This window comes from Gobius niger, assembly GCF_951799975.1.
Source record: "Gobius niger genome assembly, chromosome: 20".
NCBI lineage: Eukaryota > Metazoa > Chordata > Actinopteri > Gobiiformes > Gobiidae > Gobius > Gobius niger.
The window spans coordinates 1,730,978-1,957,244 of NC_136871.1; the positions used below are offsets into that span (position 1 = coordinate 1,730,978).

General features: G+C 41.0%; 6 protein-coding genes across 6 annotated transcripts; 5 read left to right on the top strand and 1 right to left on the bottom strand.

Moving 5' to 3' along the window:
* The first annotated feature begins 40,640 nt into the window (after positions 1 to 40,640).
* tmem74b (transmembrane protein 74B) lies at positions 40,641 to 47,143 on the top strand. Its single transcript, XM_079579450.1, has 3 exons — positions 40,641 to 40,876; positions 43,056 to 43,263; positions 46,582 to 47,143. Exons 1-3 carry the CDS (start codon positions 40,719 to 40,721, stop codon positions 47,140 to 47,142), a joined length of 927 nt encoding a protein of 308 aa, XP_079435576.1. The 5' UTR covers positions 40,641 to 40,718; the 3' UTR covers position 47,143.
* A 16,603-nt stretch (positions 47,144 to 63,746) lies between these two features.
* psmf1 (proteasome inhibitor subunit 1) lies at positions 63,747 to 81,356 on the bottom strand. Its single transcript, XM_079579340.1, has 7 exons — positions 81,164 to 81,356; positions 76,093 to 76,245; positions 73,972 to 74,054; positions 72,523 to 72,705; positions 69,634 to 69,690; positions 66,856 to 67,017; positions 63,747 to 63,989 (listed from the first exon to the last, which is right to left on the bottom strand). Exons 1-7 carry the CDS (start codon positions 81,290 to 81,292, stop codon positions 63,938 to 63,940), a joined length of 819 nt encoding a protein of 272 aa, XP_079435466.1. The 5' UTR covers positions 81,293 to 81,356; the 3' UTR covers positions 63,747 to 63,937.
* Positions 81,357 to 82,447: 1,091 nt separating this feature from the next.
* pigu (phosphatidylinositol glycan anchor biosynthesis, class U) lies at positions 82,448 to 99,878 on the top strand. Its single transcript, XM_079579315.1, has 12 exons — positions 82,448 to 82,592; positions 85,305 to 85,369; positions 85,471 to 85,530; positions 86,610 to 86,672; positions 88,294 to 88,403; positions 88,480 to 88,580; positions 90,128 to 90,225; positions 91,785 to 91,939; positions 94,663 to 94,806; positions 94,907 to 95,031; positions 97,065 to 97,207; positions 99,530 to 99,878. The coding sequence occupies exons 1-12, from the start codon at positions 82,463 to 82,465 to the stop codon at positions 99,641 to 99,643; spliced, it is 1,308 nt and encodes a 435-aa protein (XP_079435441.1). The 5' UTR covers positions 82,448 to 82,462; the 3' UTR covers positions 99,644 to 99,878.
* Positions 99,879 to 101,817: 1,939 nt separating this feature from the next.
* mcm2 (minichromosome maintenance complex component 2) lies at positions 101,818 to 138,794 on the top strand. Its single transcript, XM_079579245.1, has 19 exons — positions 101,818 to 101,885; positions 112,505 to 112,698; positions 113,538 to 113,710; positions 116,110 to 116,240; positions 117,922 to 118,060; positions 118,127 to 118,224; positions 118,300 to 118,421; positions 120,297 to 120,504; positions 122,722 to 122,856; positions 124,167 to 124,358; positions 127,112 to 127,284; positions 127,363 to 127,534; positions 129,674 to 129,800; positions 131,659 to 131,771; positions 132,855 to 133,019; positions 133,108 to 133,182; positions 134,845 to 135,027; positions 136,542 to 136,697; positions 138,647 to 138,794. Exons 1-19 carry the CDS (start codon positions 101,880 to 101,882, stop codon positions 138,755 to 138,757), a joined length of 2,673 nt encoding a protein of 890 aa, XP_079435371.1. The 5' UTR covers positions 101,818 to 101,879; the 3' UTR covers positions 138,758 to 138,794.
* Positions 138,795 to 146,628: 7,834 nt separating this feature from the next.
* Positions 146,629 to 194,491, top strand: podxl2 (podocalyxin-like 2). Its single transcript, XM_079578391.1, has 14 exons — positions 146,629 to 146,669; positions 167,456 to 167,784; positions 172,963 to 173,281; positions 177,975 to 178,093; positions 180,693 to 180,891; positions 183,817 to 183,995; positions 185,123 to 185,186; positions 185,663 to 185,862; positions 187,447 to 187,521; positions 189,366 to 189,522; positions 189,600 to 189,661; positions 190,580 to 190,756; positions 191,016 to 191,213; positions 194,333 to 194,491. Exons 1-14 carry the CDS (start codon positions 146,639 to 146,641, stop codon positions 194,390 to 194,392), a joined length of 2,169 nt encoding a protein of 722 aa, XP_079434517.1. The 5' UTR covers positions 146,629 to 146,638; the 3' UTR covers positions 194,393 to 194,491.
* Positions 194,492 to 204,157: 9,666 nt separating this feature from the next.
* blcap (bladder cancer associated protein) lies at positions 204,158 to 213,323 on the top strand. Its single transcript, XM_079579367.1, has 2 exons — positions 204,158 to 204,247; positions 212,868 to 213,323. Exon 2 carries the CDS (start codon positions 212,993 to 212,995, stop codon positions 213,254 to 213,256), a length of 264 nt encoding a protein of 87 aa, XP_079435493.1. The 5' UTR covers positions 204,158 to 204,247; positions 212,868 to 212,992; the 3' UTR covers positions 213,257 to 213,323.
* Positions 213,324 to 226,267: the final 12,944 nt, after the last annotated feature.

Genomic DNA, 226,267 nt, shown 5'->3' on the forward strand with positions numbered 1-226,267 from the left:
TTCCCTCACTGTCTCCAGGAGAAACAATGAACAGTCATCAGTAGCAGAGAACATGGATGAACCAAGTCTCCACCTTCTTCATGTTCAGGAAGGAGTGTCACCAACTCTTCATCGTTGGCAGCGAGACCACACACTTTAGAAACACATTTCTCAAGTCTCAAACTATAGAAATGATCCCTGAAAGTATAGTCTTAACTCTATAGTGTCTCTTCAGTGGCTCTAGTGTGACAGGGCTGTGTCTCTGTGTTCTGGTCCAGGCTCAAATGCAAAACCAGGAGATAATATGTAATTAGGGAAAGTGCCCTCATAGAAAACAAGTTTACGAAGTTGTGGTGGTGAAGAGAAAGTTGGCTTTGAATAGATGAAGAAGATGTTGCATGAGCTGAATTGCTTTCTGCTGCGAGATCTGCGAGAAGTTTTTGTATGTCCAGCTTTCATATTGTCTAATGACCAGAGTACAGCATCTTTGTGTTTGTGACGTACTTGGTTTGCGCTCGTCATCGACTACTTTCTTGTCAATGTTGCGCCTTGCCTGGATTTTTCACCTTTTTTCACACGAGCAGTTACAAATGTGCCGCTTTTGCGGCACACGCCTATTTCACCGGACAGGGCGTGGTGCCGGGATTCCCACCATTACTGTCTAATGCATGGGGAGCGCTCTGCGCTCTGTTTCTTGAGCGCTGCGCGCTTTTCGGGACGTGCGCTATGCGCACGTCTTTCTTCAGTGCGCTCTGCGCACTGCCGTACAATTACAATAGGCCCGAGCCCTGCCAGGCCGCTCGGGCCTAAATAGAAAACCGTTTATTGTCTACCATACACAAGGACGGCAGAAATTTGCCTTTGGTGCAAATTAAGCTTGTTTGACCATATGGCATTAAATGTAGACAAAACGAAAAAACTTACAGTATGTTTTTTTGTTAGTTTGTTGAGTTTTACCTTAGGCTCTCATGTCTTGTCTTGTTGTTTGTTTGTGTGGCTATAACTGACTATGTAAATCACTCAATGGATGGCAGGCAGAACATCTCCTGAGGCCCAACTCCAGACTTTGTTCTTCTAGTTGTGATTGAAATGATTTTGTTCCAGTGAAGGTCTAATGACAGAGGCTTATTATTGATCATGAACAGGTGTTGTTGCTGTTTACGTTACTGTGACAGTCCTGAAATGTGCAAACTCGACTGGGACGTAAAGACCCTGGGACGTTTTGTCAATAAGGTTTCATGCACTTTCTCTCTTTACTTGTTGGTAACCTGAACAGTCAAGAACAGAAGCTTAACGTATTATTTTCTTGCACAATCAAAGATGGAATCCTTTTATAGGATTCCTGCTGGAAAATTTTAAAAGAGCAAAACTTCAAAATCAAACCAGGATCGAATGCAGACCTGAGTAGAAATCACACGTCTTTCGGTCACGGTTTGGGGACTTAGAGACTCGGGGAAAATGTAAATAGCTGGAGAAATCCCTCCCTCTCTGCCACTGCAGCTGACAAACATCCAGAGCATTTCTTTAATTGCTTTGTTGGAATTAGTTGGAATAAACCCTGACGAGCTATGATTACTCAAATAAAGTGGGGGAACCTGCTGCACCAGATGGTTGTGGTACATAAACCTAAACCAGTTGAGTTCACTTGGACTCAAATCATTTACTCAACGGTTTACAAATGAAGACTAACCTGTGCCTCTTCTCAGATCACACCTCTCCACTCGTCCTCAGCTTCTCTGCAACAGTGAGCAACTCAGTTCATACAATTTCTTCTTCATTTTCTCATCAGAACTTCCTCCTGACCAGCCTCTGAACATATGTTGTCTAAACTAAAGTTTTTTTTTTATGAGGCCACTTTTCCTTTACCTTCTACATATCTTTCTCTGAGCCTGGACCAGAACACAGAGACACAGCCCTGTCACACTAGAGCAGACCTGGGCAAAGTACGGCCCGCGGGCCACATCCGGCCCGCGAGATGATTCAGTCCGGCCCATAACTTGTAGGGCATAAATTCATAAGCATGTCAAAAAAAAAAGTAAGTCTCTAGCTCATTCCTGTGCGGAGTTATGATTTTTTATTTTTTATTACCAGAATGCTCACTCCAGCCACTAGGGGGCAGATTAAATAAGAATAAAAGTAAAGAATTCCACAGGTGTCCAGCAAAAGGCACTGGCATAATAAGATATAAGGATATAAACAACACATTGTAGACAAGTGGGAAATGGACAGTCTGCCCCTGGGCAGCTGTGGCTACAATCCACGGAGTGCGGAGTGAATGAATATTGACTACAATGTAGGAGAGACTTGTGACACAGGCTTGTCAAGTGCAATAAGTGTGAGCCGTTTCTATGAGGCTGCAGTCCTGTCAGGCTCATCATTATAGATTTATTGAAAAAAAGTCCTCAATGTATTTTCCCAATCAAAACATTTTTATTTTTTTTGTAGCTTTTGTTTATGGACCCCGGCGATACACTCCCAATATATTTATATCCCGATATAAGTTTGAGTTATTGTTGGTGCGGCCCTCCGACTCAATTCAGGCTCCTCATGTGGCCCCTTATGAAAATGAATTGCCCACCCCTGCACTAGAGCCACTGCAGAGACACTATAGAGTTAAGACTATACTTTCAGGGATCATTTCTATAGTTTGAGACTTGAGAAATGTGTTTCTAAAGTGTGTGGTCTCGCTGCCCACGATGAAGAGTTGGTGATACTCCTTCCTGAACATGAAGAAGGTGGAGACTTGGTTCATCCATGTTCTCTGCTACTGATGACTGTTCACTGTTTCTTTATGAGACAGTGAGGGAAGGAGTATGATCTGAGTGGTCATTTAGAGCTGTGAAACGAAGTATGTTAGAAAGACAAAGATGCTGTATGATGGTCACTATACTGTCAGAAGGGTAGAGAGACTAAGACATTGCTACTAATGAACCTCTCATTGGTCAATCAGCCTAATCTAGCAGCAGAAAGCAATTCAGCTCATGCAACATCTTCATCTCTTCAAAGCCAACTTTATCTTCACCACAACTGCATAAACTTGTCTTCTTTGAGGGCACTTTCCCTAATTACATATTATCTCCTGGTTTTGCATCTGAGCCTGGACCAGAACACAGAGACACAGCCCTGTCACACTAGAGCCACTGCAGAGACACTATAGAGTTAAGACTATACTTTCAGGCATTATAATGCCCAGAGTTCTGTCTTCCTGTCAGGAAGAGGAAAAGTTAATGGAGGAGTTGGGTCGGTTCTGTTGGTCCGACTGGCAAGACTGGGCAGCTGTGACGCGAAGCGTTGCTGGGCTGTGGTGTGTCGGACCTTTGGCTTGGACCCACTGCTCCTACAAGAGCCAGAGTTAAAAGGAGTATGATCTGAGTGGTCACTCGAAAATTGTGAAGGAATTAACATTTGATCAACACCACAGGTAGCTTGATTCATTTTGCTGAATATCAAAGGATAAAGTGATTGTAGATGCGAATCAAGACTTGCATGATGAGATCACACCTCACTCCTCCTCAGCCTTCTCTCAATGGTCATTTTCTCAGAACTTCATAGTCATCATAGTTCTATTTTATGAGGCCACGTTTCCATTACCTTTGACATATGTTCTTGTTTCTTTGAGCCTGGACCAGAACACAGAGACACAGCCCTGTCACACTAGAGCCACTGCAGAGACACTATAGAGTTAAGACTATACTTTCAGGGATCATTTCTATAGTTTGAGACTTGAGAAATGTGTTTCTAAAGTGTGTGGTCTCGCTGCCCACGATGAAGAGTTGGTGATACTCCTTCCTGAACATGAAGAAGGTGGAGACTTGGTTCATCCATGTTCTCTGCTACTGATGACTGTTCACTGTTTCTTCTAGAGACAGTGAGGGAAGGAGTATGATCTGAGTGGTCACTCTGGAATTGTCAAGAAATAATCATTTGAACAACAAAACAACTCGTCCCAACAATTTCCTTGTGTCATTTCGCTGTGCAGCAAAGGATAAAATCATTGCAGATACGAATCAAGACTTGTGTCATCAGATCACACCTCTCCACTCCTCCTCAGCCTAAATGGGCTTCTTCTCTGCAGCAGTGAGCAACTCAGTTCATACAACATCATCTTCATTTTCTCATCAAAAATTCCTCTTTACCAGTGTCTACATTTGTATGGTCTAAACTTAAGTTTTTTTTTCATGAGGCCACTTTTCCTTTACCTTCTACATACTTTCTTGTGTCTCTGAGCCTGGACCAGAACACAGAGACACAGCCCTGTCACACTAGAGCCACTGCAGAGACACTATAGAGTTAAGACTATACTTTCAGGGATCATTTCTATAGTTTGAGACTTGAGAAATGTGTTTCTAAAGTGTGTGGTCTCGCTGCCCACGATGAAGAGTTGGTGATACTCCTTCCTGAACATGAAAAAGGTGGAGACTTGGTTCATCCATGTTCTCTGCTACTGATGACTGTTCACTGTTTCTACAAGAGCCAGTGAGGGAAGGAGTTTGATCTGAGTGGTCTCACATACTGTACATGACAACACTTTACTGATTTGGTTTCATTTAGTGTCTTATGATGAAGGCGTCGTAGATACAAATCAAGCCTAACCTGCTGCATCTACACCTCTTATCAGATCACACCTCTCCACTCCTCCTCAGACTAACTGGGCTTCTTCTCTGCAGCAGTGAGCAACTCAGGTCATACAATATCTTCTTCATTTTCTCATCAGAGCTTCCTCTTCACCAGTGTCTAAACTTGTATTGTCTAAACCAGGTATCTCCAACCAGTAGCTCGCCAAAGACTTTCTACATCTCTACATGCTTGATAACTCAAATTTTAGATGCGTTTTCTGTTTGTTTTGAACATGCTGAAAACAATCTGTGAACAGTTGGTTCAATATAGTAAAGTAAAAGGACTAAACTCAAGTCACTTTCTTTGAAATACCATCTTGGCAGTAATTCTTCTGAGTGAACTCCACCTGAGCTGCATTTTTCCCAGTTGTGTTTTGAACATAAGTAGCTCCGATGTTCATATTGTGTAAAACTAGCTCATCGTGTATAAAAGGTTGGAGACCCCTGGTCTAAACTATAGTTTTATTTTATGAGGACACTTTTCCTTTACCTTCTACATACTTTCTTGTTTCTCTGAGCCTGGACCAGAACACAGAGACACAGCCCTGTCACACTAGAGCCACTGCAGAGACACTATAGAGTTAAGACTATACTTTCAGGGATCATTTCTATAGTTTGAGACTTGAGAAATGTGTTTCTAAAGTGTGTGGTCTTGCTGCCCACGATGAAGAGTTGGTGATACTCCTTCCTGAACATGAAGAAGGTGGAGACTTGGTTCATCCATGTTCTCTGCTACTGATGACTGTTCACTGTTTCTACAAGAGACAGTGAGGGAAGGAGTTTGATCTGAGTGGTCATTTAGAATTGTGAAAAGAAGTAAAGAAGTACCGAGAGTGTAATACAGGATTACACATTTCAAAGAGCTACAGAATGATCTGAGTCTCAGAAGACTCAGATATTGTGAAAGAAAATAAACATCACAACACTTTCCTGGTTTTATATCGCTGAGTTATACAGGATAAAACATTGTTGATGCAAATCAAGATTAACAACAAGAGGTGTCCAGTGTGTCATGGCGGGAGTTACCCCGGTAACCAAGCCAGATTAGATTACGGCATGTGAGACGACTGTCGTAAAGTATCTCTTATATGACACTCACTGCTGCAGAGAAGAAGCCCATTTAGGCTGATGAGAGATGATGGACTGAGGACGAGTGGAGAGGATCAAATGGAGTCAGTCTTGATTTGTATCAACAATGTTTTATCCTGTATAACTCAGCGATATAAAACCAGGAAAGTGTTGAGATGCCCATCCCACAGCTTCTTTATATCTATGACATACTTCCTTTCACAATTCTTAACGACCACTCAGATCAAACTCCTTCCCTCACTGTCTCTTGTAGAAACAGTGAACAGTCATCAGTAGCAGAGAACATGGATGAACCAAGTCTCCACCTTCTTCATGTTCAGGAAGGAGTATCACCAACTCTTCATCGTGGGCAGCGAGACCACACACTTTAGAAACACATTTCTCAAGTCTCAAACTATAGAAATGATCCCTGAAAGTATAGTCTTAACTCTATAGTGTCTCTGCAGTGGCTCTAGTGTGACAGGGCTGTGTCTCTGTGTTCTGGTCCAGGCTCAAAGAAACAAGAACATATGTAGAAGGTAAAGGAAAAGTGGCCTCATAAAATAAAACTGTAGTTTAGACCAGGGGTCTCCAACCTTTTATACACGATGAGCTAGTTTTACACAATATGAACATCGGAGCTACTTATGTTCAAAACACAACAGGGAAAAATGCAGCTCAGGTGGAGTTCACTCAGAAGAATTACTGCCAAGATGGTATTTCAAAGAAAGTGACTTGAGTTTAGTCCTTTTACTTTACTATATTGAACCAACTGTTCACAGATTGTTTTCAGCATGTTCAAAACAAACAGAAAACGCATCTAAAATTTGAGTTATCAAGTATGTAGAGATGTAGAAAGTCTTTGGCGAGCTACTGGTTGGAGATACTTGGTTTAGACAATACAAGTTTAGACACTGGTGAAGAGGAATCTCTGATGAGAAAATGAAGAAGATATTGTATGACCTGAGTTGCTCACTGCTGCAGAGAAGAAGCCCATTTCGGCTGAGGAGGAGTGGAGAGGTGTGATCTGATAAGAGGTGTAGATGCAGCAGGTTAGGCTTGATTTGTATTCATGACAATGTGTTATATATACAAATCACGCCTAACTTGCTGCTTCCTTTGAAAGCTAAATAAAAACACTGAATTGTTGGGACAATTCAGTGTTTTTATTGATTAGTGTTGATCCAATGTTTGTTCCTTCACAAATTGAAAGCGACCACTCAGATCAAACTCCTTCCCTCACTGTCTCATGAAGAAACAATGAACAGTCATCAGTAGCAGAGAACATGGATGAACCAAGTCTCCACCTTTTTCATGTTCAGGAAGGAGTATCACCAACTCTTCATCGTGGGCAGCGAGACCACACACTTTAGAAACACATTTCTCAAGTCTCAAACTATAGAAATGATCCCTGAAAGTATAGTCTTAACTCTATAGTGTCTCTGCAGTGGCTCTAGTGTGACAGGGCTGTGTCTCTGTGTTCTGGTCCAGGCTCAGAGAAACAAGAAAGTATGTAGAAGGTAAAGGAAAAGTGGCCTCATAAAATAGATCTATGATTTTGACAATGGTGGTGATGAAGAGGAAGTTCTGAGAAAATGACCATTGAGAGAAGGCTGAGGAGGAGTGAGGTGTGATCTTATCATGCAAGTTGTTAGGATCTGGTTCTTTTGTATCACGCGAGAACAGTTATTTGGAAATAGCCAAAGCAGACACTGGAGATAGAAGTCGTCTCAAAGATAAGGCTTTTATTGCCATTGTTCCCAGTTACAAAGTTGTATAACCAGCTGGTGACTTCAGAGAAAGAGAAGAAGTGAAGTCCAGACCTCCGTTGACAGTCCCCTTTTATCCTAGTCTTGCACTTCTCTGCACAGAGAGGGTGACGGCCTATCTGTGAGTGTGTTGTTTGCGTCTATGTGTTTGTATATTATCTGTACTTCTCGTTATGTTCAGAATGATTATGGTGTGGACCATTGTCTATGAGCTCATCTCACTGACATGGTTTTCTTGTTCTGTAGCGTGTGAGCAAAGCATGAGTCAGAGGCCTGTTCAGATTTCGTTATAATCCTTACAAAGTCTTGATTCACATCTACAATTACTTTATCCTTTGATATTCAGCAAAATGAAACAAGCTAACTGTGGTGCTGATCAAATGCTTAGTCCTTCACAATTTCAGAGTGACCACTCAGATCAAACTCCTCCCTCACTGTCTCCAGGAGAAACAGTGAACAGTCATCAGTAGCAGAGAACATGGATGAACCAAGTCTCCACCTTCTTCATGTTCAGGAAGGAGTATCACCAACTCTTCATCGTGGGCAGCGAGACCACACACTTTAGAAACACATTTCTCAAGTCTCAAAATATAGAAATGATCCCTGAAAGTATAGTCTTAACTCTATAGTGTCTCTGCAGTGGCTCTAGTGTGACAGGGCTGTGTCTCTGTGTTCTGGTCCAGGCTCAGAGACACAAGAACATATGTAGAAGGTAATGGAAAAATGTCCTCATAAAATAAAACTGTAGTTTAGACCAGGGGTCTCCAACCTTTTATACACGATGAGCTAGTTTTACACAATATGAACATCGGAGCTACTTATGTTCAAAACACAACTGGGAAAATGCAGCTCAGGTGGAGTTCACTCAGAAGAATTACTGCCAAGATGGTATTTCTAAGAAAGTGACTTGAGTTTAGTCCTTTTACTTTACTATATTGAACCAACTGTTCACAGATTGTTTTCAGCATGTTCAAAACAAACAGAAAACACATCTAAAATTTGAGTTATCAAGCATGTAGAGATGTAGAAAGTCTTTGGCGAGCTACTGGTTGGAGATACTTGGTTTAGACAATACAAGTTTAGACACTGGTGAAGAGGAAGCTCTGATGAGAAAATGAAGAAGATATTGTATGACCTGAGTCACTTTCTTTGAAATACCATCTTGGCAGTAATTCTTCTGAGTGAACTCCACCTGAGCTAGATTTTTCCCAGTTGTATTTTGAACATAAGTAGCTCCGATGTTCATATTGTGTAAAACTAGCTCATCGTGTATAAAAGGTTGGAGACCCCTGGTCTAAACTACAGTTTTATTTTATGAGGCCACTTTTCCTTTACCTTCCACATACTTTCTTGTTTCTCTGAGCCTGGACCAGAACACAGAGACACAGCCCTGTCACACTAGAGCCACTGCAGAGACACTATAGAGTTAAGACTATACTTTCAGGGATCATTTCTATAGTTTGAGACTTGAGAAATGTGTTTCTAAAGTGTGTGGTCTCGCTGCCCACGATGAAGAGTTGGTGATACTCCTTCCTGAACATGAAGAAGGTGGAGACTTGGTTCATCCATGTTCTCTGCTACTGATGACTGTTCACTGTTTCTTCTAGAGACAGTGAAGGAGGAGTATGATCTGAGTGGTCTCTCTGAAATTGTTAAGAAATAATCATTTGAACATCGCCACAACTCGTCCCCACAATTTCCTTGTTTCATTTCGCTGTTAATCAAAGGATAAAATCATTGCAGATACGAATCAAGACTTGTGTCATCAGATCACACCTCTCCACTCCACATCAGACTAAAGGGGCTTCTTCTCTACAGCAGTGAGCAACTCAGGTCATACAATATTAGGTTTGTTTGAGATGCCGTTGTGTCTCGCCTGGATGATCGGCGAGAGTAGCCGACGCAACGGGGGCGGAGAAAAAAGTCTGAAGCCCATGTGACCGCTCCACATGCAGAACAACGAGAGCCTCAGATCATGCAGCGTCTCGTTCAGATATCGCGTTCATTTAAAGTTTATCCTAAATAAAAGTCATTCACCTCCTGCTCTGTTTCCTTTACTCCAGAGACGTCATTCTTCATCAGAGGAAACTTTCTCACTTGTTTGTTTAAGTTTATGATATAAAAGACATCCTTTTAAATCATGAGTTTGTTCTGAAAAGCATCAAACATGAGCTCTATGTTAGGGGCGATGCAGAACTTTAATGATTGCTTATTCCTTTGATCCTCAACCAAATCAGAAAATTAATGTGTTTTTTTTTGTCTTACACAATATCTGAGAGACCACTCAGATCAGACACCTCCCCTCACTGTCTCCAGGAGAAACAGTGAACAGTCATCAGTAGCAGAGAACATGGATGAACCAAGTCTCCACCTTCTTCATGTTCAGGAAGGAGTATCACCAACTCTTCATCGTGGGCAGCGAGACCACACACTTTAGAAACACATTTCTCAAGTCTCAAACTATAGAAATGATCCCTGAAAGTATAGTCTTAACTCTATAGTGTCTCTGCAGTGGCTCTAGTGTGACAGGGCTGTGTCTCTGTGTTCTGGTCCAGGCTTTATGTTTAGCAGCCCCACAGCATGATGCTTCCCCCCGTATATCTGACACTGGGGATGGTGCACTCAGGACGATGAGCAGTGTCAGGTTTGCTCCATACATAGCGTTTTGCATCTGGGCCAAAAAGTAAATTTTTGTCTCATCTGACCAAAGCTCCTTCTTCCACATGGAGCTGTGTCCTCCATTTGACTTCTAGCAAACTTCAAACGGGATTTCTTATGGCCTCCTTTCAATAATGGCTTTCTTCTTCCACTCGGACATGAAGGCCAGATTTGTGTAGATATGACTTATAATTGTCCCATGTCCAGATTCCCCCAGCTCAGCGGCAGGACTTCACAGCTCCTCCAGAGTTATCATGGGGCACTTGGTTGTATTTCTCACCAGTGTCTCCTTGTTCAGTTTGTTAGTTTAGGTGAACAGCCGTGTCTTGGTAAGTCTGCAGTGGTGCTTTACTCTTTCCATTTCTGAATGATGGATTGAACAGTTGCTCCGGGAGATGTTTAAATCTTGGGAAATCTTTGTATAACTTAATGCTGCTTTAAACTTCTCCACAGCTTTATCCCTGACCTCTCTGGTGCTCCTTGGCCTTCATGATGTTGTTTAGTGACCAACACACTCTGACCACAGCTCTGAGGGCCTAAAAGAACAGCTGTAATTAAACTGAGAGTAGATTACACACAGGTGCCTCTATTTAAAGACTCATCTTTTCAAACTTGCTTTTAATAGTTAGAGACACTGAATTGTGTCCAGGTTGAAAACATTTGGTGTGTTTTTTTTAAATTGTTTTTATCTTTGTGTGAAGCACTTTGGTCGTCCTGGTGTTGTTGTAAAGTACTACATAAATAAACTTTTACTGATTGATTGATACATTTCTTGTCCACATGATGGCGTAGTGGAGCAAATAAAGCACCTTGATGCTTCGAACCATGTGTGATGCAATTGGCTGTGAGGCTTCAATGCTTTATCCTAAATAAAAGTCATTCACCTCCTGCTCTGTTTCCTTTACTCCAGAGACATCATTCTTCATCAGAGGAAACTTTCCCACTTGTTTGTTTAAGTTTGTGAGATAAAATACGTCCTTTTAAATCATGAGTTTGTTCTGAAAAGCATCAAACATGAGCTCTATTTTGGGGGCAATGGAGAACTTTAATGATTGCTTATTCCTTTGATCCTCAACCAAATCAGAAAATTAATGTGGTCTTTCTTGTCTTACAAGAATTTCAGAGAGACCACTCAAATCAAACTCCTCCCTCACTGTCTCCAGGAGAAACAGTGAACAGTCATCAGTAGCAGAGAACAAGGATGAACCAAGTCTCCACCTTCTTCATGTTCAGGAAGGAGTATCACCAACTCTTCATCGTGGGCAGCGAGACCACACACTTTAGAAACACATTTCTCAAGTCTCAAACTATAGAAATGATCCCTGAAAGTATAGTCTTAACTCTATAGTGTCTCTGCAGTGGCTCTAGTGTGACAGGGCTGTGTCTCTGTGTTCTGGTAAAACTCGCTCAGTAAAGCTCGGCTTAGGCTCCAAATCTGATCTACGTTTGGCACAACAATTTTAACTGCGATTACTGGGTTTCACCAAAGGGACACCGAGCTTGGCTAATCTCACTAATTCAAGACAGGTTCAACTAATTAGCACTTGCCTCTGTGTTCTGGTCCAGGCTCAAGAAACAAGTTGACTTTCTTCAGAGTGAGACTTTAGGTCAGACACCATGAGTGACAGTAACATGAGGCTAAATACAGTGAGCTCTTTGTTTGCAGTAAAAAGGCTGAGGCCTCATTGCTCTTCAGTCACAGACTGAGAAGTGAAGAAGGAAGTCATGGAGCTTCTGCTTTAGACAGAACTTCAGACTTCTGCTTCATGTAGGGGTCATATTATATCATATCAAATGTTGTAATCTGTAAAGCACTTTGTGATACCTTTTGGTATGAAAAGAGCTTTATAAATAATGATTGATTGATCATATTCTGAAACTAAAATCTGTAGTAGAAACATAATATATGGAACATTATTAAAACAATTACTAAAAGAAAAATATTAGAATATCATGTAACTAATAAAAAAATGTTTTATTTAGTCTCATTCTAAAAAAATAAACCCAAACAACCCCTAACCATTTGTATCTGCTGTAAAGTCATGTTTGTCCCAGTTCCTCTGAGTCGTGGTGCAGCAGGACTGATGTGGACAGATGTTACAGGAGAAGCTCATGAGGTTCATTTCTTCAACAGTTACTATAGTAACTATTTTCTCCAAAGTAAAAGTAGATCCACCACAGTCCTGTCCACATCTGTCACGGTCCACCAGGACCCACCACGACTCAGAGGAACTGGGACACACATGACTTTACAGCAGATACAAATGGTTAGGGGTTGTTTGGGTTTATTTTTTTAGAATGAGACTAAATAAAACATTTTTTTATTAGTTACATGATATTCTAATATTTTTCTTTTAGTAATTGTTTTAATAATGTTCCATATATTATGTTTCTACTACAGATTTTAGTTTCAGAATATGATATATCAATCTTTATTTATAAAGTCACCTTGCATCCAAATGCCCGGAACACGACAGTGGGTCAAAATGACTTGCGAAGGCAACACGAGGGCTAAAGAGACAGAGGCCTATTTCAAGACATTCACTACAGCCATTTTGAGAGAGACATTTTATACAAGGCAGTTATTCTAATTTACTGCATTTACAGACCAACAAAAGGTTTGTCATCATTGTAGTGAGATATAGACTGGTGCTATGGGACTGAAAAAACAATAATACCCCTTCTTTAACTTCCAAGTTTTTGTAATGTATTATTTTCTTGCACAATCAAAGATTGAATCCTTTTATAGGATTCCTGCTGGAAAATTTTAAAAGAGCAAAACTTCTAACTCTCATGAGGATCAAATGCAGACCTGAGTAGAAATCACGCCTCTTTCGGTCACGGTTTGGGGACTTAGAGACTCGAGGAAAATGTAAATAGCTGGAGAAATCCCTCCCTCTCTGCCACTGCAGCTGACAAACATCCAGAGCATTTCTTTAATCGCTTTGTTGGAATTAGTTGGAATAAACCCTGACGAGCTATGATTACTCAAATAAACCTGCTGCACCAGATGGTTGTGGTACATAAACCTAAACCAGTTGAGTTCACTTGGACTCAAATCATTTAGTCAACTGTGAAGGAGGTGTCGGGAAGGAGACCCAAACTTGTGACCTCAGATAGGGACTGTTTTTAGAACTGGTTCCAAATCTTCAATCTCCCCAGGTTGTCCGGTTAGAACAATAAGAAACAATGGATTCACTCATTTGCCACTCTTTATTGACTGAAATGGTGATTCAAGTGATTCATGGATCATGGTTGATGTTCATGTTCATGGTCATGTTCATGGTTTCTATAAACACAAATAAATGAATAATGAGTGATGATATTTGAGATTAAGTGATAACAATAAAAGAAATGCAATACTAGGAAATATGAATAGTTACTTTCAGTCTAAATAATAAATTATCTAAAGTATAAATGACATAAATAAGAGATGGCTGAACTACATTCAAAGAAGCATTAAACAAACAGTGATAACTAATCCAAACTACAAAACCGGAATATAATTAGAGAAACAGAGACAGTTAACTTTGGCTGGATGCTGGCGCATGGCTGGGATGCATGCGCATAACACGTGCATCACGTGAGTAGAGAGAGTGGTGCGCGTAACACGTGCATCACGTGAGTAGAGAGAGTGGTGCGCGTAACACGTGCATCACGTGAGTAGAGAGAGTGGTGCGCGTAACACGTGCATCACGTGAGTAGAGAGAGTGGTGCGCGTAACACGTGCATCACGTGAGTAGAGAGAGTGGTGCGCGTAACACGTGCATCACGTGAGTAGAGAGAGTGGTGCGCGTAACACGTGCATCACGTGAGTAGAGAGAGTGGTGCGCGTAACACGTGCATCACGTGAGTAGAGAGAGTGGTGCGCGTAACACGTGCATCACGTGATTAGAGCAAGGCCTGCGCGTAACGCGCGCTCATAAGAAAACACCATGAAACTATAAAACACAACTAGATTACGGACTATGATGAATACTATTACTATAAAACAATACACAGGCAATATAGGACATGACTTACTTTCTAATGGACGCATGAACACATAATTGAAGAATAGATGAGGTTTTCACGGAATTGCGGGAGGGAGGATGGAGCGTGTGTTCCCAAGGAATGATACCTGCGCACTGACTTGACTGAAAGTTGGGATGGGGGATACCAACTCCTGATTGGTGGAGAGACAAGGGGGAGGTGAATGGTGATTGGTTGCTAGGCCGTTGCTGGGGCTCTTAATATAGATATGGGAATGGAAAGTGAAACTAGTAATAATACGAAATAGTACTTTTGATACATTAATGACACAGAAAATTCAACATAAATCAGAACCTTGTTAACATCAACGGTTTACAAATGAAGACTAACCTGTGCCTCTTCTCAGATCACACCTCTCCACTTCTCCTCAGCTAATCATCTCTCATCAGCCTAAATGTGCTTCTTCTCTGCAGCAGTTCATACAATTTCTTCTTCATTTTCTCATCAGAATTTCCACTTCACCAACATCAGTGACTAAACTTGTATCGTCTAAAGTTTTATTTTATGAGGCCACTTTTCCTTTACCTTCTACATACTTTCTTGTTTCTCTGAGCCTGGACCAGAACACAGAGACACAGCCCTGTCACACTAGAGCCACTGCAGAGACACTATAGAGTTAAGACTATACTTTCAGGGATCATTTCTATAGTTTGAGACTTGAGAAATGTGTTTCTAAAGTGTGTGGTCTCGCTGCCCACGATGAAGAGTTGGTGATACTCCTTCCTGAACATGAAGAAGGTGGAGACTTGGTTCATCCATGTTCTCTGCTACTGATGACTGTTCACTGTTTCTCCTGGAGACAGTGAGGGAAGGAGTTTGATCTGAGTGGTCATTTAGAATTGTGAAAAGAAGTATGTCATAAATGTGAAGATGCTGTATGATGGGCATTATGCTGTATGAGAGCTTCCATCCACTGCAGATATAAAAGGACTAACATGTTGCTCCTCCCCCTCAGCCTCTCATCGCTCAATCATCAGTTTTGATCATGTTCCATCCCTCTCGTCTATTCAACGCTATAACTATATCATCACTACCGAGAGTGTAATACAGGATTACACATTTCAAAGAGCTACAGAATGATCTGAGTCTCAGAAGACTCAGATATTGTGAAAGAAAATAAACATCACAACACTTTCCTGGTTTGATATCGCTGAGTTATACAGGATAAAACATTGTTGATGCAAATCAAGATTAACAACAAGAGGTGTCCAGTGTGTCATGGCGGGAGTTACCCCGGTAACCAAGCCAGATTAGATTTACGGCGTGTGAGACGACTGTCGTAAAGTATCTCTTATATGACACTCACTGCTGCAGAGAAGAAGCCCATTTAGGCTGATGAGAGATGATGGGCTGAGGAGGAGTGGAGAGGATCAAATGGAGTCAGTCTGGATTTGTATCAACAATGTTTTATCCTGTATAACTCAGCGATATAAAACCAGGAAAGTGTTGAGATGCCCATCCTACAGCTTCTTTATATCTATGACACTTCCTTTCACAATTCTTAATGACCACTCAGATCAAACTCCTTCCCTCACTGTCTCCAGGAGAAACAGTGAACAGTCATCAGTAGCAGAGAACATGGATGAACCAAGGCTCCACCTTCTTCATGTTCAGGAAGGAGCATCACCAACTCTTCATCGTGGGCAGCGAGACCACACACTTTAGAAACACATTTCTCAAGTCTCAAACTATAGAAATGATCCCTGAAAGTATAGTCTTAACTCTATAGTGTCTCTGCAGTGGCTCTAGTGTGACAGGGCTGTGTCTCTGTGTTCTGGTCCAGGCTCAGAGAAACAAGAAAGTATGTAGAAGGTAAAGGAAAAGTGGCCTCATAAAATAAAACTGTAGTTTAGACCAGGGGTCTCCAACCTTTTATACACGATGAGCTAGTTTTACACAATATGAACATCGGAGCTACTTATGTTCAAAACACAACTGGGAAAAATGCAGCTCAGGTGGAGTTCACTCAGAAGAATTACTGCCAAGATGGTGTTTCAAAGAAAGTGACTTGAGTTTAGTCCTTTTACTTTACTATATTGAACCAACTGTTCACAGATTGTTTTCAGCATGTTCAAAACAAACAGAAAACACATCTAAAATTTGAGTTATCAAGTATGTAGAGATGTAGAAAGTCTTTGGCTGGTTGGAGATACTTGGTTTAGACAATACAAGTTTAGACACTGATGAAGAGGAATTTCTGATGAGAAAAATGATTTTGTATGACCTGAGTTGCTCTCTGTTGCAGAGAAGCTGAGAAGAAGTGGAGAGGTGTGATCTGAGAAGAGGCACAGGTTAGTCTTCATTTGTAAACCGTTGACTAAATGATTTGAGTCCAAGTGAACTCAACTGGTTTAGGTTTAAGTACCACAACCATCTGGTGCAGCGAGTTTATTTGAGTAATCATAGCTCGTCAGGGTTTATTCCAACTAATTCCAACAAAGCAATTAAAGAAATGCTCTGGATGTTTGTCAGCTGCAGTGGCAGAGAGGGAGGGATTTCTCCAGCTATTTACATTTTCCTCGAGTCTCTAAGTCCCCCAAAGGATTCCATCTTTGATTGTGCAAGAAAATAATACATTACACATACTTAGAACATAAAAAGGGGGTATTCTGCTTGTTTCAGTCCCACAGTACCAGTCTATATCACACTACAATGATGACAAACTTTCTGTTGGTCTGTAAATGCAGTAAATTAGAATAACTGCCTTGTATAAAATGTCTCTCTCAAAATGGCTGTAGTGAATGTCTTGAAATAGGCCTCTGTCTCTTTAAGAACCTCTTAGCCTTTCGGACACGCCCCCTCCACACGCTGTCTGTGGCATCAGTGGGGAGGGGGTTCTGCTGAGGAGCAGTGGTTGGTTACTCGGCTGGTGACGAAAGCTCGGCGGCGTCTCCAGGAGGTGGGGGCATTCCTAGGAGGACTCAGGCAAACCTATCCCTAAAATGGCCGCCATCAGGGATGGAACATGATCAAAACTGATGATTGAGCGATAAGAGGCTGAGGGGGAGGAGCAACATGTTAGTCCTTTTTTGTATCTGCAGTGGATGGAAGCTCTCATACAGCATAAAGCCCATCATACAGCATCTTCACATTTATGACATACTTCTTTTCACAATTTGAAAGCGACCACTCAGATCAAACTCCTTCCCTCACTGTCTCATGAAAAAACAGTGAACAGTCATCAGTATCAGAGAACATGGATGAACCAAGTCTCCACCTTCTTCATGTTCAGGAAGGAGTATCACCAACTCTTCATCGTGGGCAGCGAGACCACACACTTTAGAAACACATTTCTCAAGTCTCAAACTATAGAAATGATCCCTGAAAGTATAGTCTTAACTCTATAGTGTCTCTGCAGTGGCTCTAGTGTGACAGGGCTGTGTCTCTGTGTTCTGGTCCAGGGCTGTTTCATAAAACTCGCTCAGTAAAGCTCGGCTTAGGCTCCAAATCTGATCTACGTTTGGCACAACGATTTAAACTGCAATTACTGGGTTTCACCAAAGGGACACCGAGCTTGGCTAATCTCACTAATTCAAGACAGGTTCAACTAATTAGCACTTGCCTCTGTGTTCTGGTCCAGGCTCAAAGAAACAAGAAAGTATGTAGAAGGTAAAAGAACAGTGGACTGCTAAAATAAAACTGTAGTTTACACAATACAAGTTTAGACACTGGTGTTGGTGAAGTGGAGGTTCTGGGGAGAAGATGAAGAAGATATTGAACAACCTGAGTTGAAAACTTCTGCAGAGAAGAAGCCCATTTAGGCTGAGGAGGAGTGGAGAGGAATGATCTGATAAGAGGCCCTCTTGGTTACTCTGGATTTGTATCTACGATAACTAAGTCCATTGATACTGAGCAACATTAAACCAGGAAACTGTGGAGACAAGTTGTGATTTTTGATCAAATGCTTATTCCTTCACAATTTCAGAGTGACCACTCAGATCAAACTCCTTCCCTCACTGTCTCCAGGAGAAACAGTGAACAGTCATCAGTAGCAGAGAACATGGATGAACCAAGTCTCCACCTTCTTCATGTTCAGGAAGGAGTATCACCAACTCTTCATCGTGGGCAGCGAGACCACACACTTTAGAAACACATTTCTCAAGTCTCAAACTATAGAAACGATCCCTGAAAGTATAGTCTTAACTCTATAGTGTCTCTGCAGTGGCTCTAGTGTGACAGGGCTGTGTCTCTGTGTTCTGGTCCAGGCTCAAGGAAACAAGAAAGTATGTAGAAGGTAAAGGAAAAGTGTCCTCATAAAATAAAACTGTAGTTTAGACCAGGGGTCTCCAACCTTTTATACACGATGAGCTAGTTTTACACAATATGAACATCGGAGCTACTTATGTTCAAAACACAACTGGGAAAAATGCAGCTCAGGTGGAGTTCACTCAGAAGAATTACTGCCAAGATGGTGTTTCAAAGAAAGTGACTTGAGTTTAGTCCTTTTACTTTACTATATTGAACTAACTGTTCACAGATTGTTTTCAGCATGTTCAAAACAAACAGAAAACACATCTAAAATTTGAGTTATCAAGCATGTAGAGATGTAGAAAGTCTTTGGCTGGTTGGAGATACTTGGTTTAGACAATACAAGTTTAGACACTGGTGAAGAGGAAGCTCTGATGAGAAAATGAAGAAGATATTGTATGACCTGAGTTGCTCACTGCTGCAGAGAAGAAGCCCATTTAGTCTGAGGAGGAGTGGAGAGGTGTGATCTGATAAGAGGTGTAGATGCAGCAGGTTAGTCTTGATTTGTATCTACGACGCCTTCATCATAAGACACTAAATGAAACCAAATCAGTAAAGTGTTGTGATGTTTATTACAGCTTCACAGTATGTGAGAGACCACTCAGATCAAACTCCTTCCCTCACTGTCTCCAGGAGAAACAGTGAACAGTCATCAGTAGCAGAGAACATGGATGAACCAAGTCTCCACCTTCTTCATGTTCAGGAAGGAGTATCACCAACTCTTCATCGTGGGCAGCGAGACCACACACTTTAGAAACACATTTCTCAAGGAGTAGGGGAAGCTGCAGACCCGGAGCCGAGACAGAAATACCGTGAAGCGAATCCACCGTGATAGTGCGCCCTCTGCTGGTAAAGACGGATATTTAACGGTATCAGGTCTTGGGAAGATTGATTTGATCAACTCAACGAACCTGAGACTTTAACCGAGTTATTTCATTTTTTGATTTGTTATGAACCAATTTTGAAATCGTAGATGCTTCTGTTTGATAAAGATAACATGACACATTCATTTTCTGTATAAGATATAGCGTTTATGCTCGTTGTAAATGAGTAAAAACAATAAATAATCCCCATTACATGCTACCCAAAAAATGCAATTGCTGTAAAGTAAATATATAATTTATTCATAATGATGTGTTACGGGTACGTATTACTTTCTGCCGCAAATTATTGCATATTTTAGTTTGAAAGGATCTTGGCCTGGACACTCTGGAGATTTCTAAACTCAAGTCACTTTCTTTGAAATACCATCTTGGCAGTAATTCTTCTGAGTGAACTCCACCTGAGCTGCATTTTTCCCAGTTGTGTTTTGAACATAAGTAGCTCCGATGTTCATATTGTGTAAAACCAGCTCATCGTGTATAAAAGGTTGGAGACCCCTGGTCTAAACTAAAGTTTTATTTTATGAGGCCACTTTTCCTTTACCTTCTACATACTTTCTTGTTTCTTTGAGCCTGGACCAGAACACAGAGACACAGCCCTGTCACACTAGAGCCACTGCAGAGACACTATAGAGTTAAGACTATACTTTCAGGGATCATTTCTATAGTTTGAGACTTGAGAAATGTGTTTCTAAAGTGTGTGGTCTCGCTGCCCACGATGAAGAGTTGGTGATACTCCTTCCTGAACATGAAGAAGGTGGAGACTTGGTTCATCCATGTTCTCTGCTACTGATGACTGTTCACTGTTTCTACAAGAGCCAGTGAGGGAAGGAGTTTGATCTGAGTGGTCATTAAGAATTGTGAAGTATGTCATAAATGTGAAGATGTTGTATGATGGGCATTATGCTGTATGAGAGCTTCCATCCACTGCAGATATATAAAAGGACTAACATGTTGCTCCTCCCCCTCAGCCTCTCATCGCTCAATCATCAGTTTTGATCATGTTCCATCCCTCTCGTCTATTCAACGCTATAACTATATCATCACTACCGAGAGTGTAATACAGGATTACACATTTCAAAGAGCTAATGATCTGAGTCTCAGAAGACTCAGATATTGTGAAAGAAAATAAACATCACGACACTTTCCTGGTTTTATATCGCTGAGTTATACAGGATAAAACAACACCAGGAAAGTGTTGTGATGCCCATCCCACAGCTTCTTTATATCTATGACATACTTCTATTCAAAATTCTGAATGACCACTCAGATCAAACTCCTTCCCTCACTGGCTCTTGTAGAAACAGTGAACAGTCATCAGTAGCAGAAAGCATGGTGAAGTGGAAATTCTGTGTGACTGAAAAAAGCAGAATACCCCCTCTTTAACTTCTACGTATGTGCAATGTATTATTTTCTTGCACAATCAAAGATGGAATCCTTTTATAGGATTCCTGCTGGAAAATTTTAAAAGAGCAAAACTTCTAACTCTCATGAGGATCAAATGCAGACCTGAGTAGAAATCACACGTCTTTCGGTCACGGTTTGGGGACTTAGAGACTCGAGGAAAATGTAAATAGCTGGAGAAATCCCTCCCTCTCTGCCACTGCAGCTGACAAACATCCAGAGCGTTTCTTTAATTGCTTTGTTGGAATTAGTTGGAATAAACCCTGACGAGTTATGATTACTCAAATAAAGCCGCTGCACCAGATGGTTGTGGTACATAAACCTAAACCAGTTGAGTTCACTTGGACTCAAATCATTTAGTCAACGGTTTACAAATGAAGACTAACCTGTGCCTCTTCTCAGATCACACCTCTCCACTCCTCCACAGCTTCTCTGCAACAGTTCATACAATTTCTTCTTCATTTTCTCATCAGAATTTCCTAGACACCAGTGTCTATATTTGTATCGTCTAAACTTTTATTTTATTAGGCCACTTTTCCTTTACCTTCTACATATTTTCTTGTTTCCTTGAGCCTGGACCAGAACACAGAGACACAGCCCTGTCACACTAGAGCCACTGCAGAGACACTATAGAGTTAAGACTATACTTTCAGGGATCATTTCTATAGTTTGAGACTTGAGAAATGTGTTTCTAAAGTGTGTGGTCTCGCTGCCCACGATGAAGAGTTGGTGATACTCCTTCCTGAACATGAAGAAGGTGGAGACTTGGTTCATCCATGTTCTCTGCTACTGATGACTGTTCACTGTTTCTCCTGGAGACAGTGATGGAAGGAGTTTGATCTGAGTGGTCTCTCTGATATTGTGTGAGACAAAAAAGACCACATTAATTTTCTGATTTGGTTGAGGATCAAAGGAATAAGTAATCATTAAAGTTTTGTATCGCTCCTAAAATAGAACTCATGTTTGATGCTTTACAGAACAAACTCATGATTTAAAAGGACGTATTTTATCTCACAAACTTAACCCTCGTGTTGCCTTCGCGGGTCTTTTTGACCCGCTGTCATGTTCCGGGCATTTGGATGCAAGGTGACACAAGGGGGCGCCCTTCCAAACTTCTCAGTGTAAATGTGAGTTGACTTTCTTCAGAGTGAGACTTTAGGTCAGACACCATGAGTGACAGTAACATGAGGCTAAATACAGTGAGCTCTTTGTTTGCAGTAAAAAGGCTGAGGCCTCATTGCTCTTCAGTCACAGACAGAGAAGTGAAGAAGGAAGTCATGGATCTTCTGCTTTAGACAGAACTTCAGACTTCTGCTGCATGTAGCGGTCATATTACATCATATCAAATGTTGTAATCTGTAAAGCACTTTGTGATACCTTTTGGTATGAAAAGAGCTTTATAAATAAAGATTGATTGATCATATCCTGAAACTCAAATCTTTAGTAAAAACATAATATATGGAAATAATTATTACAAAAAGAAAAATATTGGAAAATCATGTATCTAATCAAAAAGTTTTATTTACTCTCATTCTAAAAAAAATAAAAAAAATAAAAGAAAAGAAAAAACCCAAACCATTTGTATCTGCTGTAAAGTCATGTTTGTCCCAGTTCCTCTGAGTCGTGGTGGGTCATGGTGGACCATGACAGATGTGGACAGGACTGTGGTGGATCTACTTTTACTTTGGAGAAAATAGTTACTATAGTAACTGTTGAAGAAATGAACCTCATGAGCTTCTTCTGTAACATCTGTCCACATCAGTCCTGCTGCACCACGACTCAGAGGAACTGGGACAAACATGACTTTACAGCAGATACAAATGGTTAGGGTTTGTTTGGATTTTCGTTTTTAGAATGAGAGTAAATAAAAAATAAAAAAAAAACTTTTTTTTTTTATTAGATACAGCATTTTTGTAATTATAATTATTTTCCATATATTATGTTTTTACTAAAGATTTGAGTTTCAGGATATGATCAATCAATCTTTATTTATAAAACACTTTGCATACCGAAAGGTATCACAAAGTGCTTTACAGATTACAACATTTGATATGATGTAATATGACCGGTACATGCAGCAGAAGTCTGAAGTTCTGTCTAAAGCAGAAGATCCATGACTTCCTTCTTCACTTCTCTGTCTGTGACTGAAGAGCAATGAGGCCTCAGCCTTTTTACTGCAAACAAAGAGCTCACTGTATTTAGCCTCATGTTACTGTCACTCATGGTGTCTGACCTAAAGTCTCACTCTGAAGAAAGTCAACTCACATTTACACTGAGAAGTTTGGAAGGGCGCCCCCTTGTGTCACCTTGCATCCAAATGCCCGGAACATGACAGCGGGTCAAAAAGACCCGCGAAGGCGACACGAGGGTTAAACAAGTGAGAAAGTTTCCTCTGATGAAGAATGATGTCTCTGGAGTAAAGGAAACAGAGCAGGAGGTGAAGGACTTTTATTTAGGATAAACTTTAAATGAACGCGATATCTGAACGAGACGCTGCTGATCTGAGGCTCTCGTTGTTCTGCATGTGGAGCGGTCACATGGGCTTCAGACTTTTTTCTCCGCCCCCGTTGCGTCGGCTACTCTCGCCGATCATCCAGGCGAGACACAACGGCATCTCAAACACACCTAATATTGTATGACCTGAGTTGCTCACTGCTGTCGAGAAGAAGCCCATTTAGTCTGATGTGGAGTGGAGAGGTGTGATCTGATGACACAAGTCTTGATTCGTATGTGCAATGATTTTATCCTTTGATTAACAGCGAAATGAAACAAGGAAATTGTGGGGACGAGTTGTGAAATGATTATTTCTTAACAATTTCAGAGTGACCACTCAGATCATACTCCTTCCCTCACTGTCTCCAGGAGAAACAGTGAACAGTCATCAGTAGCAGAGAACATGGATGAACCAAGTCTCCACCTTCTTCATGTTCAGGAAGGAGTATCACCAACTCTTCATCGTGGGCAGCGAGACCACACACTTTAGAAACACATTTCTCAAGTCTCAAACTATAGAAATGATCCCTGAAAGTATAGTCTTAACTCTATAGTGTCTCTGCAGTGGCTCTAGTGTGACAGGGCTGTGTCTCTGTGTTCTGGTCCAGGCTCAAAGAAACAAGAAAGTATGTAGAAGGTAAAGGAAAAGTGGCCTCATAAAATAAAACTTTAGACGATACAAGTTTAGTCATTGATGTTGGTGAAGTGGAAATTGTGATGAGAAAATGTAGAAGAAATTGTATGACCTGAGTTGCTCACTGTTGCAGAGAAGCTGAGGAGGAGTGGAGAGGTGTGATCTGAGAAGAGGCACAGGTTAGTCTTCATTTGTAAACCGTTGACTAAATGATTTGAGTCCAAGTGAACTCCACTGGTTTAGGTTTATGTACCGCAACCATCTGGTGCAGCAGGTTCCCCCACCTTATTTGAGTAATCATAGCTCGTCAGGGTTTATTCCAACTAATTCCAACAAAGCAATTAAAGAAACGCTCTGGATGTTTGTCAGCTGCAGTGGCAGAGAGGGAGGGATTTCTCCAGCTATTTACATTTTCCTCGAGTCTCTAAGTCCCCAAACCGTGACCGAAAGACGTGTGATTTCTACTCAGGTCTGCATTTGATCCTCATGAGAGTTAGAAGTTTTGCTCTTTTAAAATTTTCCAGCAGGAATCCTATAAAAGGATTCCATCTTTGATTGTGCAAGAAAATAATACATTACACATACTTAGAAGTTAAGCTTCTGTTCTTGTGACCAACAAGTAAAGAGAGAAAGTGCATAAAACCTTATTGTCAAAACTTCCCAGGGTCTTTACGTCCCAGTCGAGTTTGCACATTTCAGGACTGTCACAGTAACGTAAACAGCAACAACGCCTGTTCATGATCAATAATAAGCCTCTATCATTAGACCTTCACTGGAACAAAATCATTTCAATCACAACTAGAAGAACAAAGTCTGGAGTTGGGTGTTGATGTACAGTAATATCTGCAAAAGAAAAAGCCTTCATGAAAAACGGTGGTCCAGATTGATGGAGTGGATATCTAGGAGAGATAGGTGATCTTGTTATTTTTATTTTTTATTTGTATAAAATTCAAATCATTCCATTGCATCTGATGATTTTTCTGTTTTGTCTGTTTGTACCGTAACTACTACTTAGTCACTGGTAGTTATAATTTTCCCCCTTTCCCCGGTTTAATTGCTTTGTTGGAATTAGTTGGAATAAACCCTGACGAGCTATGATTACTCAAATAAACCTGCTGCACCAGATGGTTGTGGTACATAAACCTAAACCAGTTGAGTTCACTTGGACTCAAATCATTTAGTCAACGGTTTACAAATGAAGACTAACCTGTGCCTCTTCTCAGATCACACCTCTCTACTCCTCCTCAGCTTCTCTGCAACAGTTCATACAATTTCTTCTACATTTTCTCATCACAATTTCCACTTCACCAACATCAATGACTAAACTTGTATCGTCTAAACTTTTATTTTTTTGAGGCCACTTTTCCTTTACCTTCTACATACTTTCTTGTTTCTCTGAGCCTGGACCAGAACACAGAGACACAGCCCTGTCACACTAGAGCCACTGCAGAGACACTATAGAGTTAAGACTATACTTTCAGGGATCATTTCTATAGTTTGAGACTTGAGAAATGTGTTTCTAAAGTGTGTGGTCTCGCTGCCCACGATGAAGAGTTGGTGATACTCCTTCCTGAACATGAAGAAGGTGGAGACTTGGTTCATCCATGTTCTCTGCTACTGATGACTGTTCACTGTTTCTCCTGGAGGCAGTGAGGGAAGGAGTTTGATCTGAGTGGTCTCTCTGAAATTGTTAAGAAATAATCATTTGAACATCACCACAACTCGTCCCCACAATTTCCTTGTTTCATTTTGCTGTGTGTCAAAGTATCAAATCAATGCAGATACGAATCAAGACTCAGATCACACCTCTCCACTCCTCCTCAGACTAAATGGGCTTCTTCTCGACAGCAGTGAGCAACTCAGGTCATACAATATTAGGTGTGTTTGAGATGCCGTTGTGTCTCGCCTGGATGATCGGCGAGAGTAGCCGGCGCAACGGGGGCGGAGAAAAAAGTCTGAAGCCCATGTGACCGCTCCACATGCAGAACAACGAGAGCCTCAGATCAGCAGCGTCTCGTTCAGATATCGCGTTCATTTAAAGTTTATCCTAAATAAAAGTCATTCACCTCCTGCTCTGTTTCCTTTACTCCAGAGACATCATTCTTCATCAGAGAAAACTTTCCCATTTGTTTGTTTGTTTAAGTTTGTGAGATAAAATACGTCCTTTTAAATCATTAGTTTGTTCTGAAAAGCATCAAACATGAGCTCTATTTTAGGAGCGATACAAAACTTTAATGATTGATTATTCCTTTGATCCTCAACCAAATCAGAAAATTAATGTGGTCTTTCTTGTCTTACACAATATCTGAGAGACCACTCAGATCAAACCCCTCCCTCACTAGCTCTTTTAGAAACAGTGAACAGTCATCAGTAGCAGAGAACATGGATGAACCAAGTCTCCACCTTCTTCATGTTCAGGAAGGAGTATCACCAACTCTTCATCGTGGGCAGCGAGACCACACACTTTAGAAACACATTTCTCAAGTCTCAAACTATAGAAATGATCCCTGAAAGTATAGTCTTAACTCTATAGTGTCTCTGCAGTGGCTCTAGTGTGACAGGGCTGTGTCTCTGTGTTCTGGTCCAGGCTCAGAGAAACAAGAAAGTATGTGGAAGGTAAAGGAAAAGTGGCCTCATAAAAAAAAACTTAAGTTTAGGCCATACAAATATAGACACTGGTGTCTAGGAATTTCTGATGAGAAAATGAAGACAATATTGTATGACCTGAGTTGAAACTGCTGTAGAGAAGAAGCCCATTTAGGCTGAGGAGGAGTGGAGAGGTGTGATCTGAGAGGCACAGACTCAGCAGGTAAGTCTTTATGTATTAATGATTGCTTTTTCCTTTGAGTCTCAACCAAATCAGAAAATTAATATGGTCTTTATTGTCTTACACAATTTCAGAGTGACCACTCAGATCAAACTCCTCCCTCACAGTCTCTAGAAGAAACAGTGAACAGTCATCAGTAGCAGAAAGCATGGTGACGTGGTGAAGTGGAAATTCTGGTGAGAAAATGAAGAAGAAATTGCATGTACAGACCAACAGAAGGTTTTGTCATCTTGAAGTGTGATATAGACTGTTGCTGTGTGACTGAAAAAGGCAGAATACTCCTTCTTTAACTTCTAAGTATGTGTAATATATTATTTTCTTGAACAATCAAACAGGGAATCCTTTTATAGGATTCCTGCTGGAAAATTTTAAAAGAGCAAAACTTCTAACTCTCATGAGGATCGAATGCAGACCTGAGTAGAAATCACACGTCTTTCGGTCACGGTTTGGAGACTTAGAGACTCGAGGAAAATGTAAATAGCTGGAGAAATCCCTCCCTCTGCCACTGCAGCTGACAAACATCCAGAGCATTTCTTTAATTGCTTTGTTGGAATTAGTTGGAATAAACCCTGACGAGCTATGATTACTCAAATAAACCTGCTGCACCAGATGGTTGTGGTACATAAACCTAAACCAGTTGAGTTCACTTGGACTCAAATCATTTAACGGTTTACAAATGAAGACTAACCTGTGCCTCTTCTCAGATCACACCTCTCCACTCCTCCTCAGCTTCTCTGCAACAGTGAGCAACTCAGTTCATACAATTTCTTCTTCATTTTCTCATCAGAACTTCCTCTTGACCAGCCTCTGAACATATGTTGTCTCTAAAGTTTTTTTTTATGAGGCCACTTTTCCTTTACCTTCTACATACTTTCTTGTTCCTCTGAGCCTGGACCAGAACACAGAGACACAGCCCTGTCACACTAGAGCCACTGCAGAGACACTATAGAGTTAAGACTATACTTTCAGGGATCATTTCTATAGTTTGAGACTTGAGAAATGTGTTTCTAAAGTGTGTGGTCTCGCTGCCCACGATGAAGAGTTGGTGATACTCCTTCCTGAACATGAAGAAGGTGGAGACTTGGTTCATCCATGTTCTCTGCTACTGATGACTGTTCACTGTTTCTCCTGGAGACAGTGAGGGAAGGAGTTTGATCTGAGTTGTCTTTAAGAATTGTGAAAAGAAGTATGTCATAAATGTGAAGATGCTGTATGATGGGCATTATGCTGTATGAGAGCTTCCATCCACTGCAGATATATCAAAGGACTAACATGTTGCTCCTCCCCCTCAGCCTCTCATCGCTCAATCATCAGTTTTGATCATGTTCTATCCCTCTCGTCTATAACGCTATAACTATATCATCACTACCGAGAGTGTAATACAGGATTACACATTTCAAAGAGCTACAGAATGACCTGAGTCTCAGAAGACTCAGATATTGTGAAAGAAAATAAACATCACAACACTTTCCTGGTTTTATATCGCTGAGTTATACAGGATAAAACATTGTTGATGCAAATCAAGATTAACAACAAGAGGTGTCCAGTGTGTCATGGCGGGAGTTACCCCGGTAACCAAGCCAGATTAGATTTACGGCATGTGAGACGACTGTGGTAAAGTATCTCTTATATGACACTCACTGCTGCAGAGAAGAAGCCCATTTAGGCTGATGAGAGATGATGGGCTGAGGAGGAGTGGAGAGGATCAAATGGAGTCAGTCTTGATTTGTATCAACAATGTTTTATCCTGTATAACTCAGCGATATAAAACCAGGAAAGTGTTGAGATGCCCTTTCTACAGCTTCTTTATATCTATGACATACTTCCTTTCACAATTCTTAACGACCACTCAGATCAAACTCCTTCCCTCACTGCCTCCAGGAGAAACAGTGAACAGTCATCAGTAGCAGAGAACATGGATGAACCAAGGCTCCACCTTCTTCATGTTCAGGAAGGAGTATCACCAACTCTTCATCGTGGGCAGCGAGACCACACACTTTAGAAACACATTTCTCAAGTCTCAAACTATAGAAATGATCCCTGAAAGTATAGTCTTAACTCTATAGTGTCTCTGCAGTGGCTCTAGTGTGACAGGGCTGTGTCTCTGTGTTCTGGTCCAGGCTCAAAGAAACAAGAAAGTATGTGGAAGGTAAAGGAAAAGTGGCCTCATAAAATCAAACTGTAGTTTAGACCAGGGGTCTCCAACCTTTTATACACGATGAGCTGGTTTTACACAATATGAACATCGGAGCTACTTATGTTCAAAACACAACTGGGAAAAATGCAGCTCAGGTGGAGTTCACTCAGAAGAATTACTGCCAAGATGGTATTTCAAAGAAAGTGACTTGGGTTTAGTCCTTTTACTTTACTATATTGAACCAACTGTTCACAGATTGTTTTCAGCATGTTCAAAACAAACAGAAAACGCATCTAAAATTTGAGTTATCAAGCATGTACAGATGTAGAAAGTCTTTGGTTGGTTGGAGATACTTGGTTTAGACAATACAAGTTTAGACACTGGTGAAGAGGAAGCTCTGATGAGAAAATGAAGAAGATATTGTATGACCTGAGTCACTTTCTTTGAAATACCATCTTGGCAGTAATTCTTCTGAGTGAACTCCACCTGAGCTGCATTTTTCCCAGTTGTGTTTTGAACATAAGTAGCTCCGATGTTCATTTTGTGTAAAACTAGCTCATCGTGTATAAAAGGTTGGAGACCCCTGGTCTAAACTAAGGTTTTATTTTATGAGGACACTTTTCCTTTACCTTCTACATACTTTCTTGTTTCTCTGAGCCTGGACCAGAACACAGAGACAGAGCCCTGTCACACTAGAGCCACTGCAGAGACACTATAGAGTTAAGACTATACTTTCAGGGATCATTTCTATAGTTTGAGACTTGAGAAATGTGTTTCTGAAGTGTGTGGTCTCGCTGCCCACGATGAAGAGTTGGTGATACTCCTTCCTGAACATGAAGAAGGTGGAGACTTGGTTCATCCATGTTCTCTGCTACTGATGACTGTTCACTGTTTCTCCTGGAGGCAGTGAGAGAAGGAGTATGATCTGAGTGGTCTCTCTGAAATTGTTAAGAAATAATCATTTGAACATCGCCACAACTCGTCCCCACAATTTCCTTGTTTCATTTTGCTGTTAATCAAAGGATAAAATCATTGCAGATACGAATCAAGACTTGTGTCATCAGATCACACCTCTCCACTCCTCCTCAGACTAAATGGGCTTCTTCTCTACAGCAGTGAGCAACTCAGGTCATACAATATTAGGTGTGTTCGAGATGCGGTTGTGTCTCGTCTGGATGATCGGCGAGAGTAGCCGACGCAACGGGGGCGGAGAAAAAAGTCTGAAGCCCATCCGACCGCTCCACATGCAGAACAACGAGAGCCTCAGATCAGCAGCGTCTCGTTCAGATATCGCGTTCATTTAAAGTTTATCCTAAATAAAAGTCATTCACCTCCTGCTCTGTTTCCTTTACTCCAGAGACATCATTCTTCATCAGAGAAAACTTTCTCACTTGTTTGTTTGTTCATGTTTGTGAGATAAAACACGTCCTTTTAAATCATTAGTTTGTTCTGAAAAGCATCAAACATGAGCTCTATTTTAGGGGCAATGCAGAACTTTAATGATTGTTTATTCCTTTGATCCTCAACCAAATCAGAAAATTAATTAATGTGGTCTTTTTTGTCTTACACAATTTCAGAGAGACCACTCAGATCATGCTCCTTCCCTCACTGTCTCCAGGAGAAACAGTGAACAATCATCAGTAGCAGAGAACATGGATGAACCAAGTCTTCACCTTCTTCATGTTCAGGAAGGAGTATCACCAACTCTTCATCGTGGGCAGCGAGACCACACACTTTAGAAACACATTTCTCAAGTCTCAAACTATAGAAATGATCCCTGAAAGTATAGTCTTAACTCTATAGTGTCTCTGCAGTGGCTCTAGTGTGACAGGGCTGTGTCTCTGTGTTCTGGTCCAGGCTCAGAGAAACAAGAAAGTATGTAGAAGGTAAAGGAAAAGTGGCCTCATAAAAAAATAAAACTGTAGTTTAGACAACATATGTTCAGAGGCTGGTCAAGAGGAAGTTCTGATGAGAAAATGTAGAAGATATTGTATGACCTGAGTTTCTCACTGTTGCAGAGAAGCTGAGGAGGAGTGGAGAGGTGTGATCTGAGAAGAGGCACAGGTTAGTCTTCATTTATAAACCGTTGACTAAATGATTTGAGTCCAAGTGAACTCAACTGGTTTAGGTTTATGTACCACAACCATCTGGTGCAGCGGGTTTATTTGAGTAATCATAGCTCGTCAGGGTTTATTCCAACTAATTCCAACAAAGCAATTAAAGAAATGCTCTGGATGTTTGTCAGCTGCAGTGACAGAGGGAGGGATTTCTCCAGCTATTTACATTTTCCTCGAGTCTCTAAGTCCCCAAACCGTGACCGAAAGACGTGTGATTTCTACTCAGGTCTGCATTCGATCCTCAATAGGGTTAGAAGTTTTGCTCTTTTAAAATTTTCCAGCAGGAATCCTATAAAAGGATTCCATCTTTGATTGTGCAAGAAAATAATACATTAAGCTTCTGTTCTTGACTGTTCAGGTTACCAACAAGTAAAGAGAGAAAGTGCATAAAACCTTATTGTCAAAACTTCCCAGGGTCTTTACGTCCCAGTCGAGTTTGCACATTTCAGGACTGTCACAGTAACGTAAACAGCAACAGCACCTGTTCATGATCAGTAATAAGCCTCTATCATTAGACCTTCACTGGAACAAAATCATTTCAATCACAACTGGAAGAACAAAGTCTGGAGTTGGGTGTTGATGTACAGTAATATCTGCAAAAGAAAAAGCCTTCATGAAAAACGGTGGTCCAGATTGATGGAGTGGATATCTAGGAGAGATAGGTGATCTTGTTATTTTTATTTTTTATTTGTATAAAATTCAAATCATTCCATTGCATCTGATGATTTTTCTGTTTTGTCTGTTTGTACCGTAACTACTACTTAGTCACTGGTAGTTATAATTTTCCCCCTTTCCCCGGTTTAATTGCTTTGTTGGAATTAGTTGGAATAAACCCTGACGAGCTATGATTACTCAAATAAAGTGGGGGAACCCGCTGCACCAGATGGTTGTGGTACATAAACCTAAACCAGTTGAGTTCACTTGGACTCAAATCATTTAGTCAACGGTTTACAAATGAAGACTAACCTGTGCCTCTTCTCAGATCAAACCTCTCCATTCCTCCTCAGCTCCTCTGTAACAGTGAGCAACTCAGTTCATACATTATCATCTTCATTTTCTCATCAGATTTTCCACTTCACCAACATCAGTGACTAAACTTGTATTGTCTAAAGTTATAGTTCATGAGGACACTTTTCCTTTACCTTCTACATACTTTCTTGTTTCTCTGAGCCTGGACCAGAACACAGAGACACAGCCCTGTCACACTAGAGCCACTGCAGAGACACTATAGAGTTAAGACTATACTTTCAGGGATCATTTCTATAGTTTGAGACTTGAGAAATGTGTTTCTAAAGTGTGTGGTCTCGCTGCCCACGATGAAGAGTTGGTGATACTCCTTCCTGAACATGAAGAAGGTGGAGACTTGGTTCATCCATGTTCTCTGCTACTGATGACTGTTCACTGTTTCTCCTGGAGACAGTGAGGGAAGGAGTATGATCTGAGTGGTCGTTAAGAATTGTGAAAGGAAGTATGTCATAGATATAAAGAAGCTGTAGGATGGGCATCTCAACACTTTCCTGGTTTTATATCGCTGAGTTATACAGGATAAAACATTGTTGATACAAATCAAGACTGACTCCATTTGATCCTCTCCACTCGTCCTCAGCCCATCATCTCTCATCAGCCTAAATGGGCTTCTTCTCTGCAGCAGTGAGTGTCATATAAGAGATACTTTACCACAGTAGTCTCACATGCCGTAAATCTAATCTGGTTTGGTTACCGGGGTAACTCCCGCCATGACACACTGGACACCTCTTGTTGTTAATCTTGATTTGCATCAACAATGTTTTATCCTGTATAACTCAGTGATATAAAACCAGGAAAGTGTTGTGATGTTTATTTTCTTTCACAATATCTGCGTCTTCTGAGACTCAGATCATTCTGTAGCTCTTTGAAATGTGTAATCCTGTATTACACTCTCGGTAGTGATGATATAGTTATAGCGTTGAATAGACAAGAGGGATGGAACATGATCAAAACTGATGATTGAGCGATGAGAGGCTGAGGGGGAGGAGCAACACGTTAGTCCTTTTTTATATCTGCAGTGATGGTAGCTCTCATACAGCATAATGCCCATCATACAACATCTTCACATTTATGACATACTTCTTTTCAAAATTCTAATGGCTCGGTTCCACCTACCCTACTCTACTCTACCCTGCTCTACTTTGCCTGCATTTGAAATGTTTCCACCAGTCCACTTTACAGTTAACTGGTACTTTTTTTAGTACCTGCTTGGCCCTGGTACTAACCTGGCCAAGCAGGTACTGTTTCCAATGGACACAGTCAAAAGCCAAGCCATATCCATGGATACAGTATCAGATTCTACAGAATAGTGGAAATACAACCAGGCCAAGTAGAGTAGAGAAGGGTAGGGCTGGTGGAAACGAGCCATAAATGACCACTCAGATCATACTCCTTCCCTCACTGTCTCCAGGAGAAACAGTGAACAGTCATCAGTAGCAGAGAACATGGATGAACCAAGTCTCCACCTTCTTCATGTTCAGGAAGGAGTATCACCAACTCTTCATCGTGGGCAGCGAGACCACACACTTTAGAAACACATTTCTCAAGTCTCAAACTATAGAAATGATCCCTGAAAGTATAGTCTTAACTCTATAGTGTCTCTGCAGTGGCTCTAGTGTGACAGGGCTGTGTCTCTGTGTTCTGGTCCAGGCTCAGAGAAACAAGAAAGTATGTAGAAGGTAAAGGAAAAGTGGCCTCATAAAATAAAACTGTAGTTTAGACCAGGGGTCTCCAACCTTTTATAAACGATGAGCTAGTTTTACACAATATGAACATCGGAGCTACTTATGTTCAAAACACAACTGGGAAAAATGCAGCTCAGGTGGAGTTCACTCAGAAGAATTACTGCCAAGATGGTATTTCTAAGAAAGTGACTTGAGTTTAGAAATCTCCAGAGTTTCCAGGCCAAGATTCTTTCAAATTAAAATATGCAATAATTTGCGACAGAAAGTAAAAGACCCGTAATACATAATTATGAATAAATTATATATTTACTTTACAGCCTGCAATTGCACTTTTGGGTAGCATGTAATGGGGATTATTTATTGTTTTTACTCATTTACAACGAGCATAAACGCATAGGCAGAAAATGAATGTGTCATGTTATCTTTATCAAACAACAGAAGCATCTACAATTTCATAAATTGGTTCATAACAAATCAAAAAATGAAGTCTCACGTTCGTTGAGTTGATCAAATCAATCTTCCCAAGACCTGATACCGTTAAATATCCGTCTTTACCAGCAGAGGGCGCACTATCGCGGTGGATTCGCTTCGCGGTGTTTCTGTCTCGGCTCCGGGTCTGCAGCTTCCCCTACTCCTTGAGAAATGTGTTTCTAAAGTGTGTGGTCTCTGCCCACGATGAAGAGTTGGTGATACTCCTTCCTGAACATGAAGAAGGTGGAGACTTGGTTCATCCATGTTCTCTGCCACTGATGACTGTTCACTGTTTCTCCTGGAGACAGTGAGGGAAGGATTATGATCTGAGTGGTCTCTCACATACTGTGAAGCTGTAATAAACATCACAACACTTTACTGATTTGGTTTCATTTAGTGTCTTATGATGAAGGTGTCGTAGATACAAATCAAGACTAACCTGCTGCATCTACACCTCTTATCAGATCACACCTCTTCACTCCTCCTCAGACTAAATGGGCTTCTTCTCTGCAGCAGTGAGCAACTCAGGTCATACAATATCTTCTTCATTTTCTCATCAGAGCTTCCTCTTCACCAGTGTCTAAACTTGTATGGTCTAAACCAAGTATCTCCAACCAACCAAAGACTTTCTACATCTCTACATGCTTGATAACTCAAATTTTAGATGCGTTTTCTGTTTGTTTTGAACATGCTGAAAACAATCTGTGAACAGTTGGTTCAATATAGTAAAGTAAAAGGACTAAACTCAAGTCACTTTCTTTGAAATACCATCTTGGCAGTAATTCTTCTGAGTGAACTCCACCTGAGCTGCATTTTTCCCAGTTGTGTTTTGAACATAAGTAGCTCCGATGTTCATATTGTGTAAAACTAGCTCATCGTGTATAAAAGGTTGGAGACCCCTGGTCTAAACTACAGTTTTATTTTATGAGGCCACTTTTCCTTTACCTTCTACATATTTTCTTGTTTCTCTGAGCCTGGACCAGAACACAGAGACACAGCCCTGTCACACTAGAGCCACTGCAGAGACACTATAGAGTTAAGACTATACTTTCAGGGATCATTTCTATAGTTTGAGACTTGAGAAATGTGTTTCTAAAGTGTGTGGTCTCGCTGCCCACGATGAAGAGTTGGTGATACTCCTTCCTGAACATGAAGATGGTGGAGACTTGGTTCATCCATGTTCTCTGCTGCTGATGACTGTTCACTGTTTCTCCTGGAGACAGTGATGGAAGGAGTTTGATCTGAGTGGTCTCTCTGAAATTGTGAAGGAATCAACAATTGATCAGCACCACATTAAGCTTGTTTCATTTTGCTGAATATCAAAGGATAAAGTAATTGTAGATGTGAATCAAGACTTTGTAAGGATTATAACGACATCTGAACAGGCCTCTGACTCATGCTTTGCTCACACGCTACAGAACAAGAAAACCATGTGACTGAGATGAGCTGATAGACAATGGTCCACACCATAATCATTCTGAACATAACGAGATGTACAGATAATATACAAACACATAGACACAAACAGATGACTCACAGATAGGCCTCACCCTCTCTACGCAGAGAAGTGCAAGACTAGGATAAAAGGAGACTGTCAACGGAGTTCTGGACTTCACTTCTTCTCTTTCTCTGAAGTCACCAGCTGGTTATACGACTTTGTAACTGGGAACAATGGCAATAAAAGCCTTATCTTTGAGACGACTTCTATCTCCAGTGTCTGCTTTGGCTATATCCAAATAACTGTTCTCGCGTGATACAAAAGAACCAGGTCCTAACAACTTGCATGATAAGATCACACCTCACTCCTCCTCAGCCTTCTCTCAATGTTCATTTTCTCAGAACTTCCACCATTGTCAAAATCATAGATCTATTTTATGAGGCCAAGTTTACTTTACCTTCTACATACTTTCTTGTTTCGCTGAGCCTGGACCAGAACACAGAGACACAGCCCTGTCACACTAGAGCCACTGCAGAGACACTATAGAGTTAAGACTATACTTTCAGGGATCATTTCTATAGTTTGAGACTTGAGAAATGTGTTTCTAAAGTGTGTGGTCTCGCTGCCCACGATGAAGAGTTGGTGATACTCCTTCCTGAACATGAAGAAGGTGGAGACTTGGTTCATCCATGTTCTCTGCTGCTGATGACTGTTCACTGTTTCTCCTGGAGACAGTGAGGGAAGGAGTATGATCTGAGTGGTCGTTAAGAATTGTGAAAGGAAGTATGTCATAGATATAAAGAAGCTGTAGGATGGGCATCTCAACACTTTCCTGGTTTTATATCGCTGAGTTATACAGGATAAAACATTGTTGATACAAATCAAGACTGACTCCATTTGATCCTCTCCACTCGTCCTCAGCCCATCATCTCTCATCAGCCTAAATGGGCTTCTTCTCTGCAGCAGTGAGTGTCATATAAGAGATACTTTACGACAGTCGTCTCACATGCCGTAAATCTAATCTGGCTTGGTTACCGGGGTAACTCCCGCCATGACACACTGGACACCTCTTGTTGTTAATCTTGATTTGCATCAACAATGTTTTATCCTGTATAACTCAGCGATATAAAACCAGGAAAGTGTTGTGATGTTTATTTTCTTTCACAATATCTGAGTCTTCTGAGACTCAGGTCATTCTGTAGCTCTTTGAAATGTGTAATCCTGTATTACACTCTCGGTAGTGATGATATAGTTATAGCGTTGAATAGACGAGAGGGATGGAACATGTTTAAAACTGATGATTGAGCGATGAGAGGCTGAGGGGGAGGAGCAACATGTTAGTCCTTTTATATATCTGCAGTGGATGGAAGCTCTCATACAGCATAATGCCCATCATACAGCATCTTCACATTCATGACATACTTCTTTTCACAATTCTAAATGACCACTCAGATCAAACTCCTTCCCTCACTGTCTCCAGGAGAAACAGTGAACAGTCATCAGTAGCAGAGAACATGGATGAACCAAGTCTCCACCTTCTTCATGTTCAGGAAGGAGCATCACCAACTCTTCATCGTGGGCAGCGAGACCACACACTTTAGAAACACATTTCTCAAGTCTCAAACTATAGAAATGATCCCTGAAAGTATAGTCTTAACTCTATAGTGTCTCTGCAGTGGCTCTAGTGTGACAGGGCTGTGTCTCTGTGTTCTGGTCCAGGCTCAGAGAAACAAGAAAGTATGTAGAAGGTAAAGGAAAAGTGGCCTCATAAAATAAAACTTTCGACGATACAAGTTTAGTCACTGATGTTGGTGAAGTGGAAATTCTGATGAGAAAATGAAGAAGAAATTGTATGAACTGAGTTGCTCACTGTTGCAGAGAAGCTGAGGAGGAGTGGAGAGGTGTGATCTGAGAAGAGGCACAGGTTAGTCTTCATTTATAAACCGTTGACTAAATGATTTGAGTCCAAGTGAACTCAACTGGTTCAGGTTTATGTACCACAACCATCTGGTGCAGCAGGTTTATTTGAGTAATCATAGCTCGTCAGGGTTTATTCCAACTAATTCCAACAAAGTAATTAAAGAAACGCTCCGGATGTTTGTCAGCTGCAGTGACAGAGAGGGAGGGATTTCTCCAGCTATTTACATTTTCCTCGAGTCTCTAAGTCTCCAAACCGTGACCGAAAGACGTGTGATTTCTACTCAGGTCTGCATTTGATCCTCATGAGAGTTAGAAGTTTTGCTCTTTTAAAATTTTCCAGCAGGAATCCTATAAAAGGATTCCATCTTTGATTGTGCAAGAAAATAATACATTACACTTAGAAGTTAATGAGACAGTCATAGACTCAAGTCTATATCACACTACAATGATGACAAACCTTCTGTTGGTCTGTAAATGCAGTAAATTAGAATAACTGCCTTGTCTCTCTCAAAATGGCTGTAGTGAATGTCTTGAAATAGGCCTCTGTCTCTTTAGATAAGGACAACAGTGTGAAGTGTAAAGTGTGAAGTAACAAAAGGGGCAGATATTATAAGACTTGTTCTTCTCCTCTGCTCCGTTTCATTCATACTGTGTTGGCTTGGCGGTTTTATTGTGTTTGCATAAAATCCCTTTTGAAATAAATAAATGAAAAAAAATGAAAATGAGATGAGTTTTGTAGATCTTAGCTTTCAAATGAGGCGTTACACTGGTCATATCTAAATCTCCATTCATATATCTGTGTGTTTCAGCGTACGTGCACAAAGCTTTTCATAATTTTCTTGAGCCAAATAGTATTTTGTAGCTATATATTTTTGTATTGTATATTTTTTATCCAATCCTTTGGGACTTACTTTTATTTGGTTATATTCATTTTTTTCATTGCGATGTTGCACGGCTCCCGGAGGCTAGAGTCAAGGGCCCCGATGAACCAACCTATTTAGAAGCCTGCAATAAACGCTTCAATGGAATAAGTGTTTCCTTGAATAAAAGCAATAAAATTGAGTTAAGTGGTTGCATTTGCCTTTTTGCTTTCACACAACTTATTTTTCAACCTCTTCAGGGGCTGGTTTTGGTCCGGGCATTTGGACACAAGGTGACACAAGGGGGCGCCTTCCAACCTTCTCAGTGTAAATGCGAGTTGACTTTCTTCAGAGTGAGACTTTAGGTCAGACACCATGAGTGGCAGTAACATGAGGCTAAATACAGTGAGCTCTTTGTTTGCAGTAAAAAGGCTGAGGCCTCATTGCTCTTCAGTCACAGACTGAGAAGTGAAGAAGGAAGTCATGGAGCTTCTGCTTTAGACAGAACTTCAGACTTCTGCTGCAGGTAAGAGTCATATCATATTCTGAAACTCAAATATGTAGTAAAAACATAATATATGGAAAATTATTATTGCAATTACAAAAAGAAAAATATTTGAAAATCCTGTATCTAATAAAAAAAAAAAATCTTTTTAATTTACTCTCGTTCTAAAAAAAAAAAACTGGTCATTTGTATCTGCTGTAGGTCATTTTTACTGCAAACAAAGAGCTCACTGTATTTAGCCTCATGTTACTGTCACTCATGGTGTCTGACCTAAAGTCTAACTCTGAAGAAAGTCAACTCACATTTACACTGAGAAGGTTGGAAGGCGCCCCCTTGTGTCACCTTGCATCCAAATGCCCGGAACATAACAGCGGGTCAAAAAGACCCATGAAGGCGACACGAGGGTTAAATATATATATATATATTTACAGTATTAACAGATATTTTTGTATTTTATATTCAGTTTTCAATATATAAAATACAGAACCTTCTTCATCTAAATGGATCTTTTTCCTCATGTCATCAGATTTTTTTCCATTTTTTTGAGGGGGTATTCAACTAATTTTGGTAATTTTTTTGGTCATTTTTTGTCTTTTTTTGTCACATTTTCATCATTGTTTTCGTCTCAGTTCTGTCGCTATTTTCACACTTTTTTCCCAGAAGCTTTTGGATTGGGGTAAAGCCAATCTGGAGAAAATGTGCCCGGTTCAGGTGGGAGTTAAGGGGTTAAACAAATAGGAAATAAGCAAAGAAATAGCGTTTTGGGGGGCAATCTTGTCTCTCAGACAGGGGCGGGACTGGCCATGTGTCCGTTCTGGAAGAGCACAGAAGGGCCACCGGTCCCGCCTCAACCGAGCTTTACCCAAATCTAAAAGCTAAAAAGAAAAGCATCAAAATAGCGAGAAAAAGAGAAAAACACGGACAAAAAAACACAACAAAAAATGATAGAAAAAGTAATTAAAAATTCAACAAAAATGTGAAAAATACTCAACAAAAATGTGACAAAAAATCAACAAAAACTCAACAAAAATGTGACAAAAATGTGACAAAAATTCAACAAAAACTTAACAAAAATGTGACAAAAATGTGACAAAAATGTGACAAAAATGTGACAAAAATGTGACAAAAATTCAACAAAAATGTGACAAAAATGTGACAAAAATTCAACAAAAATGTGACAAAAATGTGACAAAAATGTGACAAAAATGTGACAAAAACTCAACAAAAATGTGACAAAAATGTGACAAAAACTCAACAAAAATGTGACAAAAATGTGACAAAAATGTGACAAAAATGTGACAAAAATGCAACAAAAATGTGACAAAAATGTGACAAAAATGTGACAAAAATGTGACAAAAATTCAACAAAAATGTGACAAAAATGTGACAAAAATTCAACAAAAATGTGACAAAAATGTGACAAAAATTCAACAAAAATGTGACAAAAATGTGACAAAAATGCAACAAAAATGCAACAAAAATGTGACAAAAATGTGACAAAAATGCAACAAAAATGCAACAAAAATGTGACAAAAATGTGACAATAATGCAACAAAAATGTGACAAAAATTCAACAAAAATGTGACAAAAATTCAACAAAAATTCAACAAAAATTCAACAAAAATGTGACAAAAAAGGTCAGTTTTGTGGGTCTTAGCTTTCAAAAGAGGACAGAATGCATTTGGTTTAGGCGGGGGGTAAGAGGTTAAAACATGTATTTGTGGAAGTGTCACATTTACGCTCATTTGGGCCAGACTGGTCAGAGTCCAGGGCTGTTTTTCAGTCCCAGTCCGGCCCTGACCTCAGCACCCCCCCGCCTCACCCCTCGCCAAAACATCTTCCCACGGCCCTGGTGGGGAGCGCTTATAGGGCCGGCCCTGGCCACCTTCAGTCCACTGGCACGTCCTCCGCGCTCCTCCACACCAGCGATGAAGCGCGCCGCCTCTGCGCATGCTCAGAGGTGCTCTCTCCTCTCATCAGCACCACCACAGCAGCGGCAGCGGCAGCAGCAGCAGCAGCGGCAGCCCTGCGCTCTGCTCTTCCCCGGATACACGGGTAGATGGACGGATACGTGCGTCTCCAAGGCCTGCTGTCGTTACGCGTTTCAGGTGAGAAAACAAACGCTTTGGCACCGCGTATCTTCCACCCCCCTCCCTCCCTACAGTCGGGACATGTCGCTTCCTGTCCTGTCCGCCTTGGTCTGTGTCAGAGCGGACGCGCAGCCGGTGTTTCCCGTCGGGAGAAGCCGGATCGTTGTGTCGCTAATGCGTAATTTCCACTTCAGCGTCACCGCGTCCTGCGTTTATCTGCCGTGGCGCGCGGTAATGAAAGCGTCGGGCTGGCTTATCAGTCCCGCTCAGGGCGATGCTATCTCGCGCGCGCGGAGACACGAGCACGCGCGCACACGAGCACGCGCGCGCACACGTAGGGATAGTGGACTGTGCGGGCTGCGGGCTGCTCCCAGTTTGGGGCTTTTTGGCGCATCACAAGGTCAAGGTGGACCACGTGAGGAGGGAGAGGCGAGGGGTCAGCGTGGACAGCGCGCGGGGGGGAAGTGTGTCAGTGGGTTTGTGACCGAGATAATACAGTGTCTCTATGGGGTTTATATCACACTTACAATAGTCTGTGGAGAGAACACTGTGCACCTGTTATTTTCACAAAGAACCCATGACACCAGGGGCGGACTGGCCATAAGTCCATTCTGGGAGAGCACAGAAGGGCCACCGGTCCCGCCTCAACCGAGCTTTACCCAAATCTAAAAGCTAAAAAGAAAAGCATCAAAATAGCGAGAAAAGGAGGAAAACACGGACAAAAAAACACAACAAAAAATTATAGAAAAAATTAAAAAATGTGACAAAAATGTGACAAAAATGTGACAAAAATTCAACAAAAATGTGACAAAAATGTGACAAAAATGTGACAAAAATGTGACAAAAATGTGACAAAAATTCAACAAAAATGTGACTAAAATGTGACAAAAATGTGACAAAAATTCAACAAAAATGTGACAAAAATTCAACAAAAATTCAACAAAAATGTGACAAAACTCAATAAAAATGTGACAAAAATGTAACAAAAATGTGACAAAAATGTGACAAAAATGTGACAAAAATTCAACAAAAATGTGACTAAAATGTGACAAAAATGTGACAAAAATGTGACAAAAATTCAACAAAAATGTGACTAAAATGTGACAAAAATGTGACAAAAATGTGACAAAAATTCAACAAAAATGTGACAAAACTCAATAAAAATGTGACAAAAATGTGACAAAAATGTGACAAAAATGTGACAAAAATGTGACAAAAATTCAACAAAAATGTGACAAAAATTCAACAAAAATTCAACAAAAATGTGACAAAACTCAATAAAAATGTGACAAAAATGTGACAAAAATGTGACAAAAATGTGACAAAAATTTAAAAAAAAAAGTTCAGCTTTACCCAAATCCTGTAGGCCAGTGTAACGCCTCATTTGAAAGACCTACAAAACTAAATGGATCTTTTTCCTCACGGCAGAGTTTTTTTTCATCACTTTTTTTGTCGGGCAGTCGACTCATTTTTGTCAAATTATTCGCTTTTTTTTTTGTCAAATTCTTATCACCTTTTTGTCCATTTTTTCTAAATTTTTTGTCAATTTTTTGTAAAATTTTAGTCACTTTTTCGTCAAATTATTTGCATTTTTTTGTCAAATTTTTCTCATTTTTTGGTCAAATTTTTGTCCATTTTTGTCATTTTTTTTTAATTTTTTGTCACTTCCTCGTCAATGTTTTCTCACTTTTTTCACATTTTCATCCTTGTTTTCGTCTCAGTTTTGTTGCTATTTTCTCACCTTTTTTCCAGAAGCTTTTAGATTGGGGTAAAGCTGGAGAAAATGTGCTCGGTTCAGGCGGGAGTTAAGGGGTTAATATTGCCTGCAGTTCACAAACTATCCACCAGGGGAGTGCTGCAGCGCCCTCAGCACCCTGGGTTCCCACGACCTTGGGCCTGAAGATGAATTGCACTGTTTTCACAGACCTGAGTCGACCCATGTGGACGCTCACATTTATTGAGCTGCTTCAGGCTTACAAGGAAAGTTTGTGAAAATATAAGCGTTTTGTCTTTGTGTGGATAGAGCCTAAAAGCTCTGTTGACTCTCTTCACTTCGGTCAATCATGGTTGTTCCTTGCTGTGACACATAGGGCTTGTAGAATGAAAAACATGGCTTTAGTAATGCGTTTAAGAGTTCTTCTGGTTTAGATCCAGTTTGTTGTTCCAAGATTAAAAAAATAATAATCTAACCTTGCAGTGATGCTGTGTCAGAGAGGAGCATGAACGGAGTGGAGCTGCAGGAGCTGGGCACTGTGGGCAGGGCAGCCGACAGAGGGGCCAGTCCGGGCCCCGTCCCACTGAGGAGCGGGGCCTCAGGCTTCGACAACGCCTCCTACCTGCAGGATGAAGAACCGCAGTCCAGCAGCAGCAGCGTGCCCTCAACATCTGCTGCCAGCAACGCAAAGGTAACTGTTCACTCTCAGAAGGGAATCTTATTTGTGCAGCACTTAACACATCACACAACTCCCTCCGAAGCACTTCACGCACGGAAATTGGTTTTTTCCACTCACGCTACGCTGGGCAGGAGAAAGCTGTACATGTGTTACCAAACCTGCAGTTGGAGAAGCCGTACAGAAACAGCTCTACACACGGAAACCCTCTACTGACTTCACCCACAGTGTCCTGTCCAGGTGCCCAGGCCTGTCCCTGAGTCTGACACCTCACCAGAGGCGGTGGTCGAAGCCTCTGGATGTGGTTCTGTCCTGGCTCCACACGGCCGGTCGAGGACATTATCTCTCGATGGGCAAACTGGGACGGTGTCTTTGAAATAATGTATTGTTTATTGTGGTCCGGACAGTGAATGTTGATGAAACACGGCAGATTTAGCCATTACACTCACAAACACAGAAAAGACAGTGGTTTTACTCAGCTGTTAAATATTATTATTATCTCAGTTCTTGGATCTTGGCGTTTGGTCACATTTGAGCCCCGCCCACTCTGAGTCTCTGTGATCTGATTGGCTGCAGAGTTACACTGTAGGTCAGACACTGTGAGTGACAGTAACAAGACGCTAAATACAGTGAGCTCTTTATTTTCTGTAAAAAGGCTGAGGCGTCATCGCTCTTCAATCTGTCACAAACCTGAGAAGTGAAGAAGGAAGTCATGGAGCTTCTGCTTCAGAACATTACATTTCTGCTGGTATTTGAGTAACTAATGCAAGTGTGAAAATCCATTATTTAAAATAAAAATGAAGATTTTTTTTTTTTGTCATTTGTATCTGCTGTAAAGTCATGTTTGTCCCAGTTCCTCTGAGTCGTGGTGCAGCAGGACTGATGTGGACAGATGAGGCTCATGAGGTTCATTTCTTTGACACAGTTTCTACAGTAACTATTTTCTCCAAAGTAAAAGTAGATCTACCACAGTCCTGTCCACATCTGTCATGTTCCACCAAGACCCACCACGACAGAGGAACTGGGACACACATGACTTTACATTAGATAATATTCATGGGTATTTTTTTAACCTTCATACGCATCAATCATGTTACATAAAACTGTGTCTTATTATAAATTTGATGCATTTTTCCTTTATTCACCACTCTAGCAGAGAATTTACACATGTATAAAGTTCTGTCTAAAGCAGAAGCTCCATGACTTCCTTCTTCACTTCTCAGTCTGTGACTGAAGAGCAATGAGGCCTCAGCCTTTTTACTGCAAACAAAGAGCTCACTGTATTTAGCCTCATGTTACTGTCACTCATGGTGTCTGACCTAAAGTCTCACTCTGAAGAAAGTCAACACACGTTTACACTGAGAAGGTTGGAAGGCGCCCCCTGGTGTCACCTTGCATCCAAATGCCCGGAACATGACAGCGGGTCCTATACGGGCTCAGGGATTCTAAGGAGCTACATTGAGATTTGACAGAGTGCACAAAGTGTCATTTGTAAAATAAATCTCTTCCATCTGGCATTTAAACACTGGGGATCGTGCAGTGAATGATCTGAAACCGAGCAGACCTGGCAGTGAAACCAGATTTATGAAACATTATCGCGCGCCATAAATCCATGCGAGTTTGTGTGTGGGCTTTGAAAACGTTCCACGGCCGATTCATCAACAGTGAAAAGACCAACGTACTGAACACTGGCTTCTTTTAGAGTGAATACGATGCTTTACAAAGACACAAGGACAGTGAGGTCTGACGGGTCCAAACCTGATCCATGTTTTCACTCAGATTGTGAAGTAAAAGTAAAGAGACGTGAAGGTTACGCTGTCGTCATCCTGCGGAAAGTGGAGCCGAGCGCTTTTTCAGAGGTCCCAACCCTTTCCCTCCCAAGATCTATTTCTACAATTTAATAACGGAACGACAGACAAGGCTTCTACTACTATGAGGAGAGAAAAACTACAAATTAAAGCTACCAATATATGTTAAATATGTGGAAAAAAGACACGTCAATCCCCCTCCCCAGTGGAATTAACTATCAGCATGTTTTTGGAGGTAGAGGAAACCAGAGCACTTCCTTCAGGGCTCCTCTGAAACGGTGCAGTGCCTCCTCTGTCCCCGTTTCAGAGCGTGGTGTCCCGCACTGGTCAGCTCATCCACCTCCTCCTTCCTCCTGCTCAGCTCCCTCCGCTCCACAACAGTCTTTCAACATCTTGTCCCTGTTTTGTTTCCTGTGGCGCCTCTTGTGCTGCAGGTCTCGGTGCCTCTTCAGCTCATAAGTCGGCTGTTTGTTTACTTTCAAAAACCTGGGTCCTTCATGGCTTGTACGGACTCTCTGATGTACAAAAGGATCTGGTGAAACAATAATATGAAGGTTCTGCGATGTCAAAGATGTTTTTCCATCCAGCATGTTTTCACCAAGATTGTGTATTGTTGATGGGAGAGTGTAACCACTGCACGAAACCTTCAGCATTTGTGAAAGTAGTTTTTTAATAATTAGAGAAAATTCGCATTTTTTCAAAATTGTTCAAAAATGACCATATATAGATACAGACGGCATCTCTGGAATCGCCCATATATGGTCATTTTTAAAAACAGTTAAGGGGAGACAATTTTGAAAAAATGTAAATATTCTCTACTACTTTAACAAATGCTGAATTATGAAAATAGTTTCTACTAAATAAAGATACAAAGACATAAAGAGGAGCAAAGTGGCTCAACAGCCCATAAATACATGAATAACGGAGAATGCTAACTTGATGCTACATGTTAGCATCGGGCTAATGCTAACGGTTAGCTCGCGCTAGCTTCAACTGCCGTTTTTTCACTTCTACTGAACAATCTGCTGTGAGAAAATATCCATATGGGCCTGATTTACACTTGACTTTATTTATGTGATAAATAAGTTCATATTCCACCAGAAAATGGCTAAAAAGAGGGAAAAACTGTGTTTCTCTAAAGATTCTATTTTCCCCCTCGGCGAAGCCACGCCCCCTTCTATGACGAGATGCCGTCTGTGTCTATCCTGTCAGACCTCGGAAGCTCAGCATCGAAGGGCCTGGCAGGACTTGGATGGGAGACCGTTTAGTAACACCAGGAAGCCTAGCAAATGTAGTGAGGGAGTGAGTGGGGGTCGGAGGGGCCGATGGCGCAGACTGGTTGACTCGCTTCCATCAGTCTACCACAGGGCAGCTGTGGCTACAATAGTAGCTTACCACCACCGAGTATGGAGTGAACGAATAGTGCAATGTAAAGCGTCGTTGAGTGTCCAGAAAAGCGCTGTATAAAACCAGATCATAGCAGCAAAGTTACAGTTCTCATAATACTTTCTGTATTCTCCTCCAGGCCGACCCGCAGCCCCCGGACCTGTGCTACGAGGACGACGACGGCGCCGACCCCGGCGAGTCGCACGACCTCCGCGAGTACCAGCAGCACCCGGGCGACGACCGCTCCGCCGACTACGGCTTCGTGTTCGCGCTGGTCTTCCTGGTCAGCGGCATCGTCCTGGTAGTCATCGCGTACACCATCCCGCGCGAGGCCAAGGTGGACCCGGACGCGGTGTCGGCGCGGCAGATGGAGAAGCTGGAGCTGTACTACGCCACGCTCGGCTCGCACCTGGACAAGTGCATCATCGCCGGCCTGGGCCTGCTGACGCTGGGCGGCATGTTCCTCTCCGTCCTCCTCATGGTGTCCATCTGCCGGGGCGAGATGTACCGGCGGAGGGCGGCGTTCGTGAGGCCCAAGAGGACTTACGGCTCCATAAACATGCGGATGAAACAGCTGGCCGCGGGGGAGGTCGTCGAAGGGGGGGACGGCGGGGAGCGCTTCCTGGTGGAGGCAAGGAATAACGGACAGTGCGGGACGAGCAGGGACGGCAAAACGGACGCGGGGCCGTCCACGGCTTGAGCTGAAGCGCTGGGTTTCGTCGCCGGGCGCGGGAGACAATGTTTCGGAGGAGATTCTGAAGCACATTTTTAGCGCAGTGGCCGGAGCGAGCGAGGACAATGTGGGATAGTTCCGGTGTTGTAACTAAAGACAGGTAAGCCAAGAGCCAAGAGCACACTGGAGAGATGTACAGGAAAGCAAAGAAATGATGTTGGAAGCAGTACTGTGCAAAGGTTTGGACATATATGGGCCACTCTCGAGGGTTATGCAGGGGCGGACTGGCTACATGTCCATTCTGAAAGAGCACAGAAGGGCCAATTTTCTCCTTAACCTCTCACCCCCCGCCTTAAAGTGATCGTCTGTAAGTTTGCAAAGTGAGGAGCGTGAAATTTGAAAGTAAACTCCTCCCTTCTTGGACCAGAAAGCCCTTCTCAGTTTGCAAAACGAGGAGAGCAGGAACAGAGTTTTCAAAAGTAAACCTTCAAGCCCCTCCCCCTCCCTCCTGATTGGCTGGTTCACAGGAAAAGCTCGTCTCATTGGTCGACGCGGGAGGATGCTTGACTCTGATCAGCTGCAGAGATCTGGGAAGTGTAGCCTGTGAGAACTTTAGAAAACCAGGCGGTCGATTTTGCACACAGACTATCACTTTGACTGAGCTTTACCCAAATCTAAAAGCTGAAAAGAAAAGAGTCAAAATAGCGACAAAAACTGTGATGAAAACGGAACAAAAATGTGCCGGAAGAGCAACAAAAAACACGACAAGAAAGTAACAAAAAAACATGACAAAAACGTGATGAAAACACGGCGAAAAGCCCGAAAAAAAGTAATGAAAAAGCCACAAAAAGAGTGACAAAAATGTGGCGACAACATGACAAAACGTGACAGTCACTTGCTCTCAGTCGCTCTCCAGTCGAGAAGCTTTTAGTTTTGGGTAAAGCCGAACTGGAGAGGTGGTTCGAGGTTAAAATATGTCTTTGGGAAAGTGTGCGTTTACTCTAATTTGTGCCAGAGACCAGGGCCGTTTTTCAGTTCCAGTCCGCCCCTGGGGTTATTGCATTTCATTCAGGCATGTTTGAGTAAAAGTGGAGCCGACCTCCTCTGAAAGTGCCACATGATGGTTTTAAAGTCCTCATATCAAGCCAGACTCAAATGATTTCAAAATGCAGCTTTCAACCAACTTCAAGACTCTCTTACACTGTAGCTTTCACCGCTTCCCTCCTCAGTGTGTTTAGTCGGTTCAGCTCTCGCTCCTTCTGCTGGCAGACATGGGTAGAAATAATTAAAGTGCACATGAACCCTTGCTAAAACATAGTCAACACAACGATATTTTAGACACACATATATCTAGCTTTCTCTTTTCTCTTCTTTCTCTTTCTTTTTTTTGACATTTTCCGTGAACTTTATAGTTTCACTTCCTTAGCGGACACTGACAGGAAGCGACATGGATACAGGCAAACGATTTTAAACGGTTGCCGACCATGTTATGTCAATGGGAAATGAGTCAAACTTCTATGGAACTTTACCTCTATCTAAGTCACTTTCGGTCAAATCTAAAAGCTAAAAAGAAAAGCGTCAAAATAGCGAGAAAAAGGGAAAAACACGGACAAAAAATGATGGGAAAAACGCTTAAAAAAACAACAAAAATGTGGCGACGTGACGAAAAGTTTCCGTCACTTTTGTAGCTTTCAAATGAGGCGTTGTATTGTTGATCTCCAGTCGAGAAGCTTTTAGATTTGGGTAAAGCCCAGTATAAAAAAACAACATGAATCTAAAAGGAATTCCGTGGAGTATGGGGCACCACAAGGTTCAATTTTGGGACCGTTATTATTTATTATTTATATTAACGATTTTGCTTCTGTTTCTACGACCGCCTTTCCCGCTCTTTTTGCTGATGATTACTTAGTGATGAATTACTTTTGGGATACTGAGACCTGTGTCGGGATCAGCCCCACACAACACAGGTGTGAGCACTATTTCTTCACCATATTATCAATGATCCGTAACACAAACAATTAGACCCTAGACACACAAGATGGCGCCGTATGGAACTGTGCGGGAGCGTGACGTCAATGGAAAACTATCCATATATTGTAAAATCCCCAAATATCGGGCCGATCTCTGTTGAGAACCACTGTTTTTAGGTCGTAAGGTGTGAAACGCCAATGCTACGGTGTCCAAAAGTAGAGTTTACAGAGCCACTTTTAACTTTTGCACAGTACTGTGTGTCGACGAGCACATTGTGTCTTCTATAAAGCTTTGCATTTCATCACGGGCCAAACAGCACCAGTGTAAACGTAATGTAGTGTAGTATATCAAAGCAAGTGTCAATAGAGATACAGGAGAGATTATAAAAGGGTGGTGCAAAGCCTTGGGGAATGTGATGCTTTAGCTTTTTTAGTCACCTCAACATGAGAAATCCACTTTGTTCGACTTGTCTACAGGCTTTGCTTCACCTTTGCGTGAGTTTGAAAACCAGACATTTTGTTTTTCCACTTTTGCGTTTGAAAATCCGCTCCCGGTTTGGTGGGTTTGTCTAACAGCAGCTACACTGCTCCACACCGTTGCCTTGCGTTTCTAACAGAAAACCGCTGGAGCTATAGCCTCACTTCCTCTAAATATAAAAGGTGTTTTTGTAATGTGCGAGAAAACATCAGCAGCTCCTTCTTCCAGAGGCGAAGCGCGGACCAAAATATCACGCGTTTTGGTGAGGGAAAAGTCTAAAACGGGGGTTGTACGAGAGACTGTGTGTAATTTCTTGGCGCTTTCAGGCTTTTTTTTTTTAGCGTTTAGCGAGAAAATGACATTAGCGTTTGAAACATGTAAGAAAAAACACTCAAGTAAAAGTTTTTCAGGTCTGATTTCTGTGCGACAAACCTCCATTCATCCTCTGAGGCTGTTCGAATAAAGTTAAAAACAAGTGTGTGCGCAGACTTTAAAAACACAGAGGAAGCCACATCATGACATCACAAGGAGGAACCATGTGTTTTTGAGCTCATGTGAAGGAAACAAAACACAGCGTCGTTTTATTCAGGAGTTTCATTTTCCCCCCACTAATCCAGAAATAGGCCATCAGCAATTTGAAACGACTGATTTGAACCAGAGACCTCTTAATGTTTGCTTACTTTATGCATTTCGGGATCATTTATTCATCTCTTCACCCCGACATAACCGAGCACATTTTCTCCAGTTCGGCATGAGCCAAATTGAAAATCTTCAAAACAGCGGCTAAAACGAGACACGGATGAAAACGCAACCACAAAAAAACAAAGAAAAAGCTTCAGAAAAGTTACAAAACACGACAAAAAAGGCGACAAAAAAAGAGATGAAAGTTATAAAACGCAACAAAATGTGACAACGAAAAAGCGTCAAAAACACGACAATGCAAGGAAAAAAATCTTGGTTTTGTGGGACTTCAAATGAGGCGTTGCACTCCAGTCCAGACACTTTTAGATTTGGGTATTGCCGAACTAGAGAAAATGTGCAGAGTTCAGGCAGGGGTTAGGAGGTTAAGTTCTCGTGCTGGTTCTGGGCCAGTTCCAGTTTCAGAACCGGTTCTTTCGTTTTCCACTGAAAAAACACTGGCTCTTGGTTCCAAAATCTGGTGCCGGTCGGGAACCAGTTAAAAGCTGGACCAAGAAACGAGCACCAGTGATGTCAGCGGCTGGGGGCGTGGCTCTCTCCTCCAACAAACAATCAATATTAGTTAGTTTGTGCTTAGAACTTCCTGGAGAAACCAGAACAGTCTGTGGAGGAAACTGTTGTTTTGCTTTATGCTCTTCAGCTAAAACAAGAGTTAGAAAGAAGAAATCACAATGTTACCGGCTGCTGTGACAGGAAAATTAACTTATTTTTCTGTATTTTATAACCAGAAGTGGCTGTAGTAAGATGTTACTCCATTTTTGATGTTGACTTCCCAAAGCGTTGCTATGACAATAGGCACAGCTCTCATTTTGGTGGAAAACCAAGTCAGTCTGGAACCAACCCGGCACCAGAACCAGCTCTGAACCAACACCTTGGTGGAAAAGCCCTAACATAGGAGTCGTCCACCCTAGATCGTCTGCACTCTGTAGTTGAAAATCCAAAAAGGCTTCGTCAGCAACACTAACATCCTGCACTTCGACTACAGAGTACAGACGATGATTCAAGAACCTTCAGCATGGTTTAGACGAGGTTCACAGTCAGTTTAGCCATAGCTCAGTCCAATCTTCTCACTTTTTTTGTCGCAGTTTGTCCTGATGCCTCCAGGCTTTGTGTTCCATGGAAGGGGAAACACTTTACAAAGTCGTACTTGATGTTTCCGTCCAAGGAGCTGCTTTTGTTCTCGCCGCCGCCGCCTGTAACTAACGCTCATGTGTGTTATATGTACCAGTGGAATCATCTCGACTATCTGCCTTAACGATACACACAGGCACTGTATAATCCCTCCTATGTATGTATGTAAAAGGTTTGTGTGTAAAAACAGCCACAGCTAACAGTATGTAGCCAAGATAATGCAACACAAGTCTGTGCCTCTCAATGGACAGGACGTTCTCAACACTTACAGAGTCGTTTGTGGAAATTTGTGCAACTTTTTCATTCCATTTCAGACGGTTTACTGTAAATGTAACGACCAGTGTGGAGTTCATGAGGACCAGCAAGCTCACAAACCAAAAATAGTGAAACTTACGGGACTTTCAGGTTCTTCGAAAGATATTCTATCAGTGGGTTTTCAGACTTCAGATTGGGTGGATGGTTGGACGATGTGAGTTCGCACACTTTAACTTCGCTCATGAAGCTGCTACACACTCACAAAGGAAATATACCGTATTCATTCGCTTTTTCACAAGCTTTCTTTTCCTGTCCATTTGTCCCCTGTGGAGTTTGAGTGGGGAGGAGTTATTGCTATTGACAGTGTTTTCAGTGCAGATCAATCCTTCAAGAGTTAAAGGGATATTTCAGGATGTTTGACATAGGGCCTCATTTCCTAGTTATCCAGAGTGTTGCTGATTTCTGGATTTTTTGTAATTCATGCAGTTCTGTTTGGAGAGTTTCGTGGCGCTAGGCTAGTGCATGGCTAGCGCATGTCTATGGTATCAGCTAGCCTGTATTAAAAACAGTGTGACCCACAGAGCACCTGAGGCAGATCACTGATAACACCAGACTAACCATATAAATGTCTGTGTCCATAGAATCATTTAAAAGACCTTGGGCCCGATCTTGTGCATCAAAACGGAGACGATAGCGTGACATTTTGCGCTAAAACGGAGACGATAGCGTGACATTTTGCGCTCAGTCGGAGCGCACTTTGTGATCTTGCCACTCCAGACTTAGCGCATTTACGTGGGTGGAGACGCACACATTTTCCTCCAACCAGATCGACTCGGCCTCCAGGAGAGTGGTTGTGGGCGAGAGGGGGGTGAACATGTGCTTTTGTTTTGCTTCGCGTTCACGCCGAGCGCGGCCGATCCGCGCCACAGCGGACGCTGTAGCTCTTTTTCTTTCGAGACGTGAACATGGTTTAGCTCACGATGGGGTAAATAAAGTTTTTAGTTTGACCTGTGAGAGCCTAAGGCTTAAGAAAGAACGCAAGACAGCGCAATGTAAACGAGGACGTGAATGTCAGCCGTGTTTCCATCAGTGCAGTCGCCTCCTCTTGGGACGCCCCCTCACAGGTGGAGGCGAATGGCACATATAGCGCCGCCACTCGGAAAATATTTCGCCAAGAGCCTGCGCCGCCCCGTGCGCCGCCACAAGATCTGGCCCCTTATATTTGAGCAACATCAGCTTCGTGGTTGTATAAGCTACGCGGCGGCGGAGTGATCTGCTGGAAAATAGTCCCTCAAAATGCGATCATTCATGTGATGCCAGGGGCGGACTGGCCATATGTCCATTCTGGAAGAGCACAGAAGGGCCACCGGCTCTAGGGCCACCGGTCCCGCCTCAACCGAGCTTTACCCAAATCTAAAAGCTAAAATAAAAGCATCAAAATAGCGAGAAAAAGGGGATGAAAAGTCGACAAAAACACGGACAAAAAAACAACAAAAATATGACAAAAATGTGGCGACGTGACAAACTTTCCGGCACTTTTGTAGGTCTTAGCTTTCAAATGAGGCGTCACATAGTTGATCTCCAGTCGAGAAGCTTTTAGATTTGGGTAAAGCCCAGTATAAAAAAACATGAATCTAAAAGTTATTCCGTGGAGTATGGTGCACCACAAGGTTCAATTTTGGGACCATTATTATTCATTATTTATATGAATGATTTTGCTTCTGTTTCTATGACCGCCTTTTCCGCTCTTTTTGCTGATGATGCCGATCAAAAAAATAATAATAAAAAGCCGAACTGGGGAAAATGCACTCGTTAGTGTTATGGCGGTTGGTAAAAGGTTAAAATATGTATTTGTTGGTTAGTCTGGTGTTATAAGTGAGTGTGTTAGACTGTTTTTAATGCAGGCTAGCTGATACCATAGAAATGCACTAGCCTTGTACTAGCCTAGCACCGCAAAGCTCTTCAAATATAAGAACTGCAAGAATTACAAAAAAAAATATCTCCAGAAATCAACAACACTCTGGATAACGAGGAAATGAGGCCCTGTGTCAAACATCCTGAAACATCCCTTTAAGTTGGCTCATCTTCTAGAAATGTCCTCCTGACCAGACAAGGCCACGACTGCAGCTCCTAAAACGGTTTCAAAACAAAAAGCAGACAATTCTCAATACCTTTAGCGTCGCTTTTGTTGATGGAACGTTTTCCTCTTTTTGCGGAGTCACTGTTTGTCCGGCCGATCCAAACCCTGCTCACGAACACCCTGGCTTTTCTCCGTGTCCTCTGTCAGACAGACGTTTTCAAAGTCTACAAGTGAGACAAAAGTGAGAGAATTTAAAGCTCCTACGATGAACGTTTACAAGTGAAAATGATCACAGTTTGAGCGTAAAAGTCTAATTTACGATTTACCGTCGAAAAAATGAGCAGAAAGAACGTAAAACAAAATAATGTGATGATGTTTCCAAAGAATATTCCACAAAAGGGACTTGAGTAAGTGTTATCGTGTCTCTGTTGTGTCCAAAGGCAAGGCACTTCATTCTATATATCTGCACAATCGAGTGTTACAGATACAAAAGTACAGTTTAGTCATTTTCTGGCAAAATATAAACTTATTTATCACAAACAAATAAGTCTAAATCGGGTCCATGTGGATGTTTATTCACAGCAGATCGTTCAGCAGAAGCGACAAAACGGCAGTCGTAGCTAACGCTAGCTAACATTAGCCTTAGCACCGTTATTGATGTCATTATGGGCTGTTGAACCACCTCTCCATGTCTTTGTATCTTTATTTAGTAGAAACTATATTCACAATTCAGCATTTGTAGTAGTTTCTGAATAGGGCTGTCACGATAATTACTTTATCGACTTATCGTTCAATAAATAACAGATAAACGATACATTTTTGGCCTCGATATTAATCGTCTTATCCCCCCTACTTTTTCTTTGTAAAGCTTTGATTTCTAACAGAAGCAAATTGAGGTACATCATGTTTCATGTTTATCGCAGCTTGTGTGGTATTTTAGAATATGATTATGCACTTTTAGAACAAAGCTTTATTGCCATTTTTATGCCAGAGAGTTGACAGTATCGAGTATCGTTAGAGTCAATAATGTCGTTTATCGCGATACTTTCCTGCCACTTTACATTACGGGCCGGTAAGTCTGTGGTACTAACAGTGGTAAATACAGTGGTACTTCTTGGTACTTATTGTGGTACTTACAGTGGTAAGTACTAGCATTTACAGTGATAATTCTAGGTTCTTATTGTGGTACTAAAACTGGTAGTTACTAGTAATTAGGATTAGGGTCAGGGAGACACAGAGTTACCACAGTATCTCTCGTTACTAGGAGATACAGTGGTAATGCTCTAAGTAATGAAGGTTGTACTTGTATTTACTTTGGTACTTTGAGTGATAGTTTCTAGTAGTTACAGTGATACATCTGTGGTACTTATTGGTGATTCAAGGATACTACAGCAGCAACTCATAGGTAGTAAATGTGGTACTTCTACAAACAGACGTAATTTCTTGGATTTTCTGACTATAAATCAACATAAAAGAGCATGAGAGAAAACAAGAAGCACAACCTTCATTACCAGAGCCGTGGGAAGATGTTTTAGTTTAGGGGGCGCTGAGGGACGAAATTTACCCAAATCCTGTAGGCCAGTGTAACGCCTCATTTGAAAGACCTACAAAACTAAATTGATCTTTTTCCTCACGTCAGATTTTTTTTCATCACTTTTTTGTCGGGCAGTCGACTCATTTTTGTCAAAGCTTCGTGACTTTTTTGTCACTTTTTTGTCAAATTCTTATCACTTTTTCATACTTTTTTTCTCCATTTTTCATCAAATTTTTGTCAATTTTTGTACATTTTTTTGTCACTTTTTCGTCAATGTTTTCTCACTTTTTTCACATTTTCATCCTTGTTTTCGTCTCAGTTTTGTCGCTATTTTCACACCTTTTTTCCAGAAGCTTTTGGATTGGGGTAAAGCTGGAGAAAATGTGCTCGGTTCAGGCGGGAGTTAAGGGGTTAATATGGCCCGCAAGTTCACAAACTCTCCACCAGGGGAGTGCTGCAGCGCCCTCAGCACCCTGGGTTCCCACGGCCTTGTTCATTACTAAGAGTTACCGCTGTATCTAGAAGTACATACCTTGTAATTCTCACTATAGTATCCTTTAAGTACTACAATAAGTACCTAGAAGTACTATTATTACTAGAATTTACCACTGTAAGCACCACCATAAGTACAATTGTAAGTACCACGATAAGTATCTAGAACTACCTCTGTAAGTACCAAGGACTTACCGGCCCGTAATGTAAAGTGTTTTTACTATCGTGACAGGCCTATTTCTGAATAATTAGAGAAAGCTTTGATTGTTTTCCCCCTCAACTGTTTTCAAACGTGACCATATATCCAGAGATGCGTCTGTATCTAGAAACGTATCACCTAAAGAAGAAAAAAATAAGACTTTTCTCAATGAAATGAAAAAATATGTATAAAATTGCTGGTTTGCTGTTGTAAAGATCTGATCAAATACATCAGCTCAAAGAACAAATGCAGAGTGACGGCGCCACCTTGGACAAAGACGTGGAGAGAGTCCTGGTCGTGTGGAGCAGAGACAGAGTCACCATAGAAATGTGCTATTTATATCTAAGACGGATGAGCTCTGGTGTCTCTGAACGTCCTTCTGAGGACGGAGGACGGGGCGCAGAGGGAAACGCTCTGCAGAGTCTCATAGATAATCATGTTTTCAGCAGCTCACAGCGGGTTAGTGCACAGCAAGAGGAGCTAAAAGTTAAAACTACTCGCGTTAAGAATGTTTTACCATAAGTTACTTTTGACCTTGGACCATGGAAAAAAGAACATTGCAACATTTCAAGTTCAATGGGATCTTTTTGTTAGATTTAGTGGATTCGGCAAGTTCAAATTACTCAAAGTAGGGTGAAATATTCTTAATTTGAGTAATCTTAACTTATCAAATGGGCTTTTAAGCAATGTGGTTAGTAAAGTAAATTCAGATACTTTTTTGGACAGGGCGATCTTTTATAGCCATGTAGTGGGAAAAATAGGGAAATAATGGGTCACATTTACCAGAGATTAAACACAAATGCTTATCTTGGCCAAATGCCTTGAAAAGTGCTTGAATTAAGACATTTCATAGTGATTTTGAGCAGGTTTGGGTTGTTTTAAAAAAAGTTCGCCAATAGATACAGACGGCATCGCGTCATAGGAGGGGGCGTGGCTTCGCTGATTGGGAAAATAGGATCTTCTGGGAAACAGTTTTTCACTCTTTTTAGCCATTTTCTGGTGAAATATTAACTTATTTTTCACATAAAACTAAAGTCAAGTGTAAATTGGGCCCATATGGATGTTTTCTCACAGCAGATTGTTCAGTAGAAGTGAAAAACGTCAGTCGCAGCAAGGCATTAGCATTAGCACGCGGCTAACATGTAGCATCATGTTAGCATTCTCCGTTATTTGCTCTCTCCATGTCTTTGTATCTTTATTTAGTAGAAACTATTTTCATAATTCAGCATTTGTTAAAGTAGTTTTTGAATAATTAGAGAAAGTTTAGATTGTTTTCCCCATCTCTGGAATCGCCCATATTTGGTCATTTTTGAAAACAGTTTAGGGGAAAAACTATTTTGAAAAAATGTATATTTTCTCTAATTATTCAAAAACTACTTTAACAAATGCTGAATTATGAATATAGTTTCTACTAAATAAAGATACAAAGACATGGGGAGGAGCAAAATGGTTCAACAGCCCATAAATACATGAATAACGGAGAATGCTAACATAATGCTACATGTTAGCATCGGGCTAATGCTATCGGTTAGCCAGCGCTAGCTACAACTGCCGTTTTTTCACTTCTACTGAACAATCTGCTGTGAGAAAATATCCATATGGACCCGATTTAGACCTGACTTTATTTGTATGTGAAATTGTTCCAGAAAATGGCTAAAAAGAGTGAAAAATTGTGTTTCTCTAAAGATTCTATTTTCCCCCTCGGCGAAGCCACGCCCCCTTCTATGACGAGATGCGTCTGTATCTATATAAGAAATGAACTTGAACACTTGAAACAGGACAGAAAAGGTCGAGTCGTTCGTGGGGGCACAGTTTGGTTCCAGGGCTTGAAACTCTTTTGGACAGCACTGTATTTATATCTAAGTAATAGTAACAAACGCTCCGTGGCTCCTAGTATCTACTTCCCTTTATTTAACCAGAATATGCACAGAACAATAGTAGCATTATATCCAAGACCCAGTGAATGTACAACGACTAACCGCTATGGCACAGCTCACAACTCACAACGGCAGTTTCACAATGTAAAAAGTCCAAACGGCGAATAAATGTTTTTATACTCAACGTTTGGGCCGTGCAGGCGACAGTAGAGGAACACAAAAGGTTCTTAAAAATCCTTCGAAGATCCCAAGCAAGAGATCACAACTTAGAAAAACAAAACAACACATGGCTATTGTTACATTTCCACCATCCGAATGACAAACGGGATAAGTGTCATGTGTTTATTATATTCTTTGATATCGCTTGAGCGATAAATTGTAAAAACTTCATCCAGATGTTTGGTTTGGATGAGATTTCATAGTGTTTCTTGTACCTAAATGCAGTTTTGTTGTATTTTGTGTCCTCATTGACGGCTGCAATTCAAATGTGTGCACACGTGTTTGTTTTGCGATTGCGTATAAGCTTTTGTTGTCGGAGTTCGATTGAATGTGACCAGATTTCCCAACTTAAAGAGGGGGTGTTCTGCTTTTTTCAGTCCCACAGCACCAGTCTATCACACTACAATGATGACAAACCTTCTGTTGGTCTGTAAATGCAGTAAATTAGAATAACTGCCTTGTATAAAATGTCTCTCTCAAAATGGCTGTAGTGAATGTCTTGAAATAGGCCTCTGTCTCTTTAAGAACCTCTGAGCCTTTCCGACACGCCCCCTCTACACGCTGTCTGTGGCATCAGTGGGGAGGGGGTTCTGCTGAGGAGCAGTGGTTGGTTACTCGGCTGGTGACGAAAGCTCGGAGGCGTCTCCAGGAGGTGGGGGCGTTCCTAGGAGGACTCAGGCAAACCTATCCCTAAAATGGCCGCCATCAGAGTTTTTACAGATTACTCAGAAATACGTGAATGTGCCAAGGCAACACTTCAGCCATGTTTTTAATGAGGGAGTGACAGAATAACATGATGGAAAGCTTGAAAAAGTCAATTTTGCAGAATACCCCCCCTTTAAAACCCGGGACAATTCGTGAATTTGTGAACAGGGAAGCCACATCGTTATGTCGTTTCTCATGCTGAATGATTAAACTTTTTGTTACATTTTCTTTGGTAATAATGTGCACTAATCCGCATTGAGATGATTTTTAATTGGTTTATACTCTGCCCAACCAAAACCAAAACAAAAACAAGTCACCGCCTGGATTTAACTGTTCTGATCTGCAGTGATAATTTCCTCGACTAAAATATTTAGTCTTAATTTTAGTCAAAGTGATATTTTTTCCGACTAAAATTGGACTAAAACTAAATTAAAAGTTTTCCATGAGACTAAAACTGTGACTAAAATGTCCAGATGTTTTAATCGACTAAAATCAGACTAAATAAGAATGAAAAGGAGAGACTAAAATCATCCAAACTTGTATTGAGCGTCTGAAAGAGCCTCAGATCATGTTTAAAGGATCAGCTCTGAGCTTTGTTCATGTGGAGCAGAAACATGAAGCAGAGGAACAACATTAAACATGATTATAATGAAGAATATCAATGCAAAGTCGACTCAATTAGTCTTACATTTAGTCGACTAAAACTAGACTCAAATTAAATTACATTTTCGTCAAAAGACTAAGACTAAAATAACATATGTTGTCAAAATTAACACTGGTCAGAACCGAGCGCATTTTCTGCAGTTTGGCTTTATCCAAATCGAAAAGTGTCTCGGAGAAAAAGCATCAAAAACAAGGACGGAAACACAACACAAATGTGACAAAAAGCGACATAAACGCTGCAAAAACGACTTGACAAAACTTTTGTAGGTCTTAGCTTTCAAATGAGGCATTACACTGTCGCTCTCCAGCAGTGTTCATTTCGTCGACTAAAATATTTAGTCTTCATTTTAGTCAAAGTGATATTTTTGTGACTAAAATTGGACTAAAACTAAATTAAAAGTTTCTCATGAGACTAAAACTATGACTAAAATGTCCAGATATTTTAATCGACTAAAATCAGACTAAATAAAAATGAAAGGGAGAGACTAAAATCATCCAAACTTCTATTGACCTTTTAATTGTTTGTAAACAATCGGGGCTTAGCTGGAGGCAGGAAGTTAGATTCCCATCTATTTCCATTGGAGCTGTTGTCATGGTAACGATAAGCATATGTTGAACTGTTTTTGTAAATATCAAATAACACAATAGCCACAACAGGACCACGTGTTTTAGTTGTAGTTTTCCACTTATAATCGCTAGTTTTAGTTTAATCTTATTTCTCTTGATCACTTCCTGCCTCCAGATGATGCCACTGGTGATGTCAGCAGTTAAAGGGTCTACTGTTAGCGTGTTAGCGTAGCCTAGCGAGTCCCTGTTTTCATGTCGGAAATTCTTCTGACGTCGAGACGAAAGACTCGAGCTTTAAGTCAGAAGAAATATGAACCGGTGTGATTGTATAATTATATTCTTAGTGTGAGATTAGAGAGTGGAGTTTGCTCATGGTTAGTGCTAGATCGTCTGCTCTGGAGGGACAGTCTGCTGTGAAAACGTGAGATATCATGACACAAATTAAGGTTGGGGCCAGGGAAATGGTTTAACCTCTGAACTCCCGCCTGAACCGAGAGGGTCTTTTTCCTCACGTCATCAGATTTTTTTTCCAACATTTTTTTGTTGGGTATTACACTCATTTTAGTAACTTTTTTGTAATTTTTTTTTATCACATTTTTGTCATTTTTTCGTCCATTTTTAATCATTTTTTTGTCACATTTTTGACATATTTTCTTTATCGATTTTTTGTAATTTTTTGTCACATTTTTGTCACTTTTTTGTCACATTTTTGTAATTTTTTTATCACTTTTTTGTCATTTTTTCGTCAATTTTTGATACATTTTTTGTCACATTTTTGTCAATTTTTCGTCAATTTTTAATCATTTTTTTGTCACATTTTTGACATTTTTTGGTCCATTTTTTATCCATTTTTTATCCATTTTTTGTGACATTTTTGCCACTTTTTCATACATTTTTCGTCACTTTTTTTGTCAATGTTTTCTCACTTTTTTTGTCACATTTCCATCATTGTTTTATTGCTATTTTCACAGCTTTTTTCCAGAAGCTTTTGGATTGGGGTAAAGCCAAACTGGAGAAAATGTGCTCGGTTCAGGTGGGAGTTAAGGGGTTAACTTTAAGGATTAGGATTATTTGTATTTTTAGACAAACCAACTCATAGATCTATACAAACTCACAGCAGACCGTCCCTCGGTAGCATACGATCTAGCACTAACCTTTGCTCATGGACGTTAGCATTAGCATCGTTAGCATTATTAGCGACGTTAGCATCACAGAGCAAACAGCATATTTTATTCATAGTATAGCCATAATGCCATCCGAGTTTGCAAATATATGGATTGTTCTACTTGAAATGTTTCTTTTCTCCACCAACTTATCAATGTTACTTTGAAATCATATCGAAATGTACTTTATCACTGCACTCAAGAGTCTGTATGAACATGTTGTAAAAAGCACACAAATCTGTAACATCATAGTTTATTATTTAACATAGGCATTTATCAAATCCGAGACGTAGATTGTATTTAATGGAAAGATACTAATTAAGATTACAGGGTTCAAATCGAAGTGTATTATTCGACTGTGTGGAGTTTTTTCTGTGGTTTCGTCGGCCGAGCTGATCCGGGGTCAGCGGAGAGATGCATGTCTGTAACGTGAAGGTCCAATGCCTTGTTCTTGTACAAATAAAGAGCTGTAAATGTACTCTGTGTATGCGGGATTTATAAGTCTGATTTGTGGAAAATAAACTTTGGTTGTTATTTGTAAACGTGGGTTGTAATTGTTCATTGGCTTCGCGTCTAATCAAAGTGGTAGAAGGAGGAGAGAGTTTGACAATCAAGGCAAAACAATCACTAACTTTTTCTTTTTCTTTCAGGGTTTATACATTTAACAAGTCAAATAGAATTCTTTTTAAAGGGGGGGTATTATGCAAAATGGACTTTTTCAAGCTTTCCATCATGTTATTCTGTCACTCCCTCATTAAAAACATGGCTGAAGTGTTGCCTTGGCACATTCACGTATTTCTGAGTCATCTGTAAAAACTCTGATGGCGGCCATTTTAGGGATAGGTTTGCCTGAGTCCTCCTAGGAACGCCCCCACCTCCTGGAGACGCCTCCGAGCTTTGGTCACCAGCCGAGTAACCGACCACTGCTCCTCAGCAGAACCCCCTCCCCACTGACGCCACAGTAGAGATTAGATCGGGCCCAAAAAATCAAGCCCGACCTGACCCGACCCGAGCAATTAACATGAATTGTCAGCCCGAACCCGAAACAAACCCGATGTAAATAATGATTTATTTAAGGCTCAGATAGGTGCATCTGCACAGCAGCACCATGTTTGCGAGGTACGCGGCTACGCGCACGGCATACGTGCACGCACATACCTGAGTGGGCAGAGACGTACGCGGTGCGGAGCAGCTCAATGTGTCTCGTCTCCTCTTTTCCGTATCTCTCTCTCCTCCTCCTTTATGTTTCATAAACATGGCGCTCTACAAAAGCTACTTTTTACGCAGTAACAGGAACCAAACTGCTTATTTATCCGCTGTTTATGAAACGCTGTCCTGAGAGAAAGACTGAAGAGTGATGTTCTCTGTGTGGCGCCGGTATCACAGTCTGACCTGCTGCTTAAACGTGACAACACAGCAGCACGTGCGCCCGCCCCCCGCACCTGCACCACCTCCCTCCCGGACTCATCTATTTTATATTGCCACATTTTGTATCCAATAGACTCCGCCTATTGCATAGATTTTTATTAGAGATTATAATACCATTAATTAAAAAAAAAAAAAAAAAAAAAACTTGAGCCCGACCCAACCCGAGCCCGACTCTCATGCGGGAAATCTCGGCCCGAGCCCGGCCCGAATGTCGGGTCGGGCTCGGGCCAAAAATCTAACCTCTATGCCACAGACAGCGTGTCTAAAGGCCCAGAGGTTCTTAAAGAGACAGAGGCCTATTTCAAGACATTCACTACAGCCATTTTGAGAGAGACATTTTATACAAGGCAGTTATTCTAATTAGTTTATTTTATTTATTTGACAGGGACATGTACAGGAGCATTAATCAGCAGATGAAAAGATGCTTTGTACCAGACTTTAGCTCCATCTGCAGTCCCCGAGACAGACAATTACAAAACACTACAAAAAGCATAAAAAAATACAAAATTTACTGCATTTACAGACCAACAGAAGGTTTGTCATCATTGTAGTGTGATATAGACTGGTGCTATGGGACTGACAAAAGCAGAACACGCCCTCTTTAAGGCCTTTGATTGCTCAAATACTAGATGTTTAACAAACAAAAAAACATGCATATTTTAATTTGATCTACAAATATACCATCAAACAGAGGAAAAATACAACTTTCAGCAAAGAATTTCAGACAAATCCTGCTGCTGTATTTGTCTCAGACTTTAATTTTTGTATCATCTACAAACTTATGCAGTAGAAACAGTCAAGCAATCTAATAATTTTCCAATAAATTCAGATGTAATGCCAGTTTGAATCTAATTAAATGTTTTTTAATGACTTTCGAGGCTGCACAATAGAATATTTATGGATGATTTTTATTCAAACCTCTCTGTCCACAAAATATCACACACAAACTGGCTCCAAGTGTTTATTTAATCTCAACAGAGGAAAAAAAGAGAGAGAGAGAGACACAAAGTTTTCATTATTTTTTTTATTAAATATTTCGACTTGGAAATTATTAATCAGGCTTATTCTGTAACAAAACTGAATTTGCGACAATAATAAATAATGGACTCTAAACGTTTCAATGCTGTTTGACCTTTTCTTCTCAAAACAACGAATGTCTGAAAAGGAACAAAATATCAACTTACAAAAATCTGAATTTGGCATCGGGTAGATTTGTCTTTGTGACGAACGACAGTTGATGATGTCGTTTTTATTTATTTACACGGATGCAAACTCGTACAAACGGCGCGCGTGCGTTTGCCGAGTCAAAATGTCCGCCGCGTTCCCGAACGGAGGCGGAAGGATGCGCCGAGGAGCCGACTTCTACATGAACATGTCGTCGTAGCCCGGGGGAGGCATGTGGTCCGGGTCGGGTCTGGAGAGAGACACGAAGAAGACGTTTTATTTTAAGGCGAGACGCTGCAGGTGAACAGGGAAAAAATGTATATTTACAGATATCAATTTGAAACTGTTGCTGTCGATCACTGGTGTAAATGTGAGGAAAAAATACATTGCAAGTTTTCTGTCATTTTATCTTTTCATATAAGAACAAGGTGTTTTATGCCTAAAATGCCCCAAATTTCCCATCTTTTCGGCGACGAAATCTGAATAATGGTTCGAGCTACATTCAAAGTTATGGTTTCATTTCATTGATGAATGATTTACCAAGACTTTCTCAGAGGGGATTTTGGATTTCTTGTTTAGTTTTAAAATAAGCTGTTTTTTAGTGGAAAATTTTGTAAAAATGTAATTTTCGCCTCATTTTTTTACATTCAAACTCAATAAATGGGGCTTAAGGGATTAAAGAATAAAAAATCCCTCTGAAAAAATCTTCCAAATATTGTTCAGTCCGAGGCTGGAAAATTTGAAGTCTTTAGGTCCGACTGACGTGGACATAGTGTCGCCACAATGACAGAAAAATGAGTTTTGAGAAAAAGGCCCTTGAAATTGTGTTCTCCCATATAAGTCTATGGGGGAACATTGAATCAGCGCAATATTTAAACATGTTATTGTGAAGATTAGGCATATTTTCTGTTTCCGGGTGAAAGCTTGTATGTTCAGAGACCAATATGGCCCAAAACCTGAAAACTGAAAAAATTGAGTTTTGCGGGTAGTGTCTCCCTTAAGGCGAGACGCTGCAGGTGAATAGGGAAAATAAATAAATGTAGAGACGTCAATTTGAAACTTTTGCTGAACATCACAGATATAAATATGAGGAAAAAATGTGTTGAATTTTTTCTGTTATTTTTAGGGCTGAAACAACTAATCGATTATTGAAATAGTTGTCAACTATTTTACTAATCGATTAATCGTTTTCTTGTAAACACAGACTTAAAAAGCGCATATTACGTGAACATTTTTTTTTTTTTTTGATGGAAACCTACTTTGTTTTTCTAGGTTAGGGTCTTTAGTGTTTTGTACATTGAGAATTTCATAAATATCTGTCTGTTTCTCATCCAATCATAAAGCAGAATCAGCAGAACGAGCCTCCAAAAACACTCACGTTAAGTTTACTCCATCGACACGTCCTCAAATGATGCCACTTTAGCTTTATGTGATTAAAAAAAAATGCAAAAATAAAATGTTCATATACCATTCACAGCCAAGCGATTAATCGATTAATCGTAAAAATAATCGGTAGAGTAATCGATTACCAAGATAATCGTTAGTTGCTGCCCTAGTTATTTTATGTTTTCACAAAAAAATAAGGCATTTTGAGCATTAAAATGGCCAACATTGCCTATATTTTGGGCAACGAAATCAAAATAATGAATTGAGCCAGATGAAATGTTATGGTTTTATTTTATTGACATATTAGTGACTAAGATTTTTTCAGAGGGGATTTTGGATATTTTGTTTAGTTTTTCAATAAACTAATCATCAGTGAAAAAATCTGTAAAAACTCAAATCCCGCCTGTTTTTTTGGTTTCAAAGCTGAATAAATCAGGCTAGGAATTAGATATTAAAAAATCCCTCTGAAAAAACCTTCAGAATGTTGTTGTGTCTCAGCCTGTAAAGTGTGGAGTCTGTGGGAGCTTCTATAAGGGCTCAGGCTCTGCCCGAGTGCGGCTTCTCTCATTCAGAGAAAACCAGCCCTGAAGTTTTGTAGCGAGTGCGCATGCTCGGCCCGTTCTTCCACTTTTCCGCTCCAGCGTCTCGTAGGAGGAAAAACACCATATTTGGGTGAAAGCGTCATCACGGGGCCCCTTAGCAGGACACGTGGATGTAACTCATTTTTGTGACTTTTCTGTCATTTTTTAATGTTATTTTTTGTCACATTTTTTTTCATTTTTTGTCAATTTTTTGTATTTTTTGTGTCAAATTTTTATCACATTTTTGTCATTTTTTTTGTCATTTTTTCGTCATTTTTTAAATCAAATTTTGACATTTTTTTTGGTCAAATTTTTATCTCATTTTTTGGGTCATTTTTTGTATTTTTTTCGTCAATTTTTTTTATCACATCTTTGTCACATTTTGTTAATTTTTTTGTCATTTTTTTGTCATTTTTTAATCAAATTTTGTCTGTTTTTTGTCAATTTTTTATCATTTTTTTTTTCATTTTTTTGCCAATTTTCTGTCTAATTTTTTGGTCATTTTTTGTATTTTTTTCTTCAATTTTTCATCACATTTTTGTCACATTTTGTCATTTTTTTGGTCATTTTTTGGGTCATTTTTTGTCATTTTTTCGTCGTTTTTTTAATCAATTTTTTGTCATTTTTTGTCCATTTTTTTTATTTTTTGTGTCAATTTTTTATCTTTTTTTTTTAATTTTTTTGCCAATTTTCTATCTCATTTTTTGGTCATTTTTTCTATTTTTTACGTCAATTTTTTTATCACATTTTTGTCACATTTTGTCTTTTTTTGTCAATATTTTGTAATTTTTTCGTCATTTTTTTAATCAATTTTTTGAGGAGGAAAAACACCATATTTGGGTGAAAGCGTCATCACGGGGCCCCTTAGCAGGACACGTGGATGTCAAATCTGTCAATATTTATGAATGAAAACCCGCGGGAAAGACGGCCTTTCTACGTCCGGGTCGCCCCCACCTCGCAGACAAAACATCATCAAATAAACATCATCATTTTTATATCTGACATGAAAACTAAGATGTAAAGGGAGGAAAACAGATACAAATCTCCACTTCCACCACTGCGGGAAACATCAATACTTTCACCTAAAGTGTCTCGCCTTAACAGCATCTGAGCGGTAAGTAGTGAATAAAAAAAGTGCTGCTGCCTCACCCCGGTCTGTGTCGCGGGATGGGTCCGAACGGGTCGAAGCGAGCGCCTGGGGGAACGGCGCCAGGAGGGAGGATGTCCGGGATCCCGCTGGAGGGGTCGAAGCCTGAGCGGGGATATCCCGACCGGAGAGGGTCCACTATCATACCCCCACCACCGCGGGACCTACACCCCACAGGAGAGAGAGGGAGAAGGTGAGGATTTACTGAACATACAGTCCATCGATTGGACAAATTAAGATAGACTTTAAAGGGACTATACAGAGTTTAAAAATGTCATGAAACAACTGGTTATGGAAATAAGTATGACGCTCTGTTAGCCCTTTTCCACCAGGCTGGTGCCGGTGCTGGTTCTGGGCCAGTTCCAGTTTCAGAACCGGTTCTTTCGTTTCCCACTGAAAAAACGCTGGCTCTTGGTTCCAAAATCTGGTGCCGGTCGGGAACCAATTAAAAGCTGGACCAAGAAAGGAGCCCCAGTGATGTCAGCGGCTGGGGGCGTGGCTCTCTCCTCCAACAAACAATCAATATTAGTTAGTTTGTGCTTAGAACTTCCTGGAGACGCCAAAACAGTCTCTGCGGAGGAAACTGTTGTTTTGCTTTATGCTCTTTAGCTGAAACAAGAGTTAGAAAGAAGAAATCACAATGTTAACGGCTGCTGTGACTGAAACATACACTTATTTTTCTGTATTTTATAACCAGAAGTGGCTGTAGTAAGATGTTACTTGTTATGACATTAGGCAAAGCTCTCATTTTGGTGGGAAACCAAGTCAGTCTGGAACCAACCCGGCACCAGAACCAGCTCTGAACCAGCTCAGAACCAGCACCTTGGTGGAAAAGCCCTATGAGAGGGTGTTTATCCCTCTTCTATGGAAGCATAGACTGACTTGAATGGAAGGACCAGCGCAATGTCTCGAGTTCATGTCTCTCAGGTCCTGCACTGATGGTAGATAAACTTCTCTTGTAGACATCCAGACTGCTGCCTGTTCCCCATCCATCCTCTCCAACACCATGGTTAATTCTCTAACAAAGCGGATATCACACTTATTTCTATCAATTATGATACATCATTATTCCAATCTATCTAGCTTTTAAAAGGTCTTAAGTTTACAAATCAAATTTAAGACTTGAGACCCTGCTGGAACCCTCAATGCAAAACCCAAAACATATCGAAAAATCAACTTGAACATCTCTTTGATAGGGCTACCCAATCTTTGTTAATAAGAAAATGTGTTCTTCTAAAATGCTCATCATCTCAAACACCTACAATGGACATGTGGTTGGCTCAGATATCCTCGATTATCCCTTTAGAAAAGTTAACTTTTGAGATGAATGAGAAACCAGATATGTTTTGGCAAATATGGACATTTACAAAGGTGATGTTTTGATATAATTATTTTTTTCTGTTTTTTTTATTATTACTTTTGTTTTATGTGTGTGTTTCTTTTTGTTTCTTTGTTTTTTTTGGTTTTGGTTTTGGTTAGGTTCGTTTTTTTTGTTTTCCTTGACCTCTTTTTTTTGGGACATTTTTTATTGTCCATCTTTTTATCTTCCTTAAAAATGTTTAATTCTTATTTCTTTTTTCTTTTTTTTCTTCTTTTTTTTTGCATTTTTGTCGCACATTTTTGACACCTCTGTTGTCGTTTTGTGAATGAATGAATGTTTATTCGGTTACAAAAACATAAAACAAAAAGTACAGTATGTTCTGCAAATTCATCACAGACGAGGCGGGAAACCGAAAAGGTGGAGCTGAAGCCGTGGCTTATTTATCCCTGTTTACAAAACAACAAAACAACATCTACCATCAAAGACGTTACAAAAAACAAATGTATACAATATATTATAAATATACTTATACATACACACATATACAGTACACATATTTTTTCTTCTTTACTAAAATAATAATATGGTAATTTGTAAATACAAATGCTTGTTTGTTTCTCTGTTCCAACAGTGATGCATGAGCTTAACTTAACCACATTTTCTAAAGCATTTCTTGTATATTTCTCAAAAATTAAGGTTTTAAACTGTTTTGAAATAATGAATGGAATTGCTTCTTTTAAGATCGTCGTTGAGATCGTTCCACAAGTCGAACCCTTTGACCGAGATGGTTCATTTTAAAGTTAGTTTGGACCATTTGTTTTTTAAACATGTTTTCTCTCAGGTTATATTTCTGGTCCCTGTTTGCAAACAGACAAAGTATATTTCCAGGCAGTATTTTCCTGTGGACTTCGTACATAAACACAGCGGTTCAGACTGACCAGATCACAGAATTTAATTGCTTTAAATTTGCAGAATATTGCGTTTGTTGGTTCATTATACGGAGAATGATTGACTTTCCTCATGGCTTTTTTTTGTAAACTAAAAATAGGTTTTGTGTGTTTTTTTGTGTTCTGCACTTCAATTGGTGACTTGTATGTGACGCCCTGATAAAGAAAATATCAATAAAAAAATAAATTATAAAAAAAAAAGAAAAATCAACTTGAAATTGGAACACAAGTGGTTTTGAGAAGAAAACAACATTACATACAAGTCATAAAAGTCCATTCAATATAATAAACAGGCTTTAAAGTGTGCGTGAAGCAGAGTTTTCAAATATATGAGAGGGAAATAAAACAAAACTATCATTTAAACAGACACGTTAATCTGGACCGAGGCCAATAATCCATTTGGGTCGATGGTCGTTTCTAAATCCCGGATTACGCAGACGGGCCAGATGTAGGAAACATGAACACAAAAGTGACGGATCTCAAACGGTTTGGAAAAAAAAAGAAAAACTCACCCGAACGGATTAAGATCGGCTCCACCGGCGGCGAACGGGGGGTCCAGGGGATCGCTCCTGCACGAGCACGAAACAAACACATGTGATGAAGAACAGAAAGCAGCTTCTCAACTGCAAACCACAAATTCATCCAACCAACTACAGTACAGGGCAAATGTAGTAGTAGTTTAGTAGTAGTAGTAGTTTATTCGGTCAGTTCATTCATTCCTTTAAACGTAAAAACATTTCCAATTCTTTGTGAACAACACGACCGAATAGGGTTTAGGCTGAAGTGAAAACTTATAACGCCCTAACCCAGTTTACAGACGTCCACCAGAGAAAAACAAAACACAAACATTAATAATGAACAATATCAAGTGTTAAACAGAAGAGAAATAATCCTGTATCTGAAGTTAGTAACATAAATTTCAATATTCCAACAAATATGTTACATACGTTTGTTTTAAGTTAAATTAGTTGAAACTAAATCATGTCATCATTATTATTATTTTTTTTCTTTTTTCTTTTTTTTTCTTACTTTATTCATCCTAAGCTTATATATTCTTGAATTTTAGAAGCTTTAAACAACTTTTTGAAAGTTTTGACTGTTTGGGACAGTTTTAACTGATCTTCCACAGATTAACTCCTCTTACAGAAATACACTCAAATACGACTCTTTTTATTCTTTTTCGCTTTTGCTTTTTTGAAAATAGCAGTTCCTCGGAGGTTATACTGACTTTTCCTGTGTTCAAAAAGCTCCTGGAGGAGGGAGAAGATTATTATATGCTTTGTACACAATTACTAATGTATTTAGATCAACAAGATCATGGATTTTCAGTCGGCTTAGCTCTACAAAGACGGGGTTCGTTGGTGCATAGAAATCTGCTTTAGTGATGATTCTTATTGCCTTTTTTTGTAGTAGGAAAATAGGACGAGTATTGGATTTATAATTGTTTCCCCATATTTCCAGGCCATAATTTAGGTAAGGAAGTATGAGGGAGTTATACAATAATAGAAGAGATTTTTTTATCGAGTACAGTTTTCAATTTGCCAATTACAGCAATGGTTTTTGCTAATTTTGTTTTTAATTTACTTATACGCGATTTCCATTCAAGTTTACCATCAATGGTCACTCCTAAAAATGTATTTGCATGAACTCGTTCAATTTCTGTATCATTTATTTTTAGAGTTGTATGATCACTCATTTTTCTACTCCCAAAGATAATATATTTTGTTTTGTATGTAAAACCCTTTTAAGTCGGGTTAATCATAAATAATGTAAATAGATTATGCTCTAAAATGGAAAGTAATGAAACTTCAGTGGACCTTTTAGTCTCATAACGCTCTCCTCTGCTTTAGCTACTGAGACATAAACCCAGCGCTAAAAGCCTTTGTCTTTGTGTATTTGCACTGTCTCACAGCGGCCCGGGGGGGTTATCTCTCGGGACACGGAGGCTGGCGACAGCAGCGGGTCGATAAACTGCTGACTTCACCTCCAGATCGGGTCACAGACTGAGACAGTGAGGGAGGATGACTGAGGCGATTCACCCGGGCTGTAAATATTGAATGGAGGAGACTGCGGCGCTAACAGTGCGAGCGGCAGGAAACTGGAAATAAAAAACAGCATCATGGAAGGTGTGTCTCAATGCACGTAGCACCACTTAAGGTCAGCTCACACTACACGACTGGATTTTGGAACGTCTGGGGGTTCACACGTAACGACTGAGAATCGTCAGAGCGACTCACGATTCTGACAAACAGCTGATGTTTTATAACACAGCGCGTCTGTCGTCTCTACGGCTTCAAAACTGAGCCCAAATCCACAAAGACAGGCCTGTGTTTGTGAGCGCGGGATAACGTGTGTGTCCCGATTGGTCAACGGTGTCAACAATGTCACAACACCGCAGCGCTAGCTTACTGCTACTACCAAGCTTCAACTGGGCTATAGTTCTGTCACATGGAGATAAAAGTCGGCGACAGGAAGAAGCGGGACGTGTTTCAGTGGATTTAATAAGAAAAGGAGACGGACGTTGACCTCAGGATGGAGACGGAGGAGAAAGCGGGGAGGCTAGCTGCCGATAGCGGGGAGGTGAAGCTAAACAGTTCGTCTCCAAACTCAGTAAGAGCCGCTAAACTCTGCTCGTGGTTGAAATGTCGCTGGAAAAGGTGGTTGTTGTGTCGTGTGGCCATGAAATGAGTTGTTTGTGCCGCTGGTTTAACAGAGAAGTGAAAAAAGGAGGCGCGGCGGTGTTTTTCTGTCTTTATATCACTCTGTCATTCACATTTGGGATGGTAAAATCACCCACGTTTCTCCAAAATCGGGCTTAAAAATCAAACATGTTTTTGCACAACCTGCACAAAGCAGTACAGCGTCTATCGTCCCATCAGGATGTTTTTTAAAACTAAACTGAGTCCCAAACAGGCCGAGTGAAGCGCCTCCGTCCATTGCTGTTGTGGGCAGATGTGCGTCAGATATACGGGGGTACCAGAAACAACGCAAATACAAAGGTTCCGGCTCAGGGGGGAAATCAGGGGAAATTGTGCATTAAAATCTTTGTAATTAATTAATCGACCCCTAATATTTGTATTTATTTGTTTTGTTTGGTAGGGTCAGTGCGTATGACTGAACACACATGGGACTCATGGATGTAAACACGCCACACCAGACTGTAATATTCTAGTCTGGTACGGTCTGTAGGAGGTAAGGCTTGGGGAGGGGCCACAGCTGCGTGACATCGCTATGGGAAGCTGCAGATTTCACAGAGCGCCCTCCGTCTGCACAGTCTACAGTCTGCGTTCAGAAACAGAAGCTCGGGCCCGTTGTGTCACTGGACATGAAGACACATCGGTGATAAATTGCGCCTCATTGGAGAGTCACTGTGAGCCCCTGTCTGCTCCTCTCATACCCACCAGTGTGGCCGAGTGCCTGGAGGATGCCTGTGGGGGGCGCGGAGGGGGTCGCTGTCCGGCGTCCTTCTGTCCCGCTGCGTCTCTGTGGGGCTCCTCCGCTGTGAGCCGCCCGGCGCTGCCTCCGGGGGGGGCAGCAGCTGGCTCCTCACCTTCTGCGAGAAACTGCTGACGTCTTTGTAGGCACTGGAGACAAACACAGGGGGTAAAAGCCGCGCCGTCGAACACTCCGGGCTACACTGTATGTGCAAATCCACTGTTGCAAACGTGAAAATAAAAACACACAGGTCAGCGATTCAACCAAGCCTCGCGATGGATTTTATTCCTGAGTTGATCAAAATAAAGCATTGCTCATCATTCTACCAGAACGACAGTAAAATGCTTTGTCACAATACACAAGTAAGGCATAATCACAGCACATGCATGAAAAAAAAAAATACAATGAGTCGGAGTGTAAGCACTTGCAGCCATAGATTCTGGGGCAGATTATTTCTAAAGCTCAGCACACACTACACGACTTTTCTAGTCGTAAACGATTTTATATAGAATGGGGGGTCCACACTACACGACTGGATTCAGTGCGATTATAGAACGTCTGGGGGTTCACACTTAACGACTGAGAATCGTCAGAGCGACTCACGATTCTGACAAACAGCTGATGTTTTATAACACAGCGCGTCTGTCGTCTCTACGGCTTCAAAACTGACCCCAGATCAGCAAAGACAGGCCTGTGTTTGTGAGCGCGGGATAACGTGTGTGTCCCGATTGGTCAACGGTGTCAACAATGTCACAACACCGCAGCGCTAGCTTACTGCTACTACCAAGCTTCAACTGGGCTATAGTTCTGTCACATGGAGATAAAAGTCGGCGACAGGAAGAAGCGGGACGTGTTTCAATGGATTTAATAAGAAAAGGAGACGGGCGTCGACCTCAGGATGGAGGAGACAGCGGGGAGGCTAGCCACCGTTAGCGGGGAGGCTAGCCGCCGTTAGCGGGGAGGCTAGCCGCCGTTAGCGGGGAGGCTAGCCGCCGTTAGCGGGGAGGCTAGCCGCCGTTAGCGGGGAGGCTAGCCGCCGCTAGCCGCCGTTAGCCATGAAATGAGTCGTTTGTGCCGCTGGTTTAACAGAAAAGTGAAAAAAGGAGGCGCGGCGGTGTTTTTCTGTCTTTATATCTCTCTGTCATTCACATTTGTGTCGGTAAAATCACCCACGTTTCCCCGGGGGGGCCAAAATCGGGCTTAAAAATCAAACATGTTTGATTTCCTACGACTGGAGTCTAGTCGCGTCTTTCTACCCCCCACACTACACGACCCGACTCTGTGTGACCGCCTTCGACGAGACACGACTCGATTAGACTCGGCACGACTGAGAATTAGAGCGAAATCGGGCATAAAAGTCGTGTAGTGTGAGCCGACCTTAAAGAGCGATTTGAAAATGAGAATGAAAAACCAACCTGTCAAACGTCCGCAGCTGTTCAGCCACTATGTAGTCACTTATGTTCACGACCAAGTCAAACACCTTCTGGTTACTCGTGTTCTGCAAAGACAAATACACAACGGGTATAAATGAGCCGAGGTGTCGACACACGGATCAACCACAGGAAGCAACACCTCGGCTGAGTTGTATGACGAGTGCAAAATGGACTTTTTCAAGCTTTCCATCATGTTATTCTGTCACTCCCTCATTAAAAACATGGCTGAAGTGTTGCCTTGGCACATTCACGTATTTCTGAGTAATCTGTAAAAAACTCTGATGGCGGCCATTTTAGGGATAGGTTTGCCTGAGTCCTCCTAGGAACGCCCCCACCTCCTGGAGACGCCTCCGAGCTTTGGTCACCAGCCGAGTAACCAACCACTGCTCCTCAGCAGAACCCCCTCCCCACTGATGCCACAGACAGCGTGTGGAGGGGGCGTGTCTAAAGGCTCAGAGGTTCTTAAAGAGACAGAGGCCTATTTCAAGACATTCACTACAGCCATTTTGAGAGAGACATTTTATACAAGGCAGTTATTCTAATTTACTGCATTTACAGACCAACAGAAGGTTTGTCATCATTGTAGTGTGATATAGACTGGTGACGAGCAGCAGCACCCACGAGAGCAACACCTGGCTCATGTTGTCATTTGGGATGGAAGCGCTCGACTCGGGCCGAACCTGCTCTGATAACAAAATGATAATGACGGGCGAGTGAAGCCGTGTAACACTTTGAGGCTTTTTTCAAGCAAAAAAGTGTGGGAGCTTCGAAGTCTCTGAGCTGTTTCATTCTGTTTGAACACTGACCTCTTGTGGACAAACCTTATTATTGTGACTTCTCATAAACACGCCTGAAGCACCGACACGATCATGTGGAAAAAAGAGTCATTGTGTGTCTGTGTAACGTGGGTCTGTGGGCGGGGCCTCAGTGGGCGGGGCCTCAGTCACCTGCGGCTCTGCTGCTAAAGGCAGGACATTAATGTGCGATCTTTTAAAAGGAACAGGCCAGCGTTTTTCCATACTGAGATATGTTCTTACCTGAGCTGTGACGAGTTCTTTAGGACCTGTCTGATCTTCAGTCACGTAAACACAGCGCAGACGGCGTTAGCATTTAGCCTCTCCCTCTCTCCTCTATAGCTCCAAAACAGGTCAAGATAGAAGCTACCAAGCTCTTCCACGTTTTCCCTATTTAAATATTGTAATGGACTTGATGATAATTTAATTATTTTGAAGTACTTCCTGTTTGATGATGCAATATCCTGTGTGCTGAATAAGGAAGTGTTTAAATTTGAGTGTCATTGCGGGAAGGGAACATGGCACCTGATGGTTATGGTTTTTAGCTCCCAGTTGGAATGGGGAAAAAAGGTAATATTTGGATTCATTTTATGGACTATTTCTACTATTTGTGTATGGATGTTTATGTTGTGAATTGTTTTGCTTTTAGTTCTCACGGTGGTCACTGTGTACTAAATGGAAATAAAGAAGGAAAAAGACACAAGATCCACTTGTACGCTTCATCATTACGACTGGGATGCTACAAATATGGTTACGTGAAGTGTTCCACTACAAAGTATAATTACACACAATTAAACAATGTGGATTTTCTAAGCGGATAAAAGGGGGAACTATATTGTAAGGCGTAATAATACCAGGACTAGTTCGAAATCAGTGCAGTAATCTTCACTTTACTGTGCGGATGGCAAACTCCTCCTCCCCCTACTCCATATTTAAATAGTGAAAACGTGGAAGAGCTTGGTAGCTTCTATCTTGACCTGTTTTGGAGCTATAGAGGAGAGAGGGAGAGGCTAAATGCTAACGCCGTCTGTGCTGTGTTTACGTGACTGAAGATCAGACAGGTCCTAAAGAACTCGTCACAGCTCAGGTAAGAACATATCTCAGTATGGAAGAACGGTGGCCTGTTCCTTTAAAGTTTACCAACACAGTGTGACACCATTTCATGAACCCATCACTAGTTGAAAGTGCAATGTTGTAGTTTGCACAGAACATTCTACATGATGTAAATAACTGCAGCGTTGGTTAATCACAATCGTTCGAGCTGCCGTATTGATGAGACTGCGATTGATCTGGTGGTCACAGCCCTCACCATGAAGTTGAACAGCAGCGCCGCGTCGATGGGGATGCCTTTGAGCATGAAGAGCGTGTCGCTGTCGGCCGGCTTGTACCTCAGAGTGTACAGCTCTTTGTTGCTGCTCCAGTCGGAAGGCAGCAGCTCCGACTTCTTATCACTGGTGCGCGCCTGGTGCCACAGAGAGAGAAAGAGAGTTAGGGCTGTGCAATTAATCGAAATTCGATTACGATTTCGATTACAACAATAAACGATTACAAAATTAGCATAATCGCAAAAAATCGATTATAATTTTTTTTTTCAATTTTTTATTTTTTTTTTTCAAATTTTTTTTTTTTCAATTTTTTTTTCCACATTTGTTTTTTCTAATTATTTATTTTTGGATTGTTGTCACTTTTTTGCTGGACTTTTGTCTTTTTTTGATGGATTTTTGTCATTTTGTTGATGTTTTTTTGTCATTTTTTTAGTCATTTTTTTGTCATTTTTTTGATGGATTTTCGTCACTTTTTTTGCTGGATTTTGTCTTTTTTTGCTGTATTTTTGTCCATTTTTTGCTGGACTTTTGTCTTTTGTTGATGTTTTTTTGTCATTTTTGTTGATGTTTTTTTGTCAATTTTTTTGCTGGATTTTCGTCTTTTTTTGCTGGATTTTGTCTTTTTTTGCTGGATTTTCGTCACTTTTTTGCTGGATTTTTGTCCATTTTTTGCTGGACTTTTGTCTTTTTTTGATGGATTTTTGTCACTTTGTTGATGTTTTTTTGTCATTTTTTTGTCATTTTTTTGCTGGATTTTTGTCACTTTGTTGATGTTTTTTTGTCATTTTTTGGTCATTTTTTTGATGGATTTTTGTCACTTTTTTGATGGATTTTTTTAAAGGCAACAAATAATCGTTTGAATAATCGTGATTTCAATTATGACAAAAATAATCGTGATTATTATTTTTTCAATAATCGAGCAGCCCTAGTTAACAGTGGATTCCGGGCAACATTTTCCAAAAGATTTAAGTTTAATAAAGCAGCACAACTTTGGATACATGTGTAATTGACATTTTTCTGTAAAGAATTGCAGTTAGATTTGTGATGTTTGATAAAATTCAAGCCATGTGTACGTCTTAAACATGTCCAGGAGGAAATACTATAAATTGCGAGACAAACACGACAAGAGTGACAAGAACTAAGCCAGTTGTTACACACAGGACGGTCACACAGTTTGTGTATTGCAACCGTTCCAATTTTTGGCTTTGATTTGATTGTGAATTTGCGATGAATTATGCAACACTACAGTTGATTAGGGATGCACGATAATATCGGCCGCCGATAATTATCAGCATTTATCGGCATTTTGGCGTCATCCCCGATAAAAAAAAATTCGGCCGATAATTCGGCCCGATAATTTTAAGCTCAAATTACATTGAATCTGCGGCTCCAGCTCGCTGCCTTTCTCTCGGCGGCGCCGCCCCGCACGTCCTGCAGCCCGGAGCTGCTGCAGACTCAGGACAGCACATTTACAGCAGCAGATATACGCTCTCCACGGCCGACTTTTGCACGGTTTTAGCAGAAAAACACGACGAGTATTCCAGGGAAACAGCTGTGCAGGCGCTCACGTGAAGGAAGAGTTTTTACACTTTTTACATCGAAGTCACTTCAACATTAGCACCGCAACAAAATGAGAAAAAGACGAGGAAATGTGAACCGCGGACCCGCTCACGTAAGTGAGCATTACTGGAACACAGCGGGGCCTGAACACCCATGTATTATCTTAGCATTTCTGATCAAATAAACACGACAGCCCCGCGATTAAAGCGCTATGAACGAGAGAAGTTTTACATTGATGAAATGAGCCACGCAGCTATGGGTTTTTTTTTGCCACACGAGGCACAAATGCATAAATGAGCCCAATGCAGGATTATATTCCAGCATTGTAAATAAGAATTCATTAGTATGTCAACAAAACAAAAAAAATACTAGGAATGAAGTAGTAGTAGTAATATTATTATTATTATTATTATTTTTTAAATAAGATGTGATACAGATGAACAGAGACAGACCTGCTCATGATGGAACTGTAAAAAAACAGAGCTTTAGAAAAAGGTGGAGACCCAAACCCAAAGTAAAACTCATTATTTGATTTATATTCATACACTTGTATATTGCTTGGTGGAGTTAATATATTTTGGGCAGAACTGTTACATTGAGTTCTTGTCACAAAATAAAGTGCAAATATATATACATAATTATCGGTGTCATTATCGGTTATCGGTATCGGGACATGCGGAATTATCGGTTATCGGTTATCGGTTCAAATTGGCATTATCGTGCATCACTACAGTTGATACATCTTTTTTTAAAGGCTGCCTTTCAAAGCTTTAATCAACGGACTCAGTGAAGTAATAGTGTGTTACAATAGCAGCGAGTTTAGTGACGTGACTGTTTTTATTTGGGTCACCGGCTCAAAACTTGCAAAGAAAAGGCCAGTCAGTCTTCAAGCTGCACAGGGTAAGAATCATTATTATGAAAATTTCAAATGAATTCATTTTCTTATCCCCTCCTGGAACCGCCACCTTAACGTGGTGGAGGGGTTTGAGCGTCCGAATGATCCTGGAGCTCTGTTGTCTGGGCTTCGTGCCCCTGGTAGGGTCTCCCAAGGCAAACAGGTCCTCGGTGACGGGTCAGACAAAGAGCGGTTCAGAAGCCCCTTATGAGAGACCAATAAGCCCAGTTAATCGTGAGGCCGTCCTTCTGTGGACCCACCACCTGCAGGAGGAGCCATAAGGGGCAGGTGCAATGTGATTTGGGCAACTCCAACAGCTGCCCCCACGACCCGGAAACGGAAAAGTGGAAGAAGATGGATGGATGGATGGATAATTTTCTTATTATGATTTCAAAAGACAGAGCAATACAGAAGTTACTAGTTAACATTTTTTAGATTCAAACTATTCTAAAAATGTAAGAAATACTGTACTCCAATATTTCCAAACAGAACAACTAACTAGGTCTTATATTATATTGACAACAGCCGTGTTTACCAACTAGGGCCGAGCACTTAGCAGGGAGGCATTTGGAACCATCTCTGATCCAAAAAATAGTCAAATCTGGCACTATTTCAATATTATTTTAAAAGGAAATGTCTTTTTAATGATCATTTGCAGTAAAAGGTTTGACTTTCAAAGAGTGAACTTCTGTTTTATTTTAACATCCATCCATTTTCTTCCGCTTTATCCGGGGCCGGGTCGCGGGGGCAGCGTCTCAGCAGAGATGCCCAAACTTCCCGATCCACACACACCTCCTCCAGCTGTTCTGACCCCGAGGCCACACCTCCTCCAGCTGTTCTGACCCCGAGGCGACCAGGAGGCATCCGGAACAGACGCCCGAGCCATCTCAGCTGCTCCTTTCGACGTGAAGGAGCAGCGACTCTACTCCGAGCTCCTCCCGGGTAACTGAGCTCCTCACCCGATCTCGAAGATTTTTCAATTTTCTAAATTATTGGCTGCACCTCCGCATTTCGGGTACTTTGAGCAAGGCCGTGGGAACCCAGGGTGCTGAGGGCGCTACAGCACCCCCTGGTGGATTGTCTATGCATTACAGACAATATTAAATAAATAGGAAGTAAGCAATGATGGATGGATGGATGGATGGGTCAATCTTGTCTCTCAGCACCCCCCAGCCAAAACATCTTCCCACGGCCCTGACTGTGAGTAGAAATGACGAACTCAAGGGGTTTGTGAGACAAAACAGCTTAGGAACCACTGAGGCACAGCACTGTCACTGTAGAAAGTGGTGCTTTACTCTGGGCTAAAACTGGAAGGTCTTGGTCTTTTTTACATTGAAGATATAATCGGCCCTGCACCAGGCAAACCTGCCTACCCCTGACATAGGGTATAGCATTAGATCACAAGGCCGTGGGAACCCAGGGTGCTGAGGGCGCTGCAGCAGCCCCTGGTGGATAGTTTGTGAACTGCGGGCAATATCAACCCCTTAACTCCCACCTGAACCGAGCACATTTTCTCCAGCTTTACCCCCAGTCCAAAAGCTTCTGGAAAAAAGGTGTGAAAATAGCAACAAAACTGAGACGAAAACAAGGATGAAAATGTGGAAAAAGTGAGAAAACACTGACGAAAAATTGAGAAAAAATGGACGAAAAAGTGACAAAAAAATGACAAAAATGGCCAAAAATTGGACAAAAAAATTCGATAATTTTGACGAAAAAGTGACAAAAAAATGACAAAAATGGCCAAAAATTGGACAAAAAAATTCGATAATTTTGACGAAAAAGTGACAAAAAAATGACAAAAATGGCCAAAAATTTGACGAAAAAAGTGAGAAAAATTTGACGAAAAATTGCGGAAAAAAAGGACAAAAAAGTGATTTGAATTTGACAAAAAAATGCGAATAATATGACAAAAAAGTCACAAAAATGGGACAAAAATGAGACGAAAAAAGTGATGAAAAAAAATCTGACGTGAGGAAAAAGATCCATTTAGTTTTGTAGGTCTTTCAAATGAGGCGTCACACTGGCCTACAGGATTTGGGTAAAGCTGAACTGGAGAAAATGCTCTCGGTTCAGGCGGGAGTTAAGAGGTTAATAAATAGGATTTATGCACAGAAAAAGTATTTTGGGGGTAAATTTTGTCCCTCAGCGCCCCCTAACTAAAACATCTCCCCACGGCTCTGTTAGATCATTTATTTTAAAAGAGCAAAGCAATAAAAGAATAATTATCATCATTATTAACAGTGCAAACATGCATGAACTGAGGGAGCAAATTACAGAAACACAAAACATAAGCTATAAATTGTGCATAGAATTAGTGTTAATAATGTCTTTTTCAAAAAATGCATTTAATCTTGCCAGTTTTCCTATTCAAATTGATTATTCATGGTGTTGCTATAAAAAAAGAAAGTGATACCTAAAGTTGCTATTATTTAACAAACCAGTTTCCTTTAGGATCAAAAACAGTAAATTTATGTTTTTCGCTACTTCATCAGTTATCTAGGACGTCATGGCGCCGACACCTTTGCATGACATTACTCGCTACGCATGATAATATTTGCCATCTCATAACATTAGCAGCTGTTAGCATTAGCATCCCTCACCTCATCTCCGGAGCCGATGCACCTGAATCCCCCTTTTATGAGCTCCCAGTGCACGAAGCAGACCACGGCGTCATGTCCACAGGAGATACTGTCCGCACAGTGGGTGTAGAGCACCTCGAGCCCCGCCATGTCGGCGTAAGATTATTGCAAATATCGTATTATTATTCGACCCTGTTTCACCGAAATGAAAATGAAAGTTCCTGGTTACGGTCCGCACTTCCGGTTACCTTCAAAATAAATGACGTGACAACAAATTTTGCTGAAAAAGCCGGATTTTTGCTTTCATTTTTTCACGCACGCAAACATGACTTATATTTAAGGATTGATGATGACCGTCTACGACAACCGTTGGCCGATATTTTTTTAGAATATTTTTTTATTATTTTATTTTTTTTATTTTTATTTTTATTTCTAACTTTACAAGGCTGTTCAAAGCTATTCTCTGTTGACATGTAATTGTATCCGGGGGAAAAAAATAAATAAATAGTATTTGTTAAATATTTATTGGTAGTTTTGCTTGTAAGTATTTTTGTCACATTTTTGTTGAATTTTTGTCACATTTTTGTTGAATTTTTGTCACATTTTTGTCACATTTTTGTTGAATTTTTGTCACATTTTTGTTGAGTTTTTGTTGAATTTTTGTCGCATTTTTGTCGCATTTTTGTCACATTTTTGTTGAATTTTTGTCGCATTTTTGTCACATTTTTGTCACATTTTTGTCACGTTTTTGTCACATTTTTGTCGCATTATTGTTGCATTTTGGTTGAATTATTATTATGTTTTTTCTAACTGTACAAGGCTGTTCAAAGCTATTCTCTGTTGACATGTAATTGTATCCGGGAAAGAAAAAAATATATTAATATTATTTGTTAAATATTTATCGGTCGTTTTGCTTGTAAGTTCCTCTCTAACGGCTCTCTAACGTTCCTCTCTAACGGCTATATTACCGTTGGCCGATTTTTTATAATATATTTTTTATTTTTTTTATTTTTATTTTTTTTTGTAACTGTACAAGGCTGTTCAAAGCTACTCTCCGTTGACATGTAATTGTATCCGGAAAAAAAATCATTAATATTATTTGTGAAATATTTATTGGTCGTTTTGCTTGTAAATTCCTCTCTAACGGCTATATTTTTTGATTGTTTTCAACATCCATTCGAAAGAAAGATTCTCTAAATTAATTAAAGTCAATCTAATCATAGAAAATGTAAATAAAAAAAATCTGATTCGTATGTTATTCAAAAAAAAGACTCAATTTCCCGTCGTGCTTCGGGGCAGGGCGAGCGCTTCCTTGTGAAGATGGCGGCTCCCTTGACTCTGCTGTTGATTGTAGCTGTTTCAATCCGCTTGTTTCTCTTCAGATCCAGCTTAGTGGGTTTAATCGCGGAGAGGGTGGAGGTCGTGTCTCCGCTGAACGCCTGGAAAAGAGGTAAGCGGCTGTCCGCGGTTCAACCCCCCCCATTTCGACCCCCAATCCCGGTGTGGTCCTCGCTTCACTCTTCCGCTCTTCATGCAACTGGATGGGAGCAAAACCGGTTTAGTGACAATGAAAGAGCAACGTGCGATTCACTTTGAGATCAGTGCAATGCTGACGAAAAATACAGTATTTTCCAATCATTTCTCATGTCAGTGCACGCATGTATTGTCTGTTCATTGAGATTTTTATATTGATTTGCCTCCAAACCACATTGCCCTGCCCAGCTAAGTGATAAAGTTCCAAAGGTGTTGGATTTTAAAGCTGTTATTTTAATGTGTGCGACGTTTTTTACATCTGTCAAACTGGGTTAATTCAGATCAGGGGCGGACTGGGACTGAAAAACAGCCCTGGACTCTGACCAGCCTGGCCCAAATTAGCTTAACTGTGACACTTCCACAAATACATGTTTTAACCTCTTACCCCCCGCCTAAACCAAATGCATTCTGTCCTCTTTTGGCTGTAACACCTCATTTGAAAGCTAAGACCCACAAAACTGACCTTTTTCCTTGCGCTGTTGCTGTGTTGTGTCACCTTTTGTATGTTTTTTTTTCTCATTTTTGTTGAATTTTTGTTGAATTTTTGTCACATTTTTGTCACATTTTTGTTGATTTTTTGTTGAATTTTTGTTGAATTTTTGTTGATTTTTTGTTGAATTTTTGTCACATTTTTGTCGCATTTTTGTCGCATTTTTGTCACATTTTTGTCACATTTTTTGTTGAATTTTTGTTGAATTTTTGTTGATTTTTTGTTGAATTTTTGTCACATTTTTGTCACATTTTTGTTGCATTTTTGTCACATTTTTATTGAATTTTTGTCACATTTTTGTTGAATTTTTGTCACATTTTTGTTGAATTTTTGTCACATTTTTGTTGAATTTTTGTCACATTTTTGTTGAATTTTTGTCACATTTTTGTCACATTTTTGTTGAATTTTTGTCACATTTTTGTCACATTTTTGTTGAATTTTTGTCACATTTTTGTTACATTTTTGTTGCATTTTTGTTGAATTTTTGTCACATTTTTGTCACATTTTTGTCACATTTTTGTCACATTTTTGTCACATTTTAAATTATTTTTTCTATCATTTTTGTTGTGTTTTTTTGTCCGTGTTTTTCCCTTTTTCTCGCTATTTTGATGCTTTTCTTTTTAGCTTTTAGATTTGGGTAAAGCTCGGTTGAGGCGGGACCGGTGGCCCTTCGGTGCTCTTCCAGAATGGACATATGGCCAGTCCGCCCCTGATTCAGATGCATTTTTTTTTAATGACAAAGATTCTTGAGTAGTCATCCGTACTCTGTAGTTTTCAGTTATTCTAATGAACTCCACTATCCAGGTTGGCAGAGAGAGGAGTAAATATCTTTGGCTTTTTCTTTGTAACACTTGAGAGCTTGTACTTAACAATCATAAATAATTGATAAGACCACTGTAACAGGAAGTCTATACACACTGTCTACTGTGAAGGGCTGTGCAATGAATCACAATCAAATGAAAAGTTTAATGTTTAAAGGAACAGGCCACCGTTTTTCCATACTGAGATATGTTCTTACCTGAACTGTGACGAGTTCTTTAGGACCTGTCTGATCTTCAGTCACGTAAACACAGCGCAGACGGCGTTAGCATTTAGCCTCTCCCTCTCTCCTCTATAGCTCCAAAACAGGTCAAGATAGAAGCTACCAAGCTCTTCCACGTTTTCCCTATTTAAATATGGTTACGTGAAGTGTTCCACTACAAAGTATAATTACACACAATTAAACAATGTGGATTTTCTAAGCGGATAAAAGGGGGAACTATATTGTAAGGCGTAATAATACCAGGAGTAATTTGGCATCCGCACAGTAAAGTGAAGATTACTGTGCGGATTTCGTAACCATATTTAAATAGGGAAAACGTGGAAGAGTGGTAGCTTCTAAATAATTCAAAAAAATTCACAGAAATTTAAGGAAAGTATTGCCGCGCCCGGAGACCCGCCTCCATGATGTGGAGCCAGGCTGATGGTCAGAATCACCTGCTGGAGGATTCACCTATTGTACATGTTTTTAGTGGCAGACACGGGGAGAACATGCTCCACACAGAAAGGCCCCGTCCTGGTGGGAATCAAACCCAGGACCTTGGAGCTGTGAAGCTGAGGCTCTAACCGCTGTGCCACCGAGCCCCCACTTTAAAGAATGGAATGTTTTATCTCTCTGTGAGAAGCAGGTCTTACATTAAGAGTTGTTGATCTTAGTTTTTCTTAAAATAAGAAAAAAAACTGTCTAAAACTGAAGAAGATTCAAAAAGTTTTTCTTTTTTGTTACAAGAAAAATGAGCATGTTTTTAGCAAATTTATCTGAACAAGAACTGGCCAGATTTTATTTCCTAAAATAATTTTCTCAAGAAAACTTTGCTCGGCAAAACATTATTACTTTTTAGGGAAAAAATAATAACTTATTTCTTAAAGTAAGACATTTTTTACTTGCTTATAATCCACTTTTGTCAGTGTTGTATTTGGGTTGGGGCTTGTCATCTGAGGTTAATGGTCCCGAAGCAACACCGCTTGAGAACCACTTAGGCATTTTCAGAAAAACAGTTCTTTACTTTAGGCTATGGGGTGTTTGGTGTTTTGGCGATGCTGAAACCTTCCCTCTGCTGTACCGTCTGTAACGCTCATGTTTGACGTCGCCTGTTGCAGTGATCGAAGGCCTGGCTTTGCTGGACCTCGGAGTCTCGCCGTACTCGGGAGATGTTTTCCATGAGGTGAGCCGGTCTCGTCGTAAAATTAACTTTGAATGAACTGCTGTCATTTTGTAACAATGAAGGAAAGATGGGAACTGTAAATGTTGTTTTTGTTTCTCCAGACGCCGCTCATCATATACCTGTTTCATTTTGTTGTGGACTATGCGGAGATAACATTTATGGTGAGTAAAATGATCTTGATAAAATAAAACTAGCGCAATATGGAAGGCCATTTATCCGCTTTGTAATGTACACTGCACAAAGTTATTTACTAGGTGGGTTTAGACTCAGTCTCAGCATAATAATCCAAATTTTAGTTGTTTTCACTAGGTAAGATTTAGTTGGGCTTTTGACCTCGATTATTTCACTTGTTCTGAGATGTTTCTCACTCGTTTCAATACATTTCGCCGTTATTTCAAGTAAGTTTCTCTGCCAATGAGGTAAGAAAATTGGTCTTGTCTCATTGGCGATTTTACTTTCTTATTGCAAGCGAGATTTGCCATAGAACCCGTCTGAAATGTCCTCAAACAAGCAAAATAATCTTGGTCAGATCAGGAAAAAGGTCACCTGGCTAACGCCGTGCTGCTGTGTGCGCTCGAATCATTTGAACTGCACAGCGGCCTGGGGACCAGGGTTGAAATTTTCGCATGGATTTGGGATCAATCACAGAGCGAGGAGGGACGGCGAGATGATGACGAGCTATTCGATATACGGAAGCTTGGAGTTTATTTACCATGGATCTTACGGACAAAAATGAAAAAGTTTATTTACGGATCCATCATGACAGCAGCAGACGCGATGGTATTTTTCGATCAAGCTTTAGACCTTGTTCTAAACAGTTTAGCTCAAAAGTTTACAGCGGGTTTGTCATACGTCATCTCACACGATGATACAATTGGCTGTGGCCTCGTGCAGACGCATCATAGACGTTCAGCCCAATAAATGACTATGGACGATCGTAAACCACACCTCTCCTACGAGAAAATGAATTGGTGTCCCCAGACTAAATATCACTTGTGATTTTAGTCTGGTGTTAGCCAGGCTAGGAAAAGTGTCTAAATGAGTGAAAACCGCTCAAAACAAGATGCATTTCCTCAATTCAAGTCATTTAAGCCAATGCTTGATATTTACTTTTTTTAGTGTAATATGAATGAATTGAAAAATGGTGCTTCAGTGTGTTTATTTCAAAATACTATGGAAACAAATGTGTTTTACTGCAGTTTTTTGCCCCGTGTAACATGAATGATATTTTCCTCCACAGTTGGCAGACGCCATCACTGCAGTGGCTCTGTATTTGGCGGTGAAGGATTATAACGCACAAGTGGTGAGGAACTATCGACACCCCATTGTTTGTTTACATATATTTATTATGATGAGGACTTTGTTGTATTAGTGCGGGCTTGGGGTCTTCAACATCTGTCCCTGAGCCTGTTTATCATTATTCTTTTCATTTTTATGAAACTGAAATACTGTCGCGCTGTAGCAAAAACACACATGGATGTATTGAAAGATCGAGGTTCACCTTTTATTTTCCTGTAATAATGTTTGATTCAAACTAGGGCTGAGATTGTAGCTTGAGTTTCTGCAATCAGCAAATTGCAAAAGGTGCAACTATTTCTATATTAATTTTTTTTAAATGTATTTGATTATGAACAGCTGCATAGAAACAACAAAAGCCGACGTGAACATGCCGGATTATACGAGGCTAATTTACAATTTTTAATTATTTTAAGGTACTAACGGAGTTTTAGAATGTTAAAATTAAGTATTTTCCTCCCCCTACATGTTCCTCCATGTCCTTATGTGTAGAATGAGCTCAGACCTGTTCACCACAACTGCCTCTAAAATCCTCACTCAGAAAGGTGATAATTCGGGTCCGAAGTGCAGAACTTCAGACTCTGCTGCAGGTAAGAGTCATATCATATTCTGAAACTCAAATCTGTAGTAAAAACATAATATATGGAAAATTATTATTACAATTACAGAAATAAAATTTGAAAATCCTGTATCTAATCAAAAATGTGTTTTTTTATTTACTAATTCCAAACAAACAAACCCTGGTCATTTGTATCTGCTGTAGGTCATGTTTGTCCCAGTTCCTCTGAGTCGTGGTGCAGCAGGACTGATGTGGACAGATGTTACAGAAGAAGCTCATGAGGTTCATTTCTTCAACAGTTTCTATAGTAACTATTTTCTCCAAAGTAAAAGTAGATCTACCACAGTCCTGTCCACATCTGTCATGGTCCACCAGGACCCACCACGACTCAGAGGAACTGGGACAAATATGACTTTACAGCAGATACACATGGTTAGTATTTGTTTGGGTTTTCTTCTTTAGAATGAGAGTAAAAAAAATATTTTTTGGATTAGATACAGGATTTTCAAGTATTTTTCTTTTGTAATTGTGATAATAATTTTCCATATATTATGTTTTTACTACAGATTTGAGTTTCAGAATATGACATGACTCTTACATGCAGCAGAAGTCTGAAGTTCTGTCTAAAGCAGAAGCTCCGTGACTTCCTTCTTCACTTCTCAGTCTGTGCCTGAAGAGCAATGAGGCCTCAGCCTTTTTACTGGAAACAAAGAGCTCACTGTGTTTAGCCTCATGTTCCTGTCACTCATGTCTGACCTAAAGTCTCACTCTGAAGAAAGTCAACTCACATTTACACTGAGAAGGTTGGAAGGCGCCCCCTTGTGTCACCTTGTGTCCAAATGCCCGGAACATGACAGCGGGTCAAAATGACCCACGAACCCCTCCTGAAGACGTTTAAACATGTACTTTGAACTGAAGCATTAAATAAAAAGAAAAGTCTAGTAGAAAGAAATCCTGCCTCCCTAAATCTCTCTGAGCGTGGAACAATATAGAGTCTATCTTAAGCAACCGTAGACGTGCTGTGCGTGAAAATGGCTTCATTATTAATATAAACCTTTATGTCGTTCAGCTGAAAAAGCAAAGACTGGAGTTGGAGGCCGACCGCTACCCCATGGACTGCCTGGAGCTGGTCCGGAGCCCCAAACAAATGTACTACGTCCCCCTCAAAGTCGCCATGTTGTAAGTAAAGTCCTACAATCACTACAATCGCCTTATTAAAGAAAAATGCATCTGAAAGTAACTGTCTCGTTTGCAGTTACCTGTTGAACCCCTTCACCATTCTGTCGTGTGTGGCAAAATCAACGTGTGGCCTCAACAATGCAGTCCTGGGCCTTTTCTTCCTCTTCACCATTAAAAGTACAGAATATAATCACAATATGCACAACATTAAAGGGATGTTTCAGGATTCTTAACATAGGGCCTCATTTCCTAGTTATCCAGAGTGTTGTTGATTTCTGGAGATTCACATATGTATTTCATTCATGCAGTCCTTATATTTGAAGAGTTAAGCGGTGCTAGGCTAGTGCATGTCTATGGTAACTAGTAGCCTGTATTAAAAACAGTCTAGCCCAGTGCACCTGAGGCAAATCACTCATAACACCAGACGACCCATATAAATGTCTGTGTTGACTGAATTTTGCATTTAAGTAAGGATTAAACAACTCGGAGCCGCATTAGACGGTTCTAACGCCCGACACAGTGTTGTTCCTCCTGCATTATAACGTCTAACGCGGCTCCTCGTTGTTTAATCCGCTTATTCCAGGGTCCCACAAACGTAACATTTATAATAAATGTGTTTTTCATTGACTAAACTCACTAAATCTGCCAGACTACGGGACTATTTTGTGTGGGTTATTAGCCGGTCACTGAAGGCTGGTCTCAGAGCGAGTCATTCTCCGCAGCTATTACGAGGATCTCAGTCAGGCTCAACGACACAACATCAGCACAGAATCACAACACAACAGGACTAACCCGGAAACACTTTTCCCTGGAAGGAAACACCGATATGCGGCACTCGTGGGCAGGAGTTATTTACCTTTTACAAGGTTTAACCTGAAGCTAAAGCTAGCTAGCTCAACCAGCTCAACTGTTTATGGAAACAGCTGCGGTGGAGTCGCTCACACCTGGGCCCCCCCAACTCAAACTTTTATGTTTGACTTTACTAATCCAGACAAAGATGCTTCAATGCAGGATCATTTTATGTACGCCTGAAAATGATGAAGAGCCTTAACCGTTTCCAATAGAAATGTAAAGCTCGTATGTTATTAACAGTAGCTAACCTAGCTGCTCACTCTCCTCTACAAACATTTAGCAAACACTAAATCCATCTCATACGTTCCTGTCAGTCACTAATTACGCCTTTATCTGATTCAGCTGTGTCAGGCGTTGCTATGGCGACGCCACAGCGGAGTGACATCCCAGTGATTTAACTACCGGACTACGTGTGCGGTTACACCAAAATAATGCACCAGCCAATCAGAGTCCAGTATTCACCCAGACCATGGGATAAAATAACTTATATTAGAGCAGCTTCCTGGTTGTAGCTACGCAGCGGCGGAGTGATCTGCCAGTTTACCGGATCTACAGTTGTTTGTTTACCTGCAGCCGCTTTACTACAATTCACAAAGGAGCTTCTACAAATCAGATATGGCAACGTTTGGAGGACGAGCCCATGATTTTGAAGAGGTTTTTAATGAAGGCTACTAGTTACCATAGACATGCACTAGCCTAGCACTAGCCTAGCACCACTAAACTCTTCAAACATAAGGACTGCATGCTTTAAAACATAGAAATCAACAACACTCTGGATAATTTGGAAATGAGGCCCCATGTCTAAAATCCTGAAATATCCCTTTACGCTGTAGTATGTTTGAATACAACACATGAATGTATTTATTTTACAGAGAACACCATGTTGAGTGCCATATTTCTAGCCCTGGCCACATACCAGTCCATCTACCCCATCACCCTCTGTGCCCCTGCCATGCTCTACATAATGCAGGTACGTCCTTATGGCAAATAAGAAGACAAATATCAATCCAGTTTGTCCACCACTGACCAGTTCACCTTTTGGTTTTAGATATGAGTATTTTAGATATGTGTGGTTAATCTGGTTATTTTTATACAATAGAAATCTTGGGGTGACTTTCTTTCTTTTAGGGCAAAACCTTTCAAGCCATGAGCCCCATTTTTTACAAATGCCCGTGTTGTACATAGGGCTGGGTGCCGTTAAACGAGGTTCTACCGGTATCGAACAAATAAAATAAATCAAAATCAAAAGCAGGAACCAAAAAGATAATCTTCTCTCATTGGATTCAAGTTTTGATGCTGTTGGTGCAGGAACAGGATTATAGGAAGTGACTTTTGTTTCAGCTCAAAAAGAACAAGGGGGAAAAGGTTTTCCCATTTTTCGAAACAGTGGAGATTTAAACATTTCTCTGAGCTTTTAAATAGTTAAATTGATCCAAGCACAGCCGAGAAACATCCGGTGTTAAGTCTTCAATCCGAGAACCAGGCTGTTTAAATGCACACGCGATAAAAGGCAATCGATCTGCAGCAACACGTGTTGTTGTGGAAAATTAGATATATTAGAGATATTTAGGCATTTGCCTCTTCCCATAACGTTAGTGTCTGTCCAGAGAGGAGAGAGGAGTTGATCAGAAAGGATAGTGTTGCATGAAACCCCCATTTAAAAAACAAACAAACTGATTTTGATCAAAACTAGCCTCTGTTGACTTAGGGTTTCTCAGGAAGCCACAGCATGTAGCACGTGTGTCCATCGCTGTAACATACGCTGTGGTGCTACAAATATTATGAAAAATGGTCGACCCAGATTAGAGGAACAAATCCACGATATGCTGAACCAGCTTCACAGTATAGCCTTCAGTAAAGTGGAGTTTACTTTGATTAAAGGGACAGAGGCCGTTTGAAATGCACGTTGAAAGGACATAAAGCCAAGTGACACTTAGGATAAGCCATGATAGATCAATACAGTACAGTGTTAATTTTTACAACATATTTTAGTTTTAGTCTTTTGACTAAAATGTAATTCAATTTTAGTCCAGTTTTAGTCGACAAAAATTGCGTGTCAATTTAGTCGACTAAATTTAAGACTAATTTAGTCGACTTATATTGATAATATTGATTATATTCATATTTAATGTTGTTCCTCTGCTTCATGGAGCTGCTCCACATGAACAAAGCTCAGAGCTGATCCTTTGGCAGAGAATTTACATGATCTGAGGCTCTTTCAGACGCTCAATACAAGTTTGGATGATTTTAGTCTCTCCTTTTCATTTTTATTTAGTCTGATTTTAGTTTAGACTAAAATATCTGGACATTTTAGTCACAGTTTTAGTCTCATGAGGAACGTTTAATTTAGTTTTAGTCCAATTTTACTCGCCAAAAATATCACTTTGCCTAAAATTAAGACTAAATATTTTAGTCGATGAAATTAACACTGATACAGTATATTCTTACTTACTTAAATATAAGGCAGTGATGTGTTGGATACCTCCACTCTTTCTTTTTGTTTTGACTGACTCGTGTGTTCCTCCACAGCGACAGTACATCCCGGTGAATTACCGCTGGGCCAGCTTCTGGTGGTTCGTAGTGCAGTACCTCTTCGTGTACCTGGGCAGTCTGTTAGTCGTCGTCTGCCTCTCATTCTTCCTGCTGGGCTCCTGGGACTACATCCCCTCCGTCTACGGATTCATGTAGGTCTTTTACATATTTGAAACCATCAAAGCAGACGTGCAAGATTCCTTTTTAAGCTTTTTGTTCCCTGGTCATAAACTCTGCAATGCTGTTTGAGAAATGTTACTTTAGTTGTTTCTTTTTCTACTGTCCAAAGTGTATTTATTAGATTTTTTGTCATAGATGATGTTCTGAGCAGTGAAGCACTTAAAGCTGGGGTCCAGGACTTCTTGTTCTTGTGGAGTAAATGTATTTTTGCTTCCTCAGAGTATGTTGTAAATACAGCAAAACAGACCTTGTTACATTTTCTACTAATGAATATTTATTGAGCGATGGAAGAGAGAAGGAGCAGCTAAATTGGTGTCATTTATTTAGGGCAGTGGTTCTCAACCATTTAGAGCCGCGACCCCCTTTATAACAGTTCATTAGGATCGTGACCCCCACCCGGGTCAGACCAGGGGAAACACAGGGACATTAACCCCTTAACTCCCACCTGAACCGAGCACATTTCCTCCAGTTGGGCTTTACCCCAATCCAAAAGCTTCGGGAAAAAGGTGTGAAAATAGAGACAGAACTGAGACGAAAACAATGATGGAAATGTGGCAAAAATGTGATAAAAAAAATGACAAAAAATGTGACAAAAATGTGATTAAAAAATTAAAAAATTTGACAAAAAGTGACAAAAATGTGACTAAAAAATTTTACAAAATGTGACAAAAATGTGATAAAAAATTGACAAATATGTGACGACAAAATGACAAAAAAACTACAAAAAATTGACAAAAAATTGACAAAAAATGACAAAAATATGACAAAAATGTGATAAAAAATTTACCAAAAATGACAAAAAAAATGATGAAAAAGTTACAAAAATGAGTTGAATACCCAACCAAAAAGTGATGGACAAAAAATCTGACGTGAGGAAAAAGATTCTCTCGGTTCAGGCGGGAGTTAAGAGGTTAACCTATATAACTCTTAAAAAACAATGGCTAAAACAAAGATGAATTAAATTTAGAACAAATAATGGCACCCTGGTAAAATAGCATGTTTGCTACCACACCATAATAATCATATTAAAATATATATTTTATCTAATATGCTCTGGCGACCCCCCAAATTTTTCTCGCTACCCCCTAGTGGGTCCTGACCCCCAGGTTGAGAAGCCCTGATTTAGGGGATGATCCCGCCTGCTTCACTTTGCCACCACTTAAAGCTGAACACACATATAATTACTGTACTTGAACAATTCTGATGTGCAGGAGGGATTGTGAGAGCTAGAAACGAGTTTGGGCCAAACAAAACATTTCACAGAATGAAGAGGAAAAATCAGGCACCTCAGCTTTAAAGTCAGTTCATGTTCATGTTATAGTGCAGTAACTGAAGGTGGTTTATATTCACAGTTTACGTCACAACATGTCATTCCCGATACTGTCTGCAGGGGGCACTGCAGGCCAGTCCGAAATCATGACCAGCCACTTACTGTCTTTTATTTAAAGTGTAAAATATCAATGATGAGTTATCCAAAAGTCTGTTTTAAGTCTTTGATTATGTATATGTCGGCTTAAAACTCCCACTATAGTTCTCAAGTTATTGGATTTGTTTCATGATGTAGGATGTTTAGGGATCAGTCACCTTTGAAAGACCGAGCCGCAAGATTTAGAATCACCAGCTCCCAAAAGTGAATCAAAAACAGAGCAGAATGACTTGCTGCACAGCAAGTCATTCTGCTCTGTTTTTGAGGAATTGCTCTGGCTTCATTCTTGATGAGCCCCCGGGGACAACAACCAAAGTCGACGAAAGCACTGCATACAATAAAAAATACAATTTTAAAATAATAACAGATCATTATCACATTCACAACAGTTGCCACAGAACTTTGTGTCAAATGCCTTTTTAAACAGGTGAGTCTTTAGTTTTGCTTTGAACAGGTCTAAAAGGGCACGTAACTCAAGCGGAGTTCCTGAGTTTTGGACCAGCCACAGCAAAAGCCCGGTCGCCCCACTGTTTGTATTGTGACCTGGGCAGCTCCAGCAGGTGGTGTTGGGCAGAGCGTAGCATTCTGCTGGGCTGGTGAGGGCTCAGAGTCTCACATAAATACGCAGGTTAGGCCGTGGATGGAACTGAAAACATCAAAAAACTGTCTGATGGGCTCACCTACGTCTATTCATTGTTCCAAAAATGAATCTTCTGAGACTCTCACTGATCCGTTAACCTCACTTCCACTGAAGTGCGAGTGGACGGGCTTTACATTTACCGAATGTTTTTAAAAACTACGTTGGTATAAAACTGTAATAACTGTTTACTGGCTTCACTGTGATTGGCTAAATCAAGGTACGCCTGGTCCAATCAGCAGCAAATATCCCAGTTAAAGTCTGTCCTCTGACTAATCCAGATTGATGTTTGTTATACAGATCCTCTCCAAAAAAATGTAATGTCATTGAAAAGATTATTTATTTCCGTAATTCCATTCAAAACGTTAAACTTCCATAGATTATAGATTCAGATTATAGATTATGCACAAATAAACAACGAAATGCTTGAAATTGTTTAAGTTTTGTTTCCTGAATCTATAATTAATGTAAGTTTAGTGTTTTGAATGAAATTATGGAAACAAATAAACTTCTCCATGATATTCACATTTTTTGGGAAAGGGTTTGTATTGTTGAATTGTGATTTTAATCTGGGTTTTGCCTGGTCAAGTCAACTGTCCTTAAACTGAAATGTACTTCCTTCTTCTCCACAGTTTGTCCGTTCCAGACCTGACTCCAAACATCGGGCTCTTCTGGTATTTTTTCGCTGAGATGTTCGAGCACTTCAGGCTGTTCTTCCTCTGCGTGTTTCAAATCAACGTCTTCTTCTACACCATTCCTCTCTCCATCAAACTCAAGTGAGTCCCTGCAAAGTATTCACTGTTTAACGTTCCCTTTGGTGTTAAAAGAAGAGCATTGTTGCGTTTTCTCATTGATATACGTCTGTGTTTTCTCCAGGGACCAGCCGGTGTTCCTGATGTTCATGCAGTTGGCTGTGATCTCCATCTTTAAGTCCTACCCCACAGTGGGAGACCTGGCTCTGTACTTGGCCTTCCTCCCCGTCTGGAGCCACCTGCACAGATGTGAGAGCTAAAAATAACACGCTACTGTTTATTTATGCCAAACTGGAGTTCACCTTTCCATCGAGACAGTGAGAGGAGAACTTTTCAAGCTTTCCATCATGTTATTCTGTCACTCCCTCATTAAAAACATGGCTGAAGTGTTGCCTTGGCACATTCACGTATTTCTGAGTAATCTGTAAAAACTCTGATGGCGGCCATTTTAGGGATAGGTTTGCCTGAGTCCTCCTAGGAACGCCCCCACCTCCTGGAGACGCCTCCGAGCTTTGGTCACCAGCCGAGTAACCAACCACTGCTCCTCAGCCAGAGCCGTGGGAAGATGTTTTAGTTAGGGGGCGCTGAGGGACAAAATTTACCCCCAAAATACTTTTTCTGTGCATAAATCCTATTTATTAACCTCTTAACTCCCGCCTGAACCGAGAGCATTTTCTCCAGTTCAGCTTTACCCAAATCCTGTAGGCCAGTGTAACGCCTCATTTGAAAGACCTACAAAACAATCAGATTTTTTTTCATCACTTTTTTTTGTTGGGCAGTCGTCTCATTTTTGTCACTTTTTTGTCCATTTTTTCTCAATTTTTCTTCTAATTTTTCTCACTTTTTTGGTCAATTTTTTGTCAATTTTTGTAATTTTTTGTGGTTTTTTTGTCACTTTTTCGTTAAATTATTCGCTTTTATTTTTGTCAAATTCATATCACTTTTTCGCCCTTTTTTCTCACTTTTTTGTACATTTTTTCTCCATTTTTGTCATTTTTTCGTCGCATTTTTTTGTCATTTTTTTCTCAATTTTTCGTCAAATTTTTCTCACTTTTTTGTCATTTTTTTGTAAATTTTTTGTCACTTTTTCGTCAATGTTTTCTCACTTTTTTTTCACATTTTCATCCTTGTTTTCGTCTCAGTTTTGTCGCTATTTTCAAACCTTTTTTCCAGAAGCTTTTGGATTGGGGTAAAGCTGGAGAAAATGTGCTTGGTTCAGGTGGGAGTTAATAATATCCAAGCTCCTGCTGCAAAAAATCAGTTTGAATCAAGGAACCCCAAACCACTCTGAGTCGACATCTCAGGCCGTGGGCCACTTGAACCGAATCCGAGTGCATTTCCTGGGAAGATTTGCGCCGTTTGTGCAGCTGATGAACGACGCACTTACTCTGGGGCACATCAGCATGATTTTAGTCTCTCCTTTTCATTTTCATTTAGTCTCATTTTAGTCGACTAAAATATCTGGACATTTTAGTCACAGTTTTAGTCTCATGAGAAACTTTTAATTTAGTTTTAGTCCAATTTTAGTCACAAAAATATCACTTTGACTAAAATTAAGACTAAATATTTTAGTCGACGAAATAAACACTGCCAGGAAGCGACTGGAGCATAAAAAACTAAACATTGTGTTTTTTTGAATGGTGTAGAACAGTGTTTCACAAGCATAGGTACGGGGATCCCAAGCACATTTTTCCCAGTTCAGCTTAAAGCAGGGGTAGGCAACGTCAGGCCCGGGGGCAAAATCCGGCCCTCCAGCATAGAAGCTCTGGCCCTCAAGATGATTTTGAGAAATAACTTTACATAAATCAGAGATCAGTATGTAAAAGCTTCTTGAAAAAAGTGTCAATACAGTATAGCTATGAGCGATCAGTTTTGTAGGTCTTAGCTTTCAAATGAGGCGTTACACTGTTGCTCTCCAGTCGAGAAGCTTTTAGATGAGAAGAAAACTGCGTCACTACAGCCACACAAGCCACACAGAATATCTTTCCTTGAAGCGGGGGAGCAAAAGGAGGTAGAGTGGGAGGGGCTTATGATGGCTCGCATGGAGGATCAGGAAGTGAAATTACTGGATATTTTGTTTTATATCATTATTGCATTTTTTTCAAAAGTTTAAAGGCCACCAATATAACGCAGACGTATAAATCTCTCGACCGATATCGCCTTGCTTTAAGCTGACAGCATCATGTGGCTGTAATATTAAGATCCACTTCTCTGTTTCTCTCCAGTTGCTGCTCTGCTTTTGACTATTTTTGTTGAGATAAAGTGTTTCTTTCCTTCCTCAGTCCTGAGAAACATCTTCCTGGTCACCTGTGTCCTGCTCGCCTGCTCAGCTCTGTTTCCCGTCCTGTGGCATCTGTGGATCTACGCCGGCAGCGCCAACTCCAACTTCTACTACGCCATCACGCTGCTGTTCAACGTGGCTCAGGTGCGACGTTAAAGCTGATGACGATGTTCGATGTTCTCACCTCAGAGCTTCAAGGTCTTCAGTTGTCAGACGACGGGCCTCTCTGTTTGGATTTTGCATGTTACTCCCCATTTCTGTCCAGTTATCCAACCCCCCAGTTGGGCCAGTTCACTGAGCGACAGGAAGCCAGTGCTGAGACCGAAGCACTGGACTAATATGGTTCAGTGTTTACTTACCTACTGCTTTTTTTTCAGGAATTCAAATATATGATAGAAAAAAAACTAAAACACTGTTGATGCAGGAGCAGGAGGGCGGGTCCTGTGGGCCAAGGTTCATTTTATAGGACAAACGTTTTGATGACACATTATGTCATTAAAGGGGCTAGACGCAAGTTTGTGGTTTTATACTCACTACTGCCACCTTAGGCCTTATTCGTAACTGCAGCTTCTATATTAAAGGAATAGGCCACTGTTTTTCCACACTGAGATATGTTCTTACCTGAGCTTTGACGAGTTCTTTAGGACCTGTCTGATCTTCAGTCACGTAAACACAGCGCAGACGGAGTTAGCATTTAGCCTCTCCCTCTCTCCTCTATAGCTCTCAGTCAACTTGGCCAGATGATGGCGCTAACGCTCTGCTTGTGCCGTTTACAATGCCCATCGGTGTTGGATTTCAAGAAGAAGAAACATCGCTTGTGCTCAGTCTGCTCTGAGCCAGACTCAGAGTGAGCCTGGTTTATGAAACAGCCCTGAGACACATATAAAAATATATGGGCTGCACCAGTGGCGTGCACAGACATTTTGAGGGGCAGGTGCTCAACCAAGACAAAAGGGCACGACCTGTTTTCTGTAATTAGTGACACTAACACACCATTGATTAACACAACAACATAAAATGTCCAATTATGTGACCCTAATAGTAAACTACAAAGACTTTAAAGGACAATGTAGGACTATCACAAGGCTCTGCACTTAAGGCACACTGCCTAACATTTCGGACTATATTGTTGTGGCAAAACAAAACATGCTCCTATGACCAGCTCGAACACAGAAAATGCTGTTGCTGCTGTGTGTAATAAAAGAATGGATTTGGATGTGAAACTAACCTGTTTAAATCTCAAATTCAACTGCCTTTAGTCACATCTTCATGGAGACGAGCTGGAGACGTACCCACTCCCAGTAAAGTTAGGCGGGGTGAGCCTCATAGATGTTTGTTTGTACAATTCTGAGGTATTTTTTAATGATGAAAATAATGGTCATAAAGTAAATGCTTGTATTTCAATTTTATTTATTGGGTAAAATTCTACACGGTGTGGCTTTAAGTCTAGCACAAATACAAATAAATGATGCAAAGGTACTGTAGCCTACACTTTAAACATCTGGTTTGTCAATATCATGATATGGATATTTTTGTCCATGTCAAAAATATGTTAAATAACAATAATCCACTGGGCTGTTGATGTTCCTGTGCTCCTCACACAGATGCAGTGTCCAGAACCCAGTCTCCTCCTCACCTTCTCTCTCCTCCTCTGCCCTATGTCTCCTCAGCTCAGCTCACTCTGCTCTGACCCTGGTCTACGCTCAGCCCTGACTTAGTCTGAGTAATACAGCTCATTTTTAGATAATTTTATAGTGCGACAAAACAGAACCGCTAAAGTGACTGACCTGTTCCCGCGGACTTTGTCCTGATCTCGACACGAGCGGCGGCGCTGACAGTCTCGCCCCGACGGCCCTTTCGTTTCCTTTCGTTTCCTTTCGTTTCCCCTTAATAATCCAGTCATGTCGCGCTGGCTCGTTCATAAAGTTCTCGAATTTACAGTTTACTTTACTCCCGCGTCTCCCTAAGCTGGGCTGTACCATCTTCTCAAACGGGGGAAACACGGGGACGGCACAGCTGCCCCTCACTGATCAGGAGCGTCAGCGCCGCCGCGGCTCGAGAGGCGGAGGAGGAAGCGCGATTTGAAGTTGTTGAACATTAAAACTGTATTTTCAGCACATGTTGGCTTAGCAGGGCAAATATCTAAGAACAATAAAAGAAACAATACTTCATATTGGGTAGGAAAAAAACTGGTCTTGAGGAGGGCACTTAAAGGGCAAAGGGGCAGGTGCTTAAGCACCACCTGGGCTCTATCTGTGCACGTCCCTGGGCTGCACGATATTGGAAATAATTGTATTGGAAAAAAAATTTTCCAGCAAAACTAAAAATACTAAATCAGGACCAACACGAGGCTACAATGGAAGATTAGGATTAGGAAGATTATGACTAAAACTGAACTTTTGCACGTTTCATGAGCTCCATACTGTTTGAGAACCCCTTTCCTCACGCTCTTCCCTCCGCCTTCAGATACTGCTGGTGTCGGACTATTTCTACGCCTTCCTGCGGAGGGAGCACCACCTCACCTACGGACTTTACCTGAAGAAGAAGGACGGGTCAGAAGCCACACTCGTATTGAAATAACAGCGGGTCCGACTGTGCAAACCGCTGACGGACTTCACAAAGGCGAGTATTGTCCTCCAGAGGGAACCGCGTCTCATCGCAGAGAAAAGAGTTCAGAGCGGTTTGAAACGTGCGGTACAGAGTCAACAGAAGACGCTCGGAGACTGAAGTATTACCTGAACACAATGAGGGATGTAGACAATGCCTTTTTAACTCCTTTTGTTTTGAAGCCTTTCTTCCATCCTGCAAGCCTTTCTTTAATTTGAGCCTTTCTTTAATTTGAGCCTTTTTTTTACTTGCCTTTACCAATTTAATTCATATCCCAATGTTTAGTGTTTTCTTTCCTGTTATTGACACTGATTCTGGGCATGGGATGTGGAAAGTATGTCCACTTTTTTAAATAAAAAAAAATATTTAAATCAAAACTGCAATGTAAATCATGTAGAAAGTATCGCAAGCTAAATTTCTAAACTCGTACTTGCTTTTCCAAATGTTTCCCTTGTTTGTTTAGAGGCCACTGAATGAATGATGATGTAATATTTATTTATTTTGCTGCACTGCACAGATTTTTCTTTTTTTTGTGTTATGAAGCTGTTTTGATACTTGCTTTCTTAAAGATGTATTAAAAATGTTGGGTTTAATTAAAACAAATGCTTTTTATTGCTTCGGATGATTATCTAGAGCTCTGGAGAGCAGGATCGTAGATGTCGAGTTGAGCTACTGCATGTACTTTAAAGCAGGGGTAGGCAACGTCAGGCCCAGGGGCCAAATCCGGCCCTCCAGCACAGAACCTCTGGCCCTCAAGAGAAACATGACACAAATCTGAAAGTACTTTAACATTTTTAGGGTTAAATGGGAGAAACACTGTTAATACACCCAATTAGGTCATATCATGCACAACTCTGGCTTTTGTAGAATGACTCGTACTACGAGTTTAAATCTCAGAATTTCGAGATTTAAACGAGATTTTTTCAAATCCGTGATCATAGACGGCGGGGACAGCGGAACCACTGGTGGAAATGTAAACAATCATGGAGGATTAGCTTCATCGTGTTGTGAACCGGAGCTACAGCATCTCTGGGACTTTTACAAAGACACACAGAAGTGTTTATTTTACCTCAACACCAGGATTAAAAGAAGTGACAAGAAAACGTATTAAAAATGACTGTATCCACGATAGGAATGTGTTTCGGCCTTGATGATGCAGGGCATTCCCAAAGCTAATGCTACGATCGTAGCATCATGAACTTCGATGAACTTCGGATGATCATGATCATGTGAAAATGGAAAATATGCCTGAATAAAGTCAATAAAACCACCGTCTACATAAAACATCCCTTTAACAACGATCACACACTGAGCCGGGCAGGTTGATTTTGCAGTTTATGGCCGTAGCCGATTGCTTAGCACCCGAAGCTAACTAGCTTCTTAGCAGCTCTAGCATCCAGCTCCAATAATGGATCTTGTGGAATTAAGTATTATACACTAAAAACGTCAATAAAGCCGTAACCACATAATGCAGCCTTGAAGATTATCACACACTGGGTCAGGATTGATGCATTGGTGGTTAATTACAGACTTTTTTTTAATCAACAATGAGGTGTTTTGCACATGCTAACCGGGCAAACTAGCCATTGTCCACCGGCATCGCCCTTTTATCCTGGGGGAGACCATGGGGGGTCCATAGGACATGGCAGAGGCAAAGAGGGACGAGTTTGCCCCAAAATAGCAGTTGTTTTTCAGGCATGATACGATTCCAAGATATGGCTCTGCCAGATCAAGCTCCACAGTTCAGACGCATCAGACAGGAAAGAGAACGGCAACAACATCCGGATTGTCAAAGTAAAATAGGGCCGACGTCTATGATTACGGATCTTAAAAACTCGTGTTTAAATCTCGAAATTTCGACTTCCTGCTGGGCTTTTATTTTTTTAACATGGCGGAAACGGGCATTCATAAGATTTGGTTAAAGCCAAACTGTAGAAAATGTGCTCGGTACGGCGGGGGTTAAAAGGTTAACAACGTAAAGCGTCAACTGTCTGTCTCCTCTCCGCCGGTACCGCCTCGCCCCGCCCCCTCGAACTCCTCTCAACCAATACGCGTCCCCTACGTCAGCATCTGTTCTGAATATTCATTACTTTTCGCGGGCTTTCGGACCCACGTGATCGTTTCGCGGGAAAAAGCGTCCCCGGTCAGGAAGAGGAGCACGGAGAAGCCGCACACTTCTTCACCACGGGAGCAGAGACACATCCACACAATGGCGGTGAGTCCGAGTTATTACCGAAATACGACATAAATGTGTAGCTGAGACGCTGTTCCCTTTACAAATGAAGAAACTATCCAGAATATACACTTGCTTTTCTGGTCAATCGATGTTGTTTTTGTTGGTTTGGGGTTTGCTTTGTGTCGTAGCTTCTGCCATGTGGTTATTGTTCCTTCAGAAGAGCATAACTATTCCTGTAAATGTTAAATAAAGTCGCTGAAGTCCTGTTTATAGACGCTAGATGAAGTTTGCAGCTGTTCTCGTATCATGTAGCGCGTGGAGACAAAGCACAACAACCTAGAATGTGGTTTATGTGACGTAAGAATGTGCAGTGGCATTTGAGACTCACGTAAACTACTCCAGGGCCGGACTGGGACTGAAAAACAGCCCTGGACTCTGGTCAGTCTGGCCCAAATTAGCGTAAACGTGACACTTCCACAAATACACATGTTAACCTCTTACCCCCCGCCTTAACCGAGAGCATTTTCTCCAGTTCGGCTTTGCCCAAATCTAAAGGCTTCTTGACTGGAGAGCAACACTGCAACGCCTCATCTGAAGCTAAAATCTAGAAAAGTGATGGGAACTTTTTGTCATTTTGTCGCTGCATTTTGTCATGTTTTTGTGGCTTTTTGGCGTTTTTTTTTGGGTCACTTTTTCGTTGTGTTTTCGTCTCTTGTTTTTCGGGGGGGGGTTTTCATTGCTTTGTCACGTTTTCGTCACATTTTGTTGCTTTTCCAGCACTTTTTTCGTTTTTGTATGCGTGGAAAATAGGTGTTGTAGGTTCTAAAATTATATGAAGCCAGCATGACTCGCTGCGCCCTTAGCATGTCGTAAAGTAATCCAAACACCGTCAATAATAAAATCCATGGAGTCAAGAAGTGCAGTTAAAAACTCTTTAGTGAGAAAAAACATACATTACATGACAGACTGACAGGGGATTACAAAAAAGGGGTAGCAGTGGTCTAAAAACTGTTTGGCTCCATTCTGTGCCATCCCCACCAATGCGACACTGTGCGGCGTCATGATATAGCGACACCTATAGCCTAACCAAACAAAATATGACAAAAACCAATTACCAAATACCAAAATGAAGAAAAGTAAATAAACCAAAATAACCATAAAGTTACCAAACAAAAATAATTATGTCTTAAACTGATTGAAACTATTTACAGAACAAAACATAATTTAGGCTCCTACATTACCGGCCCCTAATTGTTAGCAAGTTTACGTAACAATTACCAACAGATTAATTCATTAAAGGGAGCCTCAAACATAGATGGTTCAAGGAGTCTAATCAGGTTATAGAACTCATGTCTCTTCAGCTTCTTGTAGTAGACACAGCTTTGTCACTGGCCGCAACAGCTCAGAGGTTTTTGTCCTGACTTTGACTTGACGGACGAGACCTTTTCTGTCGGGAAAAGTCTCTACCACTCTTCCAAGTGGCCATGAGTTTCTGGGTGAGCTCTCATCCACGATCATCACTATATCTCCCACGTGAAGATTTCTTCCAGTTGTGGACCACCTCTGGCGTTCCTGTAGCTGTGTGAGGTATTCTTTACACCAGCGCTTCCAGAAGATATCTGCCAGGTACTGGACTTGTTTCCATCTTCTCCTGGCATATTGATCCTCCTTATTGAAAACACCAGGGGGCAACAATGGTTTAGTTTTGAGCAAAAGCAAGTGATTAGGCGTTAGGGCCTCCAAATCATGCAAATCTGAAGAAGCTCTTGTAATAGGTCTGCTGTTAATGACCGCTTCTGCTTCACATAACAGCGTATGTAGGCCTTCTTCTTCCAAAACTTGCTCTTTCAATGTCACATTCAGTATCTTTCTTACAGAGCGTATCAATCGTTCCCAGCAGCCACCATGATGCGAGCCTGCTGGTGGGTTGAAATGCCATGCAACTCCCCTTTGTTGCAGATTTTTTGCAATTTGGCTGCTGTTCCATTGCTGAATAGCTTGTTTCAACTCCGCATCCGCTGCTTTCAGGTTGGTGCCATTGTCAGAGTACATCTCCTTCACTTGTCCTCGTCTTGCAGCAAACCTCCTTATTGCATTAAGACATGCATCCGTGTCCAACGAAGATGCAACTTCCAGGTGGACAGCTCTCACAGCAAGACATGTGAAGATGACTCCATATCTTTTTACTTGGGCTCTTCCTCTTCGCACCAGGAAAGGACCAAAGTAATCCATCCCAACTCTGGTAAAAGGCGGATCGTCAGGTAGCAGCCTACATTCAGGTAAGTCAGCCATTAATTGTTTCCCAGTAGAGCCATGGAGCCTTCTGCAGACAATGCATTTTGAGAGCAACTTCCGGATAGCTCCACCGGCCCCAGAAATCCAAAACTTCTCTCTTAATTTAGCCAACATGTGATTTCTGCCTGCATGAGCTGTAACTTCATGAACGTTTCTCAGCACAAGAGAGGCAACATGTGACTGCTTCGGTAGAATAACTGGCTGCTTGAGTTCAGCTGGCATGGCTGATCGACTCAATCTTCCACCTACTCTCATCACTCCGTCTTTAAACACCGGACTTAATTTGTGTAGTGGGCTACTTCTCTTGACTCTGTTGTGTTCCTTTAACGTCATTATGTCCTCTTGAAAGTACTGCATTTGGAAATATTTCACAATTTCTGTTTCAGCTTCATCCAAATCAGCATAAGTCAAATCAACTCCTTTGAATTTTGATTTCACATCCATCATTTTGTGATCATTATTTATTTCCTTTCTTTTCATCCTCAGCTCCATCAACAGCGTTTTCAGCTTGAGAAACCAAGCAACAGCTCGCTTCAACTTGATCCAGGAAGAAAAATGAAGCATTAACTTGCCTGTCGCATTGCTGAGTTGTACCTGAACCGCGTGTATTTGAGCCACTCTCTTCACCTCCAGGTCTTCACAAACCAAAACTGTGGGATCTGGATTGGTGGGCCACAGATCAGGTGACTGGAGAATAAAGTTCGGTCCAGACAGCCAATTTTTCCTCTGCAGGAAGGCCTCTGCCGTGAGCCCTCTGGAGGCACAATCTGCAGGGTTAGAGATGGAATTCACATACCTCCACTGACACGGTTGTGAGTGCTGCAGAATGGCTGTAACACGGTTCGCCACAAAGGTTTTGAATCTTGAAGTTTCACTGTTCAAGTACTTAATGACTGCTGTACTGTCAGACCAAAATACTGAGTCTTTTAGCTCCAACTCCAGCTCCTTTCTCAACAGCGTGTCCATCTTCACTGCCACTGCAGCAGCTGTGAGCTCCAACCTTGGGATAGTGGGCGTTTTCACAGGTGCGACTCTGGCTCTGGCCATCAGCAGAGTGGACTGTGCATCACCAGTGTCATTGTGCAGCACCAGGTAGCTTGTCGTGCCATAAGCATCTTCACTCGCATCAGCAAAATGGTGAAGCTGTGCAGAGACTGGTTTACCAAAGTGCTTAGTTTTGATGCATCTGGCAACTCCAAATCCTTCCAGCAACTTGAGGCCAGAAAGCCACTTTTTCCAACTTTTGATGATGTCATCTGGTAGCTCTTCATCCCAGGAATATTTCAGACGACATAACTCCTGAAGAAGTCTCTTCGCTGGTAAAATGACAGGAGCGAGCAAACCCAGTGGATCAAAAATGGAACTAACCAGGGAAAGCAATCCTCTTCTGGTGTGCGGACGCTCTTTGAGATTGATTTTGAACTTGAACTGATCCATTTCAGCACACCACTGTATTCCCAGAGCTCTCTCCACTGGTAAGTAATCTTTGTCCAAATCCAAATCTTGAAATCCAGTAGCTCGTTCATTTACTGGTATGGTATTGAGCAGTGTTCGGCTGTTACTGGACCACTTTGTCAGCTTGAAGCCTCCTTTTGCCAGCATTTCCGTCAGAGCAGCAGCAAGTAAAACAGCGCTGTCTTCATCCTTGACGGACTTAATACAGTCATCCACATAAAAGTTCTTGAAGACTGTTTTTGTTGCTTCTTGGCCGAACTCAGCTCCAAAATCAGTTGCACATTTTTGCATTGCGAAAGTAGCTACACTTGGTGATGACGTAGCCCCAAAAATGTGTACCAACATCTTGTGATCCACCAGCTCTTTACTGTAATCGCCATGAGGCCACCAGAGAAATCTGAGGAGGTCTGTATCACCATCACTCACTCGTACTTGATAAAACATGGCCTCCACATCAGCCATCATGGCAACAATCTCCTGACGAAATCTCAAAAGCACTCCAACTAATGAGCTTGTCAGATCTGGTCCTTGCAGTAGTTCTTGATTCAGAGATGTTCCTTGAAAACTGGCTCCAGAATCAAAGACAAAGCGCAGCTTTTGTTTAACAGGATGTCTGACTCCGTGATGAGGTAAATACCATTTTCGACCAGCAGATGTTGCATTTTCAGCGTTTGTTATCTCCACTGCATAGCCTTTCTCCAAAATGTTGTCCATAAATGCCACATATTCCTTGTAGTAGCTGTCATCTTTGGAAAATCTTCTCTTTAGATTCAGTGCACGTTGCTCTGCCACTGATCGATTTTTTGGCATTTGCAGAAATTCATTTTTGATTGGGAGACAAACACTGTAATGTCCATGTTTCAGCTCTGCAGATCGAGACACCATGGAAATAAACTGATGATCATCCTTTGACATCTCAAGCTCCTCAGTTTGTCCAGCATCAGGAAAGTCTTGTTTAAACTGAAGCTGCCACAACTCATCCAACCTGGCAACTGAAATCCTGTTTACAGTCACTTTAGTCCATGCATCATCCTGTTTGGTCTCTCCTCCACCTCGCAGCGGCCCGTTTATTGTCCAGCCTAGTATTGTCCTCACAGCGTATGGTCCGTTATCCACACTTTTTACCACTTGAAGTGGTTCCATAGCTTTGGGTACATTTGCTCCGATGAGCAATCCAATGTTGGCTTGGATAACAGGGATTTTCACTTCTTTCAGGTGGGACCAATTATTCACATCTTCTTGCCGAGGGATGTTCTCTTTGCTTACTGGAATCGACTTTTGTGAGTAAACTTCAGACAACTGGATGAAGTGCTCACTATCCAAACTGCTGATTTCCAGTCCGTTCACAATACAAGTGTTCACAACAGATTCTCTTCCCATTGTCCTGAGCAAAATACTTGTGTTATGTCCATTCATATTCAGTTCATTTATCAGTGACTCTGTGGCAAAAGTAGCTGTGCTTCCTGGATCCAGAAATGCATAGGTATTTACTACTTTAGTCCCTTTTACAGCTTTCACACACACCGGCACAATAGAGAGAGTGCAGTCTTCTTTACCGGCCCCTGTGTGACGATGAGTCTCCATAGTCTGTACCAGAGCACTTGACACTGTTTGCTGCTCATGGTTTTCATTTGTAGATTGTGATTCTTTTGGTTTAAAATTCATGTGCAGCAAAGTTGGGTGTGGTCCTGAACACTCTTGACAAGTTGCCTTTTCTTTACAACTATTGCCCATATGTCCGTGTTTCAAACAAGCAAAACATAAACCTCTGCGTCTCAAAAAGTCAATTTTTTCTTTGTGCGACTTGGCTTTGAGCTTCCTACAGACAACAAGACTGTGATGCTCTCCTTTACAGTAAGCACAAGGTTTAGCATTTGCATCCACAGGTATGTATGACACTTTCTGATTTTGTGATGTATCATCTTTGTTTTCCACCAAGGAAGAAACAACTGCTGTGCTGAAGACTTTCTTGGACTTTGGTGGATCTTGGACCCTTGATTTTGATCTTTGGTGGAAGGGTACAAAGTCACTATTTGTTTCTTTTATGCTTCCATAAAGTGGATGTACCATGTATTTGGCTTGTTTTGTAATAAAATCGACAAAATCCTTAAATTTGACTCTCCGTTTTGTTCTTTCTTGTAAGTCACATGCACATTTCCTCCAAGTTTCTTTAAGTTTGTAAGGAACTTTGCTTACCAGCAACTTGATGTTTGTAGTGTTGTCCAAATCTTCCAGGTAAGTGATATCTGACATGGCATTGGAGCATCCAGTGAGAAACAGCGCAAAAGAGTGTAGTGCAGCGCCATCTTCTGACCTAATTGTTGGCCAGTCCATTATTTCTTTCATATAGGCATCTGCAATTTTAAAATCGTCTCCAAAAAACTCTTTTAGCAAAGTCTTTGCCTTAGTATATCCAGCTGTCGGCTCCATATGAATACAGCTTTTTACCAGTTCATGTGGTTGACCACTGGTGTATTGCAAAAGAAACTGCAATCGGTCGCATGCATCACTTGTGCGGCCCTCAATGCTGTGTTCAATAGATCTGATGAAGGTCTGAAATTGAAGTGGGTCACCGCTAAACGTTGAAATTTTTATTTCAGGAAGTAGAGTAGCCTTGTGATTTTTCACCAAATAGTCAGTAACACTGGCCTGTTGATTTATGGCTTTGCACAAGCTGTCAAAGGCTGGCCCGTCAGCTGGTTCCAGGTTAAGGGCTGTTGAGGCTCTTGGTGGCATGACTGTTGGCAGTGGTGTCTTGTTTCTAGAATTGGGTGCTGATGAAACATTAGGTGCTGGCCAAACATGCCGAGATGAAAATTGGGATACAGGTGGTAGTAGTTCTCTGTGCATGTTGTTCATTTTTGATCCAGCAGATGGCAGCGGCTGTTGCCTTTCCAATGGTTGCGCCTCTGAATAATCAATGTCCAATACATCTCCATCAGCATCGTTGTTCACACCACCATCACCATCCTCATTATCACCGCCATCACTGCTAAAGTCAGAACGAGCTTGGACGCACTGTGAGCTGTATTTTTGCAACACCTCCATTTTAGCCTCCGACTCAGCCAGTGCGGTTTGAATGTCATGCATTTCCTTCTTTGCTTTCATTTCCGCCTCAAGTCGTTTTTGATGCGTCTCAAACTCCACGGCTCTCAGCTTTTCTTGTGCCATTATTTCAGCTTGTTCTTTTTCGATAGCCAGCTTTTCCTGTAGCGCAGCAGCTTTAACTTGTAAAGACGCGCGTTCCAGCTCTGCCTTTATCCTGATCGATGACGTTGAACTACGGCTTCCATGAGATGAGCCCGAACGCCGACTTTGCGCTCCGCTCCTTGTTGACTTATTGTCCACTTGGTCAGCGCGTAAAGATCTGACCTCGACCATGGGCGCTGGTGCAGGTGCCTCTGCGCCAAGCACAACCACCGCCGCTTGCTCAGTTTGTGCCGCAGGTTTCAAAACATTCTTCATCCAGTTCTCACATTTCCAAAAATAGTCATTTATGTGCTTGTTTTTAGGTTCAAACCACGTATTTTGATCCTCCACATAATCCTCTTCGGACATATAGTTCATAAGCCCCGCATTTATTTCACAGAACTCTTGATGCAAACTGTGATAATCCACACGTACTTTGTTTTTGACAACATCTGCATTTTCATCCGTTTTCATTAATTCATCAAGGTGATTAATCATTCTTGATATTTGAGACAACTTTTGTTTGCGTGCATTTAGGTACCTTGTTTTGTAGTCCTCCATAGCCCGCTCGGTCAACTTTATAGTCCGTTTTTCTCCAATTTGCTCCAGATCTTCCGACATTTTGATAGTTCTTTTTCCACAATAATAATCCACAAATTAGGAAGGAACGAATAATCCACAGAAATGTCCAGAATATCCACGAAAACGGCTTTTATCCAAGGTTTTCACTCGTGCGTAATAGCCGCACCACGGCGTGGTCCAGGTTAGCAGCAGCAAACAAAGAGAGGCTAGTCCTTCGGCGTTTTCGTCTTCAATCCCCGTTTTGGCACAAAAGTTCATGATCCACTTGTACTCATCTGATTGTCGGGTATTTCCACTGTCCAGTAGTCCATTTGGAGCGAGTTTTTAGACTAAATGTAGGTTCTAAAATTATATGAAGCCAGCATGACTCGCTGCGCCCTTAGCATGTCGTAAAGTAATCCAAACACCGTCAATAATAAAATCCATGGAGTCAAGAAGTGCAGTTAAAAACTCTTTAGTGAGAAAAAACATACATTACATGACAGACTGACAGGGGATTACAAAAAAGGGGTAGCAGTGGTCTAAAAACTGTTTGGCTCCATTCTGTGCCATCCCCACCAATGCGACACTGTGCGGCGTCATGATATAGCGACACCTATAGCCTAACCAAACAAAATATGACAAAAACCAATTACCAAATACCAAAATGAAGAAAAGTAAATAAACCAAAATAACCATAAAGTTACCAAACAAAAATAATTATGTCTTAAACTGATTGAAACTATTTACAGAACAAAACATAATTTAGGCTCCTACAGGTGTAAAAATAGTGACATAACTGAGACGAAAATGTGAGAAAAGTTTGACAAAAAAGGGACGAAAAATTGATGGAAAAAGTGGCAAAAATGTCACAAAAATGAAAAAATAAAATTCAAAAATGTCACAAAAATTTGATAAAAAGTTGACCAAAAAATGAGTTACAAAAATTAGTTGAATACCCAACAAAAAAATCTGACGTGAGGAAAAAGATCCTCTCGGTTCAGGCGGGAGTTAAGGGGTAACTTTTTCGTTGTGTTTTCGTCTCTTGTTTTTCGGGGTTTTTTTTATTGCTTTGTCACGTTTTCGTCACATTTTGTTGTGTTTTTGTCACTTTTTTGTTGCTTTTCCAGCACTTTTTTGTTTTTGGATGCGTGGAAAATAGGTGTGAAAATAGTGACATAACTGAGACGAAAATGTGAGAAAAGTTTGACAAAAAAGTGACGAAAAAATTGATGGAAAAAGTGGCAAAAATGACACAAAAATCAAAATAAAAAATGTCACAAAAATTACCAAAAAAAATTACAAAAATGTCACTCAAATTTGATAAAAAGTTGACCAAAAAATGAGTTACAAAAATGAGTTGAATACCCAACAAAAAAAATCTGACGTGAGGAAAAAGATCCTCTCGGTTCAGGCGGGAGTTAAGGGGTAACTTTTTCGTTGTGTTTTCGTCTCTTGTTTTTCGGTTTTCTTTTCATTGCTTTGTCACGTTTTCGTCACATTTTGTTGTGTTTTTGTCACTTTTTTGGTGCTTTTCCAGCACTTTTTTCGTTTTTGAATGCGTGGAAAATAGGTGTGAAAATAGTGAAATAACTGAGACGAAAACAATGATGAAAATGTGAGAAAAGTTTGACAAATAAGTGACGAAAAATTGATGGAAAAATTGGCAAAAATGTCACACAAAAAAAAATGAGTTGAATGCCCAACAAAAAAATGATGAAAAAAATCTGACGTGAGGAAAAAGATCCTCTCGGTTCAGGCGGGAGTTAAGAGGTTAAGCTTTTAGATTTGGGTAAAGCTCGGTTACACCCGGGGGTAAGGTAAAGTGAGGGGCCATTCTGTGCTCTTCCAGAATGGACATATGGCCAGTCCGCCCCTGACTCCAAGTAAAGTTCTGGCTTTTCTGCTATAAAACAGACTTTAACCTCTTAACCCCCACCGGAACCGAGTGCATTTCCTCCCGTTTGGCTTTAACCGAATCTAAAAGCGACAACAATGAGCCGAGAACTAGGATGAAACGTGACAAAAAAGCGAGGAATATGCGACTTCAAAGCCATAATAGAGTAACAAAAATGTGAGACAAAGAGTAACAACAATGTGATGGAAAAGTGAGATGAGAGTCAGATGTGATGAACAAGGGACAAACGCCACAAAAGAGCAGTGTCAAAGTAGGTGACTAAATATTTTCCATCGTCACATGCAAGAACCTTTACAACTACCTGGGGCTGAAGGATATGGACAAAACTTCATATCTCGACATTCATGCCAGATTTCTCGCTATCAATATGACACGATTTAACTATGGGTTAGGTGAACAAGAGAGTGCAGTTTTATTAATGAAAAGCTATTGTTTTATCGTACTTTTTCGATATTAATATAGTCATTAATTAATAGTCATTTTTTCTTAAAGTTTTTGTCAATTTCTTGTGACATTTTTGCCACTTTTTCATCATTTTTTGGTGCATTTTTGTCACATTGTCAATTTCTTGTGACATTTTTGCCACTTCGTTTTTTCGTCACATTTTTGTCATTTTTTTGTACATTTTTGTGACATTTTTGCCACTTTTTCATCATTTTTTGGTACATTTCTTCTACATTTTCGTCACATTTTTGTCTTTTTTTTCTCATCGTTTTTTCGTCCGTTTTTTGTCAATGTTTTCTCACTTTTTTTTCACATTTCCATAAGTTTTTTCGCCTCAGTTTTGTCGCTATTTTCTCACCCTTTTTCCAGAAGCCTTTGGATTGGGGGTAAAGCCAAACTGGAGAAAATGTGCTCGGTTCAGGTGGGAGTTAAGGGGTTAAACTGTGAGCTGCCAAACGTCCTCAAAAATGGCCCATTAAAATACTATTAATCTTTCTGTTCTGAGAATCCAGTGATTATTGAAGTACTTGTTGCTGGGTTTTACTCGTAACTCGATAGGGCTGTGCAATTAATCGAAATTCGATTACGATTTTGAGTACAACACTAAACTATTACAAAATTAGCATAATCGCAAAAAATCGATTATTTTTTTTCTTTTCTAATTTTTGGATTTTTGTCTTTTCTGCTGGATTTTTGTCTTTTTGGCAAAAATAATCGTGATTATTATTTTTTCAATAATCGAGCAGCCCTATAACTCGATGCTTCCAGACTAAAGCCCGTTCCCCGTCACTTTCAGGATTCCTCCGAGTCTTTCCACATGGCCACCAGCCCCACCAGGGCGTCCCGCAGAGGAGACCTGACCTCCAGCCCGGGCCGAGACCTGCCCCCGTTTGAGGACGAGTCCGAGGGCCTGTTTGCAGACGCGCCGCTGCCCGGAGAGGAGGAAGAGGACGGAGACGGGGAGGAGCTGATCGGAGACGGGATGGAGAGGTACGTCTGCAGTGTTGTTTGATGTTAAGGTGTTTGAGTGTTTGATTTTTAAGCCCGATTTTGGACGCACGGGAGAAACGTGGGTGATTTTACCGACACAAATGTGAATGACAGAGTGATATAAAGACAGGAAAACACCGCCGCGCCTCCTTTTTTTCACTTCTCTGTTAAACCAGCGGCACAAACGACTCATTTCATGGCCACAGCCCCACACACGAAACAGCACAACTTTATATCAGCAAAAGTTCACCATAACCACCTTTTCCAGCCACATTTCAACCACGAGCAGAGTTTAGCGGCTCTTACTGAGTTTGGAGACGAACTGTTTAGCTTCACCTCGCGGCTAACGGTGGCTAGCCTCCCCGCTGTCTCCTCCATCCTGAGGTCGACGCCCGTCTCCTTTTCTTATTAAATCCACTGAAACACGTCCCGCTTCTTCCTGTCGCCGACTTTTATCTCCATGTGACAGAACTATAGCCCAGTTGAAGCTTGGTAGTAGCAGTAAGCTAGCGCTGCGGTGTTGTGACATTGTTGACACCGTTGACCAATCGGGACACACACGTTATCCCGCGCTCACAAACACAGGCCTGTCTTTGCTGATCTGGGGTCAGTTTTGAAGCCGTAGAGACGACAGACGCGCTGTGTTATAAAACATCAGCTGTTTGTCAGAATCGTGAGTCGCTCTGACGATTCTCAGTCGTTCAGTGTGAACCCCCAGACGTTCTATAATCGACCTGAATCCAGTCGTGTAGTGTGAGCTGACCTTAACACTCATACTATTCACTTATAGGATAGTCTGCAAATCCACTTCTCCTCACTGTTGTGCTTCCCTTTGTCAGGGACTACCGCGCCATCCCGGCCCTGGACCAGTACGAGGCGGAGGGGCTGGACCTGGAGGACGAGGAGCTGTCGGAGATGTCCCCTGGAGCTCGCGCTGCAGCTGAGGAGGCCATGAGGAGGCGGGACCGCGAGCAGGGGCTGAGCGGGAGGCTGCGCCGGGGGCTGCTCTACGGTGAGACGGGGCTCCATGTACAAACAACCAGGGTTCTTCTGTGGAAACAACTTGTGAATCCAAATGTAGCTGGTAACTTTAAATGTATGGATCGCATTTGAATGGTTGCAATTGGCAAATTTTAGAAACTGCAGTTAATATGGCAGCGCAATAATTTTCAATTTTCAAACAACAGTTCTCCTTGGAGTTTTGTGTTGAGAAGTAAAGGCCTCTTCATGCTCCACAAGACGCGAGAACTTTGTTCTTGTTCTTGAGGCAAAAAGAACGAGAGCAAAGTTGGTCTGAGCTCTGACATTTCATACTCCACAAGACGTGTTGCTGCCGAACTGCCACACCCCCTTTTTTCCGCAGCCAAAACAATCTAGGAATTACAGAAATAAAACGAGCTATTTGAGTTCAAACTATTATAAAACGTATCAGTCACGGTAATTGCAAACATTTTGAAGATTGACTTCATGTTTAGCCACATCTCCCGCTGGTTTATTATGTTAGAAAACGTTAACGTTAAAAGTTTACCTCCGTGTCACTCGGTAAAACCATGATGTTTGAGTCTGTGTAGCTCAGTACAGGTTTTGTCCAAGAACCTTCACTGAACATGTTGGTGACGTTTCCCGGTGTTTGATGAAAGGGTCTATGATGTACAAGCCTGGTTTTCCTCCGTCCACGAGCCTGAACCTCTCTTTTCTTCATCACTCGCCTCTTTCACGCAGCAGCTCCAGGATCTTCTGTTTCCTCTTCGTCCTCGTGTTTCTCTCCAGGACTTTTTTGCCGTTTGCGTGTTCGTGTAATCCTTCAGCAAAGTCTTTTACTGCCGCGAGCGGTGCCTCAAAACTATCCATGTTGTCTCCGTTTTCCGCACCGGTGTTAGGACGTAAACATTGGATTCTCGCTTCCTGCTTCCGCCAAAATAACCCCGCCCACTAAAAATCCAGCCAATCACAGCCAGAGTTCTCGCGTCTTGTGGAGTATGAACAGGCCTTAACTCTCTAGTGTAGCTAAAAGTGCTATCAGTCACCTCGAGTCTCTCTTGCTCTCTAAAACTGAAAAATCATGTTAAAATATATGGGAGAAATCCTGGACTCAGACCAGAACTTAAAGCAACAACATCAGCAGCTTTTTACCATCTGAAAAACATCACCAACTGCAGACACATAGAGTAGAAACCAGAGTTGGAGAGACTTATCCATGTGTTTGACTCCAGCAGGTTAGACGACTGTAACAGCTGCTCAGAAAATCCAGAACCAGGAAATACGACCACATTAGTCCAGTGCTCCGGTCTCTGCACTGGCTTCAGTCGCTCAGAGAATCGACTTAAAAACAGCTCTGCTTGTTACAAGTCTTTTCATGGTTTAGCCAAAGTCCATCTCTGACATGTTACAGCCGTATGAACCATCTCGGGCCCTGAGAACTTCAGGGAGGGGCCTCCTGGTGCAGCGGTGGGGAACATGCGGCTCTTTGCATGACTGGATAATACAATTCTGCTCTTTACAAGAGTCTTGGCACATATTTCCCATAAACTGTAAAAGTCTTTACGAATCTTGACCAGAAATCCAACCATCGTCCTACAGACCCTGTTTCCATCTCTACATGAATGAGAGTCTGGATCTCCCTCGTTTTCGAGGCGGCGTGAAAGATGCCTGTGCAGCTTCACTCACAGCAGGATGTAGTTAAACAACAGTCAGATCGTGTCTCTGGGATCAGCTACTCTTTATTTGATGTAATTTGGCCTCATATTCACAGAAAAAGATCTAAATTAGGAAATGGAAAAAAGCGGAGCTCTAATGTAGCACATGATGCGAAGCGCGACATCGTAACACGGAAATACACAAAGTCATGACTTTTCTTTCACAGTGACTGAAACTGTAACAAATACAACTTAAAACAGACTCTGTCGTCCAGAGGCTCCTGATTAAACTTTATGAACTTTGTGCAGCCGAGAGTGCGTTCTCCAGTCAGGATGAAGCTGCACTGAGCGCACAGGCCAGGGGCAAATCAGAGGAGGGGGATCAGTGGGCAGGGCCCCCCATACAAACACACCCCAGCATAAAAAAAATATATATATATCTAATTCTGTCCCAGTCAGAACAGAACAAAATGTCAGTTTATTTAATATATATTTATTTCAATCTTGGTGAGGAGTAAAACCAATACATCTAATACAATTATTGAAAGAAAAAAAAGGCCAGGCATAAAGTTATAGTTTATTGTGATTAAATATAACGGTCACATTATATTTAATCACAATAAACCACCGCCCCTGGATCTCGCTAATGGTCGGTGCCTTTGTGGCTCTTCACAGGATCAAGGTTGAACATTTCGGCTCTTGGTCTCTGACTAGTCGGCCACCCCTGCTCTACATGAAAGAATAATTCGAGGGACAATTCTCTCTTGTTTTCCAGACAGTGAAGACGAGGACGACGAGCGGCCGGCGGCTCGGAGACGCCGATTGGCCGAGAGGGCGGCGGAGGGCGTGACCGAGGGAGAGGACGAGGAAATGATCGAGAGCATCGAGAACCTGGAGGACATGAAGGTTAGTCCGTGAACTTAACCAGGGCTGGACGGGCAGAAAAAACCCGGGTCATATTCAATGCAATAGTCGAGGTGATGAGCAAAACAATGAGCCCTTTGCTTGAACTAAACCAGGATAAGCTACGAATCGAGGACAAAAGCTGCATTTTGTTTCTGCCGAACTGAGTTAAAGTTTATATGAGTGATGTATATCAGCGTGACACCTGCTGCTCCACCGTCTCCACGCGCACAACTTCATGTTGGGATTTTCGCTGTTGCTACATTTTTCTCACGTCAGTCTTTTATTAGAAATAGCCGTGTTTTGGAATCCACTAAAGCACTTGTGTAGCTCTGTCTAAATGTAGATTGTTGATGATAATAAGCCACGTTCATTATGTATATATATTTTTAATGGCCGGTAATTCTTGCGAATGGCCGACAAAAAAAAAGTCTAGCGGAACCTCTGGTCTGAGGTTCTGTGGGTCCTGGAGGGAGTTACAATCAGTGTCGTTAACGACGATAACGATATCTTTTCGTTGACGCCCCTTTTTTTAATGACGATAACGTAACGATGAAATGAGCTCTTTGGGGACGAGAACATGACGAGACGTTTACGAGTTTACGTCGATGAGACGAGACAAAAATGGGAAGGTTTTTGGTCAGATCGTTCAGAGTTTTTAGGAAATCTGATGATTCGAACGAGTCTAAGCTAATCTCAATGGAAATTAATACGGACAGGAAGTACTAGCGCCCACAGCTTCAGCTCAGAGGAACTAGCGTAGACACATTGTGCAACAAGCCGATTGCATCTAAGTAATGATAGAGATTCTAATGGCTTTTCCCGCTAATTGTGGGCTGGTGTTAAGGTTAAACGGGCCTTATCTCGATCTGACTGGCCCAACCGGCCCAAAAGTACGTTGGAACGTAACCAACATGCCTTAGAATCCAGTCAAATTAATGTGCAAGTAAATAAAGCTCTTCGGGATCAGTGTTATAAGTAAGGGATAATGTATAGAACGCTGGTCATTATCGGGAAAATAAGCACCGACAGGGCGAACCGGACCCCGACGCGAAGCGGAGGGGTCTTGTTTCGCCCTGAAGGTGCTTATTTTCCCGATAATGACCAGCGTTCTATACATTATCCCGCTTATTATACGGCCATTTGCCAACTGAACACACAACATAAACTTCGTACACTTTTATGAAGGTCGAAAGGTTTATTTAATGACTTCCGCGACAAATAGTTCCCAAAAGTTTGCGCGTTGCTCGGCAACGTTTTGCTAGGCTAGAAGCAGCAAGGCTAGTAGCTAGCCTAGCTACTTAGCTGAAGGCGCAGTTTGAGAGGAGTAATGGTGGTGAATCTCTTGGTAAGTTGAAAGTCAGACTCACGCTAACTTCACGAGCAATTCCCCCAACTTCTCTCGCAGTGACGGGGACAGAGATAGTGTCCGCTACTACGTACGCGCGGAGTGATATGAAAGCACCAACTCCGTTGCCATTGGCAGCGTCATTATTTTTCTCAGAGGTCCTTTATCAGAAAATAATGACCGGTAGAACGTTGGGAAATCCCATTCAAATCAACGGAGCTTCTACTTACGTTGTGAAGAGCCGTATAATAACATGATTTAATGCTAAAGTCTTGTAGATTTTCCTTAAAACGATCCCTTATCGCTGTGACGACTGACTCGCTGCTCGTTCTCCAGGGCCACACGGTGAGGGAGTGGGTGTCGATGGCGGCTCCGAGACTCGAGATCTACAACCGGTTCAAGAACTTCCTCCGAACCCACGTGGACGAGAACGGACACAATGTTTTCAAAGAGAAGATCAGCGACATGTGCAAAGGTACGGAGTTAGAAATGAAAGTCTTCGAAATATGGATGCAGTTTTTAAAAGCATGACCTCCTGCAGAGAACAAGGAGTCGCTGGTCGTGAACTACGAAGACCTGGCCGCCCGAGAGCACGTCTTGGCCTACTTTCTGCCAGAAGCTCCCACTGAGATGCTGAAGGTTTGTTGTTTCTCAGCTGAAGGACTTGTTTGATTTAGAAGAACGTTACGTGACGATACGATACGTTTTCTGTAGATTTTTGACGAAGCGGCGAAAGAGGTGGTGCTGGCCATGTATCCCAAATACGACCGGATCGCCCACGAGATCCACGTCCGCATCTGCAACCTGCCCCTGGTGGAGGAGATCCGCTCGCTCAGGTAAACCCGCGAACGGCTGCTTTTCATACAGTCAGAGGTCGTAAACAAATACTGCAGGGTTTATGCGGGAAAGTCAGTCGATTAAGTCTGCAAAAATAAACTTAACCCCCACCTGAACCGAGCACATTTACCGAAATCTAAAAGCTTCTTGAAAAAAAGTGTCAAAATGGCAACAAAAATGAGTCGAAACGAGGCTGAAAATGCAACATAATACACCGGCCTGGGGACTTTACGGATTTGGGTAAAGCCGAACTGGAGAAAATCTTGGTTAAAGGGGGGGGTATTATGCAAAATTGACTTTTTCAAGCTTTCCCTCATTAAAAACATGGCTGAAGTGTTGCCTTGGCACATTCACGTGTTTCTGAGTAATCTGTAAAAACTCTGATGGCGGCCATTTTAGGGATAGGTTTGCCTGAGTCCTCCTAGGAACGCCCCCACCTCCTGGAGACGCCTCCGAGCTTTGTAACCAACCACTGCTCCTCAGCAGAACCCCCTCCCCACTGATGCCACAGACAGCGTGTGGAGGGGGCGTGTCTAAAGGCTCAGAGGTTCTTAAAGAGACAGGCCGATTTTGTCACTTTTTTGTCATTTTTTGTCATTTTTTTGCCACCTTTTTTGTCATTTTTTTTGTCACATTTTTGTAATTTTTTTGTAATTTTTTTGTAATTTTTTTGTCACATTTTTGCCATTTTTTGTAATTTTTTGGTAATTTTTTTGTAATTTTTTTGTAATTTTTGTGTCATTTTTGTGTCATATTTTTGACATTTTTTTGTAATTTTTTTGTAATTGTTTGTCATTTTTTTGTCATTTTTTTGTCATTTTTTTTTTCATTTTTTTGTCATTTTTTTGTAATTTTTTGTCATTTTTTTGTCATATTTTTGCCATATTTTTGTCATATTTTTGTCATTTTTGTGTCACATTTTTTCCATTTTCAAGACATTCACTACAGCCATTTTGAGAGAGACATTTAATACAAGGCAGTTATTCTGATTTACTGCATTTACAGACCGTTTGAAAAGGTTCACACTGGCATTAACCTCTTATCCCGTCAGATTTTCTCCAGTTCAGCTTTACCCAAATCCAATAGCTTCTCGACCGGAGAGCAACAATGGAACGGCTCATTTGGAAAGCTAAGGCCCACAAAACCGATGGTATTGTTTATTTGTCAAGTTTTTCGTCTTTTAGGTTTCATCCTTGTTTTTGTATTGACGTTTTTTTTCCAAGAATCTTTTACAATGGATTCGGGTAAAGCCGAACTGGAGAAAATGTGGGGGTTAAGAGATTAAATCGAATCATTATTTTAAAAAAAAAAGGCATTTCTCAATGTTTTCACTGCTCAAACTTGTCTAAAGTACCAAAATGATGGTCCAAGACACATTCAACTGCATTTACGCAGAAATTGTACACAATATTTCGCCCAAAAGTAGTTTCAAATGTTGGTTTTTGAATATTAAAATTCCTGATCCTTTCCTCTGTTTGCAAATCTTAAATGAAATGCAATCATTTTTTGTGTTTTTTGTTGCTAGGGTAGGGTGATGTTGCCTAAAATCTCTAGCACGATATAAAAAATTAAAAAAAACGATATATTTGACGAGATAATTGACAACAGACAAATTACTAAAGAAATTCCAGCCTTGCGCCTTTTGGGAAGATAAATGCAAAGGTATTTCATTCTTTTTAGCGCCATTCTATTGTCCTCAAATATGATCTACTCAAGCTTTTTACATCCTTAATTTTACTTTTTAAGCACCCGTCCCCGTGTCCTACAGTGATATAAAAAGTTAAGAGTGGTATAAAAAGAAAGACATCGCGATAACAATATCCGATGCGATATCATATCAAAGCCTTGTTCTTCACCCCCGTGTCCCCCCTCAGACAGCTCCACCTGAACCAGCTGATCCGCACCAGTGGGGTGGTGAGCAGCTGCACCGGCGTCCTGCCCCAGCTCGGGATGGTCAAGTACAACTGCAACAAGTGCAACTTCGTCCTGGGCCCGTTCTTCCAGTCCCAGAACCAGGAAGTGAAGCCGGGCTCCTGTCCCGAGTGTCAGTCCACCGGGCCCTTCGAGATCAACATGGAGCAGGTCAGATCTTAACCTCTTACTGTGGCTTTACTCAAATCTGAAAGCTTCTGGACTGGAGCTTTACAGCCTCTAGGCCAGAGCAGGGGTTCTCAACCTGGGGGCCGCGAGACAAATTTGGGGGGTCGCCAGAGCATATAGATAAATATATGTTTTAATATTATTATTATGGTGTCGTAGCAAACATGCTATTTTACCAGGGTGCCATTGTTTGTTCTAAATTTAATTCATTTTTGGGCGCACTCACACTTGGCATCCGAACCGTGCCACTCTCCAGCTCGTTTGAGGAAAGTCCTGGATGCCCCAAACGGCCCGCGCTCACACTTACACAAACGAACCGAGCCGTGGCCGACCACGAGGAGTTGTTTACAAGTGCACGTGAGCAGCAGCAGCGCAACATAATGCGGAAGAAAACAAAACCTTAAACAGCTGCGTGAAATAATGTCTACTATGAGCCCTGTCAAATCTCTTCACTCCACTTTTCTTTGCATTTTACTACAGTTTAACACAAAGGGCTATGGTGAATATAACAGTCGATTTTAATAAAGCAGAGAAATAGAGAAGTGCGCGTCCCTCTGTCCCGCTCAGCTGAGGCGGGGGTGGAGCAGCACCTGCCGCCCTGAGCCTTTCTTTGGATTCATATACAGCCTTCAAAAAAGGCTACGAGAACAGAAGATCTGACGCTCAGTTTATGCCATTCATTGCTGCTTCAGCCACTGGTTAAACAGCTTTATGTTGGTGAACTCCTGGAAGTATAGACTATACTTCGTATACGCTACATTACGACAAAGCACTTAACACGAACACGCACCGAAGTCACAAGTGATAAAAGCACCCGCAGGTTTTATCTGTCCCACTAAAGCCTGCGGCCAAACCAGGTACAGTAGCAGAGAAGCTCGGACATAGGGCGGGAGAAGCGCAGCCGCTCCCCGTATAGTCACCCCGAGACGTGCGTGAAGCGGCCACGGCGTCGGGAGTGAGCGGTCGGGGAGACGAGCGGTCGGGGAGACGAGCGGTTTGTGGCCCGGGGTCCGGGAGCCGCCCGGGAGCGAAGCGGTCGGGGCCGGGGAGACGAGAGCGAGGCAGCCGCTGCTCTGCCTTTTCTCACTGTTTTACGTGACAAATGCACCCGCCCATATAACAGCCGCTTGTATCCGTGCGTGTGCGCAAACACGAGCAACCGAGCCGCGCTCTGGCCCAGCTCCTCTAAGCGGCCAAAGTCCGGAACCGAGTCCGACTCGGGCACGGATTGATTGCACTCACATTGCACAAACGAACCGCGCAGAAGGGGCTTCCAGCGCTCTTTGTTTTAGCCATTGTTTTTTCTTTGTTTTTTAAGAGTTATATAGTTTAACCTCTTAACTCCCGCCTGAACCGAGAGGATCTTTTTACTCACGTCAGCAGATTTTTTTTCCATCATTTTTTTGTTGGGAATTCAACTCATTTTTATGACTTTTTCATCATTTTTTTCATCATTTTTGTATTTCTTTTGTTACATTTTTTTCATTTTTTTGTCACATTTTTTTGTCACATTTTGTCACATTTTAGTCTTTTTTAATCAAATTTTTGTTACATTTTCATTTTTTTGTCAAATTTTTTTCACATTTTGTCACATTTTTTTTATTTTTTTGTCACATTTTGTCACATTTTAGTCTCTTTTTTTTAATCAAATTTTTGTCATTTTTTTTGTCATTTTTTCGTCAATTTCTTGTCACATTTTTGCCACTTTTTCATACATTTTTCGTCACGTTTTTGTCAATGTTTTCTCACTTTTTGTCACATTTCCGTCATTGTTTTCGCCTCAGTTTTGTCGCTATTTTCACACCTTTTTCCCAGAAGCTTTTGGATTGGGGTAAAGCCAAACTGGAGAAACTGTGCTCGGTTCAGGTGGGAGTTAAGGGGTTAATGTCCCTGTCTTTCCCATGGTCTGACCCGGGTGGGGGTCACGATCCTAATGAACTGTTATAATGGGGCTCGCTTCTCTAAAAGGTTGAGAACCACTGGGCCAGAGTAACGCCTCATTTGAAAGCTAAGACCCACAAAACTGACCTAAACTGATCTTGTTCCTCGTTTTTGTCACTTTTTTCACGTTCTTTTTCATTGCATTATTGTGACTTTGCTGTTGTGTTTTGGTCACATTTTTGTTGCTCTGAATAGAAAAGGGTTTTGGCTGAAGGTGAAGGAGTGTTTTTTTTAAATGTGCTGTTTTTTCCTTTGCAGACTGTGTACCAGAATTACCAGAGGATCACCATTCAGGAAAGCCCCGGGAAAGTCGCCGCCGGTCGTCTGCCTCGCTCTAAAGACGCCATCCTCCTGGCCGACCTCGTGGACAACTGCAAACCCGGAGACGAGATTGTGAGCACGTTAAAATACAGAAGTTACCGTATTTTCCGGACTATGAGTCACTTTTTTTCATAGTTTGGCTGGATATGCAACTTATGTTTTTTTTCTTCATTGCACATTATTTGGCCGGTGCGACTTGTCTGTCAATCAATCAATCAAACTTTATTTATAAAGCGCTTTTCATGCAGCGATTCTCAAACCGGTGTCATGTGGTCCCGCCTCCTGGTCTTCGTCAGGTGTCATGTGGTCCCGCCTCCTGGTCTTCGTCAGGAGCTGCTGTAAACCTGAGATCCTCTTTTTGGGAAGAGCAGAGAGCAGGGCATTACAGTAGTGGATACGACTGGTGATAAAAGCATGCATGAGCGTCTCCGTGTTGGCCCGAGAGAGAATGGGGCGACTCTGGCTATGTTCTTCAGATGGTACAAACCTGTCTTTGTGATATTCTTAATGTGTGGAATAAACGCCAGCTCAGAGTCAAAAATCACGCCCAGGTTCTTCACCTGTGAGGGAGGATTAAAGACAGTGACTGTAGTTTGGGTAAAAGTCTCTCTCTCGATGATTAACATTTCAGTTTTGTCCTGGTTAAGCTGGAGAAAGTTTTCTGCCATCCAGGATTTGATTCTAAAACGCAGTTAAGAAGTGCATCCATCGGCCTGGTGTCATCTGGAGACATGGAGATGTTTAACTGTGTATCATCAGCATCACTGTGAAAGTTGACTCCATGTCTCCTGATGACATCACCAAGTGGGAGCATATACAGGTTAAAAAGCACTGGGCCTAAAATTGAACCCTGAGGCACACCACATGTGATTTTATGGACCTCAGAGGAGAAGGTGTCCACACTCACCATGAACGTCCTGTCTGTGAGGGAGGAAGTAAACCATTTGTGTTCAGCACCAGAGAGGCCGATGTGTTTTAAACGAGATAAAAGAATCGTGTGGTCGACTGTATCAAAGGCAGCGCTCAGATCCAGAAGAACCAACACTGTCAACTTCTTAGAATCATAATTTAATCTAAAGTCATTTAAAATCTTTAAAAGGGCGGTCTCGGTGCTGTGGTTTACCCTAAAGCCGGACTGGAATTTCTCAAGGACATTTTGTGCAGTAATAAAATCATTAAGTTGGATAAAGACAAGTTTTTCTAAGATTTTGCTTAAAAATGGTAAGTTGGAGACTTATGTGTGACTAGAGCGACTTATGTGTTCTTTATGCATTATTTGGCCGGTGCGACTTATACTCCGGTGCGACTTGTCGTCCGCCAAACACAGTCTGCGACAATCGTGAGATGCTTTTTTGTTCCTAACCCGGATGCGCCTCTCGTAGGAGCTGACCGGCATCTACCACAACAACTATGACGGCTCCCTGAACATGGCCAACGGCTTCCCGGTGTTCGCCACGGTGATCCTGGCCAATCACATCACCCGCCGGGACCAGGGCGTGGCCGTGGCGGAGCTCACCGACGAAGACGTCAAGGCCATCGTGGCGCTGTCCAAGGACGAGCGCATCGGAGAGAGGGTGAGTTTTGGAAATGTATTATTCATGTATTGATGTCAAAAACCAAGTATCGTTAAAGTACTGGTATTAAATAAACTTTATTGGTACCCAGCCTTAGGCACTACACCGGATTTTATTTCTTGATGGAACAGAATTAGTTTTTTGTGGGAAAAATATTGTCCCTTTTTAATTGTAATCAATTTCATGAACTTTGAGGCCAATAGCCCAGAGGTTCCGCTAGACTTTTTTTTTTGTCGGTCACTTTGGCCGGCTGGGTCGCAAAATGTCGGCCATTCACAAGAATTACCAGCCATAAAAAAATAATGAACGTGGCTTATTATCAAAAACAATCTACATTTAGACAGAGCGCTACACGAATGCTTTAGTGTGTCCAAAAGACTGCTATTGCTAATGAAAAAATGAAGTGAGAAAATGCAGCTGAAATCCAAATATAAAGTGCGCGTGGATCGATTGAGAGCGGCAGTTGTCACTCAGACAGAAAGTAGCCCATATCTATGACCCTCCTTATCCAGGTCTGACCACATGAGCTGCTCAGCGAGGGCTGGGCTTTAATGTGACATCAGGTGTAAAATAATGATTAGGTCTGTCACCGCTGAAATATTACAGAGGCAAATCGACTCTAGAGCGGCTCCAACACCGGTAACTAAGCTGAGGCGTCTGCGCAGACTGACCGAGGGAAGTGCCTCTAAACCCGGCCACTCTCTGAGCGGCTCCAACACCGGTAACTAAGCTGAGGCGTCTGCGCAGACTGACCGAGAGAAGCGCCTCTAAACCCGGCCACTCTCTGAGCGGCTCCAACACCAGTGGAGCCGCTCAGAGAGCGTCAGTCTGACTGACCACACGCTCGTTTAAATATCCTAATCAAAAGTATTGCTGAGTTGTGCACACTTTTATAAAAGTAAATGTACCTGTAGTTCACTGTTTTCTTGAAAATGTGACGAAGCACGAAGAGAAAATCCTTTCATTTCCAGCGTGACACTGGCGCTTCAACTGCGCTTTGTAAAATGGGCGTTTTGATAAAAACATTGACCCTTTCTTTAATATTTAGGCCTGTCTCAAAAACACTTTATGTTAGTCACTGACCCAGGTGACATGTTGTTTTTAATACATTTTTCTATATTCTCTCCATATTTTTTACTGTCGGCCAATTTGGCCGATGGAAATTATTTTTACCAGCCATTTGCTTTGCAAACCGGCAATAGTCCCTGCAATAGCCTTGTCCTTGTGATGAATTTGGTTGCTACAAATAGTATATAGTGCATACAATGAAAATTACTACACAATAGAATAGTGCCATCTGTTGGTTTAGGTGTGGAACTAGAAAAGAATGACTTAAAGGGATATTTCAGGATTTTTGACATAGGGCCTGATTTCCTAGTTATCCAGATAGTTTTCTATTTTTTTTTTTTCTTTTTCAATTCATGCAATCCTTATATTTGAAGAGTGTACTGGTGCTAGGCTAGTGCTAGTGCTAGGCTACTGCTAGGCTAGTGCATGTCTATGGTAACTAGTAGACTGCATTAAAAACAGTCTGACCCGAGCACAGAGCACCTGAGGCAAATCACTAATAACACCAGGCTAACCATATAAATGTCTGTGTTGACTGAATAATCTTTGAAATAAAACCATTTTGCATTTAAAATAACTTATATTTGAGCAGCATCAGCTTCCTGGTTGTAGCTACGCAGCGGCGGAGTGATCTGCTAGTTTACCGGAACTACAGTAGTTTGTTTACCTGCGGCCGGCATTACTACATAATAGGGCCTCATTTCCAAGTTATCCTATGTCAAAAATCCTGAAATATCCCTTTAAGAGGAACTGGATCTGGTTCCACTAAAAATTGACAAATAAGTTGAATGGCAAGCTACAGGATATGCCAGAAGTTTCCCCTAGGCGTTTCCTTTTCCCTTTTCTGTCTGTTTCTCACACCTCAACATGGGGGAGCACTCTCCCACATGTTGTAACATATATAAAGGGAAAACACGTGGAGTGTGTGGAGTCCTACAGGGATCTTGGAACAATTACAGATTGCAAACTGAATTTTAATGAAAACTGAGCTGCTGTTTTGTAAAAAGGGCTTCGGAAACTGTGCTTCTTTCATGGAGATAAAACTGTGATGACACATTTTCTATCGGGCGTTCATGGAAGCGACCCGAGCTCTGCCTGGTACGGGAGCTCTTCTGTTAGAAACAAAAACGCCTTGAATCAGCTGGTCAAGTGGTCCAGTAAAGTCCTCGGCCTCAGACCAGTTTGGACTTTCTGCAGGACAGACAGTTAGAGAGGATGAAGCATCGTCAAAGACACAGAGCCTCCTTTGCATTCAGAGTTTCGATGCTTCCGTCTGGGCGTCGGTTTTTGATGCCAATAAGCCACAGAAACCGTTTTAAGAAAAGCTTTGTTCCCGCTGCCCCTTCCTTTATGAACAAGTCTGGATCAAATCACCCCTGACACGGGTTTTTATCTTTGTTACCGTCAAGTGGCTTAAACTTCAGTTGTTTCTGAACCAAAGGCACTTCCTGTTAGTATGTGCAGCACTTACAAGCTTTATATTTAAATAAGTGTGATGTTTTATCTTTGTATAATGTGTTTTATTGTGTCGACTAGTTCTCAGAACTGCAAGACGAATTTACCCACGGGTACAAATAAATTAACCTGACCTAACATCTTGTTGCTAATAATATTAATTGTGATTCACCTAACACTGTGGTTAACAACTCACTGCTTATTCACTTAAACTATTCTTTTCTCCACAGATCTTCGCGAGTATGGGTCCATCCATCTACGGCCATGAAGACATCAAGAGAGCTCTGGCCTTGGCTCTGTTTGGGGGCGAGTCTAAAAACCCCGGCGGCAAACACAAAGTCCGCGGCGACATCAACGTGCTGCTGTGTGGAGACCCCGGCACGGCCAAGTCCCAGTTCCTCAAGTACGACCTCAATCACTACAGTATTATTAAAAACAGCCTCGTGTGAAGAGCATGATCTGACGTGAACGTGGTCCTCAGGTACGTGGAGAAGGTGGCCAGCCGCGCCGTGTTCACCACCGGGCAGGGCGCCTCCGCGGTGGGTCTCACGGCCTACGTGCAGAGGCACCCGGTGACCCGCGAGTGGACCCTGGAGGCCGGGGCGCTGGTGCTGGCCGACAGAGGAGTGTGTCTCATCGACGAGTTCGACAAGGTACTGCCACAAACAAGGCCGTGCAGTGGACGTGACACGGAAACGGTTTCGTTAATCACACTTTACTTTAGTGGTGCAGATGTTTTTATTCCTGCAAGACGTTGTTTTGGGACGAACACCACGTAAAGCTTAACTATTTTACTGTTATTTACAGTTATTTCGTCGAATATTTAGTCTTAATTTTAGTCAAAGTGATATTTTTGTGACTAAAATTGGATTAAAACTAAATTAAAAGTTTCTCATGAGACTAAAACTGTGACTAAAATGTCCAGATATTTTAGTCGACTAAAATAAGACTAAATAAAAATGAAAGGGAGAGACTAAAATCTACTACTACTACTTTACCCCAGTCCAAAAGCTTCTGGAAAAAAGGTGTGAAAATAGCAACAAAACTGAGACAAAAATGCGAAAAAAGTGAGAAAAAAAAGTGACAAAAAATTTGACGAAAAAGTGAGAAAAATTTGATGAAAAAAAATGACAAAAAAAAGTCACGAAAATTTGACAAAAATGAGATGACAACAAAAAAAGTGATGAAAAAAAATCTGATAATGTGAGGAAAAATATCAATTTAGTTTTGCTTTCAAATGAGGCGTTACACTGGCCTACAGGATTTAAAAATAAATATAAATAATGAATAAATAAAAAATTAATAAATATAAATATAATAATGAATATCATCAATGCAAAGTCGACTAAAACTAGACTCAAATTTAAAAGATTTTTTCGACTAAAATTACATTTTTGTCAAAAGACTAAGACTAAAACTAAATTAAAATATGTAGTCAAAATTAACACTGGCCGACATGAACTTATTTAACCTCTAACCCCCACCTTAACCAAGGCTCCATCCGGAACATCAAATACGTATCTTCTATGTCCTGATCCTTAACTCTTCATGGGGTCGACTGTTCGATCTCTATGCAGTTAGTGAACTAGAGCTGCAGCAGCATTTTCCAAATTCGACCGTCCTTACCCAGGGCGGAAAACACAGGGGAAGTGACATCACCAACTGCTGTTTCAGAAAAAAAACTACCGTAAATTCTCTAATACTGGCCTGTATTCCATTAGCGGCCGGGTCTCTGACAGAGGCCGGGTTCGTGGCTGGCGGAGGCAAATTAAAGCCGGTCTCTAAAACAGGCCGGGGCTTTTATTAGAAACTATAGCAGTAGAAATATTCCCCATGTTTGGAATTTGTCTCACACTGGTGTAAATGAAAACTCACGTGCAGGAAGTAACAAACTGAACCCGGGCCGAGGGGGACGCTGCGGAGGAGCTGATCCGAGCGTAACTTTGACCCAGATTTAGCCACTTTTCAAACCTCCTGTGACCATATTTGGAACCAGGGCAAATGTTGTGTGACCCTCCACTTTTTTAATAAAGTCTCCATCGCGTCTTCAAAGCACGTCCAGCTGCTCCGTGTGCAGGTCAGTCCCACGCCTCAAAATAACTCCTCCCATCAGCGCGAGCGTCTCGTCTTCTCTCGGGTCAGTCTCATGATCGATCACAAACACAAACGCTCCGTCTAAACTCGCCTTTTACACAAGATAACAACAAATAATCCGGTCCGGTAAAAACGAAACAGAAACCTGCAGTGACACTGATGTCAAAGCTCCGCTAACAGCAACGAAACACTTCCTGTTGTCCCGACAAAATAAAAGGCGTCAATGTTCCAGCCGCTGGGAGAGGGTTTGAAATGTTCATTAATAAATGAACCGAATATTTTAGGTGCAAATGGACACAAATCTCGTTTTTCTTCATTTTCCTGGTCGTCCGTTTTGCTCAAATAGAAATAAAGGCCTGTCTCTAATGCCTTTGAGTAAATAAAGGCCCCGGCCGATATTAGAGCATTTACGGTGCATAGCACCAGACCTCTGGTGCTATGATAGATAGACTCCTTTCCCTAACTCCTTCCTAACTGACAGCCCATTTCGGAAGCTTCTTATCATGGCGGACGCTGACGCTCATCCAGTTTGGCGTTAGATCTCTCACCAATTTTATCATTTCGAGTGGAGCCCCGAGTGTGTGTTCCACTTCTGGACTAGAGCCTACAGGGCAGTTGTAAAGCCTCACCTCAAAGCCAAGACCTACAGAACTGGGGTGACTGAACTATCTGCTCTAATAACTGACGGTGTGTTGCAGATGAACGACGCAGACAGGACCAGCATCCACGAGGCCATGGAGCAGCAGAGCATCTCCATCTCCAAGGCCGGGATCGTCACCTCCCTGCAGGCTCGCTGCACCGTCATCGCCGCGTCCAACCCCATCGGTACGAAGCTGAAAACACACTGTCAGAACTTATTATGACATGGGTTTAAGTACTTTGAAGGAGTCTTTGTGTAAAATAGTTGGTCCTTACAAGTAATCGTTTATATTTGAGAGTTTGTGGAAATATCTCAGGGCTGTGTTAACCTGAGCCAGATTGATATTACTGTGTGCTGTGAATAACGTGAGCACAGATGTCATTTCGGGATTGTTTGGGTTTAAATCTTTTAAAGGCGAACAACATTTTGCTGCTGATGGGATGAAGCACGTTTCATTAGATTAGTTCAGTAGTGTAGTGGCTCATTTCAGCCACAGTGAGCCAGATGTGAAAGGTTTCTTACACTGAAGACCAGGGAGACGTAATCCAGTGAAGTCCATTTATTAGACAAAAAATAAATGTAAAATGACATTACATTCTCTCTGTAGCAACAGGTAGAAAATCTGTTTGCTCCCACACCTGAACTCAGCTCAACACTGATGACATCAGAGGTGTCTAAGTAACGGGAGTGACTTAGATTGAGGGCTTTTTTACCCCTTTTAACGCTTTTACCTTTTAGCATTAGTCTTTTAACTGTAGTTTTTAAGCTTAGCTTTTAGACTTTTTAACCTTTGCCACTTTTTAACCAAAAAACGATTTAATATTTTTAACTTTAACTTAAAACGCTTTTTAGCATTTCAGCTGCATTGGCTCTCACAAGTATATTCTCACATAAGGCATTAATTTATGAATGAACACTTAAGGAATTATGTGTGGGAAAAAAAGCAGATTTTCCTAATGGTCGCCATAAATGGTTTTGAGATGGAGAGTTTGACTCAGTTCCCATTGACATAACATGGTTGGCATGGCAACAGTTAAAAATTGTTGTCCTCTGGGTTGCAGGTGACATCAGAGCGTTCTAAAGGCCAATGCTATTGTATGGAGGAAAAATTATTTTGTCTTTGAGGAAATGTTTGGTCTTGTACAGAGAGATCATGGACCCAGTGACTGATATTAATGATAATTTTTCTAATTCATATATTTTCTTTTGAGCTACGACTTGTGAAAGTGTAATGCTGTTAATAGGAAAAACGGGCTCCTGCCCCCCGCTGGGCCCGATGACATCATCACATTCTAAAACCTGCAACCCAGCAATAGATACAGACGGCATCTCTGGAATCGCCCATATATGGTCATGTTTGAAAACAGTTAAGGGGGAAATTTTTTTTGAAAAAATGTAAATTTTCTGTAATTATTCAAAAACTACTTTAACAAACGCTGAATTATGAATATAGTTTCTACTAAATAAAGATACAAAGACATGGGGAGGAGCAAAGTGGTTCAACAGCCCATAAATACATAAATAACGGAGAATGCTAACATGATGCTGCATGTTAGCATCGGGCTAATGCTAACGGTTAGCTAGCGTGAGCTACAACTGCCGTTTTTTCACTTCTACTGAACAATCTGCTGTGACAAAATATCCATATGGGCCCGATTTACACTTGACTTTATTTATGTGATAAATAAGTTCATATTCTATCAGAAAATGGCAAAAAAGAGGGAAAATTGTGTTTCTCTAAAGATTCTATTTTCCCCCTCGGCGAAGCCACGCCTATGACGATGCGTCTGTATCTATAGGGAAGTGAAACTATAAACGTCACAAAATTGGCCGAGCTAAAGAAAACAGGGTACATTTCCTTTGCAAAATGTTAAATGTAATTGTTTTACCAAAAATCGTGTCTGTCACTTTAAATATTTGTTCAGAACCTGCTGCTTTAATGGTTCTTGAAGTTCAAACCGTTTGTTGTCGAAATGTCTTGTGTCAGAATAAATTCCAAGTTGTTTTTTTTTCTTAATGATCCTGCTTGGTTTGGTTCTCCAGGCGGCCGGTACGATCCCTCCCTGACTTTTGCTGAGAACGTGGACCTGACGGAGCCCATTGTGTCTCGATTTGACATTCTGTGTGTGGTCCGGGACACCGTGGACCCTGTGCAGGTGGGAAAACACAGCAGCCTTTAACCCCTTAACTCCCGCCTCAGCCGACCACATTTTCTCCAGTTTGGCTTTACCCCAATCCAAAAGCTTCTGGAAAAAAGGTGAGAAAATAGCGACAGAACTGAGACGAAAACAATGATGGAAATGTGACAAAAAAGTGAGAAAACATTGATGAAAAAATGACAAAAATGTCACAAAAAATGACAAAAAAATCACAAAGAATTTACTAAAACTGACACAAAAAATTGGCAAAAAAGACACATGAAAAAGTGGCAAAAATGTCACAAGAAATTGACAAAAATTGAAGAAAAAATGACAAATATGACAAAAAAAATGACAAAAATCACAAAAAATTTATAAAAAATTGGCAAAAAATGACACCAAAAAATGACACAAAAAATGACACAAAAAATGACACAAATGACCAAAAAGTGACAAAAAAATTGAAGAAAAAATGACAAAAATGTGACTAAAAAATTGCTAAAATGTAACAAAAATTGATGAAAAAGCGCCAAAGATGTCACACAAAAAATGACAAAAATAACAAAAAATTGATAGAAATTTGGCAAAAAATGACACTTGAAAAAGTGGCAAAAATGTCACAAGAAATTGACAAAAATTGTAGAAAAAATAACACAAATGTGACAAAAAAATCACAAAAATTGATGAAAAAGTGCCAAAGATGTCACACAAAAAATGGCAAAAATAACAAAAAATTGACGAAAAAAATGATTCAAAAAATGACACAACTGAACAAAAAGTGACAAAAAAATGGATGGAAAAATGACAAAATAACCAGACAAAAATGTGACAAAAATTTTTTCAAAAAATGAAGAAAAAAAATTACAAAAAAGTTACAAAAATGATGGGAAAAAAATATGATTTGAGGAAAAAGATCCATTTAGATGAGTTTTGTATATCTTAGCTTTCAAATGAGGCGTTACACTGGCCTACAGGATTTGGGTAAAGCTGAACAGGAGAAAATGCTCTTGGTTCAGGCGGGAGTTAAGAGGTTAAACATGTATTTCCTTGTTTCTTTTTCTGACAAAGCACAGTGTAATGATTTTAATTGTCTCCCTCCAGGACGAGATGTTGGCCCGTTTCGTGGTGGGCTCTCACATCAAGCATCACCCCGGGAACAAAGAGGCGGGCGCGGCCCTGGAGGAGGTGGTCCTGCCCAACTTCTCCGACGTGCCGACCATTCCCCAGGAGCTGCTGCGGAAGTACATCATCTACTCCAAAGAGCGGGTGCGCAGACTCTCGCTCTCTGAGTTTAGATAGTTATGACATAGTTACGTATTCATGAAGGAGTAACTCGTGTTTTTTTTGTCTGTAGATCCATCCTAAACTGAACCAGATGGATCAGGACAAAGTGGCTCGTATCTACAGCGACCTGCGAAAAGAATCAATGGTGAGGTTTTTGTACATCTGTGTGCCTTTTGGTCTTCTTAAAGTAGTAAGTTTACACCATTGTATGTATTTTGTGTTTATATCTATTTTTATGTTAGGAAAAAAACATAATGTAGCTGAAATGAACATGATTTCTGAGCAGAATTTTGCACCAGATAGTAGGGCTGAAACAACTAATCGATTAATCGACAACTAATCGATTACTAAAATAGTTGTCAATTATTTCAGTAATCGATTAATCGTTTTCTAGTGAACACAGACTAAAATAGAGCAAAAAAGACATGACAGTTATGTATTTTGGATGAAAACCAACTTTGTTTTTAAAGTGAGGGTCTGCAGTGTTTTGTACATTATAAATTTCACAAATATCTGTCTTTGTCTCGTCCAATCAGAAAGCAGAATTAGCACAAAGAGCCTCCTACAAATGTTTACTTTAAGTTTACTCCATCCACGTGTCCTCAAGCGGCGCCACTTTAGCTTTATGTGGTCAAAAAATTTAAAAAATACAATTTCCATGCACCTTTCACAGACAAGCGATTAATCGTAAAAATAATCGGTCGATTAATTGATTACCAAAATAATCGTTAGCTGCAGCCCTACCAGATATGTTCAGCACAGTGTGTTAATGCAAATGTGACCAACAGATATGAATACATTTCCTGATTTTAAATAAAAAAAGGGAGGTGGAAAATGAGATCCCGAACATCTGTAAACTTAAATGAACAACAATTCACTTTTAACCTCTTAAAACAGCACTAAGTAACGTGTTTACCTTAATAAATCCTTTCCGTAGTCCCTGTGGGGGTAATACAAGTGTTAAAGGAACAGGCCACCGTTTTTACATACAGAGATATGTTCTTACCTCACTTTTACCAAGCTCTTCCACGTGTTCCCTATTTAAATAAAGTTACGTGAAGTGTTTTCATGCGAAGTATATTTACACAGAAATGTAACATGTCGATTTTATAAGCAAATAAAAAGGGGAACTATATTGTGAGGCGTAATGATACGAGGAGCACAACGTCCGCGCAGTAACTCCTAAAGACTTCCCCGCTCACTTCCGTCAATAACCTTTAGGAGTAAACCCCCCCGGAGCTGCTGTCAAAGCGAAACGTAACGCCTACATATTGAACAGAGCATCGCACTGTCACAAAGACCTGATTCGAGTCTATTTGTCAGTGCGGGCCGGTGTTGACCCACTGGACACAAGCTAAAAGTGGCTCCAGGTCATTGTTTTACAGCAGTTTTCCTTTAGGCTCAGTCCCAATAGCTCCAGCCAAATCTAACCAACAGCCTGATTAACAAACATGTATGACACTTATTCCTTTACTTACTAGATTATTTTTAAAAATATTACACTTTACATTTTGGTCTATACTTGTATTTTACTTCCCATATATTAAGTTTTTGCACAAATTGGAAATACATGGGTCCAAATGCAGAGGAGATGTGTAATAAAAAATATTGGTCTAGGCTACATTGCCTATATACAGTAGCCTCTATCTACCTCTATCTATCTTTTAAAGTACCGATAAGAGCACCATTAAAGTACCGGATCGATAAGGAGTATCAATAAAAGTCCTGGTTGAGCCACAGAAAGTTGAGGATTTTCTTTCACTTTAAGCCCTGTGTGTGGTTAGACGTGACTGTGTTTGGTCCGCAGGCCACGGGCAGCATCCCGATCACGGTGCGTCACATCGAGTCCATGATCCGGATGGCGGAGTCTCACGCTAAGATGCACCTGCGGGACTACGTGGTGGAGGACGACGTGAACATGGCCATCCGCGTCATGCTGGAGAGCTTCATCGACACGCAGAAGTTCAGCGTGATGAGGAGCATGAGGAAGGTGAGGATCAGGACACGAACTCCTTCAACTGCCGGTTTCCCAAATGTTTTCCTTATCACGATTTCTATTTTCTACATATACAAATTAATCAAATATATTGGTATCAAGTGCACAGTCTTTATTTGGTTTGTGGCATTAAAAGTATTATATACCATGGTCCGGGTGAATACTCTGTTCTGATTGGCTGGAGGATGTCCGTTAAAAGTGATTATGCCCACAGCCCGGCAACAGTTAAATAACAGTTAAATAACAGTTAAATCACATTTTATAGATACAGGCGGCTTCGTGTTATAGAAGGGGGCAAAAGAAGATAGAGTTTTTAGAGGGGCCGGTATACATGAAATAAAAACTGCAATAAAATCGTTCTCTAATGGAAAAACAGCAGGAAATGGATACACGGTAGAATTCCTTAAATGCTTTCCAGATTCCCTCATTCCATTTCTGACCATATTGTTTAATGATATTATAAAAAAGCAATCCATGCCTCCAACTGTGCGGCAGGTCTCCTTATCCTGGCCAGGACTATCAGATAATGAGTAGTTATAGACTGCTGAGCGTTCTAAATAATGATTACAAGTTGTTTGCAAAATGACTTGCCAAACGAACGGAAAAGGTGATTCCAAAGTTAATCCACTTTGACCAAACCGGATTTATTAAAGGCCGTTTGGCCTCAAACAACATAAGGAGGTTATTGCATGTAATGAAGAGAAAGCCTTCCACAGAATAGAATGTTCTTTCTAAATATGGTTTTGGTCCAAAAACAGTAGTTTTTGAATAATTAGAGAAAATCTACATTTTTTCAAAATTGTTTTCCCCCTTAACAGTTTTCAAACATGACCATATATGGGCGATTCCAGAGATGCCGTCAAGGGAGAATTTGGAGAAAAATCTAAACTTTCTCTAATTATTCAAAAACTACTTCAACAAACGCTGAAATATGAATATAGTTTCTACTAAATAAAGATACAAAGACATGGAGCAAAGTGGTTCAACAGCCCATAAATACATAAACAACGGAGAATGCTAACATGATGCTACATGTTAGCATCGGGCTAATGCGGTTAGCTAGCACTAGCTACAGCTGCCGTTTTTTCACTACTACTGAACTACTACTACTATTTATGTGATAAATAAGTTCATATTCCACCAGAAAATGGCTAAAAAGAGGGAAAAATGTGTTTCTCTAAAGATTCTATCTTGCCCCCTTCTACGACGAGATGCGTCTGTATCTATTGCAGCTGTTTCTATAGTAACAAACAATTGAGCTGGAACTAGCTCCAGGTAAAACGGCTTAAAAAGTGAGAACTCCTGCCCAGGGACTTAAAAACAAATAAAGCAAACAGGCCCCGATGAAAGGTTTCAGTTCGCAGGACTTGCATGTTGTCCCTTTTGAAAATCAAGTATTGCGCAGGTTAGTTTGTAAAAGTATCACACCTCAGCCCCTCCTGAGTCGTGTAGCAAACCTTCTAAACCTTCTTATATCCTAACCCTCTTTATTGTTTGTTTCCTCGCAGACGTTTGCGCGGTACCTGTCGTTCCGCAGAGACAACAACGAGCTGCTGCTGTTCATCCTGAAGCAGCTGGTGTCGGAGCAGGTGGCCTATCAGAGGAACCGGTACGGGGTGCAGAACGACTCCATCGAGATCCCCGAGAAGGACCTGCACGACAAGGTGAGCGCCGCGTCTACGACGTGCTGCACCGCCGGCCAGGGGGGCCGGACTGGGACTGAAAAACAGCCCTGGACTCTGGTCAGCCTGGTCCAAATGAACGTAAATGAGACACTTAACCCAGAGCATTTTCTCCAGTTCGGCTTTACCCAAATCTAAAAGCTTCTTGACTGGAGAGCAACACTGTGACGCCTCATCTTAAAGCTCAAATCTAGGAAAGTGATGCTAACTTTTTGTCACGTTGTCGCTGCATTTTTTTGTGTCTTTTTGGCGTTTTTTTGGTCACTTTTTCGTTGTTTTCTTCTCTTGTTTTTCTGGGGTTTTTTTTCATGTTATTGTTTGTTTTTTATCGCTTTTTTTCATCGCTTTGTCGTCACATTTTGTCACTTTTTTTGCTGCTTTTCCATTACTTTTTTTGTGGCTTTTTGCCGTGTTTTCGTTGCTTTTTTGTCACTTTTTCGTCTCTTGTTTTTCGCCTTTTTTTTCCTGTTTTTTCATCACTTTTTTCATCGCTTTGTCGTCACGTTTTCCTCACATTTTGTTGTGTTTTTGTCACTTTTTTGTTGCTTTTCCAGCACATTATTGTTTTCGGATGCTTTTCTTTTAACCCCTTAACTCCCACCTGAACCGAGCACATTTTCTGCAGTTTGGCTTTACCCCAATCCAAAAGCTTCTGGGAAAAAGGTGAGAGAATAGTGACAAAACTGAGACGAAAACAATGATGAAAATGTGACAAAAAAGAGAGAAAAGTTTGACAAAAAAGTGACGAAATATTGATGAATAAGTGGCAAAAAATGTGACAAAAATGACAAAAGAATTACAAAAATGTGACAAAAAAATTACAAAAATGTGACAAAAATTTTACAAAAAAATGACAAAAATTGGACCAAAAAAAAAAAAAGGGCCAAAAAAATGAGTTACAAAAATGAGTTGAATGCCCAACAAAAAAATGATGGAAAAAAAATTGTGAGGAAAAAGATCCTCTCGGTTCAGGCGGCCAGAATACAGGACATATGGCCAGTCCGCCCCCGTCTGTCGCCATGAGCGGTCGGCCATGATCATGATGGCGGGGTTTATATCAGCGGAAAAGTGCAGGGAAAGTCCTGTCGAATGTGGAGTCAGGCTCGCTCATGCCCGGCCTCTGATGCTTGTGACTCTGGCTTTGTCTTCCAAAATATCAGACACTGCTTGATGTCGTCTTTGATCGAACAACGGTTCTAAGATTTTCCCCACAACGAGTGATCATTCATCGCAGAGAATTTATACTGCTGTATTTGTTGACTCTCATTATCTTAAAGGGATATTTCAGGATATTTGACATAGGGCCTCATTTCCTCGTTAAACAGAGTGTTGCTGATTTCTGGAGATTTTTTTTGTAATTCAAGCAGTTCTTATTTGAAGAGTTTCTTGGCGCTAGTGCATTTCTACGGTATCAGCTAACTATATAAATGTCCGTCGATGGAGTAATTTTAACCCTTTATTATTTAAAAGACCTTATATTTGAGCAGCATCAGCTTCGTGGTTGTATAAGCTACGCGGCGGCGGAGTGATCTGCTAGAAAATAGTCCCTCAAAATGTGATCATTCATGTGATGCAGGTCAGTTATATTCCAAACATTACTCTATGGACACAGACGTGTATATGGTTAGTCTGGTGTTATAAGTGATTTGCCTCAGGTGCTCTGTGGAGCGGGTCACACTGTTTTTAATGCAGGCTAGCTGATACCATAGAAACGCACTAGCCTTGTATTAGCCTAGCGCCACGAAACTCTTCAAACAGAAGAACTGCATGAATTACAAAAAAATATATATATCCAGAAATCAGCAACACTCTGGATAACTATGAAACGAGGCAAATATCCTGAAATATCCCTTTAAGTTGTAAAGTGTTTAAGGGCCTGAACAGAACATACAATTGTCTTCACTTTTCTAACCCTCTTCTTTCCTCTTTAGGCTCGTCAGATCAACATCCACAACCTGTCGGCCTTTTACGACAGCGACATGTTCAGATCCAACAAGTTCAGCCACGACCTGAAGAAGAAGCTCATCGTGCAGCAGTTTTAGACGCCGACCGTCTCTGCTCCTGTCGGACTAAACATCACATTCACCGTATTTTAGGACAAACACGGTCGTGGACTCATGTTTCATCAGGTTTGGACCTTTGCTGCTCTGAAGTGTTCAATGCTTGGCTGAAAGTGTTACTAAACATACGTTAAGTAGAAAATGAATTGTCAAAAAAACAATATTTGAATTGAACACAGAACGCACTTGTCAAAGCGATTGTCCTTCACATGTTGTGTTGGCCTTTACTGTAAATAAATGTACATGTTCTCACTGTGTTCAACATTCTTCAAGATTCATTGAAGCTGGAAAAAAAATGCTCTTGAAGTTGTTTAACTGCAGTCATTATATTGTAATGTAATGTATGGTTTTGATATTAAAAGATGTTGTGAACTTTGTTATTGGAGCTTTATTTGTGCATTTTGTTTTCTTTTACACACAGATTGAAACTACTTTAGCTTTACCTTTGAGCGTTGGCCTCTTCGAAGGGAATCCTTTGTTTAGACTTAAAACGTTGGCCTCCATCCATATCTTTACTTCTTGAATGCAATCCAACAAAGATGAGACAGAAATGTTGTCACTTTTTTGCTGCTTTTCCATTACTTTTTTTGTGGCTTTTTGCCGTGTTTTCGTTGCTTTTTTGTCACTTTTTCGTCTCTTGTTTTTCGCCTTTTTTCCCCCTGTTTTTTCATCACTTTTTTCATAGGTTTGTCGTCACGTTTTCCTCACATTTTGTTGTGTTTTTGTCACTTTTTTTGTTGCTTTTCCAGCACATTTTTGTTTTCTGATGCTTTTCTTTTAACCCCTTAACTCCCACCTGAACCGAGCACATTTTCTCCAGTTTGGCTTTACCCCAATCCAAAAGCTTCTGGAAAAAAGGTGTGAAAATAGTGACAAAACAGACGAAAACAATGATGGAAATGTGACAAAAAAGTGAGAAAAGTTTGACAAAAAAGTGACGAAAAATTGAATAAGTGGTAAAAAATGTCACAAAAATGACAAAAATAACAAAAAAGTGACAAAAAATTACAAAAATGTGACAAAAATTTGACCAAAAAAAAGGACAAAAATTAGACAAAAAAATAATAAAAAGGGCCAAAAAAAATGAGTTACAAAAATGAGTTGAATACCCAACAAAAAAATGATGGAAAAAAAATCGTGAGGAAAAAGATGCTCTCGGTTCAGGCGGGAGTTGAGAGGTTAAGCTTTTGAAATTGTAATATTTGTAAATTCTTCTAATGTTCTCGACACTTGTGACAGCGCCGTCGGCCCTCTGGCTTCCTTCTGTCACCCTTTTGCAAGGAATCTCAGTGTGTTTGTAGACGATGAATTTAAATTTGAGAAACATATAAATCATGTTGTCAAATCAAGCTTTTTCCACCTTAAACCCCTAAGCAAGGTGAAACACTGAGAAAGCCATTCATGCTTTTATAACGTGACTTGATTATTGTAATTCTGTGTACACTGGTCTTGGTCAGCGTTCAATCCGTTGCCTCCAGGGGGCGCTAAACGCAGCTGCTCGTCTCCTTACAGGGACCAGAAGGCGACAGCACATCACCCCTGTGTTAGCTGCTCTACACTGGCTCACTGTGTGTTATAGGATGAGGTTGTTGTCTTTAAATGTCTCCATGGCGCTGCTCCTCTGTATCTGTCTGAGCTTCTGGTGCTCGGGCTCTGAGATCTGCTGATCTGCTGCTTTTAGAGGTTCCTCGCTCCAAATATGTGACTAAAGGGGACGGGGCTTTCTCTGTGGAACGACCTGCCTCTCCACATCAGAGCTGCTCAGACACTGGACCAGTTTAAATCGTTGCTTAAGACACACTTTTATGCAAAAGCTTTTAACTCTGTCTAGCTCATACCTGGTCAAATCTTAGCTGTTAGTGCTTTGCTGTTTTGTATATTGCGTTTTGTTTCTTGTATTTATATATTTCTTGTTCTGTACTGTAGACCTTTTGTGAAGCACTTTGGCAGGGGCGGACTGGGACTGAAAAACGGCCCTGGACTCTGGCCCAAATTAGAGTAAACGCACACTTTCCCAAAGACATGTTTTAACCTCGAACCACCCGCATGAACGGAGTGCATTTTCTCCAGTTCGGCTTTACCCAAAACTAAAAGCTTCTCGACTAGACTGTCACGTTTTGTCATGTTGTCGCCGCATTTTTGTCACTCTTTTTGTGGCTTTTTCATTACTTTTTTTCTGGTTTTTCGACGTGTTTTTGTCACTTTCTTGTGTTTTTTGTTGCTCTTCCGGCACATTTTTGTTCCGTTTTCATCACAGTTTTTGTTGCTATTTTGATGCTTTTCTTTTAAGCTTTTAGATTTGGGTAAAGCTCAGTCAAAGTGAGTTCACAGGTTACACTTCCCAGATTTCTGCAGCTAATCAGACTCAAGCATCCTCCCGTGTCGACCAATGAGACGAGCTTTTCCTGTGAACCAGCCTGTCGGGTCCAATCAGGAGGGAGGGGGAGGGGCTTGATGGTTTACTTTTGAAAACTCTGTTCCTGCTCTCCTCGTTTTGCAAACTGAGAAGGGCTTTCTGGTCCAAGAAGGGAGGAGTTTACTTTCAAATGTCACTCTCCTCACTTTGCAAACTTACAGACTATCACTTTAAGGCGGGGGGTAAGAGGTTAAGGAGAAAATTGGCCCTTCTGTGCTCTTCCAGAATGGACGTGTGGCCAGTCCGCCCCTGCACTTTGGTCAACAGCAGTTGTTTTAAATGTGCTATATAAATACATTTGAGGAGGGCCGCCATTGCTGTAGTACCTCCATTTTGCCACTAGGCCCCCATTGAAAAGCATTGGAGTTTAGACGCCTTAAAAACAACTTTAACGCCTGGTTTAAATTGTTTCAACACTAGACTAGGCTGGATCTTCCTCCTGTGATAACGCTGGGTTAGTCACTATTCAAGAAACCAGGCTTGTTTGCGTGAGAAGAATGTTTGTAATCTGGTACTTAATGAGGCTCGGACTGTTAGCATTGGAGCAGCGCGAGCTACAAGTCACGCAAGGGCGGAGTCTACGGTGAAGATCCCGCCCTTATGTCCTTTTTAGGAACATGCTTCGTCAGAGCTGGGGGGGAGGAGTCTGTGAATCCTCCATGAATTCCCCCTTGACCGTGGTCATTATGGTAAACGGGGAGGAGTGAGCAGAAGACGTCTATTATTTTTTACAGTCTATGATTTTCCCCCTTGGCTAAAAAATCCATTAATAAACTAAGGACACTGTACTTAAAACTTCCTATTCAACCAAAAGCCAAAGAGACACACTTTAAAATTATGAATGCTGTTTATCCCTCAAAAGTATTGCTAAAAAAGCGTTTTAATATTGATGATAATACATGTACTTTCTGTGAGAACAATGTGGAGACAACGGATCATATTTTTTTTGAATGTACCAAGACTCAAATATTTTGGAAGAACTTACAGGACTGGATACAACGGCAAATTGAAATCCCAATCCCCATCTCAAGAGACAGCATCACTTTTGGAACTCTTCTTCAGAACAAGAACAATCAAATGTGTTATAATGTAGTTCTCTGTCTCGGAAAATTCTTTATACATAAACAAAAAATACTTAAATCATCCTCAAACTTTAAACGGTTTCTTGTGGACTTTGACAGTTATTTAAAATCCCTCAAATATAGAAGCACCAATAATAACGAATATATTTATGAATCTGTTTATGAACTCCTGAGTAATACCCAGACCTGTGTAACCCCTTGGAAGTACATTAACCTCTAACTATACTGCACCTTGTTGTTTTATTTATGTATGTTTTTTTCTTTTACTGCTTGTGAACATTGTAATCTGAACAGATCATCAATAGTGCTTTACTTGTTTTGTACATGTAATTGTAAATAAAAATAATAATAAAAAAAATAATTAAAAAAAAGATTTTCCCCCTTGGCGAGGCCACGCCCCCTTCTACGACGAGATGCCGTCTGTATCTATGGAGATTTTATAAGATAAAACTCTGGAGTTCACATTAAAACACTTGGACACCACAGTGAGTTACGTGTTGACCAGTAGTGACTCAGCAGCTAACGGAGCTGATCCACTGCTTTTTTCCTTCACTTTTTAAACCGTGTTTAGCTAATGTCGGTCTATGGGGAATGTATGCGAACTTGGTAACCACGGTAACGGCGGATTTTCCTGAACTACTAGTTCTCGTTCAATAAAATGCTTTTATCGTTTGATGTACGACATAGGTCTGTTTCACATGTCTGCCTTAAACGTTTATAAAAGTTCATCAAATTTAATTCCACTACCATTCCAGTCAATCAAAGGGGCGCACGACCTATTTTGCGCGCCGGTTACCATGGAGACCCATGTTTGTCAATAGGTACAGACGCATCTCGTCATAGTAGGGGGCGTGGCTTCGCCGAGGGAGAAAATAGAATCTTTAGAGAAACGCAATTTTCCCTCTTTTTTGGCGTTTTCTGGTGGAATATTAACTTATTTATCACATAAATAAAGTCAAGTCTAAATATGGATATTTTCTCACAGCAGATTGTTCAGTAGAAGTGAAAAAACGGCAGTTGTAGCTCACGCTAGCTAACCGTTAGCATTAGCCCGATGCTAGCATGTAGCATCATGTTAGCATTCTCCGTTATTCATGTATTTATGGGCTGTTGAACCACTTTGCTCCTCTCCATGTCTTTGTATCTTTATTTAGTAGAAACTATATTCATAATTCAGCATTTGTTAAAGTAGTTTTTGAATTGCTGGGTTGCAGGTGACGTCACAACAATCTAAAGGCCTATACTATTATATAGAGGAAAAATGATTTTGTTTTTGAGGAAATTTTTGGTCTTTTACAGATAGATCATGGACACAGTGACTGATGTTAATGATCATTTTTCTAATCCATACATTTTCTTTGTAACTACGACTTGCGAAAGTGTAATGCTGTTAATAGGAAAAACTGGCTCCTGCCCCCCGCTGGGCCCGATGACATCATCACATTCTAGAACCTGCAACCCAGCAATAATTAGAGAAAGTTTAGATTTTTACCCAACTTGTTTCCCCCTTAACTGTTTTTAAACATGACCATATATGGGCGATTCCAGAGATGCCGTCTGTATCTATGGAAAATGTATGCTAGCTTGGTGACCACGGTAACGGTGGATTTTCCTGAACTGCTAGTTCTTGTTCAATAAAACGCTTTTATCATTTGATGTATGACATAGGTCTATTTTTCACATGTCTACCTTAAAGTTTATAAAAGTTTATCACATTTAATTCCACTGCCAGACCATTTTAGTCAGTCAAACGGGCCCACGACCTGTTTTGCGTGACGTCAGACCCGCCATGTTTGTCAATGCTGGTTGAGATTTCCCACAGACGAACTTTAGCTAAAAATAAATAAATAAAAAGAATAAAAAGTGGAGGTGGAAAAAGACTGCGGTGTATGTGTTTTGATTAAACCATACTAATTAAATCGCCATTATTTTGTTTATTTATTAGGGTGAATATGGGTAAAGTGGGACACTTTTTGAAAATTCAGTTTCCACCTCATTTTTGGTTTGGAATTAAATACCAAAGTCTTTAATGTTGTATATTTTTAAAAAGCTTTAGATTCTATTTTACACCAGTGGAGGAAAAAAAGTCAAATGTTTAACACAGAAGTTATAATTTTGCCTCAAACACAGGTTGGTCCAATGATACATTTTTCGAGGTGCTATTGGTAAAGTGGGACATGGTATTTTTTGTATTCAAAATCATTAATATTATTGTAGCAAATACTTTTTTGAATATGTGAAGAGGTTGTGAATGATAACAACAGAGAATGGTTGTAGTGGTTGTTCTAACTGTCGTGTGAGACATCGGCCCATCATGCACCTGTGTCTGATGTGCAGCCTGTGCCGTCAGACATGTTCCAGTGTGGAAGAACTAACCGGGAGCTTTGGCATAAACTGAAAACGAGTGGCAGGACAATGGAAGAATAATACTGTAAAGTGCCTTCATCAGATTTACTTTTGTTTATAAATGAGTGAGGAATAACATGAAGGACACGCCCAAAAAACACATGTTAATCTGTGAACTCAGGCCGCCTTCGATTGGTGAAGTATATGGGAACAAACATGTTTTAAAGATTTGCAAGGAAATATATCTTCATTTTTTTTTTTAATCTACAGTTAAAGAACTTAGAAACCTAAGAAAGAACAACTTCATGTTGAAATGTTGCTAAACGGCGATCAAGAGTTCATAGTGAACAAGAACTACAGTTAAAACTTCAGTCAGAAATGTGATCATCAGAAAACTTGATCAAAACAAGAAATATAGAGTTAAATTGATCTAATTTGAAGATGTGTGAATAAAAGAAACACCGAATACCCAGGATTTTCCACAAAAATACACTGTCCCACTTTACCAATAGCACGTTGGTAAAGTGGGACAGCGATAAAATCTCTTATAAAAATAAAAGTATAAAGAGTAAACATGTGATTTTGAGATGTTTTGTTTGCAGATGCATTTCCTTATATAATGTATCAACAAAAATCTGCATCTGTTAGTTTTAAAAAGTTATGACCTTAAATAAATCCCCAAATGCTCTGTCATTGAACACACCTCCGCTTTTTCACTACTTGGTGGTAGATTATGGTTTGCCACCACACATGAAGTGAACTTGTATCCACAGAACCATTATTTTCTTATCCTGCACATTCTAATTATTGGGTGTGTTTGTATTTTTAGTAATAAAATATGACACTTTAAAAAATAATTATGATTAAAGTTACGTGTCCCACTTTACCCATATCACATGTGTTCTGATGTAAACCATAGGGCTGTGCAATTAATCGAAATTCGATTACGATTTCGATTACAACAATAAACGATTACAAAATTAGCATAATCGCAAAAAATCGATTATAATTTTTTTTTTCAATTTTTTTTTTTTTTTTTTCAAAAAAAAAATTTTAAAATTTTTTTTTCCACATTTGTTTTTTCTAATTTTTAATTTTTGGATTTTTGTCTTTTTTTGCTGGATTTTTGACATTTTGTTGATGTTGTTTTGTCATTTTTTAGTCATTTTTTTGCTGGATTTTTGTCCATTTTTTGCTGGACTTTTGTCTTTTTTTGATGGATTTTTGTCATTTTGTTGATGTTTTTTGTAATTTTTTTGGTCATTTTTTAGTCATTTTTTTGCTGGATTTTCGTCACTTTTTTTGCCTGATTTTTGTCTTTTTTTGCTGGATTTTTGTCACTTTTTTGATGTTTTTTTGTCATTTTTTTTGCTGGATTTTTGTCACTTTTTTGATGTTTTTTTGTCATTTTTTTGCTGGATTTTCGTCACTTTTTTTGCCTGATTTTTTTAAAGGCAACAAATAATCGTTTGAATAATCGTGAATTCAATTATGACAAAAATAATCGGGATTATTATTTTTTCAATAATCGAGCAGCCCTAGTAAACCACACTAATTAAATCGCCATTATTTTATTTATTTCTTATTCAATTTTGTTTATTATTTCTGCAAATCCGGTGATGCTCAGTGATGTTTGTGAATGCACCTCCACAGTCAAAACCCATTCTGATAAATTCATGCATGTCATTCAGATCAGTGTAAACAGCGACCCCTCGCGGCCGGACAGCGCCTCTCTCTCTCTCCCCTCTCTCTCCTCCTGCCTCCTCGGTGCAGCAGCAGCAGCAGCAGCAGCAGCTCAGAGCCGCCGTGACCGCTGCTCCCTCTGCCCAGTGTCCGCCGCCACCTGTCCCTCCGTCTGTCCTTTACCCTCCGCGCGCCTCCGCCACGCGCCGCGCTGCGCCCTGACTCCACCGCGCCTCCACCGCCCGCCCGGAGAGCTCCTACAACGGCAGAAAACACCCACAACAACAACCCCCGTGGTCCGTCCGTTCAGAACCCGAGCCGTGCACTGCAGCAGACATGAGGGGCCCGCTCTGCGTTCTGCTCCTGGGTAAGAACTCCTTCATTTCATCCACGTCTGCGTAAACGCGCGTTAACCTGCAGACAGAAAACTGCACGCGCGTCATTCGTGTCGCTGGCGTGGCTCGTGTGTTGCAATGTTATGACTCAGAGAGAAGCATGTGGTTGTTGTGTGGGAGGCTCTTACACCAGCACGGACTGCGGTGTTGCCTTCACTGCAATCCCTCCGTGTCGTTACCGCGCAGTAACGGAGCGGGGTTTTGGCACCGGAGTCATGGATGAGACTGTGAGGACGCGCGGCCTGTTTGCAGCAGATTCTGCAGATTCTGAGGGTCTTATGGGGGGAAACATCCTTATTGTGTGTGAACGCAGCGTGACAGGGGCGGACCGGCCATATGTCCAGTCTGGAGGGGCACAGAAGGGCCACTGGTCCCGCCGCAACCGAGCTTTACCCGAATCTAAAAGCTGAAAAGAAAAGCGTCAAAATGGCGAGAAAAAGAGAAAAACATGGGCAATAAAACACAAGAAAAAATGATAGAAAAAATAATTAAAAATGTGATAAAAATGTGACAAAAATGTGACAAAAATTCAACAAAAATGTGACAAAAATTCAACAAAAAATCAACAAAAAAGTGACAAAAATTCAACAAAAATTCAACAAAAATGTGACAAAAATGTTTGAAAAATAATTAAAAATGTGACAAAAAATCAACAAAAAAGTGACAAAAATTCAAAAAAAATTCAACAAAAATTCAACAAAAATGTGACAAAAATTCAACAAAAATGTGACAAAAAAGTGACAAAAATTCAACAAAAATTCGACAAAAATGTGACAAAAAATCAACAAAAAAGTGACAAAAATTCAACAAAAATTCAACAAAAATTCAACAAAAATGTGACAAAAATTAAACAAAAATGTGACAAAAAAGTGACAAAAAAGTGACAAAAATTCAACAAAAACTCAACAAAAAAGTGACAAAAAAGTGACAAAAATGTGACAAAAATGTGACAAAAAAGTGACAAAAATTCAATAAAAAATCAACAAAAAAGTGACAAAAATTCAACAAAAATGAAAAAAAAAGAAAAAAAAAACATACAAAAGGTGACCCAACACAGCAACAGCGTGAGGAAAAAGATGGGGGTCTTAGCTTTCAAAAGAGGACAGAATGCATTTGGTTTAGGCGGCGGTAAGAGGTTAAAACATGTATTTGTGGAAGTGTCTCATTTACGCTCATGTGGGCCGGGCTGGTCAGAGTCCAGGGCTGGTTTTCAGTCCCAGTCCGGCCCTGGGCTGTGGACAAGATAGATGGAGCTCAACCACAGGCTCGTCTTGTTCACTAAAAGCTGTGCACTTTGTTCAGTGGCTTGTAATAGGTTTATAGAAGCTGCCGCTAGTGCGATCTGAAATGGTTGCTGGTCAGATTATCCCTAAGAGAGTTTATCATAGTTTACTATAACAAAAGATTGAAATGAGTGATTGAAATGGTGAAGAAACAATGATTAAACTTGCCCAAAGAATGAACAAACCCTGAGTAAAATGGTGAAACGACACCGACTTCTTGTAGCTGAATGTTTGGGATTCATAAAAAATATCTTCTCGCTTGGATCCGGTACTTGCATTAAATATCCGTTCATAAGATCAGATTTGTCCATAAACGTAACATACCTATAGGCTAGAGAACGTGTTTGCTGCGTACAGTAAAATGAGACCTGAGTAGGGCTGGGTACAGTTAATTTTTCCAATATACTGGTAAAAATAGAGAAACGACTTAATGGCCAACTTGCATCTAGTCTCTCACAGAGGGGGTGTTCTGCTTTTGTCAGTCCCATAGCACCAGTCTATATCTCACTACAATGATGACAAACCTTCTGTTGGTCTGTAAATGCAGTAAATTAGAATAACTGCCTTGTATAAAATGTCTCTCTCAAAATGGCTGTAGTGAATGTCTTGAAATAGGCCTCTGTCTCTTTAAGAACCTCTGAGCCTTTAGACACGCCCCCTCCACACGCTGTCTGTGGCATCAGTGGGGAGGGGGTTCTGCTGAGGAGCAGTGGTTGGTTACTCGGCTGGTGACCAAAGCTCGGAGGCGTCTCCAGGAGGTGGGGGCGTTCCTAGGAGGACTCAGGCAAACCTATCCCTAAAATGGCCGCCATCAGAGTTTGTACAGATTACTCAGAAATACGTGAATGTGCCAAGGCAACACTTCAGGCATGTTTTTAATGAGGGAGTGACAGAATAACAGGATGGAAAGCTTGAAAAAGTCCATTTTGCAGAATACCCCCCCTTTAAGATGATAATTCTTTTTCCAGTGTACCTGTAAACGATGCTCGGTTTTCAATCCTGATGCCTGAACATCCCTACACTAAAATATTTGTCATGTGGAACTACAAACAGAACAATAATGATAATATATTCTTCCATATGAGACCAGTTATTTGACATTTGTATCATTTATTTGAGCTGAAACAACCGAGAAACTCCTTTAATACTTGGTCTCTGTTTTGAAATGCTGTTTTTTATTGGTTTAGAAGTTTGTGTTTTTACTCCTGGATGTGTTTAACGTGAGCACAGTCACTGAAAATATAATCATTCCCCAGTGTTTGAATCACCCGTTTTTGTTGCAGATTAATAAACACTTCTGGTCTCGTGCAGATCAGAGCTCCTCCATGTTCGGTGCTCGTCGCCCCCCCCCCTGTGCCTGGGCCTGTGTCGCCGGGGGATTTGGGGGAGGGTCCCGCCGGTGTAAGCTGATTTAGGAGGTGTTACGGCTCCACATTATAGGTTTTAAAGAGACTGTGTTGCATATGCCGGATGAATCAAACGTGCTGACATGTTGTGCTTAATGTAGGGTTAACAGGATTCCTTCTGGGGACGATCCACAGCCCGGTGGTTTTAACATGTTTTAGATCATCCCGTTATGGAGTTTGGTGTTTAACAAAAAAAGCTGAATATCAATAATGTTTTACAAGAAAAACGCCAACCTTTTCTCCCTAAGTTACAAACAGAAGATGCTTTGAGGAAACTTCAGGAGCGAGACACGTCATATTTACATAAAGGCGGCACATTAGTTTCCATTAAACATTTACCTAAATGCAGGTGGGGCGGCCGCTCTATCTGCTATTAGTCCCTGAGTTCCAATCTGAGGCCAGGACTCCCCCGACAGAGATTCTTCATCTCAGTGGGACTTTCCTGGTTAAAGGAACAGGCCAGCGTTTTTCCACACTGAGATATGTTCTTACCTGAGCTTTGGCGAGTTCTTTAGGACCTGTCTGATCTTCAGTCACGTAAACACAGCGCAGACGGCGTTAGCATTTAGCCTCTCCCTCTCTCCTCTATAGCTCCAAAACAGTATAAACTTCGTAACGTTCATTGTGTCTACTTGTGTTCTAGTATCGCTTTTTAGGTTGGTTTTGTCAGACACTAAGGTTAGAGATGTTAAAGATCTTTTACCTTTACATGTTTCAGCGCCATCTGCAGGCCGTCATCAGAAGTATCACCGGCGTGCGGTGACGTGTCACTTATCAGCTGTTCTTACTAAAGAGGCGTGACCAGTCTGACGGTCCCAACAATTGGTTGGTCATTGGTTCGGAAACCAATAAATTCAAACGCTGGATAAAAGAAGCCATAGAAATCAGGAAACGGAGCACCGACACCATCAACCGGGACGAAGGAGCGTTTCTCCTGTCCTACACCTGGGACACCCTCCCCCAATGATTACGCCCCCTGTCGCCCTGAATACACCGGGCGGCAGGGGGCGTGACCAGTCAGTCGGACCTGTTGGGACCGTCAGACTGGTCCCGCCTCCTGGTGGCAGGGGGCGTGGCCAGTCTGTCGGACCTGTTGGGACCGTCAGACTGGTCCCGCCTCCTGGTGGCAGGGGGCGTGGCCAGTCTGTCGGACCTGTTGGGACCGTCCGACTGGTCACGCCTCGGAAGTAAGAACAGCTGATAAGTGACACGTCACCGAACGCCGGTGATACTTCTGATGACGGCCTGCAGATGGCGCTGAAACATGTAAAGGTAAAAGATCTTTAACATCTCTAACCTCAGTGTCTGACAAAACGAACAAAAAAAGCGATACTAGCTCCAAAACAGGTCAAGATAGAAGCTACCAAGCTCTTCCACGTTTTCCCGATTTAAATATGGTTACGTGAAGTGTTCCACTACAAAGTATAATTACACACAATTAAACAATGTGGATTTTCTAAGCGGATAAAAGGGGGAACTATATTGTAAGGCGTAATAATACCAGGAGTAGTTTGGCATCCGCACAGTAAAGTGAAGATTACTGCGTTCCTCCGTTCACCCAGGTTACTCTGTTCGATCTAGACCGGCACTCCCGAGGGGGGGGGGGGGAGACACCATGTGAATAGTGATGAACAGACTACAGATAAATTAAATATTGTATCATGATAAGACAAAGTCTGCAGTAAGAAGAGGACAGCGCTCAGTGGACCGTACTTCCCACAGCAGTGTTCCTCCTGAGGCAGCTTCACTTCAGGCTGTGGGTCAGAGCTTTAACTGACCTGATTATAAGCTCATTCGAAGAGGTACGTTTTGAGCCTAGTCTTAAATATTAAGTCTTAAATATTAAGGTTGCTTCAGTGTCTGGTTTAAAAAGGTACCAGATAAAGTAAGGCTGCTCGATTATTGAAAAAATAATAATCACGATTATTTTTGTCATAATTGAAATAACGATTATTCAAACGATTATTTGTTGCCTTTAAAATAATCCATCAAAAAAGTGACAAAAATCCAGCAGAAAAAAAGACAAAAATCCAGCAAAAAAAGACAAAAATCCAGCAAAAAAAGACAAAAATCCATCAAAAAAGTGACAAAAATCCAGCAAAAAAAAATACAAAAATCCATAAAAAAGTGACAAAAATCCATCAAAAAAATTACAAAAATCCAGCAAAAAAAAGACAAAAATCCATCAAAAAAAGACAAAAATCCATCAAAAAAGTGACAAAAATCCATCAAAAAAAGACAAAAATCCATAAAAAAGTGACAAAAATCCATCAAAAAAATTACAAAAATCCAGCAAAAAAAAGACAAAAATCCAGCAAAAAAAGACAAAAATCCAGCAAAAAAAGACAAAAATCCATCAAAAAAAAAAATACAAAATCCAGCAGAAAAAAAGACAAAAATCCAAAAATTTTAAATTAGAAAAAAATATATATATATATATATATATATATATATATATATATATATTTTTTAAATTACAAAAAAAAATTATCGATTTTTTGCGATTATGCTAATTTTGTAATCGTTTACTGTTGTAATCGAAATCGTAATCGAATTTCGATTAATTGCACAGCCCTAAGATAAAGTGGCTGTATGAAAGTTTTTGCTCCTGCCATGTCTGTTTCAAAGGTTTGCACATGCTCAGTTCATCAGCCATGGTCAAAAAACAGGATGCTGTGTTTACATGGTGCAGTATCCTGGAAACTGTGGGAATATCCAGATTTCTAATAACCTGGATATCGGCTTATCCAGGAAACTGCGTTTGCATGAACTAGACAAAACCAGCACTGCAAAAAGTCAATATCAAGCATTGTCTTAAATGACTTGAATTGAGGAAATGTTTCTTGTTTTGAGCGGTTTTCACTCATTTAGACACTTTTCCCGATCGGACCGAGTTTGCTTTGCTTGTTTGAGGACATTTCAGACCAGTTCTAGGGTAAATCTCGCTTGAAATAGGAAAGTAAAAAACAAAAAATACTTCACATGAGGCTGAAAGGAACAGGCCACCGTTTTTCCACACTGAGATATGTTCTTACACAGCAAAAATGACAGTGTATATTCAACTCTATAGGAGTACATTTAACACCAATTTCGGGGTTTATTTGGGTCCAAATAGTTGGAGTACATTTAACACTGTCCATAGAGTTTTTTTTAAACACTGAGATTTAAACACTGTGAAGAGTAAAAATGTACCCTCATTGGCACTTCAATGACTATAACCCAGTGTTATGTGCCCACTTTAAAGAGTTAAAATATATTCCAACAAAGTGTTTATTGGCCACCGAAAAGAGCTAAAATGTAATCTTGCTCGGTGTAGCATTGCAACTGCAGTGTTCAAATTTACTCCAAATTAGTGTTTATTTGACACTAAAAATTAATCTTGCTCGGTGTCGTATTACAACTGCTGAGTGTTAATATTTACTCCAAATTAGTGTTTATTGGACACTACAAATTGCTAAAACTGAATCTTACTCGGTGTTGTATAGCAACTGATAGGAGTTAAAAAAAAATTATATACAATTTACAATCAATTAAAGCACATGCTACCAATACAAAAAGCACCAGTCAGTTTAAATTTCTTTCCATTAAAACTTTTTTTTATTGAACCTGTAACATGTTATTGAAATCTTCTTCAATGTCCTTGCAATGCTGAGCATGTAGTTCTCTACTGCGTAATGTTATGCTTGCATCATCATCACAGAAAACAGTTTGACAAGTATCCTTATCAGCTAAACAAAAACGGCAAAAAGAATTTGCGCTAAATGACTGAACATATCCAAGAAGTGTGTGCAATCCCAAATTGTCCCCAGTTACTTGAGCAACTGTCCCATTCAGAGGTTCATCAGAGAAAGGAACCTCAATTCCATTGTTCTCAAGAATTTTTAGGTCATGCATCAGCGGCTCTAGTATTGCATTGAATCCATACTTTTTTACATCGTCACTATGAAAAAGTGAAACAAGATGAATGTTCATCAGGGCAGAATTTATCTTTGGGGAAAAATTTCTTAAAATAAAATATATAATACCAATCTTATGGATGCCATGCTTTGACCCAAGTGGATTTGCCGTTTCAAATTCATCAAAAAATAACTGTATTTGAAGAGAATTAATTTTCTGAGAGAAAAGGGGGTGCTCTTTGAAGTATGTGCCATCACAAAAATCTTAATAAACATCACTCTGTTCACAAGATTGAACAAGGTAGTTTCTAATTTCTTTGTTTGAAAATATAAACTTTAAAGTTTCTAGTAAGGGGACATACACAAATTTATCTGTCACAGGAACTTGGTCATATCTGCCTGAAGCCCTATTCCTTCTAATGTCATACCTCACACCAAGTGGGATCTCAACTGGCTCCACCATGCCACACTTGTCATTAAAGTACCTTTTCCATTTTGTCTCTGTATTTACATGTGTGAATGGATTTTCAAGGGTTTCAAAAAAATTGCTTAATGTTGCCTGTGTATTTGTATCATTGGGGAATAAGTTTGCAACATCATGTTTTATATTTGAGTGTACTTCATGTACAAGCTCCTCCATATTCTCAACAACTGATGAAACAACTGTAGTTGGCACACCACTGCTTTTAAGTTTTGCAATAAGGGATGCACACATGTCTTGGGTATTTTTTTCTGTGACTTGCAGCACTAGTTGAACATTCTGCGTGTTCTGTTAGACAACTAGATGACAAATTATGTTGATCACAAACAGCAGCTGAAGGAGGGATTGGTTCTTCATCATCATTGCTATCACTATCATTTAGATTGCCATTGCAATGCTTTGTGTTAAGATGTTTCCTAAAGCCTGAATATGTCTGAAATTTTTGATGACAACCACTTTGATCACAGGTCAGAAGAAACTTTTTGCCAGGATAAAACGCATGCAAAAACTTGAGATGTCGAACCAATTCCTTTACATTACTTAATGTTTGCTTGCATACAAAACACCGAAGACCCATGTTTGAATGCTCTTAGCACAAGACCTTTGATCTCATGTCCTTCACCCTTGGGCTTTCGTGACAAAGCCCAACATCAATGTTGTAGATTGTGGTTTGTACAAATGTGTACATGTTGTTCAGAGCCTGGTCATAAGAGATGCCAAACACATAATGTGTTTTGAAAAGTTCATCAAAGGCTGACAGGGATGACTTAGCCTTGCAAGGAAGGAGTTGTCCATCCACCGCGATGTAGTAGTCATGGATGCCATCTCTTGATAATCCAACTGCCAGGATAAATGGCTGTCTCCCCTTGTCTGCACCAGTCACCTCCTCCAGGCTGCGGCCAGACTATAAAAAAAATAACAAATATTAATATAATTCTTTTTTTAATAAAAAAAAAAAATATATATATATATATATATATATATATATATATATACATATATATATATATATATATATATATATACATATACATTCTTTTTTATGTAATTGGCAACTGAAAATTATGATAAATATGTAGTAAATGTATGATAAAGAAAAATTCTAAATTCAAATGTATAATATATACATTTAATGGGACGACAGTGGTGTCATTTACCAATTGTGACTGTTTACCATTTCCTAGTCCTACAACTTAGGAGTGTGTGCCTACATCAAAACTTAAGAAACTGAGCGTCATTTGTGATGAATGTACACGCATTGGGCACTTTAAGAATTGACTGAGAAAACAGCAGGGTTATTAAAGATGCAGTCAACCTGAAATGCTGTGAGACCAACATTGGTACAAACTTAAGCCACTGACCTTGTGAAACTTCACAACACGATCTACAGCTTCCCGTACACTGATCTTCACAGGTCTCTTTTTCCCACCAGGCGCAGGAGGCAGAAGAAAAACCATCAGCAGCAGGGAGGCCATGTCACTGTCCCAGCCTTAATAATAAACATTTTTACTTAATCACTCATGACTGAACAGTTGAACATGAACAAAATGTGATTGATTGTTAACTTACTCGAAACATCTTCATCTGGGTTCCCCTCAGCAGCATGGATCAGAGACTCAAGCATGGGAGTTTTGGTGATGTTGTTTGCTTCTTGGATAATTTTAGTTTTCAGTGACGTCCCCCACTTTTCCAACAATTTTGACGCGGTCTCATCTCCAAACAGCAGCTGGAAGTCTTGTTGGACCTATGGGAGGAAAAGAAATCACATGGCAGATCAGGATAGATTTTAGACACAGTGACCATTTGTTCCAACTAAACATAACTAAAATATAAAACTCACCAATCCCACTGTGTCAAGGAATCTAGGGAAGACTGTGAACACGGTGCTAGACTTCTCAGGATTATGAATCAGTGTCTGCCTGTACTGGAATGTTTGTTTCATTTTCATGAAGATCTGTTCGGTGTCTGTGCTGTGCTTCAGGAGAGAGATGGCCTCCAAACACTGGTCCCCTTCTAACTGCTCAGCTGTAGCCACCACTCTTTCAACCTCTGGTCCCTTTTCTTTAGTGTTGGTAGAGCTGCTGCTCCTCCTGCCAAGGCTTTGCTCCCTCTGCATGTTTTTTAACTTCCAAGCGATGTACCCCTCATTACTGCTTGCGTCAAAGAAATGTTCCTAAAAAAACAAACAGAACAGGGAAGTTATTTATGACATATTTAAATCTCCTTTTTTTCAACGTTGTTTCAATTTTTCATAAAATGTACTGTCTGAAAATGTCTACTCACATATCCTTTTTGGGAGTAGGGATCTTTAAGTGAAGGGAAAAGTGCAACAATGCCAACAGCGTATCTGGTTCGAACATCCATAGGTGGAGCGCTCCTGAATTGATAATAAACAATCTTAATTTAATTTACTTCACCATTAATATTTCAAATCTCTCAAAATGTTAAACATTTTATTCCTGCCATGTCCCAGCTAAAAAGCGATACAATTACACTGTATTTGCATGACCCATGCCATTATGATACAAATGCACGCAAATCGCATGTTTTCTAGAAATACTGTACATAAAAAGCATAATGCATACCCGTACTTCTCCATCATATCAGCGACGACCATATTGACAAGCTTCCGACGTACTTGATCCGTTATCTTTTTGGACTGGCTGTATTCCTGGAGTATTCTTTCTCCTCCAGTCTTTGATTCCAAAAGCGTTTTGACAAGCTTTAAACAAAAAGTGCAAAAGACAAGTATTCAAAAAAGTCAAATTATCATCCAACTAAACACACAAAGTACACAAAATGCAGAATACAATCTCACCTCTTTCGCCTCTATGGAATTGTCATCAACCCTCAGCCGCTTTGGTGATGTGAAGTAATGATCAGACTCAGATGAGTGTGATGAGAGAGACAGGGTGTCTGTACAGGAAGATGAAGCAGGTGAATCTGAAATGGAGAAAGAAAAACATGGACAATGCTCTTACATAAAGTTGGTGTGTAGTGTACTAAAATATATATTTTTTTTTCTTACCTGGGACTGAGAGGGAATCAACAATTGTCCAAGTCATATTCGGGTTTGCTTCTACAATATCAGCAAACACATCGTCATCAACCTCTGTCCCACTATCATCCATGAGATACACGCTGTTACTGAGAATGCCAAACTTCTCTTTTGCTGAGAAAATACAAATCACAAATATACAACTTTGACTAATAAAAATACCAACGTAGGGACCTAGGACAAAACATACATTTCTATTTTATCAAAAAACGGAAATGATTTTTTATTTAGGTATATACAACTACGGTGCAAATTATAGCTTAGTCATTTTTTTTATATATGGCTGGATAATGTGGAAATATATGTAATCCGATTGTATTCAATAGGAAATAAATTATTGTGGCCTTACTGAGCTGTTACTGCCAGAGGATTGACTGTAAGCCTGTCGTTTAAAAAAAATTAACATAGCAATAATTGTAATAGGATCACTTCCCAACTCACTTCAAGTAAAATCTATGGAGGGGGATCGCTGTGTTGTCACGCTTGAGGCTTTGGTGGGCAACGCAAATGTATTAAGCAGATAATAATAGTTAGTGGGTCAAAACAATGTTCACAAATAGAGCATTGCTTCTGTAAAAAAGATCTGCGCTATAAAAGATCTGGGATCTATTCAAACAGCTCTTCATGCATGGAAAAAATAGCCGTTTGCCCACCATACAAATACACAACAGCTATGCTCCCTATAGTTTCGCATTGCTGGAATTACATGTAATGTGTATATAAAGAAGTAACATGCATAATAATGAAAGGCGCTCTGCTAATGTTTTTTTTTTTTTTTTTACCTTCTTTGATAAATGAAGAAAATGACACTCCATTCATTTTAATGTACTTCTTCTTCCCCTGGTATTCTACTTTGAACATCATTGTGGACGTCTTCCTCGAAAGCAAAAACACAACAATCAATTGCACTGTACATGTGGCTACGAGTGTGTTGTATGTATGTATGTACCTCTTTATATCCTGCGTTAATATAAACATTCACCTGATATTCAACGTCAGCTCTTCTCACGGTTGTTTCTGCTCACCCTGCTCCTCCTGAATGAGGGCAGTGCCAGTCGAAGACGGTGCCTAAAACACACGAAACATCCAGACAGTTTGCAAACATTTTCCGCGGGCTCATTGTCTTCTACACTAGCGCGGCTATGCTAGCAGAGCAAGCACGTATGTTTTCAGTCGCGGTAGTTTGCTGACAACAGATATTTGCAGACTGTGTCCCAGCCCAGAAGTGACAAAATTAAGATTTCCCTACTCCCCGGTAACTAATTACACCAGAGCCACCCGCCCAAATCGCCGTGTGGTTGCATCTTCGACATTTTCAGAGTCAGACACATTCGCACTCACGCTAGCTTAAATGTTGAATCCGAACAAGAAGCATGGAAGGCGGCGTCACTCGCTGTAGGCGTCGGTAGTCCCAGTGAGGACGTTCAAATTCACGATGTTATAACATTAAACCCATCGAGTACAGCTTCCAGTCGCTAAAAGCAGTCCCCGCAGTAGTTTGCAATAAATATTAGCAAAATCTACCGTCACAGTAGATTCTGTTGTAATTTTCGCAAACGTTTGTCAGACAAAGAATGGCACCTTTCGGAATTTATTGCATTCAAACGTTGAAACGTTAAAAAGTTAGAGAATGCAAAGATGAAATAGATTGAGATAGATTGAAAAAAGAATATAAGAGTCAAAACGTTGTTAAAAAAAATGAACTTACCGAGTCCTCCTTGAAGGCGAAGTTCATCGAGGTTTTTTTTGTGTTGGAGATCTGTACGAAAGTCCGCCAGTTTCGCCAAAAGCGTAACGTCCCAGTAGGTGTGGCTTGGTTTGAACAAGACGGCGTGATAAACGTGTTGACGTCAGGATGCGGACCATGGCGACTCAACCTCATATATACACTTCAGGAGTACAGTCAACTCTCAAATCACTTGACACCAACACTGCACCAATTGCAAACACTGTAAAGTGAGACTGATGAAGTACAGAGAGTGTTCAGCACATCTGTTCTACTCCACAGTGTCAGAATTTAATCTGAAAATGACAACTCTGTAAATTTAACACTATTGAATTTGCTGTGTACCTGAGCTGTGACGAGTTCTTTAGGACCTGTCTGATCGTCAGTCACGTAAACACAGCGCAGACGGCGTTAGCATTTAGCCTCTCCCTCTCTCCTCTATAGCTCCAAAACAGGTCAAGATAGAAGCTACCAAGCTCTTCCACGTTTTCCCTATTTAAATATGGTTACGTGAAGTGTTCCACTACAAAGTATAATTACACACAATTAAACAATGTGGATTTTCTAAGCGGATAAAAGGCGGGACTATATTGTAAGGTGTAATAATACCAGGAGGAGTAGTTCGAAATCCGCGCAGTAAAGTGAAGATTACTGCGCGGATTTCAGACGGGTCCTAAAGAACTCGTCAAAGCTCAGGTAAGAACATATCTCAGTACGGAAAAACAGTGGCCTATTCCTTTAATTTGGTGGGATAATGCCTGACATAGGGAGAGGAAGTAGTCCATACTCATTGTCTCTTGGCCCAGTTTGGCTTCAGGACATCTAGCCTCAGACAGTGGGCACCGAACTGCACCGTCTGTAATCCATCTGCGAACAACAAGGCGTGAAATCCAGCGGAGCGTTTTCAGTCGAGCCAGCAGGACTTCTCTGGCGTCGTTCAAGGGAAACCAGAGGACAGAGAGAGTGTGACGTTCGTGACTGAATCGGCTCTTTCTGAACGGCTCCTTGAAAAGATACCACGAGTGAAGGATGTGTTCGACTGTGGCACAAAGGTTTATTTACATGATAGGCTTTTCAAGACTTCAAAAGAATCTCCCTGTAAGTGCACGACAATGTGAGTTTTCTGGCAGAGCATCTGGCATTAAGCTTTCTGCAGGTTTTTGGTTGTGTCATGTATAAAACCTGCAAACCTTGGACTCACTATTTCGAATGACAAAACCTCAGAGCCGTCAGAGCTGCACTTTCTCAGAGAGAAGTAGATATTCTAGCCGCACCCTAAGTCCGCGGGTTTTGGCCGTTTTTCCTCCATAGATATTTATGACACCAGGAAGGCCAAAAAGAAGTCTACGAAGTGCTGACCCACGGGTTATTTGTCTAATTTACGACTAAACGGCTCCAACCCAGGTCTGAACTTAGGCTGAATCCTACAAACATCCTCTCCTGTGTCGCTCCTGGACGCTGCTCGCTGATCCGCTCATCCAGGGCCGGACTGGGACTGAAAACAGCCCTGGACTCTGACCAGCCTGGTCCAAATGAGCGTAAATGTGACACTTACACAAATATATATTTTAACCTCTTACCCCCCGCCTAAACCAAATGCATTCTGTCCTCTTTTGAAAGCTAAGACCCACAAAACTGACCTTTTTCCTCTCACTGCTGCTGTGTTGTGTCACCTTTTGTATGTTTTTTTTTCTTTTTCTGTTTTTTTCGTTTTTGTCACATTTTTGTCACATTTTTGTTGAGTTTTTGTCACATTTTTGTTGAGTTTTTGTCACATTTTTGTTGAGTTTTTGTTGAGTTTTTGTCACATTTTTGTCACATTTTTGTTGAGTTTTTGTCACTTTTTTGTTGAGTTTTTGTCACTTTTTTGTCACATTTTTGTTGAGTTTTTGTTGAGTTTTTGTCACTTTTTTGTCACATTTTTGTTGAGTTTTTGTTGAGTTTTTGTCACATTTTTGTCACATTTTTTGTTGAGTTTTTGTCACTTTTTTGTTGAGTTTTTGTCACTTTTTTGTCACATTTTTGTTGAGTTTTTGTCACATTTTTGTTGAGTTTTTGTCACATTTTTGTCACATTTTTGTTGAGTTTTTGTCACATTTTTGTCACATTTTTGTTGAGTTTTTGTCACATTTTTGTTGAGTTTTTGTCACATTTTTGTCACATTTTTGTTGAGTTTTTGTCACATTTTTGTTGAGTTTTTGTCACATTTTTGTCACATTTTTGTTGAATTTTTGTCACTTTTTTGTTGAGTTTTTGTCACATTTTTGTTGAATTTTTGTCACATTTTTGTCACATTTTTGTCACTTTTTTGTCACTTTTTTGTTGAATTTTTGTCACTTTTTTGTTGAATTTTTGTCACTTTTTTGTTGAGTTTTTGTCACATTTTTGTCACATTTTTGTCACATTTTTGTCACATTTTTGTCACTTTTTTGTTGAGTTTTTGTCACTTTTTTGTGGAATTTTTGTCGCATTTTTGTTGAATTTTTGTCACTTTTTTGTGGAATTTTTGTCGCATTTTTGTTGAATTTTTGTCACTTTTTTTGTTGAGTTTTTGTCGCATTCTTGTTGAAAATGAATTTTTTTTTATTTTTTCAAAATTGTTTTCCCCCTTAACTGTTTTCAAAAATGACCATATATGGGCGATTCCAGAGATGCGTCTGTATCTATAGGCGTAGGGGACAGGGCTGTCACAATAATTACTATATCGACTTATAGTTCAATTAGGCTGATTATTTATCGTCCGTACTTTTATCTGCATTTTCCCCCCATTTTTCTAATGTAGTACTTTAGTTTTTACCCAAAGTACATTGTGTCTTATTGTATTTCATGCTAATTATGGGATTTTTTCTAGGATTAAGTGCTTTTCAAACAAAACTTTATAAGGTCTTCAATAATATCGTTTATTGCGATCGTTTCCTGCTTCAACACTTCAGATTGTGTTGTCGTGACAGGCCTTTATATCCGAGTTGTTTTAACGGAAACAGAGGGAGGACAGGGAAGGGAGAGAGTTCAGCGTCCTGTCAGCCTGGTCGTTGCACTTCAGTCGGATGGACCTGGCCCGGACGCTCCGCCGTGACGTCTCCTCCCTGAAGGCCGGCAGCACAATGACGAGAGAGAGACTGTGAAAGAAGTCAAAGATGTTGCAGTTTATTCAAAAGAGCTACAGATGGAAGTGAAAATATGAAAGGATGTGATAAAAGGCTGTTCAGTAAACACTAGTTCAGAGTCGGAAAGTCTTCATAACCTTTCCTTCAATGTGTCTGGTCTTCCAAGGCTGCCTTTTGTCCCGTTTGTTTGCTCTTGAAATGAAAACACTGTGGTTTCTCTTCGATGTCTGTCTGCTGCTGCCGAGTGTCTGCTTCCTCCACAAGAACCACGGACACATTTAAAGGTGCCCGGACTCAGTTTGAAAGTCAGGCTCGTCGCTGTGGACCTAAAGCACTGACCACTCTGCCAATCAGGGTTCTGTTATAGTTGTTTTATTACTTTATTTCTGCACAAATATCTCTTGGCTCATTGGTGTGTGCGGTGACTAAACAGCACAGTTATTGTTAAAGACAGACAAGGCTGAACTCTAAATGCAGTGAAATGTTTTAGTCACTTTCAGTTAATAAAGCTGCATAAAAATCTTATTAAAATGAGTGAGTTGAGAACGTTAGCTGAATGGTAAATTAAACGGAACAGTAAATAAGCTTCTGCATGTAAAAGAAATTGGCAATAATGGAGTATAATGGATAGAGCCAGGTTTAATCGCCCATATATGGTCATGTTTGAAAACAGTTAAGGGGGAAAACAATTTTGAGAAAAATCTAAACTTTCTGTAATTATTCCAATTTTTTTTTAATAAATGCTGAATTATGAATATAGTTTCTACTAAATAAAGATACAAAGACATGGAGAGGAGCAAAGTGGTTCAACAGCCCATAAATACATTTAAAAAAAACGGAGAATGCTACATGTTAATATCGTGCTAACGATAGCTAGCGATAGCTACGACTGTCGTTTTTTCCCTTCTGCAGAACAATCTGCTGTGAGAAAATATCCATATGGGCCCGATTTACTCTTGACTTTATTTGTATGTGATAAATAAGTTCATATTCCACCAGAAAATGGTAACCTGGCTAACGCCGTGCTGCTGTGAGCGCTCGAATCATTTCGAACTGCACAACAGCCTGGAGACCATGGCTGAAATTTCGCGTGGATTTGGGACCAACAATCACAGAGCGAGGAGGGACGGCAAGATGTTTATTTACAGATAAAAAAAAAAAAAAGTTTATTTACGGATCAAACATGACAGCAGCAGACGCGACGCTATTTTTCGATCGAGCTTTAGACTTTGTTCTAAATAGTTTAGCTCGAAGGTTTACAGCGGGTACGTCATACGTCATCTCATACGATGATACGATTGGCCATGGCTACGTGCAGACGCATAGACGTCTAGACGTTCGTAGCGCCCCGTAAACCACACCTCTCCTACGAGAAAATGAATTGGTGGTCCCTAGACTGAATATCACTTGTGATTTTAGTCTGGCGTTAGCCAGTTGAAGAAAATGGCTAAAAAGTGAAAAATTGTGTTTCCCAAGATATTCTGTTTCCCCCTTGGTGAGGCCACGCCCCCTTCTATGACGAGATGCGTCTGTATCTATATTGCGATACATGTCATTATAATGAACTGCGATGCCCTGAATGCACTGAGTTTTCAAAAGTTATTTTTAATATAAATCAGACATTGAGTAAAAGTTATTAAAAACTGCCGACACATTTTAAAGCAGCACTAAGTAACGTGTTTACCTTAATAAATCCTTATCCCTGTGGGGGTGATACAAGTGTTTATGGGAGGATTGGAGGGTCTTTCATCTCCCCCTGGTGTCTCTGACCAGAAAACCACACTTGCAACTTTGCAGCCTCCGGGTTGTAGGCCCCAATACACTATAATGGAATCATGAAGAAGAAGCTAACAGGCTAACGGGCAAAGCTAACTGCGGGCTGAGATGAGTATCAAAAGTGTTGCTGTACATGGTGTCCGATCAGTGAGAACAGTAACTAATTAGGCAAGTTTATTTGTAGAGCACAATTCATACACAAGGCAATTCAAAGTTCTTCAGTTGCATAAATACAAGAAAACAAATACAATCAATTAAAACATCAACATAGAATTAATCAATTACAGTAAGAGGCAAGAGTGTAGATAAAATACTTTCAGTCATATGCATTTTTAAGTCTTGTTTTAACTTGCTCTGTCTAATTAGAAATGGATTACTGTTATCGGATTACTTTTTTTAGTAACTACTTGACTTGACTTGGAAGTTTTGTGTCTATGTCATTGCCACATTGTGAGAAAAAGGCCTTGGAATTTACAGTTTCCCATTTAAACCTCCCATGGGGGAAACTGTCTGAGTGCAATAATCTTACGTTACAGCCTCGATCTGTGTCCAAGTGAATGTCTGTTAAATAAGGCGAGACGCTGCAGGTGAATAGGGAAAAATGTATATTTACAGATATCAATTTGAAACTTTTTCTGTCGATCACTGGCATAAATGTGAGAAAAATAACACAATGCAAGTTTTCTGTCATTTTATCTTTTCATATAAGAACAAGGTGTTTTATGCCTAAAAATGCCCCTTTTTGGCGACGAAATCTGAATAATGGACAGAGCTACATTCAAATGTATGGTTTCATTTTATTGATGAATGAGTTGCCAAGACTTTCTCAGAGCGGATTTAGGATTTCTTGTTTAGTTTTAAAATAAGCTGTTTTTTAGTGGAAAAATGTGGAAAAATTTAATTTTCACCTTATTTTTTGACATTCAAAACTCAATAAATGGGGCTTAAGGGATTAAATAATAAAAAATCCCTCTGAAAAAATCTTCCAAATATTGTTCAGTCCAAGGCTGGAAAATGTGAAGTCTTTAGGTCCGACTGACGTGGACATAGTGTCGCCACAATGACAGAAACATGTGTTTGGAGAAAAAGGCCCTTGAAATTGTGTTCTCCCATATAAGTCTATGGGGGAACATTGAATCAGCGCCATATTTAAACATGTTATTGTGAAGATTAGGCATATTTTCTGTTTCCGGGTGAAAGCTTGTATGTTCAGAGACAGATTTGGCCCAAAACCTGAAAACTGAAAGAATTGAGTTTTGCCTGAGTGTCTCCCCTTAAGGAGCAAATTTAAGTGTCTCCTTTGGTCTTTGTGAGCTGAATCCTCCTGGTGAACATGTCCCACCTCTCAGTCTGCTGATGTCATGGCCTGTAACACGCTGACATGTGGGCCTCGTGCAGTAATCTGCTCAGTCAGCTCTCGGGTCAACACGGCCCATCTGTGGTCCCAGACAGCACTGCGGCATGCTGGGAGCTCCGGGTCCGCATGGCAACAGGTGTTCAGCATGACTGGACACTTTCAGCTGTCTCGATGATTCAGGACCAGAATGAACAGGGATTTTTAACTATCTTCCTCAAGCCAACTGGAGTGGTGCAGATTGCTTGAATAAATTACTACTTCCACTTAAAGAGTCAGTAAGTCTTGACGGCTAATGTTTGATAAATAAACTCCAACGAGCCGTGATGGAGAAACTAAACAGAACAATCTCAGCTGCTTATAGGGCAGTTCATAAGTAAACTGTGCAGCTACTTTAAGAATGGCTCTTGCTCTTTCAAAGTTACTGTATATTTTCTTGTCAATATGGATCATTTATCAGAAAAAACAGGGATGTTGCTTTTAGTGAAATTCAGGCTTGAACCGGCCCTGGCTGCAAATAAAAGGTTTGTAGAGCTTAAAGGGACTATACGGAGTTTATTAAATTATGTATTTTCCTCCCCCTATATGTTCCAGCCATGTCCTAATGTGTAGAAAGAGCCCAGACCTGTTCACCACAACTGCCTCTAAAATCCTGCTCTGTCTCTCAGCTGAACGATTAATCGCATTTGCGATTTTATCGTGATATTACACACCGCAATTTCTAAATCACAGAGACACGCAATTTCAGCCCATGCAGCTGACGCCGCTGCCCATAGAAGTGAGTGTAGCGGCGAGAGACGCCACTGCCGCCCGGCTCCACCGCCTGCTTTTGTTTACTTCTCCGTCTACTTAAGGTGCGGTAGATCGTGGATGTACTGGGAAAATATCAGCCACCGCTCAGGACTATAATTGACTAAATTCATGACTAATGTAGTCGACTTTGCATTGATAATATTGATTATAATCATATTTAATGTTGTTCCTCTGCTTCATGTTTCTGCTCCACATGAACAAAGCTCAGAGCTGATCCTTTAAACATGATCTGAGGCTCTTTCAGACGCTCAATACAAGTTTGGATGATTTTAGTCTCTCCTTTTCATTTTTATTTAGTCTGATTTTAGTCGACTCAAATATCTGGACATTTTAGTCACAGTTTTAGTCTCATGAGAAACTTTTAATTTAGTTTTAGTCCAATTTTAGTCGTCAAGAATATCACTTTGACTAAAATTAAGACTAAATATTTTAGTCGACGAAATTAACACTGCTCCACAGATGAAGCTGAGCCTGAGCTGCTTGTTGAGAATCTTTTGCAGCTCACTTTTCGAGGCTTATGTTTGGGAATGTTTTGGATAAAGATAAGAACTTTTCTCACAACCACTGACTAAAACACAAGAGCAAATAAAAAGAAATTATTAAGGCTGTTTGCAATAAAATAATTAATTTTAAGCTTATTGGAAATGATGTGGCTAAATGACTATGTGACTATTTTGAATTATATTCATGTGATTATAAAGGACTTAAGAGTGAGTAATACTTTATTAAATCAGTTGTAAATATTTAATTGTATTGCAACAAAAAGTTATTAGCGGAAAATCGCAATAAAATCGAAATCGCAATATTGATTTTTTGCAAAATCGTTCAGCTCTACTGTCACTCATAAAGGTGCTACTTCGGGTCTGAAGTGCCGTCATGCACGAGCTTAATATAGAAGCTGCAGTTACACGTATGACCTGAGGTGGCAGTAGTGAGTATAAAATGACCAACTTGCATTTAGCCCCTTTAAAGACTGTCTCGTACATGCGGCTACTGCCAGTTAGCATCCCGTGGTTAGCACTCTGGACTCACACAAAAAATCCCTGGAGGCTTTCCAGATTAATACTGGGGAAACCAGACACTGGATGAACATTTATTTATTTATTTATTTTTATTTTTTATTAATTGGTTTATTTGGGACCACCTAGCTGTGAAGCAAGAGTCCTAACTGCTGTGCTCCCAGGGGCGGACTGGCCATATGTCCGTTCTGGAAGAGCACAGAAGGGCCACTGGCTCTAGGGCCACCGGTCTGGCCTTTCCATTTTCTCCTCTCATCCCCCGCCTTAACCGAGCTTTACCCAAATCTAAAAGCTTAAAAGAAAAGAATCAAAATAGAGACGAAAATGAGGATGAAAACGGAACAAAAATGTGCCGGGAAAGCAACAAAAAACCCACAAAAAAGAGACGAAAACACAACAAAGCAATGGAAAAAAGCTACAAAAAACCCACAAAAACACAACACAAAAGTGAACAAAAACATGACCAAAATGTGGTGACAACATGACAAAAAGTTTCAATCACTTTTGTAAGTCTTAGCTTTCCAATCAGGCATTACACTGTTGCTCTTCAGTCAAGAAGCTTTTAGATTTGGGTAAAGCCGAACCTGAGAAAATGCACTCGGTTAAGGGTTAAATATGTATTTGTGGAAGTGTCGCATTTACGCTAGTTTGGGCCAGGCTGGTCCAGAGTCCAGGGCTGTTTTTCAGTCCCAGTCCAGCCCCTCTGTGCCACCGTGCCCTAACATGCAAACTCCGCACAGAAAAGCCGCACGCAGTCTGGGACTCGAACCAAGGACCTGCATCAGTGTCTTGCTCGTTCTGAAATGTATAACTCTCCTGTTCTGTTCTGTCGCCCACAGCTCTCGTGTGCAGCAGCGACGCCTTCCGACTGGCCCACTCTCAGCGGCTCGTCCCCCTCAGCTTCGGCGGGTCGGGTCTGGACCAGGACCAGGTGCAGGTCTATCCCCAGTTCGTCCAGGAGCTGGTCCGAGTCCGGCGGCAGGTGGCCCAGGAGCTGGTCCGGGTCCAGCCTCACCTGGTGCACGACATGGGATGGCCCCAAATATACGAGAGCGCGAGGACCGAAGCTAAAGCCGAGAGCAACGCCACGAGTCCTAAAGAGACCCACCGGAACCCGCCGCCTCACAGGGTCTTAGACGACAACCTCGGGGTCCAGGACGAGATGGAGGTGAGGAGTCCGAGACACGACTGAACTCGACTTTCAATTCTTTTATCACATTCATTATGTCTTCTTGAGTAATAAACTTTAGGTTTTTGGTTTCTTTTTGGAAGACACTCGGTAAAAACAAACAAATAAAACATGTACATGAGGCCAGAATGAATGAATGAGAGAGTGAGTGGTTGGTGGAGGGGCTGATGGCGCAGATAAATCAAATCAAATCAAAACAACTTTATTCATCCCAATGGGCAGTTCTGTTCGCTGCTCTCTGGTCATAAAAAACAGTAAATGGAGACACATACGACCATATACAGACGTCATGAACTGAAAGAGCATCAAGACACAAGGGGATCAGGAAAAATGAGGGGAAAAAAGAGCAAGATAAACTCTGCCTTCCTAGATGTTGTCATTTAAGTTTCTGACAGCAGTCGGAATGAAGGATTTTGAGAAGCAGTTTCTTTTCTGTTGGGGGACGACATATCGAGGCATCAGAGTAAAGTGCGACCGCAAGACATGGGAGTCTTTTGGACGACTCTTTTCTTCCAGAGTGAGGCGAGGTCTTCAAAACGCACACCAGGAATCTGACTCCACACTTTGACAATGTGGTTCAGACTGTTCTTGTTTTCCACAGACCGGCGTCAAACCAGCAAATAAAAGAAAAGGTTCAGACACTTTCAATAAAACAATGATAAAAGTTACTTAAAATATTTGCTGCTGCATTAAAAGAGTTCAGTTTCCTCGTCAGGTGAACTCGCTGATGTCCACGTTTGACACTTTGCTCTGTGTCTTTATCAAATCGTAGAGAGGAATCAAAAACAGTCCCCGAGTGCTTAACCCCTTAACTCCCACCTGAACCGAGCACATTTTCTCCAGTTTGGCTTTACCCCAATCCAAAAGCTTCTGGAAAAAAGGGGTGAAAATAGCAACAGAACTGAGATGAAAACAAGGATCGAAATGTAACAAAAAAGTGAGAAAACATTGACAAAAAAGTGACAAAAAATTGACGAAAAAATGACAAAAATGTGACAAAAAATGACCCAAAAAAAAGACAAAAAGTAATAAAAATTTGATAGAAAAAAAATGACAAAAATGTGACAAAATGTGACAAGAAATTAACAAGAAATTGACGAAAAAATGACAAAAATATGACAAAAAAATGACAAAAAAATGACAAAAATGTGATAAAAATTTAAAAAAAAGTGAGGAAAAATTGATGAAAAAGTGGCAAAAATGTCACAAGAAATTGACAAAAAAAATGACAAAAAGTAATAAAAATTGTATAGAAAGAAAATGACAAAAATGTGATAAAAATTTGACAAAAAAGTGAGGAAAAATTGACGAAAAATTGACAAAAAAATGACAAAAAGGGACAAAAATGTGACAAAATGTGATAAAAAATCGACGAAACAAAGGACAAAAAAATTACAAAAATTTGACAAAAAATGACCCAAAAAAGTTACAAAAATGTGAAAGAAAAAAGTTACAAAAATGAGTTGAATTCCCAACAAAAGATTGATGGAAAAATAGAAAGTGATGACGTGAGGAAAAAGATCCTCTCGGTTCAGGCGGGAGTTAAGAGGTTAAAAGAGTCGACATTTTCCACCTCCTCCCCGTGGATAAAGCTCGGTTTGGGGCTCTCTGGATTCCTCCTAAAGTCAACAACAAGCTCTTTAGTTTTTGTCACATTTAAGTCCAGAAAGTCGTCATCGCACCCCTGGATGAAGGCAGGCAGAGCCGGACCGTGATCAGAGTCTGCTCCTCCTGCAAAAGGGTCAGTAGTGCCGTATCATCGGAGAATTTAACAATGTAACTGCTCTCATGGACAGACCTGCAGCTGTCTGTGTACATGATATAGAGCAATGGTGACAGTCGACCCCAGTGGCTGAGGCCGTCTCTCGGGTAAAAGCTCAGCACCACCGAGCGTTGAATGAACTACGACTATGGCGCTTTTAGAAAACTTGAGAACCCAGGCTTGAAAAGCGCAATTTAAGTGTAAAACATTGTTACTATTATTATTATTATTAAGCATTGATCAGAGCTGGGACTAAACCACCAACATTATAATTTTCATTTATTTGATCAAGGACGATGCACAGAGTATGAAACATGGACGTGGCACCGCTAACGCTGATGAAGCCTGATAACGGTCATGGACTTTACGTTTTTTGACTTTTTAAAGAGTAACTAAACACCAAATCCACTTTTCTTTGCTGATAAACGGTCTAAATGGTTGTTGAATAGAGTTAGCTACATGTCCCAGTCAATATGTTGACATTTGGGGCAAACTTGTTCAAAATCTCACTTTTGTGTCTAAAACCGCAGGGTTAGCGCCTCTACTGGTTTCACGCAGCAACTGCATTTGATATTTTGTGGTTGGAGGAGAGTGTGTCCACGGCGTCCACAAAACGTCATCAGTTCTGCCCGTGGTTCTGCCTCTGTGCCTCTGTGGCCCCGCCCACACACGCCTCTGTGGCCCCGCCCACACACGCCTCTGTGGCCCCGCCCACACACACCTCCGCCTCCGTCACGTAGCAACCAGGACACGCGTCGCGCAGTCAAACCAGTAGATGGCGCCCCTGCGATGCTCACACTTCGGCTGAGGTGGTGTAGAGGAATAAATCCCTTAGAAAAGCGACTGTGCGATGCTCTCTCTCTGTTCGCAGTCACTGACAGCGAGCGAGTCTCTACCAGCGGCCATCTTTATTTGTGTGTTTGTAAGATAGTTGCTACTAGTGATGCGCGGGTTGCGGGTTCCACCGTCGTCTTTACAGCAGGTTTTTGGCGTAAATATACGTCGGATTTTCATAAAACAAGCAGCGTTTTGCAGCTTGTGATCCAGAGAACGCTTTTGTGCAGCTCATGTCTCCTGTTTTCCACCGTATGTGCGACTGTGTGTGACTTTGCGTTAGGCCGACCTCTGCTCTTCCTCTCTCCCTCTTGCCCAGCGCGAGAGCGATGACACGCCGGTGCTGTTCATACGGATCATATTGTAAAAATAGAACAACGTTGCGGGCGGGCTGGGTCGGGTTAGAACCTGCTCCAAATGCGGGACCCGCGGGTTGAAAAAAACCCTGACCCGCATCACTAGTTGCTACATCAAGCAATCACAAGTCATGAGATGCACCAACTCTCCTACGAAAAAATCAACCTTGCGCACAGTGGTGACACCGGTAACAGCAGTCTGTCAGTCCTGTCAGATCTAGGGGCGTGGTCTGAGACTGTCAACAGAGCAGACCCCGCCCACACACTCACGCCCCTCGTCTCCCCCAAAGCCTCCGAGACCACCCCTTTCTCAGCAATTTTTGACTTCTGTTTGTGGGTGGGGAAAGGCTCTGCCACGCCCGTTTAGTTGCACTTTAAGTCATAATTGAACACAGGTTTGTCAGTCTGACCTCCACGTGTTTGTCTTAAAACATTGTCAGTGTTTTTCCCTTTTACTCTTCTTTAGTTTGTTTCCACCCTATTCTTAGAGCTGGCTCCAAAAACCTCGTCTAAACTGCTAGCATGAGCTTGAACGCTAGCACGGTCGCACCCTCACTTAGATAAGATAAGATGATACTTTATTGATCTCACAGATGGAGAAATTGCATTCGATGAGAGAGTCCATTAGTCCACTGTAATTCCACAGTCTATGGTTGTGATATTGAAAGTCGACTTTAGTTTTTTGGTTTCTTTTTGAAAGACACTCGGTAAAAACAAACAAAGCTGTTCAAATACCTTTCGCGTTTCGACGGACAAGGAACTCCTTCCGTCTTGGTCAGAGGCGTCTCCTGTCGTGCCTGATGCGTCTCTTATTGGGATGTTGTTCTTCCAGGCCTGGCCACACTGACATGAGCAATAAACCTGTCAGTGTGGCCACGCTCATGCTAGCAGTTTAGACGAGGTTTTTGGAGCCAGCTCTAAGAATAGGGTGGAAACAAACAAAAGAAGAGTAAAAAGGAAAACATTGAGAATGTGTTAAGACAAACACGTGGACGTCAGACTCACAAACCTGTGTTCAATTATGACTTAAAGAGTCAAAAACGTAAAGTCCATGACCGCGATCAGGCTTCATCAGCGTTAGCGGCGCCTCCTCCATGTTTTTCACACTCTGTGGGCTTTATGTTTATGTGCATTGTCCTTGATCAAATAAATAAAAATTGAAATGTTGGTGGTTTAGTCCCAGCTCTGATCAATGCTTAATAATAATAATAATAGTAACAATGTTTTACACTTAAATTGCACTTTTCAAGCCTGGGTTCTCAAGTTTTCTAAAAGCTCCATAGTCATAGTTCATTCAACGCTCGGTGGTGCTGAGCTTTTACCCGAGAGACGGCCTCAGCCACTGGGGTCGACTGTCTGCGCCATCAGCCCCTCCACCAACCACTCACTCTCTCATTCATTCATTCATTCATTCATTCTGGCCTCATGTACATGTTTTTAGTAGGAGAACGTGCAAACTCCACACAGAAAGGTCCCAGGGATCGAACCCAGGACTAGCTGTGAAGCACCACCGTGTCGTCCTGGTGTGTGTTTTCTGGAGTGCAAACTGATGAGGCTTAGTCTCATTAAGCAGCTGAAGTGCCAATGCTGGATTTACCAGCTTTTACAATCATTACTTTTGTTTTACATTGAGTTTATTAAAGAGGGGGTGTTCTGCTTTTGTCAGTCCCACAGCACCAGTCTATATCACACTACAATGATGACAAACCTTCTGTTGGTCTGTAAATGCAGTAAATTAGAATAACTGCCTTGTATAAAATGTCTCTCTCAAAATGGCTGTAGTGAATGTCTTGAAATAGGCCTCTGTCTCTTTAAGAACCTCTGAGCCTTTAGACACGCCCCCTCCACACGCTGTCTGTGGCATCAGTGGGGAGGGGGTTCTGCTGAGGAGCAGTGGTTGGTTACTCGGCTGGTGACCAAAGCTCGGAGGCGTCTCCAGGAGGTGGGGGCGTTCCTAGGAGGACTCAGGCAAACCTATCCCTAAAATGGCCGCCATCAGAGTTTTTACAGATGACTCAGAAATACGTGAATGTGCCAAGGCAACACTTCAGCCATGTTTTTAATGAGGGAGTGACAGAATAACAGGATGGAAAGCTGGAAAAAGTCCATTTTACATAATACCCCCCTTTAAGATAATGCCAGTGACAGTATTATCACTCTTTTCAAAACTTTTCAAAACCTCATGACGTTCTCTTCCTCCTCCAGCGAATGGTCCACATCGCTGTGCCCCAAGACCCAGACGACTACCAGGGCCAGACTGACCCCGCTGACCCAGAGACGGAGCTCACGGCGGGGCCCGGAGCCGGCGACACCTCCCTGGAGGCTTCAGGCTTCTACGGGACGGACACAGAGGATCGAGAGAGGGGCGACGAGGGGGGAGAGGACAGAGAGAGGAGAGGGGGAGACGAGTGGGAGGGACAGACCACAGCGGGGCAGGACGGAGGAGAGGAGAGGGCACACGGGGTCCACTTCCTGGATGATCTGGACTCCAACCACACAACGCCAGACCTGGACGCGCTCATTGGTTTGTATAGATTTCTGACTATTTAATTAGATAAATAATAAATACATGTGTCAATACTAGGGCTGGGGATCAATACATTTGTTCCTGATGTCGGTGCTATAATAATATTTACGATACCGATACCTGAACAATACCTTTTCTGATGCCTATACAATACAGCATCTTTCATCTATTCATCTAAATCAGGGGTGCCCAAAGTGGGGCCCGCGAACAATTCTATTGGCCCGCCAGAGAGTGACCTACTTTTGCACAGTGTAATGTGGTTAACACTAACTCTCTTCCCATTCATTCTCAGTGGTAAATATGGATGTAGTACACTTTTTGACCACTAGCGTCAAATTGGGGGCGCTGTTTCACTCCTTTCGAAAAGTTAAGGAAACACTGTAGTGATGTCTAGGTTTTTATCAGAGCCTTGTAGCATCAACTTTCCCAGTTTTCCAACTTTTATTTCAAAGGTTGTTGACGTCAACAAAGGTACATGTTAAAAAATGACTTATAAAATAATTTATGCTGACCTGACACTCTCAAAATGATCTGATGTGGCATTTTCTCTGAGTTACTAAATGAACCAGGTAAAGTCACTGTAGGTGCTGCAGATACAGGTGTTGTTGTTGTTTACATTTTGCACTATATTTCTACAGTTGTTGATTTTGTTCAACTAAAACTAGGATTTTGCCATAGTTAACATTTGTATTAATGTAACATGTTATTTGCATAGATAGAATCAAATGCACAAGTATACCGAAAGTGAAATAATATAATAATAATAACATTATTATTTGCAGTTATATGTGTTTCACGCTTGATATCGCCGTGTTTGGCCCGCGACCCACAGGAACTTTTTCATTTTGGCCTCGGAGACAAAAAGTTTGGGCCCCCCTGATCTGAATAACATTTATTCCATAAAATAAATGTTTTTTATACTGTCCTGGACGAACAGGCATCAAAACAGCTAAATACTTACATTTTGACCCCCGTAGCAGCTAAACCTTTTTGTTCCGATATCATATTGTTTTAGCCTGATAAACCACACCCACTTCTTTCTGTGTGGAGGCTGGGGCCGAGGCCGAACCAATCACGACCGTCACAGAGAAACGGCTTAGGTCACGTCACTCGCTGCACCACTGTGTCGTTACTTCAATTAACATTAACATTCGCCAAAACTAATGATGGATGAAGTAGTCGGTCTCTGCGTGAGTTTATATTCACTTCATATTTTGTAATTGGACACAGCTGTCGTCACGTCTGCTAATGGCTACTTGGTTCATTTCACTGACAATCTGCGTTAGGCCCTCCCGTTCTAACTGCTCTGCTCTGTGACCAAACTCATTCCCGAGTATGGCAGAGCCAGGCAGATATTGTTTAGCAGTGCCCTTGTCAAAACGTTTGTTTTCAAATAGCCATGAAAGTCCCGGCCCCAGGAAGGACAACACGGTACATATGTTTAGTCGTAAAGGGAATAGTCCTTAGATTCAAACTGTGGTGTTGTGAGGCGAGAGCGCGAACGACTAAACCTCAGAAAAGGAACTATATCGTCCTCAGTTTGGAGAGAGATTTTTTATTTTTTTTTATTTGATAGGGACAATGCATATTGATGAACAGTTGCACATGAGCTCTGTAAATATGCCAGATTATAGCGGGGATGCTAGTTTCCATCTGTCGTCCCTCGGCAGGCAGCACATACACAATTTACAATTAACATAATGTGACAACAATAAATGCAGCAACAACTAAAAGTGTCACAGGCCTGGTTTTCCTTTAGCCACAGTTTAAAACGGGCTTTAAAAGTCTCTCTGATGATGAAGGGAGACTATTCCAGTACCTGGTGCCTTTTACAGAGAGCACAGTCTGTCCAGAGGAGGTTCTCCTGTGTGGAACCTCACAGAGAGTCTGTCCAGAGGAGGTTCTCCTGTGTGGAACCTCACAGTCTGTCCAGAGGAGGTTCTCCTGTGTGGAACCTCACAGAGAGCACAGTCTGTCCAGAGGAGGTTCTCCTGTGTGGAACCTCACAGAGAGCACAGTCTGTCCAGAGGAGGTTGATGCTCTCACATCCTCCACCACAGGTCTGGGCAAACCAGGGGCCACATTGGAGTTTTGAATTTCCCACGAGGGCCAAACCAATCATGCCAGTAATGTGGAATGTGAAAAGCATTGGTTTTCCCACTGCTTACTGGGATTGATCATGATTCCCAGGCCTTACTTCACCTCTGCACTACCAGGAGTGGGGTTCGAACCCACGAGGGCTGATGCCCATTGGATCTTAAGTCCAACGCCTTAACCACTCGGCCATCCTGGTTACACGTTGATTAGAATTTGTTTTATCTTTCAATTAATCTACACACACCAACGTCACACACAACCAAATAGATACAGGTTCTAGAGCAGGGAGAGGCTATAGATACAGACGGCATCTCTGGAATCACCCATATATGGTCATGTTTGAAAACAGTTAAGGGGGAAAACAACTTTGAAAAAATCTAAACTTTCTCTAATTATTCAAAAACTACTGTAACAAACGCTGAATTATGAAAATAGTTTCTACTAAATAAAGATACAAAGACATGGGGAGGAGCAAAGTGGTTAAACAGCCCATAAATACATGAATAACGGAGAATGCTAACTTCATGCTACATGTTAGCGTCAGGCTAATGCTAACGGTTAGCTAGCGCTAGCTACAACTGTCGTTTTTTCACTTCTACTGAACAATCTGCTGTGAGAAAATATCAATATGGACCTGATTTACACTTGACTTTATTTATATGTGATAATAAGTTGATATTCCACCAGAAAATGTCTAAAAAGAGTGAAAATTGTGTTGAGGCCACGCCCCCTTCTATGACGAGATGCGTCTGTATCTATGTCCGGCCCAGGGGCCAAAGCCGGTCCTCCAGCATAGAACCTCTGGACCTCAAGAGGATTTTGAGAAGTAACTTTGCACAAATCAGAGAACAAACTTGCTCACACTTATTCTGAAAATGTCCCGTTGGCATGGAGGCGACTAGTGCTTGTGCTTAGAAGGCCCTCAGTCCTTCGTGTCCTGAGGTTCTAGCACAAGGTTCAAACCTGACAGTGAAATCATGAGGATCGTCTTGATATCACATCCTGGAGAATCCGCCATTCGAGAGAAAGATGGAACTGAGTCAAGAATGATACATTTGTAGAGTCTGAAATATAAAGTTAGCTGGTTTTAGTCATAGTAAAAGACAAGGCCGTGGGAACCCGGGGTGCTGAGGGCGCTGCAGCACCCCCTGGTGGATAGTTTGTGAACTGCGGGCAATATTCACCCCTTAACTCCCACCTGAACCGAGCACAGTTTCTCCAGCTTTACCCCAATCCAAAAGCTCCTGGAAAAAAGGCGTGAAAATAGCAACAAAACGGAGACGAAAACAATGGTGGAAATGTGAGAAAAAATTGAGAAAACATTGACGAAAAAGTGACAAAATTTTTTACAAAAAATGACAAAAAAGTGATAAGAGTTCGACAAAAAAATGCGAATAATTTGACGAAAAAGTGACAAAAAAAATTACAAAAAATTACAAAAATTGACAAAATTTTGATGAAAAACTGAGAAAAAATTGTCGAAAAATTGAGAAAAAATGGACAAAAATTTGATGAAAAAGAAAGAAAAAATGGACGAAAAGGTGACAAAAAATTGACCAAAAAGTGAGAAAAAATGTAAGAAAAATTGCGAAATAATTGACAAAAAAGTGATAAGAATTTGACCAAAAAATGCGAATAATTTGACGAAAAAGTGACAAAAAAGTCACGAAAATTTGACAAAAATGAGACGACTGCCCGACAAAAAAAATTATGAAAAAAAATCTGACGTGAGGAAAAAGATCAGTTTAGTTTTGTAGGTCTTTCAAATGAGGCGTCACACTGGCCTACAGGATTTGGGTAAAGCTGAACTGGAGAAAATGCTCTCGGTTCAGGCGGGAGTTAAGAGGTTAAAGTCTAAATTATTACATTATTATTATTATTATATTATTACAAAAAATTGACAAAAATTTGACAAAAAAAATTGACAAAAAATTTACGAAAAAATGATGAAAAAGTGGCAAAAATGTCGCAAAAAAATGACATAAAAATGACAAAAAAAAATTACAGAACAATTGACAAAAAAATGATGAAAAAATGATGAACATGTGACAAAAAGTGACAAAAAATGTACTATTTGACCAAAAAAATTACAAAAAAGTTACAAAAACGAGTTGAATCCCCCTCCAAAAATGATGATGATGTGAGGAAAAAGATCCATTTAGTTTTGTAGGTCTTTCAAATGAGGCGTTACACTGGCCTACAGGATTTGGGTAAAGCTGAACTGGAGAAAAAGCTCTCGGTTCAGGCGGGAGTTAAGAGGTTAATAAATAGGATTTATGCACAGAAAAAGTATTTTGGGGGTAGATTTTGTCCCTCAGCGCCCCCTAACTAAAACATCTTCCCACGGCTCTGGTAAAAGAGGATATTAGAGGATATTATTTTGCCTGTATAAATGTTGTTTTTGGAGATTGTCGATGTTAAAACTATTGTGCAGCCCTTTCGTGTCACAAAACTAAAAACATGTTATTCTGCGCGGGTGTTCAGTTTGTTTAGTATTTCCATGATCATCTCTTCAGTTTCTGCTCAAAGCCTCGTGTCAAAACCTCATGTGTCCCAGAGCCATGTGTTTGTGACGTTTGCCTTTGTGTCCCAGGCTACAGCTCCTCCCTCCACGACGCCGGGCACGACGCCGGGCACGACGCCAGCATCTCCAGCCTGGACCCGGTGCACGACTCTGGGCTTCAGGAGCACCGCGCCTCCCCCGTCCACGAGGTGAGAGACGGGAACACAGTGTTACTGAGACATTCAGATCAGAGCTTGGTGATGTACAATAGGCCTTCTAATTTAAGTTTGGGCAACAGCAGTGAGGTTCGTCAATCTTGCCCAGTTCTGCCACAGGAAGTTTCTTATATTCTCTGGTCACAACCCGGTGGTGTTTGAGGCGTGACAGGCGCCGCTGCAGATGGACTTGATTGGATGAGGTTTAGTGTAATCCAGAGCTCACCCACTAACCTGGAGACAGAGGATTTCATTAGCCCCAGTTTAATTCTGTTAGAAGCAGAGGTGGGAGACTCGAGTCACAATTTTTGGGATTTGAGACTTACTTGACCAAAGCTCCAAAAAGACTTGACTTGGGACTTGCTGTTTGTGACTCGAGACTGAACTTGGACTTGAGGCCAATGACTCTCAATGACTCGCTGTGACTTTATAGTTATTATTTATTTGAGTGAAACTGTCGAAAGATCATAATTCATTCCCTAAAAGCGGCGCATCTTTGTTTACATTATGGTGATTATCCACATGCGTGTTCGGTTTCCCGACGGAGCTTCTGATCAATACAGCGCGAAAAGGCAGGAGGAAATATTTCAGGGGCGAATCCGAGTATACAGGGGCTGGGGCAGTACAGGGGAACCACTGACAGAAAAAACGCCAGAAACTAACAAAAATAAAAATATTGTTTTATATTTATGTTTCAGACTGCAGGGAAAAGCAGCTCATGTTTCATATTTTTTAAGTTGCCCCCCCCGGGCCCCCTTCCTTAAAATGCTGTCCCAGCAATTTTGTACATAGACTGTTTATGTAATACATATATTTTGAATGTTGTGGCGTTAAACTTTAAATCCAAATCCATGAGTTTCTAAAAGTTTGATTTTAGCCTAAATTTTCAAAATTACGGTATCTTGAGAAAAAGCACTTATTATTTTCAAGATTAAACACATGAAAAGTCGACACGCTGGCGTTTGTGACTTGAGGTGACTCGCCGGCTAAAGCAAGACTTGACTTGACTTGACTTGACTTGAGCCCGTGACCGATTGACTTGGGACTTGCATTTAGTGACTTACTCCCACCTCTGGTTAGAAGTGGCTGGATGTTTGTCCTTTAGGCCAAACGTGGAGGGTGATATTATGATTGTAGCTTCAGGGAGGGCAGAGAAGAGGCAAAACATGCATACTTCCAACTAGGGCTGCTCGATTATTGAAAAAATAATAATCACGATTATTTTTGTCATAATTGAAATCACGATTATTTGTTGCCTTTTAAAAAGTCTTTATTTTATTTATATATTTATTAATAAAAAAAACGATGCTGAATATTTTCTGAAAGTCATGAAAGTACAAATGATTTCAAGTTTGCCTCGATTAAGGAGAGGTCTCTGTTTCACACCTTCTGTCACTCCCTCATTAAAAACATGGCTGAAGTGTTGCCTTGGCACATTCACGTATTTCTGAGTAATCTGTAAAAACTCTGATGGCGGCCATTTTAGGGATAGGTTTGCCCGAGTCCTCCTAGGAACGCCCCCACCTCCTGGAGACGCCTCCGAGCTTTGGTCACCAGCCGAGTAACCAACCACTGCTCCTCAGCAGAACCCCCTCCCCACTGATGCCACAGACAGCGTGTGGAGGGGGCGTGTCTAAAGACTCAGAGGTTCTTAAAGAGACAGAGGCCTATTTCAAGACATTCACTACAGCCATTTTGAGAGAGACATTTTATACAAGGCAGTGAGCTACAGGTGTTTGCGTTCATCTACCTCCAAAACATGTGGGCCAGGTTGGGTCAAAGTGACATCATGCAACTGCTATTGGACGAGTTCCGCATTTCTGTTCTTCAGGTTTAGGTGGACTTAGTCGTTGCTTCTGTGGAGAATTGGTTCTTGGTATTTGACAAGCTTCCTTGGAGCAGAAACCTTTTGCACATTGACCAGGGTAGAACATGGAGACCTGGAAGCTCAGAGGGACAAATAAATACTGATTGTGATACTGCTGGAGGAGCCGGGGAGAAAACGAGTCAGAGGAAGAGCTTTGTTTGCACAGATCACTAGTATATAATTGTACATATTTTTAGTGGTAGGAGAAACATGCAAACTTCACACAGAAAGGTTCCTTCTAGCAGTGAGGCACGAGCTCTAATAGTTCATGACATGTGTGATATTCAAGAGATGTGTTTTTTGTACTAAAGCATTTTCCTACCAGGAGTGGGGTTCGAACCCACGAGGGCTGATGCCCATTGGATCTTAAGTCCAACGCCTTAACCACTCGGCCATCCTGGTCATGCAGCATATACAGAAATGTAATTAAATCAATGTCTTTATAGCTCGTGACTTTGTGCTGAATCATCAGAGCAATGCTGCACTTGAGTATCATTTATTCCGATTCTTTTAGTCTGTAAATGCTTTTTTTTACTGCAGAATATTCCCTTAAATGTAATTAAAAGCAGAAACAAAGCTCTCTAGTTTCATAGTGATTTATCAATATTAATAAGGCATTCTCATAAGCCCCTAGCTATTTAGAATGTATAAGTGGTAATACATTGTACTAAATGGTTTTGCACATATATCTGTGACGATATCTGGATCTACTGTGCCGCATTTCAGGCGTCTCATCTGGACAAAGAGGTGTGGGAGACTGAAGAAAACCAGTCGAGTGGGTTTGGCATCCTGCACTCCCCCACGACAGCAGCTAATGTCCTTTCAAACTCATCCTCTCCTCCATCTGTGGAGCAAAGCACCGGCACGGCCAGTCCAGAGACCGACACCGGGACGGACTTCGGCCTGCTGGTCACCAACGGGAAAGGTACAGTGCAAACACATCGAAATGTATGTGTGAAATTAGCTTCAACGTTTCAATTCTTAATGGCTGCTGTTAAAATCAACACTGCAGGAAACAATCGCCTCTAAAGGTGGGATTTGTTGTTGAAAATTGTGGCTTTGAGAAGCAAATGCAGAAGGACCAGTTTCATATTGGAGATAATATGATTTGGACGTGTTTCATTATGATCAGAGACTCTGCCATCGTCAGGTGTTATTTCAGTTTCCTTAAATGTTTCCTCTACCAGGAGTGGGGTTCGAACCCACGAGGGCTGATGCCCATTGGATCTTAAGTCCAACGCCTTAACCACTCGGCCATCCTGGTGCTTTCTCTCTTTGTATTTTGGTCGGGAGAGTGCGGGTCAGTGTTAATTTCGTCGACTAGAATATTTCGTCATAATTTTAGTCTAAACATTAGACTAAGACTAAATTAAAAGTTGTTTATGAGAATAAAACTATGACTAAAATGACTCTCAAAGTGCTCACACACACAGTGAAAACTAACAACAATAAAAAGCGCACAAAGATTTAAAAAGGGAACAGAAAAGTCTTCAGTCCTTTAGGAGTTTAGGAGCCGCCGCCTGGAACGCTCTGTCGCCCACTGTCCAGAGTTCTGTTCTGGGGATGGAGAGACAGGGAAGGACTGGCCATAAGTTCATTCTGGAAGAGCACAGAAGGGCCACTGGTCCCGCCTCAACCGAGCTTTACCTGAATCTAAAAGCTAAAAAGAAAAGCATCAAAATAGCGAGAAAAAGAGGAAGAAAACATGAAAAAAACACAACAAAAAATGATAGAAAAAATAATTAAAAAAACAACAAAAATGTGACAAAAATGTGACAAAAATGTGACAAAAATTCAACAAAAATGTGACAAAAATGTGACAAAAATTCAACAAAAATGTGACAAAAACTCAACAAAAACTCAACAAAAATTCAACAAAAATGTGACAAAAAAAACCCCAAAAAATTACAAAAAAGTGACAAAAGTGTGACAAAAATTCAACAAAAATGTGACAAAAACTCAACAAAAATGTGACAAAAACTCAACAAAAATTCAACAAAAACTCAACAAAAGTGTGACAAAAATTCAACAAAAATGTGACAAAAAAAAAACATACAAAAGGTGACACAACACAGCAACAGCGCGAGGAAAAAGGTCAGTTTTGTGGGTCCGAGCTTTACCCAAATCTAAAAGCTAAAAAGAAAAGCATCAAAATAGTGAGAAAAAGAGAAAAACACGGACTTAAAACACAACAAAAAATGATAGAAAAAATAATTAAAAATTCAACAAAAATGTGACAAAAACTTTCAAATGAGGTGTTCCACAGCCGAAAGAGGACAGAATGCATTTGGTTTAGGCGGGGGGTCAGAGGTTAAAACATGTATTTGTGGAAGTGTCACATTTACGCTCATTCGGGCCAGGCTGGTCAGAGTCCAGGGCTGTTTTTCAGTTCCAGTCCGGCCCTGTGGAGAGAAGTGTTCTGGCTTCAGTTTTGGAGTCGTGTAACTGTAGGAAGTTATCTGTCATCCATGCCTCCCTTGAGGGACCCCGCAGGTGACAGTGTGGGGCCCCAAAGCCACATACTCAACTCTACCCGCCAGGAATGATTTGAACCAGGAGGTAACTGTTCCAGACAGTGTGTTGCATTTTCATTGTGATCGAAGTCTTTGCCATTGTCAGGTATTCCTTTTTCCATACTTAGACGTGTTCTTTCCTGAGCTTAGACGAGTTGATGCATTGAGTGGCTGGTCTTTACGCGTGCGCTCAGTCAGTTAAAAACACCAGAGATAAATGTAGCCTCTCCTCCTCAGGGCTAAACACATATCTCAGTGTGGACAAACAGTGGCCTATTCCTTTAAATGTTCTTTCTACCAGGAGTGGGGTTCGAACCCACGAGGGCTGATGCCCATTGGATCTTAAGTCCAACGCCTTAACCACTCGGCCATCCTGGTTATATTTGCAGAATTTGTTAAAGGAACAGGCCACCGTTTTTCCATACTGAGATATGTTCTTACCTGAGCTGTGACGAGTTCTTTAGGACCTGTCTGATCTTCAGTCACGTAAACACAGCGCAGACGGCGTTAGCATTTAGCCTCTCCCTCTCTCCTCTATAGCTCCAAAACAGGTCAAGATAGAAGCTACCAAGCTCTTCCACGTTTTCCCTATTTAAATATGGTTACGTGAAGTGTTCCACTACAAAGTATAATTACACACAATTAAACAATGTGGATTTTCTAAGCGGATAAAAGGGGGGACTATATTGTAAGGCGTAATAATACCAGGAGTAGTTCGAAATCCGCACAGTAAAGTGAAGATTACTGCGGAGAGGCTAAATGCTAACGCCGTCTGCGCTGTGTTTACGTGACTGAAGGCACGGGGGAAGATCAGACAGGTCCTAAAGAACTCGTCACAGCTCAGGTAAGAACATATCTCAGTATGTAAAAACGGTGGCCTGTTCCTTTAAAAACTCCCGATGTTTTTTTGTTGCAGCTGTGGCTGCACCAAAATTATGGAACGAGTTGCCCTTTTACATAAGACAGGCTTCTTCTGTGCCTGTTTTTAAATCTGTTCTTAAAACGCACTTGTTCACTTTGGCTTTTAACACAGCTTGAGTTTTTGACTTTTTACCAGATTTTATTCACTTGTATTTGATTCACCTTTTGTATTGTATTTTATGTTATGTTTGACCTTTGTAGCACTTTGGTCGACTCAGTTGTTTTAAAGTGCATTATAAATAAAGTTGCCATTGCCATATTATTTGGTCGGGAGAATGTGCGTCGATGTGTTTATCATTAAGCTTGTATCTGGGACGACACAAGCAAACTTAATACTTTATATAAAGCTTATAAACTTCATAACTGTACACACTGAATGCTCTTTTGTTTCTCTGTCCTTGTTTTCATCGTTGCAGACTCCGCAGACTCCGCAGAGACGGAGCGTGAGCGCGAGCTGCAGGAGGACACAGGACTGCCTCACATCACAGAGTCCCACCAAACCCCCACCGCCCCGGGACTGGCCCCCGCCCCGAGCAGAGAGCCCCTGCCCCCCAGCGTCAGGCAGGACATGACCGAGGGTGAGACGACCGCTGAGGCGAGCGGCAGCCATTACAGACCATGATGATGTGTTGTTTGTTTGTTGAAGTTGCACATTCTTGACTCTGTTCTATATGAAACACTAAGGCCCAATCTCAATTCTCCCCCTCTGCCCTCCGCTTAGCCCTTTCCCTTCGTTTTGCACGTGCACGAGAGACGAAGGGGTGTCCCAATGCTATTTTGTGGTGAGGAGTAGGGGTGAGCGAGAGGCCACATAGCCCTTCAAGCGAGGGTTTTGCTGATGCACACTTCAGACGAAGGGGTAGGAGGAGTTTGACAAAACACGGAAAAAGCTGCGAAATGAATTCACGAACATCATCACTAAGCACTCTTACAACATTTATAAAGTTACAGAACGGTTCGTTTGTGTAACAATTAAAACAGTCCATTGCGTTAAAAGTGTCAGTTCTACGTTTTCGCTTTGTTGCTGCAAATGCTATTTGCGCTGCATTGGCGACTTTTGCAATTTCTTTCCAAACTTTCGATACGTCGCTATTGCCATGACACATGGGGTTCATCGCTGCTGCGCCCGCTGTCTCCCCGCTGTCTCCCCGCTGTCTGTCTCCCCGCGCCGCTGTGCTCTGAGCCCGGGTCCGAAGCTGTCTGTCCCCGGTCTGAGGGTCCGAGGCTGTCTGTCCCCGGTCTGAGGGTCCGAAGCTGTCTGTCCCCGGTCTGAGGGTCCGAGGCTGTCTGTCCCCGGTCTGAGGGTCCGAGGCTGTCTGTCCCCGGTCTGAGGGTCCGAGGCTGTCTGTCCCCGGTCTGAGGGTCCGAGGCTGTCTGTCCCCGGTCTGAGGGTCCGAGGCTGTCTGTCCCCGGTCTGAGGGTCCGAGGCTGTCTGTCCCCGGTCTGAGGGTCCGAGGCTGTCTGTCCCCGGTCTGAGGGTCCGAGCCTGTCTGTCCCCGGTCTGAGGGTCCGAGCCTGTCTGTCCCCGGTCTGAGGGTCCGAGCCTGTCTGTCCCCGGTCTGAGGGTCCGAGCCTGTCTGTCCCCGGTCTGAGGGTCCGAGCCTGTCTGTCCCCGGTCTGAGGGTCCGAAGCTGTCTGTCCCCGGTCTGAGGGTCCGAGCCTGTCTGTCCCCGGTCTGAGGGTCCGAGCCTGTCTGTCCCCGGTCTGAGTGCACCTCGGCAGCCTCCGCTCAGGCCCGGGGCTCAGAGCGGAGGCAGCAGGTGCCAGTCCCCGCCCTGTGCGCACTGTGAGCGGGTCTACCTCTGATCATCCCCGCTGAGTGCGCTACATGAGCGGATCGACTGATCTCTCGCAGCTCTGGCTGCAGCCACAGCGGCCCCGCGGTAGAAGCAGCAACACACGGACGGGGAAGGAACATGTAGCGCCGGATGAAGCAGAAACAGATGAAAATCTGTTGGGTTTAGGATGAGACGAGTCCTGTTGTTTAGGTGTTACAGAACAGTGTCAGTCAAGTGATGAACTGGTTCAGTAGAAACGTGCTATAGAGACAAGTAGGCTTGTTTTTTTAAATATTTTTTTTTACATAACCTTAACCTAGTAAATGCAGTCAATAGGAGGGCTGTCCCATTTCTTAGGGCGGTCTTTTCAACCCTCGCCCTTAGCCCTTGGTTTCAGGGTGTAGGGAAAGGGCTAGGGGTAGGGGAAGGGGTAGAACAGAGAATTGAGATTGGGCCTAATAAAGCTGCTGTTTGTGTTCAGAAGACGGCGGCAGTGAGGAGAACATCAGGCCGATCGTCCCGCTGACCATCGAGCCCACCGTGACCACAGGCGTCACCGAGGCGTCCTGGGACTGGCCCGAGGTCACCAGCCCCCCGCCCGGCCGGAGCGCGGAGGTCGTGGGCGGCGTGACGGAGGTGCCGGGTCCTGAGGGAGACTTTGGAGACGTGGGGCCAGAGCAGCAGGTGAAACTGGACTCAGAATCTGACAACCATGAGCATTACCGAGGGGGAACGTAAGAAAGCCGACAATCTAACTAATATCGCCAATAACCTTGTGAAGGAAGTGAAGCAGTGGCAGAAGAAGAAGTCCGTTCTGTTACAGTAAAAGCAAAAGTCCTCCAATAACAAAATGTGTTGGACGTATGAAGATTTGAGATGTTAGAAAATGCAAAGGGAAAATGAGTTTGGACAACAACTATTTACAGTATATGTACTATCTCTTTTATTGTTTGTAACAATGTTGATTTGAATAAAATACTTCAATTTAGTTTCAGTGAGGCCTGCACAATATAACATGCGATACTGTGATACTGAATATATGTTTTTTATAATCCTATTTAACCCCAAATTGAAAGTAACGTGTTTATTTTCAAAAAATTGTGATCAAACAAGACTTCAAATAAACACTCAATCTGCCCCAAAACGAGTCAAAAATTGAACTAAATTATAACTAAAACTGAGCTTTTGCACATCTGTAAGATCCATGTATGTTTGTTTTATAAAACGTAGCTGACTTTGCCAAACAGTGTTTATCAGTGTTAATTTCATCGACTAAAATACACTGCAAAAAGTGAAAATCAAGCATTGGCTTAAATGACTTGAACTGAGGAAATGTTTCTTGTTTTGAGCGGTTTTCACTCATTTAGACACTTTTCCTGATCGGACCAAGTTTACTTTGCTTGTTTGAGGACATTTCAGACCAGTTCTAGGGTAAATCTCGCTTGGAATAAGAAAGTAAAACTGCCAATGAGATAAGAACAACTTTCTTACCCCATTGGCAAAGAAAATGACCTGAAATAAGGACGAAATGTATCGAAACGAGTCAGAAACATCTCAGAACAAGTGAAATAATCCAGGACAAATGCCCAACAACTTCTTAACCAGTCAAAACAACTAAAATTTGGATTATTGTGCTCAAATTGAGATGTTTATACTGATCTAGTTAATTACTTTTTGCTGTGTATTTAGTCTTAATTTTAGTCAAAGTGATATTTTTGTGACTAAAATTGGACTAAAACTAAATTAAAAGTTTCTCATGAGACTAAAACTGTGACTAAAATGTCCAGATATTTGAGTCGACTAAAATCAGACTAAATAAAAATGAAAAGGAGAGACTAAAATCATCCAAACTTGTATTGAGCGTCTGAAAGAGCCTCAGATCATGTAAATTCTCTGCCAAAGGATCAGCTCTGAGCTTTGTTCATGTGGAGCAGAAACATGAAGCAGAGGAACAACATTAAACATGATTATAATCAATATTATCAATGCAAAGTCCACTCAATTAGTCTTAAATTTAGTCAACTAGCAATTTTAGTCGACTAAAACTAGACTAAAATTGAAGATATTTTTGTTATGTTGTCAAAATGAACACTGGTGTTTATCTAAATCAGACCAGTGAATTATTGCAGCTTCTTATGTTACAGATATGTTGTTTTTGGCCATATATTGTGCCCTCAGTTTGTGTTTCCTCACTTCCTGAGCGCTTCTGTTTTGTATCTGGACAAAGATGGACTGTCCTTGTTCAAGTCAAACTGTTTTTCCGCGTAGGTCGTTTGCATCGACTGGAAGGAGCTGGCGGGACGAGGCTACGTGGTCCTGAACATGACCAAGAATCTGAACTGTGTAAGTTTCATCAGTTTTGAAAACATTGAGAGCATAGCAGGTTCTAAACTCATCTAAAGAGTTAGAGTTTACAGTACTCGGGCACTTCAGCTTCATTTCAAACCCCACATGTTCCAGGTGAGGTTGAGCACCAACATCATGTCAGATTTCATAACAAACAGCCAGGAACCCTCTTAGTTCTGCTGATCTACCAGGAGTGGGGTTCGAACCCACGAGGGCTGATGCCCATTGGATCTTAAGTCCAACGCCTTAACCACTCGGCCATCCTGGTTACTGCGTCCAGGTCACAGTGTCACAACCAATGGTTCTCAATGCCACAGAATTATTATTCACTTTTTTTTGGGCTCCCCAGACAAACATCACAAGTGATATTTAGTCTGGGGAGCGCCAGTTCATTTTCTTAAGGAGAGGTGTGGTTTACGATCGTCCATAGCTGTTTATTGAGCACTAGCCACAGCCGATCGTATCAGACGACGTATGACTTCGAGCTTCGTAAACTCGACGTATGACTTCGTAAACTTTCGAGCTAAACTATTTAGAACACGGCCTAAAGCTTGGCTTCAGACCATGGCTGCTGTCATGTTGGATCTGTAAATAAAAACAAACTACAAGCTTCCGTATATCGAATAGCTCGTCATCATCTTGCTGTGTTTTTATGTTCTCGTGATCATTGCTCAAGAAGAAAACAGTTAAAACACGGCTCCAGAGACGCACGTTTATGTGAAATAAGCAGCAAATGTGGCACAGACGTAGCAGCGCTGTCTGTCGAGCTACAGCAGGATTTACTAAAGATTAAGCTAAATTAAGCTGCTCAAGGCGCTAGCATGCTACCGGTTAGCAACTGTCAACACGATAAACACATGTGTGGCTCAGCTCTGACCTCTGTCACATGTTGTAGCCAAGGCTATAGATGTTTGTGGTTCAGGGCTTTCTCTTGGAGAGGTCAGCGCTGAGCTCTTGACGTTAAATGCTAACCGGTAACATGCTAACATCTTAAACTCTGACTCTCTGGTTTCTTCACTAAACGTGCGTCTCTGGGGCCGAGTTTTTACTGTTTTCTTCTTGTGCGATGATAACGAGTGCATAGAAAGACCACTGTCAATCAGTCATCTTTCATTTTCATCCTGAGTAGAGATATTGTTACATGTTGTAGTACTGCATAATTCTACTTCAGTATTCAAAATGGCCGCCATAACAACAAAAGTCACATGACTGAAAAGCATGTAAAACTGGCTACATTGCTCCACTGCAAGTCGGACAGAAATCTAACCGGCAGATGTCAGCTCTGCTTCCATCTGGCTCATCTCGAACGAGCCTCATTATGATCGAAGTCTCTGCCATCGTCAGGTATTCCTTCCTTAAAGCAACAGGCCACTGTTTGTCCATACTTATATGTTCCTGAGCTTTACGCCATGTTATTAGCATTTAGCATCTCTTCTACGGGGCCAAACATATATCTCAGCATAAACAGTGGCCAATTCCTTTACATGTTTCCTGTACCAGGAGTGGGGTTCGAACCCACGAGGGCTGATGCCCATTGGATCTTAAGTCCAACGCCTTAACCACTCGGCCATCCTGGTTATACTTCAGGACTCCCAGTGTTTTTTGTTATTTTTTTTGGTCGGAAGAATGCGTGTCAATGTGTTTATCATTAAGCCTGTAGATGGGACTGCACAAGCAAACTCACGACTCTTTATTGAAACAGCTGCGCAGCAAAGGGGAGCTCACGCCGAGGACCAGGAAGTGAAACCACTGGATATTTTGTGTCACCTGTTTTAGATCAACATTGCATTTTCTCCAAAGTGCCAGACGCTGATAAAGATGTCGTTTTCTGTTTGGCGCAGGAGGAGTTTCGGGCCGACAAAGGGGTGCGTCTGCTGACGGTGCTGGAGAGAGTTTTCGCTCGGAGAATGAACAGCCCTGAAGGATCGTGGATCCTGTACCTCAGCAAACCAGTGCACCAGCAACGCCAGCTGCTCATGAACGTGGCATCAGAGCACGGTACAGAAACTGAGCTGAAGTTCAGTTCTTCAGCATCAGCCTGACTAATGTACTTTACTCACACCTTTATGTTGCAGGAGTGATTCCCACCAAAGATGTGCTGGACATGCTGGGAGAGATCAGGAAAAGCCTGGACAAGGTAGAGTGTTCTCCATGTGCAGCGAGAAGAACAGAAATAAAGACAACATACCGTAAATGCTCTAATATAGGCCCAGGCCTTTATTTACTCAAGGGCATCAGGACCAGGCTTTTATTAGAACCAGGCCACAATTAGAGACAGGCCTTTATTTCTATTTGAGCAAAACGGCAACCAGGAAAACGAAGAAAAACGAGATTTGTTTCGATTTGCACCTAAAATATTAGGTTCATTTATTAATGAACATTTCAAACCCTCTCCCAGCGGCTGGAACATTGACGCCTTTTATTTTGTCGGGACAACAGGAAGTGTTTCGTTGCTGTTAGCGGAGCTTTGACATCAGTGTCGCTGCAGGTTTCTGTTTCGTTTTTACCGCGGACCGGATTATTTGTTGTTATCTTGTGTAAAAGGCGAGTTTAGACGGAGCGTTTGTGTTTGTGATCGATCATGAGACTGACCCGAGAGAAGACGAGACGCTCGCGCTGATGGGAGGAGTTATTTTGAGGCGTGGGACTGACCTGCACACGGAGCAGCTGGACGTGCTTTGAAGACGCGATGGAGACTTTATTAAAACCCTGGAGGGTCACACAACTCTCCCCCTGTTTCCAAATATGGTCACAGGAGGTTTGAAAAGTGGCTAAATCTGTGTCAAAGTTACGCTCGGATCAGCTCCTCCGCAGCGTCCCCCTCGGCCCGGGTTCAGTTTGTTCCTTCCTGCACCTGAGTTTTCATTTACACCAGTATGAGACAAATTCCTAACATGGGGAATATTTCTACTGTTATAGTTTCTAATAAAAGCCCCGGCCTGTTTTAGAGACCGGCTTTAATTTGCCTCTGAACCCGGCCTCTAATGGAATACAGTATTAGAGCATTTACGGTAAATCAAAGTCTAATTGTGTCTGTGTGTTGTGTCTTCTCCAGGTGGGCATCCAGAACTACAGCGCCGCCTCCAGCTGTCAGTCCCGCCCCAGCCAGACGCGCAGCGACTACGGCAAACTCTTCATCGTCCTGGTCATCATCGGCTCTGTGTGCACCATCATCATCACCTCCGGGTTCATATACATCTGCTGGCAGAGACGCCTGCCCGCCAAGACCACGGTGAGAACACGGAACTCAGATCAATGTTTAAGTCCGGTTTAGCAGAGATTGTGGTGAAGGTTTTCCACAATTACTAACTGCTAATACACTTGTCTGCTTTTCAGGGAGCAGCATAGCAGTTTACAACCACTGTAGGCTCAACTGCAACAGGCTTTTAGCGTCTTTACCTCCATGTTTACAAGTTTTTATGACCAAAAGCATCAAAACTTGAATATAAGAATCTATCTTTCTTTAATCTGTGTGTGAATTCTGTGTGCAGTTTCGAGCCGAGGAGCTTCACTTTGTGGAAAACGCCTGTCACGACAACCCGACTCTGGACGTGACCAACGACCACCAGGGGGAGATGCAGGAGAAAAAGCCCAGCGCTAACGGCCTGCCGCAGGGCCCAGGGGGGGGGTCTGCGGCCGGAGGGGGGGCGGAGAGGGGGGAGGGGCTGGAGGAGGGCCGGCGCTGGCAGGTGAGATATCGCAGTGATCTCCGTCCAGATGTCTGCCTCTGTGCTCGTCCAAACCATCTGTAATCCCGCACATGTTTTATCTGATGTTTCATTGCCGTCCCGTCCATTTTTACAATACATTGAGCCTCATGTCTTTGCTTGCACATTATGGCAGAAAGGTAAAGTTCACATCAGTTTCTACCAGGAGTGGGGTTCGAACCCACGAGAGCAACTGCTCATTGGATCTTAAGTCCAACGCCTTAACCACTCGGCCATCCTGGTCACATGTCAGTGTCTCCTTTGTGCACGACAAATTAAATTTAAGTAAGGATTAAACACAGAGGAGTCAAGAACACGACACAGTGTTGTTCCTCCTGCATTATAACGTCTAACGCGGCTCCTCGTTGTTTAATCCGCTTATACCAGGGTCCCACAAACCTAACATTTATAATAAATGTGTTTTTCATTGACTAAAGTCACTAAATCTGCCAGACTACGGGACTATTTTGTGTGGGTTATTAGCCGGTCACTGAAGGCTGGTCTCAGAGCGAGTCATTCTCCGCAGCTATTACGAGGATCTCAGTCAGGCTCAACGACACAACATCAGCACAGAATCACAACACAACAGGACTAACCCGGAAACACTTTTCCCTGGAAGGAAACACCGATATGCGGCACTCGTGGGCACCACTTATTTACCTTTTACAAGGTTTAACCTGAAGCTAGCTAGCTAGCTCAACCAGCTCAACTGTTTATGGAAACAGCTGCGGTGGAGTCGCTCACACCTGGGCCCCCCCAACTCAAACTTTTATGTTTGACTTTACTAATCCAGACAAAGATGCTTCAATGCAGGATCATTTTATGTACGCCTGAAAATGATGAATAGCCTTAACCGTTTCCAATAGAAATGTAAAGCTCATATGTTATTAACAGTACCTATACAAGGTTTAACTTCTGCTTTTGGAGTCTCTATTACTCTCCACTCTAAGTTATGCTTGAAAGTTGCCAGTGCAGTGTCTGGCTCGGGCATGGACTTCATAAGATTAAACATGTGCATAATTTAGCATCAGCCGCAGGTCTGGCCGGTCCAGACTACAGTCCGAGTCCAACTTGAAGAGACTCACACACAGACGCAAGTGTGAATCAAAATGTTTTGAGTAAATCTATAAATGGGCGTCTCTGCCTCAAGTGAAGGAGTCAAAACTAGGGATTGTCCACAAATATGATACTGAACCGATACCAGTTTTGGCTCTCGCGTTTTGAAAACACAACTTTCACCGACTAAATCTCAGTGATTATGGGGATGCTGTGCCTCATATTGAAGTTTGACGCTGGAGAATTCAATGGCTGAGTTAGTTTTAACCTCCGCAAACGTATTTTTCATCACAGCGTATAATGCCACGGCTAGCAACAGTATGCTAATGCTAGCGGCAGCGTGCTAATGCTAGCGGCAGCGTGCTAATGCTAATGTCAACTAATCAAAGCTGGGACAGAAAGTATGTTTGGAAAACCTCATTCAATAAAATAACCACTGCTGGAGCGGCCACGTGTTTTATTTTAGTTTATGAAATGCTGTTAAAGAATAACTGATGTAGCAGCCAGTACTAACCTGAGCTGCTTCTGTTGCCGACGGACATGTTAGCTGACGCGCTAGCTCACTGAATTCTTGGTCTCAATCAGTCTCGGAGGCTTGATTGTCGTTAAAAGCATTCCTTTATTACCATAATAGTCTAAAATCAGTTCATGCAGTGCAATTCGATTCATGCTCAAAAATAAAACATCTTTACCTCATATTTCAGTACCGCAAAGCGGTCAACAAACGTGTGACCCGTCCGCCTAGCAACTCTATACAGGTAGCAAAGGTCACCGCCTATATCCTGTGTGCCCTTGTCCTGCAGTGACCCCTAGCGGACGTTTACTAGGAGACTACTGGCTCCTACAACTGATATACACAACTTATAATAGAGTTCGGGAAATTCCACAGTTACCATGGAGATCCGCCATCTTTGCAGCTGTTAGCATACATTTCCATAGACTAACATTAGCTAAAAACTGTATAAAAAGTGGAGAAAATAGCCGTGGAACAGCTCCGTTAGCTGCTGAGTTACTGCTGGTAAATAAATCTAACTCACTGTGGCGTCCGAGTGTTTTAATGTGAACAATAACTCCAGTATTTTAACTTTTTAAATCTCCATTAGTTTACAATTGCTGCTAATCCCATAATGCTTAGCGATGTGACGTCACATTCCCGAACTCTATTGGCGGCGCGTAAACAAGCTGCAGCTTCTCTCTCTTGACACGGCGACTTTTCCACACTTTTCTGCTAACTGCATTTGCAGATTTTGTGATCCACATTGTTTTACAAGATGTTTTTGTACGTCTTTGCCACGTTTTTGTGGAGTTCAGCTGATTTTTTTTTATGCACCAGGCCATCAGGAAGCTGAACTCCCTGCCCTCCCTGTGCTCCCACTCCCACTCCACAATCAAGGATGAGAGAAATATCATGTCAAATCATTCACAAATGTTTTGACAAATAAAAAATCTTTGAATCTTTGAATGATCAGTATCACATTATGTGAGTTGTTTATATTAATGTAACCTACAGCCTATTACAGTTTTGTTTGTTATAGTAAGACAGAAGGTTTAGTTTACCTGCTTGACTAGTTTCGATCACTAGGTAGTAAGTGATCGAAACTAGTCAAGCAGGTAAACTAAACCTTCTGTCTTACTATAAGAAACAAAACTGTAACAGACTTCACCTAAGAAGACAGTATGAACCTTCTACAAAGACTAACCTACAGCCTGTTCTATACCCAAGGATTTAGTCAAAAAGTCCAGTGAACCTTGTGTAATGTTTGTTCCATTAGTTTGTTTAAGAGGCTACAAAAGTCTCTTGGTATCGGTTAATAGTTAATATCGGATATCGGCAGATACTCAAACCCCCAGTTTTGGTATTGGAAGCAAAAAGCAAAAGTATCTAGTCCAAATGTGTTTGTAAAGCACTTCAAAAAACAACGCAGTCGACCACAGTGCTGTACACAAATCCGATACAAATCACACACAGTATATAATGTAAAAAAAGGTCATCCCTCACAAAACTATGATACGCTCATAACGTGGCCGTCGTCTCTCGTTCCCAGGTGTTCGTGAATCAGGCGGCGACCGAGGAGGAAGAGGAGGAGCAGGACACGCATCTCTGAAAACAACAACAAAGAAAATGGCATCACTCAAGACCGAGAAATGTATCCGAGTCGGACGGAGAGAAGATGCTCGTAGAGGTGCCAACGTGAAAACTGTTAGTTTTATAGTGAAATAGAAAAGCGAGAAAAAGCTGGGAGCACTTGAATGTTTCAAACGCCAGGGCGGCATTTGTGTAAAAAACAATCAGATTTTGACGGAGAAGTCACGGCAATTACAAGTGTGGGAAACGCTTTAGGATAAAGCCCGCGAGCTCCAGGTGTGAGTGCGGGGAACAAGACAGTAAGTACACAAGTAAGTACAGGTACTTTACAACGTGTTACAGGGGGAACAATGTGTAACAAGGAAGTACAATGTGTAACAAGGAAGTACAAAGGGGAACAAGGGGGAACAATGTCTAACTTTGTACTTCCTTGTTATACATTGTTCCCCCTTATAACACGTTGTACTACCTTGTTCAAGGCCGTGGGAACCCAGGGTGCTGAGGGCGCTGCAGCACCCCCCCCCTGGTGGATAGTTTGTGAACTGCAGGCAATATTAAACCCTTAACTCCCACCTGAACCGAGCACATTTTCTCCAGCTTTACCCCAATCCAAAAGCTTCTGGGAAAAGCAACAAAACTGAGACGAAAACAAGGATGAAAATGTGAAAAAAGTGAGAAAACACTGACGAAAAAGTGACAAAAAATTTAAACAAAAATGACAAAAATTTGACAAAAAAGTGAGAAAAATTTGACGAAAAATTTACAAAAAATGGACAAAAAAGTGATAAGAGTTTGACAAAAAAAATGCGAATAATTTGACGAAAAAGTGACAAAAAATTTACAAAAAATGACAAAAATGGACAAAAATTTGATGAAAATTTGAGAAAAAATGGACGAAAAAGTAACAAAAAAGTCACGAAAATGTGACAAAAATGCCCAACTAAAAAAGTGCTGAAAAATAATCTGATGTGAGGTAAAAGATCAGTTTAGTTTTGTGGGTCTTTCAAATGAGGCGTTACACTGGCCTACAGGATTTGGGTAAAGCTGAACTGGAGAAAATGCTCTCGGTTCAGGCGGGAGTTAAGAGGTTAATAAATAGGATTTACGCACAGAAAAAGTATTTTGGGGGGAAATCTTGTCCCTCAGCGCCCCCTAACTAAAACATCTTCCCACAGCTCTGACCTTGTTACACATTGTTACCCCCTGTTACACGTTGTAAGAGTACCTGTACTTACATGTGTTACCCGTACTCACACCTGGATCTCGCGGGCTGTGTTCTAAATTCTAAAAATTCTACAAACTAAAAAAAATCATAACTTATCTGCATGAACGATCGATCTTATAGTTTAACGTGCCTTAGAATCACAATCATTTTTACCCCGAGGCTCCCGGGCTGTTACAAAAGTCTATCCTGTGTAAAGTATTTTCCAACTCACGGCGGGACGTTGTTGCAGGGTCGGACTGGCCATATGTCCGTTCTGGAAGAGCACAGAAGGAACCCTGGCTCGAGGGCCACCGGTCCCGCCTCAACCGAGCTTTACCCAAATCTAAAAGCTAAAAAGAAAAGCATCAAAATAGCGAGAAAAAGAGAAAAACACGGACAAAAAAACACAACAAAAAATGATAGAAAAAATAATTAAAAATTCAACAAAGAAAAATGTGACAAAAATGCAACAAAAATTCAACAAAAATGTGACAAAAATTCAACAAAAATGTGACAAAAATTCAACAAAAATGTGACAAAAATTCAACAAAAATGTGACAAAAATTCAACAAAAATGTGACAAAAATTCAACAAAAATGTGACAAAAATGTGACAAAAATTCAACAAAAATGTGACAAAAATGTGACAAAAATGTGACAAAAATGTGACAAAAATTTAACAAAAATGTGACAAAAATGTGACAAAAATGTGACAAAAATTCAACAAAAATTCAACAAAAATGTGACAAAAATGTGACAAAAATGTGACAAAAATTCAACAAAAATTCAACAAAAATTCAACAAAAATTCAACAAAAATTCAACAAAAATTCAACAAAAATGTGACAAAAATTCAACAAAAATGTGACAAAAATTCAACAAAAATGTGACAAAAATTCGACAAAAATTCGACAAAAATGTGACAAAAATTCAACAAAAATGTGACAAAAATGTGACAAAAATGTGACAAAAACTCAACAAAAATTCAACAAAAAATCAACAAAAATTTGACAAAAATTCAACAAAAAATCAACAAAAAATCAACAAAAAATCAACAAAAAATCAACAAAAATGTGACAAAAATGTGACAAAAATTCAACAAAAAATCAACAAAAATTCAACAAAAATTCAACAAAAATTCAACAAAAATTCAACAAAAATTCAACAAAAATTCAACAAAAATTCAACAAAAAGTGACAAAAAGAAAAGAAAAAAAAACATACAAAAGGTGACACAACACAGCAACAGCGCGAGGAAAAAGATCAGTTTTGTGGGTCTTAGCTTTCAAATGAGGTGTTTCACAGCCAAAAAAGGACAGAATGCATTTGGTTTAGGCGGGGGGTAAGAGGTTAAAACATGTATTTGTGGAAGTGTCTCATTCACGCTCATTTGGGCCCGGCTGGTCAGAGTCCAGGGCTGTTTTTCAGTCCCAGTCCGGCCCCTGCGTTGTTGTACGTTCTATTTAGCAGACTGCGAGGAACCCCGAACAAAGAGATGGAACGATTACTTCAAGGTGAACGGAGAAATCGCATCCCCACAGATCGGACGAGAGCCAAGCGCATTAAAGCTGGACCGCGCCACGTTTTTAATCTTCCACTTTGACCCCCTCCTGATAACCGTGACTTCTCCTGCACCGTGAATGAAAAACAGCCTGTAGTGACTTGAAACGGGGGGGAAAAAAAAGTTAAGGCACTTTATTTATTACGATAGATAGGCTCTTCTTGGAGAGGAAAAACACAAAAAAAAAGGACTATCATTGAGAAATATGCTGCATCATGTTAACTGTACGCCATCCAGTGACGAAGAATATCTCTATTTTGCTTATAGGAATGGTCATCGATTAGTGATATCGCTCTATAATCTCGCCTGTTTATGTGCTAGCCCGCTACCGCTGTTTTTCGATGTCGGAATGGCTGCTATGCTAGTGTGCTAACGGCTAACTCTGGAGGCTGTGACACACGGGCAACTTTTAGAGACGTAAAGCTAGCTAGCATGATAACATTAGCTTCTCCGGGGTCCACGTCGAGTCTCGAGATGTCGGTAATGTGTGGAAACGGGAGCTTCGCTGAGACGAACACTCAGACGCCGGCGTAGGGCTCGCCTGTGATTGTGTTTTAGTCCCGTCTTTATTCATATTTCATGTTTAACTTTGTTTGTTTGACACTGGTTTCTTGTGCTGCCCTGCCTGTATAGCAGAGGTTCTGGAAAAGGGTGCGATGATGATGAATAATTCCAGCAGAGAAAGACAATATGCCGCTTTTCATTTGCAATGAACCTGTTAAAGCACTGAAATATTTGTTTTTGTCTCAGTTCTTGGATCTTGGCGTTTGGTCACATTTGAGCCCCGCCCACTCTGAGTCTCTGTGATCTGATTGGCTTCAGAGTTAGACTTTAGGTCAGACACTGTGAGCGACAGAAACATGACGCTACAAGTGTGATCTTTATTTTGAACAGAAAGTCTCAGGCGACACTTCAGTCACAGACCGACAGGTGAAGAAGGAAGTCGTGGAGAATCTGCATTAGATCTTTCATATTTCTGCTGGATTTAAGAATAAAAGAGTTCAAGTGTGAAAACCCATCGTTTATAATATAAATGAAGACCAAAAATCTCTCAACTGTATCTGCTGTAAAGTCATGTTTGTCTCATGTTACAGAAGAAGCTCATGAGGTTCATTTCTTTAACAGTTACTATAGTAACTATTGTCTCCAAAGTAAAAGTAGATCCACCACAGTCCTGTCCACATCTGTCATGGTCCACCAGGACTAGGGCTGAAACAACTAATCGATTAATCGACGACTGATCGATTATTGAAATAGTCGACAACTATTTTAGTAATCGATTAATCGTTTTCTGGTTCACACAGACTCAAATAGAGCAAAAATTACGTGAAAATGTTGTATTTTTGATGAAAACTTTGTTTTTATGGAAAGTGTATGTAGTTCACTTTGTACATTGTAAATTTCATGAATATCTGTTTGTGTCTCATCCAATCAGGAGCAGAATTAGCAACAAGAGCCTCCAACAAACATTTACTTTACGTTTCCTCCATCAACACGTCCTCAAGCGGATCCACTTTAGCTTCATGTGATAAAAAAAATGGAAAAAATAACATTTTCATACACCATTCATAGCCAAGCGGCTAATCGATTAATCGTAAAAATAGTCGATAGATTAATCGATTACAAAATAATCGTTAGTTTCAGCCCTAACCAGGACAAACATGATTCTACATCAGATAATATTTATGGATATTTTTTTTAACCATTATTTGCATCAATGTTGTGAATTTCTTTGATAAGTGTAATTATAATTTCCATTTCCTTTTTATTTGATTTACTACATACTTTACTTTTAGACTTTACAGCGATGTATAAAGTTGTGTCCAAAGCAGAAGCTCCATGACTTCCTTCTTCACCTGTGGGTCTGTGACTGAAGAGCAATGAGGCCTCAGCCTTTTTACATAAAGTAAAGGCCACAATATATTAGCCTCATGTTACTGTCACTCATGGTGTCTGACCTAAAGTCTCACTCTGAAGAAAGTCAACTCACATTTACACTGAGGTTGAAAGGCGCCCCCTTGTGTCACCTTGTGTCCAAACGCCCGGAACATGACAGTGGGTCCAATACGGGATCAGGTATTTTAAGGGTTTTTAACTCAGTAACATTTAGTCATGATTATTTTAGTGGATTTCTTCATCGTGAGATCAATAAAGGATTATCTTATCTTTTATCTTTTCAAAGGAGAGTTTTAAAAGAAAACTCAAAACATGAACTATCTCCTAAGTGTCAGCTACACCACGATAAATGTTTTTTTGTTTTTTTGCTGTGGCCTAAAATATAGCGTTTGGGAAATAACGTACAGTACAGGCAGTGTTGGGGAGAATACTTGCCTAAAAATGTATTCTGTGATGTACTTTGTCCAATCAGAGTACTGTATTCTGATACTTTCACATTTATTTGCTTGATATCTATGCACAAATGTAGCGTATATGTGATGAAAAACATGAATTAGTTTGCATTATATTTATGTGTAAATACAGTGTAGTTGTCCCGCCTGTTATGAATTTATTTGTCATTAATTAGGAAGAAAAAAAGCACTTTGCAAAAGCACATCAGGAACTCAATAAACTTTTCCCTTCGATATCATGCGAATATGAAGCTAACATGTATTAGCTGAGCACCATAATGCATCCCCTTGATTTGAAGAAAGTAACTGTAAATTCTAAATACTTTCAAATGAAAGACTCCATGTATTCTGTTACTGCCCAACACTGAGTATACGTCTGATAAGTAATAAGCTGTTTCCGGGTCCAGACTGTATAGAGCGGTGGTTCTCAACCTTTTGGAGCCGCGACCCCCATTATAACAGTTAATTAGGATCGTGACCCCCACCCGGGTCAGACCATGGGAAAAACAGGGACATTAACCCCTTAACTCCCGCCTGAACCAAGCACATTTTCTCCAGTTTGGCTTTACCCCAATCCAAAAGCTTCTGGGAAAAAGCGACAAAACTGAGACGAAAACAATGATGGAAATGTGACAAAAAGGTGACGAAAAATTTATGAAAAAATGACAAAAATGTCTCAAGAAATTGACAATAAATTGCAGAAAAAATGACAAAAATGTGACAAAAAAATGATGAAAAAATTACAAAAAATTGACAAAAATGTGACAAAAAAATGATGAAAAAGTTACAAAAATGAGTTGAATTCCCAACAAAAAAATGATGGAAAAAAAATCTACTGACGTGAGGAAAAAGATCCTCTGGGTTCAGGCGGGAGTTAAGAGGTTAAACTATATAACTCTTAAAAAACAAAGAAAAAACAATGGCTTAAACAAAAATGAATTAAATTTAGAACAAATAATGGCACCCTGGTAAAACAGCATGTTTGCTACGACACCATAATAATAATATTAAAATATATATTTTATCTATATGCTCTAACGACCCCCCAAATTTGTCTCGCGACCCCCTAGTGGGTCCCGACCCCCAGGTTGAGAAGCCCTGGTATAGAGTTTCACAGCTAAACACAGCCAAATATGCAACTTTATCTGGTTGTTTTACGCCTAATTAGAATAATATATGTCACCATTTCTCCAGGCAAAAATAAGCCTTCATTGTGTATGGAAAAATATATATATATGTTTAAAAAGAGCCTTGCAGTCGCCTCTACAGCAGGTTCAAATCAGTTAAATCCTTTTATAGTGAACAGGGCTGAAGCTCCGTTGGACCCGGAAGTGGAGCGATGACATCATCACTTAACAAACCCATTGTAATTGGTCAGTGCTGGATCGTCTGCTCCGGAGGGACGGTCTGCTGTGATTTTGTATAGATCTATGAGTTGGTTTGTCTAAAAATACAAATAATCCTAATCCTTAAAGTTAACCCCTTAACTCCCACCTGAACCGAGCACATTTTCTCCAGTTTGGCTTTACCCCAATCCAAAAGCCTCTGGAAAAAAGCTGTGAACATAGCAACAAAACTGAGACGAAAACAATGATGGAAATGTGACAAAAAAGTGACGAAAAATTTATGAAAAAGTGGCAAAAATGTCACAAAAATGTCACAAGAAATTGACATTAAATTGACGAAAAAATGACAAAAATGTGATAAAAATGTCACAAAAATGTAACAAAAAATGGACGAAAAAATGCCAAAAATGTGACAAAAAAATGACAAAAAATTGATTAAAAAAATGACAAAAAAATGATACAAATTAAAAAAAAAAGTGACAAAAAAGTTACACAAATGAGTTGAATACCCAACAAAAAAATGTTGGAAAAAAATTCTGATGACGTGAGGAAAAGGATCCTCTCGGTTCAGGCGGGAGTTAAGAGGTTAACCATATCCCTGGCCCTAACCTTAATTTGTGTCATGATATCTCACGTTTTCACAGCAGACTGTCCCTCCAGAGCAGACGATCTAGCTCTAACCAATGTAATTTAACATTTTTTTGTCTGTCAAAGGAAAAAACAGCAGCGTCTCCATGGAGATGAGCTGGAGAATGTTTTGTCTTTTTGATTTGAGGTGTTTTTCACCTATAAAAATACACAGTAAGTGATTCCATGTTGACTCTTTGAGGAGTTGAGGCTTCAGATCAGTATCTCTAGTGACCCCCGGTGGACTAAAACTGTACGTTTAATCTCACAGGCTTTCAAACAGAAACATTGCTGATTTTGTGTTGCCATGTGTTTAATACACAGTCGTTCACCAAGTCTGTGTCAAATACATGTTTATTGGAAGTCTGCAGATGTATTCGTTTGCACTTTTCTTCTAAATCAGCTGCATTTTATGATCTACGCAGGCTTCGAGTGGGAAAAACACTTGTAATTCTCTTTGATGATTTCAGCTTGTTTCATTTTAAAAACCCTGAACCAATGAATGCCCTAAAACTGAAATGTGTTTTACTTGGGATGTTGAGATTTTTAGTTGCTTTCAGTCCAAAACATAAACAAGCTTTGCAATTTCAGAAACCAGAGTTAAAGGCCTCTTTGTGTTAAACATTTGTGCTGTTTCTACGTTTAGGTCAAAGATGTTCAAGTAATCAGTGTTTTTGTTTTTCTTCATTTATTATCATTTATTGTATTTATTTATTTATTTGAAGTTTGAAAATGACTTCTTTTTTTTTACTTCATGTTTTGTCTCTTTGTGTAAAATATGTGCGAATAAACTTTGGAGATATAAAAACTGCTTCTGCATTTTGACTGTTGCCATAGTTACATATCTTTACTGCACCACCTCAGCTGTCGACCATAGGCTGTACTTCATGTGCAGCATCAACAGGGGCGGACCGGCCATGTGTCCATTCTGGAAGAGCACAGAAGGGCCTTAACCGAGCTTTACCCAAATCTAAAAGCGAAAAAGAAAAGCATCAAAATAGTGAGAAAAAGAGAAAAACACGGACAAAAAAACACAACAAAAAATGATTGAAAAAATAATAAAAAATTCAACAAAAATGTGACAAAAACTCACAAAAACTCAACAAAAATGTGACAAAAATTCAACAGAGATGTGACAAAAATTCAACAAAAATTCAACAAAAATGTGACAAAAATTCAACAAAAATGCGACAAAAATGTGACAAAAATTCAACAAAAATGTGACAAAAATGAGAAAAAAAAAAAAACATACAAGGGGGGTGGGGGGGTATTAGGCTTATGGGATGGCACATAGCTCCTAATCACCGGTTAGTTAGCATCAGGTCCCTATGGCTATGATAGTTAGCATCAGAGGTCCCTATGCTAAAGTGGCTATGATAGTTAGCACCAGAGGTCCCTATGCTAAAGTGGCTATGATAGTTAGCACCAGAGGTCCTTATGCTAAAGTGCTTATGATAGTTAGCACCAGAGGTCCCTATGCTAAAGTGGCTATGACAGTTAGCATCAGAGGTCCCTATGCTAAAGTGGCTATGATAGTTAGCATCAGAGGTCCCTATGCTAAAGTGGCTATGATAGTTAGCATCAGAGGTCCCTATGCTAAGGTGGCTATGATAGTTAGCATCGAGGCTCCTTTTCCTAACTGACAGCACAATTCGGAAGCATCTTGTCATGGCGGACGCTGACTCACATCCGGTTTGGCGTAAGAGCTCTTACCAATCTGCTCGTTTCGGACGCAGCCCAAGTGTTTCCTTAACTTTGCGATAGGAGTGAAACAGCGCCCCCAATTTGACGCTGGTGGCCAAACAGTGTACTGCATCCATGTTTACCATTGAGAATGAATGGGAGACAGTTGGCATCTTTATGAGTAAAATTAGACTAAAACTAAATTAAAAGTTGTTCATGAGACTGAACACTGTGACTAAAACGTCCATGTCTATTTTCCGTCAACTAAAATAAATAAAGTTGGTATGGTATGGTAAAATCTGACAAATTAAAAGAAGAAACTAAAATCATCCAAACTTCCAATGACAGTTTGAAAAAGCCTCGTATCATTTATATTCACTGCCAAAAGCGCAGCTCTGAGTTTTGTTCATGTGGAAGAACAAACATGAAGCAGAGGACCTTGATTACATGTGATTATTATAAATACTATTAACCTCTTAACTAAATGGAACTTTTTCCTCGTGTCGTCGTCACTTTTTGTACTTTTTATTCTCCATCACTTTTTGGGGGGTTTTCATCACATTTTTGCATCCATTTTCATTGCTCTTTGTCTCTTTTGTGTCTCTTTTTTGTCATGTTTTTTGTCGCTCTTTAGTTGCACTTTCATCCTTGTTTTCATCTCTTTTTCTTTCACTTTTCATTTGCTCTGTTATTTGAAATAGCACAATTGGTGCTATTTCAAACCTTTTTTTCATGAGGCTTTTAGATTTGGGTAAAGCCAAACTGGAGGAAATGTGCTCGGTTCAGGTGGGGTTTAATGTAAATTGGACTAAGTAAATTGTAGAACTAATCGACTAGACTAAAACTTAAGCGAGTTGTTTGACTAAATATCGACTAAAACTAAAATAAATTGTCATCAAAACCCTGCTACTAAATCAAAATAAAACACGTTGTCAAAGCTACCGCTGTTTTTTTTTTGCAAATAATTATTCAGGCAAATCCTCGGCGCCTTCACGCATCGCACGTCACCGCCGCCGGGGTCCTAACGGCTAATGCTAACGCTACCCGCCGCCGAGACTGTTTATGTTTGTGTGGCGTTTTTCGGAGAACAAGCCCTAAATCTCGCCAGGTCTGTCATTTTATTATTATTTTTCACAGTTTTATTGTCTTCAGGGCACGGGTTTATCCCTAACGTCACTTGATAACGTCACAAGTGTTGTACAATGTGTCAAATCTTTTGTTTTGTGCCACGCTAATGCAGGCATGCTAGGCTAGTTAGCTCTGTCGTTACCCCGATTTGGATCACTGTCGATTTGGACCGTTCGTAGTCGCGTCTCATTAAACGGTGTTACTTTTTGAAAATGTTTTATATGTATATGTTTGTTGTTTCCGTTACGTCCTCTCGATTTAAATCTACGTCACTGTCTTCACAAAAATAGCACTTTTTACGGTGTGCGGTCTGAGAATGGGAACATAATGAACTTCTCGAAACTGTACAGGTAGAGGGGGAAATGAAAAGCTTCCGTTTACGATCTATCCTTGTTGTATAATATCTAAATAAAGTTTTTAGTCCGGCATTTATGATTAGCCCTGTTCAATAATACATTTATAGCAGATACTTCCAGCCTGAAGCCGGTTTGCCAAGCGTTGTTTGTTCATGCCACGTTAGCTTAAGTTGTACATTCAAGCTGTTTGAGAGAGAGTCGTTCACAGAAAACTTACGAAATGTGCTGCTTTAATAGAGTCAGGCCTGGAATGATTTCAGTATTATGTTTGTTTCCCCAAGTGTGTTGGTTTCTATAAGGTGATTGATGCTCAGGGCCGGACTGGGACTGAAAAACAGCCCTGGACTCTGACCAGCCCGGCCCAAATGAGCGTAAATGCGACACTTCCACGAATACATATTATAACCTCTTACCCCCCGCCTAAACCAAATGCATTCTGTCCTCTTTTGAAAGCTAAGACCCACAAAACTGACCTTTTTCCTCGCGCTGTTGCTGTGTTGTGTCACCTTTTGTATGTTTTTTTTTTCTTTTTTTTTTATGAATTTTTGTCACATTTTTGTTGCATTTTTGTCACATTTTTGTTGATTTTTTGTCACATTTTTGTCACTTTTTTGTCACATTTTTGTTGAATTTTTGTCAATTTTTTGTCACATTTTTGACACTTTTTTGTCACTTTTTTGTTGAATTTTTGTCAAATTTTGGTGAATTTTTGTCACATTTTTGTCACATTTTTGTTGAATTTTTGTCAATTTTTTGTCACATTTTTGACACTTTTTTGTCACTTTTTTGTTGAATTTTTGTTGAATTTTTGTTGAATTTTTGTCAAATTTTGGTGAATTTTTGTCACATTTTTGTCACATTTTTGTTGAATTTTTGTCACATTTTTGTCACATTTTTGTTGAATTTTTGTCACATTTGTGTCACATTTTTGTTGAATTTTTGTCACATTTTTGTCACATTTTTGTTGATTTTTTGTCACATTTTTGTCACTTTTTTGTCACATTTTTGTTGAATTTTTGTCAATTTTTTGTCACATTTTTGACACTTTTTTGTCACTTTTTTGTTGAATTTTTGTTGAATTTTTGTCAAATTTTGGTGAATTTTTGTCACATTTTTGTCACATTTTTGTTGAATTTTTGTCACATTTTTGTTGAATTTTTGTCACATTTGTGTCACATTTTTGTTGAATTTTTGTCACATTTTTGTCACATTTTTGTTGATTTTTTGTCACATTTTTGTCACTTTTTTGTCACATTTTTGTTGAATTTTTGTCAATTTTTTGTCACATTTTTGACACTTTTTTGTCACTTTTTTGTTGAATTTTTGTTGAATTTTTGTCAAATTTTGGTGAATTTTTGTCACATTTTTGTCACATTTTTGTTGAATTTTTGTCACATTTGTGTCACATTTTTGTTGAATTTTTGTCACATTTGTGTCACATTTTTGTTGAATTTTTGTCACATTTTTGTCACATTTTCGTCACATTTTCGTCACATTTTTGTTGAATTTTTGTCACATTTTTGTTGAATTTTTATCACATTTCAGGGTTCTAGACTGCGACCAAAATGCTCGCATATGCGACTATTTTTAGACAATGTGCGAGTAAAAAAGATAAGTGGTAGCACCTGTGCGAGCAAAAAAAAATAAAGAAAGTCTAATAGGCTTTATGAGGAGTGCTGCAAATAACGTTATAAACAGCGTCTCCAGAGCACTCCTCTGAGAACACACACACACTGCACAAACACGCACGCACACGCCCAAGCTTCCACTATTATTGAAGAAGTCAGCTGGTAGTTTACGCTAAACGTTTTGTCCAGGCAAGTGCCCCGCTCTCCCTGTTTGGCCCAGGGACATGAAATACAGACAGCAACAGAAGCCACGTGTCCCGACATGAGTTAACCTTCTATTACTTTCTGCCAATACGCACTTTCCCACAGTTTATTCCCCAAAAAAGTATCTATTTTCACTTTTATGTTCGCCTTTAGGGGCGGTAGCGCTGCAGCCCAGCGGCGAGCTCACGAGCGCAGGTCAGACAGAAGCGCGCGCACGAGAGGAGGAGACAGGAGCAGAAAGAGTTTAGCGGTTTATGTTCCTACCTGAGCTCGCTCTGGTCTCCTCGCGGTCAGAAAAAGCTTGTTTTAGAGCGCAAATGTAAAGCTAACAGAGAGCTAACAGAGAGCTAACGTAAAGCTAACAGAGAGCTAACGTAAAGCTAACAGAGAGCTAACAGCTGCTGTTATGACCCGCCCTCCCTCAGCCGCAGCAGATTCAGCTCCTGTATTTTATTTAGGCTTTAGGCTAAAACAGGTACTTTTTGCCTGTGATTAATACGGTCTTAATTGGCAGTAATACATAATTTTATAAGTGAATATCCTGCAAGTGATATTGCAGATTTGGAAAGAAAGAGACAAACAATTGTCAAGGAAGATGAGTAATAATGGATTGAAAACACAAAATTAAAGCAGAACAATGCAAAAAAATATATAATAAAACTATATAAAATCACTATTATTTTAAAAAGTGTTAACACTATTTTAATCATTGTTAGGATCAATTATAAGTTATTTCAAACATGTTTATAACTGTCCTTGTTTTATTTTATTAAAATGGTGAATTTTGATATTGTGTCTGGAGTCTGTGCGACCAAAATATTGTCTGTGCGACCAAATGAAAAAGTTGGTAGCGCCAGCGCTACTAAAATAAAAGTTAGTCTTGAGCCCTGCATTTTTGTTGAATTTTTGTCACTTTTTTGTCGCATTTTTGTCACATTTTTGTCACTTTTGTCGCATTTTTGTCACATTTTTGTTGAATTTTTGTCACATTTTTGTTGAATTTTTAATTATTATCCTTTTTTGTTGTGTTTTTTTGTCCGTGTTTTTCTCTTTTTTTCGCTATTTTGATGCTTTTCTTTTAGCTTTTAGATTTGGGTAAAGCTCGGTTGAGGCGGGACCGGTGGCCCCTCTGTGCTCTTCCAGAACGGACATATGGCCAGTCCGCCCCTGTTGATACTGCTGTTTCTAATGAATAAGCCGGTACTGTCTTGGTTTCCCAGGGTCTTCTCTATTTGTGATTGATTAGTTCTCCTAAAATAGGTTGTGTTGGGTATTTAGTAGCAGAGTCCAATTCTTCTAGGCCAGTGGTTCTCAACCTTTTAGAGCCGCGACCCCCATTATAACAGTTCATTAGGATCGTGACCCCCACCCGGGTCAGACCAGGGGAAAAACAAGAGACATTAACCCCTTAACTCCCGCCTGAACCGAGCACAGTTTCTCCAGTTTGGCTTCACCCCAATCCAAAAGCTTCTGGGAAAAAAGCGACAAAACTGAGACGAAAACAATGATGGAAATGTGAGAAAAAAGTGACGAAAAAATGGCAAAAATGTGACAAAAAAGACCAAAAAATGTGACAAAAATGTGATAAAAATTTGACAAAAAATGACGGAGAAAAAAATGTGACACAAAAATTACAAAAAAAGTGACAAAAAAATGATGAAAAAGTTGCAAAAATGAGTTGAATTCCCAACAAAAAAATGATGGAAAAAAAATCTGCTGCCGTGAGGAAAAAGATCCTCTGGGTTCAGGCGGGAGTTAAGAGGTTAAACTACATAACTCTTAAAAAACAAAGAAAAAACAATGGCTAAAACAAAAAGGAATTAAATTTAGAACAAATAATGGCACCCTGGTAAAACAGCATGTTTGCTACCACACCATAATAATAATATTTAAATCTATATTTATCTATATGCTCTGGCGACCCCCCAAATGTGTCTCGCGACCCCCTAGTGGGTCCCGACCCTCAGGTTGAGAACCCCTGGTCTAGGCCAAGTTCCTTATCTTTCTCACGTAGACAAACATCACTCATGCACAAAGGGAATGGTTTGTCACGGGAGCTCAGGAATGTACTTAGAAATCAAGTAAAACATGTAATTAAAGCTAAATGTAATAACTGTAGCTGTAGGAAATAAAGCAGGCCGGAAACAGTGATTAATTTATATTAAAGGGATATTTCAGGATTTTTGACACAGGGCCTCATTTCCTAGTTATCCAGAGTGTTGTTTATTTCTGGATTTTCTTTTACTTTTTTAATTAATGCAGTTCTTATGTTTGAAGAGTTTGGTGGTGCTAGGCTAATGCTAGGCTAGCGCAGGTCTATGGTAACTTGTAGCCTGCATTAAAAACAGTCTGACCCAGAGCACCTGAGGCAAATCACTTATAACACCATATTACCCAAGTGTCTGTGTTGACTGAATAATTTCTGAAATATAACCATGTTGGATTTAAAAGAACTTATATTTGAGCAGCATCAGCTTCCTGGTTGTAGCTACACAGCGGCGGAGTGATCTGCTCGGTTACCGGATCTACAGTTTGTTTACCTGCGGCCGCTTTACTACACATGGAATTCACTAAGGAGCTTCTACAAATCAGATATGGCAGCACTACCCCATGATTTTGAAGAGGTTTTTAAAGCAGGCTACTAGTTACCATAGACATGCACTAGCCTAGCACTAGCCGAGCACCACTAAACTCTTCAAATATAAGGACTGCATGAATTAAAAAATAAAAAATATCTCCAGAAATCAACAACACTCTGGATAACGAGGAAATGAGGCCCTATGTCAAACATCCTGAAATATCCCTTTAGACCCGGTAGCCTTTTAAGTACTTCCTCGTGCTCTGCATATTTGTTTAGAATGCCTGGGTTTGCTGCTTTCAATAGTTTCCTCAAGTTCAATCGCTGTTAGGGGGATCGCGGTGTCGTCAGTCTGAAAACAACTCTTACAGCTGTGTCAGATCCAGTCTGCTGCTCACTGTACTGGACACATGTTGTTTCTCTCATATCCTGTTGCCCATGTTGGACTTTTTCAATGGAACTTGTGAGTAAGGATGGAACAATAAACAATAATATCGTTAATCGCGATGAAAGATTTGGCAATTAATCGATCGCCACATTTTTTAATAATAGAAGTGCTACGTTTATATGACCGGCAACAATGACTTTCTCCCGATTACGGCTAAAGCTGAGCTGGTTTTCGTTCTATGTTTGTAATTTACAGCAATGTAGAGAGTTTTGAGTTGAATTTGTTTAAATATGCTTGATTAGGTCTCACTTAATATGACACTTAGAGGAGACGATGAAGAGGAATATATTGTTTGCCAATTCCTATAATTTCTGTCAAATCAGTTTCTGTGAATTTTTTAAACCATAGGCAAATATCGTGATAATAAAGATAATCATGACTCTGAATTTCCTTTTCATCCCATCCCATAATTGACTCTGCATAACTTCAAATCATAACAACGCTTTTCGATCCAGCACGCCAGCTCGTCCTTGCAACATTTCAAGAATATAATTAAAGGAACAGGCCAGCGTTTTTACACACTGAGATATGTTCTTACCTGAGCTTTGACGAGTTCTTTAGGACCTGTCTGATCTTCAGTCACGTAAACACAGCGCAGACGGCGTTAGCATTTAGCCTCTCCCTCTCTCCTCTATAGCTCCAAAACAGGTCAAGATAGAAGCTACCAAGCTCTTCCACGTTTTCCCTATTTAAATATGGTTACGTGAAGTGTTCCACTACAAAGTATAATTACACACAATTAAACTATGTGGATTTTCTAAGCGGATAAAAGGGGGAACTATATTGTAAGGCGTAATAATACCAGGAGTAGTTTGGCATCTGCACAGTAAAGTGACGATGGTAGCGCTTTATATTAAGGTGTTCTCGTTATGTATTAATAAGGTATTAACAAGCATTAATAATATGCTTGTAAAGTTTCAACACACTGCTTATTATACTTTTATCTGTGAACATACTAATAGATCATGAATAACACACTTCATTCATAGCCAGGCCTTAACCTAACCCTAAAACAATTACTAATGCTTATTAATAACTAATGAGCACAACTGATCTAAAGCGATACCGTGAAGATTACTGCGCGGATTTCGAACTACTCCTGGTATTATTACGCCTTACAATATAGTTCCCCCTTTTATCCGCTTAGAAAATCCACATTGTTTAATTGTGTGTGATTATACTTTGTAGTGGAACACTTCACGTAACCATATTTAAATAGGGAAAACGTGGAAGAGCTTGGTAGCTTCTATCTTGACCTGTTTTGGAGCTATAGAGGAGAGAGGGAGAGGCTAAATGCTAACGCCGTCTGTGCTGTGTTTACGTGACTGAAGATCAGACAGGTCCTAAAGAACTCGTCACAGCTCAGGTAAGAACATATCTCAGTATGGAAAAAACGGTGGCCTGTTCCTTTAAATACACACATTTGAAGTGTTTTGTCTGATAATAGTTTGGCAGAAAGAAAGTTGAACTAATGAATAAGATGGTGCTTTTCTATTGGCGTGCTGGATCGAAACAGGAAGTCACTTCTTGGGCGCCGTTATGATTTTAAGTTGTGCACAATTGTGAGTAAAGTGTTTATGAGAGAAACAGCTTTTTTTAAACCTTTATAAGCCCCTGAGCTTTAATCCTCTGTTCAGGGCCGTCCTGAACCCACAAAGGCCCTGTTTACATGTTTTGAACAGAAAAACCGTCTCTAAATCTTTCTTTAGTCCTGTAAAAAGTAGATTTGTAAGTACAGTAAAGGAAAGTGCTGTGTTGTGCAGCCCAGCTCAAAGTTTAAACAAGGATAAGCAAGTGTAGACTCATACAAGGAAGTGTTTTGAATGTTTGCTGTTCATTACGGGACAGAGTGAGGCTCAGACACGCCTTTAGCCCGGTTATTATGAGGCATCACGTTCCAGGACCTGCACAAACCTGGATTTGTGTCGCAAAGTCTTTTTGATATTTACACCATGGTCTGGGTGAATACTGGATTCTGATTGGCTGGTGCATTATTTTGGTGTAACCGCACACGTAGTCCGGTAGTTAAATCACTGGGATGTCACTCCGCTGTGGCGTCGCCATAGCAACGCATGACACAGCTGAATCAGATAAAGGCGTAATTAGTGACTGAGGAACGTATGAGATGGATTTAAAAAAAAAAAATTTAATGAAAAAAATGGAAAAAAAATGGAAAAAAAATGACAAAAATGAAAAAAAACGAAGAAAAAAAAACGGGAAAAAATGACCAAAAAAATGACAAAAAACAAAAAAAAAAACCAAAAAATTACATTTTTTTTTTACAAAAAACGACTAAAAAACAAAAAAAAAAAGACACAAAAATAGACAAAAAAATGACAAAAAATCGACAAAAAACGGCAAAAAAAATGACAAAAAATGAAAACAATGAAAAAAAAATGAACAACAAAACGTCAACAAAACAAAAACAAAATGAAAAAGGTAAATAACTGGTGCCCACGAGTGCCGCATATCGGTGTTTCCTTCCAGGGAAAAGTGTTTCCGGGTTAGTCCTGTTGTGTTGTGATTCTGTGCTGATGTTGTGTCGTTGAGCCTGACTGAGATCCTCGTAATAGCTGCGGAGAATGACTCGCTCTGAGACCAGCCTTCAGTGACCGGCTAATAACCCACACAAAATAGTCCCGTAGTCTGGCAGATTTAGTGACTTTAGTCAATGAAAAACACATTTATTATAAATGTTAGGTTTGTGGGACCCTGGTATAAGCGGATTAAACAACGAGGAGCCGCGTTAGACGTTATAAAGCAGGAGGAACAACACTGTGTCGGGCGTTAGAACCGGCTAATGCGGCTCCCAGGTGTTTAGTCCTTACTTAATAAGAATAGATACAGACGGCATCTCTGGAATCGCCCATATATGGTCATGTTTAAAAAAAAAACAGTTAAGGGGGAAAACAAGTTGGAGAAAAATGTAAACTTTCTCTAATTATTCAAAAACTACTTTAACAAATGCTGAATTATGAATCTAGTTTCTACTAAATAATGATAGAGACATGGAGAGGAGCAAAGTGGTTCAAAACCCCATAAATACATAAATAACAGAGAATGCTAACTTAATGCTACATGTTAGCATCGGGCTAATGCTAACGCTGTTTTTTCACTTCTACTGAACAATCTGCTGTGAGAAAATATCCATATGGACCTGAGTTACACCTGACTTTATTTATGTGATAAATAAGTTGATATTCCACCAGAAAATGACTAAAAAGAGAAAAAATTGTGTTTCTCTAAAGATTATATTTTCCCCCTCGGCGAGGCCACGCCCCCTTCTATGACGAGAGGCCGTCTGTATCTATACCACAGATTGAGAACCACTGGCCAGGGCGTTTCTTAACTTATTCCTCCCATATTGACCGTGTCTTTTCCCGCAGGTATGATAACCTGACCGAGTCCTTCTCGTCACCGCTGTCCGGGCAACAACACCCACATCTCTCCTCATCCACAGGAGAAACCACTTCCTCTTCTCCAGCTCCACCGCCCCCTGCGCAGCCTCACCATGTACTGCCTCCAGTGGCTGCTCCCGGTGCTGCTCATCCCCAAGCCGCTCAACCCGGCGCTCTGGTTCAACCACAGCATGTTCATGGGCTTCTACCTGCTGAGCTTCCTGCTGGAGCGCAAGCCCTGCACCATCTGCGCCCTGGTGTTCCTGGCCGCGCTCTTCCTCATCTGCTACAGCTGCTGGGGCAACTGCTTCCTGTACCACTGCCCGGACTCCGCCCTCCCCGACTCCGCCCACGACCCCGCCATCGTGGGCACCTAGAGGAAGGCAAGATGGCGGACCCTTAAAGGTTCAAGGGAGAGGGGGGGAGGGTGGAGACTTGTACTGTACTCGTACTGCCATGCTGTAAGGAGAGACTCGATTAAAGCGTGTTTTTGAAAAAGCTGTAGAGACTTCTTTCACACGAGGAGGGAGTGATGGATGCACGCGCGGACTCGACGAAGCGTTACACTTTTCAATCTTTATTCTTTACGATTTAAAAACCGACGACAGTTTTCAAAAAAAGATGACCACTGTGTTTTCAGTATTGCTCAGTCGCCGACCCTTAACTCCGCCCCACAGCTTTTTTTTAAAGGGACATTTCAAGGAAAAACTGCCAAAAATGTAAGCAGAAAAGTCTGGGGGTTTCACACGGACACACCAGGAAGTGCGATGGAAAGAATTGTAGCGTTTGTCGTCCAGCATTGAAACAGTTGATCGATTAGTCGTCGAGAATGTTGACTACGTTTTCCCCGGTTCGAAAGGGATTCCTCGGTGTAAAAAAAAAGCCACACGAGACGACTAATCCGTTGACTGTTTTTAAAGAGATCTCCATGTTTTGCCGTGTAACGTTTGGGGGGAAACTTCACCGGACCCAAAGCGAGTCCCCGAGGACCGGACACCGGACAATCGAATTTCAATGCTGTGAATACACCGTAAAAAACTCCCCCCGGATGCTTCGAAAAACCTCCTCCTTTGCCGTTTTTCTAACCCCGGACTCTTCGCCGCTCGTTTCATCGCTGTTTTTCGTGGTCTGCTAGTGCATGGGTTGCCCTTTAGGGTTCTTTTTTACCCCCTCCTCCTCCCGCCCTCATGCAAGACATTTTAAAAGTTGATGCTGAGATTTTTTTTGCTGTTCCAAAAAAAAAAAAAGAAACGACGGGCGACTGGCGTGAATGTGGGAGTGTAGACGTGCAATAGTTTTTAGTGCTCATGACATGCTGGCAGTGATACACAAAGAGGCCTGTTTATGACAAATCCAGGGCGTTTGCTTTAATACTGTGGTTCTTTTTGACATGATTAAATGTAGGGATGCGCCGATACCACATGCTCGTACTCGTTCATGAGGTCCCGATGCTCAGCTGAGGAGAGAAGAAGCAACAAACTGGAGAATAGTTTAGCGTAAACACAATAAAGAGCTGACTTTATTACAGACTGCGCTCTCTAAACCAGAGTCTGAGCTGGATTTAACCAGAGCTAAACGTCTGCAGTGTTTACAACATACAGGCTAATGTTGCTAACTCGCGGCTAACAGTTTGGGCCATTCTGACGCCGTTTTAAGCCCAGGGGTTTATTCATCTGAAAAACTAACCCAGCGACTAAAAAGTCCTCAGAAAATCCAACTTAAAGACATACAGCATGTTTATATTGAGGGAAAATGAGCTGCAGCAGAACTAGGGCTGCTCAATTATTGAAAAAATAATAATCACGATTATTTTTGTCATAATTGAAATCACGATTATTCAAACGATTATTTGTTGCCTTTAAAAAAATCCATCAAAAAAAGACTAAAATCCAGCAAAAAAGTGACAAAAATCCATTAAAAAAATTACAAAATCCATCAAAAAAGTGACAAAAATCCAGCAGAAAAAAGACAAAAATCCAGCAAAAAAAGACAAAAATCCATCAGAAAAAGTGACAAAAATCCCAAAATTAAAAATTAGAAAAAAACATTTGAAGAAAAAATAAAAAAAAAATTGAAAAAAGAAATTATAATCGATTTTTTGCGATTATGCTATTTTTGTAATCGTCTACTGTTGTAATCGAAATCGTAATCGAATTTCGATTAATTGCACAGCCCTAAGCAGAACAATGAAAACGCTGTAGCTTCTCGCTAAGTTACTACAAACACACGAGAAAATCTACAGGAGCTGAAGTAAAGACGAAAAGAGACCATTTAAGAAACATCTCAATACTATTGTTAAATAAAAACACATAAATGAATAAAGCTCAGGCATTGGGAGCTTTAGGACATGGGATTTTCTGTCTATGATGGACAGAGACATAAATAAATAAATGGCTTCAGCACAATTCTAATATAACTGCTCTTAAATGTGTCGCCGACTTTACTTAAGGAAATGTACATGAGTAAATTAACTAATTACAAACCAATCTGCTGTGAAAAAAGTAAGAATGAAGAAAATGCCTTGTACTCGTATCGGTATTCGGTATCGGCGAGTACTTAAATCAAAGCACTCGTATCGGTTTTAGAAGAAGTGGTATCGGTGCCTCCCTAATTAAATGCTGTATTTGCTTTTTGCAGATTGGAAAAGTAGAGCTTGAACCTGGGAAGAGGCGAAAGACGGGAGAAAGAACTGGCAGAGTCTATCAACATTTTTCAACAGTTTTTCCAGCCTACTCGATATAGTGTAATTCATTTGTTCCTTCTGTTTCCACACCGAAGGCCCAAAGCTGCGATAACGGGCTCCGGTCAGAGATACAGACGGCATCTCTGAATGGTCTATATGTAGGGCTGAAGCGACTGATCGATTATTGAAAGAGTCGACAACTATTTTAGTAATCGATTAATCTTTTTCTGGTTCACACAGAGTAAAATGGAGCAAAAATGACATAAAAAATGTAGTATTTTTGATGAAAACCTACTTTGATTTTATATTTAGGGTCTGTAGTGTTTGGTACATTGTAAATTTCATTAATAGAGCCTTCAAAAAACATTTCCCTTTAGTTACTCCATCAACACATCCTCAAACAGCGCCACTCAAAGCAGTACTAAGTAACGTGTTTACCTTAATAAACCCTCCCGTAGTCCCTGTGGGGGTGATACAAGTGTTTATGGGATGATTGGAGGGTCTTTCATCGCCCCCTGGTGTCTCTGGCCAGAAAACCATGTTTGCAACTTCACTGCCACCGGACCGGAGAAAGCAATACACACTAATGTAATCACGAAGAAGAAGCTAACATGCTAACGGGGAAAGCTAACTGTGGGCTAACGTCACTTTGAACAGTATTTACAGCCAAGTTTGAGTGAAAAAAATTATTTCCGTTGTATAATTGGATGCACAGTGACCCTCTCTCCCTTCGCCTTTCCTGTCAGCGTAGTATTTACTCTCCAAGACAATTAATAAGTTATAAAATCGTAACTTGCTACGACACCTGCAGTTGCGGTTATGGCCTCTAGGGGGAAGAGTTACTTAGTACTGCTTTAAGCTATAATGTGATAAAAAATAAAATTTTCCTACACCATTCACAGCCAAACGATTAATCGATTACAAAATAATCGTTAGTTGCAGCCCTGTCTATATGGTCATTTTTGAAAACAGTTGAGGTGGAAAAAAGTACTTTAAAGGGACTATACAGTGTTTGAAAAATGTTAAAACAAAGTATTTTCCTCCCACCTACATGTTCCAGCCATGTCCTAATGAGCCCAGACCTGTTCACCACAACTGCCTCTAAAATCCTGCACTGTCGCTCAGAAGCTGCAGTTACGCATAAGACCTGAGGTGGCAGTAGTGAGTATAAAATGACCAACTTGCATCTAGCCCCTTTAACAAACGCTGAATCATGAATATAGTTTCTACTAAACAAAGATACAAAGACATGGGGAGGAGCAAAGTGGTTCAACAGCCCATAAATACATGAATAACGGAGAATGCTAACACAATGCTTCATGTTAGCATCGTGCTAATGCTAACGGCTAGCTAGCGCTTGCTACAACTGCCGTTTTTCCACTTCTACTGAACAATCTGCTGTGAGAAAACACTCACATGGGCCCGATTTACACTTAACTTTATGTATATGTGATAAGTAAGTTCATATTCCACCAGAAAATGGCTAAAGCGAGTGGAAAATTGTGTTTCCCAAAAGAAAAGCCACGCCCCCTCCTGTGACGCGATGCCGTCTGTATCTCCGCGATCCTCTAGAGTAAGTTTTAAACCGATCTTTCATCATTTCCCCACACACTGTACAGTCATTTCCGGTCGATTAGCACCACAGTCTCTCGCTCACGTCCTCCCTCTGTCCGAGAAGGTCTGGATCTAAAACGTGGTCAGTATTTTTTGCCACAAACGAAGCAATACGAGATGCTGTGGATTAAGGCGCTGTGTATTCGATGCTGTTTGGTTTGTACCATAACTGAGTATTCTGTTCTTGAGGTGTTCCTGTGCTTTACACTTGGAGGAGGAGTTGGACGTGTGCGTCTCCTGTAGCAGCGATTACAAGAAAATAAACTGCTGCACATTTGCTTTGGTTTTAATTTAAATAAAGTTTTCTTTTCTTCAAAGTGTTCGTTGTTTTGTGTGTTGTTGCTGTTGTTTAGAGCCAGGTCGGTTTGGATTTGTATTCACCTCATTCCGGAGGCTCGCGTGGTGAACTGAGCAATCTGCTGTGAGGAAATATCCATATGGGCCCGTTTAGACTGGAATTTATTTATATGTGATAAATAAGTGCATAGATACAGACGGCATCTCTGGAATCGCCCATATATGGTCATGTTTGAAAACAGTTAAGGGGAAAAACAATTTGGAGAACTTTCTCTAATTAATCATTATGAATATAGTTTCTACTAAATAAAGATACAAAGACATGGGGAGGAGCAAAGTGGTTCAACCAATGGCCGCTGGCTGCCCTGCTTTTTGACCACAAACGTGGGGGCCGCCATTGCTCCGCCGTTGCTGCAGTACCTCCATATCGCCGCTAGGCCCCCATTGAAAAGCATTGGACTTTAGACACGTTAAAAACTACTTTAAAGCCTGGTTTCAATTGTTTCAACACTAGACTAGGCTGATCTTCCTCCTGAGATAACGCTGGGTTAATAACAATATATGAAACCAGGCTGGTTTTCGTAATATGAATTTTTGAAATCTCGTACTTAATGAGGCTCGGACTGTTAGCATTGGAGCAGCGCGAGCTACACGTCACGCAAGGGCGGAGTCTACGGTGAAAATCCCGCCCTTATGTCCTTTATAGGAACATGCTTCGTCAGAGCAGGGGAGGAGGAGTCTGTAAATCCGCCATGAATTGCCCCACGGCCGAGGTCAATCTGGTAAACGGGGAGGAGTGAGCAGAAGACGTCCATTTTTTCTACAGTCTATGGGTTCAACAGCCCATAAATACATGAATAACGGAGAATGCTAACCTGATGCTACATGCCGTTTTTTCACTTCTACTGAACAATCTGTGAGAAAATATCCATATGGGCCCGATTTACACTTGAAGTTATTTATATGTGACAAATGGCTAAAGTGTGAAAAATTGTGTTTCCCTAAAGATAGATACAGACGGCATCTCCGGAATTTTTGTTGAATTTTTGTAGAATTTTTGTTGAATTTTTGTCACATTTTTGTCACATTTTTGTCACATTTTTGTCACATTTTTGTCACATTTTTGTTGAATATTTGTCACATTTTTGTCACATTTTTGTTGAATTTTTGTTGAATTTTTGTCACATTTTTGTTGAATTTTTGTCACATTTTTGTTGAATTTTTGTCACATTTTTGTCACATTTTTGTTGAATTTTTGTCACATTTTTGTTGAATTTTTGTCACATTTTTGTCACATTTTTCTTGAATTTTTCATTTTTTTTTTCTATAATTTTTCGTTGTGCTTTTTTGTCCGTGTTTTTCTCTTTTTCTCGTTATCTTGATGCTTGTCTTTTTAGCTTTTAGATTGGTGGCCCCTCTGTGCTCTTCCAGAACGGACACATGGCCAGTCCCGCCCCTGAGCTGCATCAGGAGCCCTCAGGTTTTCTCTTTCCCGTTTTAAACATGCCAGCGGCAGGAGCGGCGGCCTGTGTTTCTGGGACAATGATGCAACACAGCAGTAACCGCCTGCTCCCGGCTCTCCGTGTTTCAGTGGAACATGACAGCCTTGTAGAAACACTGTCTTGAATTTAACGGGTTGACATGAATCTTTTAGTTTCTGGTTCTCGCTCAGCCCTTGTGTAAACCCTGGCTCTACATTTGTCCTGACTTTAGACACGGCTTCGTTTTCCTGTGGGTTCAGGTGATGTAAGATCAGGAAAGTTGACGTAAAACCGAGGCTTGTTCCTGGTTAATTCTTTGGTTAATGCCAGACAGCTCGGGTTACGGCACAAATCTGCTCTGGCAATGTGTGGTTAAGCATCTGTAAAGTCACAAGGTTTATTTTCAATCACCCCTTAACTCCCACCTGAGCCGAGCACGTTTTCTCCAGTTTGGCTTTACCCCAATCCAAAAGCTTCTGGAAAAAAGCTGTGAAAATAGCAACAAAACTGAGACGAAAACAATGATGGAAATGTGACAAAAAAGTGAGAAAACATTGACAAAAAAGTGGCAAAAATGTCACAAGAAATTGACCAAAAATGACGAAAAAATGACAAAAAATTTAACAAAAAAAATACAAAAATGTGACAAAAAATAACAAAAATTGACAAAAATGTGACAAAAAAATAACAAAAATGTGACAGAAAAATAACAAAAAAATGACAAAATTATGACAAAAAAATGACAAAATTATGACAAAAATGTGACAAAAATATGACAAAAATTTGACAAAAATGTGACAAAAAAATAACAAAAAAATGACAAAAAAAATGACAAAAATGTGACAAAAAAAATGACCAAAAAAGTAAAAAGAAAAAATTGAGTTGAATACCCAACAAAAAAATGATGGAAAAACAATGTGATGACGTGAGGAAAAAGATCCTCTCGGTTCAGGCGGGAGTTAAGAGGTTAAGATCTTGCGTTGATGATGATGGGAGAGTCGGGCCACTGCGCACAGGCTTTTCCAGCACATCCCAAAGATTCTCAATGGCCTGTGTGAATCCCATGCCCCGTGCTGCACTGTCATGTTGGAACATGCCTGTGCCACGGGGGAAGAAAGAAAACTATTGATGAAAGAGAAGAGAAAAAAAATGGACGTGCCCGAGGTGCCAAAACAAACACCTCCCTGAGCGTCTGAACAGACTCATGTTTGAGCTGCAGCTGAAGATGGAGCTCATTGTCACCAAAAAGTGGATTCTAAGTAAAAAATGTCTTACTTTAAGAAATGAGTTCTTATTTTTTCCCTAAAAAGTAATAATGTCTCACTGAGCAAAGTTTTCTTGAGAAAAAAAATCTTGTTTTAGGAAATAAAATCTACATTCCATTCTTTAAAGTGGGCGGCTCGGTGGCACAGCGGTTAGAGCCTCAGCTTCACAGCTCGAAGGTCCCGGGTTCGATTCCCACCAGGACGGGGCCTTTCTGTGTGGAGCATGTTCTCCCCGTGTCTACCACCAAAAACATGTACAATAGGTGAATCCTCCAGCAGGTGATTCTGACCATCGCCGTGACGTCTCACATAAATGTCAGGAATCATTTTAAAAACGGCTCTTAGGTTCTTGGTGAATCTCAGATAAACGGCTCTTATTTGACTTTGTTGTGACATGAACAAAACCTATTGGGTTGGATGGTCTTGGAATAAAATGGTCGATGGAACAAGTATTAACCGGTTTGTAAATTCACTTGTGCAGTTAAAAAAAATAAAAAACACTTGAAATGAGACAAAACAAATATCTTGTTCCATTGGCGATAATCTCGTCCAAACCTTTTCCAGATCAGCACAAACTCTGGTAATTCAGGCACATTTAAGTCATTTTTGTCTGAGATAAGATGATGTTTTCCCAGTGTTTTCATTTTAAAAGAGCATTTTTATATCTCAGTGTGACTCGATTCACCAAACCGCACTCACACCTGTGACCACTGGAGGGCGACACAAGCTCATTCTAATTCAATACCAGAAGAGAAGAGACACAAATATTAAAAACAACACTTCTGCACTGCCCCCTTGTGGGAACTCTTGTTTATGTTTTGAGTTTTGTGTCTTTTGTCCTTTTGGTGCTTCCGTAGTGCAGTAACGTTCCAAGCATTGAAAGCAGTCTCTAAAACTTCACAGTGTTCCAGCCTGTATTAGTCAATTTGGCTCTACTCAAATATCTGTCTGTAAGTATCGAGATTATATTGATGTTAGCTTCCATTAGACTCCAAATTTAGTCATTTTAGTAAGTTTCCAATTCGTTATTTACAAGAATATATTAGGCGCTAATTTCGTTAGCATCCCTATGGGTTTTTCCATGTATGTTAGCATCGTGCTAATCGCTCGCAAATGAGATCGTTTTTGTTGGTTTGGTTATCTCTGAGCTACTTATTTTATATTTTTACACCAAATGAGATTGTAATATGGACCTTTTGTGTTTCTGTATGTTACAGTTTTACAGTGCTTCAGTAAATAAGCATCAAAACAGCAAGACGCTTCCTGGTGTTTTATTGGAGACTGTTCGCTATCTGTGAAGCTAGTTGACACACTAGTAAAGGCAGAATAGTAAAAAGACAAGATGGAAGGCCAGCCAAAAGTCGATACAGAAGACAACACTGCTGCCCCTTACCACGATGGTGCAGACAACAACGTCGGTGACCCGTGGGAGACAAGATCACACTGTTCCAACATCTCACGTGACAGCCAGCGGTCCCGTGCCAGTCAGCGGTCCAATGCGAGTGTTTTGGCAGCAAAAGCACGTGCTAAAGCAGCAGCCGCTCAATCGCAGGCATTATACGCTGAAAGAGAAGCAGAGGTGATGAAGGAACAAGCCCACATCGAAGCTGAAGCTGCAAAAAAGAAAGCAGAGCTCAGCGCTGACCTCCTCAAACTGCGTCTACAGAGTGCAGCTGCAGCCGCCAACGCCGAAGCAGAGGTCCTAGAGGCAGCCGTTGAGGATGAAGGTGGAGATTCCTGGTTTCCAACGAACAGCGACATTGTTCAGAACAAGCCAGTTCCACCTCCGCCAGCTAATACCCACCTTGACCCTGTACAAGCTACCACACTAGTGCCTCCAGCAGCTCAGCAAATAATGGACAGTGGCGAGTTTGTGCAAAATAAAGTCAGAAAGCACAGCATGGAAAACAGTGAGAGAAGTGAATATGAGTTCCAAGAGCTACCAGTGGCGCAATCACCAAAGTATAACACCATCAGAGGAGCAGATCGTTCCTTTGCCCAAAGCTCATTCAAAAACGCCAATTTCACATCTCACCCACAATATCCAACCCCAGTTACTACTGACCAAAGATACCAGCCACGCTCTATGAGTCAGTCAGCCAATTTCCAGCCCAGATTATTTCCTCCATCACGCCCTGTTGTCAGTGCTAACGAGTTCAATTCCCCAGCCACATCAGACTTAGCCAAGTATTTGGTTCGCAGAGAGTTGGTTAGCTCAGGGCTCCTGACGTTTGATGATAAGCCCGAAAATTACTGGGCCTGGAAGGCATCGTTTTTGAATGCCATAGAAGGACTCTTTCTATCCCCAAGAGAGGAGTTAGATCTCCTCTGCAAGTGGTTAGGCCCCAAATCATCAGAACAAGCAAAACGATTAAGGGCTGTCCACATCTATGACGCCACAGCTGGTGTAAGGATGGTATGGAAAAGACTGGAGGACAGCTATGGGTCTCCTGAAGCAATAGAGAATTCTCTCCTGAAAAAATTGGAAGATTTTCCCAAAATTGCAAACAGAGAAAATCACAAGTTGAGGGAGCTAGGTGATCTCCTCACAGAGCTGGATGCTGCCCGAGTAGATGGTTTCCTGCCTGGCCTCAGTTACTTAGATACATCCCGTGGCATAACTCCTATTGTTCAAAAACTCCCATTCCACCTCCAAGAGAAATGGATCACTTCAGCATCCTACTACAAAGAGCAACACCACGCTTCCTACCCACCATTCCCAGTGTTCGTGAAGTTTGTGTGCGACAAAGCTAAAACTCTCAATGATCCAAGCTTTGCCCCCTTGCTCTCTACTGGTGGCCCAAGTGTTTATAAGCCTGAAAGACTGAACAAGCCCAACTTCAAAACCGCAGTATCAGTCCGCAAAACTGAAATAGCTGACCAAAAGGTGGTTGATCCAGATAAACAGTGCCCACTCCACAACAAACCACACTCCCTCCGCAAGTGTCGTGGTTTCAGAGCGAAGACCTTGGATGAAAGAAAAGCCATTCTGAAGGAAAAGAACATTTGTTTCAAGTGTTGTTCCTCCGTCAACCACATGGCAAAAGACTGTGACACAAGTGTGCATTGCAATGAGTGTAAAAGCGACCGCCATGTCACCGCGCTGCACCCTGGACCAGCACCGTGGAAATCTCAAGCTCCAGACTCAGCAGCCCCAGATGAGCATGGCGGGGAGCAACCCGAAAGTCCCACCCAAGCCATCGTGTCCAAGTGTACAGAGGTCTGTGGCAAAGGTAAAGGCTCACGCTCATGCTCCAAAATCTGTCTAGTAAAAATCTATCCTGCTGGACACAAAGAAAAGGCAGTGAAAGCCTATGCTGTGTTAGACGAGCAAAGTAATAGATCTTTAGCAAAGACGGAATTCTTTGAGATCTTTAACGTTAACACAAGCACTAAAGTTTACACTTTGAAAACCTGCTCAGGTGTAGGTGAGACAAGGGCACGCCAAGCTGACGGTTTCATAGTAGAGTCTCTGGACAGCAAGACTAGTGTACGGCTTCCCACCTTAATCGAGTGTGACATGCTCCCAGATGATCGATCGGAGATCCCGACACCTGAGGTCGCAAAGCACCACACTCACCTCAAACACGTAGCAGACAAGATTCCAGATTTGGACACTAATGCACAAATTCTGGTCCTCCTCGGTCGGGACATACCAAGAGTGCACAAGGTCAGGGAACACTACAACGGACCCCACGACGCTCCATACGCCCAGCGCCTCGACCTTGGCTGGGTCATAATAGGTGAGGTCTGCCTTGGGGGTGCCCACGTGCCAAGCAAAGTCAGTGTTTACCGCACAACAGTGTTGAACAACGGCCGCACATCTCTCTTGGACGCTTGCCCCAACTCATTCCACGTCAAAGAAAAGGTCCCGGGCTCTGACTTCCCCAACATGACCAGCTTGATTGACATAGATGAAAATGACTGTCTCAGCAAGACATTGTTCATGAGAACCCCACATGATGACAAACCCGCCATGTCTGTGGATGATGAACTCTTCCTGAAGATCATGGATGAACAAGTGTTTATGGACGAGTCCAACAGCTGGGTGGCGCCCCTACCCTTCAAAACAAACAGGCGCAGACTTCCCAACAACCGAGACCAGGCTGTCAAACGTCTCAATTCCCTGTGTCGCATGCTCGATAAAAAGCCCCACATGAAAGAACAGTTCTTCAACTTCATGCAGAGAATGTTTGAGTCAGGACATGCAGAACCCGTCCCGCCACTCGACAAAGACCAAGAGTGTTGGTACCTACCGTTTTTTGGTGTCTATCATCCTCGCAAACCTACCCAGATACGTGTAGTATTTGACTCTAGTGCCACTCATGAAGACACGTCCCTGAACAATGTTTTGTTGAGCGGCCCAGACATGAACAACACACTCATTGGGGTCCTCGTGCGGTTCCGCAATGAACCTGTGGCAATCACTGCGGACATAGAACAAATGTTCTATTGTTTCGTCATTCGGGAGGACCACCGCGACTTTGTCCGTTTCCTGTGGTATGAAGGTAACGATCCCACCAAGTCCATCAGAGAGTACAGGATGACTGTACACGTGTTTGGGAATAGCCCCTCTCCTGCCATAGCGATATATGGCCTCCGGAGGGCGGCTTTGGCTGCACAAGAGGAGGACAGTGACGAGGCCAAACAGTTTGTTCTTAAAAACTTCTATGTTGACGACGGACTGGCTTCCTTTCCCTCAGACGCCAATGCCATCCAAACTCTGAAAAGCACCAAAGAAGTGCTTGCAGACTCTAACATCCGCTTGCACAAAATAGCCTCCAACAGTCCAGCTGTGATGGAAGCGTTCCCATCTGAAGAACGTGCAAAAGAACTGAAAGACCTTGACCTCGGAGCAGAGCCCCTGCCCTTACAAAGAAGTTTAGGGCTTAACTGGGATTTGCAAAATGACTGTTTCACCTTCCTCGTGTCACGAGAAGACAAGCCATTCACAAGAAGGGGCATCCTCTCTACTGTAAACAGCTTGTATGATCCCCTTGGGTTTGCAGCCCCTATCATCATGCAAGGCAAGGCTCTCATCAGAGAACTGTGCTCAGAGAATTGCGAATGGGACACTCCACTGCCCCCAGAAAAAGAGGCACAATGGAAATCTTGGAAAGACTCACTCGTTGACCTTGAGAAACTACAGATCCCTAGACAGTATGTAAACACGTCACTGCAATCTACCGGTCGAAGAGAGCTGTGTGTCTTTGCGGACGCTTCTACATCAGCCATATCAGCAGTCGCGTACCTTCGAGCTGTAGACACTGAAGGTCACGTCCACATAGGCTTCTGTATGGGCAAGTCCAAATTAGCTCCCAGACAAGTCCACACAATACCTCGCTTGGAGCTGTGCGCTTCAGTTCTGGCGGTAGAGCTGGCAGACATGCTACTAGATGAATTTGACATTGAAATTCACGGAGTGAAATACTACACTGACAGCCGAGTAGTCTTAGGCTACATCAACAACACCAGCCGAAGATTCTACGTCTACGTCGCCAACCGTGTCGCTCGCATCAGAAAGTCATCTGATCCAAGTCAATGGCACTTTGTGAGCACGGAAAGCAATCCAGCCGATCATGGAACACGACATGTGCCAGCTTCACTACTAAGCTCTACCAACTGGTTCACCGGACCCGACTTTTTAAGGAAAAGTGATGGAGAGTGTCCTGTGCAACCAGACAGCTTTGAACTTGTTGAACCTACCACAGACACTGAAGTCCGCCCACAAGTTTCAACATTCGCAACCACAACTGTGACAAAATCGCTCTGCTCACACAGGTTTGAGCGCTTCTCCAGTTGGAAACGTCTGACACAAGCTATCGCCAAACTCATTCTGAAGGTCAGATCCATCTCAAAAGCTCCTGATTTAAATGAACCAAAGATGGACGCTCTAACACAAGCAAAATTTGTTATTGTACGAACTGTTCAGGGCGAGACATTTGAAAAGGAAATAGCAACTTTGAACAAAGGACAGGACATATTAAAACACAGTCCACTGAAGAATCTCAATGTGTTTTTGGACAAAGAAGGACTGGTACGAGTGGG

Bases quoted from the DNA above. Each gene is read 5' to 3' on its own strand.
- tmem74b (XM_079579450.1), top strand. From the start codon at position 40,719: ATGCTCAGAGGTGCTCTCTCCTCTCATCAGCACCACCACAGCAGCGGC. The intron at 40,877-43,055 runs GTGAGAAAACAA...CTAACCTTGCAG, and splicing joins GCTGTCGTTACGCGTTTCAG to TGATGCTGTGTCAGAGAGGA. The intron at 43,264-46,581 runs GTAACTGTTCAC...ATTCTCCTCCAG, and splicing joins CTGCTGCCAGCAACGCAAAG to GCCGACCCGCAGCCCCCGGA.
- psmf1 (XM_079579340.1), bottom strand. From the start codon at position 81,292: ATGGCGGGGCTCGAGGTGCTCTACACCCACTGTGCGGACAGTATCTCC. The intron at 76,246-81,163 runs GTGAGGGATGCT...CTGTGGCACCAG, and splicing joins GCATCGGCTCCGGAGATGAG to GCGCGCACCAGTGATAAGAA. The intron at 67,018-69,633 runs GTGAGTTTTTCT...TGTGGGGTGTAG, and splicing joins GCCGATCTTAATCCGTTCGG to GTCCCGCGGTGGTGGGGGTA.
- pigu (XM_079579315.1), top strand. From the start codon at position 82,463: ATGGCGGCTCCCTTGACTCTGCTGTTGATTGTAGCTGTTTCAATCCGC. The intron at 86,673-88,293 runs GTGAGGAACTAT...TATGTCGTTCAG, and splicing joins AGGATTATAACGCACAAGTG to CTGAAAAAGCAAAGACTGGA. The intron at 91,940-94,662 runs GTAGGTCTTTTA...TCTTCTCCACAG, and splicing joins CCCTCCGTCTACGGATTCAT to TTTGTCCGTTCCAGACCTGA.
- mcm2 (XM_079579245.1), top strand. The intron at 113,711-116,109 runs GTGAGACGGGGC...CTTGTTTTCCAG, and splicing joins GCGCCGGGGGCTGCTCTACG to ACAGTGAAGACGAGGACGAC. The intron at 120,505-122,721 runs GTCAGATCTTAA...TTTCCTTTGCAG, and splicing joins TCGAGATCAACATGGAGCAG to ACTGTGTACCAGAATTACCA.
- podxl2 (XM_079578391.1), top strand. From the start codon at position 146,639: ATGAGGGGCCCGCTCTGCGTTCTGCTCCTGG. The intron at 178,094-180,692 runs GTGAGAGACGGG...GCCGCATTTCAG, and splicing joins GCGCCTCCCCCGTCCACGAG to GCGTCTCATCTGGACAAAGA. The intron at 185,187-185,662 runs GTGAGCGGGTCT...TGTGTTCAGAAG, and splicing joins GTCCCCGCCCTGTGCGCACT to ACGGCGGCAGTGAGGAGAAC.
- blcap (XM_079579367.1), top strand. From the start codon at position 212,993: ATGTACTGCCTCCAGTGGCTGCTCCCGGTGCTGCTCATCCCCAAGCCG.